Source organism: Theropithecus gelada, chromosome 1 (assembly GCF_003255815.1).
Source record: "Theropithecus gelada isolate Dixy chromosome 1, Tgel_1.0, whole genome shotgun sequence".
NCBI classification, from domain to species: domain Eukaryota; kingdom Metazoa; phylum Chordata; class Mammalia; order Primates; family Cercopithecidae; genus Theropithecus; species Theropithecus gelada.
The window spans coordinates 117,672,483-117,960,840 of NC_037668.1; the positions used below are offsets into that span (position 1 = coordinate 117,672,483).

Here is a 288,358-nt window from a genome sequence, read left to right on the forward strand (position 1 = left end):
GCAAACATTAATTACAAAATAAGTGTAGCATTGCTACTATGAGATATAAGTACTGCTGCAGGACATTAACATGGGATTTTGACTGTGCTTTGGCTGAGGACACAAGACAGTAGTTGGCAAGTGCTCCCTTATCCCAGAGTGAATTGCTAGCTCAACTGTACAGGCTTTGCAAAGGAGGCTGTGAACTGATTTTGAGACCTCAGCTGACTGTCCTCTCCAGCCTAGGAAAGAGGTTGGAGTGTCTGAGAGGAAGGCTAGAAACACAGAAGGAGGATTTGATGGGTGGACAGTGTGTGGTTCACCCCACTTCCCTACAATGCAGAAGAGGCCATGGGCCTGCAGGAGACCTTCTGCCATTGAATGTGTCACTGGAGGTGGAGTTTTGATTGGTATCTGTTTTGTGACTAGAAATCTAAAGACCAGGAGTCTGACTGAAGCTGCCCACAGCAACAGCACAGAGGGTACAATTTGGGGAGTTTACTCCCCTGACAACAGGTCAGAGGTGCATTTTGCCATGAAACAGAAGCGCAGATATCCAAAGGATGAGCTGTGAGTTGACCTGGAGGCTCTTTAAAGGGCTTTGCCCCAAAGGGCCACTTATAAAGTTAACCCAACAGAGAGTATTAAATCCTTGAGAACAGGGGCTTCAGGGGGAGATTCGAAAGGCCACCTGATCCCCTCTGAGATTTGGGTGAGGGACCACCTGAATCAGGGAAGTACAGGTGAGAGATCCTGGGAGAGGGTCGCCAAAGAATCTCAGAGCAGCCCGTGGGAGAATTCGGAACACCTGCTGGCCCAAAGAGCACAGAGTGCAAGCACTCAGTGGAAGATTTTCAGCCCTTAGCCTACCTCCCCTCTAACCCTGCAGAAGTCAGAAGTTGCACCTGGTGGTGGAAGGGGTGTGGAGGCGGAAGGAGGAACTGGAGCAGTAGAGAGAGAAGCTGACCATATCCCCATTTCCTACTGCAGGTTTCCTGCCCACAACGGGCCAACATTTAATGATTCATAGTTTTTATTATTCCTCTGGACTGGACACAATTAACTACCAAGAGCTAAAGTGACTAGAGCACTTTTCATCAGCAGATAATCCATGGTGGCTGCTAGAGGAAACTGTCCCCTCAGGGTGGTTTACAGGGGCAATCATGGGGAAAATAAGTTTGTTTTATGACTAGGCTCTTCAAATTCTACTTTCAATTACACCATGAAAGAGAAGCACATGGGGTGCTGTAAATGCATATGACAGAGGGTTTGACCTGAAAGGAGGAGGTGAGGGGAACACAGACAGGGCCTCGGGTAGCGGGGAATCTTAAAGGATTGCAGCAGCAGCAAAGGGGGTGTGAAGAGCAAATAAGGAGGAAGGGTAGGAATTGAGCTCAGGGCAGGCTTTCTGAATTACCCTATGGGGGATGGAATGGTTTGGGGTGACTTTCAGGTAGAGACCATGGTCATACAAAGTGGTATGTGGGCTAAAGTGGAAAGAAGGTAAACCAGAGAGAGAGAACTAAGGAGGCCGGGGGTGGGGGCCACTCATGTGATGTGAACTCTAGCCAAGGTGATGGCAGGGCTGGAGACAGAGAGGAGGGCTATGACTGTAGTCATCAATGAGCAGGGAGAAGCAGATTGGGAAGTCTGCATGAACCACAGAGGAACAGGGCTTCGCAGACATGAGCAAGAGTTGGGAAGACAGGAGATTCAGATGGCTTGGTGGAAGGGTTTGGGAAAGAGGAAGTGAGTGGGAAACTGGGAGGAGGAGAGGGAGCACCACATTTTGTTGGGATGAGATCATGGGGTGGGGGTTACAACTGTAGGTCAACCAATGAATATAGGAACGTGAGGAGAGACGATTGAGTCCCTCATGGTCTTCTACAGCCTTGCTGCTCAAAGTGTGCTCTGAGGACCAGCACCATCAACATCACCTGCGAACTTGATGTCAGGCCCCACTGTAGACAAATGGGGTCAGATTCTGCATCTGACAAGCCACCTAAGTGGTTCTATACACATGGAGGTTTGACAGCTCTGCTCTAGAGTTTGACAAACAATCCTGGGAGGAGCGCTGTGAGGTTACTATTTGTAGCTGGATATTCCTTATTTTTTAGTCCATAGGAGGCTGTTTACTGGCCTCCTGGTGCAACATCTATAGGAAAATTGATTTTAGGATGCATTACAAATAAGCCATTGGACACATGGCCACTTATAGGCTGCTGTGATGGTTTCAGTTTTTGGTTTATTTTTATTTTATTTATTTATTTATGTTGAGATGGAGTCTTGCTCTGTCACCTAGGCTGGAGGGCAGTGGCACAATCTCAGCTCACTGCAATCTCCACCTCCTGGGTTCAAGAGATTCTCCCACCTCAGCCTCCTGAGTAACTGAGATTACAGCGCCCACCACCATGCCCAGCTGATGTTTGTATTTTTAGTAGAGACAGGGTTTCACCATGTTGGCCAGGCTGGTCTTGAACTCCTGACCTCATCTTGAACTCCTGACCTCATCTTGAACTCCTGACCGCATCGACCTCCCAAAGTGCTGGGTTTACAGGCATGTGCCACCACACCCGGCCCTGCTGTGATGATTTTAGAGACTGATCTATGGTCAGGTCTGTGGATGCTGTTTGGTGGGGATACTGTAGCTGAGTGGAATAGAAGCCAGTTTCACATATGAACAGAGTAAATGATCAGAGGGAGTAGGTACAGATAAAGCCCCCATGTATCTCCCCATCAGCTTGCCTGCTTCAGGCCTGACATCCCACATCTCCCACTCCTGCAGCCAACTCCATAGGTATTTACTGGATGTGCACCAAAGGCCAGGCAGGCACTCTTAAACATCCCCTTCAATTTCTACAGCCTTTGCATAAACCATCTCACACTTTAATTTTTATTCTCATAACTACCTTTTGAAGGTAGAAGGTATTTTCTCTATTTACAGTCCTGGAGGATTTACCCTAAATCACAGAGCTGATTAGTGGCTGAGCTGGGATTTGAATCTAGGTTCTCTGACTTCAGCTGATTTCTGCAGAAAAGGCAGGTTTGTTTATGAAGCGGCTTATTATTTATGCCATAGATATTAGAATTTGCTGGGCCATGACGTGTTATAAAGTGTTTGGTTTCCTAATTACATAAGCAATATGATTTAAAATGCAGAAAAAGGCCCTGTCAGTGACAATCTCCTTTCTGGTCCTCTCTGACCCATCTCATGGGATATCACAAAGCAAGAAGCACCACAGAAAGAAGAGAGGCCCATTTCAATGGGCTTGTGCAGAGGCCCTGAGGCCCTTTGTGGAGAGGGAACACTTAGGAAAGCTTGGACATGGCTTTTCTGCTTCCTCACCTGGTGGAGTGGCGGCTTGGCAGCTGCATGGCTGTAAAACACCACTGTCTGGTCACTCTGATTCTAATTGAATACACAACACACTAAACATATTGCTGGCAGGAGTCTTAATTTTAAAAAACAAGAGAAATGTGGGAGGAATGAGCCAGCTTGTTCCATCACTTTCCAACTCTCTGCACCTGTTCTTCCACGTGATTCTCATTGTCCTCCTCGAGGGACTCCTGTGTAGTCAGGGAGACCGGGCTAGGAAAGAAGTGGAGGGAGGCCCAGAGCTTCTTTTGTCTGCATTGTTTGGCAACCTGAGCTCTTCCTTTCTGTTACACAGCTTGAACATGAGAGTTGTTTTTCAAAAGCCAGGGGAAATAGCACTGAAGGGAGGCTGCCACTGTTGATATGGAAGGTACCTCTCCCATCAGCCCTCTAAATGCTTTTAAGAAAAGGTGCCAGCTAGCTCCCATGCGGTATTTGCCTCAGTTGCTTACACAAGTCTACCAGAAATGGAAGGGATGGCTTGGAAATCAAAGTGAAGAAGCCTATTTAAATCTTTATTACTCAGCCCCAGCAGCACCTACCAGAGCACACAGCTTTTTGCTCTAGCAATGGGCTCAGAGTGTCTCACTGGGCTTCCAGCTGTGTTTTGTTTTTATTTTTAAAGGATATGATGTGATGTCCTCAACCAGAGTTGAGGACCCAGTGACAAGGAGAGGCTGTCCTGCCACTGGTCCTAATGTTTAGTCTTTACTTGGCAGAGCACAGGGGCCTATGCCGGGTAAGCCAGTGGCAGCTCTGTGAGCACCATGGTCTAGCAGACAGAGAATTCCAAATCCAGAAAATCTAGATATTGGGTGCTTTTTGTATAATCACCCCGTTTGTGTAGCACTGGCCTCTTAAATCAATTAGGCTATTGAATTTCTGAGTTGGCTATTTAAGTACATTGCCAGAAAAACCTCTAAACCAAGCATGGAACTTAACCTGTCATTCTTACACAATCTGAGGCCTTCTGATGATTTTCCCATTAACATAACACATTCCTAAAATTAAGGACATAAGATAAACAGCAGGTCCAAAAAGAATTCCAGGCTGGGGACAGTGACTTATGCTTGTAATCCCAGAGATCTGGGAGGCCAAGGCAGGAGGATGGCTTGAGGCCAGGAGTTTGAGACCAGCCTGGGAAACACAGCAAGACCCCATCTCTACAAAAAATTTTTAAAATTACCCTGCTATACTGATGCATACCTGTAGTCCCAGATACTCAGGCGGCGGAAGCAACAGGATAGCTTGAACCCAGGAACTAGAGGCTACAGTGAGCTATGAATGTGCCACTGCACTCCGGTATCAGTGATGGAGCAAGACCTTGTTCCTAAATAAATAAATAAAGTCCATAAAAGTTTCTAGGAATGAGGTTTTGATTAAATGAAAAATCATTTAACTTTTTTCCTTAGCTACTTTACCCATTAAGAACTAGAATAAAATTGATTAGAGAAAAATAATAGCACCCATATATTGATCTCTATGTGCCACGCCCTGTGTTAAGCCCTTTCATACATTTCTTATTTAATGCCCACAGCAATGTTGACTTCTCTTCCTGTTAATGGAAATGTGGCTTAGATCTACCTAAATTTACAGGAGCCAGTAACCGGTGGGACTGGGAATAAAACTAACATAAGTCTGTGTTTAAAGCCCTTAATTCCCGTGCATCATTTGTAAAAAGATGACTGGAAGGGGTCTTTATTATATTTTATTTTGAGACACAGTCTCATTCTGTCACCCAGGCTGGAGTATAATAGCATGATCTCGGCTCACTGAAACCTCTGCCTCCCCAGTTCAAGCAATTCTCTTGCCTCAGCCTCCTGAGCAGCTAGGACTACAGGCATGTGCCACCATGCCTGACTCATTTTTGTATATTTAGTAGAGACAGGGTTTCACCCCGTTGGCCAGGATGGTCTTGAACTCCTAACCTCAGCTGATCCGCCCGCATCAGCATCCCAGAGTGCTGGGATTATCACAGTCATGAGCCACTGCCGCCGGCCGTGGCACTCTGAGATGCACTCTGGGATGCTGAGGTGGGCGGATCAGCTGAGGTTAGGAGTTCAAGACCATCCTAGCCAACATGGTGAAACCCTGTCTCTACTAAATATACAAAAATTAGTCAGGCATGGTGGCACATGCCTGTAGTCCCAGCTGCTCAGGAGGCTGAGGCAGGAGAATTGCTTGAACTGGGGAGGCAGAAGTTGCAGTGAGCCGAGATCATGCTATTATACTCCAGCCTGGGTGACAGAATGAGACTGTGTTTATCTTTATTTTTGAATCTTGCATTTTCTACAGCACTTTGGGTAATTTTCAAAGTATTTTGTGAACAGTATCTTTTTTCGAATGTCTTAATAATTCAGTGAATAAGGCCTACAAGGCCTTTTTACCATTTTGCAGATGAGGAAACTAAGGCCCAGACAGGTTAAATGATTGACCAAGTTTCCAGAGCTAGTAAATATTGGAACACCAATAAAAATGTATGTCTTCTGACTCCTCTTCCAGTGTGAGATCCGTTCCTCTCACCACCTCTCCATATAAGCAAAGAACCATGGGCTGAAAGAGACCTGAGTGATCATGAAGTCAACAGATCTCATTTTTAATTTTCAGAAACTAAGATCCAGAATGGGGGCGTTCCTTAACACCCAACTAGCCAATAACAGAACTGGCCCCAGAAATTAGGGGCCAGTCACCCAACTAGCCAATAACAGAACTGGGGTCACCCAACTAGCCAATAACAGAACTGGCCCCAGAAATTAGACTCTCAATATTTGCCACTCTTTCAAAAAAAAGAAGAAGAAATTTGCAAGCAAAATCATCATCATTAAAAATCATTTAAGGGAAATATTTTGCCAGTTGCTTTGGAACCATGAAAGAGGAAGCTTTAGGATGAAGCATCGTTGGTTCTTGAGTTCTATCCTCAACCTGCACAGTATTTACCAAAATATTTTGTTTCAAGAATAAATTTGCTCATCAGTCATTAATATTATGCCTGTAAAGTCACAAAGCAATTTTCCTCGGTGTTGATGTGTAACTTGCTATTAAAGATGTTTTTATGTAGGCTATAAGAGCCTTCAAAGGACAGTGTGCCTTAAATTAGAAACTTGAACTGTTCAGAGACAGAATGAGTCATTACAGGATCTGACACTAGAGGGCGCTCCGTGAGAAGGCTGGCTATACAAACAGGAGGCCTCTTGGAACAGCTGGAGCCCCAAAACGGAAGCCAAGAAGAGAAGAAATAAACAGTAAAAAGATACAGTAGCATCAGTGAATCCGATGTCACAAGTCACACGATGGGCAATGAAAATGGCTGTGTCTGTGTGTGTCTTTGTATTTTGGTTTTGGTTTTGTTTTTGTTTTAATATAGCCTTAGTCCAGAATAGGATTGATTTTTTCATGTGGATACCATAAAATCCTCACAACCTTGAAAAGTATTACTAATCTCCACTTTATAGGTTAAGAAATCAAGGTTCAGTGAAATTGAGTGATGTGCCCAGGGTCATAAATGCAAAAGTAGTGTACTATTAACTCCTACCAATAGCATTTTCAAAGCAATAAGGTTTTGATTACTGAAGAATATGTAATAACACCTATTGTCTAATTAAATGCCTTTCATTTGCAGAATTCCTTAGAATTTCTTTAGTTAAAACTGTTATTCCACAACCTTGTCCTTCCACTCTAGCCAGCCCAGTAATTTTTTTTTTTGTCCATAAATATATCATTCTGGAGTCTCTTAGTGACTTTATTCCAACCTCACTTACTAGAAACATCCTCTTTTCTTCCTCCTCCTCTGAGACCATCTAACCTTCATGCCATAGGGTCTGCACTGGCACCTCCTGTGGCCCTTACACCTCTCCTCTCTGATCCTGACTGTAGGGACTTCTTGAACCATAGTAGGTGCCAGATAAATACTGGCTGACAATGGTTCTCAAACCTTAATAGGCATCAGAATCACCAAGGGTGCTTGTCAAACTTGAAGATATTCAGACCTTACCCTAAGAAATTATGACTCTCAAAGTCTGGGATAGTATCCTTGCACATTTAACAAGCGTCTTGGCTGATGCTTACATAGGTAGTCTGTGAACCTCATCTTGGCAAAATACTTCTTGTTGTATTCTTCTAATTATATGATTTGCCATTTGTTACTACTACTTGAAACATTTTCTCAAGCTGCCACACTTCCATACATTTTGTTTCTGAAGGGTAGAAGCTCTTAGAGGGCAGAGACCTCATTTTCTGTTCTTTCCTATTCCTCCCTTTCATAGCCATCAGATCCCCATCGGGTTGACAGTTCCCCAGCACTTCTCTTCACCTATACCATAACTCTCCCCCCATGCCCTTTACCTGTGTAGCTCCCACCCCACTTCATGGCTCAGTCTGGATGGCTCTAAGTGATCTTATTGCTCAAGTCCAGGAATGCACTCCTGCCACATGTTCCCAAGGTACCCTCCACCTCTCCCACCAGGGCATGGCACATGATGCACACGTCTTTGCCTTCCCTTAGAAACTTTATTCCAACCTCACCCACTAGATACTTGCCGTACCCTCTTTGTGAGGACAGGACCTTTGGTTTTCTTATCCCAACTCTAGAAACAGAGCCTGATATTGGATAAGCACTTAATGATTGTTTATAGATAAGTGAATGAACAAAGTAAGAAGAATGATTAAAGAGAGAAATACAGAGAAGAAATACTGTTAAAAATTACCTTATTTCAAAGGGCATGTGAAGTGTGGGGACAATGGCCTTTGGGGTTAGAATGGGGCACCCAGGGATGGCCAAGGGGAGCTGTAGAGCCCGGGTTACTTCACTAACTTCATTTTCCCTGTGGATCTAATACGGTTCAATTAATACATATTTATTGGGAGTCTTTGATGTGAAAGCCACTACACCGGACACTGGGAAGTCAAATATGTGTAAGACATAGTCCCTGAACTTGAGGGTGTGATATTTAAAGTGACACCATTTTGTGATCTATATGCCAGTGTGTTTAACTATTAATAGGAAACAAAAGATGACGCTATTCCACTCTGAGGAGAGTTCAAATGATTCTGGGTCTTATAATTGCTACATGATGTAAGGTGAGTCTTAAGAAGCAATGAAGCACAATGCGGGGTAAAAAAAAGACAGGCTTTAAAGACCCACAAACCCATGTTGAATACCGTAGCTGCCTCTTGTTACTAGTTATGCTACCAGCAGCCTGGGCTGCCTGTGTAACGTAGGTCTAATAATAATAACACCACTTCTGGCACATATTAGCAGTGGTTAGCATGATGTAGCACTCTGCTAGGCACTTTCCACGCATTCCATATTTAATCCTCTCAGCTATCCAAGTGCCACTTCTATTCACATTTTACTACTGAGGAAATTGGCTGTCATAGACTCAAGGTTTGTGATCCCCCAAAATTCATATGTTGAAGCTCTAACTCCTGCTGTGGCTGTATTTGGAGATGGGACCTCAAAGAACATTTTAAGGTTAAATGAGGTCATAAGAGTGGGGCCCTGATCAAACAGGTTTAGTGTCCTTATTAGAAGAGACACTAGAAGGCCAAGCACAGTGCCACACACCTATAATCCCAGCACTTTGGGAGGCTGAGGTGGGAGGATCACCTGAGCCCAGGAGTTTGAGACCAGCCTGGACAATACAGTGAGACCTTGTTTCTACAAAAAATTTAAAAATTAGTTGGGTGTGATGGTGCACCTGTAGTCCCACCTACACGAGAGGCTGGGGTTGGAGGGTTGCTTGAGCCTCGGAGTAGAGATTGCAGAGTCATGATTGTGCCACTGCACTCCAATCTGGGAGACAGGGCAAGACCCTGTCTCAAAAAAAAAAAAAAAGAGAGAGACCCAGGGAAAACTCTCTCTCTTCATCCCCTCCCCTCCAAGAAAGGACATGTGAGGTTTTTGCACCAAAGAAAGGCCTCATGAAGACACAGTGAGAAGGCAGCCATGTGCTACTTAAAGACAGGCCGCTCGCCAGACACCCAGACACCAACCCTGCTGGCATCTTGATCTTAGACTTCCAGTCTTCAGAACTATGAGAAAATAAATTTCTGTTGTTTAAACCACCCTGTTTATGGTATCCTGTTATGGCAGCCGAGTTGAATAATATAGCTCAGAGAGGTTAAGTAATTTGCCTAAAGTGACCCAGATATCAAATAGTACAGTCAGGATTTGAACCTGGACGTGGCTGATTAATAAATGAGATAATGTAGGTAAAATTCCTGCATGGTGCTGACAAATAATAATCTCTTAATAAATGGTTTATAATATTCACATGCACTCCAGAAGTCAGGCCCACAGAATTATTGCTGTTAGTTAGGGTGAGTTACTATGAGGATGGCTCAGCAAAAGAGCAAGGAGGGCTAGGCTCCAGAGCCCGTAGCATGAGCCAGACACAGGAAAGGAGCCTCCTTGGCCACCACCAGTGCTTGTGCAACTCCTCCTGCACTGAGCTTCCTTGGACTCAGGAGCTATCACCCAGATCTGTGGAACCCTAACGTCATAGGGTTACAAAGGCCTCACAGGTCATCCAGGTCCACAATCTGGTGCCTGCATACCCCTACCACATCTCTGCCAAGTGACTGCCACTGCTTTAATCTCTCACCTGATGGCCTCTCAGTATGGTTCTCAGGCAGGGAAGGCGGGGGTTAGAGCCCAAGTCCCAGAAGTCATCCCTGGATGACACTTTCAACATCTTCTAAGTCAACCCCATGTGTTCCACATGACCTGCCCCGAGGGGGAATAGCAGGGACTTAACCTAGGGAGAGGCTGGAGCTTTTCCCTCCCTCCTATAGAATGAGTCATTCCTTCCCAACCCACTTTTCTCATTGTCCTTCCAGGAGGCAGTGAAAAGGTTCACATATTTGGAAATCCAAATGAACGCTGATACAAACAAAAGGGCCCCTAAGTCACTGGGAACTGGTGTGGTGGGCATCACCACGGAGACCTGGGAGGCGGTTGTCAGAGGAGAGCTGGCTCAGATGTCAGAGATGCACAAACTTGCATATGCTCAGTCCACAAGCACCACCCCCGCAGCTGGCATCTAAACCCTTGGTAAAGCTCCTGGCTACAGAGTGCTCATTGATGACGAAATTTCATCTCCCAGGCTCTCCTTGACTTTCCTTTCACTGATACAATGTACTGCAGCTTGAAGCCTCCTACCTTAGCTTTCAGCACAGGGGGTCATTAGTGAGGGGTAGTGCTGTATTCACACGCTGGTTACCTGTTTGTCTTGTCTTCTCTTTTTTGACAACACACAGCAGGCAAGGCCTTATCATCCTTTGATGAGTTAGGACAGCTATCTTCTTCAAAGGGCTGAAACCTCAAAATGAGATGGTCCTTTAGATTTTTCCATCCCAACTCTTTCATGAAATTGTACCAAGATCCTGATTTCCTAAGCAGACATGGGTGAGGAACTTCATCATTACCGTTTAATAGCTTATATGTTAGTAGGTGCTTGGTAAAATCCACATTGAACGGGACCTGAATGTGAGTCCATCCTCGGAGCCACTACTCTGCCCCTCAAAGTTTCTCTCTCCTAGCCCTCCGGCTTTCCCTTCCGGCTGGAGTTCTGCCACTGCTGCACGGCTGTGAAATTCAATTGTGAAAACATCTCTCCAGACCTCATCATCAGTTCTTCCTAACAACCCTAAGCCTCTAATACTTGTGCTTAGACTATTTTTAACTTGTCCTTTCTTTTAAAAATTTACACCAAAGGAGCTTAATGAGCCCCATTTAACTTTTTGTAGAAAAAGAAAATTTGCAGACATGAACCAATAAGTGCTACAGAACACCACGGTTAGCTAGCACGCCTCCGAAAACCTGCCTTTTCCCTGTGCAATACAATAGTTTATTTTTGGACAGCAGCCTCCACACAACATCACGAACATGCAACATTGGGGTTTAAAATGAACCTTAAAAGAAAGTGAAGATTTAGGTGGAGGTTTAGAGAAGGAACTCAGGGTTGCAGAGGGCAGGGTGTGGGAAGGAGGGATGAGTTCCTGGGCAATGAGAAGTCCTGGCTGCCCAAAGCTGCTTCCAGCGTCTTGCACCTCCAGATTCTTTATCTTTGCTTTGAATCAGCCAGGAGTATGAATGATATGAAGCAAGTGGGAGAAAATAAGCAACATTTCAAATTTTTGTTCATTATCATGTAAAACTAACACACACACAGACGCGCACACACCACCACCACCACCACCACCAAAACCAGCAACTAACCAAACAAAAAAGAGCTCGAGCTCTTGCAGAGAATAAAACACTGTGGCAATAAACATTTTCGTCATTCATCCATCCAAACTCAAGAGTCCCTTTGGGTCAAAGTTGATCCTAGAGAATCGTTCTCAACTGTCCTACAGGCAAGAAGTCCAAGTCATAAATTACAGGACTGCCCCCATTCATGTCACAGCAGTTAGGACATGACCATTTGCCCTCTGGATTTTAACTGAAGTATCATGGAGGTCTTTCCAGTCATGAAAGTAAAGCCCTATTCTTACTGGTGCTCATACCCAACCATGCTGGTTGTTCCAAAGTCGCCTGATTCCTTTCCCTATTATCACCGTGACCTTCTAAATTGGGGCTCAGCCATGCCTTTACCTAATGGGGTTACAATAAACCCTCTCTGACCAGGGGTTTCTGAACGCAGTGTGAGGCACGCAAACACAGCCTTATTTAACTGCTACTGGTGTGTCTAAGGTCTGGGGACGAGAGGGAGGAACTTAAGACTTCATCAGAGGAAGACCTTCCTCCTTGGATAATTAGCCCATTCTCTCTGAACAGTGTTAGTGTTATAATGTACCATTCTTTAGAATTTTTCTGTAGAATCCATGTTATTTCAAGCATTCTATGATAACTCAGAAGATAAAAGTGCTCAAAGCAGGACAAAGTACTGTCTGGCTATGTTGGCTAAAAGAAAAGATTCTTAAGATGCTAAGAAATGAAGGAGAAATTTGTACATGACAGGAATATTTTTAAGTTTATTACATAAAAAATTACTTGTGATCAAAATGAGTGTGAAGTATTTATTCATGATGTATACAACTTTGATTAATTAATCAAAAGGAGACAGGATAAGAAGAGCAATTCTTTTGGGTTGCCACTCAAGTCTAGTGCTCATAATGAAAAAGGCAAAGAGTTTCGTGTTTAGACTCTTGATGAGAGGTTAAAAAGTCAACAAACCTCCATCAAAAAAAGCAATTTTCTGAGTTCTTTACTTGCATGTTTGCTAGTGAGGCAAAAGCAGCCAAGGCTTTTGCTTTATGCACAGTGTAAACAGAAATTGTGTAATCCTTATTCAGTGGCTCATTGAATTTAGGTCTAGAACAGGCCTCATTGCTTGTCTCATGCTACATGATAGAATGGGCATGAAGACAAGCTCCGTGCCTGTGCTCATACTGTTCCCTCTGTTGGTAGAACCTTCCCTGTCTTATCCACTAGGTGAACTTCTATTCATCTTCTGGGACCCAGCAAAAAATACCATCTCCTCTCTGAAGGCTCCCTTGATGCACCCAAGGCAAAGTATAATCTTTCTATCTGAACGTCTGTCTCTCCTTACAGACTGTGGCCTCATAAAGATGCAAGAATATGCTTTATTGATATGGGCATTTCGAGCACAATGGTTGGCTCACAGTAAGCAAGTACTCAGTAAAGGTTATTATTGATCATGTATATAAATAAATGCTTTTTGAAAGCATGCATATATGGCAATGACAAGGAGAACAAATAATAACAAGAATTGAATATAGGCATTATTTCATAAATTAATAATCACTGACTCATCACTGGGCCAGGCAGTGGGGGAGACTGAAGAAACTTAAGACAGAGTCTAGGTCCTAGTTGGGAGAGTTGAAAGAAACCTACATGAAATAGCAGGGAACACAAAAAGCAATACGTGATTGCATCTTACAGTGAACGCTTCAGAGTAGTGAGGGTAAGTGTCAGAGCTTTGAGTTCTAGCCCTCTCCAAGAGGATTACCCCGATCCAATGTTTACCACTCAAACAGCGGCCAGAATCCTTTTCTGGGTTGTTCCTCACCCTACTTTGCACTTTGTTCTGGATGGTAAAAGGTGCTGGAAATCTAGGCATTTATGTGAAATCTCCTAATTACTAAATATCAGCAACTCATATTAAAAATCTTAGAACACCGTGTAGTGAAAACACATTTGTAGGCCTTGGGCCTATAAGCTTGTCAGCCAGGTGTCACACAAGAAAAGAAGAAAGACTAACATAGTTAACTCGTAAAACTCTTACTCCATTTGAAAGAGAAGGAAGATCAGATTTTAGGAGATAGGTCAATGTTCCTGAGGAAAGTGTCAGGAGAACTATTTGTTGATATGCTGGAGATAAACTTCCAGGGGATATCATAGAGGCTCAGGAATGGGAGGCAGCTGGTCAGCTAGTCTCGTGAGTGGATGATTTAGACTCATGGTCTCAGCCCCCTTTATTAGTAAGGGTTCTCTCAAGAAATGGATCTAATAGTGTATTTATATAGAGAGATATGTAAAAGAGAATTTATGATGGGAATTGGCTCATGTGATTATGGAAGCTAAGCAGTCCCACGATCTGCCTTCTGCCAACTCGAGAACTGGGCAAACCAGCGGTGTAATTCAGTCTGAGGCCAGAGGCCTGAGAACCAGGGGGAGCCGATGGCATAATTCTCAGTCTGAGGCTGCAGGCCTGACATCCTAGGGGGGCCGTTAGTGCAAGGCCAGGAGTCTGAAGGCCTGAGAGCCTGGAGTTCTGATGTCCAAGGACAGGAGAAGATGGCTGTCCCAGCTCCAGAAAGGAATTTGAATTCGCATTTCCTTTGCCTTTTTGTTCTATCTGGACTCTCAACTGATTGGATGGTGCTGACTTTCATTGGGTGAAGGTGGATCTTCCTTACTCAGTCCACTGAGTTAAATGCCGGTGTCTTCCAGAAACACCCTCAGACATACCCAGAAATAATACCTTACCAGCAATCTGGGTGTCTCTTAACCTAATCAAATTGACACCTAAATGTAAGCATCACACTCCCCTTTGGCTTAGGTTCCCTGCCTGAGCTGAGCAAGGGCTCCAACTTCGAGACTGATCAGCAACAGGAGACAGGACTGCTGCCTTCTTCTGTGCATCTGTGTTGCCCAGGGAGCCACTCACGTTAGGATGACGCCGACTTTTAGTTCCAGGGCTACAACCTCTCAGTCCGAACTTTACTTTCAAATCATCTCCAGGTTTTGCTGCTTTGAGAAGCTGTGAGGTGAAATTTCAAACAATGCTCAGATATATTAATCTTTTAAAGCCAGAATGCTAGAATTTCACCCATGAGTAAGAAAACTCCACAAGCTGGCTTCTCTCTTCCTGTTCCTACATTCCTCTCTCCAGCGCAGGCACTGCTCAGCCTCATCTTGACATTTAAGGTTTCTGGCTGTGCTCATCTTCTCTTCCCACAGACAAGAGCTATGAGGAGACATACTAACAAAGTAATTTCCATGTGGATTTCTAAACATTCAACTCACCATTTGGAAACAGCAATTACTCTTCCTCTTTTCAAGTGACCATACAAATCAGTTTGCTTTGGGACTTTTTAATTTTTTAAGAATTGCTCAATTCTTTTCTTATGGTGATTTTCCCAAGGATTTTTTTTTTTTTTTTTTTTTTTTTGCCATTTCAACTTTCAGTTGGAAAAACTTAGATTCCCACTTGCTATTTTATGTCGTTCTTTTACTCTCACTTAAACCTTTTATTTTAGCCAATTAGAATACACAGCAGCCTTACTGCACAACATGAGTTTTAAAGTAAATAATATGTTACAAGAAAATGAATGTTTAATCTGCTCTTATTCTTTTCACTATTGTGTTACTTTGTTTAAATATTTTCCTTAATTAGAATATAATTTAGGACTTTGGAATTACTATTTAGAAATTTTGTTTCTTGTTAAGTCAGATCAGATTGTTTTTCCTTATAAGAGATTAGCAAAAATTGGCCGGGCATGGTGGCTGGTGCCTGTAATCCGGGCACTTTGGGAGGCCGGGGTTGGGGGTGGATCACCTGAGGTCAGGAGTTCGAGACCAGCCTGACCAACATGGAGAAACCCCATCTCTACTAAAAATACAAAATTAGCTGTGGCGTGGTGGCACATGCCTGTAATCCCAGCTACTCGGGAGGCGGAGGCAGGAGAATCGCTTGAACCCAGGGAGGCGAAGGTTGCAGTGAGCCGAGATCATGCCATTGCATTCTAGCCTGGGCAATGAGAGTGAAACTCCATCTCAAAGAAAAAAAAAAAAAAAGAGAGAGATTAGCAAAAATGGTAATGTTTTCCACTAAGTTTCTTCTTCTGCCATGTAAACGACTAGGTGCTGTTTTAGCAATAGGTATGTATGATTTGGAAACTCTGAGTATGAATACCTTTTTTCAATTAACAAACCTCAGAGAACAACATGATGTGGAAAAATCTCTTCCCGGGAAAAATTTTCCTGCATTTACTACTGATTAGAAATCTGAAATAAATTCATTGATTAATTATAAAGTAATTATTCAGTGGGTACTATGTGCCAGACACTATTCTAAATACATGTGGGCAAAATAGATACAAGTTCCTATCTGCAAAAAGCTTATATTCTAGCAGGAAAAGATAGATAACAAACAAAAAATATAATAAGCAAGTGGTAAGTGCCCAAGGGAAAATAATGAAGCAAGGTGATGGGAACGGAAGCAGGCAGGGAGTGGGTTCCAATTTTAGATATGGTTGTCTGGGTATGCTTCTCTGAGTGACATTTGGTGTGTGGTATGCAGATCATGTAAGAACCTCACAAGTCACCATAAGGACTTTGGCTTTACTCTGAGTAAAATGGGGAGTGATCACAGGGTTTGGGCAAAGGAGTGAGGCAATCAGACACATATTAAAATGATCACTCTGGCTGCTGCTGAGAATAGACTGTGGAGAGGAGTAGGATAGAAGCAGAAGTACGTAGACTAATCAGATGACTAATGAGTTAATCGAGAAGAGAGATGATAGTGGATGGGACCAAGGTGGTAGCCATGGAAGTGCATAGTTAGAAAGTAGAGCCAACAGAATTTCCTACTTCAATATGAGTTGCATGAGATAAAGAGTCAGGGATAACTTGGGGCTTTTAGCCCAGGCAACTGGAAGAATGGAATTGCCATTTAGTAAGGGGGTAAAGCTATGTGGGATGCACGAGTTTTGGGGAGAAATCAGGAGTTCAGTTTTGAAGATGTGGAGTTTGAGGTGCCTATTAGATGTGAAAGTAAGAAACCCAACTAGGCAGTCAGAAACACAAGCTGGAGCTCAGGGAAGAGGACTGAGTAAGAAATATAAATGCAGAGTTGTTGGCATAGAAGGGGAATTCAAAGCTATTTAACTGGATGAACTCATTGAAGGGAGTGAGTTTGGTGTCCTGAAAGGCAAGAGAAGTCCACTTGAAGAGGCAGTAGTATTCAATGGTGTCCAGTGCTGCTGAGAGGTCAAGTAAGGACCAAGAATTGTTGACTGTATTTAGCAGTATGGAAGTCATTGTTTTCCTTGGCAAGATCAGTTTTAGTGATGCTTTGGGAGTAAAACCCTGATTCAATTAAGTTTAAGATGGGGGTGGGGGATGAACTGGAGACAATGAGTACAGACAATTCTTTTGAGATCCATCCATAGTAGAAGCAGGCAAGAAGGTGGAGTATATGGGTACAAATTCATAGGCAGTCGAATTTGGTATATTTTCCTTTTTACAATTTAGTGAAGGGAACACTTATTTCATGGTTACCTATTAAGAAGCACCCACTCACTAGATAGGTAACCCTAATTTTACCACTCTCCAAATACATTTATTAGTTTTATTTAAATAGAGACGGGGGTCTTGCTACGTTGACCAGTCTGGTCTCGAACTCCTGGCCTCAAGCAATCCTCCCATCTCAGCCTCCCAAAGTGCTGGGATTACAGGAGTGAGCCACCACACCCAGCCCTATGAATCCATTTTAGGAGGCACAGATCCACTTCTTTCTTCTTTTTGTGGTTAAGACATGTACCCTTAGTTTTTCTAGTTTCAATTTCGCCATATTATTTCTAACTATAGCAGTCTGGCAATTTCCCTTCCTCTTTGGACTTGATGTTGCTTCGTATTCGCAGAGGGTTATCCCCCACACTCCGCCCAGCTCCATTTCCTCCACAGTGCTTCTCCCCTTTCAACCTGCTCATTGCTAGTCTAGTCTTCATCATTTCAATTTCCTTAGCTGTGAGGAATGGAGACAGTTTGCCTCTTTAGCTAACTATGAGGCTAAGAGTTTAAGCCTGGTCAATATGGTGAGGCCTGGTCTCTATGAAAATTTTTTGTTTTAAATTAGCTGCGCATGGTGGTGCATGCTGTGGTCCCAGCTCTGGGGAGGCTGAGATGGAAGGATTGCTTGAGCCCAGGAGGTCTGGGCTACAGAGAGTGGTGACGCCACCAGTGCATTCCAGGCTGGGTGACAGGGCAAGAACCTGTCTCAGAAAACAAACAAACAAACAAAAAACAACCCATAAGAATTTAAATAAGTCTGAGAAGTGAAATGGGTTTAACTCATATAAAGAAATATTGAAATGGGTCTAACCCATATAAATAATAGAAAAGATTAAAATAGTAGGTAGCACAGGGGAGGAAAGAAAATGAGAAAACATTTGTTTTACCATTTACTTAGACTGAACGCCTACCATGTAATTTTAAAGCATAATATGTATTGAGTTCCTGTCTTTTAACAATAAGAAGGTGCTCTAGATATTGCATATTGCATATTATATTACATTCTTAAGAGTCACACTAGATTAAGAAATTTGGTCACACTTATAATATGTGGTTGCACTTAGGTAACATTTACTGAGCAATGCCTATTCAGCACTTGGCTAAGCCCTTTCCATGTATTATGTCATTTAATTATTTCCCTCATAATAAACTGAAGTATGTATTGGTATTCCCACTTCAGAGATGAGGAAACCGAGAGAGGTGAGAGAGAGGCTCAACTAATTTGAAACTCTTCAGCATTAATACCACTTTCAAGCAAATGTACTGTACATTTATTTGTATATGACTATGAAGGTATATCCCTATTTAGCCCCTTCCCCCCAGGGCTATTTTTCATTTTACAAGGAATTCATCATGACATTACTCATAAGCCACCTCAGTGCATCTGAGATCAATTTACAAAGTTTGATTGCTGCACAATTTTTCAAAAACATGTTTACAGATTATTGAAACCCATATTGCCTACCATATGTTAGGCACTCTACTAGGTGATAAAATTGAAGAATGCAAAATCACTCCTCCAAGGAGCTCAGACTCTTCCTTTGTAGGAAAGTCAATATTCATTCCCTCATTCAGAAGTATTATGGATTGTCTTGGAGCATGCTATAGTTTAGGTAAGAACAAATCAAGTTAGAATCATCATACTTGGTAAGAGGAGATGCACAAATAATGCCCTTTATCTTACATGGTCCTTTTAGACAGAACTGTGATTAAGTGCTTGGACCTCTAGAGCCAGGCCACCTGACTTAAAAATCTAGCTGTCAGTTAAAGTCTATGTGGTATTGAGCTAGTCACAGAGCCTCCTTAAAGCCTTCTGTTTCCCATCTATTAGATGAGGATAGTATCTCATGCGGTTGCTGTGAAGACTACAGGTATGTGTAAAGTATTTGGAAGAGGACCTATGTAAGTATTAGTTGTTACTATTGTGATATAGATTTACCAAGTGCTGAAACAGTTGCCAATTCTTAACTATCACAAGTAGCAAAGGATGGTAAGTGCTCTATAAGTTTTTGTTGAACAGAACTTCCTAGAAGCCGTGTGTTTCTCTGTAGATATGTCTAGAGTAGACTCAGATTCCTTTTAAATCATATTTCTTCATTCTGAACCCAACGTCAAATCAGTTGTCCTTTGCTGCCTCTGTTCTATTTTTTGTGGAAAAGGAGAAGCTGATGGGCTGACTTTTTTTGTTTTTACATTGTAGATGATCAGTTATTTTTCATTACTTATCACTGGTAGACTTCTTACTAATTTTATCCATGCTATAGTCTGAATATTGTGTCCCCCCGCCCCTCCATTTTATATGTTGAAATCCTAACCCCTAAATTGATGGTATTAGGAGGTGGTTCCTTTGGGAGGCATTAGGTCATGATGGCAGAGCCTTCATGAATGGGATTAGTGGCCTTAAAAAGGAGGCCTGAGAGAGACCTTCACTCCTTCTTCCACTATATGAAGATACAGCAAGAAGTCACCCTCTATGAACCAGAAAGAAGGCGCGCGCGCGCACACACACACACACACACACACAGATGTGGAATCTGCTGTTGCCTTGAACTTACTAGCTCCCAGACTGTAAGAATTTTTTATTTTTTATTTTTAATTTTTTTTTTTTGAGACAGAGCCTCACTCTGTCACCCAGGCTGGAGTGCAGTGGCATGATCTTGGCTCATTGCAACCTCCACCTCCTGGGTTCAAGTGATTCTCCTGCCTCAGCCTCCAGAGTAGCTGGGATTACAGGTGCCTGACACCACTCATAGCTAATTTTTTTATTTTTAGTAGAGACAGGGTTTCACCATGTTGGCCAGGCAGGTCTCAAACTCCTGACCTCAGGTGATCCTCCAGCCTGGGTCTTCCAAAGTGCTGGGATGACAGACATAAACCACCACGCCCAGCCAATTTCTGTTGCTTATAAGCCACCCAGCTTATGGTATTTTGTTATAATAGCCTGAATATACTCTAAAACAATCCTTTAAATTTTTAAAATTACGTTTCTGATTATCAAAGTAATATGTGCTCAATATAAAAACAATTCAACCATACAGAACTTAATGAAAGGCCCAGTAATCCCACACCCAGAGATAATCACCATTAACATCCTGTTATATATGCTTCCAGATTTCTTCTGAAGCATACATTTAATAACATGTATATCTTAATGCAAAAAAATACAAAAAATGGAATCATACTATTCATATTGTTCTGCAGCCTTTTTTTTTTTTTTTTTTCGCTTACAGATTTTGGACATTCTTCCATGTAGGTACAAATAGATCTAGCTTATTTTTGTTCATGGCTGCTTATGGTTTCCTTCTACAGATCTAGCAAAAATTGCTTAAACAGTTTCCTACTGGGACTTTATTATTTGATTTTTACACCATTACATGTTTCCACTATTACAAACAATGCTGCAGTAAGACACGTATATACATATTTTTGTACATGTGTAAATATTTCTGATATAACTTTTGCATATACATGCTTAAAGTGCAAACCCTTACACATGCAATTACCTGTTCAAAGGGAACACACCTATTTATCAAAAATTTCCAAATGTCCTCCAAAGGGATTGTCCAATTTCCTCTTACTTTTACAAGTGTGTGAGAATGTCTATTTCTCCACATTTGACTGTTTTCTGAATATCACTTTTTTCTTTTCTCAATTTATACCAATCTTGAAATCATGTTTTTCAAATCTAGAATCACAATTTAAAACCCAGGGAAGATCAAAAGAAAAAAGTACAGAAGACTGGGTTTTTGTTTGTTTGTTTGTTTGTTTTGAGACGGAGTCTCACTCTGTTGCTCAGACTGGAGTGCAGTGGCACCATGTCAGCTCACTGCAACCTCCACCTCCCGGTTTCAATCAATTCTCCTGCCTCAGCCTCCTGAGTAGCTGGGATCACAGGCGCGTGCCACCACGCCCAGCTAATTTTTGTATTTTTAGTAGACATGGGTTTTCACCATGTTGGTCAGGCTGGTCTCGAACTCCTGACCTCGTGATCCTCCCGCCTCAGCCTCCCAAAGTACCGGGATTACAGGTGTGAACCACCGCGCCAGGCCGACAATTTTTTTATTTTTATTTTTATTTTTTACAAACAGCAACACATTCCAAATTCATTATAATAGTGGGCTGTTTTCAATCAAAATATCACACCACTAGTTGTTACGTTTTAAAAGACCTCTCATCTCTTAGATCAGCAAACCTGACACTGATTAGATCACTTACACACACTCCCTGCCCGCACACCTCCTTCTTGGCAGTGTGTGGAACAGGAGTGGCTGCTGGCAAGGAGGGATGGGGAAGGAAAGTGAGAGCAAAAGGGCCGAGGGCTCAGAATCCGGTGTCATCTTGTAACGAGTCTCGGACGGTCCCTTGAGTGTATTCTGGACCTCTCTGTTCATGTTCCTGTTTGGGCTGCTCTTCATGTCCAATGCCTGATGGCCAAGTGCTCACCATCCAAGGGTCAATTCTATCACCTCTCTGAATCCTCTTCTGAAACCCTAGACAATCATTCTCTTTAATGTCTCACTATCTCTGAACCGACACCTTCCTGAGTACCTGTAACATTTGTGCAGCATGCTTATTAAGAATATTTAGATGCTGGGTAAACGTTGATTGAACATTTGCTGACATAGAGAGACATTGGTAGAAGACAGATTAGACTTCCCATGGTTTACAGAAACACATGGATTCACATAAAAGAAGGTACCAAAGCACTGGGTTGAACCACATATTTTGTTACAACCAAATAATTCCAAATATCTCGCCTTAATTTATTTCTTGGCCCCTGCCTCCGCTCACCCACAAAAAAGACTGCAAATGAACCTTGATCCTACAACAACAACAACAAAAAAGGGTGACACTATCGGGCTGCAAAACTCTCTTAGCATAGAACAATCTTTCATCTGCCTTTTTCAGATGTAAGATATTTTTGACGAAAAGAATAGGATGAAAGGGGCGGACTCAGATAAAAACGAGAGCCGACTTTCCAATACAGCTTCAATAGCAGACGGAACACATGAAGCTGAGAAACTACCCATGCCAAGTAGTTGTGTGTGCCCCAAAGCTCAGAAAAATACTTTCTCCTTAGAGTTGGAAGGCGCTTAAGTGACTTTGTAGTGTAATTCAATCCCCCCAACCCCAGCGCCAAGTCTTAATAGCAGAGTTTTAGTCGACGGGACCGACTCCTTCGCCCAGGACGGGTGAAGGTTCCTGAGCTTGCCTCGCAGCTGATTGGCAGCGGCGCCTGCCCGGCACCGAACCCTGCCCAGGTGGGCGCTTGACAAAGCATTACGGCGATGGTGATGTAGGCTGCCGTTCTTCCCCTCCCAAGCACCTGCTCAGCATCTAGCAGTCTCTCGCCGCCAGTCTCCAACCCCGGGCCACCTCCCTCGCCACACAGACCCGGTCCGGTCAGGCGCTGCAGGGCGACCGGAGAAAGTGCTCGCAATCACATGGAGGCCCGGGCCCGCCCCATTGGCTGCGGCCGGGCCAGTCGCGGCGCTCGCCGGCTGCGGTTGGTCCCAGAGCTGCAGCGCCTGCACTGGCCCGGAGTCCATGTTACGCTTTGTCTAATTCCCCTCGTTACAGAGTCATGTGCTGCTGCTCCCGTCGCCGCTGCTGCCGCTGCCGCTGCCGCCGCCCGTGGTGCCCCGGCTCCTCCGCCGCGCTTCGAGGTGGCAACCGCGGGCGGGGTCGCGGGAGCAGGGTACAGGGCGCAGCGCGCCTTCGCCGCCCCGGCGCGTCCCGGTGCAGCCGCCGCCCGCCGCGGGTGATGCCGCCACCTCCGGCCTCAGCATAAGCCGTGGCTCGGCGGCCGAGCTGCCCCCCAAGGTTGGTGCGCACCTCTCCCGGGAGGGGCCGGGGGCTGCGAGGGAAGGCGACGCGCAGGTGGAGCCGCGCCGAGCCGAAGCGCGCAACCCTGGCGCAGGCGCCGCGGCCCGAGCTGAGGTTGCGGCCGGGAACTCATTCGGGGACGTCCGGGGGTCGCGAGGAGGTGGTGGCGAGCGGAGTGGGCTCCCGTTTGCTGCTCCTGGGGCCTGGGAGATTGTTCCGCTTTCTGCAGTCTGAGCGTCGGCCGCTTCGGCCCCGGGCTGCTAGCCCTGCGGGAGGGGAGTGCGGTTGCCTGGCTCCTGGACCCCTCGCGCGCTCTCCCTTCTCTTGCCTCCCTCCGCCCAGTCCGAAAGGCGGGGAGAGGTGGTTTCGGCTCCGCTGGTTCCTCCCGGAGGTGGGTGTTTGGTGTCTGGCCTTGCTGCCCCGGTGTCCATAAGGTGAGCCCTTTAACTTCTCCAGAATCGCCTCTCCTTCGCTTCCTTCCTGTGCCGGGTGGGCTGCGCTGGGAGCCCAGCGGGCGGGGGCAGGGAGGTGAAGGCCGGCGCCCCGCCCCCGGCGCCTGTGGGAGGGAGCTGGGGGCCCGCAGGTGCACCCAGCCGGCCGCGGGCCATCTCCGGGTTGGGTACCGGTATAATCCGCTTCTAGCTTGTTTGGAGGCGTGGGCTCTTGGGAGCGGGACTTCTGCTCAAATCCTGTTCAGGAGCTTGGAAAGGAGGAGAATTGGGGGTGGTTGCCAGGAAGACCAGCACCTCCGGTTACTAGAGGGTTTATAGGGGCCTTCTCCTTTCCGTCCCCCTTTACTAGGGAGTATCCTTTGCAGATAAATGAGATTTTTTGATTTCTTAAAAAGCCAGCTGCAGCGAAGAAGAACTGCTGCAGGTCGAGGGGAAGAGAGGTAGGTCCTTGCTGGAGAGGGAGACGTGGGCTCTGAGGTCCCAGGAGCACGCAGTTGGGGTGAGTGTGGCCGAAAGTGTAGAGGTAGGGTTGTGGGAAAGAAACAGCCGAGGTGAGAGGGAGGGCGCACTCAGGATGTAGTCGGAGAGATGGGGAATAGGTACGGGGGAGTCCTAGCGGAATGTGGGGCCCAGCTGGAGCCGCTTGGGCTTATATTTGGCTCCTCGTTGCCTCGCAGATTTCTTGCTCTTGGATCTTGAAAAATATTTTTTGTTGGACAAAGAAAACTTTGAGGACATATTTTGGAAGAGAGATAGGACTAAAGAGCTGACTTCTGGAAACTTTCCTTGGCAGCTTTGGTAGTAAAACTCCGTTCAGGCAGCGTTTATTGAGCACCTATTACGTGGTTTGTACTGGACTTTGGAAGAGTCTGGACAGGCAGGGAATTCCTGTTTGCAGTAATGGTGAGGGCTGTCTACCTTATAAACAACCAAGGGGCCCCTCCCAGTGCCAAGAGTGAGAGTGATTCACACCTTCCTCGCCAAAGCATCTGGGACCTCTGCTTCTTACCTGTCGGAAGAACCCTGCACCATATCCCATAAATGGGGTGTGCAGGCAGCATTTATTTTTACAGTCCAAAAATAGTGACCAAACTCCTACTGTCAGCTAGATCAGAGTTGGGGTTCTTGCTTCACCTGTCTTGACACCAACTAAATCCCTGTTAAGATCCAAGTGCAAGATGGGGAAGAATCTGAGATGAAAATTAGGTGGTTAAAACAGGGGTCACGAAAGTTGATTTGGAGTGTTTGATCTCTGTAGGTTACTTATGGAGCCCCCCATAAAATGATTAGGTAATCTATGGAGCCAGGGAAAAATTCCAAAATCTTGAATTGGCACAGTTTATTTACATATTTGAACACTTTGTATTAGATTTGTCTCGTTTTTATTTAGGGTGTATGTGTGCGTGTTGATTAAAACCTAACAGATTAGAAGGTTGGAGAGGAAACTGTCCTTAGATGACCCAGGCTTCCATTACCATGTGGAGTAGCATATGATGCAACAGTTAAAGTATTGAGCCATATTCATATCGTTTTCTCCCTGCTGTGTTTTCCAGCATTTAAAAAACATGATAAAAACTTGGCCCCTTTTTTCCTCAAAATCGCTAAAGTTTAATGGAAAAAAAAGAAAAAAGAAACTAGGCCCCCTTTTCCCTTAATGTTTATATTATGCAGAGTTTTTAAAACATAATTTTAGAAAATTCTGATGTGTTTGTCATGTCCAAATAGTTAAATTGTTTTGGTAGCTATAGTTTGGAAATTAGACTTGATTCCTTTCTCAATACTGCCGACAAAATAGCTATTAAAGTCAAAAGTTTGTCCCAACTTTGTAATCATGATTATTATGTTGTTGAAGTGGTAGCTTGTAAGGGATTTCAGTTATTTTTAATTGGAGCTGGTGTTTGACATTGTAAGAAACACCAGTTAATATTTGTTGAGTGCCAGCAGGAAGCAGAGAACTGGAGTGGGTGCTGTGGGATCTTAACAAGGCAGGAGAGGACTCTCGTAGTAATCACAGAGAGCAGATAAGACAGGCACACATGAGGATGCCAGCAGAAGCAGATAGTTATAGTTGTCTAAGAATCCAGGGTGTGTGGAACCAGATGAAAGTGTATGAAGTATGTTGAGGGAGGAGTGGAAATCTGAATTGACTTTTGACAGTGGTCAGGGAGGGGGAACAGAATATATGACTAATAAAGGAGGGTAGAGGGAACCTAGTTAGTGAAAAACTTAACCACAAGTCAGTGGTGTTAATCATTTGCCTCAAGACCAGTGGCTCTCAGAAGTAGGCAGTTTTGCTTCTCAGCAGACCTTGAGGAATGTTGGAGACATTTATGGTTATCATAGCTAGGCGGCAGGTGCTGCTGTTACCTAGTGGCTAGAGGACAGGGATGCTACATAAGCATCCTACTGTGCACAGGACATCAACCCCCTTCCTCCTAAACAAAGAATGATCCTGTCCAAAATGGCGATAGTGCCTGCCCTTAGACCTCAGAATAGGTCTTAAAGGGAGGTGGTTCTTGACATGGGAGGAATAATAACATTGAGCTTAGGAAGCTGATGTGGGAGACTTCTGTGATCAGGTCTGATGTGATTAGGGTCTGGGCAAATCATTATTGAAAGAAAGGGGCAGTTTGGAGGGAGATCATAGCAGATGAACACAGTATGATAGTGGAGTAAGTTGGGAATCATAGAATCAGAATTGGCATTTTAGAGGGGCCCTATCCAATTTATTGATTTTAATAAATTCTTACCCTTTCTAGGTAACCTTTGTTTAAATAACCCCAGGAACTGTGAACTACTTCTCCTGAAGACAGGTTATTACACCTTTGGACTGTTTGTTGTATTATTACTTGAGCTGAAGGCTGTCTCCTTGAATTTTTTTTTTCCAATGATTTTATTCTTTTCGAGCTGCCTACTCTCTTTGAATGCACCAAGAGAATATGATGTTCTCTTACCCCCAGTTGATTTTCCTAATGCAAACTAGTCCCAATTCTTTTCACAGTCTTTTATTGGGATGTGGTTTCTCAATGTCTTCTCAGTTTATCAGCATCTCACATGGAGAATCTGGAATTGAATATGTAATTGAGATGTGATCTGGCCAACAGAGAGTACAGTAAGACGGCTGTCTGCTGAGACCTAGACATAAATGTCTACTTACTGCACCTTAAGCTTACAACTGCCTTTGGTTTTCTTAGGCAGTGCTGAGCACCAACTTCTTTATTAGAGAATCATGTTTTGGATAGTCAAAACCCCCAGATATTTGCTCTGTGAGCTGTTGCATCCTGTATTTCTTCAGCAGATATTTTTTGGAGAAGTTTTTGTTGTTGTTCCTTCTCAATGTTACCCTATTTATTTTGATCCAATCTTCTAGCCTTTGACATTTTTGAATTTATGTCTTCTAATTATATGAGAGAGGAATGGAGGATGACTTTGTTGAAAATGGTAGTCAGTCAGTACTATGTAAAACTTAGTAGTTTGGGGGCACTGTTGGTCCTGTGTGAGAGCTGGGATCACTGAGTGATGGAGGTGAGTTCTAGGGCTAATTAGCCCTTATTTTGGGGGCTTTTGAGAAATCTAAATGCCAGGCCACATGGCATTCAGCTCTTGAAATGTTTGCACCTGTGGTACCATTTTGAAATTGTTTGAGTCAGTTGCAAGCTTCTGAAATCTGAATTCCTTCCTCTGGGTCTTTGTAGTTCTGTTTATGTATCTGGAAGAGAGTTTCTAACGTTTTGTGCAAATCTGAAGCTTGCGGGGTTCGAGTTGCTTTTGAAAATTGTGAGAAGGTAGGATAACTGGCAAAAATCAACTATGGACTTGGTTCCCACTCAGGCTAAGCTTTGTTTTCTTTTTTGCTAATATGCCTCAAATATTTAGTGACAGACTTACATTTAGGGAAGGAGAGAGGATTGAGGTTTAGAAACAAACCTTTTTCTCAGAGCTTGGCTTTAACTTGTCGTTGATGTAAGTTCATACTTGATTTTACAGTCTTCACTGCAAAGACATTAGGAAATTACCATTCCCAGATGTCTTCTGAAGCTGGCAGGTAAGAAATCCCAGGTAACTTAGTGCCAAGTTCTCCAAATACTCTAGCTCTATCCAATGAACTAGATTTAATAAATTACTTGATTTGGGTGGTAGCTATCTCACAGTGTTGAAGGAGAGCTGGAGGAAGAATTCAAATCTCATGGCCAATGTGTGTGACCTCTTTGTGATGAACGTCCATTGTGCCCCAATCCTCTGTTAGTGTGTTGGCTGTCCAGATGGTGCAGTCTACTTGGTTTCCCTTCTCTACCAGTCCATATGGGAAACCTCTTTATCTCCTCTGGAGATGAAGGATAATCCAATGAAAAGAAGGGATGCCTTCTGAATATTTGAGGTTTTTTGAGGGGAAAAGTATTGCTGTCCTTTTATATTTTCGAAGGCTGTGTCGAAGTTGAAGTCTTAGAATTAAGGATGCAGTTGTGTCATTTTGAATAGAAAGACTATTACAGCTGGAAGGGATTAACCCTTAAATTTTATAGTTGAGCATATCCAGGCACAGGGAGGTGATGTGATTAGCTTAAGTTTACACATGTAGTGACAGAGTAGGCATTAGAATCTGTCTGCCTTAAAGACCAACAATAAAGGCTAAGGATCAGGATTTCTTCTCTGCTTAGAGGTGTGTAAACAGTGGGGTCCCTTGGGTCTTATTTATATAATTGATCTAAAAGAAGGAGCACACAGTGGAGTTTCTAAGTTTGCAGATGGCAGCTTTTCTGGATTATGAAATGTCTAACCACTGGGGATTTGCTCCAGGGAAACCACACTAGGATGTATTAGTCATCAGAAGATTTGCAGGTGAGTTTCTTGTTGGCTAATAGGTGGTTGGGTATTAAGGGGAAATTATAGAATTTTCATAGGATGGTGTTTTGTTGGATAAACTCAGGGAAGGGCTTTGAAAATACCTTCATGTTGTTGTCCTGACTTGCTGTTGCAGAAAAACAAAAACCATGAAATGCTAGGCTTCATCAAAAAGATTTTGGAGTTGGGCATGGTGGCTCACTCCTGTAATCCCAGCAGTTTGGGAGGCTGAGGTGGGCAGATCACCTAAGGTCAGGAATTTGTGACCAGCCTGGCCAACGTGGTGAAAACCCGTCTCTACTAAAAATTAAAAAATTAACCAGATGTGGTGGTGGTGCCTGTAATCCCAGCTACTCTGGAGGTTGAGGCAGGAGAATCACTTGAACTTGGTCGGCGGAGTTTTCAGTGAGCTGAGATCGTGCCATTGCACTCCAGCCTGGGCGACAGAGTGAGACTCTGTCTCAAAAAATAAAAAAAAAGATTTTGGAAAAAAAAAAACCAAAATGGAAAATACAGTCTTAATTGAGTTTTCACAGTGTGCTTTTTCCCCCGAAGTCATGGGCACCTAACCTTCAGAAAGACACTCGAGCTGGAATGACCATTGTAATGATACCTGGAATATTTGGACATTGCTGCTAGAATGTAAGCTTCATGAGGACAGGGTCCTTGCTCATCTGTTTCTCTGATAGAAATATCAGGATTTCTAGCATCTGGAAAGAGTCGTCTGAGAGGAGATGGCATGGAGGTCTGTGAAGCCACAAGGATAGGGCCATAGGCAGCCTTGGTAGTTCACTTTATTCTAATAAGTCCGAGTGTGCTATTTTAGTTGCCTCCTTGTCTTCATGCTCCAGCACTCTGTCAGTGTGGTGAGGGTAGGGATTTATCTCTCTTGTTCTCTACTGATTTTCTAGTGCCTTGCACATGGCAGACCCTCTATTAGTATTTGTCACCCAGAGGAATGAATGAAGAGTTATACCTTAAAGCTTTACAAGATATAAATTCAGGATGAATGCCAAGAAATATGGTTTTTCTCAACCCTGGCTGGCATCAGAATCAGTCTGGGGAATATTTTTTTAAATACTTATATTCAGACCCTTCCCCATGCCTATTGAATCAGAATCTGTGGATATGGAGTTAGTTTTGAAAAGAGCCCACCCTGCCTCCAAGTAATTCTCACGTGCAGCTTGGCTCAGAACCACCGTCTTAGTAGTTGTGCACGAAGGCTGGGTGCTGACTGAAGACACCTTCAAATGGGTTTGAAACATTTGTGGCCAGCGAGCCCATCATTGGTTATTACGACAAAAGAGAAGCTTTAAGGATATGTCAGTCTTCTTGGAAGATGTAGTGACCCAAACAGCACATAGTCCACCATGGCCCTTGGTTCCTCTATGAGATAGTGCAGCCCGGGCTGGATGGGCAATGGGACCAACTCCCAGTTCATCCTTGAGCAGTCGTTTCCAGAGTGGGTCCTTGATGACAGTTTCACCAGCCCATGAAAAAGTGAGAAGAGTAAAGACAATGCAACAAGCTTTTCTGTTTCAACTTTAGTGCTAAGTTTATTCAATTACAAGAGTCTATTTTTTTGTTTTGTTTTGCTTTTGTTTTGTTTAATCTTGGGTTGTCCTTCCTACTGGAGGGTTGGCTTGTTTTTTCATGTTATGAAAGGCTGGTGATGGCTTTTTGGTGTCATTTCTAAGTCCAGTTTTAAGCTGGCAATTTTATGATCGTCTTTCTTTTGACATTTTACTGGCCCGTGAAATCAAAAGTCTGGGAACTACTACTCCTCTGAGGTTTTCAAGAGGTCTGTATCTACCCCTTGACACCTGCTATTGGGGAACACTCATAAATATGGTGTTAGGTTCCATTACAAGCATTTTTTTTAAACAATTTTTTCTTTCCTGTTATGCTTGCTGGTAATAGTTAGGAATAGTGCCAGAGAAAGCTTCACTTCCCCAGCAACGCATAAATCCCATTGCTACATATTAGCATCAACAGATAGCCAGCACTGCAACGAGTTCTACAGAACAAGGAGAAGAAAGGATGTACAAGAGGACACCTTTTTCTCTGATGGTCATTGGCCGCCAGAAAGGTGTGTCTCAAAATCTCTCGCGCCATAGAGACAGGACAGAACTCTTCAGACCGGGTATAAAATGCCATCAGTCAAAATTCTCTTCACTGATTGCTTACAACCGAATTTTAAGAAATATTAGAAAATTAAAATTCTTGGAAAAATGGTCCCCCGGATGCTTGCAGTGGCACTCTGCTGAACAGGCTTTTAAAATCAGTGTATTCTCAGATATGGCTACTTTTTTGTTTTCGTATTTAACTTATCTGGTTAAGAAGTACTTGGACAATGTATAGAACACCTAAAGTTATTAATAATAACAGCTATTTATTAGGCACTTACTGGTTGTCCAAACCTATGCCCTGGAATTTACATGCATTCTCATATATCCTCAAAAGAATTCTGAGTGAAAGGTGGACTTATTCCCACTGTACAAATGAGGTCATAAGGCTGGAGACCTTATGTAATTTACAACAACGTCACACAGAAGTGGCGGAGGTGGAATTTGAAACCAGACTCATTTTATACCAGACTTTTATATTTTAAACCAGACCTCTAAATATTTTGTAATATATACCTATTCTCTCTTTTTTTTTTTGAGATGGAGTCTCACTCTGTTGCCCAGGCTGGAGTGCAGTGGCACAATCTCAGCTCACTGCAAGCTCTGCCTCCCGGGTTCACGCCATTCTCCTGCCTCAACCTCCCAAGTAACTGGGACTATAGGCGCCTGCCACCACACCCAGCTAATTGTTTTTTTTTTTTTTTTGTATTTTTAGTAGAGACGGGGTTTCACCGTTAGGCAGGATGGTCTCGATCTGCTGACCTCATGATCCATCCACCTCGGCCTTCCAAAGTGCTGGGATTACAGGCGTGAGCCACTGTGCCCGGCCTCAATATATACCTATTCTCTTATCTACTGTTCCCTTTCTCATTTCTGCACATTTCTTTGTATTTATTTTATAACACCTATGATACCTAGTAATATTTCTGTTACAAGAAAAAGAGAATCAGGTTTTGAGGTGTAAAGGTACCAGATAACTCCTCTGGTTCGTGCTGCATGTTTGAAGAGTAGAGCTGTAGTGGCATCCCAGCATTGAGGCTTCCAGGCCAATGCTCTTGTCATCCCAAGTTGGTCTTAGAAGTATCAGCCTATTGATAAAACTACTTGAATGAAATTTTATCCCGGAATTGAGAGGGTAACTTTAAATCACTTAATTGTTCTGGTGTTTTGTCTAGCCCTGTTCTCTTTTGTCACCCATATTGATGATAGAATGCCACTTGTAAAGTACATCTTAAGCACCCTCTTCCTAGTTAAATCTCACCCACAATAACTACTGTGCATAAACATATCATGTAAAGATATACCTAATATTTGCTAAGGTGTTATGTCTTAGCTGAAAAAACTGCTATAACAAATGTTTGCTGAATAAATGCCATAAATATATTCAATAAAAAAACTATATCCTCAAAGTAAATGAATGAATAAATAAATATCCATATATCTACATCATATTCATAGGCTGTTTCATTCGTACCTTTATTTTTTAAATACAATAAAATTATGCTTCATTATACTCAAGTATAATCTCTTTACTGGAGTGAATGTTTTCTGTTCAAGTTTTACTTTAACAATTGTATTATTTATCTTAACATTTAGCCAGTAATAAAGCACAAAGTGGGAAGTGGGCTGCAGTTTTATACATCTTGCACAAAACACCCCCTTCCTACGAACACACACACTCAGAGAGAGAGAGGAGAGATGCACTTGTTCTTCAACTTAGCTCTCTTAAGATATTTCTCTATTCCAAAATAGTTTATCTTTCACCTGTTCTAAATTATTTTCCTTATAACTTATTTATACCTGCTAAGTTCTGTACCAAGCAGAAGTTAGATCTGTAATTTCTGTGCTAATCAGAGTTGGATACTAGCAGTAGCCTGGGGGTCTTGAGCAAATAGTGTGCCTCAGAGATGATTTGTGGCAGCAGGCGCTCGCCCTCTAGGTAGGGTCATCAGGAGTGGGAGGCCCATCAGAAGTGCATTGTTGCCGCGTGGGAATGTGGGCTGGTGTTGCCAGATTTTCTGATTTTTCACTGTAAGCCAGAAATCTGGATTATTGTGTGAAATCTGATTTTAAAGGTTGGCTAATTCAACATTTTAGAACTTCCTGTAAACCAAACAAAATAGCTTTGTGAGCTGGAAACAGCCTCTTCAGGCCCTTAGAGATAGCCCTTTCGTGGCCATATAAATGGAAGCATAGGGTTTGAATAAAAAGCACAATACAGGTTTTTTGTTTTGTTTTGTTTTGTTTTTTGAGATGGAGTCTCACTCTGTAGCCCAGGCTGGAGTGCAGTGCTGTGATCTTGGCTCACTACAACCTCTGCCTCCCGGGTTCAAGTGATTCTCCTACCTCAGCCTCCTGAGTAGCTGAGATTACAGGTGTGCACCACCACACCCAGCTAATTTTTGTATTTTTAGGAGAGAGAGAGTGTTTCGCCGTGTTGGCCAGGCTGGTCTTGAACTCCTGACCTTGTATGATCTGCCTGCCTCAGCCTCCCAAAGTGCTGGGATTACAGGCATGAGTCACCACACCTGGCCCACAATACACTTTTAAACATTAATTTAAATGGACATAAAACGAAACTTGATTTCATCCTTCTCTCCCCCAACCCCAAACACAAAGCAGAGCAAAGCAAACCCCAAGCCCCGTACTTTTAATAAAAATTTCTGACCTTTAAATGTGGCGTATTACATCTGGAGTGGTTGCATTTGAACAGTTTGGCTGGCCTAAGGAGGAATAGGTTTAGGGAGAAATAGGTAGATTATGCATATAAAGGGGGAGAGGACAGGTGGGACATACATAGAGAGAGAAGGAAGGGTAAGAGCCACTTGGAGTTGAGTAAAGAGATCATCTACCCCAGGAGATACGGGAAGATTTGTTCATATCTTAAAATTGATTTGGGGTAAATGGGGAAGAAAGAGAAAGAAAGAAAAAATGTCAATATTTAGAAATAGTGCAGAATCTATGTTGGCAAGGTGCAAAGAGTGCTATTATTTTGCAATTCCTAGTGTATCATGTTAATGTATACTGTGGCTTCTCCAAAAGGGGAATTGGAATGAAAAGGAAGGGAAAGAGTTTATGTCAGAAAGAAGACTAGGGAGTGAGATAAAGAAGAGGGGTCCAGAGAACAGCTGATAGCAAAAAGTAAACCAAGAAAGCTGGAAAATGTTTGCATCGTGGAAAGATGGCTATGTTAGAGTACAAAGCATCACTTTTTCCCCCCACCCCAACTACGACGTCGAGGGGGTATGCACAGCAGTCCCTAGGAAAAAGATGGTTTGGAACACCAGCTTGTTTTGTTTTTGAAGGGCCAGCCTCCAGGGTCCCTTTGTGTGAAGCGGTGTCAGCGGGGCTGCGTCTGCCCTGTCAGGGCACACTGCTGGGAGGACATTGTCCACTGGGTTTTAGCCCCTCTCTACCCTCTGGGTATCCTGGTGCAGGACAGGACCTCAGACCTTTACTGTGACCCCAATAGTGCTCCTGTCTTTAGTTTTATTTGCTTTTCTGGGGAAAATCCAACATCGTTTGTGTAATTTGTTGTACATACAGCCTCTTTGAAAGAGAAGAGAGTAATATTTGAATAGATTTCTGCTACTAGCAGAATCCTAGTCTGAGAGGATTTTTAAAAGCATTTTGCTCTTAATCATCCCAAGTGTATAGTACTTTGTTCCTGGAATTTCAGCATTTTCTAGTGGTTGGCGGTGGGGGGACATCTTTTGATCCATCTGCAGGTTTTATTCCAGTCCTAGGACTGTCATCCCTGTATGATCTGAGCTATGTCTTTTGAGACTGGTATAACTTTAAATTTCTGATAGTTTGGTTGCTTTTTAGAATAAATGCATTTTAAAATGTCCCCTTCTATTTGTTACTTTAATGCAGTAAGGATCTTTATGGATTTTTTCCCCCTTATGGAAACCATTTGTAATATTGAGAGAATGGGTTTAGGTTTTCTTGCAGTGTTGTTGGGAAAAAGAAAAATTCTTCAAATTCCACTGGTCGGCCTTCTAGGGACTCGACTCTACAGATGGAAATCCTGGAAGATCCTATCAGGAAGTGAAACTTGTAAATAATCTTTGTGCTTGTTTGGGGCATTATGCATTAACAAGTTGTACGAGAAGTCTTCTTTAACCTTCTTATAAAATACACTTAAAAAAGAATCCAGTCCTAGTGACTAATCTGGAAATAAGACTAGGAAACACTTCACCATGTGCCAGGCACTGTTTGCAGCACTTTACATATATTAGCTCATTTGCTTCTGACAACAGCCCCGTTTTGTAGCAGAGGAAACCAAGGCTGGGTTCTCTAGTCTGGCTACTACTCCCAATCACCAGGGTCATCACAGGAAGTGGCAGAACTGTAATGTGAACCCAAGCTGCCATGGCTTCAGGATCTGTGCTTTTTAGGACTGCTTCGTTGCCCCTTGAACTCCCTCACAACAATGACGAACACAAATTTGCTTTAGAAACTTCTTTTGCCTTCCACATTACCTCAGTCTTAAAGTCAGTGTCAGAGTTTGGTTGAGAAAAGAAAGAAAAATATATTCCTTCCCTGATCCCGCCTCCCCAAACCAAATGAACAAATGAAATCATGGAGACAGTTTCCATCTAGGAACAGAAACCTGACTAAAGGATCTTCCTGGAACACCATACTAAAATGCTGGACTGATCATTACAAAGACTCTAGTTGGAGCCTTGTTGCTGTGACAACCCGCATCCTTGGCACCAGAATTGTTTTTAACAGCACAAAACCCATCTTGTTTTACCTTTACCTTTACAACTGGTGGATTTAGTGAGCTTCTGAGAGCACTTTTTAAAAATTGCTTTTTCCAACCTATATAGAGGCAGTGGGAAGGACCTAGGATTTGGAGCATAAAAGACTTGAGTTCTAGTCCCAGCACTCTCTTCTGTGGACTTATGTGACCTTGGGTTTCATCTCCTGTAAATGGGGGAGGGGACAATCCAATAGGATTGTTTGGTGAGGATAAGAAGCTATTATATATGACAGGATTTTATTCACAACAATAGCCATGTGTGTCTTGCAGTGAGCTGACCAGCAAGTCCTTTGTGAGTCTTGGAATGCATTTTCCATGGGTGGGTGGTGAGGTAGGTGGTTGGGGAAGGTTTGTGTTGTTGATCTGAACCCCTTTTCTTTCCTGTTCTCTCCTTACCTGTATTCTAGTGTGAATGATAGTGTGGGTGTCAACTCAGTTTTTGGCCCAAATTCCTTTTCCTTGGTTTTCCCCCCTCCTACTTTGGGCTCTCTTCCAGTTTGCCTACAAAGTGCTATTTGTTGTAAGGGTGAAATAGGCAATTCTCTGGGCAGCGACACTGTGGCTGCAGGCAGTTACTGTAGTTCAAAGCAAACAGCCAAGCTAGAGTAGGAGGGACACTGACAGGGCTTGTTCATTAGAATTTTGAACATTAATTTTTGAAGGAAAGAAAAGAGAGTACAAATAGAATAGGAATAGAAATATTATGAAATTTTCTTTATAACAGAACAAAATTGGGTCAGGAGAAAGGACTAAGAAATCACTTAACATTTATCATTACTTTGAAAGCAAATGCTTTTACTGAGTAAAAGCAAATGCTTTTTGAGCATTTACGTTGTCTGCAATGCACTCTAGTGGGATGGGAAACAAAAGTTAACACTAAATATTAACAACAGCTATCATGTTAGTGCATTTCAGGTGGTCCACAGTGTGCCACTTTTCATGTTTTATGTCAGCCATGAAGGTTGGTGTCATTGGTGTTCCATTTCAAAGATTACAAAACTGAGGCTCAGTGTGTTTAAATAACCCACTCAAGATTACAGTGCTAGTAACTAGCAGGGAGAGCTAAACTTTGACCTAGGTCTCTTTCTCGTCCACAGTATGAAAGATAAGTAAGATATGCCCCTGCTTTGAAGAGAAGACCTGCATGTAAACAGTTTAGTATAATTCAGCACAGTTTACAGTATATGTTGTAATTCTTGTGAGAGCTAAATTTTTTGGACATTTGCTCAGGAGAGACTGAAAGATCAGGGTGGTCTCACAAGTAGGGCCTTGAAGGATGACAAAGATGGTGACAGGTAGAGAATTGATGGGAGAACTGAGGGAACATTGGAGCAGCAAAGCATGGAGATGTAGAAGTACAGAATATGTTTGGGGAATGCTGCTGGGATGGACTGAGGGATGGAGGAGGAAAGCAGCTGGATACGTAGTTTGGGACAGATTACAGAGGGGCCTAGAGTGTCCTGCTGAGGAATTTAGACTTCAGTTGGTTGCTTTTGAATAAAGGTTATTCCATTGAAGGTTCTTGAGAAGGGAAACAATTTTGCCTTGATCTCTGCCTTCAGCAATTCTGATGGTAGCAGGGAGGAAGAAGTAGAGTGTCTACAGCGGGCTTTCGCCAACTAGGCTGCATCTAAGGATCACTTGGGAGTTTCCTAAATGTGCAGATTCCAGGAGCACCCCTCCACCTCTGTGATTTCAATGGTTCACATCTGGGGAGGGGCCTGGGAAAGTGTGTTTTGAAGGCCCTGCAGGTGGTTCTGAGGGCAGCCTGGTGAGGGAAGGGTTCTAGAGGGCATTGGGGCATTCTAGAGAAAGGTCTGAGCTGAAGCGAATTTTGAGTTTGTCATTGTATGGATGATTTTTTAAACCATGGGAGGGGGCCAGTCATCAAACTTTGTGGAAGATCTGTCTGTGTAGGTTCTATGGTTTGCTTTTTGTCCTGTGCAAGTATTAATCAGTAATCTCTCAGAGCATTGTCATTTGACTGAAGTTTTTCACATATATTTCCTATTCAAATCTACAATGTGGGATGACTCTAATCCTTATGCCTCTGTGCCAGATTTCTCTGTTTTTGTTGCTGTTTCTTTTAGAAGACAGAGAAATATATGGGATTTTATTGTGGGCTTTACCTGTCTTCAATGACAATTTCTTGAAGAGCATGAGCTCTGGAGTCTACTGCCTAGGTTTTTACTCTGCCTTTCCAGCCATGGGAACATGGGAAAGTTATTTAACTTTCTATAAAATGACGATATAGCAATATTTTCCTCCTAGGGTTAGTTGTAAGGATAGTTTATATAAAATGCTTAGAACAGTTCCTGGCACATAGTTAACACTCAGGTGTTAGCTGCTGTTGCTGTTACTATTGTCATTAATTCTGCAGATACCCAAAGGTATTCCTTGCCTGCATTGCTCACATATTGAGGGCTTCACCTTAAAAAATAACTGTACAAATTATGATTGAGAGTAGTAAGGGTGACATATTAGAAAGTTTTAATTATTCAGTGACCCTCTTTCCTTTCAGAGCCTTTTATTTTCTAGAAACATACGCTTTCCTCCCATAAACAAGCCTGCTAGGATATACTTAGAACCCATATCTGGGCAAGAACCTCTTCCTGCATGTTGGCTACAGAGCTAATAGTGCTCAGTTCTTCAGTCTCAGGAGCTTCATGCAATGATGTTCACTTTTACATTTCCTAGGGCCCAGCCTGAATATAGGTCATTTTGTTTTTTTCAAATGTTTCAGATCTCTCTTACTCTCATTTGTTAGTTCTAAATCAACTGCTAACATTTAAAATACAGTTTTGCTGCGAGGACAGATAGTTCCACCAAGGGATAAGCTATTTCTCAACATTAAAGAAATTAGAAATTATAATTTATGCTTAAAAAAATAATGTTAGTTCAAGTTTTAGCTTGCTTCTCTCTCCCTTCTGTGCTGTTCTTTGTCCTGCCATGTGTTTGCAAACCATTCTCATGACCTTCTGCCTGTGCGGCATATTTGTAGTGGGGCCAGATTATACATACGCCACTGACTTTTTCATCTGACCTCCTAAACTCAGCCTTTGAGCCCCTGCTTTTCTTTGGGTTTTCCTAGCGAAGTCTTGTTGAAAGGAATATTATTTCCCATGGAACTTTACTGATAGTGTATGGAATAATAGGACCATGCTCTGTGACGTTCAGACCCGAAGTCTTAACATTTTAAACATGTATCTATTTGCTATTGCTTACTTAGTTCAGTCTTGGCATTTTAGGTCTAGAGGTGGTTACTACCCATTGGACATCCATAGCCACTCCCTGCAAATTAAAGGGGACACAAAAATGAAACTGAACTTATGTTTTTCTTTACCTCTCTGCTAATTTAACTAAGTCAATTGGCTCGCCCTCATTTGCCCTCTTCACACCTCCCAAATTAATGTTATGTGCAAATTTGATTAAAACAGCGTGAGTAATTTCTAAGTTACTTTTGAATACGGATTGAATTCCACTCCTTGTGGCTTTTTTCTTCATCATACTGGTAGATGTAGACAGTGTTTTTCTTTCTAGCCTGCTTAACTTGTGTGGTTCTTGGAACAACATAAGTTTTAGTTGATTTAGGATCCTGATTTCACAGGACACTGTATCAACTGCTTTACCAAGATCAAAGTACATGGGTTCACTGCATTCCTTTCAGTTGCCAGTTCAGTTGTGCTGTAGCCAGGCAATCCTGGAGCCTTGAAATCCAGGATTCTGGTCAAGGTGAGGAAGCAGCCCTTCCTCCTGGCTTTTTCATTCTGCAAATATCTTTCCTTTCTTCTTAATATTTATTTATTCAGCAATGTGGCCCAGGCTCTGCATCCCTGACTTCCTAAAGCTTTCAGCCTAGTGCCCCTATGACCAGTGGTTACATTCTTGCTACAAACTGGAAAGTCTCTGAGCCCCTCACCCCACTCCTCCCCACTTCTTTTCTTCTGCTGTATTTATGGCACTGTACCTCATGAACTTTCACACTAGGGAAAGCAAACTCAATCCAATTGGGTCTTATGGGTAAGGAAATGTGTTGGTTAAAAGTAGACTCTGGTCAGCCAGGCTACTGAAGGTTTAGTATTTACTAGCAGTGTGACTTTGGGCAAATTACTTAACATCTCCATGTCTGTTTTCTCATCTATAATATGGAGGTAACATAACTCCTACCTCACAGAGTTGTTGTCAGGAATAATTGAGTTAATACATGTAAAGTGCTTGGCATTTATTAAACTAGGGTTAGTTAAAAAATTGATGAACAAGCTATTAAAAGTTCATAATAAAGTTTCTGGAGTTTTCAGGTACTCCGTTTCTCTTTCATGCTATTTGCCTTGGCTATTCCATTACAGGCAAAGGAAAGGAGATGAAATTTAAAGTATCTAATTTTGTAACCTTAAATTATTCAGGAATTGTTTTTCTTCGTGTAGACTCCACTATAATGTATAATGGAGAATTGTATTCAAGATATGATGTCTGTGACTTACTCCTTATGAACTCTGAAAGTCATTTTTAAGAGCACTTCTTAATAATGAACATTATATTTATTTGACTTTCTAGGATCCAACCCTTTTACATTGTTGGGCTTTTTAATATGTTATTTAAAAAACAAGATTGCCCAGACCAGGCATGGTGGCTCACACCTGTAATCCCGGCACTTTGGGAGACCGAGGGGGGTGGATCGTTTGAGTCCAGGAGTTTGACACCAGCCTGGGCAACATGGTGAAACCCTGTCCCTTAAAAAAAAAAAAAGAAAAAGAGAGAGAGAAAGAAAGAAAAAAAGAAAAATTAGCTGGATATGGCGAGCCCCTGTAGTCCCAGCTGCTGGGGAGGCTAAGGTGGGAGGATTGGTTGAGCCCTGGAGAACAAGGCTGCAGTGAGCTGAGACTGTGCCACTGCACTCCAGCCCGGGCAACAGAGTGAGACTCTGTCTCAAAAATGAAAATAAGATAAATAACATTGCCCAAAGAGAATTAAAACAATGTTTCAAATAAGGAAACAGATACTACTACCACAGAAGATTAACAGACAAAACATGCTTTCCAAAGAAGAATGAATTATAGGACAGTATTTCGTCTACATAATACACATCAAAATCAACAGTCATTAAATAACCCAAGGCCATTCATTCCTGGCAGTCTGTGCTGGGAACATTTTGAACAGTCTTTTATACAGGTATTTGCATTTAGTCAGAATTTTGGGGTATCTTACCCTTCTTTCACAGTATTATGCTTAGTAAATACCAGTACATCAACCAACATGTCCTACTTTACATGCATTTTTTGCTTACTAATTGAAGAATGAGAGAGGAAGCTTGGAAAAATGTATTAAGATTTTGTTTATCACAGTTTGATCAGTGGATCTGTCTTACTATTTTATAGAATAATATCCAGCTGCAGCTCAAGTGCATATTTTACTTAATTTATATCTACTTATATTCCTATGGCTTAATGTCAGTTGGCCTATTGCAGAATACATGTTTATCCTTTACACTGTACCAAAATCTGGCGAGGTGATGACGGTGTATGATGCACTTGAGAGAGAACATTACAAGTTATGTTTTTAAGGTGGGATTTTTTCCTGAGCAAAAGATATGTAGTGCAGAATAATATATCCACAGCCAAAATGCGCCCACTCATTTCTATTCAATTAAAAGAGGGAAGAACAGACCCAGGTGAATTTTTGCTCCATTACTTAAGGCTTTGAGAATATCGCTTAGCGTTTGTGAGCCCCGCTGCTGCTTCTGTAAAACATTAATGATAACACCTCCCTGCAAAGGCAGTTCTGAGAATTCATTGAGGCAGGGCCTGTGAGGGTTTGTCCTATGTAATGTTAGTAATTTTGTGCAAGGTGTGTGGGGTCATTGCGTGTGTTTGGAAGCTGAGGAAATTGGAGCACTGAGCTTAGAGAGATACCAGCTCAGGCCTGTAGCCACCCTGGCCCTATGTTTCTGCCTTGTGACTGGATCTTCTAAGTCATGCTGTGGGGTGCTTTAAGTAGTGCTTTCCTTATTGCTGGCTCAAAGCCAGGAAACTATCTTACAGCCATATTTTTTTTAAGATGATTTGCAACCCCTTGCTGCATTTTGTCATGTGAAATGACACTTACTCTGGTTCCTTAAAGATGGCTAATAACCCTCTATGGGTAAATGCCAATCAGGCCAGCCAGTTGGCTCTGAGAAAGGCTTCCTTGAAAGCCACAGTTCAGGTTTTGCAGAGGCCAGGAGGTGAATGTGAGTGCCAGAGACCTCCTTCCCAGAAAATCCTGTTGCATGTGCTACCCAGGAGGTGAAGACAAGGTAGGGACACTGCTGTGAAGACTGACAGTGCAAACAGGTCATCTCTTCAGTCACCAGACAGCTTGTCACTTTTTATTTTCTTGTTTGCAAAATCCATGTGTAATAATCACCAAGAATTCTGATGTTCACACAGAGAACTGCTTGTGGCAAACATTTTTAACCACCAAACTAAGATCTTTCTTTTTAAAGATGAAGAAAGATAAGCAGCATTGTTTTTTAGGGATGAGTTTATAATCTTCTCCTCTACACCCATTAGTCCTCAGAAAAGCTATTTCTTGAAACTGAATTTGGAGCTTCTAAAATGGCTTTCACAGTGTTGTTCTCTTCATCTGGGGATTCTGGTACTTAGGGAGTGGAGATTTTCAAAGTGAACCTTCCACATTTTTCCAAAATCTTTTGTGGCATCATTTGTGCCTACCTGAGAGTGCAGTTTTTCTTTTTATGAGGTTGTGATTTTAATTTATATATACACACGTGCACACACACACAAAAGCATAACAGTGGCTATGAGAAAGAAACGCTTCTCCATGAAACACAGAAGGAGCGGGCGAATAGCTGACCCAGGGAAAGTACGAGGTGGTGTTCAGGCCTCATGGTAGTTAGGATTAGGAAATGTCAGGGGCTGTGGTGTATTCTCCAAACTGTAAACTTTGGGAGCCCTACAGAGTGAATGTTAATAAATATTTTTGATAAGGAGAAGGGTTTGGGTTTATAGGGAGCCTAAGAAAGAGAAATGTGGCTGCCCTTCCCCCACAGCTGGCCACTGCTCTGGAGGGGAGAGTATTACACATTTGGGCGTGGACATAGCAACATAGGTGAATAATATTGTTAGTCTCCCACCATATGCTCTTCTGTATTTTGTTACCTATTAAACCATACAAACTTGCCTATATATCATTAAATTATCACTCAGTACAGTACTTGGACAAAATAGGAATAGTCTGCTGTTGACTGTTTTTAGATTAATGACTTTGAATTTTTCCTAACTAAGAGAGATTTTAAGAAGTTAGTCTAATCTCATGAGTCCCAAATATAAAAAACAAAGGCTCTGCAGGTTTAAGTTTTCCTTTGCCTTTTCTTAAGAATTTAAATATTTTTCTTCAGAGGTTTTCCTTTGGGCTCTTAGATAATGAGTAACAGAAATGAAGGAGGGATACCCAAAGTTATTTCAAAACATAATTGTGTCCTTAAAAACATGGTAATAATTGACAGGGTTTTTTAAATGAGAGAAGTTTCTAGCTAAATGTCCTGCTTCACCCCCCCAATCACCACACTGAGTTCTTTGTGGGAAATATGTGGTAGCTCTTTGGGAAGAAGTATTAAGTTTGTGAAAAGAGATGAAGAGTTGCCAGGACCACGGTAAGCAAAGGACTGAGAGAAGGAAAAAGGTGGACAGAGCTAGACCCTAAAAGGATGCTAAGATCCCTCGAGAAGTCTTTTAGTAAGAAGCCCTCATTAGACTGTGAGTGCCTAATGGACAGGAATGCATCTCACTGGTCCTTGCAGTCTTCTTCCCAGCCCCTGCCTTTGTACTTGAAGGCCATGGTCATCTGAGTGCACTACAATTCAAGCCTGTGAGGTGGAGAGAAAAGGGTGGGCGAGGTATAGTTCATCGTCTTAGAGGCCTCAGTATTGTCAAAACCCCCCCCCCCTTTTTTTTTTTGAGCGCACAAGACTCTTAATCACCTTTTCATTTGTGTTCTGTTTCTTGGCCTGCATCGGGAGCTCATAGCAGCATGCTACTGACAGGTGATTGTGAACTAAGTGTTAAAGCAGAAGGCAACAGAAAATGAGGGAATGTCAACTTGAAGCCGTGTGTGTTTTTGTGAACAGCATTTACCACTTTCTTAAAGAGTCCCAGTTAGAGAAAAAATAATGCAGGGAGCAAATTTTAGTCAGCTCGTTAGGTTCTGAACTGGACAGACTTTGTACCTTGGCATATAAGTAGCCATTCTAGAACCTTTTGAACTTTTGCCACCAAGTAATTCTGAAAAGACTGACAGCAAGCAGTAGATAATGGAAAAAGCCAGTGTCCTCTGCCCGAGAAATTAAGGTACGTATTGTTCAGGTGGTTAAAGAAACTGCCTAGCACAATAGCAATAGCTGGTAAGTAGCAGGATCATTCAGAGAGGAAGGGATGGACCACAGGATGGTTGCTGTGCTGAACTTTCCCCCTAGAATTCATGATCGTTGGCCAAGCATGGTGGTTTACACCTGTAATCCCAGCACTTTGGGAGGCTGAGGCGGGCAGATCATGAGGTCAGGAGATCGAGACCATCCTGGCCAACATTGTGAAACCTCATCTGTACTAAAAGTACAAAAAAGTTAGCTGGGCATGGTAGCGTGTGCCTGTAGTTTCAGCTTCTCGGGAGGATGAGGCAGGAGAATCGCTTGAACCCGAGAGGCAGAGGTTGCAGTGAGCTGAGATCACGCCACTGCACTCCAGCCTGGGCGTCAGAGCGAGACTCTGTCTCAGAAAAAAAAAAAAAAAAAAAAAATTCATGATCATTGTAGGAATTCGCAGTGTAGGGGAAATGGTGCAGATTTTATAATCAGGAAAGACCTATATTCAGTTCTCCATTTGACCACTCTCTAGCAGAGACATGGGAACAGTTACTTAATTTCTGTGACCGTTTCCTCACTTGGGAATAGGGCTTTTGCAGATGTGTTGGAAAATATTAAGGCCAAGAGGGGTTTAAAATGTGAAGTTGTCTAGCACTGAATAGGAGCTTAATATCTATCAGTTCCTTTCTGCTTCAGTCAAAACTGAGCTTTATATGTAGAATAATTATTGTTTGTATTCCATTCTCCATTTTGAGTATGGAACCATGAATGCCAACAACTTGATGATAAAAGGAGCCTTTTGTCAGAGATAGTCCTGTAAGCGCTTTGTAACCGAGTAGACTGTGCATGTAAGGGCAGGCAGGTTACAAAGGCGAATCACCATAGCCGGCACACTCTGCATACAGCAGATTCTTAAGCCATCTATGTACTCTTTTAAACACTATACTGAAGTCCACTTAAGTCAGAGTTCAACAAAATGAATGAATGTACTAGGACTATGGAACTTCTTGGTGATTACATAGCACAGAGAACTACGGAATCATTTTCTGGAAGAATGCACCATGCGATTATGCTCCATGTGGAATTGGTATATGTAAATGTTGGTAGACTGTGAGGATGAGGTTGACAGGTTGATCTGAATAAAGATCCTAGGAGGAACGGAGGATACTATGTAGTTTTGTTGTTGTTACTGTCGTTCTGCAGTTCCTGGCTGCTCAGTGTTGGCAGCTGTGTGCACACTTTCTCTTTTGAGCCAGCGAGGCACAAGACAAGTAATTTCCCATCCTGAATCTCTCACAGCTGCTGAGCTGTAGTGGCTATACTGGGATGTGGCTATTAACTTTGAAAATTTGCATAAATCCAGCCCCCACCCCCCTGCAAAGGCTCAGTCTTGTCTTTACACCTTCCCCGAGGTGATTATTTTCTGGGGGTAGGGGTGGGGGTTGGGGGGGTGAAGAAAAGAGGAAAAAGAAGGCCAACCACTCTGGGCACCGGCGGAGGAAGCGTGGAGTCCCTTGATCTAGGTCCTTGTGGGGAGGGGAGAACCCAAGCAGCAGCTGCAAACGGAAGGACTGTGAGCGAGCGGGCGGGCAGCTGGCAGCGAGGCCACCGGCAGGGGGGGCCCGGGCCGAGGCCGCGCCACCTCGGCACCACGCGGGCAGCCGGTGCGGCGGGGTCGCCGCGGCCAGGGGAGCGCTGGGTGCCTACCATGGCAGTTATGCAAGCGGTGGCCCCCTGGTCCTGGCTCCCCGCCGCCCTGCGCTCCTTCCTCCCCACTGCCGACACTCGGATCTCTCTCGCTCTTTCTCTCTCCTGTGTTTTCAAACAGGAAGTGCACGGCTGTCTATAACGTGCTGCCGGGTCCCAGGATGGAGGAGTGAAGTCTCTCGTCGCCGCGGTTCCAGCCTCCCAAGCTCGCCCAAGCCGAGTCCCCAGAGAGAGCCCTGAGGGAACAGGGTGGCCGCTTGGTCCAGGTGCGCGGGGCCGGGTCTGGGTCCAGGGCGCGGGTCTGGGTCCAGGGCGTGAGTGGGGAAGTCCATGGCACGGAGCGCTGCTGCTGTCGGCTCTGCATCTCCAGCTCTGTACTGCAGCTTCACTTGCCCGCCCCCCACCACTGGCTTCTCACCCAGGGTCTCTGCCAAACTCTGGCTGCTGCCGCCCTGGGTTCGGGCCAGGGGAAGGCCCTGGGGGTGCACTGCGGACCCGCCTGCCAGGACTCTACTAGTGTTCTTTCCAGGCTGGGTTGCCCCGGGCTGCGCTGGGGTTGCCAGTGCCCGGGGAGTCTTCCTGGAGCCCCCAGCTGCCCTCTCCACCCTCTCCTCCGGCTGCTGCTGCTTGAAGCAGCAGCTCTTTGTTCCTCCCTTGCTGGTCTGAGGTCATGCACATAAATGTCCTGGGAGGCAGGGTAGTGTGAGGGTAAGGGGTTGGGACGTAGGGAAGAGGAAGAGGAGGATGAGTTGTGGGTGAAGTGTAAGGTGGACAGGAGAAAAGAATCTTAGTGTCCGTGCTCAGAAATCAGCTCTTCAGCTGCTGAAACAGAGGACCCCGGTTCCTTGGTTTCTGTTTTGGGAAAGCCAGGCCGTGCCAAACGGAAGGAATTAGTGATGCAGACACACACCGGAAAGGTAGGGACCGGGAATGAGGCACAGCAGCGAGTTCTGAGGTGTTTAGTCTGCTGTCTGGCTTGTTAACTCCACTGTGGTTTCTTAGCCAGGCTTCCTCGCCGAGACAGAAGGTACTTTAACATATGAGCCAGGCGTCTTTATTAATTCCATTTGTCATCAAAGTAAAATTGAGAGTGACTTTTCTCAAATTCACCAGGTAGATTTTAATTTCACATTCACTTCGTGTTCCATCTCAAATGTTCATAGAAGGAGAATAAAACGCTAGGGTTGGTTTTATGCTACAGACGTTTTCCATCTTTATTTCCCTGGCAGCTCCTCTTTCTCCAGACTAACTCAGATTGACTTCTCCCCTCAGTGAAAGCCTAACCTTCTTTTACCGCCTGTTTATCTACCTGGTGAAACTCCAGTCTTGAGGAGGACACTAAGGAGTGGGATGGCTAAGAAGAATCAGTTTGACGGGATCATTATATGGCCTCAAATTAAATGTTTGAGTCCTATTAAGGCCAGTGGCATCTTCTTTTTATTTCCAAGGAAGGGATGTGAGCATATGACTAGAGGGGAGGAAAGTGAGACTCTGCCAAAGAAGGTCTCTCCCTGTAGCACAGAGGAAAAGTGCATCTGTGTAGCACAGTATCACATACACTGTATGCTTTCACTTTATTGGGTAGCCAAGCCATCTAAGGAGTCAGGGTTAGGTGTAGAATTTACATTCATGACGTGGCATGCTGACTATAGCATTCTGATGCTGAAAATTTTATAAAACATATTTACTACATAATTAAGTTTGCTTTGAAAGGAAAATTTACCAGGGTGGTACAAATTTACCAGCTTGAGTACAAAACATGTACTCATTAAGTACATGGCATTACGTAGCCAAAATGCACTATGAAAACTGAACAATTAAACTTATCCTTCCTAGACAGACATGGACTTCTTAAGTTTGAATTTAATTGTGAGATGGCTGTGTTTATGCCTCTTCTTGCCAAATACGTCATGAAAAGTGAGAAAGTAATCGAGAGAGATGGTTTTTATTTTGAGACGGATTTTCATTCTGTCACCCAGGCTGGAGTGCAGTGGCACGATCTCGGCTCACTGCAATCTCTGCTGCCTGGGTTCAAGCGATTCTCCTGCCTCAGCCTCCCAAGCAGCTGAGATTACAGGCGTGCACCACCACACCCAGCTAATTTTTGTATTTTTAGTAGAGACAGGGTTTTGCCATGTTGGCCAGGCTGGTCTCCAACTCCTGACCTCAAGTGATCTGCCCACCTTGGCCTCCCAGAATACTGGGATTACAGGTGTGAGCCACCACACTCAGCCAGTCAAGAGAGATTCTTGAAAGACCTGTACAACCATAGTGTTTTGCATCTACTTTATTTATTTTTTATTTTATTTATTATTATTATTTTTTTGAGACAGAGGAGTTTCACTCTTGTTGCCCTGGCTGGAGTGCAGTGTTGTGATCTTGGCTCACTGCAACCTCCGTCTCCCAGGTTCAAGCGATTCTCCTGCCACAACCTCCCGAGTAGCTGGGATTACAGGCACACGCTACCACGCCCAGCTAATTTTGTATTTTTAGTATTGGTGGGGTTTATCTATGTTGGTCAGGCTGGTCTCAAACTCCTCACGCCGTGATCCACCTGCCTGGGCCTCCCAAAGTGCTGGGATTACAGGCATGAGCCGCTGCACCCAGTCGCTGCCTCTACTTTTATACCTATGTGTGTTCTTTGCACTCCCCCCCTCCCAGTTTATTAATTTATTTGGGGACTTTCTTTAGCATCTGTCACTCTGCTCTAAGATACAGTAGAACAGCTTTTGTGAGCCTCAAAATCTCTCTCCCATTTAGAAACAGAGTCTCCTTCCATTCTAGTGATATTTAAACTCAGAAATCATAACTGGCCTTTAGATTGTCATTTTCTATTTACACAGTATATATGATTTTTTTTTTTTTTTTTTTTTTACTCCCTTCAACAGAGGTAAACTCTTCTTGCTCCTTTCAGTGATGTGGTGAAGTAGGATTCATTTTCTCCAGTTTATGGAGAGAGGAAACAGGCTGATGAGATGTAACTTGTCAGTGGTCGTATTAGTAAATGGAGTTGTTGGTACCTCAACAAGGGTCCTTTGATGTAATCCATGGCTCTTTTGTCGTCTGGAAAGCTGCTGCCTAAGGAAGAGGTGGCAGTGCTGATTCAGGTGGTCCTTTGCCATTCCAAAAGAAAGCTGGATTGCCTTACCGAATCTCCAGGTTATTCCTCTTCACTCAGGCTCTGCCCAGAGCTCAAGGTTTGTTTTCATTTTTAAAGCAGTTTTTTTTTTCATATTTGAAATGTACACTTCCTGTGTGTCTGTGACTAGATTTAGCTGTGTTTGCACAAATGTGATTTGTATTCTGCTGCCAAAATTCTAGTAGTATATTTTAATTTACAGGTATCTTTTGTCAGGTTTTAGTGAGTAAGTATCTTTCCAAGGGATCAGATTACCATATTTTAATTTTTTAGAATTTAAACAACCTCTTCTGGCTTACTCCTAGGGCAGTTTATATCCCAGAAAATTAATTAATTAGTAAATGATATATATGACTCTTCAGTCCCCACTACTGCCACCGTGCACATCTCCTACGCTTTCATTCCAGCTCACGGTAATCCACTGAGAGGTTCACATTACAGAACAACGTAAGCAAACCCATGTAACTTTAAATTATAGATTAGATATTTTTGTAACATTCCTTAGATGCAAGTAAGTTTATTTCCTTACCTTTGTAGCACTTAAAGTTGAGGCTCTCTGTAGTTATGGTTTTAATGTTGCACCATTAACTAAACTGTAAAATTATGGTTTAATTTGTTGTACTGAAAATTAAAATTTGGAGTACATTTTTCATAAGTGTTGGATAAGATACTTGTTTTCTCTGCAATAATTGGAATATTCATAGTGGCCTATAACTTACCCTCTGTAAAACTGTGGTCAAAACCCTCAGGGAGAGGAGGAGGTAAAGGAGGAGCAAAACGGAGGAAATGAGAGCTCATTCTATTATAAGGGAGGAATGAAATGATACATATATGGTTCCCTAATACACAGTGCACTGCCTTTTCTGTCTATTGGTGAGTTGCAGTGGCTTGTGAACTAGCCGTGTATCTCTTCCAACAGAAAGGCTAAAAATGAAAGAATAACTAGCTTTGATGTTAAATGCCAAGGAAAAGTTAATGGCCAAGAGGGGACTAGGAGTGGAAATAAATGCAAGTTAAGATTTCATTTTTTCAAAACTTTTTTTCCCTTCTTGTATATTATAAAGTAAAAAATACCTCCTTAGTCAAATTGTAAACTATAATGCAGTGGCTCCTGACACTTACAAAAATCAGGAAGCTTTTATTTAATATTAAAATATTTCAGTGATCTTGACTGGTTCACTGTTTTACTTCGTATCTCTTATAATTGCAAATGTTTCATGAGAGTTATTTAATATCACTCAGCTGAGTATATATTGCAAGTAATGACTTCATCATCTTCCTGTGTTTGTAAAATAGCATTACATGTACGTATGAGATAGGAATTCAGCCTACAGACCTCTTACAGTGCCCTGAAGTCTACAGGTGGGGAATCGAGGCCAAAGCAAAACAACTGCTCCAGACTGAAAATGCTGAAATGGTGATGAAAAATGCATAATATGTTAGCCATCAGATTATAAAGATTCGCAGGTGGAATTTTTCCTCTTTGTTGTACATTAAATGGATGATGTGTTAAGCCCTGATTTTGGATCTGGTCTTGTTTCTGGGGATATTGTTTTTCATGGTCAGCTTTGAGATCTTTGCAGTTAGTCATGGATAACTGGATTTCTCTTTAAGAGCATTTTCCCTACTTTACTTCTGTGAATATCCCTTCCCTGTTTTTGTAGAGTCAGGACTTTGAGGCCAGTTTCAGAATCATGACAGTCATAGCCACCACCACCACCACCAGCCCTATGTTCATTTCCCAGAAGCTAAAAGAGGCTTCCCAATCTTAACCTTTACAATCTGTGGCAAGTTTAAGGAAAGGGAGATAGGATTTGTCCCTGTTCTGCAGTGGGAAAAACTGATGGGTGAATTCATATTGAATTAGTCTCTGATTTCTGTGTGTGTGTTGTATGACATGAATATAAGTCATTCTCCTTAAGATAGGTTGAGCAGGGTGTGGAAATCTAATAGGGTTATTTCATGAAGTTCCTTTATTTGGTTAAAAGAAATCACTTCCTATCTATTGAACACCATATTTTTCAGGCACTGACAAATAGACATTGATTATCTCTAATCCTCCTGGTATTATGCAGAGTGGGTAATGACCCTGTTTTTTTTGTTTTTGTTTTTGTTTTTTTTTTCTGAGACAGAATCTCGCTGTTGTCACCCAGGCTAGAGTTCAGTGACTCGATCTTGGCTCACTGCAAGCTCTGCCTCCTGGGTTCATGCCATTCTTCTGCCTCAGCCTCCCCAGTAGCTGGGACTACAGGTGCCCACCACCACACCCGGCTAATTTTTTGTACTTGTAGTAGAGACAGGGTTTCACTGTGTTAGCCAGGATGGTCTCGATCTCCTGACTTCGTGATCTGCCCGCCTCGGCCTCCCAACATACTGGGGTTACAGGCATGAGCCACCGTACCCGGCCAGTAATCCTGTTTTATGTGAACAAACTGAGACAGGCAGAGACTCCAAGTCACACAGACAAGCTAAGGCCTGGACTCGGATCCAGATTTGTGCAGTCTCCAATGCTGAAACATTTCTCTCACTGTATATCCTGCTTTCTTTGTTCTTAAACTAGCCTATGTAAAGAAATGATCATGGTTTGTTTAGTCTTACCTACCCTTTCAGCAAAGGTTAAGTTAAAACTGTAGACAATATGGAGACAGTACAAATAGGGACATGAAAGGGTCAACATTTTTATGAATATTTTTGGCTGGGTTAAGTTAAAATTGTAGACAATATGGAGACAGTATGAATAGGGACATGAAAGGGTCAACTTTTTAATGAATATTTTTGGCTTCCATGTAGTATGTATTCATTTTTTTCTAAGGAACCTAGGCATATGGAATTTATTGGCCTTCATGAGAATTTCTTGAGGCAGTATTGACCACAAACAATATTGCTGGATCATAGGATATATGCATACTAGGAACTGCATAATTTTACTGGGAACTGCACAGATGGTTGCCAACTTTATATGTCCACCAATACTGCATAATGCCTTTTTTTTTTTTTTAACAAATTTCCTGATTGTTGCCAACCTGATAAATGTTGATTATACCTAATGGTTTAATTTTGCCTTTTTCTGATTGCTAGTAAGGCTGAACATGTCTTCATTTACTTAATTTAATTTTCCTTTTCCATGAATTGTCGTTTTATGTCTTTAGCCTGCCCTTTATTTTCTGTTGGATCTCTTGCCTTTTTCTTGTTAGAACTTCTTGAGAGAATTTTTGTAGTATCTCTTGTGTATTCTAGAAATTAATTCCTCTTTGTCTTTAGACATTGTGAGTAACTTTCTTCTAGTGTGTCACTTTCCTAATAACTTTGTCTACGGTGCCTTTCAGTAATAGCAGCAATAAAATCTTTAGTTTTAATGTTGTTATCTCATCACTTTATACTATTATTATGGTCTGTGCGTTTTGAGTCAGTTAAGAAATCATCCCCTATTCTGGACTCACAATATTGTCTCTCCTCATTTTCTTTTATTAATTTCAAAGGTTTACTCTTATCATTTGGGTTTTTAAGCCATTTGGAATTTGAGATATGAAGTATTAATCCAATTTTTATTTAAAAAATCTGGTCATATTGTGAGCCACATTTCCCAGCACTATTTGCCAACTAATACATTCTTTCTCCGCAGAGTTTTGGTGCTACCCCTAGGATGTAAGTGCATATATAGAGAGATCTCTTTCTGAGATCTCTGTTTGGTTCCAGTTGACGTCATTGTGTGTTCTTGGGCCTTTGATACACTGTTTTATTTATTTATTTTTTAACTTTTATTTTAAGTTTTGGGGTACAAGTGCAGGTTTGTTACAAAGGTAAACTTGGGTCATGGGGGTTTGTTATACAGATTATTTTATCACCCAGGTATTAAACCTAGTACCCATTAGTTATTTTTCCTGATCCTCTTCCTCCTCCACTCTCCAAAAGGCCCCACTGTGTGTTATTTCCCTCTGTGTGTCCATGTGTTCTCATCATTTAGCTCCCACTTATAAGTGAGAACATGTGGTATTCGGTTTTCTGTTCCTGTGTTAGTTTGCAAAGGATAATGGCCTCCCACTCCATCCAAGTCCCTGCAGAGGACATGATCTTGTTCTTTTTTATGAATTTTTTATGTTCTTTTTTATTAAGGAATACATAGTATTCCTTAGTGTATATGTACCTCATTTCCTTTATCCAGCCTGTCATTGATGGACATTTAGGTTGACTCCATTTCTTTGCCATTGGATACACTGTTTTAATTGTTGCATATATCTTTATATAACATGATCTTATTAGCATGACTTCTTGTTACATGTACATTTATATAACTTGACCTTATTGTTATGATTGATACATTGATACAAATTTAAAAGTTCGAGACTTTAAGATTATTTTGAGGCGGATTCCTTGCCCTTATTTGCATGTGTTAACTTTTTGCAACTACACATTTTCTAAAAACACATTTCTAAAAGACACATTTTTCTAGAAATGTGTGGACCTGTCTAGGAGTATTGTTTAATTTCCTTACTTGGTAACATAATTTTAATATTGCTGACATTACATTTTCTTCTGTGTGTGTGTTTTTTTGTTTTTTGTTTTTGTCTTTTCTTTTCTTTCCTTCTTTTGTTAGCACTTATGACTCCCTTTCATACTTGGTCATCTGTGTAGGACAGTGGTGTCTCATTTCAAAGGCTTGTCCTCCTCTATTGCTCTGTATGTGCCTATAGAGCTATGATGTACATTCCTGGTATGGCTTTAGAATGAATGTTTTATGAGTGTGATGCTGTACTGACTGCATGGGTGTATACTCTTGAAAGTCTCTTAATTATAGATGTCTCTTTATTATTGGGACAACTTTGTCAGTTTCAGCTTGATTTTCTCCAAGTTTACTTCGCTCTGATCTTCTCAGTTTAGTGGGTCTTATTCTTCCCCCTGTCTGCAATTTATGTCACACTGAATGCTAGGTCAGTTTATTTGATAAGTGGGTGTTTGTGTGCCTGTGCAGAGTACAATGTATTTTCCCCTTATCTTTTTTTTTTTTTTTTTTTTTGAGACGAGAGTCTTGCTGTGTTGCTCAGGCTGGAGTGCAATGGCACGATCTTGGCTCACTGCAACCTCTGCCTCCTGGGTTCAGGTGATTCTCCTGTCTCAGCCTCCTGAGTAGCTGGAATTACAGGTGCACACCACCATGTTCAGCTAATTTTTTGTATTTTAGTAGAGACGGGGTTTCACCGTGTTGCCCAGGCTGGTCTCGAACTCCTGAGCTCAGGCAATCTACCTGTCTCGGCCTCTCAAAGTGCTAGGATTAGAGGCATGAGCCACCACGACCGGCATCACCTTGGTTTTTAAAATGTGATGAAACCATGTTGTGTATATAGCATGGCATATTATTATAAATAAATTTGAAATCATGATGGGGACAAATTTAGGTCTCAAAATAGATATTGTGTGACAAGGTTAGGCTAAGACAAAGATGTTAACCTTGGCCAATAGTTAACAGGATTACATAGATAATAGCTGTATTTTTTCTTTTTAGTGTCTGTAGTTCTTCAGGTGCTTTATGGACACAGGAGAGAGTTACAGTCTTTTTAGTTAACTGCTGAGATTTAACTGCTGAGATTTACCAAGCTTGCACAAAGTCTGATAAAATCATAATATAGAATGTTTTAGGGTCCAAAACCTGCTGAGACGGATAAGACCGGTGTCTGTGGGCTGTTGGAATTGTTCTCCTATTGTTCTTTAAATGGGATTTATTAGGTATTCTCTTGAGTTTGATTATAACAGCCCTAGCTAGTGACCTTACTAAACTTACATGCTCATTAGAGGACTTTATCAGTATGGAAGTTCTCCATTTCTCATTCAGATTCCTCTGTGCTCCCCTTAGCAGCTGTCCTACGAACCTTCCCTCTTATTCAATTATTGTAATGTAATTGGCAGCCAAACTACTTCATCCTTTCAACAGGAGACATTTGCTGAGCTCCAAATTATTAAATCTTAGTCCCCGCCCCTCCCTATCATCCCCCACCTCCTGTGTACCGGTCATTTTGTTAAGTTCTGAGGATGCAATGTGAGTATCAAATGCTGCCTAACCTCTGAAGATAGACTCATAAACCACTAACTGGAACTTAACTTTTTTTTTTTTTTTTTGAGACGGAATCTCACTCTGTCACCCAGGCTGGAGTGCAGTGGCGCAGTCTTGGCTCACTGCAGGCTCCACCTCCCGGGTTCACACCATTCTCCTTCTTCAGCCTCCCAAGTAGCTGGGACTACAGGTGCCTACCACCATACCACCATGTCCGCTAAATTTGTTTGTTTGTTTGTTTGTATTTTTAGTAGAGATGGGGTTTCACTATGTTAGCCAGGATAGTCTCGATCTCCTGACCTCGTGATCCACCCACCTCGGCCTCCCAAAGTGCCAGGATTACAGGCGTGAGCCACCGCGCCCGGCCCTGGAACTTAACTTTTTTATAACTTAAGGCACTTTTTAGCAATATATTGTGATGATGATGATAGAGAGTAGGGCACATAGGAGGGAGTGATTTGTTCTTTCTTGTTCGCGAGGAAGGAATTCCTGAAGGAGGTGATTTTGGTGCTGAATATTGAGAGGCTGAGATCATTTACCGGGCTGAGGTGGAGAAAGGACAGACAGAGTAAACAGCCCAGGTTCAGAGCCCCAAAGAGCTCAGTGAGTGCGGAACGTGAACTATGAGTGAATGGAGCCAAGCGATGGTGGTGCAGAGGGGAGAAGAGGCCAGAGGTGCCTACTGGCTTGAATTCTTGGTCAAACCCATGTCTAGGGTCGTGCATGTCATTTCTGGAAGTGTGAACTTTATCCTGACAGCATTGTGGAGTCATTAAAGGTAAAATAAATGTTCCAGTCACTGTCTTCAGATATGTGAAAAGAAAGCAGGGAGCAGTCTAGTGGCTGCTGTAATAATCCAGGCAGACATCATGAGGCCCCAAACTAAGGTGATGAAGGTGAGAAAGGAAAGGAGAGACTGGATTGGAGAAATGCTTAGGAGAAATAACTAGTTACTGATTAGATGGAAAGTAGGAAGGGAGTAAGAGGAAGGAAAAAGATAATTCTTAATTCTTCTGGTTTGAATGACTCACTGTCTGAAGGTGTCATTAGTAAGGATGGAAAACATAAGTTGGGGGACAATCGTGAGTTCAAGTGGAAGTGGAGTTGGGGTGTCTGTGGGGCATTCTTTTGATCTTCAGAGGCCTGAGCCCCAGTAGAGAAGTGAGGGCTGGAGACAGTTACTGAATTGACTAGGATTGATCGTGGTAGCCATGAATGTCGTTGAGACTCCACAGGGATGGCCAAAGGATCAAAGACTGAGCAGACAAAAGAAGAGGAAAATCTGAAAACAAAAGGGACAACATTGAGTCCCAGGTGCTTTGGTTTGTTTGTTTTTTATATATTATATAATTCTTACAACAATCTCCTGTGACATAATTATGTTATTGTCTTTTACAGACAGGGTGTCTAAACCTCAGGTGAGCAACTTGCCACGCTGCCCAGAGAGTAGATAGGGAAAAGCTGTTAGGTCCTGTCAGGGCACAAGAAGATCTGGTAGAGTGAAGATTGAATATAGGAGATTGGATCTGACAGCGAGGTATTCGGTACCCACTGAATCAGAGGAGCTCTAAAGCCCTAACACTGGATTGTCACCAGTGAGGAAAGAGGAGGAGTTGAGAAGTGGGGGCAGCAGATGGAGAGAGAGTGAGAGAGCACAGGCAGGAGAGCGAGCAGACGCACGCGGGTGTGTACATATTTGTCTGTGAGGAATTGTGTGTATGTGTGTGATAGTGACTAGAGCTTAGAAGAGGAAATCATTAATGGAGTAAAGTTCCAGAAAAGATAGGGGGGCCAAGTTCTAGAGCACAAGCATGCTCAAAGGGGTTGTTACAAAAGGGAATTGGGATGTTTCTTCCATTGGGACAGGAGAAGACAAGGAAGAGATGTGTGGCTGTAGGTGAATATGCAAGTGGATGGGAAAGAAGCTGAGAAAGTTTGTTCCTGATAGCTTGGATATTTTCAGTATAGGAGGCGATGAAATCTGCTGCGAGTGTGGGGCCTTGAGGAGACAGCTGGAAGTTAGTAACAGTTACCTTTGTAAAAGGAGCCCAGTGCTTTAGGATGAGTGATAGCTGTGCATCATTGAAGGCCCATTTGGGGTTTTGTCATTGGTGGTTAGGTGCTGATGGAGAATTTTTTTTTTTTTCTGTTTGATAGAGCACTGTAATATGAACAGCATGAATGACCTTTTAAAATAGATTGCACAGGCCTTGCCTGAAACATTAAGTTTGGATGGTGATTTAAAGATGGGACGGGAGGAGAGAAGGAGCAGCAGACTGAACGAATGTTAGGGAACTTGAGTTCTAGTCCTAGTTCTTCCATTTAATGGAAGATGGGGAGTTCTTCCTCCTCATCTTTCAATGGAGGAAGTTGCATTTAATGTCCTCTCAAGTCTCCTGTAAATCTCAGAACTTCTGAGATTAGCACATTATTAGACAAAAATGAATGGAGAAGAGAGTAAGAGCAGCTAGAGTCCCATCACTTACCATTTTTGGGTTCTTCTGATAGCAGCACTAATCCCAGAGCCTTTGGGAAGTTGACAGCATGAAAGCAGGACAACTGTCAGATAACCGTACCCAGGTGTCTGCAGTTGTGTCTGTGCATGGCAATGGGAGAGGGGTAGCAAGTCAGAAAAGGGGAAGGACAGGAGCATGAAGCTGTGATGGGATTTGTGCATGAGGTAGACTGTGTGGATTTACCCTGTCCCCCTCCTGCCGAGTGCCACGGTTCCCTGAGGAATCACTGGTAGCAGATAATTTAGTCATTTCATAAGAGGAGGTGATGCTCTTTGTATTCATCTCTATGTTGTTTCTCTGGTTGCGTTTTCTTTTTTTCTAGGCTGATTTCTCTCTCTTAGTTAAAAGTGTGGTATTGTAGAAGAGAATGGAACAGTTGGAGAAGGCTAAGTATTCATAGGATCTTATCTTAAGAGTCCTTTCTCCTTTCCGCTTCCATCACTGCACCTTGAATGTCTTTGCCTATAGATTTTGAAGGATTTCATCACTCTTCTGAGTTGGCTATATTCTTCCTCTGGAAGGTGTACTTACTCTTCAAAGCCATTTAACTGTCTGAGCCCCCTTTTAAGAACAGGGATAACATCTTAAAGCCCTCAAGGTGTGGTTAGCATTAAAAGGTGAATCCAGTCAGATGAGTGGCTCCAGAGATTATTGTAATAATTTAACAAGCCTAAGCAGGTGATAGGACACTCCTTTGTAAATTAAGCCTCTAATCTTTCTTTATACTCACAGAGATTTGAGAGAAACCTGGGAATTTCCTTTTCCCCCATTAAGCTATTACACAACTTAATGCTTGGAAAATTCTTCACAGGAAAAAACAGGGTGTAACAGTTTTTGTGAGGCATCTTTTAAAAATTCACCCTTTTAGCTGAAGTCTGAGAATACAATTCCCTCTCCACCCCCGTGCTCTAGTTTCTTTCTGAAAGTCTTAATTTCTCCATATAATTAAATACTCTTCAAAGTGAAAATAGTTAAAAAATTAAAACCACTTAAACTGAAAGTTAAAACATTGTTCATAAATGTGTTCTTCCATTTCCTGAGAAACAACAGGAAAGATTTGCTTTCTCAAAATAAACTAAGTAGCCTGACTATGAAGTCAGACCAATAGAGATCAAAGATTCACGCATCATCACACAATGGGAAATTTTTAGTCATTTTTCTAACCACAAAAATAAGTCTAATGCTAGTTTTGGCGGTTTGTTTTGTTTTGTTGCCTGTGGCATCAAGATATGTATGTATAATTCAGAATGTACCTTTGGCATGTTTGAAATTGACTTAGCCTAATGTGACTAGTGTGCTGAAAGAGCCTATTTTCAAGATATATTTGATGAGTGTGAGCATGCTACATATGCAGCAATGGAAAATAGCCTTCTTGGGTATTAAATTTAGGAAGAATGTAGAAAACCAGCTGACTTTTTATATCTGTTTAGCGTCTAAAATTAAAATTAAACTTGCTAGATCAGTAAATAATTGCATAGCTATGTTAGTAGCAAAAGTTTAGCAGCTCATGTTGAACACTGAACCATACTGAAAAAGGCATCTGCTACAGTAATCTCACACACACACACACACACACTCAGGTAGGAATAACAACATTTATTAATATTTCTCTATTTCCAGAAATAAGATATGAGAGGTTATTTCAAAGAAAAAAAGTAAATGCTCTTATGGTTGGCAGATTTTTATTTGTGGGATACAAGCAAGATGAGGGAGCAGTACATGCATGCAGTATTCATCTATCATTAATTTGTGTCAAATAAAGTGAATCTATATTCCTCAAATGGTGTAAAATAGGTCAACATTTTGTCTTTCACAAAAAGATAGAAAATCAGACCTCCAATTTACTGCTGTGATCTCAGCTTCCTTTTCAAATCCCTTAGGTATTTTAAACCTAAGTCTTTATATTTAAAATGGGTCTCTTGTAGACAGTATATATTTGGGTCTTGTTTTCTTTATCTGCTCTGACAATCTGTGTTTTTTAATTGGTATGTTTAGGTAATTTACATGTAAAGTGGTTATTGATATAGTTGGATTAATATCCACCATGCTCTTAACTGTTTTCTATTCATTGCATATGCTGTGTTTCTCCCCCAACTTTACTGCCTACTGTGGTTTTAAGTTAACATTTTATATAGTTCCATTTTATGTCCTCTTTTAGCGTATCAGTTATACTTTCTTTTTAAAAAGATTTTACCCTAGAGTTTATAATTGATTTTAGGTTCTTAAAACGAAAAAATACCCCAAAACATATGTATGTGTATGCATAGAAAAAAATTTGAAGGCTTTACAACAAGACATTAAGAATAATTATCGGGGCCAGGCACGGTGGCTCACGCCTGTAATCCCAGCATTTTGGGAGGTGAGGCAGGTGGATCACCTGAGGTCAGGAGTTCAAGACCAGCCTGACCAACATGGAGAAACCCCATCTCTACTAAAAAATACAAAATTAGCTGGGTGTGGTTGCGCATGCCTGTAATCCCAGTTACTTGGGAGGCTGAGGCAGGAGAATCGCGTGAACCTGGGAGATGGAGGTTGTGGTGAGCTGAGATCACATCTTTGCATTCTAGCCTGGGCAACAAGAGCGAAGCTCTATCTCAAAAAAAAAAAAATAATTATTATTATCTCTGGGTGGTAAGATTATAGATGATTTTGACTTTTTATAATTTTCTGTATTATCTGATTTTTTAAAAAAATAAGCACGTATTTTATAATCAGAAACAACGAAGTTCTTTCCATTTTGGTGAGAAAGAAAGAGGTAAATCACAGCAAAATAAGCTGAAAACCTGTGGTTCTAAAATGTATACTCTCTCTCTGCTTCCATCTTGAGATAAGCCCATTATCCCATAATAACCTGCACTCCACTGGTAGGAAAAAGGAAAGGAGTTGACTGCTTTTAAGCTAGCATTGGGAAGGTTGTCAGCCCCTGTTCTATACCTTCTGTGCCTACACAATGAAAACTGAATCCTCAGAATGACTTGGAATCAGTCCACCCTGTGGTTTGACATAGTTTTCTACATATGCAAAGTTAACCAGGCCCCACTATTTCTGATTTTTTTTTTTTGTTTTTTTTTTTGCCTCTTCACTATATTTCAAAAAATAATGAGTAGAATTAGAGCACTTGAAAACCACTTTAAAGTATAGCCTTTACCAGGCATGGTGGCACACGCCTGTAATCACAACACTTTGAGAGGCCAAGGTGGGTGTTCGAGACCAGCCTGGCCAACATGGTGAAACCCTGTCTTTACTAAAAATACAAAAATTAGCCAGGCGTGGTAGCAGGCACCTGTAGTCCCAGCTACTCAGGAGGCTGAGGCAGGAGAATCGCTTGAACCGGCGAGGCAGAGGTTGCCGTGAGCCGAGATCATGCCACTGCATTCCAGCCTGAGCGACAAGAGTGAAGCTCCATCTCACAAAAAAGTATAGCTTTCCGTGACAACTTTATAATACATTTTTTGATTGTTGTTATGATATCTTTCCTTTTGGGTGAGGTGGAGAGAGGATGTCAGGTAGTGTCTGTGGTAATAGGTGAAGAGATTATAGCTAATGTGAGGCTGTTGGTCCATCTGGATTTCAGGAAACTCACCTCCCCACCTTGTGGAATATTAGAGAAAATTACTATTACTGTTCTCATTATGTTAATTATATCTTCTGAAGTTTTAGAGGTTTACATATAAACCAAACCCAAATTAAGGTTTAAGAAAGCGGCATGGCAGCCGGGCACGGTGGCTCACGCCTGTAATCCCAGCACTTTGGGAGGCTGAGGCAAGCAGATCACGAGGTCAGGAGATTGAGACCATTCTGGCTAACATGGTGAAACCCCGTCTCTACTAAAAATACAAAAAATTAGCCAGGCATGGTCGCGGGCGCCTGTAGTCTGAGCTACTCGGGAGGCTGAGGCAGGAGAATGGCATGAATCTGGGAGACGGAGCTTGCAGTGAGCGGAGATCGTGCCACTGCACTCCAACCTGGGCGACAGAGCGAGACTCCATGGCTTAGTGTAAACAGATGAAATGTTAATTTCTTTAAAAATTGTTTTAGTACTAATGGACCTCGCAGGTGTTTTCAAGGAAGTTATAAGCTTTGTAAATATAATTTTAGTAGCCTGTAAAATTTGGACTTTTGTTGTTGTTGTTACTTACCTGCTGCATTAAAGTGAACAAATGACAAGTGAAGTTTTTTTGAGTCTTCTGAGAGAAGGAAGTTTTTAAAAGCAAACACCTTTTTCTGTACTTCCAGGTGAAAAATTATAGGCCTCCATTTTAATATAGCTTATTATTAGAACAAGGAAATTTCATTTAAGACAAGAAATGAAGGCAGAGTTATATTCTGTTTAAAACTAATAGAATTAAGCATTTTGACATAAATAAAACAATTAGAAAACTTAAAAAACAAGTGTGAAAAGAATTCATTCACAATACACTGATTATTACAGCTACGTTAAAGTCTACAAATATTGAACACAAAATATAAACAATTGTTATTTAAGGGATTATAAGTAAATTTAATAAATTTTCTTTACAATAGTTTTGAGGTGAGGTATAAGAAGTAGAGGGGTCAGAGATCAAATTTCTGGGATGCTTATTAAGATAAGCTCGAAATGTAATTGAATTTTAAAATTTGTATTACAAGTCATAATAGTAGACTATTTGATAGATGTGAGGAGTAATGGTAGGTAATAGCAAAGCTACATAATTTGACTCTTTTTTTTTTTTAAACTCATTTTCAAATGAGAGACTGCATACACGGAGATAGTAGTGTCAAACAATGATAAAAATTCTGGGAGTTGTTACTATCTTAACACACTTATCTAAGCATTTACCTGTGTTGGCCTTGGGGCCTTTGACTTGCTGACATTGGACCCTTCCCTCTGTTTTTAACTTGTCGAAATTGTCATTATAACATCTGTCCGCCTCTTTGTTCCTCAGGTATAGCTGTGAAAATACTTGAGTGAGAAATGGTTTGGGGTTAAGGATTGTGAATGGGAGGAAGAAATAATCCTCTCATTATTTTCAATACAGGGAAAGAGGATTATTTGTAACCCTGAGCTTTTACCCCAAAAGAACATAAAGTATAATAGGTGATCTTTGCTTTTATAAATGTGAACCATAATAACTACTCTTGGGAAAGGATTGGTAGGCCCTATTTTCTACTTACCTTTTCATCCATTTATTTCATGATAATTCCTCTGTTTCCTAATCATTTGCTCTTTGAAAAAAGTGAGAGCTTGTGATCAGTCCTGCACGGAAGCCAGTACACGATGTAGATATTAGAGCAGTGCATTGACGAAGAGGCTGCCTTCCATTTTGTGCTTCCAAGAGGTGGTTTGTAAACAGGAAAGTGAAAATTCTTAAATGACAAAAATTACTTTGAAGTAAGTGTCTCTGCCTCTTTTAGAATTTAATTCTAGATGAAGAATCAGTATATTTTGGAGGGCAGTAACAGTAAGACCAAAAAGCAACGTTTTTACAGCAGTCTCAGAATATCTATTTGCCAAGTGTTATTTCCACTTTATGGATGGGGCCTAAAAGCCAGAGAGTTTGTTTGACTTGAAGGTCACTGGTTAGATGAGCCTCTTATTACTAAGTAAGTTTTCACCAGTGCTGAGCAAGAAAGCTTACAAATCTCCTACTTAAGGCAGGCTTATATCTGAACCATTCCAAGATAAATAAAATGTACAATTTAAGCTTTTCTAGAAGAAAGGAAAACCTCAACACTTTCTGATCTCTCTCAGATCAATAGCATTTCAAACTAAATCTTTTATGCGAAAAGTTAATTAAGGCAACTCTGATTCCTTTCTTAACAGAAATGGTTTTACATCATCCTCCATGAAGGAACTAACCGAAGACAGGCCCACCTTCTTCCTTCTCCTTAGTAAGTTTATTGATCCCAGGGCTCTTTACTCTTATAAGTCCAATTTAAAAATATACACGCAGCCAGGCACAGTGGCTCACGCCTGTAATCCTAGCACTTTGTGAGGCCAAGGCAGGTGGATCACGAGGTCAAGAGATTGAGACCATCCTGGTCAACATGGTGAAACCCTGTCTCTACTAAAAATGCAAAAATTAGCTGAGCTTGGTGGTGCGTGGCTGTAATCAAAGCTACTTAGGAGGCTGAGGCAGGAGAATCGCTTGAACCCGGGAGGTGGAGGTTGCAGTGAGCCAAGATCGCGCCACTGCACTCCAGCTTGGTGACAGAGCAAGACTCCATCTGAAAAAACAAACAAACAAACAAACGCATTTTGTACATATTTTTAAGATTTTCTTTGAAATTCTTTTTAACATTCTCCATTCCCCCTTTTAAAGTTACTTAGAAGGGCTGTTATAGGAAACCTCATTTGCTGCAGATCTGATAATCTTCTGGGATAAAGATAGGTAGAAGTTGCAGGGAGACATACTTTAGGTTAATACAAGGAACAAATCAACTTCAAAGCCATGCAGAGCTGGACTGAATTGCTGGGTGCTGTCCAGGACCTTAGTATCAAGGGCACTTTTGAGAGTCTGTCCATCCTTGGCCAAGGGACTAGAGAGATTTGAAAGTTCATGGGAGGGTGGGGCAGAGATGCTCTCTAAGGTTACACAGTGCGTCCATACCATTCAGTCACAAGCTTTGTGCTAGAAAAGCCCATGCTTAAATACCACCTCTGCCCCCTACTAACTGTGTGACCCTAGGAAAGTAAGCTAAATTCACTAAGCCTCAGTTTCCCCCTCTTTAAAATGAGGTCAAAATGACAAGAGGATTATCGTGTGACTTTAACATATGTAAGGCACTTGGTTTAGTTATTCCTTCCCACTGACTTTGTGATTCTGTAGTTTTTCATTCTGTGCTTTTTTTCGTTTCTTTCTTCTTTTCCTGTTCTCCAGTTCATTCATTGTAGAGCCATTAATGGTTTTTTCACCTTGTATAGTCCTCTTCTTTATTAATACCTGTGCCTTAGGGCCTGCTAGTGGTGCCCAGGGATTCCCTGAGCTCCTTTGGTAGCATCACTGTCCATGTCGCATATCTGGACAAGTCAGCAAAGAGGTATTGGTCCTCTGTATCCTTTGGACTTGGCATATGGGCATTCCTGAAGACTTTTACAAAGCCAAGATTCATTGCTACTTTAACTTTCCTGTGATGTGTACTATAACACGTTCTGCTCCATGAAAGCATCAAATAGCAGTTGGATATAGATGGAGAAAAAGAGTTTGTACAGGGACTTATGGATGTAGAAATCTATGCTGGTAACATTTATTTTTTCTTCATTTAAGTTTCTGTTTTTGGAGCCAGGCTTCTAATTACAAATAATTGTGTTTGACAGAGAAGAAGAATATCAGATGCAGAAGGGCCAGAATGATTCATAGTCTTTAAGGGGAACATTTAACATAACTTTGGGGAATAGCTATAGATACTAAAGGGGCAACATAAAACATTTATTCATTACAAAGTGTATGAAGACCCTCTTGTTTGGCAGAGTGATGCCATTTAGAAAAGTGGTAGAATCTCATTCATACACCCTTCATGACTAAAAGAGCTGGTTATACCATTAGATCATTAGAGCTAGAAGGAGCCTTTCAGGTCACTCTATGCAGTGATTTTCTTCTATTAATAATAAAATGGAGATCAGAAGAGTGAAGTGACTTTTTCCTTGAAACATAACTCTTGATACTAAAACAGGCAAGTCAGGGAGATGTGGGCCCTAACGTTGTTGTTATTTTCTTACGTCTAGTGTACCACCATGACTCCAGCCTCTGGACCTGGGAGTCATTTTGTTGTAGCTCAAAGAAAGCTGTATATATACCCTGTTAGCTGGTACTGCTTACTAAGGTGTTAATGGAAAAGTTTTTGTTCTTCATAAGAGATCCGTCTTTTGTCCATGTTAAATGATGTTATGAAATTTTTGGTTTATTTGATTGCTCTAGGTTAGGAATAGTTGAAGTAGGCAAATCTTTGGACAGTTTAGTTCTCCTGTGTTTAGCACTTTTTGTATTTCTTCTGTGCTGGATGTATTTATGTTTTTCAGTCTTCCTGTGAATTAACTCTAGGAGATGGGTACAACTGTATCCATTTTTGTCAAATGATAAAATGAGGCTTGAAGTGCTAAAACAACTTGTTCCAGGTTATACAGCTTATAAACTGGAACTGGATCCCAGGTGAGTTTTCCAGAGCACATGTTCATAATTGCTGTCCTTTTTTTTATGTTTCCTGCTTCCCTTAGTACCTGAGTAATGGGGGAACAGGATGTGGAATTGAAGATTTTACTGTAACAAATGATCCAAGGAAGATCATCTGGCTTGATCCCTTGACTTCTAGCAGATAGGGTGTTTTCTCCCGTGATTTCATGGATGAGATGTTCAAGGCCTTGTTTTTATTTATTTTTTGGTTTTGCTATTTCGAAATAAAAAGACTTTTAGTTCTTTGTTATTATAAAAGTAATAAATTCTCATGTAAAGAAAATATAGGAAATAAGGAGAATTAAAAATGACCTTTGCAGTTCCCTAGTCAGATGATGAAGAGTGGATTCAGATAGCTGTATCCCTCACTAACTGTTTGACTGTGGGCAAGTTTTATAGCCTTTTCATGCTTCAGTTCCCTGTATGTAAAACAAGAATAATAATAGTGCCTGCCTTTTATAGTTGTTATGAGGATTACATGGGCTCTTATTTGTGAAGCATTTAGAACAATGACTGGCACATAGCAAGTGCAGCACAAGCGTTGGTTGGATAAAATAAAGGGCTGCCCATGTAGATAGTCTTCTGGTCCGTGGTCCCTGGAGGAAGAGGCAGAGACAGACCCAAAATGTAGATCCTGCAGTACACAAGTAGGTAATGGGCTGAGCTGTGTGTTGAAGCAGAGGCAGGGGAAGGTGGCCTGGGAACCTCAGTTTCTATTTGCCTCCTTAGTGATCCTGATAACCTGGAATATTAATAAACTCCTGTCCCTCACTTTCAAGATGCTAAAAATGATTGTGCTTCTTTTTTTTTCCTCCTAGCTTTCAGAGAGCCCCTGGAAACTAAGCCTGTTTATTTGAGATTTTTCTGTTGCAGCGTAGGCCAGACATGAATTTCCTTTCATGTGATATTTTCTGTGGTCTGTGTTAGTTTAGTTCTTCCTTTGTTTTCTTGTGCTTTGGTGTGAAGAAAGAAGATGCCCTGTTTATAAAGCCTTGGTGTCTTTCACGTATCATGCATTCTTAAACTAATTCCAGTTGTTCTGACCCTTTGAGATTTTAAAATTGCTTTGTTCCGGTTTTTAAGTACTTTTGAAATATTAAAAATGTTCATGAGAGAGTGGGTCATGGGAAAAATTTCCCAGGGTTGTTTGTTCTTAGAAAATTGTGAATTTGCATGGAGAGGTTTTATGCTGCGTTAAATTCTGCCAGGTGCAGTGGTCACTTGGAACTTGAGTCTGATTCTTTTGATATTTAAATCCCTGTTTTTATGGCATAAAGTGCAGAGCTGGAACCTCTTAAAACTAAATGCCTGCTATGTTGAGCTCTTACCCCATTGTCCCAACAAAGAAAGGTCTTAAGTAGTACTTGGGTTTGCATTGAGGCACCATGTCAATAGTGAGGATCAAAGGATTCATCTGTTCTGTTTTTTGTCTTTGAACCAAGACTTTCCAAAAAGAGCATAGACTTGTTTTGGATATTGCCGCCTCTGGGTGTGAGTGGTTATGCAAGTCAGTAGTATTTTTGTTTTTGTTTTTTTAAAACTGTTCATCATAGATGCAGAGGTAAGAAATTGCAAGAAGAACAAAAACACTTTTTCAAACTTGTACAAAGTAGTCTTGAATGCAGGTGGTCCTCAGTTTACAAGGATTTGTAATTCTTCCGTCATCTTATGAAAGACACCGCTATCCACCAGTTACCATTTGAACATTTTCTAGAATGTATCCTTCTCATTTAACTCCCAGATGCAATGAATTTCCAAGCCCTCTCAATTCTATCTTAATTTTATCTGGTATCTCTTGACTGTCTCCTGTGTGCTGCTGCAGTCCACAGCTCCAGCTGCAGCCCCCATCATGTCTTGCCTGGACTGCTGCAGCTGCCTCTGAACTCCAGTGCTCTCTATACATTGGAACCTTATGTCATTGACCTCCTTAATACCATCCAGTGACTTCTCATTGTCCTTGGAAGTCTTTAATAAGTAGTTAAAATCCAGAGTCCTTAAGACATCGAGACCTTGCCCCAGGAAACCTCAGCCTCCATCTCCAGTCTAGAGCACTAGCCTTACCTCTCCCCCCACCCCTCACCATCTTCTAGATAGAAAAAACTTCTTTCTGTACTTCTTATTGGCCAAGTTTTCATGACAACAAGCCTTGACTACAGGGTATGTCTGATGCCTAGCACACTCTTTCCCCTTCTGCTCCTTCACTTTTGTTTGGCTAACTCCTGTGTTTTCTTTTGGTCTTGATGTCCTTCCAGAAGCTCTGTCTAACCCCTAAACTGGATTAGGTCCCCTTGCTGTTTCCATGGAACATTTTACATCTCCAACATTTCAGTTATTACATTGATTTGCCTTTTCTAATAGATTTCAAGCCCCATAAGCGCATAAATATGTCTATCTTGTTTCCCACAGTATCCCAATACCCAGCACACAGTAGGATCTCAAGTGCTTTTGAATGAATGAGTATGGTCCAGATCATTCCCATAGTATTACTTGTAGTAGTGCTTAGCACACAACCTATGAATGAATTTCATTCCTTTAAAGGGAGTTTTCAAAAACCATTTTTGTTGACTTTACTTTGCTTAATTGTACTAAATATATGTACTAAATAAACATGAAATAATATATATACTTTCTGTGCTTATAGTCCTTATAAAATTATTAAAACATTTTAAAATAGCAAATGCAAATAACATTTTAAAACCATTAAAATTTAAATTAATAAGATGAATGCTTTTTTGCCAAAGCTAAATCACTTATGTTGATTTTTTAAAATATAAAGTTGTTGCATTGGGTCCAAATGTGTACTTAATGCATATGAGTCTTTTGACTGATAGTAGTAATGCAGAGAATACTTATTTGCATAAATAAGTTATTCAGAAGCACATTATGAACTTGAAGACCTTGCTTGCTAGCTCAGGACTATCAGAGCTTATCAGACCATAAGTCTGATGTGAATAGTTCTTTAGTTACAATTTTAATGATTTTAATGACTTACAACTTTTTTGTTAGAGCTGTAAATGTCCTGTTCATTCAAAGATGATGTTACCATTTCAGAATTACTGACATCAACTCCAAATATATATCTAATTCAACTATTGGCAGAATCAGGAACAGGAATATGTTTGTAAATTTTAGTTCTTATAGATACGGAAAATTTTTAAGGTTTTCAGCATGCAGCCAAATGTCAGACTGTTGAAGGAAGTCAGTAGATTATAGGAATGACTCATTCAGATTATTCTGAAAACAACTTAAACAGAACTCTTTATCATTGCCTCCTCTTTATAATTTTTGAGCTGCTAAAACAAAACCTTTGCTCTACAATACCTTCATGTGTAGCACATACCTTCATGTCATTTGACCTTCTCTTGGTGTGTTTCTGTGGATTATGTGTCAAGTCTGCCTCTGTCCTTTCCTCATCAGCCTGAAGCAGTTATTATAGTACATTCCTTCACTGTTTGTCATTTTATGGTGCCATGAAATCAAAGTCTTGCTCAATGACAGTCTTAAATTACATTTTACCATTGCCGTGTGTGCTTATCAGCACCCCAGGAGTACTAATCGGTGATGAGGAATGCTCGGTGATGTGGCAATTATAAATACACGCCTGGGCATGGTATTGCTAAGGGGGTCATTCAGATGGTCCAGTGTGCATTTATATCAGTTTCCTTTAGATTAACATTGAGATGAAAACACAAATTGAAAGATTATTCTGGAGAAGTCATAAACTCTTGAATGTATCAGTAGTTTTTTAGAGATCCTTAGACCCCTGCTTGAGAACACTTACTTATAGCACTCATAGCAGACTGTGTACAAAAATACAGCCAGATTATTGTGTTTCTGGAAGTGTTCTGGCTTCTGTAGGCCATTCCTTTAGTTCTGTACTTTTCTTTTTTTTTTTTTTTTAATGGAGTAGCCATTCTTTAATTCCCCTATTTTCTTTTTTTATTTTTTATTTTTTTTATTATTATTATACTTTAAGTTCTAGGGTACATGTGCATAACGTGCAGGTTTGTTACATATGTATACTTGTGCCATGTTGCTGTGCTGCACCCATCAACTCGTCAGCACCCATCAACTCGTCATTTACATCAGGTATAACTCCCAATGCAATCCCTCCCCCCTTCCCCCTCCCCTCTCTCCATGATAGGCCCTGGTGTGTGATGTTCCCCTTCCCGAGTCCAAGTGATCTCATTGTTCAGTTCCCACCTATGAGTGAGAACATGCGGTGTTTGGTTTTCTGTTCTTGTGATAGTTTGCTAAGAATGATGGTTTCCAGCTGCATCCATGTCCCTACAAAGGACACAAACTCATCCTTTTTTATGGCTGCATAGTATTCCATGGTGTATATGTGCCACATTTTCTTAATCCAGTCTGTCACTGATGGACATTTGGGTTGATTCCAAGTCTTTGCTATTGTGAATAGTGCTGGGTATATACCCAAAGGATTATAAATCATGCTGCTATAAAGACACATGCACACGTATGTTTATTGCGGCACTATTCACAATAGTTCTGTACTTTTCGTTAGCCTTCAAGCCTATCCCTACATCTCACAAAACCCCTTCTTGGTGAGAGGAATGTCAAGCTTTGTTTTCTGGTCTCATAAAGGCCCGATAGGCTCTCCGTTAGGGTCTCTCTCTGGCTATTTCTGGTTACCTAGGTAACCCTGCAGCCCTGCCCCTCAGGAGCACAGAGAATACACACCTGTTGAGGAGGGAATTTAGAGAGTAGGACAGCAAGGACAGTTAAGGGTGGCATGAGAGTTTCAAGTATATCAATCAGATAGATCCTTATACTTAACATTAAAAGGAAAAATCGGTGTGATATGGACCCCAAAGTTCAAGGTGTTTTATTAAGCCAAACAACATCAGGGTAGCAAGTCACTTAGTATTTGCATATAGTTTTTAACTGTTTTATTAAGATGTAATGCATATACCATACAAGTGGCCCACTTAGAGTGTATAATCCAACAGTGTTTATAGTACATTTAGAGTCATGTGACCATTACCACATCAATTTTAGAACATTTTGTCACCTGAAAAGAGACTCTGTCCCCAGGAAACATCATTCTCCACCCTTTTCAATCCCACCAGCCCCTGACCAACGTTAATCTGTAGTTTTGCCTATTAAGGACATTTAGAATAAATGAAATAATACAATATGTACTTTTTCATAAATTATGTAGTCACTTTTTGACTGGCTTCTCTCGTATTTTTAAGGTTCAGCTACATTGTAGCATGTGTCAGTATTTCATTTCTTTTTATTGCCGGATCATATCCCATTGTATAAATATGCCAGATTTTTAAAGTGTACCATTCTGTAATGTTAAATATATTTGCATTGTTTTGAAACAGATCTCTGGGACTTTTTCATCTTACAAAACTGAAGCTATATACACCACATTTTATTTACCCATTCTCATAGATTGGGTTGTGTTCACATTTGGGCGGTTGTGTATAATACTGCTGTGAACATTTGTATGCCCGTTTTTAGGTGGAGATATATTTTCATTCTTCTTGTGTGTATTCTGCCTAGAAGTGGAATTGAAGGACTAGTCATCTGGTTATTCTTTAACATTGTGAGGAACTGCCAAGCTGTTTTCTGAAGTGGCTGCACCATTTTGCATTCCCAGTGGCAATGTCGTTTTTGACTTGCATTTTTCTAATAACTAAGGATGTAGAACATCTCATGTGAAGACATTTAGTTAAAATTTTTTCCTTAAAACAATGTTTTACTAGATTCTCAGTGTTATAACTTAGGAAGGAAACATCCTTTTGGAATTCTTCAAGGATACAAATTGTAACCCAAATTATGAGGATTAAAAGACGGAGAGTAAATGGCTGCCCTCATTGTAAGGACTGACTGTTGGCAGGTTAGGATTTAAGTAGAAATGGTTTAGCAGTCTCATTTTCAGGAACATACTAAATGGAGTCCTGAACTTGGTTATCTATGATAGGCAAAGGAGGAAGGAGAAAAAGAGGCAGATGGGCCAATGTAAGCCATTCCCTCTCAAGATGCTCAATTACTAGCACAATCAAGCCAAAGAATGGCCTTCAAATGATGAGAAAATACATAAGTCATCTATACATTTTCCAGTACCTTGTTTGGTGTCCAGCATAAAATATTTATTCTGGGTTTTGAAGAAGATAGAACCTTCAGTGCAGCCGACACATCAAGAGTTTTGAATCATAAAATGTAAGGATTAGAAGCTAGCGATTCCCACAGGGAACATTATATTAAGTAAAAACGAGCTACACATACCATCCCTAGGTTAAATTCTTAAAGCTACTGGATCCCCTCAGGTTATGCAAATTTCTTCAAAACTATGTCTGATCTCTCCCATGACTCCCACAACACATGCGTAAAAGGTATATGTGAATTCCATGACACCAATGAGGTTTATTTATGTGCATATACCTCAGCGTATTCCCCCACCCCCGCCAAATAAGGCACATCAATTTTTTATAGTAATAAAGAGCTAATTGTTGAGTTCTAACTATATGCCAGGCACATGCCAAGCAACGTACATTGTGTCATTTAATTGACATAGCAACTCGATGAAGTTGATCATACCCTTATTCTCATATTACAGAAAAGGAAATTTAGGTTCAGCAAGACCAAGTGATTTGCCCAGTGTCATACCAGCTCTAAAGAGGCTACAGGAGGATTCTGGGCTTTTGGTCAGTGCTCTCAACCACTGAACACAAAAATGTCTGTCTTATTCCTCTTAGTCTGCTGCAGTAATTGGGAGAATATGGAATGAGAACTTTTTAAATATTGACCCTGTATTTTTTTCTTTTCTTTCTTTCTTTTTTTTTTTTTTTTGAGACAGAGTCTCGCTCTATCGCCCAGATTGGAGTGCAGTGTTGTGATCTTTGCTCACTGCAACCTCCGCCTTCTGGGTTCAAGTGATTCTCCTGTATCAGTCTCCCAAGGAGCTGGGAGTACACACACATGCCACCATGCCCGGCTAATTTTTATATTTTTAGTAGAGATGGAGTTTCGCTGTGTTGGCCAGGCTGTTCTCGAACTCCTGACCTCAGGTGATCCGCCTGCCTCGACCTTCCAAAGTGCTGAGATTACAGGCATGAGCCACTGCACCCAACCAATACTGCATTATTTTGACTGAGATTTTGATTGCTACCTTGGCCTGTGCTAACTGGAATAACCAGTTTAGAGAAGAACATAAATGACCTGATGGAGCTGAAAAACACAGCACGAGAACTTTGTGAAGTATACACAAGTATCGATAGCTGAATCGATCAGGATCAACTTAATGAAATAAAGCGAGAAAACAAGATTAGAGAAAAAATAATAAAAAAGAACAAACAAAACCTCCAAGAAATATGGGACTATGTGAAAAGACCAAATTCTATGTTTGATGGGTGTACGTGAAAGTGACGGGGAGAATGGAACCAAGTTGGAGACACAGTTCAGGGTATTATCCAGGAGAACTTCCCCAACCTAGCGAGACAGGCCAACATTCAAATTCAGGAAGTACAGAGAACACCACGAAGATACTCCTCGAGAAGAGCAACCACAAGACACATAATCGTCAGATTCACCAAGGCGGAAATGAAGGAAAAAATGTTAAGTACAATCAGAGAGAAAGGTTGGGTTACCCACAAAGCAAAGCCCAACAGACTAACAGTGGATCTCTCAGCAGAAACCCTACAAGCCAGAAGACAGTGGGGGTCAATATTCAACATTCTTAAAGAAAAGAATTTTCACTGGGCGTGGTGGCTCAAGCCTGTAATCCCAGTACTTTGGAAGGCCGAGGCGGGCGGATCACAAGGTCAGGAGTTTGAGACCAGCCTAACCAGTATGGTGAAACACTGTGTCTACTAAAAATACAAAAATTAGCCGGCCATGATGGCGCGTGCCTGTAATCCCAGCTACTCAGGAGGCTGAGGCAGGAGAATTGCTTCAGCCCGGGAGGTAGAGGTTGCACTGAGCAAAGATTGCACCACTGCACTCCAACCTGGGTGACAGAGCAAGACTCGGTCTCAAAAAAAAAATAAAAAGGAATCTTCAACGCAGAATTTCATATCCAGCCAAGTAAGCTGCCTTTTAGTTTTCCTAAAAAACTGATAGGGACGCCGGGCGTGGTGGCTCACGCCTGTAATCCCAACACTTTGGGAGGCTGAGGTGGGTGGATCACAAGGTCAGGAGATAGAGACCATCCTGGCTAATGTGGTTAAACCCTGTCTCTACTAAAAATACAAGAAATTAGCCAGGTATGGTGGCACACGCCTATAGTCCCAGCTACTCTGGAGGCTGAGGCAGGAGAATCACTTGAACCCAGGAGGCAGAGGTTGTAGTGAGCTGAGATCTTGCCACTGCACTCCAGCCTGGGCAACACAGCAAGATTCCATCTCAAAAAAAAAGAAACTAAAGTGTCTCCTGGCCTCAGTTTTCTAAGTCAAGAAGAGAGTCTAGTTAAATTTTGTGTACTTTTACTACAGATTTCCTATCTTTTTGCAAAATTTTCTCTTAAGTTGGTGTGTTTAGAAGGGAAACGCAATAAATATTTTGTCACTGAAGAGATGAGAGACATTTGACATCCCCTTCCCATCTTCCCCTCAAAATTCGACCTGATAATGCGGAGGCTTTCACAGCCAACTAATCCCAACATTGTCTATAAGATGCTTCAAGATACAACTTAAAGGAAAACAGACATGTAGGAGGCAGTGACCAGGGGTACTTTGAAATAGGTACCCTTTCCAATTTAGCTTTTTTTTGTGAACATGTGTTCAATTTGGTAGTTTTTAAGCTAACTAATAGCATTGTGGGCATTTTATTCTTGGATTTAAATTTGGTTAATTTCTGTAGGACACTGAAATACCTTCTACCTAGGCATAGAATTCAACTTTAAATAATTCTACTTTAAGTCTATTCCTGGGATGAGGTACTTAGTAATACAGTATTGAAGTGGTAGATGATGAAGTTACTTCCTGTAGTGTTGTTTCATTCATGTCTCAGGTTGCAAAGTTATGTAAGTTGTTTACAGCAAAATGCTAGTGAGGAAAAGTTCATTTGCCACTGCTAGAAGGTACAGACTCCCCGCACTTAGTGTGATGACTATCTTTGGTCTTTTCTTGCAGCTGTCTTGTTTATAGAGTCAAATTATCTTATGTCTATCTAGGGTTAAATGTCACAGTCTCATGGGTAATGTAACATAAGAAAGTTTATATTTTGTGCTTTGTTAAAGAAAGCTAGTAGGTAATTACTTGCGGTTGAATCGGTATTTGGAGACTCATTAATGATTACTTGCGTGAAAACACACCCAAGCCCTTTTTTGGTAACTGCCTGTGCGTAGTGGTCTTTTGGGGTTCAGGTATTTAGCAGATACCCCCTTCCTGCTCCTAAAAATATACATTTATTTTATATTCTGTTAGACTTAAAGTATATTTGAACAGAATATGAAGTTTATGATTCTTAAACTATTTGCATTTACATATGGTATAATTACTCTTGGGTCTCTGATGGTAATAGACATCCATTTTTTTTCATTGATACTCTTGTTTCTTTCTACTGTTTACAGGAATACCAACAAAATACCTTAACTATCATCTCAAAAGTTAATGATAAATGTTAATAAACTTCGTTATAAAACTTTTTGGTGATTTACAATTTGAAAATATTGGCAAGCCATAGTACCTGGTACCTATGGTTTGGAACATATGGTGAATGGATTTATTTCAATACCTTCAGTGACTCTTTTCTGAAAAAGTCCATTAAAAATCTTATGAGGCCTTTTTTGTACTTTTGCCTTTTTTTTTTTTTTTTTTTGCTTGTTTACTCCTAAATACTCATATTTGTCCACTTTTACTTTTGGGCACTTACAGCTTTTACCTTCATTTGGCAATGGGACCATTATATTTCTGTTGATCTAGTATTGCTCAGTTTCTTGGATGATTTCTTCCTCATTACCTGACAATCTCTGGCAAAATTTCAAACTTATGTTTTATAAATTGGGATATCACTTTCCTGAGAGTGTATTCTGTCTGCAACTTAAATGCAAGTTCTTTTGGGACAAGTGCCATCATTTAAATATAAATCATTCATTGACAGTAGCAAGCATTGTGCTAACTATGCAGTACTTTCTCAGTAAGTGCTCATTGAGCTGCGCTGTGTGCATGATGGCCAGCTGTGCTATCTGGGTGTGGAACATAGAGAGCGTTCTGCTAGCTGTTTTCAGAAATGTCACATATTTCTGAAATATGTGACAGACAGGGCACACCACTTCCAGGGCAGACCACTCATTGCCAAGGCATATGGTCGAAAACCGCCCAGTGGGGTGGAAAACAGTTGGTTAGCTGTTGGTGCTTTCTTGACTCTCTATGAGGATCTTTCGATGGCAATGACCAGGACTTCATTCTGTTATTTGTTATAGAAGAGGCAAGACATGAACCAACCCAGTCATATTCTGTACCAAACACATTTGTGGTCCATTCTGCTTTCCCCAGCTTTGGTTTCTTCATTTCACATGTCCAAGAGAATTTTCTTAAGGATAACCATCTTGGCCGGGTGCGGTGGCTCAAGCCTGTAATCCCAACACTTTGGGAGGCCGAGGCGGGTGGATCATGAGGTCAGGAGTTTGAGACCACCCTGACCAACATCGTGAAACCCTGTCTCTACTAAAAATGCAAAAATTAGCCGGGTGTGGTGGCACGTGCCTGTTATCCCAGCTACTCAGGAGGCTGAGGCAGGAGAATTTCTTGAATCCAGGAGGCGGAGGTTGCAGTGAGCCAAGATTGCACCACGGCACTCCAGCCTAGGCGACAGAGCAAGACTCTGGAAAAAAAAAAAAAAAAAAAAAAAAAGATAACCATCTTATTAGAAATATGTCTAAGTGATAATGAAGTGTCTGTATTTAGCTATTTAACTTTCTTCCGGGTTCTCTCTGCTTGCTTAATGTGACTGCATTTCCTTGAGATGAATGCAGTGGGTTTTTGCAATCTTTCCCCAACTTTGCCCCTCCCCTCTTAGATGAAGGTGCATCACTAGAGAACCTGCACCATTGTGTCTCCTACACTGTGTCAGGTAAACAATACGTGATTAGTAATGTGTGTGCAAAGCTTGCATGAATGCTTTTAAGAAGTCAAACTCTTAATATTTTGCTTAATTTCCACAAGTTTAGGATAGGATTAACGTAGAGTTGAAATTAAGATAGCATCTTGGGGATTTTAGATAGGAATAGTTTGTGACCCAAAATGAATAAAAATTGGTATTACAAGCAGACTTTTAATCCAGAAAATTTACTTATTCTGTCCAGACTGTGAACAGTTGTCTTGTTCTCACCAAAGGCAATTTTGGTGAAATGTTCTTAGAAACAGTGTGTACAGGCTTCTGTAATTGTACAGGGGAGAGATCATAGAGATCCAGGGAACATCAGGATACTAATTCAACCCATCCTCTTTGAAAAATTTGACCCCCTCTCCTATAACTCAACAACCCCTCAAAGCTGTCAATGTAAAGTTGCAAAATAGCAAAGGCTTCTATATCAATTTCTGTGTTACAGCCTTCTGTTAAGAGAAAGCTGGGAGAAAAAGTATTTCTAAAAGTATAATTGCATATATACACTTTTTAGATTCTCCTTGTATTTTTAATGCCCTAATACTAGAACATTTTGATAAGTTTAGTTCTTAAACAGAACTACCAAACACAGAAGCAAGCTGGAGGCAGCAAATCACTAGGTGGATATTGAAGCTCATGACTTCCTTTCAGTGGCCTCCTCTTTGTACACAGCTCCATGTGTATGTCCAGATTGACTGACTATTGATAGGTTCCAGATACACAATGGACACTTTTAGAAGAGGGGTGTTATTATCAAAAACTAACAGCTGGAGAGTTAAAATATGAAATATATCTTTGTCATCATGTAGGATTGAAAACTGTCATAATTTGTTGAATCAAATTTATGGCATGTTTCTTGTAAACCTAAATTTTATAATCTTGTCTGTTAAGTTGGTTGGCAAAGCCTGAATGTTTTCCTTTAACATTCCTGAAACAAATTTATAAAGTCAGAGAATCAGCCATATCATAGCAAATTTAGAGTGCCCTTTGATAATGAACGACCTAATAGGTTATTAATCTTTTCTATGGGCAGTGTTTTTTTTTCCTCATCAGCTGCCTAAAGTATTTGGGAAATTGTATCTTGTGGGAGTTGCCGTTCATCAGGAAATGCTTGTTCATAGATGTTAGCCAGACCACATGTAGCAGTAAATGTTATTTATCACTATGGAAACCAAAAATCACAAATGGAATAGTCTTAAGTGTTAAGCATTCTGCTTCCTATGGCAATAAGTCATACCCAAATTTGGTTCACTTCACTCAAATATTTATGGAGCACTTACGATGAAAGGGTTTGTAGGTACTTTGTTTAATGAATACATTTCTCCTACACAAAGCTGAAAACATCATAAACGGAAAAACTAGGAGGAAGAGTTGCCAGGTTATGTGGATTATCAAGCTCATAATTGTAGACCCCTAAATTGGGAGGCAGAAGACTAGAGTTTTAGGTGTGGTGAACTAGTCCTCTAACTTCTTTGGAACTCAGTTTTCTCATCTATAATGAGATAGAGTTGGACTCTATGACCTCGAAATGTGAATCTATTTTCCTTTATTATTCCTTGAGAAGTAAGAAACTATTTGTGTGTGTTTGGTAAGTGAGGCATAATATTTGGATTCGTTATGTCAGGAGTAACGAAGATTACTATTACCCTTCAGTGGCTTTGTCACCTAAAAAAAGAACAAAAACCCATGCTTACTAAGGATAGGGTCCACATGTTGCCATTTATCTATGGATTCTGCCTTGCTCTCCACTCAGTATGTATTGACAAAGGATGTCATTATTATCTAGCAATGATGAAGTATTGCAGTAATCTGAATTGTAGATGTTGGATTGACTCGTAGCCAAAAGGTGGCATTTAAGGAGTATAATTGCTGTTCATAAATAAAGGTAAGAATAATGACTTAAGCAGTAATCCAAAGATGTTAAGAAGCTGGTGGAAGAAGAGGCTGGCTGAATTGATGAGTGAGAATGTTTATTCCTAAATCCATTTAATTCTTATTTCTACTGAGACTTTACCATGATCGTCATTGCAGTAGTTCCTATACAGTGGGAATATGTTCCTGCAATGGGAATTTGAATCACTTAGTGTTGCTGATCTAGTTGTGTCTGGACAATGCAACTTCTCCTGCCTGTTGTCTCCTTATTTACTGGGGGGAATATCTATTCCATCCTTACTTCTCGAGAATAATATGGGAATAAAAAATATATCTATATAAAGCTATAAACCAATACTTTTTGTACAGGTTAAGTAACCAGGTAGAATCTTTTGGAATTGATTAAAAACACAAATGCCTTTTTGACAGGCATTGCTGTTGGATTTCTTTTAATATGGGAGAAGTTTACTAGATTTCAAGTTTTAAAATATGCATGTGATTAAAAGTTAGAAGCTCTAAAACATTTAACTATCTGGTCTTTACAAAATATCATAATAGGTGTCCATTAAATGTTCTTCATTCACTCATTCATTTATTTTATAGTTTTGATCATTTGCTGAATGCCAAGCACTGTGTTAGAAGCCAGATTATACAGTTGTGAATATAACAAAATCCTTATCTTTATGAAGACCGTATAGTAGATGAGTCTGATAAGCATACATTTCATGGATATCTATTAGATATCCTTTAATAAGTGCTAATAACAAAGTTAAGCAAGATAAAGAGATAGAGCAATGAGAGAAGGGGGTGTTACATGGTCAGAGAAAGCCTTTCATATACAACAGTGTAACTTCCATCTCTTTTAAGGTCTTCTTTATTTCTATATGTTGTCATCTGACACTGTACCCAGCACATAGAAGGTGCATATTAAATGTTAAATGCAATTTTTATATATTTAACAAACACTTATAGAGCACTTACTCTGTGACAAGCAGTGTTCTAAGTGCCTTGCAAATATTACTTTATTTGATTTTCACAAGAACCCTTTGTATACTGTTTCATTTTATGAGAAAACTGAGGCACCAGAATGTTAAGGAACTTGCACAAGGTCACAGCTAATAATGAATGAATCAATTTGTAAAGGAATTTAAAAAATAAAGACTCTGAAAGGTTATTAGTGCCACCGATGGCTTTCAGGAACACCAGATAGGGTGGGACTCCGTATTTTGGGAGCATGTTGGGTATGGAGCATGTCAGCCCCTGAGGTCCTTTTGAAAAGCTCCTAATACCCCTGCCTCCCAGGCCAGGCAGATACCACTCTTCTCCAGGCTTCCATCCACTCAGAGCTCTTCCCTGCTGAACGCGTTGAAAGCTTCAGTTGTGCCTTCATCTGCTCTGCTGATGCCTGGACTTCCCTGGGCTGAGGTTAAGTGATAGCTTTTTCTCTGTGGTTGGGGAATTACAGCTACTAGAAAAGAATTTATCCTCTTCATTCCTTCTCATACCTACTGTTTAAATGGCAAGTAGTGTTTTTATACTGTCGTCCACACACTCCCAGGATTAAAACCGCCATGGGGCTCATTTACTGTACAGATTCCTGGGCTCCACCTCAGACCCATTAAATCAGCCTTTGCAGATGGAGCCCAAAAGTCTCTATTTTAAGCTTCTTAAAAACTGTGGAGTTAGAGGATGTGCACCTCCCATGTGAGGGGAAAGAGATGAAATAAGAAAAGAGAGTTACATAAGACAGGTTTCTCTCCACAGAGAGTTCAGAGAGGTTCTATAATTCTGATGCAATTATTTCCCTGCCTGGTTAGGGCAGAGAGGTGGCAGGGTAGTGGGAGATCAAATATTAAGGGAAAATCCATGTGAAAACTCCAGAGTCATTTAGAATAAGGGTTAGTTAACCGTGGCCTGCAGGACAGCTGCCTGTTTCTGTAATAAAGTTTCTTTGGAACATAGCCACGTTCATTGGTTTACATATTGTCTGTGGATGCTTTGCACTACATTGATGGAGGCAAGTAGTTGTTACGAAGACTATGCTGCTTTCAAAGCCTAAAATATCCTAAAATATTTAGCATTCAGTCCTTTATAGACAAAGTTGGTTGGATAGCTGACCAAGTAACTTTATATGAAGATTGATAAGTTTCTATCTGCTCTCCAATATGGTAGCCACTGGCCCTTGAAGTTTGGATAGTGAGCACATGAAGTGCTGAAAATGTGACTAAGTAACTGAAAGTTTCATATTATTTAGTTTTAATCAATTTTAAAAATTAATTTAAACCTCAATAGCCACATTTGACTTGTGGCTACCATGTTGGATAATGCAGAACTAAAGTGAAGCTTTCAGATTGGGATTGGCTGTAAAATGCCAAATGTGACAAGGGTCTGCTTTAGGCCTCTGGGAAGAGGGAGTCTAAGGAAAGGACCATCTAGATAGGATGTATTTTAGAAGAAACTTCAAACAGTTCTTTCTCTCTCTGTTATTATTTTTTTTTAAATTTGTGTTTATTAAGAGTTACTTGTGAGGATCCAGTTCTGCCACTTACAGCTTTTTGACCTTGGTCAAGTTACTTAACTTCTCTCTGCCTCAATTTCCTCATTTGCAAAATAAGGATAACAACAGTACCTTTTAAAATTTTTATGAGCTTTAAGTGTGTATGTGCTTTAAAAATACCTTGCACGTAGTAAAAACTTTGTGAGTGTTTGCTCTTCTTAATTATTGTTATTATTATTTCATGATTTTGTGGCCTAATCTAAGAAAATAATCCTTACATATTTGCCTCACTCCCCCTTTTTTGTTTTAAGGAAAGTGGATTCTGAGTTCCAGGGTAATCTGTATATTAACCTGGCTAATGCAGCCTGTTCCTAAAATGTGGCTAATGCAGCCTGTTCCTAATTTAGGGACCAGCTGTGGCTCATCTCCTTCCACGCAGGTTCATTACAGTTAACACAGTTGGGTCCAGCATGTGACATACATGGTATGGTATTGTCTGGGTTTTATTGATGGTCACTGCAAACTTTTATAGATAAATGAAACTCTTCAAAAATAAACTAGGCAGTTTTATTTAGAAGCAGACTGTTTCTTAGTGTTAGTTCTTGTTCCTAAGCAGAAATCATAGTAATATTTGAAAGGAAGTATGTTTCTATTTTATCTTGAGATGTGTCAGAATCTCCTAACATGAGTATGCTTAGTGCCTTTCCTTTTATAGACGCTGAGCAGGACTGGCAGGAACCGTTTGAGAGGTGCGAGTTCCCATTGTTTGTGTAAATGATAGCAGTAATAGAAATTGAAAAGTGAAGAAAATTCAGAATCATGTCACTATGGGTTTTTAAAATCCAGTGGCTGTTTCTTAACTCTGTCATCTTCAGTATTTTTTACTAATTATCTAGTTCCGTAGACTTGCAGTGGATAAACAAGATCACTTGAAAACTTCCCAGAAGCCAGTGAGTGCAGCTTGAAAATCTGCTTTTAAGTTTCCTGAGACAGCAATGATGTGACAATACTTTTTAATGCCCAGATCTGTTATCCAAGGCTCGAACAGCGGAGTGTTCAGCCGATATTATGTGCTCAACAGTTGCTCATCAAGCTGCCTTTTTGATCTGTAAGATGGCGTTGCCAACACCCCTTGATTAGCACATAATATAAGAAGAAGGCCTTGGCTAGATGGCAAGAGGTATTTTCTTATGCAAATAGCCCCATTCTTCAGGCCACATTGTTCTGTTGGTTGTCTTTGCTAATTCTAGATTGTGTTTGAATATATCTGAGATACATTGAACTTGCTTAGCGTTTCCATGGACTCATTATAGTTAGAGCAGAAGGAATGAGAACATGGTCAACTATTAATATCCTCTAGGTTGAAACCATCTACAACCTGAAACTTTAGTCATCTTAGGGAAGGAGGGTATGGAAGTATAGAAGTCTCTGATGAGGGCCAGGCACGATGTCTCACGCCTGTAATCTCAGCACTTTGGGAGGCTGAGGCAGGTGAATCACCTGAGATCAGGAGTTTGAGACCAGCCTAGCCAACATGGTGTAACCCTGTCTCTACTAAAAATACAAAAAATTAGACAGACATGGTAGTGGGTGCCTGTAATCCCAGCTACTCAGGAGGCTGAGGCAGGAGAATCACTTGAACCCAGGAGGCAGAGGTTGCAGTGAGCTGAGGTCGTGCCATTGCACTCTAGCCTGGGCAACAAGAGCGAAAATCCATCTCAAAAAAAAAAGAAAAAAAGAAAAAAAAAAAGAAGTCTCTGATGAGATGTGGCCCATGAGGGATTGGATTGCCCAGTAAGCACAGCTGTTTGGCTGCAGGCGCTATTTTTCTGTGCACACCCCGTGCTCTGTATCTCCCTGCTGCATTTGCCTGCTAGACTTTATCTATGCTTTTCTAGCACTCTTATCTACAGCCGTTGACACCCATTTGTATCTCTTCAGCTGAAAAAGAGTAAGCAATGGAAGAGTTTATCCTGCTATAAATTCCGTGTGTGTTCTTCCCCTTTTGTTTGGGGATGCAGCTTGCAGTTTAGAAGGTGGTTCCAATTATCAATTTCCTGGGGGTATAAGCCTTATTAATATAAATTGCAGAGCTAGAATTAATGAGGAGAGATTTTGAGCAGACCCATGTCAGCTCACTGTAAGGAAACAATTGTTGAGAACTAGAGCCGTCCAATAGTTTGCTATGGAAAGACCTTGGAAAAGCTCAGATGATTCTGGTAGGGATGTTGAAATGGATAGGAAGTTGGTGAGATGGTTTTGTGTTTTGGGATATGGTATACTTCAAAGATATTATAACAAAAATACTTCCCTGGTCAATCTATTGTGTTACCTTATGTATGATATTGTGTACAAGAAACAATTTCTTTTTTCCTAAATCATAGGTGAATGAGACTATCAAATGCAGCACACTAGTAGACACTGTTGTTCTAATGATGCATGTTGTATAATCATTTCTTCCCTACAAATTTATTTTAAAATTAATTAACAATGTACTAGTTATAGTATACTTGACTGTATTTGGTAGTTATTTGTTTGGGACCTGCTGTACCCATCACACTGTGCTAGCTTCATGAGGGATAAAAATACAAATATGGTGCTGCTTTTGCATTGTAATTGGAAAAAGAGACACGTAGGTTAGCTAGAATATAAATGAAACTATGAAATGTGTTAAAATTGAATTACAAAAAGGTAAGTAGGAGCCATTTAATTCTTCCTGGAGCAATCTAGAGAGGTAGTGTGGACTGAACTTCAAAAGAAGTAAGGTCAAAAGAGGCAAGATAATAATTATTAACATTTATTTGGTGTTTAGTATGTGTGAGACATTTATCTATGTGCTTTGCATGTCTCTACGACGTTTGGTACTGTTACCCTCATTTTACTGATGTGGAAATTGGTCAGGGGCAAGGAGGAAATTTGGTATAGATGTGTAAGCAGGGAATGTTGAGTAGTCTACTGTAGCTGACTGTAGAATTTGTGGGGACAGGGAACTGGATAAGAGATGAGAAATGTAGACTAGGGGCAAATTATCTAATCCAAAATAAAAATTTGACTTTCCAGATTCATTTCCAGGATCATCTGAGGCAAAGTGTTTAATGCAAAATACATTGGCATTGGAGTGATGAGCTTTAGATTCCAGGGCTAGACTGTAATAATGTGAAATCTCATTAGGTTGGACATTTGTCATAAATCAGAAAGAAGAGACCTAGGTTTGATTTCCTTTTTTTTTTGGCCTACCATTTACTTGCTGAGTGTTCTACATTCTGCAGAGATTTAGATTCTTTATCCATAACATGAGAGGTAATAAAACTTGCCCATGAGTGTGTGAAAGTTCTATGCTTGGTGTCTTATATGTATATAGGAAGAATGTAATAAATATTAGTGTATCTAAATCAGAAAATAGGATTTAAAACAGCAACTCTCTCCCAACCAGCTAGATACCCTTATATATATTTCCTTTGTATCGCTCTTCCACCTTTCGAATTCAACACCTTATTTCTTTTTGCATGGACTGTTGTACTAGTCTTTGAACTGATCTATTCATTCTGTTCCAAATATAGAATGTTAGATTAATTTTTTCAAGCACAGCATGCTATTGCTAAAATATGTATGTATGCCACTGCATTACATAATGTAATACAGTGTACATATTACATGATATATGTAATACATAATATATTTGTTACATAATACATGTCACTAGCACTGGAATCTAAAGCTCATCACCCCAGTGCCAATGTATTTTGCATTAAACACTTTGCCTCAGATGATCCTAGAAATTACTCTGGAAAGTCAAATTTTTGATGGCACTCCATTTCCCACAGAATGAAAAGCAAGTTTTTACCTATGGGTTCTAACTATTCCATTATTAATCTCTTCTGTTTACTGGCCTGGCCTGTCTCGTTTCCAGCTCCATTTCTATCCCTAATCCTTCCAGTCCAATGATTTCTCTTTTATGGTTCTTTACATCTTTGGACATTTTTCATCCAGTCCTCTATTCAGCCAACAGGAAGGCTGGTAAAAGTGGGAGTATGTGGAAATTCTCCTTCGATTGCATATTCTTTGGAACATACAAAGTGCAAAGTTTTCCAGCTGAGGGTGGGGAGGAGATTTCTAAAGAGAGGAGAATGTATGAAATAGTCATCTAAAAAAGGGAAGAATGATTACTTGGGAAATATGCTAGGATTGCCAGGCTAAGCTAAGGACCCACCTGAGATTAGTGGTCATAAGTTTAAAACAGTACTTGTCAGTCAGCATAGTGACTGGTTTTCTCCAAACATGTTCAGCAGCCCGGGTACTGTTGCAGAGTAGGTGGAGATTTGGACTTAACAAAACTGTGGTTTGTCAGATGAGTAAGATGGAGAAAAGAAGAAGCAAGGGGAGCTATGGTGGAAGGAAGGAAGGAAGTGTTTATAGTAATAAGGCAAGTGGAAGGGAGGACCTAAGGGGGCTCAAGACATGAATGGCATGAAAAGGCATGATCACACCTTTTCTTAGGCATGAATTGTGATTTCCATCCATTAACCTGGAACAGCCTCACTGAACTTCATTTTAGCTTCTCATTTTTAGTTCCTTATTTCCATATTCATAGTTGAGTGATCATTGGCCTGATGACCCTTGGCCCAGAACGGCAAGGCCGTGCTGAGGGTGCCCCTGGCCATGAATTAAGAGATGGAGTTGGCCCTGTTAACTTTAACTCTGCCAGCTATTCATGAGTCTTCATCTGGAAGTGGTTCATTCATATCCACTGCCTTTGTGATGGAGTAATGCAGTGGGAGGGGCTGGGACTCCTGAGGCCCTGCCCAGCAGAGCAGCTGCCAGAGAGAGGAAGAGAAGGCCTCACCACCATCAGAGTTAGGACCAGGACCTATGTTTCTTGTTATATACTGCCTACGGAGCTTTTGGATGCACCCTGGGACAGGAGACTAGAAACTTTGGCAGTTGTTTGAGAAACAAGTTCCTGTAGAACAGTAGCTATGGCTATTTAGCATACGTTTGTTAGGTCCCCTTATGCGCTAAGCCCTGTTCCGGGCCCCAGGAACACGAAGGTGAATAAGGTAGAGATATCCCTGCTGTCATGGTAATTTATTTCTTGCTTCCTACCATTCGTTTGTTTCATTAGCTTTGCTGTTTGAGTACTACGTGCCATGCGCTGGACTGGCTGTTGGAAATTTAAAGAATTGATTAATGCGAGTTTACTCAAGGATAAGAAGAGAAATTATAATACCTTTGTATTTACTCTGTGAGATACCCTGCAAATGCTGAGTCCATAGATGGTAAATGCTGTGGGAGATAATGAATGCAGAAAAGGGCTCATCCCCTGTCCTCAGGGAGGTTATAGTCTATCTAGGAGAAGAAAACCACACTACCTCCAGAAGCATATCCCGCTATTTAAATTTTTCACCGTTTCATTATTTGTATGTCAAACTCCAAGTGTTTTTGTATTCCCAGCAGAGTTCTGGTGCCAAAGTGCTAATAAATGTTGATTGGATTAATGGATAAATAACTGTATTGCAAGACAGAAATTGACATGTTGCTATAATAGAGAGTAGTTCTTTTAGAAAGAGTGACATTTGAGCCAGGCCTAGGAAACTAGGTGGCAGTTCCACATGAGAAAAGAAGAGGCATGCCAAACACCAGAAATGGCCACTTGCTAAGCCCAGGAAACAACCTGGGGTTCTGCCTGGTAATGAGCCTAGGGCATATGGAGAAATGTGGAGAGATTAGGAGAGAAGACGAGGGCAGATAGTGGATGGGGCTTCAACTGCCAGTCAAGGGAGTTTAGACTTTATTTAGCAGGTAGTGGAGTTTTTAAAGAGGAATTCCAGAGCTGGGCGTGGTGATGCCTGCTTGTAGTCCTGGCTACTGAGGAGGCTGAAATGGGAGGATCCCATGAGGCCAGGAGTTTGAGGGTATAGTGCATGATCACGCCTTTGAATAGTCACTGCACTTTCACCTGGGCAACTTAGACCCCCATCCCTTAAAATATGTGTGTATGCGTGTGTGTGTGTGTGTGTGTGTGTGTGTGTAAGGGGGCAGTATTTTCAGAAACGTATTTCAGAGGGTACTTTGAGAAACTACTTTTGATAGCAATGTAGTGGGCAGATTGGAGCAGTTAGATCCAGTTGGATCAACTAAGATCCGATCTGATCTTAGTTGGACTAAAATAGGATTTTATTTTTGAGAATAGGGAAGATCCAAGCATGACCTGAGGGTAAGGGGAAGGAACCCTTGGGTTTTCTGAGTGCAGGGGCACCCTGAGATGGTAAGGGAGGAGGAGATGAACAGCACACCTCACTGGGGGCCTGGTCAGCGCTGATATTGGAACCTCTCAGTAAAGTACCTGCTGGAGAGAGATGCCCTGGAGCAGCTGGCCTAGGCTGTGGATTCTGGGCCTTTAAGGCCGTTGTTAAAATCACTAACTAGGGGGTTTCAGCTAGGTAGGGAAACAAGAAAGAAAAAACAGGAGGTGCTAATGACAGACCCCTTGCATGCTCCAGGACATCTAACATGTTGTTCAAGTGGTATAATTGACATATTGACGATGAGACAGAAAACGCAGAGCACTGAATGTTCGTCTCTTAGGACCCTAATTACCTCCTTTGTAAAACAACCCGTCAGATTCTGTTCAGCACTAGCAGCCTGTGAATCTCTCAGTGGAGAGATATAGGGACTTCAGAAAAGCTGGGTGCTTTCTGAAAACCCAAACAAATACCCACTACCAGCATCCAACTCAGGAAGGGCATCTGATCCTATCAGTGTGGATACTTTGATCTATTTATTTTTAATTTATTATTACTGATTCTTTGTAGGTAAAGTTTGTAGGAAAGCAAACCAGCTAGGTTAGAGTGTGTTTCATGTTAACCTTTTCTTCCTTTCTCATTGCTGAAGAAAGTAGGGCACGTTGTTTGAGCAGCATCTAGTCATGCTACAGCCTGCACCTAAAATTGCAGATGGGCTTTTCTGCAAGAATCCTTAATGTGTGAACACAGATTCTTCATTTGTTCTTTATATCTTGTTATAAAAGAAAATGATCTCACCGTAAGTATTAGGGTGGGCTGTAGACGAGGTAGACTTTGTGTGTAATGGAGCCCTTTCTATTTCCTGACATTAGTCACTGAAGGAAAACGCCCACATAATAATAAAAATAATACCTAACATCTGTTCAGCACTTTGGAGCTCCCACTTGCCATATATATTCACATCCAGATATCAGAAATCGTATGTGCGATGTTACACTCTAACTAATGAAAGCAAAGATACGTATTGAATATTTAGGGGCATGCATTTATTTAGGTAAGGATTTATGGTGAAGAGCAGGTTCCTTCTGTTTTTTCAGGCTTTGACACTGGGGAAGCGATAGAGTGGATAAGAACCATGGAGTGAAATAGATAAACATGGGTTCAAACCCCAACTCTAGAAGCAGGGTGACCTTTAGCAAGCTGCTTAATGTCTCGAAGATCCCAGCTTTCTCATTGGAAACTAGAATTATCATTCCTCTCAGACCTGACTTGACAATGGAAAGAAATTAGGTTTATAAAACTCAGATATGCTTGGAACCAGAGAATGGCACAGTAACTGGTAATAACAGTTACTTAAATGGTATACTGTTGGATCTTGGCATCAGGAACCTTTCCTTGCCTTTGTGCCTTATACCCAAACTGTTACAGTTCCCACCTATGTTTCTTCTTTTAAGATGCTGCGTTTGCACTTTCTACCTCAGTCCCACTGATATCATGCTCAATGTTGCCTCCAGCTAAGTTATGGCAGCAACCTCCCGGACAATTGCCGGTATCTCTCATCCTCCCTTCTCCCCACAACCACACCACAGATCTCATATACCATGGTATGACTATACATTCTAAACCTATTTTATGTTATTGTGAATCTGTACCATCTGTCCGCTGCCTATATATTTATTTATTGCCTATAATATTTAATATAAAACTACACTCCCTTTAAATTTTGATGTCCTCTGACATCTGGCAAAATCTTACCCTTTGACTTTATTTCTTCTGACTACTCGGTACAAATTTTTGGCTTCATTCACATCAGGGATCTTAACCTTAGACATGAACTCAGTTATCCTCAGTGCCTTTGTTCATGGTGGTCTTTCTACCTAAAATGCTGCATATAGCATTGTTTATAAAGTATGGATGCATGGATACATGTATTATGAGTCATAAAAGAAACATGAGGGCCCAGAAACACATTTTCCTTTTAAAGAATGATGAGGAAATTCATATCTGGACACATTCCTCTGCTTTCCATTTCATTTCCTCCTTGATAATTAATGTCCTGACAGTGTTAGAATGCATTAACTTAATAATGATGTGAATACATCCTAGTAAGGATAGTACCAGCGCATTTAACAGTCTGAAGGAAGAGATTTTTAAGTGAGGGTGTTTGAAAAGGGCAAAAAGGCAATAGTAAGTTTCCTATATATGTGCACTAAGAAACATCTGTCTGGACCCCTCAGAGAACCCTTATTCTACTGTTGCTGGTATTTACTGTCTTCCTTAACTTTGTTTTCTTTGAGGGAATAAGCACGTTGTGCTTGGGCATCACTGAAGATCTGGTGTACAGAGCGTGGCCCTGCGGTCTTTCTCTTACAAGATCCTCAATTCCTCAAACCATGGCTTCAGGCTGCAGGCTGTGGAGGCAGAATAGGCAAGGCGTCATTTTAAGTTCACTCCCTGGTTTCCTTTACATCAGTTTTCATAAGATGTAACCTGATGTGTCTTGGACATACAGACAAATGCTATTTTGCTTAGTCTTCGCAATGTAAAATTATTCTGGTTTGTTGAGATGCTTTACCTCACTTACTTGCATTTTTCCTTCTATTCTTTTCCTCCTTAAAGAAAAGTTAAGGGGTGAGAGAGGGGAGAGGAATAGTAATGGGAGAATCTGTTCCATATCATACCTCATCCATGATGAATCTCATTGCCTTCGAAATTTTTCCTCCCGTTTTTAAGAGTGTAGTGCCTCATCCATGTCAGTTAGTGGAAACTTAAATATCCTAAGATTTATCATTTGCCAATTCATTTAATCTCTGAAGAGTGAGAGACTCTTCTCAAGTCTCAAGACAGGGAAGTGCTCTTCTCAAGAACCCCAGACAGGGGAGGTCGTTTGTAACTTCTTAAGGGATGGAAGTCACATTTAGGATTTTCTTTTTCCTCTAAGTTTCTTCATAGAAGTTTAAGTAGTGGAAGAAGGATCTAGTAACTCTTATACTCTAGCTCACTCAGTAAAATTTTTCCTTATCCGATAAGGTAAGTGCTTGTTAAATCATAGTAGCAATTAAGAGGCTGCTTCTCTCTTTCTGTTAGCATTCATTTATTGTAAAGACAAGAACATCTTTTTAGAAACCGTAAAGCACTTAATAATAAGCAATTTAAATAAGGTGAGAAGAAAGAAACGTTTTCCTCAGTTTTTATCTCAAAACATATGGTGCATTCACAGCCCATAAATTGGCAGTAACGGCAGCCTACTTAATAAAATGGAAATATGCATGTGAGGTTAATCAGGTCAAATACAAATATGCATATGTAGAATGATAACTTCAAAGAAAACTGCAAATTTATTCATAGCAAAAAGTGGAGGGGAATGCCATAAATATTAACAGTGGTCAGAAACTTACTTGATTTTTGATTCTTTTACTTCTATGTATTTATATTTTCCAAATTTTCGTTATTGAATGTCATTAACTTTGTAATCAAAAAGTCACTTTTTAAAAAGACATTTTTTAAATGGGGCATATTACTGTTTTAAAAAATGTTTTAAAAAGACATTTTTAAAAAGCGATGCCAAATGATGGATGTGTGCTGGTTTGGTGATTTGTTATTTAAATTTTATTTCTTAGAAGAAAAAAATGGGAGAAAAGTGTAAAATGTGGGAGAATAAATGATTAAATATGACTTGTTGAATATACTTTTCATTTACATGGGCATAAATCTGGAAACCTTAGATATCTTGAAGGGTCACAAAGAGCCGATTTATTTGATTAAGTTAATTAATACACATGAAGTGCTTTGAGCAGTGCTTGGATATGATATGCTCTTTTTTATTATTCTTATTTTCGTCATTATCACCCTTGGACACTAGCACATATTATAATACCTTATACGAATGGTAGTATTCACTAAATGCTTGTCGAGTGAATTTTTCTAGACTTTTCACAACTCTGGTTCATTTAGTAGTTGTGTCACATTTGGACTTTGATGCCCGGAACTGAACTGAACACAGAGTGACACACATGATCTGACAAGCGCAGACTGTCTCCTCCCCTGTCCTGGTCATTGGCCTAGTAATGGTTTTTTGATGAGCAAGTCCCTTTGTTGCCTCATACCAAGCTTTCAACCTATGAAAACACTGAAGTATCTCATAGATGCAGTAACTAAACTAGTTCTCTTTCCCTGTACTCTTGAATTTTTGAATCAAATTATTAACTTCCCTGGTAATCTAACCTTTTTTTTGGTTTGGCCCCCCTTTCAGCCTATTAAGGTGTTTTCATTGCTAATTCTTTCTATCCTATATGCTATCCTCTTAAGCTTTATGCAATCAAAATTTCTGCAGCAGTATAATGAACTTAAAATATGGGATAGGACGAGAGCCCTATGGCATGCTAAGGCATGGCATTCTTCTTACTATTTTCTCTATAATGTTACCGCCTCAGTTACTTAGTTTCTTGGCTAATGACAGATTAGGGAACCACAGGGAGGGAGGTTTCTTAGAGAGGGGTGGACTGATCATATCCTGAGTTTATTATCTGATGCCACAGGAGAAAACCGAAAAGATGTAAAAAGGCACCAGGGGAGACGTGACACTATGCATTTGTCAAAACCCATAAAACTTTACAGCACATACATGGAACATTAATGTATCCAGATTTTCTAAAGTCATTTAGGAGGTTGGAGGATCCCAGGATGAAATTCAGACTATGACAAAAGAATCCAACTGTATTACAAAGTACAGGATAAACTCACTGAAGAAAGTGAATGAAAAAGGGTACTAACCTCAGTAACTTAAGAACTATATGCAAGCACTATATTCGATAAAGTTGTTTCCCATGAGGATAAAAGTTAATGATTCTGAAACTATTATATATGTATACTGGAATTGAATAATAAGTAAATGGATAGTGGATCATGAGGGCCTTGTTTTCTCACTTTGGAATGGAAAGTTATAGATAAGCAAGGAGAGAAATGATCCATGTGGGCCGGGCACGGTGGCTCATGCCTGTAATTCCAGCACTTTGGGAGGCTGAGGTGGGTGGATCATAAGGTCAGGAGTTCTAGACCAGCCTGGCCAACATGTTGAAACCCCATCTCTACTAAAAATACAAAAATTAGCCGGGCGTGGTGGCGGGCTCCTGTAATCCCAGCTACTCAGGAGGCTGAGGCAGGAGAATCGCTTGAACCCGGGAGGCGGAGGTTGCAGTGAGCCAAGATCATGTCACTGCACTCCAGCCTGGGCGACAGAGCAAGAATCCGCCTCAAAAAAAAAAAAAAAAAAAAAAAAAGAAATGATCCATGTGGTAATGGATTTGAATTGGAGATAATAGTATGAATTCATGTTTAGCTTGGTATAGATACAAAATACAAAGAAATATTTATAGATATGTGTATATACTCAAGTTAGTACACACACAATTTCTTTGCTGTGTCAGCTGAGAGAGCCTAAAAGCAACAATGTCCCAGCAGCAACAAGCATACCTTGCATCCAGATCTTGGTTTCTAATACCATTATCCTGTAAAAGCAACCAGGACTCCTGGCTGAATGACGGATTCCAGATTCTAGAGTGGGAGCAGGGAATGTGCAAGATGAACTTGGAGTATCTTGTAGTGCTGGAAAATAAGGAAGAGCTTAAAAAACCCACAATGACAAAGTTCTATCAGAGGGACACAGGACACAGGAGATACTGAAATAGCTCACAGTGGCCAAAGATGAAATAATTTGAGCAAAAAAATAAAGTAGTAATGAACTATAACCCAAACTATGAAATACGTACTCATCCTGATATAAATAAATGATTGAATCAATCAATAAATGAGGAAGACAGACAAATCTGTGCAGAGAAATTCCAAATGACTTATGTAGGTTTTCCACCCTCAAAGAAGTGGGTCATAATAACTTGTCCTTTCCTTAAGTGTGGGCTGTGTGTGGTGACTTCCCTCCAAAGAACAATGTGGGAAGGGGGAGGAACCTGACAAATAACTGCTCTAGTCTGGTAAACAAGGTTAACATCAACAGTGGTAAGTCAGGCTAGTGTTTATGCTTGATATGATGTGATGAAATGGCACTTTACCTCTGGGGTCTTCCTCCCGGAAACCCATAATTTCAGGCTAATCATGAGAAAGACATGAGACTAATTCCAGCTGATGGTTGGTCATTCTATAAAATACCTGACCAGTACTCCTCAAAACTGTCGAGGTTATCAAAAACAAGGAAAATCTGAAGAACTACCTCAACCAAAAGGAGCCTAAGGAGATATGAGTAATAAATGTAATATGATATCCTGGATGGGATCCTGGAACAGGAAAGAACATTAGGTAAAGACCAAGGAAATCTGCAAAAAGTGTGGGTTTTAGTGGATAATATATTTTTATTGGTGTATGAATTGTGATAAATGTATGATATTATTAATGGGTGGAGTACATTGTAACTCCTGGCAGTAACCTCACAAATTTCCTCTAAATCTAAAACTATATTGTTTAAATGTTTGTTTAATAAAAAGAAAAAAAAAAGGCAGGCTGGACACAGTGGCTCATGCCTATAATCCCAGCACTTTGGGAGGCCAAGGCTGGCGGATCACTTGAAGTCAGGAGTTGGAGACCAGCCTGGCCAACATGATGAAACCCCATCTCTACTAAAAATACAAAAATTTAGCCAGCTGTCTTGGTGAGTGCCTGTGGTCCCAGCTACTTGGGAGGCTGAGGTAGGAGGATTGCTTGAGCCTGGGTGGTCGAGGCTGCAGTGAGCCGAGATTGTGCCCCTCCACTTCAGCCTGGGTAATAGAGACCCTATCTCAAAAAAAAAAAAAAAAAAAAAAGGCCAAGCATGGCTCACGCCTGTAATCCCAGCACTTTGAGAGGCCGAGGTGGGCGGATCACGAAGTCAGGAGATCTAGACCATCCTGGTTAACATGGTGAAACTCTGTTTCTACTAAAAATACAAAAAATTAGCCGGGCGTGCTGGCGGGCACCTGTAGTCCCAGCCACTTGGGAGGCTGAGGCAGGAGAACGGCGTGGACCTGGGAGGCAGAGCTTGCAGTGAGCCAAGATCATGCCACCGCACTCCGGCCTGGGCAACAGAGTTAGACTCCATCTCAAAAATAAATAAATAAATAAATAAAATAAAATAAAATAGGCCGGGTGTGGTGGCTCATGCCCGTAATCCCAGCAGTTTGGGAGGCGGAGGCGGGTGGATCACGAGGTCAGGAGATCGAGACCAACCTGGCTAACACAGTGAAACTCCATCTCTGCTAAAAATACAAAAAATTAGCCAAGCGTGGTGGCGGGCACCTGTAGTCCCAGCTACTTGGGAGGCTGAGGCAGGAGAATGGCATGAACCTGGGAGGCAGAGCTTGCAGTGAGCCGAGATCACGCCACTGTACTCTAGCCTGGGCAACAGAGTGAGACTCCGTCTCAAAAAATAAATAAAATAAAAGCCTTCAGGATTCCAAAAGCATTGTAGGAGAGGGCAGCATACCACACCCTAGGAGCCTGGGAGCCACCGTGTTTCAAAAGTGTTGCTTGATGCTCTTGATAATGGAGCTGAGTCATCAAGAATAGGTTCAACTTTGTCCTGAGAACCAACTAATTCAGGAATGTTCTCACTACATTTTCCTGGTTACAGCCAACTTTTTGGTATTTATAGCCCCAGGCTTTGTACACTATATCATTCATACAGTCTTTTTCCTGACATGGTTTAACCTAGGAGTCTCAATATGTAGAATTCATGTCTGAGTCAGCCTCTCCTTATCCCCTTTATCTCCTGGCAGAATCTCTGGTTCCTGGCTCAGGCACATCCATGTTTTTGATTTTTGATTTTAGAATTATTTTTTGACTTAAGAAGTCACAAAAATAATACAGAGTTCTCCAGTACCCTTCACTCACCTTCCCTTATGTTAATGCCTTACATAACGTAGAACAATTCTAGAAACCAGGAAGTCAGCATTTATACAATACTGTTAACCAATGTAGAAACCTTATTCAAGTTTTGCCAGTTTTCCTACTAATGTCCTTTTTCTAGTCTAGGATCCAATTCAGAATCCCACATAGTACTTAGTCTCCTCCAAGACATGATGATAGTTCCTCAGTTTTTGTCTTTCTTTTTTTTTAAGAGACAAAGTCTAGCTCTGTCGCCCAGGCTGGCGTGGAATGAGGGGATCTCGGCTCACTGCAAGCTCTGCCTCCCGGGTTCACGCCATTCTCCTGCCTCAGCCTCCTGAGTAACTGGGACTACAGGTGCCCGCCACCACACCCAGCTTATTTTTGTGTTTTTAGTATAGACGGGGTTTCATGGCGTTAGCCAGGATGGTCTCGATCTCCTGACCTCATGATCTGCCAGCCTCAGCCTCCCAAAGGGCTGGGATTACAGGCGTGAGCCACCGCACCCAGCCTCAGTTTTTGTCTTTCATAACATCAACACTTTGGAAGCATACTGGCCAGTTACTCTGTACATTGTCCATCCATTTGGGTTTTCTGGTATTTTCTCATGATTAGATTGGGGTTATGCATTTTTGGCAAGAATACCACACAAGTTATGTGTTCTTCCAAGTTCATCATATCGAGATGCACATGATGCTGATATGTTTTATTACTGGTGGTGATAACTGTGATCTGTTAGTAAAGATGATATCTGCCACTCCATTATAAAATTACTGTTTTCTCCTTTGTAATAAATATCTTGTGTAGAGATACTTTGAGACTGTGCAGATATCCTGTTTCTCATACTTTTGCCCACTACTTTCAGTGTTTATCAATGTCTTGTGCCTGCAACAGTTATTGCTGCAATGTTTGCCTAACAGTGATTTTTGTCTTTCCATCATTTCCTTTACATATATTATTTGGAATTCTACTTTAAGAAAGAGCTGTCAAGGTGCATTCATTTTTCATAATAATGATAACTACAATAATGTTGATTATAATAATAGTATGCAGCATTATTATTATGACTTGCTTTGTGCCTGGCATAGTGCTAAGTTCTTGGTTCCACTTTTATAACACCTTCTTAATTAGCTCATCTGTCTGCAAGAGTTATATTTCCTGGAGAACCCTCTCCAGCCTTTGCTTTCCCTTTGTTCCTGTAACTTTCATTTGCCCCTCTGCCATTATCCCCCTGCCCTCTGTGGTAACAACTCTGGGTTCTGTTACTCCACACTAGACTTTGGTCTCTTATCTCTGTGTCTCTGGTTCCATCTATAATGTCCATCACATCATAAGTGCTCAGAAACTGTTATTGAATGAAATAATTTGTTTTGAGCCTGTGTAACCCCAGTTCGTCCTGCCTGAGCATGCTACATTGTTCCGTTTCACATTCAGATAATTGTTCTTTAGTAGTCAAGCCATGTGTTTTCACCATATGAAGCTCACAATGATAAAATGCTGGATATTTCACAGTTCTGCTGCTGTTAAGCCAGGTGTCCTGAACGCCCTCTCTCCATGTTTGAGTTTTTAAATTATGCACAAGGCTTTAGTTAAATATCATCTTGTTTGTTTTATCCTGCCTTTTCAACCTATGGAGATCTTTTTGATACCTGATTCTGTTCCCCAGCCCATTTGCTATCCTTTTCAGCATTGTGTGATTTTAAAATTTTCATCTTCCAAATGATTGATAATAGTGTGGGATAAGGCAGGACCAAGTTCCCTGCTTGGCATTATTTAGCGCTCTAGGTGCAGTGGTTTGACTTGTATGGAATCTACAGAGCTGTCACTAGATTGATATTTCCTTTTTTTTATTTCTTTTGAGACAGAGTCTCGCTCTCTCACCCAGGCTGGAGTGCAGTGGCGCAATCTTGGCTCACTGCAAGCTCCGCCTCCTGGGTTCATGCCATTCTCCTGCCTCAGCCTCCTGAGTAGCTGGGACTACAGGCGCTCGCCAACATGCCCGGCTAATTTTTTTTGTATTTTTAGCAGAGATGGAGTTTCACTGTGTTAGCCAGGATGGTCACGATCTCCTGACTGCATGATCCACCCGCCTTGGCCTCCCGAAGTGCTGGGATTACAGGCATGAGCCACCGTGCTTGGCTATAGATTGATATTTCTATCAAATTCACAAGGTTATTGTATGTAACTTTGTTAAAACTTTCTTGAAATCAAGTAAAATTCAATCAGACAAAGTTTATTTGAAATTACATGTCTTCAGCTCTCAGTTGACGTGTGGTTAATTTGTTCTTTCATTCATTCATTTATTTATTAAACAAATCATCTATAAACATCTATATGACAGGTACTGTCCTAGGTGCTGAGAATAGAGTGTGAACAAAATAGACAAGATCTCAGCTTATGGATCCATAAGCAACCAAAAACATAAACAAGATAATATAAAATAGCTGTAAAAGCTATGAAGACAATGAAATGAGATGGGGCTAATCAGGAAAGGCCTCAATGAAGAGGCGCCAGCTGAGCTAGGGCAGGAGTGATGAGAGGAAGGGAACAATGAGAAGATCTGGGGAATGAACAGTCCTGCAGAGGGATGAGCATGTGCAGAGGTCCTAAGATACAGGTGAGCTTGGCATATTCAAAGAACTGAAGGGCAGCCAGTGGGCGAAAACATGGTTATAGCTTTCAGTTACTTGAAAAATACTCGTATCACCTTTTTCCTAGAAAACATCTAATTTCATGCTTAAAATTTGACTTTATTTGCTCATTTAACTAGGAAAAAAAAAGGTAGACCAGAATTACAAGAAAATTAGCATATTTCCCCAGGAACAAAGTATTCTGAAAACAAAACAACAGAAAATACTGGAAATTATGCATTTTCAAGATTGATAATAATGCTCTTGTTTCCCCAAGCATACATTTTTTTCCCTGAAGTAGATACAATGGAACCCATCTGTATTGTAATGGGACATACATTATTGTTCTGGATGCTTTAATATCTAATATTTTAGAATGTCTTTTATACTGGATAGTAATGTAAAATGCCTTGAGACATGCAGTTGGTTTTTAGACTTAAGACCCTTTGATGATTGCAGACTTACTCTTTTTTCAGTAGAGCATAGTGGAAACTAGAGAGTTTGTTAGATATATATCTGGAGTAATTTAATTACCATTTAAATTGTTCTCTATTTGCTGACAATTGTTGTTGTGAGTTTTTGACTGACTTGAGATTAAAATGTGCTAAACGCTTACCTGATAACTCTCATTAAAGCAATATATGCTGGAAGCAGAGGGCTCTTGGTATGGTCTGAGTGTTTATGTCCCCCACAGAATGTTGAAATCCTAACCCCAGTGTAATGGTATTAGGAGGTAGGGCCTTTGGGAAGTAATTAGGGCATGCGGGCTCTGCCCTCATGGATGGGATTCATGCTGTTATAAAAGGGACCCCAGAGAGCTCTCCTGCCCTTTTCTCACCATGTGAGGATAGACAGGGAAGTCAGCTGTCTGCAATCTGGAAGAAGGCCCTCACCAGACCCTGCTGTGTTAGTATCCTGATCTTAGATTTCCAGATTCCAGAACTGTGAGGAATAAATGTTTGTCATGTAAGCCACCCAACCTGTGTAATTTGTAATAGCTGTTCAGACTGACTAAGACAGCCCCATATCACTCACTCTTCATCTTAGAGTGAGCCGAGCACATAGCATTCTTGGCATCAGCAGCTCAAGGGCATGAAGGGAAATGCTTGAAGATGACTGGAATGTAAAGTAGAAATGTGATTCCTGTTTATCTCTGAGTGTTAACTTTCAGAACATAGGAAATTGAGATGCTCCCTTAAACATTCTTTTACATAGCAATTTAGGGAGGCAAGTTGAATTTAAATCTTTCAAGAAATTGGACAGAGTCGTAGCCCATTGGGTTTAGAGGTAGTATAAGAAAGGTTGCTGACATTCATTGGCTAAAATGAATGGAGAACAGAGTAAACCAAGAAGATAGTGTTCATGTACGTTATCAGCACAATATTGAGTAAGCTGAAATATAGAAAAATAGCGTATGCTTACTATTATTTGAATGTGAATGACATAAGTAAATTTCATAAAGGAAATATAAGTCATCACTCAAATAATTGTCTCTTTTCTTTCCTTAAAATACAAGTGTTCCATATCTTATAGGTGAGTACAGTATTGGCCGACGTGATATGGAAAACTGTATCAAGTTTGGAGACAGCCATAGTGTTAAAAGTTCTTAGTGCTTTCAACACTGTGAAATAGTGCTCATGTTCTTTCATTGTCAGCTTCCATGACCCAAACGTGTCTATAGGTGAAGGTCTCCCACCCCCACCCCACTCACCACTCAGTAAGCAAGCAGACTGATATCTCAGTGCCTACAGTGAGCAGTGTTAATTGACTCCTGTACTTGCTTGTCTGAGGACAGATAGGTGTGCTAGATAATTAATATTTTTTAGAAACAAAATTATTACATTATCCTAAAAATAAATCAATGTACTGGGAACACATGCAGGACTTTTATATTACTACCCAAGAAAAGATAAGACTACTATATTCATATAATATATTATGAAGTCTGTTAGATGGCTTTAAATTTGTTCATTTTTCTTATTTGACAAGAGTTTTAAATCCCTATGTATTTACAGATTTGGCAGACTTGGTATGCTTTCTTCAAGCTATCATTATAAACAAGCAAATGGCTCAGAAAAATTCCCACCTAGGTAATTTTATCTCAAATGTCTGCTTAATTTCAAAGGCAACTTGAGGTAGCCCTGTGCAAACTCAAAACACTGTGTGTAAATATATGTGCAATAATTTTTTTTTCTGTGTACCACATGTATCTTCTGAGTAGCATAATGTTGCTTTTAAAGATGTACCTGTTTGTTTTTTTACTTATCTTTTAATTTTCTATGTGAACAAATTTGGCAGGTACTTTTAAAAATTAAAATATCTTCAAGTTTCTATTCATATATAACATTTCATTTTAGGCAACAATTGAACTTCTGAAGAGTTGTTGACACCTTGAACTTCTCTAAGCTAAATTATTTTTAGATGTCTTGAAAGAACTCTAAGAAGTTGAATAATCATACCAGTTTTTTCATGATTTTAGTAATCTCTTTATCATGTTTCTTAAAGCAGTTTACATCTATGTATAATTTGTGAGGCCCAGGATAGAATGTCTCTGAGTCTGATACTCCAGAGTAGCACACTCAGCTCTACAGGGAAAACTTTTCCATGGAAACATCAGAAAAGGAAAGGTATGACAGCACATGTTTATTAAACATATTGCATAGTATATATATTATGTCTCCTCCTAACAGGCAAGCATTGGAACCTTTATTAGACATTGTTGTCCTAATATAATGTGATGTACACAAATACATCTCTAATAGACAAAAAGATGATACATGAGTTTTAGGTTTCCAGACTAACCACCCAAAATCTATGGCTTAAGTGGCTTTGTATAAATTCATGACCAATAATGGCATATTTCCAGGGCTTGGAGCAGAGTGTGGGGAGAGGATCAGCCTTGACGATTCCTCTGTGGGTGAGTGGGAGGGTAGAGGGGTGGATGAGGATGGTAAAGGATAGATGGGAAGAGGCCAGGAGGTGGGGAAGGGAGGGGTTGTAAACTTTCAATCTGGAGGAGCCCTTTCAATCTGGAGGTGATGTCGTCTGACACCACCATTGCACAGAAGGGGAAGTAAGATACAAAACGTTTATGTGCCTGGCTCGTGGTCACGTAGCTAGTGGCCAGGCAGGACCTACAATGCAGGTTTCTGACTCCCAGCACACCTTACACACTGGCAGTTTGCTAAGAGTAGCTGAGAAATGCAGTGGCTTGGCAGGGAGAGACAGGCTGTGAAAAATTAACATAGGTGAGGGGTGCTCAGGCCGAGGATAGGGCAAGCTCCTGTATGAAGATCAGGGTTTACCACCCCGGAGGACAAAGGTGGTGAGAACCCAGCTCAGAGGTCGGGACTCTAGTCAAATAAATTAGCATTCAGGACTGAGTCCAGTCTAGGAGCGGGAAATTGCCATACCGCACTAGTGATAATACTATTTACTCTTTCTTTCTCGCTCTCTGTCTTTCTCCCTTTCTCTCTCTCTCATTCTCTCTTTTCTTGTGAATCATAGTTGTTAATAAACAAGCTCAATCTATATAGTGAGAAATAAAACTAAATAAACATATTCACATATTCTCAAAAAAATTTTACTACTTCATGGATACTTATTATGCATTAGACATTAGGCTAGACACTTTATTGCAGCATAATCATTTAATTTTCATAATAATCACTTTGGAAAGGTGTGGTGGTTCGGTTTTTGCAGAGGGGGGTGCTGATTGATATTCAGAGAGTTAAATGATTTACTTGAAGTCAGCAGAGTGTATTAGAACCTATTCATTACGTCGGGACCAGAGGGGCAGAAGGAAATCCAAAGGAAGAGAAGTATACAGATGTGTTCATATACACGTTTTGATGATAACTATTGATGTATGTACGTCTCTCTTGGCTACACTATAGGAATACCTTAAGTAATTCAGTGGCAACATACCTTCTTGCTAGTATTTTAATAGTATAGATCTGTTAATGAATTATCTTAGAAACATTATACTTGGTGTATTCTGTTGCTTTATGGTTTCATTTTGAGTTGAGTATTAAGGGAATACAGTATTTTAATCAGAACTCTGCCAGTGCTTTTATCTAGAGGCCTGTTGCCATTTTTGTCTTCTGTGAAATTTTTGCCCTAAGAAAGGTGGGATTATGTTTTTTCCTAGCAGATTGAGTTGGTGTAGTATATTCTTGGTTATCAAAATACATAGCTTTGAGATTTTGAATTGGTAAATACTCATGAGATGTTTAAAAGCATGATACATACTGCGTATGTTAATCCCATTAAATTGGATGCTGTGTCTATACACATGCAGGACCTAGGAGGACACACGCAGGACCTAGGACACGTCCTAGTACCTAGGAACCACTGCTTGTGGTTGTGGATAACTTTGTTCTTTGCTTCTTGTGTTTTTCAGTTTCCTATCAGGCATATATTAACCTTTTGTAAAAAAGGTTATTTTTAATAACCTGAAAAAAAATTATTTGCTGTAAGTTAATAGTTTGCTCTGAGAGAGGACACCATGATTTGAACTGGTCTCCCTTAGCCAAGTCTCATTTGATTTCTGCAGTGCTATGTTGCCCACCCAGAATCACAGATAAAAGTGGTGGGCAGCAAAAGTGCAGTGGAGGTGGAGGCTGGAACAAGGTGCATCCCGGTGAGTGCCTGGTACAGGGAAGGAGCAGCATGGTTATGGTGTAATAATTGGAGGCCGCCTCTCCTAGCACAGCAGATAACAGAAGGAATTCCCACCTAACCCCCATACTCGCTCCTGAGCAGCTGAATAAAGATGTCTCTGATATGTGGCTGAACCTCTGTATGTGATTTAGTGCCCACAGGCAGCTGATACTGGGAGGAAAAATGTTGGGTTCCTATAACTTCTAAAACATTGAATATGAGCCAGTAAGCAGTCATTGGTATACTGCAGTTATTGTATCAGAGTTAACTGATGCTGTAGTGAGGCCACCACATTTATCGAATCTAAAAACAATTCATGGGAGCATGGTGAAAAATGGAAAACCGCAACCTGATGAGGAATTGTGAAATATCTATGTGTGGATGTTTAGCCTTGTACTCCACCTCTAAGGGGAAGGGAAGGAAAGCATTATTCATTGAGCATCTCACAGTGTTCCAGATATTAGATGCTTGCCAATCCTCACAAATTCTACAAAGGAAGTACTATCACTTCCTGTGGATCAGGACATTGAAGCTCAGAAAGAGCTCATTTGCTGTGGGTCACATAGCTAGTAAATGGATTCACACCCAGAGATGCCTGAATTCAGAGTCAAGTGGAAGAGGAATTAGGCTTAAATCTGAGTGGCCCCAGCAGCAGGGCTAGGATCAGTGAGTGTAAAGGAGAGATCGGTTAATTTCATAGAATGATCCAAAAGAACTTAATAAGGGCTGTTCCTGAAATCAAGCAAAGTACCTTAAAACACAGATATACATACACAAACAGCTTTACTAAAATTTAATTTACATACTGTAATATTCACCTGTTCTAAGCATACAACTACAAAGTGCCTGTCATTAGAAATGTTTGTGCAGAAAAGGCTGGAAAATCTCCCAGATAGAGTAGAGGAATGTTGTGTTTCCATCTCTATAAAAGCCTATGTTGAGTAACTCAAAGGCAGTGTCCATACTGCGATGTGCTGAGTGGCTGTTTACTTAAGTGTTTTAAATGTCGATGGATGTAAAGGAAAGGAAAGTTCTAAAAGGTGTTCCAGTTGTGCTTTTCATCTTAAATTTGGGTCAATGAGATGAGCTCTTAAGCTTCGGAAACACCCAGGCCTTTAAATCTGGCTGCACACTACAGTTGCAGAGCAACTTTTCAATGATTCAGATGTAGACTAAAGGGCCACACCTCTGGGGGTGTGGCCTAGCATTACATTAGTTTTCGAGGCTACCCCGCATTATTCTAGGGTGCAGCTATGCTGAAAACCACTTTCTTTGGCTGAGGAGAGGCTCAAATGTGCCAGAGGGTCATGGACGGTCTAAGTTCCAAACCAACCCCATCCTGCTGGTGACCCCTCTTTTCTGCCTGGTCAAATCAGCCACATCCAAGTTACTTCTGGTTTGCCAGCCATTGCTGTTGTGCCATGTCTGGCTCTTTGAAGATGTCTGACAGTGTTGGCAGTTAACCAGAGACAGTTTTGTGACCTTATAACCAGATCAACTTTGTATCTAATTCATGTCCACCAGGCATTTCTGCAGAGCTTTAGGATGGAGAGGACCTTGAGGAAAGAATTAATGTAAATTCTGTCAACTTAGCTCATCATCGTTCCTGCTTTTAAAATAATTTGAACAATTATAGTCACATTTGAAAATTTTGTGTATCTGTTCTTCATTTGTGCAGGTCACAATGTATAGGCCCACATGAAAGGATCAATGCTTTCAGATTTGTCTTCTATGTGGAACTTGTATGGTTAAATGATTATAATGTAGTAAAGTGAAAATCTATTCTAGGAGCTAGAGGGTGTCAGAACTGATGGCCCCTGGGGATCCTTTGAAACCTCTCTGAGCTTGTTTCTTTGTCTGTATAATGTGACCAACAATTCCTGCCTTGCAGTATCACTCTAAGAATTCAGCTGAAGGATATGTGTGATAATGTCTTACAACTATGTATTTATTGTACCCCTTCCATGTACTGGTCCCTGGGGAAACAAACGTGAATGAATTATGATCCCTGCCCTAGAGAATCTTACAGCTTTAGTGAAGGAGATAGACTCAAAACCAGATAATTGTACAAGAGTATGGAGGGGCAGAAATGCACAGGATACTCTGGGAACATCAAGGGAGGATTAAAAGGACTGGGTTATTGGTGTAGAAATTTCTAGGAAGGCTTCCCATAGGCACTGGTAGCGGGTAAAGACAGGAAATTAACAAGGTAAAATGGGGAAAGCTAGGTACTTCAGGCAGAGGAAACACAATGGGCAAGAGCCTAGGAATGATGAGTTACTAATGCTGATGGTGTTTTATTCAATTCTTGCTTTTCCCTGGGAGAAATGACTTTTGGGTACAGTGCATCAGGGAAGATTCAGAAGGTAAAGGTGGTGAGAGATGGAGGTTAAAAAGTCATCTTCTGTTTTCTTCTTAGTTTGCCTGATTTTGTGTAGGTATTTGGAATATACCTACACAGAATGAAGCGGAATGCAATTGAGTGATTTATGTCTATCATAAAAAAACTGTGACTAAAAATAAATCTTTGTTCAGGCCAGATGTAGTATATGTTTACCATTTGAGGTGGGCATCGAAGCATAGTGGCACTTACTGGAAGTATCTCAGAGAAAGGAGGCTGATTTTATAAAGAAAGTTTGTAGCTCAGGAGGTCTGAAAGCTAAGAGGTGGCCCACAGAGCACTGAAGATAAGCTTGTTGAGCCTCTCAGTAGTTTTTGTCTGTTCCAGTTTTTAGGCAGCAAAACCACAGCAGCATCTCGCCAAGACTATTTTTAATGCAGCTGTCTCTGTTGATTTGTGTGTCTTATCCTCACCCTGTTTCCTTCACAACTGTACCATCTTAGGAATCAGGAATCACAAAGCCAGGTATCCAGTGGTAATTTCAGTTCTTTGCCATGGTGAGTGGAGGCCAGAGGGGTCAGGGAATGTAAGGGGTGCATAACTCTTGTGCTGTGGGCTTTCCTGCCATACATTGCCGGGTGTACTCCACAGCATCCTGATACCAGCCTCTGCCCTGGGAAACAGACTGTGTGTGCCCCATGCATTTTTAGTCCAACAAATCCTATCAGAAGACCAAATGTCTTCATCAGAAACAGAGTGACAACCTCTTCTCTTTGCCTCTTCTGCTGACTCTGTTAACAGGCAGCACTGGGGCAGGAGAGCCTGCAGGGCCTTTCATGGCTGCTTGAGTTCTCACCTGTTTGCCTGAGCTCTGATTGCTCTGCCCTGTAAGCGTAAAGGAGATGTGCTGAGTGGAAAGAGCTCTATACAGGCAGCCAGGAAGCCAGATTTCAGGTCCATCTCTATCTCTAACTGGCAGCCTTGCCTTGGGTAAATCATCAGTGGGCAATAGTTTCTCTCCTGTAAAAGGAAAGTATTGGGTTTAGATTGTTTCTGAAGTTCTCTAGATTTAACCTGGCAGGAATTGAAATTGCTAACTTTACTCTAACTGCACCATTGCCCAATCCCCAACTGTCCTCACCTCTGCCCCACCCTTTCATTCCCACTGTCTGCTTCATACTTTCCTTTCCACCTGACCTGTCCCTGCCAACTCCATTCTTTCATGCCTACCTCTCTGTATCTGGAGAGAATCCTTTGGTGCCCAAGCAGGGCTAGATTACCAGATAACGCAGACTAAACGTGTTTGGGGCACCAGAAAAGCAGACACCATGCTCAAATATGTTTCTTTTTTAAAAATAATTTGATATTTGCTACTTAAAAAAATAAAGCAGTGATCATGAGAAAAAGCATACCTTAGCTGAACTTTCTTATACTTATTTTATGGTTTATTATTTAAAGTTGATTTCTGTTTGGAGGAACACTATATAATCTTTGCAGTACTTCGTGCCTCTGAAGGCTTCATCTTCTTCCTCCTCCTAAACTTGTTGAAGTCAGCCTTTTCACCGAAGCCTCACAGAGGTAGGGAAGTGCTGCTTTGCTCTGCCCTTTTCTCTGTACTGGCCTCATGTGTGCTGCTTTTAGTATAGTTACACGTTTCTCTATAGCACTTTCTAGGTGAGCATCTCCATGCTGGGGGCTAGGCCCTGGGGCAGAAGTAGACCAGGGAGAGAGGCACAAGGTGTGAGACACACTCATCCTCCTCTGGAGTTTATAATTGAAACATATGTTTTCTCCACAACAATTAAATGCCAGAAATGGCCATACATATTTGAAGGAGTGCAGAGCAGTCTCTGGAAGATGCTCCTGCAGTAGGGACCTTGAAGAGAAGATGGAGGAAAGTTTAACCATAATAACAAAGTATGCATATCTGAATAGCCTGCTACTTTATTTCTAAGCCCTAAATCCCATGATTGTGGACTGTTGGCTGTTTCCCATTTTCAGAGCTGCCCCAAACCAGTTTCTCCCAGACTCAGGCATTCTCTTTCTGTGTCTTCATATCTCTTCTGAACTGACTTTTGTCCTTTGAGCCTGCCCTCTCTGATAAGCTGCGGTAGCCACTGAGAAGAATGACCAAGTTGAGTCCCTGAGCCCACTGAATAAAAGGATGTTTTCTTTTTCTTTTTCTTTTTTTTTTGAGACGGAGTCTCTGTTGCCCAGGCTGGAGTGCAGTGACGCGATCTCAGCTCACTGCAAGCTCCGTCCCCCGGGTTCACGCCATTCTCCTGCCTCAGCCTCCCGAGTAGCTGGGACTACAGGCGCCCGCCACCATGCCTGGCTAATTTTTTGTATTTTTAGCAGAGACGGGGTTTCACCGTGTTAGCCAGGATGGTTTTGATCATCTGACCTCGTGTTGCCCCTGCCTCGGCCTCCCAAAGTGCTGGGATTACAGGTGTGAGCCACCACGCCCAGGCAATAAAAGAATGTTTTCTAATGGGTTCAGTCTGGTTGCCTAGGGGGAACATTTGACTTTTGTATAGACTGTAAGTAATCTCCATTTATTTATTTATTTATTTATTTATTTATTTATTTATTTTTTGAGATGGAGTCTCGCCCTGTCGCCCAGGCTGGAGTGAAGTGGTGTGATCTCGGCTCACTGCAAGCTCCGCCTCCCGGGTTCACACCATTCTCCTGCCTCAGCCTCCCGAGAAACTGGGATTACAGGCGCCGCCACCAAGCCCTGCTAATTTTTTTGTATTTTTAGTAGAGACGGGGTTTCACAGTGTTCGCCAGGATGGTCGTGATCTCCTGACGTGATCCGCCCGCCTCGGCCTCCCAAAGTGCTGGGATTACAGGCCTGAGCCACCGCGCCCGGCCCATTTCTTTATTTTCGTAGTCTGGTTAATCCCATGTCATTGGCTTTGAAGTTAAATAAATTGATTGCTGAATGTGCACTGGGCACTGTGCTAAGTGGGGACATGTATGGGCTCACTAAATCCCCACTACAACCTCTGAGATGAGTGGTTTCCCACTTACTGAGAAAGACAGAGGGAAACAGAGATGTTAGGTAACACACCTGACATCACACAGCTAATAAATGACAGAGCCAGGATTCTTGGCTCTAGCAGTGTGACTCCTGTGTCTCTTCTCTTAATCATTGCACTGTATGTTCTCTGACTGCAAAGGCAGAGATGGTAGAGTTGTGGGTGTGCTGGGGACAGCATGGAGAAAGTAGTAGCACTGTCCACTTGAGTTATTGAACTGATTTTGAGTTTCTTTCTTTCACAATGAAAGTTGTTTGAATTGTTAATAAGAGGAAATTTTAGAAAATGCTTCACCTTGAATATATTAGGCTATATCTCTTCTCTGTAATGGCATCTTTTCAATTCTCTTCATCACTTTTTTTGTTCGCCTATGTGATCAAAATTAAAGTTGTCTGCTGTGGATGCCTTTTCAATGAGGTACACAGTATCACATTGCCACATGTAATTTCCACTCAGGTGACACTGTTCTGACTGCTGAGAGAAATGGTAGGATTAGCAGAAAGGGTGGTACTAGACATTTTATCTCCCTTAATCTTCAAGCAAACATGGTTACACATATTGGAATAGTCTTTTCAGGATTCTGGTGGACTTGGTTGGTTTATTTTAAGGATGAGAGTTTCCTCCAGAAAGTTAAACATTATTACATCTGCTGCTTTACCACACTTACTTTTTGGGGTGTTTGCTGATGTTCGTAACTAGTAATAACTGTGATTCATAAAAAGGAATCTCTTATTTTATGAACATTTCAATCTGGTGTCTTGAGTTGAGCCCAGAAACTTTATAACTGGCTCTGAATTGATTTCTCCCTAAACATAAATGTGTTTTTTGAGATCTCTTAATACCTCTGGCATCTGATATTTGCATATCATTTTATTTAATGATTCTAGAGGCTTGGAAGGCTGCTAAAAGTCATTGTTTTCGCCTTTGAGAATAATTATTATCCTGGAATCCCCAGTTAGACTGAGACCACCTAACCTCCCCCTACTCAGGATTCAAGCCAGTTCTGTCCAAGGACAAACCAGAGAGGGCCTGAAGAATTAAAGTGGGCGGGGCAGGATGAAAACACTAATAGTAGAGATAGCTTTCTGAGCTATCTGGAAGGATTGTCCTCACCCTCTCCCAATACTTCTGTCACAGTTAAAAACATTTCCCCTTAGTTTGGCTCCTTGGGGAGTCCCCAGGCTCAGTTGCAGTTTTCATTGCAGCTGTAAGTGACCATCTGACCACTGGTGCATTCAGGAAAGTTGGACCTTCAGGCTCTTTTTGGAGTTAATGGAGCATCCTGTAGTTTAACAGATGTGAAACTGTTTTTAGAGATATCAGCTGCCTGCTGGTCTGGTTCCTGGGCTGTGCCTTTTTGGTTCAGCCCAGGGGAAAGGAAGGAAGGAAATAAAATGAAATTAGTTCATTCACTTTTCTTCCTTAAAAGGACTGCAGGAATACAGGAGAAGGATCAGGGACATCTGAACTCAGTGAATTAACTTGTTCTTCTGTCTGCTCCAGGTTATTTCATTTGGTTCTTGCTGACATGCTTTACCTGGAGCTCTATTGGCCACTCCTGCACTGCACGGGTATTAGGACCAGACACTGTAAAGCTGCAGGGAGGGATGTGAACACCTTATCATCCAGAATCATGGCTTAGTAGAAAACACGTCAGTTTTATTATGAGACCTAAGTTTGAGTCCCAGTACCACTACTATTAGCTGGGTAATATTGGGCAGTCTTGGAATTGAACTTTTTGAACAGTTTTTCCCCTAACTTGAAGTTGCTAATAACACTTACTTTACAGGATTGTTGTATGGTTGTGAGGATGAATTAAAATGTTGACCATGTTAAAGTCACTTTGTCAGCCATCCAGTATCCTTGCTGTTATAGTTCTATGCACAGCTGATTTTTTTAGTTGCAGGCAAACAAATTTTTACATGGAAATACTTGATTTTGGAGGTTTTAAATAACCCTTTCGTAAAGGATTGGTAGTTTAAAATAGTTGATCGGAAAAATGAAAAGGAACTTGGGAAGAAATGTCATGGTGCCCTTCAGATTTATTTCAGCACACATAAAAGAAGCCTGCTGGCCAGGCGCGTTGGCTGAAGCCTGTAATCCCAGCACTTTGGGAGGCCGAGACAGGCGGATCACAAGGTCAGGAGATGGAGACCATCCTGGCTAACACAGTGAAACCCCGTCTCTACTAAAAAATACAAAAAACTAGCCGGGCAAGGTGGCGGGCGCCTGTAGTCCCAGCTGCTTGGGAGGCTGAGGCAGGAGAATGGCATAAACCTGGGAGGCGGAGCTTGCAGTGAGCTGAGATCCGGCCACTCCACTCCAGCCTGGGCAACAGAGCGAGACTCCGTCTCAAAAAAAAAAAAAAAAAAAAAGAAAGAAGCCTCCTAAGACTTAAGTTTTCACCTGTGTCATTTGGCTTAGAAAATAGTTTGAAGAAACTTTCCATGGGGTTAATGCTCTACAAGGGTCAAAAACCTATTTCCATGTGCTAAGGCATCAATAATTTTTTTAATATGGCTGTTTCTCTTTTGAACATATATTAATTGTTTCCCTCTAAGAATTCACACAGAAATTGGATATCATATTTTGGACTACCTCCCAAGACTTTTGTGGGATGGAATATGGTCAAATACTCACTCATGAACAAATAAAACCAAACAGATTTGTTCCCTCTCACCACATTTTTGCACATATATCTTTGATAAATATTCACTGAAAGCTGTAAGCTACACAAAGCAAGGAAAACTACTCACTCTTGAAGTTTGAGGGAGCCAAGTGAATAACCCCTCTTCCATGCCCAGATTCCACACCAGTTAGAAAGATAAAGGCGTCAGGCTGGTAAACAGCAAAATATCATCTTTATTACTGATGATGCATGTTGGAGAATATGGCTTTGGGTCTGCAGCCAAGTGGGCCTCCAGAAATTTTATCCCTGAATTAGATAAAACTACCCACCTTTTCTTGGCATGCCAGGATAACGGAAGCTGGTACCCTGCAGGGGAAAGCTGGCTACCCCCAGCAGGAGAGGAGTCCAGCATCCATGACCTCTGCAGACAGGCAGATCTCAAAGAGAACGAAGAGGAGGAATTAGTGAGGGGGCAGCAAGGAAGGCCAGGTGTATTGTGAGGAATTCTCTCTTGGCGATGTAACATGAAGAGAATGAGTAAGTGTCCTCTCACCTCAACACCTGCAGTAGGGTCTTCAAAGGTAGCTGAGACCTGGCCCCTGCTTACCAGGGACATTGAATGGGGAAGGAAGAGAAGACACCTCTACAATTGTATTTGAACAGTTGTCCTCCTCCACAGCTTTAGCTAAGGCTCTAAATGCAAGTGGGAGCACATTTTTACGGGGCAGCCACATTGTTCCCTGGTGTTTTAACTGCCCCCCAACTGCTGTTTACTTCCCACATCTGAATCTTCTTCCAAGCATCACTTTTAGGCTTAAAAAAATCTCTATTAGACTAAAAAAAATGAGAGGAACAATTCCTTATAAAATGCTAAACAGAACTAAACATCTGGTACTGTACACACTGTAGCCCAAAGGTGAATTTTACCCTCGATATAAGCAGAGTATGCTGCATGGCAACAGCTCAGACAGAAGCACGAGTATCGCTGCTACTGAAGAACGGAGGAAAGTAGAGCCGCTATCATCGCCGAAGGGAATTCATCATTATCCCTGTTAGTAATTTCATAGCTTTGGAAATCGGTTTATAGTACTTAACTGACACAGCCCCAAAATCCCACCCCTGACTCTGCCTTTTCTACTTTCCCCAACCTCTGTCCCCTTTCTAAAGAACAAGCTTTTGTGGAATTTAAAGTAGACTGTGACTGACCAGGTCGCTGCTTGCTCACAATGTCTGTCCTTTGTGTTGGCTTTCTCAGCCAAACTTTTGGGAGCCAGTTGTCACCCAGGACCCGGGGCTGGCATTCTTTGGAAAAACCTGCCTGTGTGTTGTGCCAAGTTCTGTTAGCCACTCCATGTTATTCTTAGATGGGCTCTGGAGTGAGACCAGCCTGTGTGCGTGCATTTGTGGTAGGCACTGGATAAGAACTGGAGTAATGACTCCAGAAGTGAAGGGTCACAGCTCGAACCTGCTGAGTCATCTCAGCTCAGCCTTGCTGGCAAGGCCTTCCAGGCTGCATATAGTTTGCTTTTCCTGTTCATTGCATTGCAACCTGTCAACGGCTATTTTCTGAAGGTCTATGGGGGCTCATGTAGAAAAGGAATAGGTCTGGGTGGAGGCCAGGAATCTGAATGTGTATCATGTACCCTAGCTCATCTTAATTCAAGTGTTAGTTTATAAGAAGCACGTAAGAACGGGTAACTCAAGCTCCGCCAAACAAATCTGTCAGCATTTACTCATGCAGGAAGGCTATTGTCATGTATCACGTTTGAACACAAAGGGACAAAGGGTCCTAAAGGGCTTCCCATCTGTCTTTCAGGTGCTGGGCTTCCTGTCTTCCACAGTGTCTTTTTTTTTTTTTTTTTTGAGACTGAGTCTTGCTCAGTTGCCCAGGCTGGAATGAAGTGGTGTGATCTTAGCTCACTACAACCTCCGCCTCCCAGGTTCAGGTGATTCTCCTGCCTAGCCCCCTGAGTAGCTGGGATTACAAGGCACAGACCACCACACCTAGCTAATTTTTGTATATTTAGTAGAGATGGGGTTTTGCCACGTTGACCAGGCTGGTCTTGAACTCCTGACCTCAGGTAATCCACCCACCTTGGCCTCGCAAAGTGCTGGGATTACAAGTACGAGCCACCGTGCCCGGCCACTCTGTTGTTTTAAATCATGTATTGGCTGTGAGCAGATGAGGAAGAGGAATCACACTGTGTATTGAGATTACTGACAACCTTTCTAAGCCTCGTTTTTCCAGAGTTTTAGCCTGAAAAGGCACATTGATCCATTTGTAGTCTGATTTCCTTCTTTTCTCAGTTTACAAAGAAATTAGAGGAATCCTTTCATGAGTCCCCCCACATTAGTCATTTCCTGCTTTGTGATCACACAGCACTTTGTTCATACTCCATATTTTAAGTAAACACTGTTTTGTAATTAATGTGTTTATATGTCACTTCTTTCCACCATCACCACCAGCCCCCTTGCGCCAACTGATTTCTTTAAGAGATGGAACCAGGTCTAATTTATGTTTGTCTCCCCCAAACCCTGTGACAGATAGATGAATCATGCTGCCTGGAGAGGTTAAGGGATTTGCCTAGAGTAGCAGGCCTGAAATGTGAGTGGCTTTCATAACTCCCAGCCATGTACTTATCACACGCATGTTGCCAGAAATATTTTTAAATGATGTGAATTTGTGCGAAGGAGTTAGGACACAATTTTCCCATTATGTTCCTCTACACTAGCTCATTTATAAAACATTCATAATAGTGATGATGATGATAATGATGATGTCATCACCACCCACCCAATTGTATCATTTTAAGGATCAACCTAAATAATATTTGTGAAAGCTTTGCAACTGGCAAAGCCACCTTATGCCGGTGATTAGTACATATTTTGTACTTATGAACCAGTAGGCCTAAGTGAGTTGTTTATTCTTTTAAGAATTACGGTTACACTTTAATGAATTCAGAATAAAAAATAAATATCCACAGCCTAAATTTAGTGAAGAGATTATACTGAATATTTGGTCTGACGTTGTTAATAACTTAAAGTTGATATTATTTCTTTGTCTCATAGTAGTTTGTAAGGATCAGATTAGTTGGAATCCCTGGAATTGTCTTTTAAAAAGTGAGATAATATAGATTGCTATTGCTCTAGTCTGTTATTATTTCTGTGTAATTTACAGAGTATTTCATATTCATCATCTCACTTCTCATTACACCTCTGTGAAATAGATGGTCTCATTATCATTTCACAGACACAAGAACCGAGGCTGAGCGAGACTAAGTATTTTTTTTTTTTTTTTTTTTTTTTGAGACGGAGTCTCGCTCTGTCACCCAGGCTGGAGTGCAGTGGCCGGATCTCAGCTCACTGCAAGCTCCGCCTCCCAGGTTTACGCCATTCTCCTGCCTCAGCCTCCCGAGTAGCTGGGATTACAGGTGCCCGCCAACTCACCCGGCTAGTTTTTTGTATTTTTTTAGTACAGACGGGGTTTCACCGAGCCAGGATGGTCTCGATCTCCTGACCTCGTGATCCACCCGTCTCGGCCTCCCAAAGTGCTGGGATTACAAGCTTGAGCCACGGCGCCCGGCCTGAGACTAAGTATTTCAACTGTAATCATAAATGGATGAAAGAAGACTAGAACCCAGCCAGCCCTCTTGCTTTCTTCCAGCACAGCCACCAGAACAAGGCTGCAGAGTCCCTCAGGGGTGTTGTCATCATCATCTTCTGTTGAATCTGTTACATCTTCTGTTGTGTGTTTAGGTCCTCAGGTCCCTAAAGCCCTCCTGGGTGAGCCCAGGAAAGAGACATCTCCATGAGAAATAAGAGTGAGGCCCTTCTAAGACCGGTTATGTATGTGTGTTTAAGTGCTAGTCAGGTTTTTCATTTTATCAACACGCAGGGCTTGGACACAGAATGCTTTATAAGACAAAGCAAGTTTGATTTTGAAGTGGCCGACCATTGTCCATGTTGGACCAGCAGCAGCAGCATGTGGATATGTGGGGTCCAGGCAGGAGGGGCTAACCTCTCCATGGCTTTTGTCTCAACGGGGAGTTCCCTACCGTGACTCTCAGAGGAAATGAAGGATGATAAATCCAGCTGCTGCTTCCTGTTTCTATAATTTGGGGATTTATTTTTTTAAAGGGTAGAATGCTTTATTTTTAAACCAGTGGAAAATACCCTCAACGTGTTCCTTGTTAGTATTTCCTTGAAATCTAGATGCACTCATTTGAGCTTTAAAGGAGTGGGTGTGTGTGTGTGTGTGTGTGTGTGTGTGTGTGTGTGTGAGAAATTCCCATGATGCTGCCTGAGATGGCTCTCTTTCAGTTTTTCAACAACAACAACAACAACAACAGAATGAAAACCAATTAAGGCAGATTTTACTGGGCAGGAAGCTCTATGTGAGATTGATGACAGTGTGTGATTTAGAAGAGGCCTGTAATTTATATCTGTGGTATTACTATCTCTCAGGCTATGCTTGTGCAATTCAGGTCTGGTTTTTCTTCTGCTTGTGATCATGTCATTAGTAATAAAGACCTGAGTCATTTAGGAAACACACTGCCTCCTCACATATCATTGTTTACAGACAGTAGCTGTTTGGTATAGATGATTAGGATGCAACTTTTGGAGTTTGATTATGTGGCCCCTGACTCCATAACTAAAACCAATAGGTAGAAATACATTTTTCCAGGGCCATTTTTTTTTTCATTTCCTAATTTAAGAGACAGAGAATGTATATGGGGTTCCAGTGGTACATTGTTCAGGAGCAGCATAGGAAATTTACTATCTGGCAAAGTAGAATTATAAGAATTTAGCAAATATACCAGATCCCCTCATTGAGTAAGAATCTTCACTTAAGTCCCTTAGCCCCTTCTTTCATATTCTTAAAATCATAGCTACTATTCTGCTTATAGTGGGTGATTAGTACATATTTTGTACTTATGAACCAGTAGGCCTAAGTGAGTTGTTTATTCTTTTAAGAATTACGGTTACACTTTAATGAATTCAGAATAAAAAATAAATATCCACAGCCTAAATTTAGTGAAGAGATTATACTGAATATTTGGTCTGACGTTGTTAATAACTTAAAGTTGATATTATTTCTTTGTCTCATAGTAGTTTGTAAGGATCAGATTAGTTGGAATCCCTGGAATTGTCTTTTAAAAAGTGAGATAATGATAAAGACCTTAGGTAATATTGTTATTAAATGACAGTTGAGTTGTTGTTTTGTTTTTTGGGGCTTTACTCCTTGTGCCCTTAGGCAGCCTTTGACTACCAGCATTTTGTCACCTTCACTTTAGGGGTTCCTTCTAATGATTTTTTTTTAATTTGTAGAAGCAAATTTAATTTAATTTGAGTTAATCTCTAGTTTAAAATAAGCTAAGGGGGCAGGTAGGAGCTTCGTAGTGTCAGTCAGATCTGGGTTTAAATCCTGGTCCACCTTGTATTAGCTGTGTGATCTTGGTCAAATTACTCAAACTTTCAAAACCTGTTATCTCTCAGTAAAAATGGAACAGTAATACTTATGCTTAGGATGGATAGGACAATTTAATAAACTCAAGTATGTAAGTGGTTGGTTATTCAGGAGGGGTAGGGGTAGTTTTCTTCCTGTCTTCCCCTTGCCTATTAGCAGTAGCCTCAGTGTTAAATGGCAAGATACAGCCCCAGATTTCCACGTAAAGACGTCAGCAGTGCACAGCTCCTTCCCTCATCTTTGTCCCTGTATACCATGGTCAAGGAAATGAGAAGTAAACTAGCTGCTGTAGGCCACTGACACTCTCCTTAGAAATACTAAATATTTCTTTTCCCACCTTCTTCTTTTCGGTGTAATCTGACTTGAGTTCTCTGAATGCTTGACCTTCCCAGGACATTTCAGCGGGTGAGAAAGCCTGACACTGCTTGGATTACTTGAATATATACAGAGCTACTCACTTATATGTCCATGTGTTTTGGGTTTTTTGTTTTTTGTTTTTTGTTTTTTTAGTTACATAGTTTGTGGAATTATTTTGCAAGTTACCTTTTTGCCTTCAGACTTTTCAAAAGAACCTTTTAAAATTTTGTGACGGGATAAGCAGTATGGTGGTTAGCAAGGTTAGTGTTTACCAGCTTGTTGAAGGGAAAAATCAAACAACATATGTCCAAACTCTGTTTAAGAATTTCCATGAGATTCTAAATTCCTTAATCTCTGTAGTTTTATGAAGTCATAGCAACATGCCGCATACTTGAGTTATAGCTCCTTGTAGAAATGTGTTTGTATAATTTGACTTTATGCTCAAAATAAGAAACAAGTAGCCATAAAAAAAAAAAAATCTTGGTACTTTCTCACCTCTCTACTCCTTTCCCATCCTGAAAAATACACCCTCCCATCATGCCTGCCTCCCCTCCTCGCTGTTGTACCAGTCTTTTGTTTCATCCGCAGCGAGGTTTGAGAGGTGAATATTCACTTTCCCACATACCCTTGCACATTGTGAGCCAGACTTCTTCACCAAAAGTGCTGAGGCCAAAGTGTCAAGTGACTCTCAGCTGCAGATCCAGCAGTCACTTTTGCCCCTTAATATGCATGACTTGCTTTTGACACCTGCAAAGCTGCTTACCACTCTCTTCCTGAAGGGGTTGCCTCTGTTGACTTCTAGGCCAACATTCTCTTCATAGTTCTTCTTGTCCTCTGGCCCACCCTTCTTCCTCTCTGCAGAATCCTTTTCTTCTCCCAGTTCCCTAAATGCTAGTGATCCACTGGATTCTGCCATTGGCCTTTTTTCTCTGTGTTTGTTCTCCTTGGATTATCTCATCTTGCATATATAGATGAGTCATAAATCTGTAAATCCCAGATCTTTCTCTTAGGATTCAGGACAACCAACTACTAGATAACTTGACTTAAATTTATTATACCAGTACCAGCTATTCCAACTGAAAAATTGAATTGACTGGAAATCATGTTGATTATAGAGTAGTTTTCTCCATCTCCCTGCCTCCAGTCTTTCCTCCCTTCAGTCTTGCTTCTACATTCCTGGTAGAATTCTTTTTAAAATGGAATGGTGACCTCATTGCCTCACTTGTTAAAACCCTTCAGGGGTTCCTTACTGTCCCTTTCTAATTAGGATCTTACAATATTGAACTTTCCCTGAGTTGCACTCTGGAAAATCGTCCCCATCCTTCAATTTTCCAACCCTCACCCCCCACCCCAACCCTTTGGTGTTCTGGGAAACCACAAAGGACTATCTGGCTCTCCAATATTCTGAGATTAGACCCATCTCTGTCCTTCCTCCTGACTCCCAGATGATCCTTGTTTACCTGCCTCTATAAAACTCCAGACCCCTTCCTTTTCTTTGACACAGCCCTCATTAATGTTTTATTGCAATAGCTTGAAGAAAATCACCTCCTTAATTGTCTGGCGCATTTTGTCTCTCACAAGTCTTACCCTGTTAATTTGTTATAATAATTATTATATCATGTTATGTTTGTTTGTAATATCTCTACATTATATTATTTATAATAAATTACAATATATTGTTTATAAATTTAGTATAAAATACTATTTTATGTTTATACTTTCACTTTAAGTCCTTAGTGTTTATAAAATACTTGTATTTATAAACAAGGATCAACTATAAAATAAGTCTGTCCCAATATTTCTATTTCTAGATGCTTTTAAGAGGTGTTTTTTAGTAGTTGGAGGTTTTATTAATTATGTTACCAACTAAACTGCTGAGACACCCAAATAGAATGACTTAAATAACATAGATGTTTATTTTCTCCTCACAGAACAGTCCAGATATGAGCAGCCAGCAACTGGCAGGATAGCACTGCTGTGCTACACACATGATTTCTAAGGTTGTCCTGCTGTCCCCATTTCTGGCCCGCAGGAAAAAAGGAAAAGGAAGGCCAAGTCAAGTAGCCTTGTCTTTATGAAGGTTACCAGGAAGTTAGTTGAACTGCTTCTTACGTTCTATTGGTCCCTCTTTATTAGGCGGCCACACCTGGCTGCAAACGAGGCTGGGAAATGTTATCTCTAGATGGGCACCTTTGCACCCAAATAAACTGGGTGGTGATGGTGGCAGGTGTCTGTTACCAAATAATGGTTTTGGGGGCACACTTAATAGTTATCACAGGAATGGAAGACTATTTTGATTAAAAAGTCAACTTGGGAGGAGATGTGATTAAAAATAAAAAACATCTGGACCTACCCTAAAAGCTTCAGTACTTGCCATATATAAGTAACAAGACTCAATATTTCTTTTTTCCTTCTAGAAAAGTATGCCATGCAGAGTTAAAAGTATGTAAATTTGAAAGACAGTTTGTAGCTCTTATTCTCAACCAGTGCATTTGTGGTGCAAATGGGTGGCATAGGATGCATGAGCGTATTACGGACAAATGCTTGCAACATGGAATCCTCTCTACACTTTTTAGTCTCATTACTGACATTTTCAAATTCAGTACAACTTGTGGTATCAGTTTATCACCATCTTCAAAATATTTTCTGAAAGATAATATTGATATATTTTCTAAGTGGAAGAATTGTTCCTTTCCTGCTCTCTTGTATTCGTCACTCTCAAATGTGTTACATAATTTGGGTCAATTTCCTGGCTGATGTTCTCTGGCATACTAGTAACGGAATGAATATATGCTTGCTGACATGCAAATCCTCTCAGCCCGTGGTACAGGGCAGCCTCTAACCATGAGCAGCTTCAGCTGTTTCCTGCTTTATGCAGTACAGATACTGTCATGTTGTACATATATTCTGATATGGAAAAGTGTGGGAAATGCTATTTTCATGGTTTGTGTCAATTGCCTCTCTTTTTGTACTCCAAATTTTTTACTAGAAAATAATTGTAGTATGTAACATCCTACCATAGTAAAAGGTCAGTCCCCTTCTTAAAGAAGTAAAAATTATCTTGCTATGTTATCCACTTTGGATGGACTATAACTGTAAAATATCTAAGATATGATGTGACTACAGATTATTTGCCTAAAAATATCTAGACTTGTGTTTATATATCAGCCTTATATAATGGCATCAGACCTTTCTAGCCCATGTGGCCTGTAATTAGGGTAATAGTAACAACTGGTTTTTCTGGAAAAGTCCCTGGTTTTTGTTTACTATTATTGCTTATTGCTGGTCTCAGTTATCACAGTTCTTTTTGCATTTATACACTTTATTGCTTTTGTAAAAATTTTTACATATAGTGAAGACAGGGTCTTACTATGTTCCCAGGCTGGTCTCGAACTCCTGGGCTCAAACAATCCTCCCAAAGTGCTTTACTGCACCTGGCTGTGTCATTTTAGATATTAGCATTGCTTACCCTAAATAATTCTGGGCAGAATGGTGGTAGTGATCCATGCTCCATCTTTTCCAAACTAAGATAAGCGTAGGTGGATCTTTAAGCTCTTGGAGGGCAAGGACTGTATCTATCTTGCTCTACTCTGTGTGTGTGTGTGTGTGTGTGTGTGTGTGTGTTCACGCGCATGTGGTGTCTTCAGCACCTAGCACATTACCTAAGCTAAACATTTGTTGAAAATGTAAATGATTATGAGCTTGAGGGCTTCATTACAACACAGGTGGTAAAGATGGGCAAGATACGTTGTTGCTAACTACAAATCTTAAATACCTGACACAGTGTGTAGTGTTTAGGAATGAATAGATTAATGAATGGTTACCTCAGTCTTACATATTTCTTAGCATTTGCAGCCTCTGTCTAAAGATGTTGTGGTCCATCAACACATCAGACAATCCTACAATTACAGTTGTAACATGTTGTATATAAAGTCACACAAACAAGCAACTGTTTCTTGGTTATAATGATCTGTGTTTACTGTTTTTTGATTTTATGAGGAAAAAAGATGGCATTTACTCGTAACAACAATGATCATGTCGTAGATAGATAAATTCTATCACTTGTAAGATTTAGACCTTAATTTATAACCAATGTATGATATTTGAGGCTGGAATTCCCAGTGGATGTGCCAGGAATGGCTACCGGATAGCTGAAATATCCACTCCTTTGGGTAGGGCCAGAGACCCTTTCCCTGATTTTATTCGCCCTCCTCAGTTTACCCCAGGGCATATATAAATGTCCTTTCCTCTGTGGGCCATGAAGTGAAACAGATTGAGAAACACTGTTAATGACCTCTACAACTAAAATAGCAGGTGCTTAAATAAATGCATTGGCACCCTTGACATTTGAGTATGCAAAAATAATTTTTCAAAAATGTTGGGCCATTTTTTGAGAGTTAAATAGATGTGCTTTATCAGGAAGTAAATATCCAAGATTATCCAAGTCAAAAACCATAATCTTCAAAGAAGCAATTCATCTAAAATAAGTAACAACATACTGAATTAGAAAGCATGTGTTCACATGAAGTTCACAAAAAAGTCTCACAAAAAAAAAGAAAGATAATATGTTTATTTATATTTTGGACCTTCCCACCACAGGAAGGTTTCAGCATGTTTACAAACTGCAGGCTGCTCAATTGCGATTCAGTCCTACATCTCTAATAATGCTTTATTGCAGAGGGAGGTGTTAGAAATTATAGCACCGTAACTTTAGTGGCTCTCTACTAAAATTCTGCTAGTTAAGATAATTTAGGGAAAGGGAAGAGACCATTAATTCCAAGCACACCTTAGTTTGTGAAGGGCTTCAAGTTGAATATCCTATCAGATCTGTTTTTCTAAAGATCATTTGTTATTTTCACAAGAGCTGCACAAATAGATGCTAAGTACTTAGAAACAGAATTAAATAAATTGAATATGAATAAAACACTTGTTTGCTTTATCAAATCCTTTGAAATAGAACAAAAGTTGTATTTAGCCAAGTTTACCAATTTATCACTAAATCGAAAATAAGGGCTTGTTTGTATTACTTCAAAAGGCCAACCCTTTAGGGGAATTTTTATTTAGCTCTAAAATGTTTTCTCATGTCAATAATGAATTCCACTGCAATAGCGATTATATTGTCATAGGTCATTAATGATTTTTAAGTCTTCATTATGCTTTAATGAGATTGAGATTAAGATCTCTGTAATATTTGACTGATGTATGGTTTAACTCTCTGTCTCTTCATCTATTGGTTTTCTTGCTCTTCTGCTCTCTCTTCATTGATTTTTTTTTCCTTCTCAAAGCCTTCATGATTCTTTATTTTTCCCCCAACACCACCACATTTCAAATCCTGGGTTTTCCTCAGGGGCCCCCACATTCCCCAAATTTTTCTGGACATTTAAATCCAATGTTGGGGAGTTGTTAGGGTAGGAACATTCAATGAGCGGGCCTACCATGTGTTCAACATTACACTGAGTGGTGTATGTACCTTGTCACAGTTGGATTTTATTTCCATTTCACTGATAAGGAAAGTGAAGGCCTAAGTTTACACAGTGATGTGAAACATTACCTGTGTTCCTATTTTACAGGTAAAAGATGGAAATGGGGTGAAAACTCAAGCAAGCTAACTCCTTAAGCCACATTCTTATCCAGTATACTACCAACTTAAGAATTGAGGCCAGGCACGGTGGCTCAAGCCTGTAATCCCAGCGCTTTGGGAGGCCGAGACAGGCGGATCACGAGGTCAGGAGATCGAGACCATCCTGGCTAACACGGTGAAACCCCGTCTCTACTAAAAAATACAAAAAACTGGCCGGGCGAGGTGTCAGGCGCCTGTAGTCCCAGCTACTCAGGAGGCTGAGGCAGGAGAATGGCATAAACCCGGGAGGCAGAGCTTGCAGTGAGCTGAGATCCGGCCACCGCACTCCAGCCTGGGCAACAGAGTGAGACTCCATCTCAAAAAAAAAAAAAAAAGAATTGAATTTCTAGTTTAAATTAGCTCCATAATAGAGACTCTAGGCTATTTGTGTATAAATTATTCCATGTTAGATATCTTTATACAGGTGTAAACTATTTGCCCCAATTATCCCATAACTGTATCCATTTTATTCAATACCTTTTCTACCACTCACAACCTAGTTTTAAATACGTACATATATCCTTTGCCTGGAGTCAAGCAATAGCTGCTTTCCTGATCTTACATCTTCCCTCACTAACCTGTATGCTAAGCCAAGAGTAATCTTTTAAAAGGCACAAATTTAATTTTCATCAGCTTCCAATCTACAGCTAAAAACACACCAGTGACTTAAAACTGCCCTTAGTTTGATGACATCAAACTAAGCTTCTAAGCATCAACTCACACTGCATGTTCCTGTGACTCTTCAAGCTTTGGGCAGTAGCCTTCTTTCAGTTCTTTGTTCCCTGTCTCCACAGGGCCTTTGCACATTCTGGGCCACCATACCCCTATACTGTTTCTTCACACCTCCCTTCCATCATGATTTCCTCAGAAAATTCCTCTCTGATCTTGCCAACTGGAGGAAACACCCCATTATGCACTTTCGTAGTACCATGCCACCAGGGGAAGGTCCAAGCTTCCTGGGATCTGAAATTTATGCAATTTGAGGGGCTGTCTTTAAGAAAAATACATAAAATTAGAGATACAAATATAAGTACAGGGCCTTGGTTGCGGTCAGTGTGAGGATAGGGTCCTAACCTTTAACCTTCTTTTACTGCATGGCAAATTTGCCTCAGCCTGTACCTCTTGTTGGTAGCTCTTCACATTGATGATATAATTTATATACGCAACTAGGTGAATATTTCTTTCCGCTGCACTATGCACTGTGTAAGAGAGGAAATATGTCTGAATTTACTCCCCAAGCTTTCTCCAGGAATTTGCATAGTGTTAATACTTGAGTATACAGTATATATTTCTTAGGTAAAGGAATAAATGAGCAAATGAATAATTAAAAGAAGACTTAGAGTTAATGCTTATAATGCCTTGTAAAATTGGCTGAATTTTTGGAACCCAAAGCCAGGTGGAGAACATCTGGGTTCCATGGCTCATACCATTTCATCATGAAAGACAAACTTCTCAGTACCAGGTGGTAAAGATGAATGCTGATAGGGTTATTTATATAAAGCACCTTATTCCACACAATGAATAATAACCAGCAGTTGTTATTCAGTGCTTACCATGTGCCAGGTACTTGCTCAACACTTGCACATGGTATTCTGCCTTAACACATATGGCATTCACCACTAACTCCAGGGTTACTCTCAGTCAGAATTTCTGCCTCCACTGAGGGCAGAAAACCCCATGCAGGACAAGGAAAAGGAGGCCTGAGGTGCTGGCACCTTCAGTGTCTCAAGGGTCCTCCCTCTCTAGAGCTCCTTCCTCTCTGCCGTTTTATATCACCTGTTATGTGCTAAAATGGTGTTTACTTGCCACTGCCCCAGAGATCATACTGGCTTATCACTTGCCCTCTGCTAGGAATTAGTTCTTGGTATTATCTTCTAGTGAGGGTATGCCCAAGCTTACCTTTGTCTTTGTTTTCCTGTAGAGTGCTTAATTACTAGCCAGACTGCATGCAGGTGGTCTATCAGAATGACTTAGCATCAGAATGACCTGTTAAAAAGAGTTCTAATACGTTGCCCAGCTGGACATTGAAAAATGCCTGTCAAAGTTGATCATTTTGACTTTGGTATAATTAATAGTGACCTTTTCTCACTGCCAGTATTTGGTTCAGGTTGGGTGCGTTCTGAGCACCCTTCTGGAATGCTGTACAGTTGTGAGTGATTCATTCTGTTAACAAACCTTTATTAAGTGCCTAATCTGTGCTGTGCCCTGAGGATATGCAGATAAAAGAAACTGTCCTCCCATTAGGTGGAGGCATGGAAACGCAAGAGGAGGAAGAAAGGGAGACAGACAGAACTGACAGTTCTGCAAGTGTCATGAGCAGCCATTGTCTGACTTTGCATTCATTTCTGGTCCTACTGGCTAGAATCTCCTAATAAACTACCAAGTAATCCTTTTAACTCAGTAAGCTACCTATCCAAGGATTAGAATTTGTATCTGAGTATTTTTCTCTCATACTGACTTTGAGAACTTTTTGAGGGTTAGTGAGGTAAGCATCCAGGGCAAGGTACTCAGGTACTTTTTCCAGTAATCTGTACCAAACCAGGAATAAGGACTGACAGGCTCCCAGCTGTCTATCACCAGAGCACATATTTATGGATTTATGATCAGAAGGTCTTTTGGTCCCAAAAAATAATTGGAAAAGAATGTGCCAACTTCCTGGGACCATGGAAAGCTGCTTGGTTGTCAGGGATATGCTATGCCGGGTATATGCTAGAAGAAATACTATTGAATGTCAGTAAACTTAAAAGGAAAATGGTCAAGTTTAATCTAAGATGTCCATTTTGCAGATGGAAAGAAGCAGGAAATTTAAAAATGCAAGCAAAGCTCCCAATAGAAATCCTACTAACTGTCTCATAAACTGGATGAAGTTAGGCAATAAAGTTGAACCAAATTCTTCACTCAGTTTGGGATGACTTTCTCTGGAGCCTTTATTAAGGTCTCTTAGCTGCCAGACTCTGTTTTAGGGACTAATGAAACTATTGTCATTATCCCTTGCTCTTTTTATGCTTCCTCTATGTTGCTTTCTCAGTAAGGACAGCTTTTGATTTTTTAAAAAATTATTTCCCTTTTTAATCCCCAGAACCCTATAGCAAAAACTCCGTAATTATTTGTTAGTTTCTAGTAGAGGGTACACTAAGCGGGGTCTATAGATACTGAAGCTCTTGTGAAATTCTGCTGGCCTGAGTTCATGATTTAAGAGAATGCTGGTGATAGCTTATAGAAGAAACTAAGATTGTATGAAATAAAATGTGGAAGCCATTGATTTTAGAGCCTGTTTTTATTGTTCTGTGAATAACATCTCGTTTGTAAGCCCTCAAACGTGGGCCTTGACTTTTAGAATTGAGAGCTAGAAGTAAAACAAATTCACAGCAGTGTACTAACACATTTTTGTTAATTCCTAAGATACTTTGCTTTAGACCTATTAACATATTTAGAGTTCTGTTCCTTAGCTCTGAAGCAAATTTGCTCTGTGAATAGCACTACACTAGGGAGAAATCCTAAAAGAGACACTAAAATGTAATTTGTGTAAAGTTCTTTTTATATTTCACAAGTTATGAATTTTCTATAGTCTTGTTCTTTTAGGTGTTAAATGGATTTATAAAAAGCTTTTGGTGGTTAGCAAAATGGATGGTTTTTGCCCAATGTGAAATCTGAGATTGATCAGTTTTATATAAGGAGTGTTTCTTAAAACCTTGAGATTTTTTCCGTAAAAAAACTATTTCCGTTATTTTTGAGATATCTAAACCAAAATAGCATTAGAAAGGAACTATTTTTAAAAGTTTAATTTCTTATCATAATCTTTTAAGAGGGAGTGACACTAGTGACTTACTTTTCATTTCTGTATAGAGTTATATCAGCTATAGAGTATTTTGTATACTTGTAATACCCATAACTGTTAACACTTAAATAATACAGTAATACAGATGCCTATTGGAATAAAACTAAATCATCCTTTTTTCCCCTATTGCTTCTGAAGCATTTGTTATTTTCTTTAACCATATAAATTTTTGACATCTGATTTGGGTGTGGTGTGTGAGTATCTGTGTGTACATACACATATGTGCTTACGTGTTTGTTGAGTGTTGAGGAAGGCTTATTGTAGAGAGGTTGTAGCTCGTTATAAACTGTAATTTGTTCTCATTTGATTTATTTCAATGAAGGATTTGAGAATTTGATCCTCATAAGTCTCTTGCATGTTCTCCCATTTGCCCAGGTTGACCAAGAGGGCTGACTTTTTTTACCTGCAGAAAGAAAGTGAAAGTTGGTATTTGATTAGGTAGTTAATTCATGCCTACATGGAAAATTACAGACCAGATGTGGTGGCCCATGCCTGTAATCCCAACACTTTGGGAGGCCAAGGCGGGTGAATCACTTGAGTCCAGGAGTTCAAGACCAGCCTGGGCAACATGGTGAAACCCTGTCCCTACTAAAAATACAAAGAATTAGCTAGGCTACTGCAGAGGCTGAGGTGGGAGAATCACCTGAGCCCAGGAGGTTAAGGCTGCAGTGAGCCAAGATCATGCCACTGCACTCTAGCATGGACAACTGGAGTGAGATTCTATTTCAAAAAAAAAAAAAAGTATAATTGAGTATTATATTGATTATATTAATCAAGCCATTTGCTGCTTTATACATTAAACTCTTATTTAAATAATATTTCAAAGCCATTTGGCTTCCTTCTTTTAATAGATGTACTAAGACCTCCTAGTGCAGGTAAACTTTTAAAGTTATTTTTATTTTTATGTATTTTTTTTTTTTTTTGAGAGAGAGAGTCTTGCTCTGTTGCCCAGATTGGAGTGCAATGGCGCAATCTCAGCTCACTGCAACCTCTGCCTCCCAGGTTCAAGCAATTCTCCTTCCTCAGCCTCCTGAGTAGCTGAGATTCCAGGCACCTGCCTCCCAGCTAATTTTTATATTTTTAGTAGAGTCAGGGTTTCACCATGTTGGTCACGCTGGTCTCGAACTCATGACCTCAGGTGATCTGTCCGCCTCAGCCTTCCACAGTGCTGGGATTACAGGCGTGAGCCACTGCACCCGGCCAACTTTTAAAGTTTTAATTTAGGTGATTATATTCTGTTTTAATGCTAGGATTTTCTTGTATTGCTCATAACAGTCTCATAAATATATGTTTTCCAGCAGTCACCAAGCTACCCACGTTTACTCTGGCTAAGAAATGTGAACAAAGAGCAGGATTTGAATCCAGGTCTCTTGGACATTGGAGTTGTGCTCTTTATAGTACCATTTGCCACCTCTTCATATAACTAATTTTTTTGTTGTTTTTGGAGATGGAGTTTTGCTCTTGTTGCCCAGGCTGGAGTGCAATGGGGCAATCTTGGCTCACTGAAACCTCTGCCTCCCGGGTGCAGGCTATTCTCATACTTCAGCCTCCCAATAGCTGGGATTACAGAACTTGCCACCACGCCTGGCTGATTTTTTGTATTTTTAGTAGAGACGGGATTTCATCATGTTGGCCAGGCTGGTCTCGGGCTCCTGACCTCAGGTGATCCACCTGCCTTGGCCTCCCAAAGTGCTGGGATTACAAGCATGAGCCACTGTGTCTGGCCAATAATTTTAATTTAAACACATCTAAAAGAATAAATAAAATTGAATGCCAAATGTTTATCATCGGTCATTTATTCTAGGATTACTCTATGTATATGGTGCTACATGCTAGTTAAAAAATTCAACGAATTGCCCTAGTCATCTTCAGTTAAAGATTAAGACAGACTTTTCTCCTCAATGATTCTTTTTTTTCTTTTTAAAATTCAGATTCAGCAAACATCTTTGGGGACTTACTTTGTGCCAGACCCTAAACCAGGTGTTCCTAATACATTACACGATGAGGTGGTTTTTATTATTAAGATTTTACAGAGGAGGCATGAATGTTAGAGAGGTAATAACATAAGCAATCATTTAAAAACATACTTGAACTTAGAATGTAGTCTAGCATGAATAGCTACAATAGGCCACAACCGTATCTACCTTCACTATCCTATTTCTGTTGAAAGGCAGTTTAGGCAGTAAAAATAAACAAAGGTTGAGATCTGGTTTATTTATTTAACAGCTTTATGGAGATAAAATTTACATACCATACAATTTACCCATTTGAAGTATATAATTCAGTGTTTTTTAGTGTAACCACAGGATTGCCCAACGACTATGTCTTCTGATTTTTAAACTGTTATTGATTTTTTTTGTTACTACTAACCATACATTTGAATAAGAAAACAGGATCATAATTCTAAAACAATTGAGTCAACCCTGTTATTTTCAGATTTAGTTTTTTTCAACCAAAGTCCAATAACTTTGCCTTTTCAGTTCTAGTACAAAAAGCTTCCTTGACTTCCACGAGAAATGTTTGCTTGCAGGAATGTTAAACTGATTTTCATGTGTGCCATTGACCAAGAGAAGCTTTGGAATGTGAAATCCGCTTCCGCATAATGTAATTCTTTAAGTCTTTTGCAATAGTCATACTATAAAAGAGAAATCAAAGAATATATGCAATTAATACTTAATAAATATGCCATTCTCAAGTAAAAAAACAAAAATCCCTTGATAACCATTTATAGCCATTCTGACTTCTGATTCACTAAGGAGATCAAACCTCAAGATATGGATAGGATGCAGAGAAACCAGGTGCTGATCTCTTCTCTCATTGGCTTAACTTCACATTAGAAAGAATCATATTGTTATGATGGTCATACTTCCCAAAGCAATATTTAGATCCGGTGCTATTCCTATCAAACTACCAGTGTCATTTTTCACAGAATTAGAAAAAACTATTCTAAAATTCACATGGAACCCAAAAAAAGCCAAATCGCCAAAGCAGTCCTAAACAAAAAGAACAAAGCTGGAGATACCACATTATGTGACTTCAAACTATACTACAAGACTACAGTAACCAAAACAGCATGGTACTGATACAAAAGCAGACACACATACCACTGGAACAGGACAGAGAGTCCACAAAATTACACACATACAACCACCTGATATTTGTGACAAAGTCAACAGTAACAAACAATGGGAAATGGACTCCCTATTCAATAAATGGTGCTGGGATAACTGGCTAGCCATATGAAGAAGATTGAAACTGGACCCCTTGCTTTCACCATATACAAAAACTAACTCAAGATGGATTAAAGGCTTAAATGTAAGACCTAAAACAATAAAAACTGTAGAAGAAAACCTAAAAAATACTACTCTGGATGTTGGTCTTGGCAAAGAATTTATGACTAAGTCCCCAAAGGCAATTGCGACAAAAACAAAAATTGACAAGTGGGACCTAGTTAAACTGAAGAGCTTCTTCACAGCAAATTAAACTATCAACAGTTAACAGACAGCGTACAGAATGGGAGAAAATATTTGCAAACTATGCATCTGACAAAGGTCTAATATCCAGAATCTATAAGGAACTTAAATCCACAAGCAAAAAACAATCCCATTAAAAAATGAGCAAAGGACATGAACAAACACTTCTCAAAAGAAAACATACATGCGGCCAACAAATATATTAAAAAATGCTCATCATCACTAATCATTAGAGAAATGCAAATCAAAAAGACAGTGAGATACCCTCTCACACCAGAATGGCTATTATTAAAAAGTCAAAAAACGCCAGATGCTGGCAAGGTTGCAGAGAAAAGAACGCTTATGCACTGCTTGTAGGGATGTAAATTAGTTCAGCCACTGTGGAAAGCAGTGTAGAGATTTCTCAAAAGAGTTAAAACAGAACTGTAATTCAACCCAGCAATCTCTATTGTGTATATACCCAAAGGAAAACAAATCATTCTACAAAAAAGACGTGTACTTGTATGTTCATTGCAGCACTGTTCACAGTAGCAAAGACATGGAATCAACCAAGATGTCCGTCGACAGTGGACTGGATTTTTATATGGTACATATACACCATGGAATACTATGCAACCATAAAAAGGAATGAATCATGTTTTTTGCAGCAACATGGATGCAGCTGCAGGCCATTATCCTAGGCAAAGTAAGGCAGGAACATAAAACCAAATGCCACATGTTCTCACTAAATACACATGGGAGCAAAGTGGGAGCTAAACACTGAATACACATGGATACAAAGAAGGGAACAATAGACACAGGGGCCTGCTTAATGGGGGAGGGAAAGAAGGGGAGTTGGGTTGGAAGGCTCCCTGTTAGGTGCTGTGCTCATTACCTTGATCAGGAGTCCCCAACCCCTGGGCCACAGGCTGCTACTGATCCATAGCCTGTTAGGAACCTGGCTGCACAGCATGAGGTGAGCAGCAGGAGAGTGAGCAGAGCTTCATCTGTATTTACAGCCATTCCCTATTGCTCACATTACCGCCTGAGCTCTGCCTCTTGTCAGATCAGCAGCAGCATTAGATTCTCATAGGAGCATGAACTCTGTTGTGAACTGTGAATTCAAGGGATCTAGGTTCTGCTATCCCTGTGATAATCTAATGCCTGATGATCTGTCACTGTCTCCCATCACTCTCAGATGGGACTGTCTAATTGCAGGAAAAGCTCAGGGATCGCACTGATTCTACATTATGGTGAGTTGTATAATTATTTCATTATATATTACAGTGTAATAATAGAAATAAAGTGCATAACAAATGTGATGCACTTGAGTTAGCCCGAAACCACCCCCCTCCCCCATCCATGGAAAAATTGTCTTCCATGAAACCAGTCCTTGGTGCCAAAAAGGTTGGGGACTGCTGACCTTGGTGATGGGATCATTCATACACCAAGCCTCAGCAACTAGTTTACCCATGTTACAAACCTGAACCTAAAATAAGTCACTTGAAGATCATAATGTAGTTAATATACTATATTATATAAATATGTGTTCAATATACTTTATACACATACACACTCAGTATATATGAAAACCTACTTTTGTTTTCAAATTGCTTGTTCATCTTTAATTCAGTTGATGGTTGAAATACCCCCCTGGTAGGAAGGGCATATGTCATTATCCCCATGTTTGGTGGGTAAAATGGTATAACAGATGCATTAATTCTAAGTCCTGTGGCTGACATTGCTGGAAAGTACTGGTTTTCTGCCTTATGGCCTGGGCACTTTCTTAAGCCTGTAGATAACATCCATGCTTTGGTTTCCATACTTTGGCTTACCCATGAGATGTGATATCTGTACAGGCATATACTAGACCAATAACTGGGATAGCATTAAAATTATTTGTAGTTTCTCTAGCACATCATTTATCTCATGCTATGCCTTTGCCCTTGCTATTTCTTCAGTCAAAATTGTTTTCCCTCCTCTCCCCACCACCTCATGTCTCACCCTTCCTTCATCTCTCAGCTCAAAACCACACCTCTGTGAAGTTCTCCCAGTAACCACATGCAGACTTGGGCTTGCCCCATCCATGCATCTGCTATACTTTGTATTAACTTCATATTACTTTGTATTAAGGTCAGAGCAATACCCTCACTATTAGGTTGGTGCAACTTTTGCCATTAAAAGTAGTGGCAAAAACCGCAATCACTTTCACACCAACCTAATATGTTGTAATTGTACTCTTATTTCTTATCATCCTGCATTAGACTGGGATCTCCTTGAGGGCAAGGATCTATATTAGATCATCTCTGCATTCCCCTCCATGGTGCTAGGCACAGGGCTGGTGGCTTTCTTGAATTCCTAGTGAATGTCAGGAAGGGATGGTGGTGATTACATAATTTCATTGCTTTGTCACCTTTAAGCCAAGGACAACAGTGAGGAGTTTCCTCCTTCAATAGCCAACCCTTAGCCAATAACACAGCCATTGGATGATCCGTGGTAGAGAAAAATATTTAGAGATGAAAGATTCTATTAGCTCTCTCATTTAATTAGCTCAGAGAGGTCATTTAAGCTTTTTGAGCCTCAAGTTTACTCATACTGTTGGGCAGTAGTAATGCCTAGACCACTGGGTTATTATGAAAATAAATAGAGATCTTGTATAGGAAAGTAGCTTGCAAACCGAAAAGCACTGCAAACATGAGAAATAAAGAAGAAAAGGTAATCTGGTAGGAAGAACATGTGCTTTAGCCTTAGGTGGGATTTTCAATCCAGACTCTGCTACTAATTATTTAATGTCTACAACTTCTATGAATCTATTTCTTCCCCTCTCAAGGGTAAATAACAACACTTTGGCTGCTTAGAGTAATGTTGTGAAGGTTAAATAGGATTCAGGCAATGTTCCACTGTGTTCCACCTGTGTACGCTCAACTTTTTCCACCCAGAACTTTCAGATATCGTATGTTCCTACCTCTGCACCTTCTTTTCTATGGCAGAATCAGTCCTTTGTACTCCAGGGAAAGCAGGCACCTACTCTCAGGCTGGGGAAATAAATAGTGAGGGGAGATCACCAGAGGAAGAGACAGGCTTCCCTGGCATGTAATCCCAGCCAGCCGGGATGTGCCTTGGGGCAGGGCGGAGGCACAGCCTCAATGTCATGTCACAGCGCATTCCTAGGACAGCTGTTTCTGCGGCAACTTCTTTTACCATTTCCTCTGAAACGTTTTATTGAAGTGAAAGCGTACATACCAAAAACATTTTATTGAAGTGGAAGCCTGAGTGTACAGATCACATTTTATAAATTGAACACACCCGTGTAACCAGATCATTCATTCTTGTTGTTGCCTAGTATTCTATTTTGTAAATATACCACATCTTTTTTTTTTTATTCTACAGTTGATAGGCATTTGGATAGCTTACAATTTAGAGCTAATACAAATGGTGCTGCTATGAGCATTCTCATACATGTTTTTGGATGCATATATACCCATGTTTCTTACAGGTATATACCTAGCAGTGGAATTGCAGGATCATAGAGTGTGCTTATGCTCAATTTTAGTAGATAATACTAAAACATTTCCCAGAGTTTCCCAACATTGACACACTCACCAGCAGTATTTGTGTTCCAGTTGCTCTAGCATCCCCACCGGCATTTAGTATTATCTGTCATTTTAATTTTAGGAATTCTGGTGGATTTTATAATTTCATACAACATTTGGAAATAGAGCCACTCTCTTAGCCCCCAACAGCTTAAACTTTTGTACATTTATTTTCCGGAATGTGCTCTGTATAAAACTGGGAAGTTGTATCAGATGTAAAGCTCCTAGTACAGTGCTTGCCACATGGAAGGAAAATGACAAGTGATAGCCACTATTACTGTCACCATTATCATATCACTAAATGCCATCTGTGTTCTTCAAGGGTGAGAGTAGGGCATGGTGGATTACAAAGGAGAATAAGACATATTCTCTGCCTACAAGGAGCTCAAGATCTAGTGGAAGAGATCGAGATTAGAAACAGATTTTGTTTTTGAGGCGGAGTCTTGCTCTGTTGCCCAGGCTGGAGTGCTGTGGCACAATCTCGCCTCACTGCAACCTCTGCCACCTGGGTTCGAGCAGTTCTTCCTGCCTCATCCTCCTGAGTAGCTGGGATTATAGGTGCCTGGCACCAAGCCCCACTAATTTTTGTATTTTTAGTAGAGACGGGGTTTTGCCATGTTGGCCAGGCTGGTGTTAAACTCCTGACCTCAGGTGATCTGTTCACCTCGGCCTCCCAAAGTACTGGGATTACAGACGTGAGCCACCATGCCCGGCCTACAAACAGATTATTATTAGACAATATGATAGCAATTTGAAGGAAAAGGTAGTGCTTGAGCTAGCACTTATTAAGGAAAAGTTCAATAGAAAGAAAAAAGAGAAATGGGCTGGAGAAAATAGCAAGGGCACAAAACTTCTGGTGGGGGGTGGCAGAGTAGACAATGTGCTGGAAGAGAGGAGCTCATCTGAGGTTGGAGTGGTCGTGCGCTGTCTGTTATTCAGTGTTACCTTTCTTGCAGGGAGTCTGGGGCCAGAGCTGGTGACAGCGTGTGAAGTTACAGTACTCTGTACTCTGTTGCTGTGCCCACTGCCACTACCTTTGAACTTTTCTTTTCCCACTGGGAAGGTGGACAGCCTCTTCTATTTCGTGGGATCAAAGCCTGTCCTGAGTACAAGGTGCTTGAAAACTACCATTGACACTTCAACAGCTGCAAAATAACACTGGTTGCAAGGATCCAACAATGTCTCTGCTGTATGGTCCTTTAACTCTTTATTTTTATGCTGAGACCTGGCTTAGAGTGTTCATTCTTGCATAGATCAATGTTGCTTTGTGGTAGCAATTCAGTTTAATAACACGCTCCTCTGCCCCATACCATCTGCAGATGTTAATAAATGTTCTCAAGGAATTTTTAGGATGCTGAAGATGATGATCAAGATCTCAAAATCATTTCATTGATTGAGCACCTACTATGTGTCAGGCATTGGATACATAGGACAAAGAAGGAAGTTGGACATAGTGCATGTCTTCATTGAATTGGTAATCCAGTGGGCGATCAGACAAGTAAATACAGTGTGCTAAGAGCTGTGATGGGCGAAGGTACAGAGTTCTGTGAGAACACATCGAAGAAGCACCTCACCCGTACTAGGGGATCAGGGAAAGTTTTCTGGAAAAGGCTGCAGAAACCTGATGGCCTGGTGAAGGGAGTAGGGAGGAAGTAATCAAGGCAGAGGAAACAAAGTGTTGGAGAGGCTGAACACAAGGGAGAGAATGGCTTGTTAGAGAAACTGGCAGAAGTTACTGGCCTAGAACAGAGAGAGCCTGGAGAGTTTTTACCAAGGGACCCACGGCAAGATGGAAAAGGGATTAAAGGAGGTAAAGACTGGCAGCAGAAAGACCAGTTGTGATAATCATGGTGTAAAAGACAAATAACCAATGTCCTCAGTACACTGACTTTCAAAATTCACTTCTCTCTCAATCCGCCAATCCAGACATCCTGGTCTCCCTAGGACCAAATACAGCTACAGTCACATGTCACTTAATAGGGATACCTTCTGAAAAAATGTGGTGTTAGGCAATTTCATTGTTGCGTGAATACCAGAGTGTACTTACACAAAGCTAGATGATGTGTGTGTGTATATGCATGTATGTATGTATTCACCTGGAAAACCAAATTCCCAACATCATTACTGAGTATCAGTCCTTCCCCTACTTCAGGAGTCTCCGGTCCCCAGGCTGCAGACTGGTACCTGTCGAGGGCTGTTAGGAACTGGGCTGCACAGCAGTAGGTGAGCAGCGGGAGAGTGAGCATTACTGCCTGAGCTCCACTTTGTGTCAGATCAGCAGCAGCATTAGATTCTCATAGTAGCGTGAACCCTATTGTGAGCTCCGCATGTGAGGGATCTAGGTTGTGCACACTTTATGAGAATCTAATGCCTGATGATCCAACCAAGAGGAAACAATTTCATCCCAAAACCATCTCTCCCCGCGACGCCCGTTTGTGGAAAAATTGCCCTCTACAAAACTTGTCTGTGGTGCCAAAAAGATTGAGGACCGCTGCCCTACTTGATCTATAATGCCAATGTTTAGTGCTGTGTATCAGGTTTCTATGTACTTCATTATAAAATGGAATCTTGCTCTGTCACCCAGACTGGAGTGCAATGGCGTGATCTTGTCTTACTGCAACCTCCTTCCTCCTCCTGGGTTCAAGCAATTCTTCTGCCTCAGCCTCCCAAGTAGCTGGGATTACAAGTGTGCACCACTATGCCTGCTAAATTTTTGTATTTTTAGTAGAGATGGGGTTTCACCATATTGGCCAGGCTGGTCTCAAACTCCTGCCTCAAATGATCCACCCACCTCGGCCTCCCAAAGTGCTGGGATTATAGGCATGAGCCACCATCTTGTATCTTATGGGACCACCATCATATATGCAGTCCATTGTTGACCAAAACACCATTATGCAGTTCATGACTCTATTTAAAAAGTAAAGAAAAATCCTATTTGAAGGAAATATTACATGCAAAAAAAAAAATCTATTGTTCCTATTACTCATGCAGATGGCCCTTTAAAGCCATGGTCCCCAAGTATGACTGTTATGTTCTTTGCCAGAAATAAACCTGTGCAAGGTGTCCTCTCTAGTCTCTGTACATGAAGTAAGAGTCGTTCTGTATAACCTGCAGCTTGATGCTGTGTTTTGTGCATTTTAGATAGGAACTGAAGAGCTCAAAATGACATGAGGTTGAGCTGTTTCTCATTTAGTTTAGCTTGCCATGATTCCAGTAGCCTTTCTTCCTGCTTACCCAAGCCATTCATGAAAACAAAACCCACACAAGATACAGGAGCTCAGAATAAAAGGGGTTCGAGTGGGCATGTTATCTCCCACTTCCCCAACTAAGGTACAAATGGTTATTTTTCTTTTTTTCACTTCCTTGGTAATTTTTTTTTTTTTTTTCCAAACACTGGATACCAGGCATTTCATACTTAAGCCCTGAAGTCTGGGAATGTGATTTCTAACAATTTTATGTTTGGAGTTCTTAGGCTTATGTTTACCTGCTTACATAAGAGGTATTTCACTTACAAAACTAACTACAGATGTGATCATTGCTGTAGTAGTCATCGTATTTTATTAAGAAATATTATGTACCTGCTCTGTGCAGTACTAGGTATGTGGAAGGTTTTTAGACAAAAATAAATAAATAAGACCTGGTCCCTGCTTTCAGAAACTTAATTTAAAACAGAGCAGAATCAAAGTACTAATGCCTTTTTCGTTGTGTCATCCAAGGAAGACACGAACAATTGGTCACAGCACTGTTTCCTACTGAAACCAGAATCAGCCTCAAAATCCTCCTCAACACAGCATTCCAGACAACCTATGAATAGATAATTTATCTTCCTGGCCGGGCACGGTGGCTGACGCCTGTAATCCCAGCACTTTGGGAGGCTGAGGTGGGCAGATCACAAGATCAGGAGTTCGAGACCAGCCTGGCCAATATGGTGAAACCCTGTCTCTACTGAAAATACAAAAATTAGCCAGGCGTGGTAGATGCCTGTAGTCCCAGCTACTCGGGAGGCTAAGGCAGGAGAATCGCTTGAACCAAGGAGGCAGAGGTTGCATTGAGCTGAGATCGCACCACTGCACTTTAGCCTGGGCGACATAAATAAATAAAAATAAAACATTAAAAATTCATCTTCCATCCTTAATTTTAAAAAAATAGATGCATTCCCAAAAATCTTGGGTACTTGCCTTGGTTTTTATTGCTTTGTCTTTTGCTAGTTTTTAAAGAAATGACATGGTTTATTTCTTTAAAAAAGACAAAGCAATATGAATATGGAAACGCAAGAACCTCCCAAGAAAACAACATATGGTAATGTGGTTTTTCAAGAAGTTGAAACTTGAAACATTCAGTTCATGTACATAATTAGAGAAGCCATTCCCAATACTTGCCACTATAAACACGTTTTTCTTGGTTACTTCTAGGATGATTGCCCTCGTACTTTATTATTTGTATAAACTAGTTTCAGTGCTATAAAGCTACCAGCTGATAGTGAATAATAACCACATTTTCAAGTTTCCTGGCACCGGGGCTTCATTCATGGCTGCTCGGGTCACCTGCTTTGGTAGAGATCGTGTGTCTTCCTGGTGCTGACTTATTCAACATCACCATCATTGATTATTTCATGGCCACCTGAGTCTTGAGCTGTCTTCTCAATCCACATGCTTTCCATAGGACTGCATCAAAGGCCAGAGTTTCAGCTATATATATTGATAAATCCAAGTGTGTATAGTAAGACTCCTCCTAAATGCTAGACCCTTAATTTCAACTGTTTATGGGCACTTCCACCAGAGTGATTGGAGCTAACATAAACATCTAACAAACAGTTGTGGCCAGAGGGTGTGCTAAGAGTGTCACAATCATTAGTTAATTTAACCTTTCCAACAACCCTTAGAAGTTTTCATCCCTGTTATACAGATGGGAAATACAAGGCTTAAGGAATCACATCATTAGTAAGTGTTAGATCTAAGTCTGGAACATAAGACTATCCAGAGTTTAACGGTATTTAATGGTATACACAGACCCTTCAATTTTGGCTTGTACAAAGTAAGAGTCATCCCACTCCTCGACCTCCAAATTTCAGTCTTAACCTTAAATGAGTCCACAACAAATGCCATCCTGCTGTCATATCCTCCTTCAAGGTCCACTAAGTAACCACTATGGACTTGGTGCAGTCTGTCATTATTTCTTACCTAGAATGCAATTCTTACTCATTCTTTCCCTCTTCCTTGCACTAGGAGAGAAAAGCTATATATTCTCCTTTTAGTTTATTTTCTACTACATTTATATTGGATAAAAAGGTAGGACCTGAATGAGAAAACTTTAGTTTGGAACAGGCATAGGGTTTTTCTCATTTACTCTTTTCACTTGCATCTCTAGAATAATGTATTTTGTCTTCTTGTTTTCTAGGAATGTTTACCCTTGCGGAAGTTGCATCACTTAATGACATTCAGCCAACTTACCGAATCCTGAAACCATGGTGGGATGTGTTTATGGATTACCTGGCTGTTGTTATGTTAATGGTAGCCATCTTTGCAGGAACCATGCAACTTACCAAAGATCAGGTGGTCTGTTTGCCAGTATTGCCATCTCCTGTAAATTCAAAGGCACATACATCACCAGGAAATGCCGAGGTCACCACCAACATCCCGAAGATGGAAGCAGCCACCAACCAAGACCAAGATGGGCGGACAACAAATGACATTTCCTTTGGGACATCTGCTGTGACACCTGACATACCTCTCAGAGCCACATATCCTCGCACAGATTTCGCACTTCCAAGTCAGGAGGCAAAGAAAGAGAAGAAAGATCCAACAGGTCGAAAAACAAACTTGGATTTTCAGCAATATGTATTTATTAATCAGATGTGTTACCATCTGGCCCTTCCGTGGTATTCTAAGTACTTTCCATACCTTGCTCTTATACATACTATTATTCTCATGGTCAGTAGCAACTTTTGGTTCAAATATCCCAAAACATGCTCAAAAGTAGAACATTTTGTTTCAATATTAGGAAAGTGCTTTGAATCCCCTTGGACTACAAAAGCATTGTCTGAGACAGCATGCGAAGACTCAGAGGAAAACAAGCAGAGAATAACAGGTGCCCAGACTCTACCAAAGCATGTGTCTACCAGCAGTGATGAAGGGAGCCCCAGTGCCAGTACCCCAATGATCAATAAAACCGGCTTTAAATTTTCAGCTGAGAAACCTGTGATTGAAGTTCCCAGCATGACCATCCTAGATAAAAAGGATGGAGAGCAGGCCAAAGCCCTGTTTGAGAAAGTGAGGAAGTTCCGTGCCCATGTGGAAGATAGTGACTTGATCTATAAACTCTATGTCGTCCAAACAGTTATCAAAACAGCCAAGTTCATTTTTATTCTCTGCTATACAGCGAACTTTGTCAACGCAATCAGCTTTGAACATGTCTGCAAGCCCAAAGTTGAGCATCTGACTGGTTATGAGGTATTTGAGTGCACCCACAATATGGCTTACATGTTGAAAAAGCTTCTCATCAGTTACATATCCATTATTTGTGTTTATGGCTTTATCTGCCTCTACACTCTCTTCTGGTTATTCAGGATACCTTTGAAGGAATATTCTTTCGAAAAAGTCAGAGAAGAGAGCAGTTTTAGTGACATTCCAGATGTCAAAAACGATTTTGCGTTCCTTCTCCACATGGTGGACCAGTATGACCAGCTATATTCCAAGCGTTTTGGTGTGTTCTTGTCAGAAGTTAGTGAAAATAAACTTAGGGAAATTAGTTTGAACCATGAGTGGACATTTGAAAAACTCAGGCAGCACGTTTCACGCAATGCCCAGGACAAGCAGGAGTTGCATCTGTTCATGCTATCGGGGGTGCCCGATGCTGTCTTTGACCTCACAGACCTGGATGTGCTAAAGCTTGAACTAATTCCAGAAGCTAAAATTCCTGCTAAGATTTCTCAAATGACTAACCTCCAAGAGCTCCACCTCTGCCACTGCCCTGCAAAAGTTGAACAGACTGCTTTTAGCTTTCTTCGCGATCACTTGAGATGCCTTCACGTGAAGTTCACCGATGTGGCTGAAATTCCTGCCTGGGTGTATTTGCTCAAAAACCTTCGAGAGTTGTACTTAATAGGCAATTTGAACTCTGAAAACAACAAGATGATAGGACTTGAATCTCTCCGAGAGTTGCGGCACCTTAAGATTCTCCACGTGAAGAGCAATTTGACCAAAGTTCCCTCCAACATTACAGATGTGGCTCCACATCTTACAAAGTTAGTCATTCATAATGACGGCACTAAACTCTTGGTACTGAACAGCCTTAAGAAAATGATGAATGTCGCCGAGCTGGAACTCCAGAACTGTGAACTAGAGAGAATTCCACATGCTATTTTCAGCCTCTCTAATTTACAGGAACTGGATTTAAAGTCAAATAACATTCGCACAATTGAGGAAATCATCAGTTTCCAGCATTTAAAACGACTGACTTGTTTAAAATTATGGCATAACAAGATTGTTACTATTCCTCCCTCTATTACCCATGTCAAAAACTTGGAGTCACTTTATTTCTCTAACAACAAGCTCGAATCCTTACCAGTGGCAGTATTTAGTTTACAGAAACTCAGATGCTTAGATGTAAGCTACAACAACATTTCAATGATTCCAATAGAAATAGGATTGCTTCAGAACCTGCAGCATTTGCATATCACTGGGAACAAAGTGGACAGTCTGCCAAAACAATTGTTTAAATGCATAAAGTTGAGGACTTTGAATCTGGGACAAAACTGCATCACCTCACTCCCAGAGAAAGTTGGTCAGCTCTCCCAGCTCACTCAGCTGGAGCTGAAGGGGAACTGCTTGGACCGCCTGCCAGCCCAGCTGGGCCAGTGTCGGATGCTCAAGAAAAGCGGGCTTGTTGTGGAAGATCACCTTTTTGACACCCTGCCACTCGAAGTCAAAGAGGCATTGAATCAAGACATAAATATTCCCTTTGCAAATGGGATTTAAACTAAGAGAATATGTGCACAGCGATGTGCAGGAACAACTTCCTAGATTGCAAGTGCTCACGTACAAGTTATTACAAGATAATGCATTTTAGGAGTAGATACATCTTTTAAAATAAAACACAGAGAGGATGCATAGAAGGCTGATAGAAGACATAACTGAATGTTCAACGTTTGTAGGGTTTTAAGTCATTCATTTCCAAATCTTTTTTTTTTCTTTTGGGGAAAGGGAAGGAAAAATTATAATCACTAATCTTGGTTATTTTTAAATTGTTTGTAACTTGGATGCTGCCGCTACTGAATGTTTACAAATTGCTTGCCTGCTAAAGTAAATGATTAAATTGACATTTTCTTACTATATCAGCTTTTTTGAGGGGTCTTAATTTACTTTGCTTAATTGGTGCAATATTGCTTTAACTCAGATCACTAAAGACAGATACATCAAGTCCAAACTTGTAAATTTAGATTTGCTAAAATACTGATTGATTTCCTGTTTTAATTTAAAGTGCCTCAAGTAAGCACTCCTCACAATAGTTGACTGGTACTGCTGCTCCTGAGCACCTCGTGTCATAGGTTTTATACTCTTACAGACTTGGAATGCAGTAGAGGTATGTGGATTGTTAGGGGTTTTGTTTTTTAAGAATAAGTAGCAAGAAATAACACATTTCTTAATAGCTTTTTTGACATAGTTTGGAGTTCTGATTATATGGTACATTTTTCTGCCAATAACATAGGGTTGCCAATAAATAGAAAATGTTTTCTAAAAATAAATTTTATTACAACAAAATAAAAATTTTAATGACTTATTAACAAAACCTCCAATATCACCACCATTTGGAAGATAACACAGAATCACAAGTATCATTTAATTTCTTGCCCTTTTCAGTGTTCTTCTGGTGTTGGTGGGAAAATAATAGGAAATGTAGTTCATTGGGTAGGGAAACTCTTAACTGTCCCTATCTTAGTGACAAGCTGTATTTTCTATGTTTGCGTGCAGCTAGGAGGAGTCATAGCCAGACAAATGCTAGGAGAATACACTTTTTAGATAATGATTTCCTTCTTTAACTGACCAGTATCTAATCAATCTCAGAAAAATCAAAAAAATTCCCTGCCAGATGTTTCATAGGCCTCCTACAGGACTCTTTTCAAGAGAATAGAACAGTTTGGCACTCTGACAAAGCAGTGTCCTCTCGCTACAAAACTGGACTCACTTAAACACTGGACTTTTGTCACTTCTAAGCACAACTTGAAGGATTTTGCAGAGAATGGGCAAAGATGGACTCATATCTTTGCTTTCCTCCCCAGAACTGAACTCTAGGAGTGCTGGTCTGTGGCCAATAGAGGTGAATCTTGGCCTGCAGTAGAGCCTGTGAATGCTCTGAGAAGTATTCTCACAAATAGAAAAGGCTGCAGCCCCTGTAGCTGAGTTAGGAATTGATGCTGGCTCTGGCACCCTGGCCATTCCTTCTCCTCCTCAAAGGCTTGAGGTAGGGGGCTAGCTTATGAAACATTTTTTAAGCTTAAGTTTGAATAATCAGACAAAAAGCAATGGCATCTTTTCAGTACAGCAAATTCTCTTCTATGCATCTTCCAGTTGTCTCAGCATTCATTAATGTATTCACTAGTATTAATGATGTACCTTGGTGCCATTCTAATACAAGGAACTAGGGATTCAGTGTTGGAATAAGTTCTGGCCACATGGAGGTTTATCTAGTAAAGTAGAGAGATAAATATTAATTATGTAAATAATAGAAGTGTTTAATTACAATTATAGAAGGTGTAGGTCAGGTGCAGTGACTCACACCTATAATCCTAGCACTTTGAGAGGCTGAGGCAGGAGGATGGCTTGAGCCCGGGAGTTTGAGACCAGCCTGGGCAACATAGCAATACCCCATCTCTACAAAAAAGTTTAAAAATTAGCTGGGCATGGTAGCATGCACTTGTAGTCCCAGCTACTTGGGAGGCTGAGGTGGAAGGATCACTTGGGCCCAGGAGTTCGAGGCTGCAGTGAGTTATGATCGTGCCATTGTACTCCAGCCTGGTGATAGAGCAAGACCTTGCCTCAACCAAACCAAAAAAAGTGTACAAAATCTGTGTAAATGAATAATGGCGGGGGTGGAGTGAACTTAAAGAAGTGCTTCAGGGAAGTTTTGTACTTGTAAATGGTCCTGAACATTTCCCTTCCACCAGCCATGTGGGGCGCTGTTCTCCCTGCTTGGTAATGCCACCGCCTGAAATTAGCACAGTATTTTTAGAAGGATGCCACTCCATCTTAGTTGTGAGATAAGGAGTCCAGATCTTAGGATCTTTGCTTTTAGGACTGGAAAACTTGTCTTCCCTTTCTTAAAACAAAACAAAACAAAACACCTTATTGAAGTATAACTGGTATATAAAAGGCCCTACATATGTAAGGCCTTTACATATATACCTTAAATATGGTAGCAAACTGCATATCAATGAGCTGCCTTTCTTAAAACAAGTGTATGTTGTTTTTGAAGGGCAAGGGTGGCAGGACGCCACAGTTCACTTTGCTTTTCAGAGAAGAGCCATTCTGTAGGAACCACAATCTATGAGATAATCCCTAAATTTGGCCACTGGCAGCTCTGCCCATGGGCTCCTGTTTCCTAAACACTACTTGGGGTTCAGTCACTTAGAACTGGTTGGTGTTAGATGCCTTCAAACAGTATCAAGGGGTACCTCTTCTCTTACCCAAATTGCTGTTGACTATCAGCCCTTACTGATTTCCTTGAACTCTGAGAAGTTTAGGGTCAGTTGATTTAAATGCCACATTCCATGCCACTGTTTGCAAATAAGAATACTCTAAAAGAGAGTTCCTGAGAAATGCTGACTCATTTAACAGACTTTAAATATACTGAGTTTTGATGCCTCAACAACAGAAAAAGAGTTGTGGGCCCAAATAGACTGTCAACCTATGTGTCCTCTTGAATTTATGTTGGCGTCGCTTGGACCAGACATGGGAGAAAAACAAGTTAGTATGTATAAGATTTGGCTTAATATTTTCATGTCTTTCCATGAAGTCCCTTGAGCAATCTGAAAAAGAGTATTTAAAGTCTGTTTTTAAATATGCCATATCTGGGTGAGTCTCACAAAGTCTGAAAGAACTTGGTTTACTTGTGGCTGTTTAATTTTTTCTCACTAGCAGTCAGTTGGCTTGACAAAGAGGATTGACTTTTTTAAGGGTTCAGAAAGATGAGCCGAAATTGTCACAGGGACCTCATTCTTAGTAGTACAGATTTAGTAATTTAATAGTAGGCAGGAAGAGTTCATTCTATAATTCATGGCTGGCAAAGTCCTGACTGTTTGACGTTTTTTTAATATAAAGAAAGAAGTCATATTCTTTCTTAATATCTGTAATACTTTCTCTGTCTCTCCTGGTCTCTACTTCAACCAGTAACCAAACTCTCTAAGTTTGCTGATGGCAGCAAACTCCAAAGTGCCCTTGAGGCCAACGCCCAATAGTTATTTCCATTCACCTTGTTGAATAAAAGCCAGAGTACTGTCCTCTTGCTAAGATTTCTGGCAGCACTTGCGTCAGTAATTCATTCCAATAAAATGGTCCCTTTATCAACTGAATCCCCAAACAAAGGCTGTACTAACAAAAAGCTCCTTTCATGAAAAAAAGAAGGGGGGAAAAAAGAGCAAGCCCCTGGAAACCAGTTTTCAAAAGTCCTCTAACTTGTGACTGCAACACGAAGAAGTGGCCCCGTCTGATCCTGGCCAGCTGCGGCTCTCTTAAAGCAAGGGCTCCGGGTATTCAAGGTGGTATCCGCTGGGGCACAGGGAAGGCTGAAGCCAAGGGGGCAGAAGAGCAGCAGGCCAGGAACCATCTGCCCCTCAAGCCTGGCCTAGCCTAGCCTGGGGTGACAGTCACAGCTGAAATCATGGAAATAAGTCCCTTCACTCACAAAGCCAATAGCAGATGTGCATTCTTCATCCTTGTGTCTCTGGACATAAAACGTATAAACTGTTCCAGGTAAGCATCGCCTTTCTTGTGGAAATTCATGGGATTATTTGCTGAGAATTAATCCTGAAAAGTTTCATTCCACAGTCTCATCCACCCCCCTCCCACTGCTGTGGGACCCCTGATGGTAGAAAGTTCCCCAGCCCCACCTGCTGTCACTGTCAGCTGTCCTTCCTTCACTCCTAAGATTCCAGGCTCTGGAGTGAGAGTGCCTGGGTTTGAATCCTGCCTTGGCCCCAGCTGTGTGACTGTGCGGAAGCTACTTACCTAAGCCTCAGTTTTTTTACTGTAAATGGGAATAGTCATAGTACCTGCCAAATGGGTTTTATTGTGTGTGACAATTGAATGAGGTGATTCATTTGAGGCACTGTGCCTGGCAGATAGTAAGTACTCAATAATACTGTTACTACTTTTATCCCCAGAGACTGTTGGCCTTCCCTAATATGCATTCTCTCCTTCCTTGGTAATGAAATTTTCAGTGGACACCTGGAACACAATAAAATGTGTATTTTTAAAAGCCAGGCAGTGGTCCTTGCCTGTAGTCCCAGGAACTGTGAAGACTGAAGCAGGAAGATCACTTGGGTCCAGGTGTTCCAGTCCAGCTTGGGCAACACAGCAAGACCCTGATTCTTTTTAGAAAACAAAACAGGCCAGGCATGGTAGCTCACACCTGTAATCCCAGCACTTCGCGGGGCCAAGGCGGGTGGATCGCTTGAGGCCAGGAATCCGAGACCAGCCTAGCCAACGTGGCAAAACCCTGTCTCTACCAAAAATAACAAAAATTAGGTGGCGCAGTGGTGCATGCCTGTAGTCCCAGCTACTCAGGAGGCTGAGGCAGGAGGATCACTTGAGCCCAGGAGGTAGAGGTTTCAGTGAGCGGAGATCGGGCCACTGCACTGCAGCCTGGGTGACAGAGCAAGACCTTGTCTCAAAAAAACAAAATGAAAACTATTTTCCAGGCTTCCTTGGGGTTAGATGTGCCATGGGGCTAGGATTTAGTTAAATTCTAGCCAAAGAAGTGGGAATGGAAGTGGAATGTGGAATTTCTGGATTAGGACCTTAGAGGAAGGTCATATCCTTCCCCGTTGCTGCTGCTTAAATTGCACATATAGAAATAAGCCCAATTTAGACTGTGCAGATGAGGGCAACAAATCAGATGTGGCACAGCAGCACAATAAAAGTCTGAGCCCCTGGCAACTTCAAGAAACAGGGTCATATAAAGGAGAAATAAATCTGTGTCCTGTTTAAGCCACAATTCGGGGACTCTGATACATGCAACAAATCCTAAAAACCTTGCTACTCAAACCCGTGGCTGGATAGCCGTAGCAGCACTGGGGGCTTGTTAGAAATGCAGAATCTCAGTTTCCTCCCCAGACACTGATTGAACCAAATCTGTGTTTTAACAGGATGGTGTCCAGCTGATGTATAGGCAAATAAAGTCTGAGAAGCATTGTCCTAAATAACACACCTACGAAGAACAAATCAGTCATCAGAAAGTGTTTCTTCCCCCACTGGGTTATGCCTCTCCCATCAGCCTTCTGCTGGGCTCTAGTGGGAGAGGGAGGAATTGGGGATTTTGTTGGTGCTTGTGGCTTAGACCAACTTCCACATCCCCATTTGCTCCTGCTGGCAGTCATGCTTTTCATGTCACCATAGCAACTACAGAGCAGAAAAAAAAGTGACAGTCACTGTGGGCTGCTTGAAGAGGTGGTGGCAATATAGGTCATCCTCCCAGTAGTGTGAGGTTTTGAAGGTCTATGACTGCCCCAATGGCATATGCACTTGTACTAAGTAAGCCCTTCACTCATTGATACCCTTCACGTGCCCAGGTAGCTAAACTGCCCCATTCTGTTAACCTTCAGGCTGAGTCTGGCTTAGTTGCTTAAAGTTCAGTCAACCATGGAATAGCCTGCCCATTTTGAGCCTTTTCAGAATGCTTCTGGAAAACTGCCAAATAGCCCAGCATGAAAATTAGCTAGAGTAGTTTTAGGGGAAAGATGTACTCAAAGGAATCACACAGGTATTACACCAAGCTGCACAGATTAAGAAATATATTTTTTCAATTTGCCATTGAAAAACTATAAGTAATAGCCACATATTTCAGTACTTTAAAATGAGTTTCTCCACTTTGGGAGGCCGAGGCGGGTGGATCACTTGAGGTCAGGAGTTCGAGACCAGCCTGGCCAACGTGGTGAAACCTCATCTCTACTAAAAATACAAAAATTAGCCAGGCGTGGTGGTGTGTGCCTATAATCCCAGCTACTCGGGAGGCTGAGGCAGGAGAATCACTTGAACCCAGGAGGCAGAGGTTATAGTGAGCCAACACTGTGCCATTGCACTCCAGCCTGGGTGACAGAGCCAGACTCTGACTCAAAAATAAATACATACATAAAAATAAAAAAAATGAAATGAAGTTCTGCCTGAATGAAAACTTCAAGATGTATCTCCAAGGGTTTAACCCAACTATTCCCTGCAGCTTAGGCCTGTTACCTATTCGGCGTTGGTTATGATGGAAACATCTGGTTACTCTCCTGATGATAACCCTTCATCTTCCTGAAGATGGTGTTTAAATCACTCATCATCTCCACTTCCCAGAATGTTGTGAAGCTTATGTCAGCATGGTGCCTAGCGCTCCCTGGAGATAAATGCGTATAATCAGAGTTTCCTATTAATTTATCATCATGGTAGGAAATTCAGTTAAGAGAACATTTTCATCTCTGCCTTAGAAGTAGCTGACACATGAATTCAAGTCAACACCTTTCACGTATCAATCCTAAGTAACTGCTGTTCTTTAGGGGATTGATTTTATGTTTTCAAGTTTGCATTTCTGAAGATAGAAGATGGTATTAGAAGTGAATTGGGCTGGGTGCAGTAACTCAGACCTGTAACACCAGCATTTTGGGAGGCCAAGACAGGCAGATCACCTGGGGTCAGGAGTTTGAGACCAGCCTGGCCACCATGGCAAAACCCTCTCTACTAAAAGTCCAAAAATTAGCCAGGCATGGTGGTGCATGCCTGTAGTCCCAGCTACTCAGGAGCCTGAGGCAGGAGAATTGCCTGAACCCAAGTGGCAGAGGTTCCAGTCAGCCAAGATCGCACCACTGCATTCCAGCCTGGGCGACTGAGCAAGACTACATCTCAAAAAAAAAAAAAAGTGAATTGGACACTATAAGTAACAACAGTAATGGCTCCGACTCTATGCCAGATGGGCCTTTGACCTGTATCACAGGCAAACAGGGAAGTGTGAGTTACTTCCATTTTATAGATAAAGAAACTGTGAAGTTACACAATCTGTCCAAGGTCACCCAGCCGGCAGGAGACAGGGGCACTGCTAAATCAGGCAACGTGCATATCTTATCTCATTGAATCCTCACAAGATCACTAACAGAAAGGCATTATCCTCATCTAAGAGACGAACAAACCTAGAGAATTTGACCTGTCTCTGTTTTCATATTGTAAATAGCAGTTACTAGTCTCTGATGCAGGCACCCCTACAACGAGAGAGGTGTTGCTTATGCTCTTCCACTCAAATACCCAGCAGATGACTGGTGCTCTGTCAGCAATTCAGAAAGATGTTTTGAAATCTGTGTTGACATCCGGTTACATAAATATGCCCCAAGCTAGGATTTTTCTTCATTCTTTAGCCTTAGAGAGAAGTTTTGATGTGTCTCAGCATCTGTCCTTAGCATTACAACTTGTTTCCTCTGTCAGGCTGTTGACAGTCATGAAAGGGCAATCCACCCAAGGTAATGTAATTATTTTCCCTCACTAAATGTTAAAAGCATGACCGTCTTTACTCATGGTCATTTACTCAGAAATGAGAAAGCTCTGTCTCAGCTGTTTGATGCAGAGTCAGTGTGGTAGAGAGTGACATTCAACAGATCCAGAAAGGTGGGTGCAGGAAAACACTGTAACATTTGCTGGGCCCTCTGGGCAGATGTGACTTTTCTTTCCAGCATGGCATTTCAAACGCGGATTCTTCGGCTGTTACCAACCCATGCAGCAGCAGGCGCCTGCATCGCCCTGACCTTTATTTTTACTGGATCTTTTCCTTTTTCTGTTGATGGTCACTGTACTCCACCATCTGGGCTGGGACAAGAAATCAAATATTTGTGGTCCGCGGGGAGGAAGGACCCAGCTTCACATGGAAGAAACTGCTTAGAATAGAGGAAGAATGAAGAAAGTTGAGGAAACTAATATTCCCACCCCTGCTGGTACATATGTACCCTTTCCAGATTTGCATTTCAAAACGTCCAGGAGGTTTCAATTTTTTTTTTTTTTTTTTTGGCCTACCTTCTTCCCTTATCCCTTGTAATCTATTCTAATTCCTCACCCCAAAAGAGCTCAGTTTGGCAGAATGAATTTTAAACAAAACATGAATTGTTAGATGAAAAGCATTTGTGTGTGTTTTATATCTTTGACCCCTTGTAAAGGTGAGCAGAGCTTTTACAGGATAACACAGTTTATATACAATCAATATAAGCAGGAGAATCTTACCATTCACCAGGACTAAAATTACAGTCAGTAGTGACCAAGAAAAGTCTGCCGACGGAGCAATAAAGAGCTCAGAGGAGGCCAGGAAAGATGTTTTAAAATATTGTAAACAGTTATTCCATTATTTACAGAATAAAATTAACCCAATGACACATTTTAAGTATGGCCTCAGTTCTTCTGCCAGCCAGAGTTAAAGCCATAGCAAATAACACGTGTGCTCAATTGCAATGAATTGAGACCTATTGCAGTTGCTTTTGAGAAGATTACAAGAGATTCTAAGTTGGTTCTGCTCATACTGAGTTTTTAGTTGCTAAAATCCTCCTCATTGTATGAAACTAAGTTAATTTTCTTAGCCTAAGACTTAACTCTCTCTGTATAAAAAGCCTCCTGCCAGCAGCGTGACCACCTACTCTTTGTCGTTAGACTGGGAAGCTGCAGAATATGGTGGTTAGAGTTTAAGCTACTGGAACTGCCTCCTTAAAGGCAAGTTACTTAACAGGGGTGTGTTTTTGCTTTCTCATCTGTGAAAAGGGGTTAATGATAATATTTACCTTGTAGCGTAGCTGTGTATATTAAGTGAGTTAACACATGAATTGCTTAGGACAATGCCTGGCATGTTGAATGCTTAATACATTTAAGTGGTTTTTATTAATAATATTTCTATAATATTTGAGAGATGTATCCATCATTTAAGCCTGGAAAATAAAGCTATTCAAATGGAAGATTATATAAGAGATAAGGAAATGGACACTGCCCAAGTAAGAACTAATTTTGCTTTTCTCTCAAAAGGCAGCAAAGACAAGTCACTGGTGATTTAATGTCTCACAGACATCTTTTCATACATGTATTACTTTGTGTATTTTGCTTAGCAAATCAGGGTATTCAGACATTGTAATAGCAAGAACCCTCTTGGATTGGTTATGATTCTTTGTAAGTTCTCTAAACTTGGGTCAGACCCAATGACCTACTGGCAAAAGACCTGAAAACAGATTTTCAAAGAATAGCTGCAATGAACTCTGACTTGGGGTTATTTATTGAGTCTTTGTCTTAGCCTTCTTGGTGTTGCTATAACAGAACACCAAAGACTGGGTAATTTATGAAGAAATTTATTTTTCACAGTTCTGGAGGCTGGGAAGTCCAATATCAAAGTGCCTGCAGTGAGGACCTTCATGCTGCGTCATCCCATGGCAGGAGATAGAAGCGCAAGAGAGCAGGAGAGCCAGGGCAAGAGAAAGAGGGCTAACCTCATCCTTTTATCAGGAACCCACTCCTGCAACAACAGCATTCATCTGTTCATGAGGGCAGAGCTCCCATGAGCCAATCACATCTTAAAGTTTCCACTTCTCGGCCGGGCGCGGTGGCTCAAGCCTGTAATCCCAGCACTTTGGGAGGCCGAGACGGGCGGATCACGAGGTCAGGAGATCGAGACCATCCTGGCTAACACGGTGAAACCCCGTCTCTACTAAAAAATACAAAAAAACTAGCCGGGCGAAGTGGCGGGCGCCTGTGGTCCCAGCTACTCGGGAGGCTGAGGCAGGAGAATGGCGTAAACCCGGGAGGCGGAGCTTGCAGTGAGCTGAGATCCGGCCACCGCACTCCAGCCTGGGCGACAGAGCCAGACTCAGTCTCAAAAAAAAAAAAAAAAAAAAAAAAGTTTCCACTTCTCAACAATATTGCATTGGGGATTAAGTTTCCGATACATAAACTTTGGGGAACACATTCAAACCACAGCAGTCCTCAATAAGAGATGTTGACTGTTTTCACTGGGCAGGGGATAAGGAATTTGCTTCTGGGCTGACTGGTATTTTTTATCTCTTTTTTGGTTAACCTGAAACTTAGATTGGTCATTGGGACTAAAACTGGTCTACCTTTTTAGTCTATTAAAAAAGATGAAAATTCATCTCTATGACCACAGATATTAATAGTTGGTCATTTGCTTTCTTCAAAGAATTCATTTGAAATATATTTATGTTCATAGTTTTAAAATATACAATCCATAAAAGCCCATGTTTACAGAACAGATGACTAAGGGTGTGATTTGCAAAACGAAAATAATGTTTTCTTCTATTCATCAGGGTTAGCTCCTCTAGAACTCAGGAAAAAAAAATGGTTATAGACAATGTTTAGGAAATGAAACCATTGGTTACAGCAAAGCATACTTGCAGCACTTTTAGAATGAGCACTTTAGACAGAATGCTCATTTTAAAAGTACTATCCAGCCAGGTGTAGTGACTCACGCCTGTAATCCTAATGCTTTGGGAGGCCGAGGCGGATGAGTCATTTGAGCCCAGGAGTTTGAGACCAATCTGGGCAACATGGTGAGACCCCATCTCGACAAAAAAATAATTTAAGAAACACTAGCTGAGTGCAGTGGTGTGCGCCTGTTGTCCCAGCTACTCAGGAGGCTGAGGTTGGAGAGTTACTTGAGCCCAGGAGGTTGAGGCTGCAATGAGCCAAGATCGCACCACTGCATTCTAGCCTGGGTAACAAAGAGAGACACTGTAAGTAAGTCTATGGCATTTTGTGATGGCAGCCTGAGTCTACTAATGCAGAAGACATACTGAAGCTTATCTGAAGTTGCAAAGGCAAGCTGGAATGCTGTGATACTGGAGCACAGTAAATGAGGACAGAATTAAAGGACTTGGGGTCAGAGAGATAAAGGGGTAAGTAAACTTAAACACACATATAAAGGCCAGGTGCGGTGGCTCAAGCATGTAATCCCAGCACTTTGGGAGGCCGAGAAGGGCGGATCACGAGGTCAGGAGATCGAGACCCTCCTGGCTAACACGGTGAAACCCCGTCTCTACTAAAAAATACAAAAAAAAAAAAAAAAAAAACACCTAGCCGGGCGAGGTGGTGGGTGCCTGTAGTCCCAGCTACTCGGGAGGCTGAGGCAGGAGAATGGCGTAAACCCGGGAGGCGGAGCTTGCAGTGAGCTGAGATCCGGCCACTGCACTCCAGCCTGAGCAACGTCTCAAAAAAAAAAAAAAAAAAAAAAACAGACAAAAAAACAAAAAGAAACAATCCACCCAGGCTTGTATTGAGCATCTTTAGTCATTCCTTCATCTCTTTGCCTACTAAGGATGAAAAAAAGTGTTTAATCACCTGCTCTTTGTCATTGGAACTGAGAAGCTGCAGAATATAGTGACTGCTGGAACTGCCTCCTCAAAGGCATGTTACCTTAGCTTCTGCTTCCTCATCTGTGAAATGGGGTTAATCATGGTATTTTCCTTGTAGCATAGCTGTGTAGATTAAATGAGTAAACACATGTAAAGTTAGCTTTTACAGGATAACACAATTCAAATAACCCTCCCATTGCAATTTTAACACTGCCAGTTCCAATCCACAGTTAGATATAAATGATGATGAGATATAAAGGGTTATCTGAGAAACTGTGAGATCTCAACTTTACTTGAAGATTCAGTTCAATCTGTTGCATTTTTAAACCTAGAAACAGACCATGAGGCATGCAGGACTTAAATAGAGCAGACTTTTGCTGTTTTATTATATTAAATATCAACCCTCCACTCCACTAACTCTTTGTTTTAAAATTAAAAAAAAAAAAAAAAAACCCCTTTAGAATTCAGTTGTAAAAAAAAAAAAAAGGGGGGGGGGGGGGCTGAGATGGAAATGGGGAGACTGGGAAAGCAGAATAAGGAGAATGGTCAAGCCAGTCATTTCTTCAAGAAATATTAATCGAGCTCTTCATATAAGCCAGGCAACATACTAGGTTCTGGGGTAAATCAAATGTATTTGATCCCTAGCAAAAAATGATTCAATCCATGCTTTGTTTTCCGTTCTTGCCCCTACCCCTTACTCCCTTCCCCTCAGGTGCCATTCTGCAGAGGTGCAATTAAGAGTGGGAGTAAGCCTGGCTAATATGGTGAAACCCCATCTCTACTAAAAATGTAAAAATTATCCGGGCGTGGTGGCACGCACCTGTAATCACAGCTACTTGGGAGGCCAAGGCAGAATTGCTTGAGCCCAGGAGAGGAGGCTGCAGTGAGCTGAGATTGCGCCACTGCTCTCTAGCCTGGGTGACAGAATGAGACCTTGTCTCAAATAAATAAATAAATAAATAAATAAATAAATAAATAAATAAAAAGTGGGAGTGCATTGCAAAGAATACAACAAGTATCTAGGTTCTCAAGTAATTCAAGGATGGCCTTCGGGGACTTGTACTTCTAGTCAGCTACAATTTCTTCTTCCCACCCTTTTATTTTTTTCTCTCTCTTCTCCCTTTCCTTTGTATCCCACAAGTTAACATTAAAGGCCCCAGCTTATACTTGTTTGCTCATTCTTATGTAGCCTTCTAAGTGTTCTGATTTATTTTCTCCCGATTACAAAAGTAACACATGTTCATTGTTACACAAAAATAAAATATTGCAGAAATGCATATCCTTTGAAAATATGTCCCTCCGCCCCTCAAAACTCCGCATTGACTTTTCTTTTAACTCAAAGAGTAAAAGGCAGAATTTTTCAATGGCCTGTGGATTTGCACCCCACCTCACTTCTCTGACCGCATGTCCTCCAATTCTGTCGTTATTTACTGTGGTCCAGTATCACAGCCTTCCAGCTGGCCTTTCCAACTTCAGGTAAACCTCGGCATAGCTTCTGTATTAGTAGCCCCTGGCTGCCATTACAAAATACCATAGACTGGATGGCTTAAACAACAGTAATTTATTTTATCACAGTTTTAGAGGCTGAAAGTCCAAGATTAAGGTTCTGATCGATTTGGTTTCTGGTGAAGTCTCCCTTCCTGGCTTGCAATCAACTGCCTACTTGCTATGTCCCCAACATGGCCTTTTTCCATGAGTGCATTGGGAAGACTGGGGACTTGGGAGAGCTCTGTGGTATCTCTTCTCATAAGAATACTAACCCTATCAGGTAAGACCCCCATCCTTATGACCTCATTTAATCTTTATTATTTCCTCATAGGCCCCACCTCCAAATAGAGCCACACAGGGTATTAGGACTTCCAAATAAAAATTTGGGGAGAACACTTTCAATCCACAACAGCTTCCTTCTTCAAGTTGTTGCCTAAGTATCACCTTCCCAAAGAGGCTTTCTCTGGCCTTCTCTTAAAAACACTGATTTATTGTTTCTAACAATTCTGTGGGCCAGCTGGGTTCCTGGGGTCATCGAGGGAGGCTGCAGCCATCTGACAGCTGGATTGGGACCCGAGGGTGTAAGATTACCTCACTTGCATAGCTGGAGCCTTGGTGCTGATGTTGGCAGGGCCTTTCTTTTCATGGGTATCCCATTCTTCTATAGTCTAGTCTGGGATTCCTTAAACAAGAGCAACAATTTTCAAAAGTGGAAGCTTCAGTTTATGACCAGACTGGTCAACATAGCCAGACCCAGTCTCTACAAAAAATAAAAATTGGCCAGTCGTGGTAGTGCATGCCTGTAGTCCTAGCCACTTGAGAGGCTGAGGCAGGAGTCTCTCTTGAGCCCAGGAGTTTGAGGCTGCAGTGAGCTTTTATCATGCAATTGCACTCCAGCCTGGGCAACAGAGAGGGACCCTATATCTATTTTTTTTTTTTGGAGATGGAGTCTCGCTCTTTGACCCAGGCTGCAGTGCAGTGGTGTGATCTCGGCTCACTGCAACCTCTGCCTCCTGAGTTCAAGCGATTCTCCTGCCTCAGGCTTCCTAGTAGCTGGGACTACAGGCATGCACCACCACGCCTGACTAATTTTTGTATTTTTTAGTAGAGACGGGGTTTCACCATATTGGCCAGGCTGGTCTGAACTCCTGACCTCAAGTGATCCACTGTCCTTGGACTCCCAAAGTGCTGGTGTTACAGGCATAAGCCACTGTGCCCAGCTGACCCTGTACCTTAAAAAAAAAAAAAAAAAGAGGTGGAAGCTTCAAGATCTCTCAGGGCCTAGGCTCCTGACTGGCAAGTTAGGAACAACAGAGTCCATTTTGAGGGTGTGCGGACATAAGAAGGCATGATTTATGAGGGACCACTATTGTAACAATCTGCCACACAATCCTATTTGAAATTGCAACCTCACTCTTACTTTTATCTCATAATTTTTTTCCTTGGCTAACTACAAACTCTATATGAAGAGAGATATTTATTTATTTTTGTTCTTAGATTTACCTCCAACACCTAGAATAGAACCTGGCCTGTTGTAGGTGCTTAATAAATATCTGTTAAATAACTGAATACATTAATTTGAAAATGCTTTCCAGAATGCATCATTTTAGATCTTATTCCTTTCTGCATGCTTTTACTGTTAAAAAGCACTTTCTCATAAAAAATCTTGTCTTAATTTTTACAACAATCTTACTAGACAGGCAGGGCAAATATCGTTGATCCCACTTTATAAATGAAAAAACCGAAGCCTAGACAGGGGAATAATTTGCTTAAGGTCATACAGCTGATATGAAGTGAGCTTGTGACTTCACATCCCAGGATTTCTACTAGCCATCATGCAACCCCAGGAGAAATGCCTTCCCACTCCATTCTGTTTCCCTCCTCAGGGCTTTGTGCTTGGAAAGCTCTGTTAATGGTTTTCACTGGCCGGCTAACTTTGTGCCATGGGGCCAAGAGGAAAAGAAAGCATTTTTCATTTTTCTGCTATTTCTTCATGGAGGCCAAAACCTGAAGGTCTCAATGATCCAGAGTCATCAAGACACAAAAAGGCAAATGTGTCAGGACCGTTCTTTATGGACCTTGTCCCGGGATTGTGTTGCACTGTTTGCATAAAGTTAAACTTTAAATTTGGGTATCTAACCTATGGTTACCAAGTTGTTCTGGTCTGGATAAACCTTGATCTCAGCCTGGAGCAAGCAGAACACATCTCCTTTCAAACTTTGTGCTGCTGTTCCACCTTGAGAAGGTTTGGTTAACAAGTCAATCTTAATATTAAAGAAAAGTGATACCAGACTGGAGAAAATACTCAACACAGTACATTCCAAATGTACTTTGATAATTTTGGTGGTGGTTAGAAGCTCTGGTCCCTTTAAAGAAACCCCCTTGGGACAGATTGCAGACTATAGCTAGAAGCAAGTTAGAGGTTTGAGAAGTCATTTTCTTTCTTTAAAAAAAAATTTTTTTTTTACAGACAAGGTCTTGCTGTGTTGCGCAGGCTGGAGTGCAGTAGCGCAATCATAGCTCATTACTGCGTCAAACTCCTACTCTCAAGGGATCCTCCCACTTCAGCTTCCCCAGTAGCTAGAACTACGGGCATGCAACAGCATGTCGAGGGGCTAATTTTTTTTTTTTTTTTGTAGAGACAGGGTCTTGCTATGTTGCTCAGACTGGTCTCAAACTGCTGGCCTCAAGCAATCCTTCTGCCTCTGCCTCCCAAAGCTCTGGGATTATAGGTGTAGGTTACCGCATCAAGCCAAATAAGTCATTTTCTAAAATAAAAAGTTTTATCCTTTCTCCCTCATTCTTTCTCTTGTGTTTTTAATTGGTTATCAAACATCATTCTAAGTAAAGAAAAAATTTTAAATTATTAGCATACATTTTACCACTTATCTGTATATTGTACAATGTTCTTTTAAAGTGCAAATATGGCCAGGCATGGTGGCTCATGCCTGTAATCCCAGCACTTTGGGAGGCCGAGGCGGGTGGATTGCAAGGTCGGGAGTTTGAGACCCGCCCGGCCAACATGGTGAAACCCCATCTCTACTAAAAATACAAAAAAAATTAGCCGTGCGTGATGGTGGGCGCCTGTAATCCCAGCTACTCAGGAGGCTGAGGCAGGAGAATCGCTTCAACCTGGGAGGTTCAAGTGAAGGTGAGAAAGAGAAATCAAGAATGTCAACTAGATTTATGTTTTGATCAACACATACCAGGTGACACCATTTCCTGAGAAGTAAAACAACAACAAAAATAACAACTTGTATTTCAGACAAATGGAAAAGGAAAAATTATAAAGAATAACTTAACTTCTAAACCATCCATTTGTATGTATGCTGTTACAAATTTCATTTAGAATCTGACATTAAAATGAAGAGAGAAGGGCAAATGCATCTAAGACTTTAGAATATTTTTGGTAATAATGTGTTAGGTAAAAAAAAGGATATCTGGATAAGCGATGTAACTACTCTAGTAAATGATGTTTTACATTATAATGCAAGCTAAATAGACTATTTTGCCTACGCCTGGAATTTTCCAGTGGAGGTAGATGATTTCTTAGAACAGGGATGAGTGGAAAGTTAGGGTATTTCTGAAGACCCACTAGTAACATAGCAGTGTTTCTCCCTCAGAGATTGTTCCCTTTTTGATTCCTATGAATAATTCTGTCATTTGCAGGAGTTTAAGAAAAAGTTACATTTTTTTTTTCCAGCTATGCCTCTAACACATTTTTCTGGCACTGTTTATAAGCTCAAATTTCCAGTTGAAAGGATGGTTAAGACTGAATTACTCTTCAAATTCCTTTTTCCTTTCAGAGTTGTTTTCCTTGAAGAAATCTCTTTGTCACTATCAAGGTTAAGTGAAGTCACTATTGAAGGAAAGAACAGAAGGAATTTGGAATGTTTTTCCATTAACTTCTGAACCACAATGACCTATTCCTTGAGAATCTGCAGTAGGGCTTAGCGTCTTTCGGATAAGTCATTTTGGAGAAATGTTTTCTTCTTTTGCTGTTAGGTTGACACGGCAAAAGAAATAATATTATTTGTGTTAACCTTTGTTCTAGTATGTTATTGCTCAAAGCAAGGTTGTAGAAACCATGAGAACTTTGCCTAAATGATACAAAATTACATTTTCACCACCCTGTACTGCACATGGCAGATATTTAGTAGGCATTAGTTGAATTACAAATTCCAAGAATCTGCTAGAAATCGTAGATTGGTTCCTTTCATCTTGCAGATAGTGAGATGCAAGGAGTTGAAAGCTTTTAGTTCCTAGGCAAAAAGTCACATGTAGAAATCCCACGATTTCCTCTGAAACTGATGACATCAGTTTTTAAAGGATACTTTATACAGCAAGGCCCTGAATCTGAAACCACCTTTGCAGAGATTATGACAGTGAGACACCTCTAGCATGGCTGACTCCATCTTGCCTCTGGCCTCACAGCCTGGCTGTCTTTCCTCATTGCTGGGCATAGAACAAGCTAACCATGGGAGGAATTTAGTCATAGTTTAACTTTTTTTTTTTTTTTCCAATTAAATAGGGATGAGGTCTTGCTATGTTGCCCAGGCTGGTCTCGAGCTCCTGGTCTCAAGCCATACTCCCATCTTGGCCTCCCAAAGTGCTGGGATTAGAGGCATGAGCCACCACTCTCTGCCTGTAGTTTAACTTTAAAGCAAGATGATAATAGTCCTTTTCCAAAAGTAATCTCCTCTTTGTTAAGGGACTGAAACCACCTTTGTCAGACTGAGAGACCACAAGATTAAGATTATGGGAGGGGCCTGAATTTTGCTAAACTACAGGCATATTTTATAAAATCCTTACTGATCAGGAGTCATGTGGTCAGAGTTCACAAGATTTGTGACTTCCTCAATTGCTCCTGTAGCTAACATCACTAATGTAGAACCTAAAATTGGTCTTTTGAGATACTTTTCAGATTTTTGCATTCTAGCAACTGATTGACCCCACCCAGACCTGAGGCTCAGGATTCAGCCAGTCCTGTGGCCCCACCCAGAGGCTGACTCAGTGCACAGAATTGTTTTTCACACCCCTGTGATTTCGTTCCTAACCTATCAACAGCAACCCTTCCCTTGCTCACTACCCACCAAATTATCCATAAAAACCCTGGCCTCTGAGTTGCTGGGGAGACTGATTTGAGTAATAACTTCAGTTCTGCCTGGCTGACCTTGTGTTAATTAAACTCTTTACTGCAATAATACCGTCTCAGTCAATTGCATTTACCTGTGCAGTGGGTAAGAACCTGTTAGGCAATTACAAATCCATAAACATAGCCTTTATAATTATCTTGCTAATTCTATATGCAAACTTCTTTAAAATTTTTTAAAATTATTTACTGTTTTTATTTTACTTTATTTTATTTTTGTTTTAGAGAAAGACAGGATCTTGTTCTGTCATCCAAGCTGGAGTACAGTGGCATGATCATAGCTCACTGTAACCTTGAATTCCTGGACTCAAGTGATCCTCCTGCCTCAGCCTCCTGAGGAGCTGGGACTACAAGTGTGTGCCACTACACCTAGCTAATTTCTTTCTTTCTGTGTTTTTTAGAAAAAACAGGGTCTCACTATGTTACATAGGCTGGTTTTGAACTCTTGGCTTCAAGCAATCCTCTTACTTCAGCCTCCCAAAGTGCTGGGTTTACAGGCATGTGAGCCACCCTACTCCAGTTACATGTAAACTTTCAAGTTTCTATTTAGTTTGCTTGGCAGGATAAAGGAGATCTTCCCCACCCCCACTCCATCTAGGGAGAGTTTTTAGGATCAAGAAACTCTATGGTAGGAAGTAAACAAACATTCTCAACTGAGAGACTTTTGTAGTGAAAAGGTCCAGGAAGACAACAAAAACTCCTTTACCACAATCATATAATAGGGTGAAGTGAAAAAATATTAATAAGCTGGAAAAAAAAACCCCAGACATGGGGCTGGAGTACATGCCTGTCATCCCAGCTACTCAGGAGGCTGAGGCAGGAGAATCACTGGAGCCCACTAGCTGGAGGCCAATCTGGGCAAAATAATGAGATTTCGCCTCCAAAAATTTAAAAAGCCTGAAAAATACTTTGCTTCTGTGCCACTGACCCCCATTGTCTTTGGAAGGTGAGCAATACTGATTATGGGAAAATATTTGTCCTTAGGTATTTCAGGAGGAAATTGGCCCCAGCCATCAGCCCTCACTGCCCAAGGGGGAAAGGCATTTCAAGAAGTTCCACTACAGGGCTAGCCACATTCCTCCCATTTCAGAGTTGGCAGAACGATAAGCTAAGGGAATCTGCCTTTAACACTCAGCAGAAGCCTGAGGCATTAATCTTTGCATTTAATAAGAAGAGACAGCAGCAACTGGGACCACTTTCTCGTGTGGAGAATGGGACAGAATGGGACAGATTTCTGGGGCAAAGGGATGGGATCATTAGAAAAGGAATCTCAGAGGGAAGATCGAAGTGTAGGACAGCAGAAACCTGGGGAGGCAGAGAGCAAGGTAACAGCCATTTGGGAAATCTTGTAAAGGTGTAAATTGTGAGTCCTTGTCCTGTCTGCTCACCTCCTTTCTTCCTATGGGAGTAGGGAGCAGGTTACTCAGAGAGGGTTATAACTGTTGGTCCTCCTCTTCTGAGTGATTTTGCAATGCTTATCTACATTGTTTTGGAAAAAAATTAGTGTCCAGAGGGTGTTTGAGCTTGGGGAAATGGATATGTATGTGTGTGAGAAACAAATATCCTGATCACTTGGTGGTCCCTGGCAGAGATGGGTCCGAGAGGGATACAGGCCCGACTCTCCCCCATAACTAAGATAAGGAGGAGTTACTGGTTTTGGGGCTCAAAACAATGCCCTAAAGTATGATGCTTTGACATGCCGAGTACTTTGAAATGAAGGAGATTGCAAGGGCCTCAGAAGCACCATATTTCTGGCCTTCTCCCACCCTCCTATCTCCAGACTCTCTTTCTCCCCTGAAGCAGCTCATAAAACTAGAATATGGGCCGGGCGCGGTGGCTCAAGCCTGTAATCCCAGCACTTTGGGAGGCCGAGACGGGCGGATCACGAGGTCAGGAGATCGAGACCATCCTGGCTAACACAGTGAAACCCCGTCTCTACTAAAAATACAAAAAAACTTAGCCGGGCGAGGTGGCGGGCACCTGTAGTCCCAGCTACTCGGGAGGCTGAGGCAGGAGAATGGCGTAAACCCGGGAGGCGGAGCTTGCAGTGAGCTGAGATCCGGCCACTGCACTCCAGCCTGGGTGACAGAGCGAGACTCCGTCTCAAAAAAAAAAAAAAAAACTAGAATATGTCTTCCTCAAGATGGGTCATAGAAATTCTAACTCCTCTCCCCTGAAGCAGGCCATAAAACCTAGAAATGTCACTCTCTGACATTCTCCCCTCTTCCCTGAAGACCTTCATGTGACAAGTGTCTTGTCCGATACCCAGAGAAAGAAATGCTACATAGGGGGCCAAGAAGAAGCAGAACAGACAGGCCTTGCTGCATTCCCCTCAGTTGATTTCTATTATGACAGCATACCCTTGTTGTCCAATCTCATTTCTACATGACTGTCCATTTTGTCAGCAAACCTAAGCATAATAATACCCAGCTCTTCCTGGGTCTTTGGGTCTTCATTTCTGAAGTCTCCCATGTCATTTAAAACTTCGTTAAATAAATGTATCATGCTTTTCTCTTGCTAACTTGTCTTTTGTTATAGAAGTGCCTGCCATGACCATTGTGATGAGTGACGAAGGAGTATCATACCTGTCTGCCCCTCCACAGGCTGCAGATGAGCCACTAATCATAGGAGACAAGCTATCTGCTTTGCCTTGATTAAACCTGGAAAACTAGCAAAACTTGTCCACATAGCAAAATAGGAAGGCATTTCTGACACACCTGGGTCACATGAGATTTAATTGTTTTTATTAGACGGCCTTTTGTGAGGACTTGCAAGCAGTGGGGAAATTATGTACCCGACTACTATTTCTTTCACAAATGCTAATTAAATGCCTTTAGATGGCAGACTTTTTTTTTTTTTTTTCTTGAGACGGAGTCTCACTCTGTTGCCCAGGCTGGAGTGCAGTGGGGAGATCTCTGCTCACTGCAAACTCTGCCTCCTGGGTTCAAGTGATTCTCCTGCCTCAGCTTCCTGAGTAGCAGGGATTACAGGCAGGTGTCACCACACCTGGCTAAGTTTTGTATTTTTAGTAGAGACGGGGTTTCACCATGTTGGTCAGGCTGGTAGGTGGCAGACTCTATGTCAGGTTCTAGGCAAATTAATTGTTTTTGGTCTCTGACCTTAAAGATCTCATAATCTACTGAGGAAGACAACCAGGAAGAGATAATTCAATTTAATTCAACCGGATTGAAGACAAGACTAAGAAACAAAGACTGGTCAACATAGTGAGACCCCGTCTCTACAAAATCTAAAAAAAAAAAATAAGCCAGGCACAACAGTGTGCGCCTGTAGCCACAGCTATTTAGTAAGCAGAGGCAGGAGGATTGCTTGAGCCCAGGAGTTTAAGACCAGCCTTAGCAACATAGTGAGACCCTGTCTACAAAAAATTTAGCCAGCTATAGCAGCATGAATCTGTAGTCCCAGCTACTCAGGAGACTGAGGCAGGAGGATTGCTTGGGCCCAGGAGGTTGAGGCTGTAATCTGCATGATCAGGCCACTGCACTCCAGCCTGGGTGGCAGAGTGAGAGCTGTCTAAAGAAAAAAAAGAAATGAGATGAGTTAGTCCACCTAAGAGATGATAGAGATCTGAACTGATGCAGTGGCAGGAAAGATTCAATGGGACACGCAGGCTGAGAGATATTTCTGAAGTAGATACAAATGGATTTCATAGGTAATTGGACACTGTAGAATGGGGGGGTGCAGTGTGGGGTAAGAAGTTCTTGGACTCCTGTTGGGTAATTCTGACCTCACTTATTTAAAATAATAATAATAAACTTGAAGTTTAAACGTTGATATTGCCAAAGTGAAAAGAAACATCTGAGAAGGCAGTCTAACGTGCTTTCGTTGTCTACTGCTGCACGTGGGCATGTTTGATTCAACTGACAGTTAAAGGCTTTTGAACCTGGGCCCTTCTTGTGGGTTCCAAGGCGAGCCACAGCATGGCACTTACATCTGAGGAGTGTCAAAGCTGTCCCCGGATGTCACACCCTAGACTATCACCACCAAAGAGAAGACTCAGCACAGTTCGGGTGAGCCAAGGGTCAGGGAGAGACTGCAGCCGTGACACCAGGGCTTTGAGTATTCTGTGTCATGAATGAGGGTGTTGTTTTGCCTTTTTGGATGAGTACATGTGTGTTTTGGACAGTTTGTAGATTCTGGCAATCCTAGAAAGGGTGGGGCAGGGAACTCACCTCAGAAAAGGGAAGAGAACAAAGAGTAGGCAGAATAACTTGTCCAACACTAACAGCAAATACACCATTTTCCTCCTGCAAAAATGAAACAAATGTCAAGATGAGGAAGACCCTGATCAGTAGCACAGTGAAGCGGTTGAAGAGTATGGGCTGCACAGTGAGATTAGCTGAATTCGTCCTTAGCCTTGAGATCCCGGACTGATTACCCAAGCTGTCTGAACTCTAACAAGAGCCTCGGACATAGTAAATGGTTGGTAAATATTAGCTTATACTATTCTAAGTAATTTTGGGCAGGAAAGAGAAATCAGACAATTTTTCTAACCCTGAGCGGGAAGCTGGGAAAAAATAGCTTTCAAAACAACACTGGAATAAAATTCCAAAAGCACAAGCAACTAAAGAAAAAAAAATAGCTAAATTGGATATCTTCAAAATTAAAAACTTTGTGCTTCAAAGGATATCATTAAGAAAGTGAAAAGACAACCCATAAAATGAGAGAAAAATTGTGCAAATCATTATATCTAACAAGAGGCTTGTGTCTAAAACATATAAAGAACTCTGGCCCGGCACAGTGACTCACACCTGTAATCCCAGCACTTTGGGAGGCTGAGGCCGGTGAATTGCTTGAGCCCAGGACTTTGAGAACAGACTGTATTTGTATACTGTATCCTGTAATTGTATTGTATTGTATTGTATTCACATGGTGAGACCCCATCTCTATAAAAATTACAAAAACTAGCCAGGCATGGTAATGTACACCAGTAGTCCCAGCTACTCAGGAGGATGAGGTATGAGGATTTATTGAGCCTGGGAGGTCAAGGCTGCGGCATTCCAGCTTGAGTAACAGAGAGAGACCCTGTCCCAAAACAACAACAATAAAAAACAAAACAAAACCGAAAAGAAAAAAAAAAAAGAACTCTTATGATTCTATTATAAAAAATGCACCTAACCCAGTTTTAAAATAGGCAAAGGACCTGAACAAACATTTCTCCAAAGAAGATATATAAACGACCAATAAACACATGAAAAGATGCTCAACATCTTTAGTCACCACAGAAATGCAAATCAAAATCTTCACACACACTAGGATAACTATGATCAAAACAACAAATAATAAAAAGTGTTGGTGCCGGGCGCAGTGGCTCACGCCTGTAATCCCAGCACTTTGGGAGGCTGAGGTGGGTGGATCACGAGGTCAAGAAATCAAGACCAGACTGGCCAACGGTGAAACCCCATCTCTACTGAAAATACAAAAATTAGCTGGGTGTGGTGGCACGCGCCTGTAATCCCAGCTACTCAGGAGGCTGAGGCAGGAGAATCGCTTGAACCCGGGAAGCAGAGGTTGCAGTGAGCCGAGGTCGCACCACTGCACTCCAGCCTGGCAACAGAGTGAGACTCTGTCTCAAACAAAAAAAAAGTCTTGGTAAGGATGTGGAGAAGAAATTGGAAGCTTTACACTCTGCTGATAGGAATGTGAAATGGTGCAGCCAAAAACAGTCTGGCAGTTCCTGAAAGGTTTAAAATAAATTTACCATATGACCCAGAAATTCTACTTCTATGTATATACCTAAGAGAAAGGAAAGCATATGTTCACATAAACATTGTACATGAATTTCATAGCTGCATTATACATAACAGCCAAAAAGAAGAAACAACCCAAATGTTCATCAACTGATGAACAGATCAACAAATTGTGGGATAGCCATACAGTGAAATATCATTTGGCGGTAAAAATAAATGAAGCACTGATATGTGCTGCAACATGGGTGAACCTCAAACACTTTATACTTAGTGAAAGAAGCTGATAGAGACAGGAAAAAACAAAGTGTATTTCCTACTTTCACACACTACTCAACAGGAACTTCTGACACCAGATATGTAGGGGGGATTCTCCACACACCACACAGTTCTTTTGCAGATACTAACTGGGTGTCCTACAATTTAACTCCATCCTGACACTATCTACCTGGACTTAGCATCAGATCCCACAGGTTGAGGGCTCATTCCCACAAGACTGCCCCCCACTGCTGATACCAATTGCAATTTCTGACTGGCTATAACTCAGGGTTCCCATGACCTCCTCCTTGGGTTTAATTTGCTAGACTGGTTCACAGAACTCAGGGAAACACCTGAAACATTTACCCATTTATTATAAAGGATATTACAAAAGATTCAGATTGACAGAAAGATGGAAGAGATACATAGGGCAAGGTATGGGTGAAGGGACACAGATCTTCCATGCCCTCTTTGGGCGTGCCACCCCCCAGATACCTCCACATATTCAGCAATCCAGTTTTTGGGGACTTTTATGGAGGCCTCATTATATGGGCATGATTGATTACATCACTGGCCATTTGTGATCAACTTAACCTTCAGCCCCTCTCCCTTCCTCAGAGGTTGGGGGATTTGAAAGCTCACACCCTCTAATGACATGGTTGGGTTGGTTTCCTTGGCAACTAGCCCCACCCACCCCTACAATCTTGAGGCTATCTAGGAGATTCCAGCCACTAGTCATCTTATTAGCATACAAAAGCTACTATCTTCTCTCCAGAGACTACCAGGGTTTCAGGAGCTGTAGTGCCAGGAACCAAGGACAGAGACCAAATATATGTTTCTTACTGTATTACAATATTGTAGAAACCAAACACAAAAGACCACCTTTTGTGTAATTCTATTTATATGAAATGTCCAAGTAGACAAATATAGAGAGACAGAAAGTAGACTAGTGGCTGCCAGTGACTGGCGGCATTGAAGAGGAATGAGGAGTGAATAAGAATGAGTATGGAGTTTCTTTGTGGAGTAATGAAAATATTATAAAATATAATAATGAGTATGGAGTCTCTTAGGGTCATGAAAATATTCTAAAATCAATTGTTGCGATGGTTGCATAACTGTGAATATACTAAAATCTACTGATTTGTATATTGTAAATGGGTAAACTTTATTGTAATACAACTACAGGATAAAGTATACAAATACAATGATTTGTACGCTGTAATGGGTGAACTATATCTCAAAATTTCAATAAAGCTAGGTTTTTTTTTGTTTTTTTTTTTTTGTTTGTTTGTTTTTGCACTAGAAGAAGGAGACATCAGTATGTTAAGAAAGTAGAGTAATTTTCCTGGTTAAGATATATCATATGGTCAGTATGTTTCGGATTAATGAATCGACATGAAATGAAAAATGTCTCGTGGGTATGCCAAGGATTTCCATTCATAGTCTCAGACGTTCTACCTTTGAATTAATGACCCAAAGAAGTCCATTGCTCCACCAGATCCACTCTCTACCCTGCTCTCTGTAGGGAGGCTGGCTTATACGAACCACTCCAATAGGCTCCTGTGGCTTACAGCTGGGTCTGGTCACAGAGAGCTCCAGCAGGAGATGCAATGGATGGAGGACATCCCCTCCCTGTAGTCCAGCCTATGACTCCCTCATTATGGAGACAAGAAGGCTGCTTTGCCTCGATCCTCACTCTTCTTGTCAGCTTCTCTGAAGTTACTAGCCCTGGACAACCCCTTGTGGTTTCCTGGCACCCCGGTCAGTTTCCTGTTGGAACACTAACCAAAACACTGCTAATGCATAAGTGACATAAAGCAGGATCCAAAGGACCTGGACTGAGAACAATAGGATGAATCTGACAAGAGGATATTTAATGAAAAGTATAGATGAAGATGTGGTTACTACACTATTTGAAGCTTTGATTATTGACTATGAATCAAGAGTTCGGACGATGCACTCCCTCCAAAATAAAATTCTAACTTGATACCGTCCCAAATAGAAAAGTGTTTGTATCCTCTTCCTGTGGTTAGACCACTCTTAGAGTACTGTGTTCAGCTATAAATAACACATGAAAAAGTTATCTATGTCAAATTACTGTAGATTTTAATGCATCCATTTTACTTCCAGCCCCATCTCTTGGGTACTCAAACATGAGCAAATGGGGGCTATGAAATCAGATAATTTGATAGGTAGACATGGAGCTATTTTAAAAATTGCCTTTCCCTTCCAATTCTTGAGATACTGTTTTTGAATCAAATTGTCACTTCCATTAGAGTAAATTATTTCCCAAGTGACTTCTGGAATCTTTATACACATAGACTTAGTGATTCACCCCACAGTCTTGAAATAAACCCAAACCTATGCACACATTTTAGACTGAAGCCTGATGCACATGAAAGAACTATCCAATAAATAGAGTACATCAGAAAGTGTTTCTTATAGGCCTAGTTTTAAGCATATGGCCAAATTCAAGTTGAGATCAAATAAACAATATCCGAATGTTCATGCTCGAAGTGCCTTTAATGTCATTTAATCCAAGTCTCTGGTTTTATAAGTAGGAAGAATGAGGCCCAGAGAGACTGTCTTGCTTAAATTCACCAAGCTAATTGGTGGTAGAATCTAGACAAAAATCTCAGTTTTTCTGTATCTATTCACTGTGCTACATTGCCTCCCTAATAAAATCACGCTTCTAAACACCAATTTGGAGGCGACTTGGCAAGTCTTACTATTTTCTCAATGTTTGCTGGCTATCTACAGTGTGATAAGGCACTACCACATTTCTAAGACATTTATATACCTTATTTGAAGCTGAAAAACATAGTATTTGTAATGTTTAACTGAGACTTTTAAAAAGTTTTCTTGATTTTTCTTACCTATTCATTGCAAAAATATTTATTGAGAAGCTATTATGTGCTAGGTAATATCCAAAGTACTAAGCAGTGAACAAAGATTAAAAAAAAAATCCTTGGCCAGGCACGGTGGCTCACAATTGTAATCCCAGCATTTTGGGATACTGAGGTGGGTGGATCCTGAGGTCAGGAGCTTGAGACCAGCCTGGTCAACATAGTGAAACCCCATCTCTACTAAAAAAAAAAAACTACAAAGGAATTAGCCAGGTGTGGTGGCAGGCACCTGTAATCCCAGCTACTTGGGAGGCTGAGGTAAGGAGAATCACTTGAACCTGGGAGGCGGAGGTTGCAGTGAGCTGAGATCACGCCACTGCACTCCAGCCTGGGCAACAGTGTAAGACTCTGTCCAAAAAAAAAAAAAAAAAAAAAAAAAAATCCTTGCCTTGTAATTCTCATGTTTATATTTGGGGTAGACTTCAAGGGAATTGAGAGAATTCTTGCTCTACTTTTTGTGATAGCCAGCATCTAAGGTGGCCTCCAGTGATCCTTGCCTCCTGGTGATCACATCCCGGTATAATGCCCTCCCATGCTGCCCATGCATTCTGGATAAGCAACAGAATACTGTAGAAGTAACAGTATGTGACTTTGAGTTTTAGTCATAAAAAGCACTGCAGCTGTCTTTGCCGTTCTTGCCTCACTTCCTCAGGGAAAAGGACCCTCAAACAGCCCTACAGAGGCCACAAGGTGGGAGGAACTGGGATCTCCTGTTAGCAGTCAGAACTCTCCAGCATGTGCATGAGTTGTCCTCCAGCCTCTGTCAAGCCTTCAGATGACTGCAGCCCTAGCTAACATCTTGACTGCAGCCTCATGAGAAACTCCAAGCGAAAACGATCAGCTAGGTTGTTTCATAATTCCTTAACCTCAGCGACTATGAGAAATAGTAACGTCCATTACTCTTTTTCTTTCTTTTCTTTTTTTTTTGGAGTCAGAGTCTCACACTGTCACCCAGGCTAGAGTGCAGTGGTGCGATCTTGTCTCACTGCAGCCTCTGCCTCCCAGTTTCAAGTGATTCTCCTGTCTCACCCTCCTGATTAGCTGGGATAACAGGCACATGCTACCACACCCAGCTAATTTTTGTAGTTTCAGTAATGACTGGGTTTTACCATGTGGGCCAGGCTGGTCTCGAACTCCTGACCTCAAGTGATCCACCCGCCTTGGCCTCCCAAAGTATTGGGATTACAGGCGTGAGCCACCATGCCCAGCTGTCCATCATTCTTTTACACCACTAAGATTTAGGGTAATTTGTTATGTAGCAGTAGATAATTGACATACCCCCTGAGTTTTAGGAAGGTTCCCTACCGAAGAACCATCTGAGAAGCACCAGAATATTAAAAATGGAAAAGGAAGCAACGTTTTCCAGCACTTAAGTTACAAGAAAAGAGAATCAACTCAGTGGAAAATTTACATAAAGACCTTGGATGTTTCAAACATCATTTCTAATCAAGAGTTCTATGTTTTTGGTGCCATCAGAAATTTGGGGTTTTAAAATATGAGTAGGAAAAGTATAACGGTGGCAGGCCCCTGTAGTCCCAGCTGCTTGGGAGGCTGAGGCAGGAGAATGGCATGAACCCAGGAGGTGGAGCTCGCGGTGAGCCGAGATCATGCCACTGCACTCCAGCCTGTGCGACAGAGGGAGACTCCGTCTGAAAAAAAAAAGTGGTACACATTTATTACATTGGAAAGAGGAAGAGACCCACGGGTGAGGAAAAGGCAATCTTCCCAACTCTAATAAAGAAAGCTACTGAAATTAACCTAGGGTGGTAAAATTCAGCAGTGGGCCATGGCAACAGAAAACATTGCAAAAAGTACAACAACTCAGCAAGACTATTTGCCAATAATTTATTTTCATCAAGAAAAGAAAAACATATCCTTGGTAACCTGCCAATTCTCAACAAGCTAATTCACGTCAAGTCTTTCTCTGGGAAAAGAGATAATTAAATCTTTCTGAAATCTTTGCTCGCTAACTACAGTGGTCATTAGGGCTGTTCACAAACATTCTTGTTCTCTTTCCTTCCTGACATATGGTGGATTGTAATTTCCCCCATACTTGGAGGCACTGCCATGTGACTTGGCCAATGAAATGTATGTGGAAGCTGTAAAAGTCAAGATGCTTCACCATCTTATCTTTTTGCTGTCATGGCAACGAGCAATATTCCTATAGTGGTCACTCTGTCAGCCCCAGGTCTGGAGTAAGGATGACAATGGTGTGGAATAAAGCTTCTAGCAGACAATGATAAAGAGTATAATGAATAAGAACTATATCTTCAAATTTAAGTCACTGAAATTTTGGATTTACTTGTAACTGCAGGTAGCCCAGCCTAGCCTGGCTGAAATACTGATAAATAACAGAAGTTCATGTTCATTAGTCCTGTTTCTTCGGATGCTGAATTAGCAGCTGTTGGGGCTCAGAAACGGCTACCCCAAAATATAGTGCTTTGACATGCTGAATGGAGGAGGCAGCCTCAAGTTCTCTCTGACCTCCCTGCACCCCGTCTCTCAATCCTCCGTCTCTCCCAAAGCACAGGATGAAGTTGTTCTCTAAAGTTACCTTATCTGCCTACAGTCCAGACCTGCCAAGGGAAAAAACAAATCCCTCTCATCCATTCCGAGTTTTAATTAACTAAACTCACATCACAGGAAGAAAGACGAGTCTGTTGACCCGGCGCGGTGGCTCACGCCTGTAATCTCAGCACTTTGGGAGGCCGAGGTGGGTGGATCATGAGGTCAGGAGTTCAAGACCAGCCTGGCCAAGATGGTGAAACCCTGTCTCTACTAAAATAAAAACACAAAAAAGTTAGCCAGGCATGGTGGTGGGCGCTTGTAACCCCAGCTATTCGGGAGGCTGTGGCAAAGAATTGATTGAACCCATGAGGCGGAGGTTGCAGTGAGCTGAGATCACGCCATTGCACTCCAGCCTGGGTGACAGAGCGAGACCCTGTCTCAAAAAAAAAAAAAAAAAAAGACAAGTCTGTCAACAAACCTAGACAGCCTTTTGTCACAAAACATTGTCTGCTTTGTGGGCCCAACAGGCTTTGTCTCAGGCCATTATATGTTCTTGGAGCACATTAAATTCCCTGAAAAATCATTTACCAGCCCTCTTACATCACCCATACTTCCCCATCTCCCTTTCTTCTAAGAAGAGAGGCATGAAAACATCTAGACCCCAATTCATGAAGAGAGACGGGATAATATCTGGGAGTTTCCTCCATGCACGTTAATACATTTACATGCCTTTCCTCCTATTAATCTGCCTTTCGTCAGGTGATTTTCAGCGAACATGTAGGGGGCAAAAGGGAAGTTTTCCTTTGGCTGCTACACAGCTCTGAACTGATGAGGAAGAGCTACTGTGTGTAAGAGTCTGGCTCCAAGCCTGGTGCCTTCCATCCTATATCTCAGTTCAATTCCACAATAAAATGGAAAGGCAGGTATTACTGAACTCATTTTACCTATAAAGAAGCTGAGAAGCGAAGTGATTTGCCCCAGCTCATTGGCAAGCAGCAGAGCTAAGACAGGAAGCTGGGTTTTAGCTCTGCTGAAGTCACCATGCTGTACGGAGGCCTCCTATTACTGATTATGAACCAAGGTAATTTTATCCTACTTGATAACTCAGATGTCACCTCCTCCTGAATTAGTCATTTTTATATGCTCCTCTTGTCTCTCTTCTTTTCTATTTTCTCCAAGAACTGAGCTGTGGGAAGCTTACCCTCATCATATTTCCTTACTTTGAGATAACTGCAATTCTCTCACTTAATGGCAAGGAAAGAAATACTTGGAATGTGGCCCCTGAAAGGGATGTTAAGCATTTTATATACATTGCAATCTTGTTTAGTCTTTATACAAACTCATAACAGAAGTATTATAGATCTATTTTAAAAGTGAAGAAACCGAAAGAAGAAAAAACCGAGAAACTGAAGCCGTGGCAGGTTATGTACATTGTCTAAGGCAGAGGCCAGGCGTGGTGGCTGACGCCTGTAAACCCAACACTTTGGGAGGCCAAGGCCGGCGGATCACCTGAGGTCGGGAGTTTGAGACCAGCCTGACCAACATGGAGAAACCCCGTCTCTACTAAAAATATAAAATCAGCTGGGCGTGGTGGCGCATGCCTGTAATCTAGCTCCTTGGGAGGCTGAGGCAGGAGAATCGGGAACTTTCTCGGGAGGCGGAGGTTGTAGTGAGCCAAGATGGTGCCATTGCACTCCAGCCTGGGCAACAAGAGTGAAACTCCATCTCAAAAAAAAAATTGTCTAAGGTTGGGTGAAGTTCAAGCCTGTGTCCACCTGAATCCAAACTCCTTCCCCTTTACAGTTCCTCTTCCCACAGTAGTATTTGCTGTGCCTCAATTCTTTTTTTTTTTTTTTGGCTGGGGGTGGGGGACAGGGTCTCACTTTGTTGCCCAGGCTGGAGTGCAGTGATGTGTTCACCGTTCACTGCAGCCTTGAATTTCTGGGCTCAAGCTATCCTCCCACCTCAGTTTCTGGAATAGCTAGGACTACAGGTGTGTGCCACCACACCCAGCTAATTATTTTACTTTTTGTAGAGATGGGGCCTTGCTTTGTTGCCTAGGCTGGTCTCGAACTCTTGGCATCAAATAATCCTCCTGCTTCAGCTTCCCAAAGTGCTGGGATTACAGGTGTGAGCCACTGCATCCATGCCTGGCCTTGCTTTCAGTTCTATTAGCACTTGGAATTCCCTCACCTCTATGATGGCACTCAAAGAAATGGGCCTAAACTATGGCATTTGGACATTCGCGAGCAGGCTCTACTAGCATTTAGTGAACTGAAACCAGGGAGGAGAGACACGCTGCCATAGTGAGACAGCCTATGCAACAAAGAATTTTCTGTCATCATATGGGATCTTCTAATGTCCCAACAGAAAAAGTTTCATGCATGTGGAAAACCTGTTTATATTTTCCAAGCCTAAGGTCTAATTTCATTTTACATATATATATGACCCATTTAGGAATGCAATCACCAGCTAAACAAAGGGAAGATTGTACTGTGTTTTGATGGGACTTTTTTTTTCTTTTTTTTGAAATGGAGTCTCGCTCTGTCGCCCAGGCTGGAGTGCAGTGGCCGGATCTCAGCTCACTGCAAGCTCCGCCTCCCGGGTTTAACGCCATTCTCCTGCCTCAGCCTCCCGAGTAGCTGGGACTACAGGCGCCCGCCACCTCGCCCGGCTAGTTTTTTTTTGGTATTTTTTAGTAGAGACGGGGTTTCACCGGGTTAGCCAGGATGGTCTCGATCTCCTGACCTCGTGATCCGCCTGTCTCGGCCTCCCAAAGTGCTGGGATTACAGGCTTGAGCCACCGCGCCCGGCCGGGACTTTTTCAGGAAATGATCACTGCTTCAGAAAAGATATCACCTATTGCAATGCTGCTCATGGTATGTGACTCACTATAACGCCACACCTGTATCAGTCTGCAATTGTAGCTGTCAGGTGCAAATACGTAACATAGAAGCTTTGACACATCTTTCAATAGACTTAGAATTGATCTCACTGAATTTTATGACTAAAGATCTTTTAAAAATATTTCATATTATTACCACCCTACATTTGAACAAATTTAGCAGTTTGATAAGAAATCCATAATATGAAAATAATGAGATGGAAGGATTTTTATTTATTTTTGTGTTATTTGGATGCTGCCCCCAGAGCTGTGCCATATAACCTCCATGTAACACCTAATTTCTTTTCTTTTCTTTCTTTCTTTTTTTTTTTGAGATGGAGCTTTGCTCTTGTTGCCCAGACTGGAGTGCAATGGCACTATCTCTGCTCACCACAATCTCTGCCTCCCAGGTTTAAGCGATTCTTCTGCCTCAGCCTCCCAAGTAGCTGGGATTACAGGCATGTGCCACCACCCCTGGCTAATTTTGTATTTGTAGTAGAGATGGGGTTTCTCCATGTTGGTTAGGCTGGTCTCGAACTCCTGACCTCAGGTGATCCGCCTGCTTTGGCCTCCCAGAGTGCTGGGATTACAGGCGTGAGCCACCGCAACTGGCCACTATTTCTTTACACAGTTTACCATCAAGTTCCTGTTGTCCATCCAAGAGCATGGTCCCCCAGGTCATTTTAAGTACTGGTGCCTAACCAGATGCCACAAAGCACAGAGGGATTTCAAGAAAAGAGACACTACTCTGTCCCATGAAGTAGCATATATATGTACATATAGAGAGACCCTAGGTTTATGACAAGATACAACTCAACTGTGGATATCAGAGTCCTCATGTTTTCAACTTTGACATTGTAATTTGTTTTGCATGTTATCCCTACTCCAATTAAATTGACACTTTTTCCATTCTCACATGAATAAATTTAAATTTCTCTATACTATATTTTATTCTAGTGTAGCCCACATTCTTGTTCTTTCATTTTCTTATTTCTTGTATAGATATTCTTACTTATATCCTAACATTATAAGAAAGTGTAAGCAGGCTGGGCGTGGTGGCTCATGCCTATAATCCCAGCACTTTGGGAGGCTGAGGCAGGTGGATCACCTGAGGTCAGGAGTTCAAGACCAGCTTGACTAACATGGTGAAACCCCATCTCTACTAAAAATATAAAAATTAGCAGAGTGTGGTGACACACACCCGTAATCCCAGCTACTAGGAAGGCTGAGGCAGGAGAATCACTTGAAACTGGGAGGCAGAGGTTGCAGTGAGCTTACATTGCACCACTGCACTCTAGCCTGGGTGATAGAGCAAGACTCCATCTTAAAAAAAAAAAAAAACAACAGTGTAAGTAACTGACTACTTCAATGTGTCTTCTCATGTAACTTGGCCCAAGCAAAGTCTTCTAATACATGATAATTTATTTTTAATTACTCTCCTTTTATTGTTCTTTTTTATTATTATTATAGTTAAGGCTTAGTGCTGAAAATCTCGATCCCAGAAAAATCCCTTAGTCCAAGGAAAACCAGGATTGTTGGTCACTCTAGATAGTGTTGGGTTTTTTCCTGAAATTATGTGAGTAGGTAGGCTTTACTTTATTTTTATTATTATTATTTTTTGAGTCTTGCTCTGTCGCCCAGGCTGGAGTGCAGTGGCATGACCTCGGTTCACTGCAACCTTCCCCTCCAGGGTTCAAGCGATTCTCCTCCCTCAGCCTCCCAAGTAGCTGGGATTCCAGGCACCTACCACCATGCCCAGCTAATTTTTGTATTTTATTTTGTCTCACCATGTTGCCCCGCTGGTCTCAAACTCCTGGGCTCTAGCAATCTGCCCGTCTCAGCCTCCCAAAGTGCTGGGATTACAGGCGTGAGCCACCATGCCTGGCCTGTAGGTTTTATTATCTAAGTATTTAATTTCATGATGGCAAGGGAAGTGTTACAAATATTTGTTATAAGAAAGGTGTATTGGGTCTCTGTATATGGGTAGAGAACCACAGTCCTAGAGAAAGCCCTGATTCATGGAGTGATTTAAGAACAGGATCTGTTCCTACAGGCTTTCCAAAATGGGAAACACCCAGGGCTGAGCCCTGGCCTTTCCTGCATAGGTAACATATGCACCAGTGAAGCTGAGCCCCAGCCTTTCCTGCATAGGTAACATATGCACCAGTGAAGCTGAGCCCCGGCCTTTCCTGCATAGGTAACATATGCACCAGTGAAGCTGAGCTAGTGTTTTGGGGTGGGCAGATAAATCACAGGGCATTTGACATCTGTATTCCTACCACTGACAGCCACCAGCATATATGTCCAAATGGGTACACAAGTTTGCTTTTGTTTTTTGTTTGTTTGCAAAATTGTAGAACAAGAGAAGTCTGATTTTGCTGCCCTCCTTTTGACGCTCCTATCCTCATGATCTTTATGTCCTCATGTTGAAAACTGTCCCCAAGCAGTCTAGAAAGTGGAAGTGTGGGTTCTGGCCTCATAAAGACTTTGATTCCGATCTCTGCTCCAACTTCATTATTCTGTGTCTAAGCTTCTCTTACTGTAAAATGAGGATGATAATAACGCATCTGTCTCACTGAGTGAATGTAAAGAATACAATGGACTAATGTCACTAATTCTTTGCACAACACACAGTAGATGTCTAAAATATTTTATTTATCATTCTTCTTAGGTCTACCCTTCCTAGTAGTAACTCATGAGTCAAAATGATTCATTTCTCATTCCTGGACCTCCTCTCTCACCTGGGCCACTGATTTCCTACGGCTTATAGGAAAGCATTCCACTCAACGAAGCAATTCATATTGAGGTGTGAGTTGCTGATAGACTGCCCTCTTAGCAGGCTGTAGGTATTTTAAAACTTATTACCCTCCACCAGAAGATTATGTATGAGATATTTTTTGTAATGAAGAGAGAAAAGGAGTATATTTTCCAATGCCCCCTGTTATGGGCCACTATGTGATACCCCCAAATTTATATGTTAAATCCCCAACCCCCAGTACCTTAGGAATTATTTGAAGATAGAATCTTTAAAGTGACAATTAAGGCTAACAGAGGTCATTGGGGTGGGCCCGAATCCAAAAGGACTTGTGTCCTTATCAAAAGAGATTACAACACAGACACACACAGAGGGAAGACCAGGTAAAGACAGAGAGAAGATGGCCATCTATAAGCCAAGAAAAGAGGCCTCAGAAGAAATCAACACTGCTAATACCTTAATCCAGGACTTCTTGCCTCCAGAATGCTGAGAAAATAGATTTCTGTTGTTCAAGCTACCCAGTCTGTGGTACTTGGTTATGACAGCCCTAGAAAACTAAAATGGTCCCTTATTTTTGTCATAGATCTTTTGTAGATTAAAGCTTCTGGGACCAGATTCCAGATTAGTTCGCTGAATTCTCTGTTCTGCTTTTTCATTGCATGGCAAACCCCAGAACTTCAGTCTGTGGGTTCACCATGGGGAACATGCATGGCATTTAATAATCATGGTACTGACGGTGGTGGTTATGATTGATTGCAGATTGGGAATCCGAGTGTCAGGGAAGTTATATATCTTGTCTAAAGCAATCATTTATTCAATAATTATTTATCAAACATCTATACCATATCTATATACCAGGCACTATGAGAGATGCTGGAGTCACATCACACTAACTTTGCCCTGCCCTCAAAGAGCTTAGTAAGAAAAACAGGTTTTAAATAAGTAATTATGTAATTATAATAAATATTTATGAATGTGATAACTTATGAAGGAGCATAACATTTCAGTAGGAGAGCCAAATCAGCTTAGCTCCATCCAAAACAAATTTAATGAGCACTTATTATATGCCAAACATTGTGCTACGTGTTTGAGAAATATCAGGGAACATGACAGGTATGGACTCTTTCCTCACAGAACTTCCATGTCTAAATGGAAAAGAAGACATCAAACAAGGCTTACAGATGAAAGAGAGATGCTATAAGGCTTAACTTCAAGATTATGTGTGAGCATTTAGCAAAGGCATATAATTTAGCATAAAAAGTTCAAGTAGACCTCCTGGAAGAATCACTATGCATATTGTGACCTGAAGAATCAGGTAGCCGTGAGCCGGACAGAGGTGTTGGAAGCCTTCTTCAGTGAGGTCATCTGCTGTTTAGACAGTGCTTTCCTCCCTGTATATTTTCTCTGAAGGCATCTTTGCTCTGCCTGACCATAAACATGTTATTCAGGTAGAATATTGAACACGAACTAGAGGGTTATTTCAGTACTGTCTTGTCTAGAATGGGACTTTACCTTTTAGGGCATAAGCCTGAGAGCTTGCCATCTCAGAGGGTGACTTTAGATTGCTTCCTCTCCCTTACTATTCTGTTTGTGGCAGACACTGGGGGTTGGCTTATCCAAAACATTTTTCCTTATTGCCCTCTACTATAGAAGCCAGAAAGCCAAAATATTTATCTCCTGACTTAAATGTTGTGAGAGGCTAGTAAGTCTGTCAGTCTTAGGTGTTTTTATTTGTTTTTCCCTTTTGTTTTTATTTGCAAAATATGCCCTCAGTTGAGTCATTCATTGTCCTACCTCTCTGGTAACAAAACAAACAAACAAAACAGAGGCTTGAACCACTATACCTAAGCTTTGAAAGAATCCAGATACTTTCTTAATTCTGTTTCATGTCAGGATATTCCTGGTTGGAAAGCTCTTGGCATTACAACAAATTCAAGCTGAATCATATTTGTTTAGACTATTATATTCAGGATTGCAGAGCCAGCTGCCTTTTGAAGTGCTCTGATTTAAATACCTGGGGCCCTCATATTTAATGCTTGTTAAAACAGGTAAAAGTATTTGGGAATACGGCCCCTCCCAAAAGTTTGAACACAACAAAAAATGATGCAGATTATCTTTAAAAAAGTATAGATAGCCAAGCGTGGTGGCTCACATTTGTAATCCCAGCACTTTGAAAGGCCGAGGCAGGCTGATTGCCAGGAGTTTGAGACCAGCCTGGGCAACATAGTGAAACACCATCTCTACAAAGAATACAAAGATTAGCCAGGCATGGTAGTGCACACCTGTAGTCCCAGCTACCCGGCAGGCTGTGGTGGGAGGATCTATTGAGCCCAGGAGGTTGAGGCTGCAGTGAGCTGAGATCACACCACTGCACTCCAGCCTGGATGAAAGAGTGAGACCCTGTCTTCAAAAAGAAAAAAAGTATAGCTAAAGGAAAAATGGAAAAGGGAAAAATGAAGAGAAGAAAAAAAGGCAATGGTACGAAAGCTAGTTTCAGGTGGTGAGTCAGATTATACTTCCTTTTATAAGGTCTAGGTGAGTGGAAAATACATCCTCCAGAATAAAGTCTTTGCGTGAGATAGAAAATTCCCTCAAATGACTCCTTTCTTCCAACTACTGTATCTTTTAGTCACAGAGAGGTGTTTAGAAAACAGATTTTGTAAGGCCATCACATTGTTCTGCAGTATAATTTCAAAAATAGTCTCTCTTTTTTTTCCTTTTTTTAAATTTAATTTTATTTTTTTTGAGACAAGGTCTCACTCTGTCACCCAGACTGTAGTGCAGTGGCATGGTCATGACTCACTGTAGTTTCAGCCTCCTGCTCAAACGATCCTCCTGCCTTAGCCTCCTGAGCAGCTAGGACTACAGGCACGTGCCACCATACCTAGCTAGTTTTAAAATTTTTTGTAGAGAGGAGGATCTTGCTGTGTTCCTCAGGCTAGTCTCCAACTCCTGGGCACAAGCCATCTTCCTGCCTCAGCCTCCTAAAGTGGTGGAATTGCAGATGTATGACACCATGCCCAGCCAAAAGTATTCTCTTACTTTTACAAATAAAAACCTACCTTTTTATTTGTAAGAATCTTTCCCCTTGGAACACAGTATCAGAGTTTGTAAATCAAAACTACATGTTTACTTTATCATAGAATAAATTGTTTGATTCAAAAATTTTGATTTTTGTGAAGTTCATCTTTGAAGAGCCAGATTAACCACGTGGATTCAGTAGTGTGTCCTGTGTGTTGCCTGCCTCACCAGTTGAATTGCAGAGACCACAGTGAGCTGAATTTCCTGGTCTGGCCAGAGCCTCTCTTTGTGGGCAGAGAGGAAATGAGAGCAGCAGAAAATCTGGAGATAAGATCAGCCACCTCCCCTAGTGAGATCTGAGAGACTCCCTTGCCCCATATCTCTTCCTGTTGGATACCTGACAGGGGCCACTGCTTTGGAATAAGTCAGCAAAGATCACTACCAGATAAAGAATGGAAAGGCTGTTTGGTTTCAAGGAGGAGAGAAACACTAAGGCACTCCAGGAAAGGGAGTGTTTATCATAGATAATCAAACTGGAACCAGAAAACTGCTGGGGGATTGAGGGAGCTCTAGGGACTGGCTGTTTCCTTGATCTTTCTCATAGCCAGGATCATCTCCCTCTTGTTATCTTTCTGCTTTTTTCCTATGATGTGTCTGCTCTGTTTTCCTCTCTTTATCAAGAGGCCAATCCTGGCCGGGTGCGGTGGCCTGTAATCTCAGCACTTTGGGAGGCCGAGGCGGGCGGATCGTGAGGTTAAGAGATCGAGACCATCCTGAATGACATGGTGAAACCCCGTCTCTACTAAAAAAACAATACAAAAATTAGCCGGGCATGGTGATGCACGCCTGTAGTCCCAGCTACTCCAGAGGCTGAGGCAGGAGAATGGCTTGATCCCGGGAAGTAGAGGTTGCAGTAAGCTGAGAATGTGCCACTGCACTCCAGCCTGGCGACAGAGCGAGACTTCGTCCCCCCTACCCCCCGCCAAAAAAAAAAAAAGCCTGAGAGAGCTAGTCCAAATGCCTTTGTTCCATGGGGCTGCCCTTTGGGTAGAGCTCTTTGCCCAAGGCATCTTCATGAGTCATTAACCAACTGATGGAAAGGCTGCCTCAGGCCAGGTGTCTACCTCTGGTCGACTTAGTGGTCCCTTGTGGATAGACACCAGCCTAAGGTAACTTCCCTGTTCCTGGGGATTATGGATGTGGCAGTTTATACTAAAAGCAACTGTTGGATGACAGTCCCTGGGATCTGCATTTAGTCTGAGTCCCAATGCGATCACGTGCTTAATTTGTTTGACTAGTCAGCACTCAGATTTCTTCCTCTGTAAATAGGGAATAATAATGAAACCAACTTCACAAGGTTGTAGTGAGGCTCCAACAGGGTGATATATAAGTGAAAGGGCTTTGTAAACTATTAAATATTATACTAATGATACTATTATCAAAAAGAGATAACCTCTTAAGCCATTTTGACCCCTTTGGGTTCTCAGGCTAGTCATTCATCTTAAAAAGGAACATGGCAGGGAAGAAGTGGGGAGTGTCAGGGGGCCAGGAATCTCTTGTTACCCTGTGTTAAGGGATGTCCAAGGACAGCTAGCCGGGAGTCCTGGGCCTCAGGGTCTCACAAGGCTCTGGGTTCTTGATGTGTGTATGTATAAAATGAGGGGGAATAGAGGACCCCTCTTCTCCTCGCCTCTAGTGACACCTCCCTTTTCATTGATAACCCCTCCAAATTTCTTTAAAGATAAAGAGAAAAGGAGATGAGAAGTAAGAAAATGAAATTTGAAAAGAGAGAGGTGATAGTGACTAGGCAGAAGTAGTAAGATACTGGGTGTGAGTTCCCTAGAAGGGCTGGGCAGTTCAGCTCACAGAACTGAATTGCTGGGGAATTTTGGCTCACAACTAAACATCCTGCAGCTGCCAGTAAATGGCAATCCCTTTGTATGAAATGTGGCCCTGACCTTGGGCAGAGCTGCATCTGAGCACCTCTGAACCCCCTGACTCACTGCTGAGGTAGCTAAATGAGGGTGGAACACTGGACAGAGTACAGCGGCTTTGTAATTAAATTTACAAAGTCCCTCATTGCACAAGGGGAAAGATGGAAAAGAAGTTGGAGAGATACTTCTTTAATAAGATCCCCGTCCCAAATCTGAAACCTATGTCCTGTTTGGATAGGCTTCAGTTGCTCATATCTAGGCTGTCATCTAAAAATGATCCGTGTGCTCCAGAAATTTATAATTTATTCATAAAAACACATTTTCAAAAACACACTGCAAACTGGAATGTCTTGGTGCAGCACAGACTAGCTATTAAATTCCGATGGACTAAATGGGCCTCTGCAGAGCCATGTGGTGTGGGAAGATTAAATAGGAGGAAGAAAAGTAGAAGCAAACTTTCGATATGTTCCTTTGAGAAGAGTATAGGAAGGACAAGCAAGAGGAGATAGGGAAGTGAAGAAGTCGATGAATCATTCTCCTCTATATTTGGCTAATTTCCTCAGTGGCATTGGCAGATATGACTTCCAAGTCCTGGGGTCTTGACTTTCTTTTTCCAGGGTTTTTCATTCTCTGTTAATTAGGATATTGGAAGAATTGTCATGATAATTATAATGTCTAGACTAGGGGAACTGCAGGAGGCAGTAAGAGAATATTTAATTGCAGAGCTGAGAAGACACATGAAGATGACAGGATTGTGAAAGTCTCTCCTTAGAACAATGCCACATGGAGCTGTTTCACAGGATTGCTCTGACATTACCTGTTATGTAAGGGGACTCTTTGGTGTTTTCTCTGAGCATTTAGGGTTTTCAAAATTCCCATTTCCTCCAGAAGATGCCAAGGATCTACAGAAAAAGTGGGGTTGCGGTGCTCTGATGTTTATCAGCTTTACTCTCAGAGTCTGTCATTGTAAAGGGTGGTAGGGATGGATGCTCTCAGAGTTTCTTGCCCAGACTGAAAGATACTGGCTGATTCTTTTGGAGAGGTAGGAAAAATGATCAGGCGGGGAAATCTCTTACCTTGCCAAGTTCGGTCATCATATTTCCTCTCCCGCAATTCAATTGTATGCCTTCTCCAGTTGGTTAGTAGAAGTATGGCGCAGAATGTTTTCCTTTCCACCACACAGTAAATCCTTGCTTATTGGTTTCCAATTAACTAGGAGAAGACAAAATAATTGGTATTTATAAGGATGCCTGGAATGTGCCAGGCCATCTCCAATTACCTTTTATTTTCTCCAAATGGAATTATCACTGTTGTTTCTGCTGATGATGGATATAAAACTAGCTTATTATAAAGATTCAACATTGAAAACTGGGGTAGTGAAAAATCCCTTTGCAAACATTTCACCTCATAGTTGACCTTCCAGTTAACCACTCTATAGACTAGATCCCTTGGAAATTTTCATGCACATAAATACACACATGTATATATAATGTAGACCATATGCAAATGAGATCATATACATCCTGTAAGCCGCCTTTTCACTTTGTATGTTATTAACGTACATTTCAAACATATACCTCAACCTTTCCAGTGGTTACACATTTTTTTTTTTTTTTGAGACAGGGTCTCACTCTGTCCCCAGGCTGGTGTGCAGTGGCATTATCATAGCTCACTGCAGCCTCAACCTCCTGGGCTCAAGTGATTCTCCTGTCTCAGCTTCCTGAGTAGCTGGGACTACAGGCACATGCCACCATGCCTGCTAATTTATTTTTTGTAGAGACAGGGTCTTGCTATGTTATCCAGGCTGGTCTTGAACTCTTGACCTCAAGTGATCCTCTCACCATGACTTCCCAAAGTGCTGGGATTACAGGTATGAGTCACCACTCCCTGCCTAGTATAGATTCTTCATAGTTGATTTTACTAAGCATCTGATAATGAATATTTCATTTGCTTTCCATTTTTGCTACTGTAATCCATTCTTCAATGACATTGCAGTTCTCTGATTCCTTTTATGGTTGTATTTTTTTTTTTTTTTTGACATGGAGTTTCGCTCTTGTTGCCCAAGCTGGAGTGCAATGGCGTGATCTCGGCTCATGGCAACCTCCGCCTCCCGGGTTCAAGTGATTCTCCTGCCTCAGCCTCCTGAGTAGGTGGGATTACAGGCTCACACCACCACGCCCAGCTAATTTTTTGTATTTTTAGTAGAGACAGGGTTTCATCATGTTGGTCAGGCTGGTCTGGAATTCCTGACCTCGTGATCCACCTGCCTCGGTCTCCCGAAGTGCTGGGATTACAGGCGGAAGCCACCGTGCCCAGCCCTCTGATTCTTTTTAAAAAGATAACTATTATTGTTTCACAGTTCTCTGATTTTTTTTTTTTTTTTTAAAAGGTAACTATTGGCCTGGTGCGTGGCTCATGCCTGTAATCACAGCACTTTGGGAGGCCAAGGCGGGTGGATCACCTGAGGTCGGGAGTTCGAGACCAGCCTGACCAACGTGAGAAACCCCGTCTCTATTAAAAATACAAAATTAGTCAGGCATGGTGGCGCATGCCTGTAATCCCAGCTACTCGGGAGGCTGAGGCAGGAGAAGGAGAATTGCTTGAACCTGGGAGATGGAGGTTGCAGTCAGCAGAGATCGTGCCATTGCATTCCAGCCTGGGCAACAAGAGCAAAACTCCACCCCCTCCCTGCTCCCCCCAAAAAAGAGAACTATTATTGCTTTCTATAAAATTAACTTTGTTGAAATATAGCTTATGTACAATAAACTGAAACCATTAAAAGCTGTAGTTTGATGAGTTTTGACAAATGTATCCACTCATTTAACCTCTACTACAGTCAAACTATAAAAAATTTCCGTCACCTTATAAAGTTCCCTCATTTCCCTATACAGTCAATGTCCACACCCATCCTCAGCCCCAGGGAACTGTTGCTCCACTTTCTGTTATTATAGGCTAGTTTACATTTTCGAGAATTTCATGTAAGAAAAATTATATAATATGTACTTTTTTGAGTTTAGCTTAATGTTTTTGAGATTCGTCCATGCAGCTGCTTTTATCAATAGTTTTTTTTTGTTTAAACAAAGTCTCACTTTGTCACCCAGGCTGTAGTGCAGTGGCTCAACCTCCTGAACTCAAGCAATCCTCTCACCTCAGCCTCGCGAGTAGCTGGGACTACAGGCTCGCCCACTAGGCCCGGCTAATGTTTTTGTTTTTTGCATCTTTTGTAGAGACTGGGTTTTACTATGTTGCCTGGGCTGGTCAGAAACTCTTGAACTCAAGCAATTGGCCCACCTTAACCTACCAAACTGCTGGGATTACTGGTGTGAACCACCACGTAGGTCCGGTTCATTTCTTTTTAATGCTGCATAGTATTCTCTTGTACAGATGAATCACTATTTATTTATCCATTCACTCATTGATGGGTATGTATATTGTTCCCATTTTGATAACATATAAAGTTGCTATGAACATTTGTGCAGAAGACTTTATGTAGACATATGTGTTCATTTGTCTTCCCTATGAACTTTATAAGAAACTGACAAATTGTTTTCCAATGTGGTTGTACCATTTACATTCCTATCAGCAGTGTGTTAGAGTTCTAGCTATTATATATTTCTAGTTTTAGTCATTCTATTGAATGCATGGTAATATATCATTGTGGCTTTAATTTTCATATCATTGATGACTAATGATGTTGAGTGCCTCTTCAAGAGCTTTTGACCATTGGTATGTCTTATTTTATGATGTATCTGTTCAAATATGTTGCCATTTAAAAACAGTAAGTTGTTGTCATCTTATTACTGAGGGGTAAGAGTTCTTTTTCTCTTTTATATTTTATTTTAATATTTGACTTTTATTAATATGATTTTATTTATTTATTTATTTATTTATTTATTTATTTTTGAGACAGAGTTTCACTCTTTCGCCCATGCTGGAGTGAAGTGGGACGATTTTGGCTCATGGCAACCTCTGCCCCCAGGTTCAAGCGATTCTTCTGCCTCAGCCCCCTGAGTAGCTGGGATTATAGGTGCCTACCACCATGCCTGGCTAATTTTTGTATTTTTAGTAGAGACAGGGTTTCACCATGTTGGCCAGTCTGGTCTCGAACTCCTGACCTCAGGTGATCCACCATCCTTGGCCTCCCAAACTGCTAGGATTACAGGTGTGAGCTACTGCACCAGCCCATATGATTTTCGTTTATAGTTTTTCTCCAGGTGGAAAGAGGTCTTTATATAATCTAGATACAAGTACCTTGTCAGATGAGTGCATTGCAAATGTTTTTCTCAATCTGTGGCTTGCCTTTTAATTTTCTTAACAATGTTTTCCAAAGAGCAATGTTTTTAATTTTAATAAGGTCCATGAATTATTTTTGGAAGCATCTAAAAAAGAGAGAGAGAGAGCATGATAGGTTAAATAGTGGTCTGTCTAGTTTTAATAGTGAGCACATACGAAATTTCAATTCCTTGAAAATTGTCAACTATGTATTAATTAAAGTGTTGGATCAATCAAAACTTTCCTTTTTCTTATTGCCTTTGATAACATAATTTGCTGTATTTATGTGTCCTCATGTAATGACTCTGAAATTTAAATGATATCTTAAACCTTTTTTTGTTTGTTTTAAGATAGAGTCTCAGACTGTTGCCTGGGCTAGAGTGCAGTGGTGTGATCTCGGCTCAGTACAACCTCTGCCTCCCAGGTTCAAGCAATTCTCCTCGCTTCAGCCTCCCAAGTAGCTGAGATTACAGGTGCCTGCCACCATGCCCAGCTAACTTTTTTTTTGTATTTTTAGTAGAGACAGGGTTTCATTATGTTGCCCCAGGCTGGTCTTGAACTCCTGACCTCATGATCCACCCACCTTGGCCTCCCAAAGTGCTGGGATTACAGGCATGAACCTCCAATATTAGCCTCCCAACGTGCTAAGATTACACCCGGCCTCCAATATTTTTTTAATGCCAATGTTTTATGATATTAATAGATGTACAGTAACCAGATATTCCATCTCAACCACATTCATTTTTAAATAGTTTTTATGTGGATGTCTCATTATCCTTATCTAGGCATTCACTGATTTTGGGGGCAAACTATTTTGAGATTTTAAAAATATTTCATTTTAGCCTCAATAAGAATTTTCTCAATGTAGGGACTGAAGTTTTAAATTCATATTTGCCAATATTCTCAAGTAAAAAATTAGAAAATTCTAGTACTGAACCTTTTAATTCACTGGCAATGTACAGCTCTCAAGACAAAAATCTGGGAGGATGGAGAGAAGCTAAGGGAGACGAGGTGTGTCCCTCGTAAATAAGAAATGTTGCTAAGTCACAGCTGTCCTTTGTTTTCAGATAAATTAATGAGAATCAATGGAAGCTCTCAGTGCAGCGCAGGGTTGCCTCCTAGGAAGGGGTGTATTTTCAACACGGGATCCAAAGAAATGGTTTATAGCACATTAGTGCCATGGTTTTTGAAGGTTGAATACGGCTTTGTTATTCGACTCTCCAGTTACATCCTCTAGAGGATACTCTCACTGTTGCCCTGGGGGAATAATATCTCAGTAGAGTTACAGAAGGCAATTGTAGGATATGGAGGAGGAAGGACCTCTCCCTCATTACTTTATGCTTTAAAAATTAAATAAACAGTCAAGTGTACTGTTAGCATTTTTCTTTCTCTTCTCCAGTTTCTGGAAGCAAAAAACAATAAAGAATTAAAGAGTACGGGAAAAAATTCATTTTCCTTAGTAGATATGATTTTTTTTTTTTTTTCTTTTGATGGAGTCTCATCCTGTCTCCCGGGCTGGAGTGCAGTGGCGCAATCTCAGCTCGCTGCAACTTCCGCCTCCCGGGTTCAAGCAATTCTCCTGCCTCAGCCTCCTGCGTAGCTGGACTACAGGAGCTATGCCTGGCTAATTTTTTTGTATTTCACTCATCATGTTGCCCAGGCTGGTCTCAAACTCCTGAGCTCAGGCAATCCATCCGCCTCGGCCTCCCAAAGTGCTAGGATTCACAGGCGTGAGCCACCACACCTGGCCTCTTTTGCCTAATATTAATTTACTGAACTAAACATCATACACTTATGGCCTTCCTTCTTTTAGTAATTCATATCAGCATGAATATTTAGAAATAAGAAAATTTTGAGGAGAAAGATTTAGTATGTAAATATGAACATCTGCTATCCACCTGAAGAGAGATATTTAATTCTAAAGCTAGGACATATATTTTGTAAAAACTAGTAGAGCCAGGCCTGCTGTCTGTATCAGCCCTACCCAGGCAGGTTTGGGATAAGGGAGGGAGTGAAGAGGGAAGGTAAGTCCCCAGAGTTCCCTTATCTCAGCCACAGCAAGTAAATCCCTGGAAAAAGCAGGAGACACTTTCCCGGCTAGTCCTCCTAGCCTCCCACCCTACCCCGCCCTCTCTCTAGGCCTCTTTTTAGAATTTCTGAAAAAAGGATATGGTCAGAGAGAAGAAGGCTGGAGAGAAACAAATGGGAAACAGCGATTCCAGGCTCAGTATGGGGTGTGTGTCAGAAAACTCCTCAGGTCACCCTTGTTTTTTTTTTTTTTTTTTTTTTTTTGAGACGGAGTCTCGCTCTGTCTCCCAGGCTGGAGTGCAGTGGCGCTATCTGGGCTCACTGCAACCTCCGCCCCTCCAGGTTTTAAGCAATTCTCTGCCTCAGCCTCCGGAGTAGCTGGGATTACAGGAGTGTGCCACCATGCCCCGCTAATTTTTTGTATTTTTAGTAGAGACGGGGTTTCACCATCTTGGCCAGGCTGGTCTTGAACTCCTGACCTCATGATCCATCCGCCTTGACCTCCCAAAGTGCTGGGATTACAGGCGTGAGCCACCGCTCCCGGCTACCATTGTTTGTTTTCTAGTCGTGATGCTTTCACTTATTTTATTAGCTGAACGACCTTGGACAAGTACTTTCACCCTTTCTGTTAAAACAACTCATTTTCCTACCATCATGTGCCTCTTTAAAAACAAGTAAGAGAATTGTATTGATCAGAATAACTTGCTTCTAGAAATATCTGGGGCAGGAAGGTCACTAACTGATGGAAAGTACTATTTCTTTTTCCTTGAGTACTAGAACTAGCCCAGTATAACACTGCATATACTTTTCCTTTCTTTGAGTCAGATCTCAGCTAGTATACTCTAGTAAGTATTGATGAAATTGTATGAAAGGTGAAGTAAGTTTCTCTTTTGAGACAGGAGAGTGAACCTATGTGCACTCACCTTCCCCCATGACCTCACAGAATAAAAGTAAATAAGCACAGGGGGAAAAAAAAAAAAAAAAAAAGCATGTAGTAGGGAGAAGTAAAAAGCAATAAACTGGAAATTTCAACAAATTCCTAAAATAAAGTGAAAGGAGAGAGTTAATGGTTAAAATGGGTAGAATACACAAGATAAAATGACAATTGGAAACTTGAGAGAAACAATTCTGAACAATAAAGTCACAGACCACACATGAAGCAAACTACAACTGGACAGGAATATAAGCAGTTAATGGAGTGTACGAAAAAGCAATTCATTTGACCTTCATGCTAGAAATAGCCTCATTTGAGAGACCCAGGGGTTATAACATTAAGTCCATGGAAAAGAAAATATCCTAGCACATTAACATTGAACAATGTTTATATTAATCATAATTGAGTATGTGTAGTGTATTGGATTCTTTTTTTCTTTTCCTTTTGGAGACAGAGTCTCTCTCTGTCACCCAGGTTGGAGTGCAGTGGCACAATCTTGGCTCATGGCAACCTCCATCTCCCAAGTTTAAGGATTCTCCTGCCTTCCAACTAGCTGGGACTACAGGCGTGCACCACCATGCCCAGCTAATTTTTTTGTATTTTTAGTAGAGGCAGCGTTTCACCATGTTGCCCAGGCTGATCTCAAACTCCTGAGCACCTGCCTTGGCCTCCCAAAGTGCTAGGATTACAGGATTGAGCCACCGTGCCCAGCCTGTTTCTATTTTTAAAAAAATATTTTAAATAACTTTATTTTTTAGAACTATTTTAAATTTACAGAAAAATTGCACAATAGTACAGAGAGTTGCTATATACCCTGTAGTCAGTTTCCCCTATTATTAACATCTAACATTAGTATAGCCCATTTGTTACAATTAATGAATGAGTACTGATATGTTATTAATAACTAAAGTTCATAACTTATGCAAATTTTTAAATTTTCTCCCTCATGTCTTTTTTTTATTCTAGAATCCCATTGCATCCAGGTTATCACATTTCATTTCGTTGTCATGTCTTCTTAGGCTCCTCTAGGCTACAGCAGTTTCTCAGGCTTTTCTTGTTTTTGATGATTTTGAGTTTTGAGGAGTACTGATTAGGGTTTTGTAGACTGTCTCTCACTTGGGATTTTTTTTTTTTTTTTCTTATTATTAGACTGGCGTGATTGGTTTTGTGAGGAGGACCGCAAAGGTAAGGTGCCATTTTTATCACATGAAATCAAGAGTACATTCATACTATGTATGGATAGTACATACTATTGGTATGACTGTTGGTCCTGACCTCAATCACCTGATTGCACTAGAGTTACCAGGTTTCTCCAATGTATGGTTACTTGTCCTCTCCCCCTTTCCTTACTATACTTTTTGGAAGGAATTATATAGATTTTTAACTTCTAAAGTCAACCTATAAAAAAAAGTAGAACATAGTTTTTTATGATGGCAGTACACAATACAAATATTAACCATTTCGTGAGTTGTAAAGTATAGCGGTCAACAATGGAAGAGAGAAGAAAAGTTCAGGAATGGGAAGTGGAGCCACTACAATTTATAGAACAGAGAGCCCACAGATATGCTATTAAAAAGAAATAGAAATTTGAGTACTTACTGAAAAATATAAAAAAGTAGTTCCAAAAGAGGAAATAAAATAAATGATTACTGTTATTAAACATTGAGAAGAGGAGGATAATATGAGAGACGTGCTCATTTTTATATTGTGGAATTAACTGCTATTGACTAAAGTTGGTAAACCAAGAAGAGCAATATACAGTGCAATGGAAGTAAACACCAAGTGGTCTCATACCAGATGAAACAAGGAAGTTTTTCTCTGCAGAAGAACTGGAGCTGAGCACGAAGGGGAGGGAGGAAAGGCTGTTGCTTTTCAATGGAAATTCTTTTATACAATGTGATTTATTTGCTTTAAACAAAAGATGATGTATAGGGTAGTACCAGGACTCCTACTGGACAACCTGGTATGACCCCTTTTTTGGGCAGCACCCACCCAGCTTCAGTTATACAAGCAAACCGGTGAACTGCCTAACCTTCATCCACACAAACCACATTACAATGTGGTGTTTTGTTGGAACCTCACTTGTGAGATAGTGAAAGGAGCAACCATCTTAGGTCTTTGATTTGTAGGAAAGGCATTAAAAAAAAGAACTTCCTTTGTTTCCCTGGGATTAAAGATTAGGAAGATTTCAGTTGCAAAAAAAAAAAAACAAAAAAAAGAAATTGGCTGAAAGATGTGTCCAATTGTCTCTGGTTGCAAAGTATTGGCAATCAGTGGAAATCCTCTGTGTGTTTCCTGTGTTTAGCATTTATATAACATGTTTCAAGTTTAAAAGCCCTTTACTGTCATTAGCTAATTATCTCCCAAGGGCTGCAGGGTAGTTAGAGGAAATGTTGGAACCAAGCCAGTTTTTAGAGCTGTAAGTTGTATACACACATACAACTGTGGCAGCCTTGATTCAGGGTGTAGTTGTTACACCATTTCCCACACATAGATCAATCAGTTAGTGTGTGGATATTCAATCTCTGAAGTTCTTTTTCTAGACTTCACATTTTCTTCTTAAGAAGTACAACTTACTGAAACAGAAGAGCACTTATTCTAATAGCACCTCTCCTAAGTGTCTTGAAAATAAACATTGTTGATAGTTTTAGGTTCATCATCAAATCAGAATCCCTGAAGTGAGACCTGAGTTTGGCACTCGAGACGTGCCCTGGGTGATTCCAGCAAAGAGCCACTATCAAGAACCACGGACTTAAATGGCCCATAGAGGTTCCCCACACCCACCATCAATAACTATATCTCCAAAAAGAATGAAACACAATATGTGGCTACAGAGAACTTTTTATACACACTAATCATTAATAAATATTAAATCTTGTTTTATGCCAAATATTTATTTTACATTATCAAAGTGCTCAAGAAATTTGGAGGATATAGAAAAATAAATATGCATATATATCTAAAAAGTCATCACAAAGAGAATCATTGTTCATGTTTTGGAATTATTCTTTCCATCATTTTATTTCAATGCTTTGTCTTTTTTTTTTTTTTTTTTTTTTTGAGACAGAGTCTCGCTCTGTCTCCCAGGCTGGAGTGCAGTGGCCTGACCTTGGCTCACTGCAACCTCCGCCTCCTGGGTTCAAGCAATTCTCCTGCCTCAGCCTCCCAAGTAACTGTGACTAAAGGCATCTGCCACTACGCCCGGTTACTTTTTGTATTTTTAGTAAAGACGGGGTTTCACCATATTGGCCAGGCTGATCTCAAACTCCTGACCTTGTGATCCACCCACCTCGGCCTCCCAAAGTGCTGGGATTACAGGTGTGAGCCACCGCGCCCAGCCTTTTCTTTCTTTCTTTCTTTCTTTCTTTCTTTTTTTTGAGACAGGGTCTCACTCTGTCATCCAGGCTGGAGTGCAGTTGCGTGTTCACAGTTCACTGCCACCTCGAGCTCACAGACTCAAGCGATCCTCCCGCCTTAGCTTCCCAAGTAGAATAGCTGGGCACATACCATCATGCCGGACTTGCTTTGTCTTTTAAGAAAACTTATTGAGGTAGCAGTTATCAGATTTCATATTGGCTCCATACACCAATAGACCTAAGCAGTTTTGTATCTTGCTTTTCAAATTTGCCATTATAATAAGCATTTTTCACTGTTTCATGCTTTAAAAGTCATCTCTGAAAATGAAATGAGGCAAACAGGAAAAATTATATCCGTGATTACACCAAAATAGAAATACAGGTACTTGCAGAGCACAGGCCAACAATATTCTCTACTTTGGTGTCCATTTAGAATCCTTCAGATCAGCAGAAACTAGAACTTGAACTCAATTTCTGTAGCCACATTCTGACTATATTTGGTGTGTGATGCCCTCTACTGGCTGTTCTAGGATGGTGCCTTTTCCGTTTGTAAACTGTGTAAGGACTCTAAAGAAAGGGGGTTTAGATTGTGTCCATGCTTGTTTGAATGTTCTATGTCTGTATTTTTATTTATAGGTGTCGCCTTCATGTAGAATTGAAGCTATATGAATACAGGAGCTGGCTGTGTGTCTGTTTCCTGTTTTTCTTTCAAGAAACATTTTAAAGAATCTACCACATGCCAGGTATGGTGCTAGGAAGCTGGAGACACAAAGATGAAATCTCCCCCTTCAAGTGGCTCATTATCTTAACTACTGGGAGAGACAAAGTCAGGCAGCGGAACCTACTCAACATGCCTTGAGTATTCCAGCAGAAAAACCTGATTCTCTGTAGACAGTGGTCTTTATCTAGAAAAATCATCCTCTCCAATGAAGTGTCCAGCTTTTGGAAAAACACATGTGGCAGAGTCAGGAAGAAATGGGACACCATCTTAGCAGGACAGATCCAGCAAATCAATTCTGGCAATCAGTGGGGTTGACAGATGTCACAGCCAGCTTGCTGTCAATATACTTGGTAAATTAAAATTTATGATGGAGTGTGACACAAGAGTAAGATAAAATGAATGGCAATAATTCAGAGTTGTAATTGAGTTCCTATAAGGCAATATACTTCATTTTCCAGAAAAGTGTACTTTATATAATATGTAACCAATGAAGGAAGGTATAATTACATTTTGAAAGCACTTTGTGTTTGGAACTTTACCTTGCTTTCTTGGAAAACAAATTCATATAAGATTAACCAGTTTTTTTTTTTTTTTCAAATCTGAGGATGACCTGGAGCATAGGATAAAGCATTCATGATCACTTACATAGTTACCTGATATGTATTAATAGTTCTGTTTGACCGCATTATGCACAATTATATAAAAATCCTCTATAGATTAGCAAGGTCTCTCTCTCTCTCTTTTTTTTTAAACCTGAGGACCCTGATGATGGTATTGGCTCTACAAGGTTGGCTCCGTACACCAATAGACCTAAGCATGACTAAATGATATCATAAATATGAAGCCAGCAATTGCTGATTGTGTGGTCTTGGGTGAGTTACTTAACTTCTCTTCAGTTTTCCTTGTTTGGGAACGGGTATAACCTACCTTATTGTAAAGAAATAGGCTTGTAAAGTATCCATCAACATTCCTAGCAGAGCACAGTAGGTACGTCAAAACGACAGAGATGCAAGCTTAAGCTCTGGAGCCAGGCTGACTGGGTTTGAATCTTGGTGCTACGCTTTATTAGCTTTGTGACTTGGTATCTTTACCTTTCTGGGTCAGTTTCCTCATTGATACATTGAGGGTGATAATAATACCTACAATCATAGCATTGTTGAGCAGATAAAATGAGTTAACACCTGTAAAGTGCTTTGGAACATTTATGAACATATAGGGTTTAATAAAGGTTAATTATAATTTATATTGCTATTCCTTTCAGCTTTTAGAGACACTTGCATCTTTTTGTAGTTCTATATTAAAACCAGGGAGAGACATCTTCCCATGTATAAAATAACATTTCACTCAGTGCTGTCACACCAGCTGTTTTCAGCAGTTTCCCATTATTGTGACCCTGTAACTAGCTCTCCTTTGATATGACCTCAGATCCTCAGTAGAAATTACTTTAAGTTTGGCTGTTTGGCTATACAACAGTAATTGTTAGCTCTTGACTTCCCTCTCTAAGCGTCTATGGATTCTCTAAAGAACATGGAGGAAGATGGCTGGGCGCGGTGGCTCATGCCTGTAATCTCAGCACTTTGGGAGGCCAAGACAGGCGGATCACGAGGTCAGCAGATCGAGACCATCCTGGCTAACATGGTGAAACCCCGTCTCTACTAAAAATACAAAAAATTAGCTGGGTGTGGTGGCCGGCACCTGTAGTCCCAGCTACTCGGGAGGCTGAGGCAGGAGAATGGCGTGAACCAGGGAGGCGGAGCTTGCAGTGAGCCAAGATCTCCACTGCACTCCAGCCTGGGCAACAGAGCGAGACTCTGTCTCAAAAAAAAAAAAAAAAAGAACATGGAGCAAGAATTATCTAGTGGCAAATTAGGAAAGCATCGTGTAATCAAGACTTTCCTTTGCAACTCTATTGTCACCTTCTCTCCAAAGTAATTGTATGACACAGTGATTTTCTGCAGAAGAAGCTCTAAGACCTCATTTCAGTCTAAGTTTTTTCATCATTTTGTTGATACTCCTCCCCTTCAACATATATAGTGACAATTTGCTATGTACAGGCCATACAAAGGGTTGCAAAGAAGGGTCTCCACACTCAAAGAGTGTGAACAAGGAGCAAGGCAAGGATATAACTAATTCACTCACTAATTATAGCAAAAATCCAACTGTGAGAACCACTTATAAAGTTACACAGAGTGAAGGGGATTCTGATTAAGAACTTTGGAAGAGGTTTACAAAGAGGCAACACTTATATTGAGCCTGAAGAACGGCAAAGGAAGAGAGGAAACATGATAGAGGCAGAGAGTTCAACATGAGCGAAGGCCAGGAAATGTGAAATACACAGCTTGTTCGGGGAACAGCAGATGGGCCTGTATTGTTAGAGCGGAAGGAATGTAGGCGGATGGCTAGGAGATAAGGAACAAAGGTCCCTGGCTCCTCAGGGAGTCCACTCACCTAGCTCTTCTGAGGTTCCAGGGTGGGGCTTCTCTGACAACTCCCTCAGGATCAGGTCCTAGGTGTAACCTCACATTTCCTCCTTCTCCCAGAAGTCTTCTCTTGACCTCAGACCTATATTCTTTTACAGCTTCACATAAAAACCCTATGTTTTATTTTACATCGGACCTTGCTGGTCTGGCATTATTTATCTGCCACCTGTTGTAAAATATATGGAAGATGAAATGGCATGAGACTTTGTACAAAGCATTAGCCCTTTAAGATAAAAATCTGAGCCTAACAAAGTAAGAGCAGGTCAGGCAGCCTAGCTAGACTGTGGGGGGTGGGGGGCAGTGGGTGGGAGAGAGATAACTATGAAGTAAGAAAATGATGCTTGGTACATTGTTGGTGTTCAGTCAATATTCAGTCAATGTTCAGTCAATATTCGTTGAATAAATGAATTAGGAGACAGCTTGATAGACTCTCAAGTATTGTGGGGTATCTCTGCAGTATGGCCATCTGCCTCTGGAACAGCATCTCCTATTTGGGAAAGAGGAAGGAAGGGGAGAAAATATATGTGTATTCTGGCTCTCCATGCATTTGTGCCAAGGTCAGGTTTGTTCTTGAGTTAGGAATCCCTTGTCTGGCAGTCTTCTCTTTTAGGGAAGAAGGGCGCGCGTGTTTGTGTGTGTGTGTGTGTGTGTGTGTGTGTGTGTGTACAGTGACCCAATATTTATTCCCTTCTAGTCATGCCAACACCTAAAGACCTCAGGCTACAAAATCATTTCTTTGCCAGAAGGTAAACTGGGAGAAAATGATAAGAAAAAAAAAGCTAAGAACATTCAGTGAGAACTCACTTTTCTTGGTAAACATATATATTTGGCACTTAAGATGCAAAGAAGTCTTGATTCTAATCCCAAAGAGCTTTTAATGTGGGAAGACATAAAGCCAGAGTATTTAATGCATGGGAGATAGTGCAGGCACAGAACCCAAGGCCTTGCTACTCTACGTGTGGCTCCACCAGCGGCAGCATCTCCTGGAATTTTGTTAGAAATGCAGCCTGTTGGCTGGGCGCGGGGGCTCACGCCTGTAATCCCAGCACTTTGGGAGGCTGAGGCGGGCAGATCACGAGGTCAGGAGATCGAGACCATCCTGGCTAACACAGTGAAACTGCGTCTCTACTAAAAATACAAAAAATTAGCTGGGTGTGGTGGCTGGCGCCTGTAGTCCCAGCTACTCGGGAGGTTGAGGCAGGAGAATGGCATAAATCCAGGAGGCGGAGCTTGCAGTGAGCCGAGATCGCACCACTGCACTCCAGCCTGGGGGACAGAGTGAGACGCCGTCTCAAAAAAAAAAAAAAAAAAAAAAAGGAAAATGCAGACTCTCCAGTTCCATTCAAGATTGACTGAATGTGATTTTGTCGTAACAAGTCCCTAGGTGAATCATATGCATATTGATATTTGAGAAGTACTGACCTAGGGGGTGGGGATGGGATCTGGGACTGTTTCTTAGAGGAAATAAATCCTGAGCTGTGTTTTGAAGATGAGTACAGTTAACCAGGTGGTGTTCCAAGTAGAGGAAAACAACATAAGCAAAAGTTCAGTGGTATGAAAAAGCACAGGGGCGTTTTGGGAACCTGTCACCTAAAACTGCTAATCAAAAGAGAGAGTGTGGGAGAGAGGAGGCGAGGGAAATGCAGAGAGATGACGCAGTTCAGGCAGTGGCCAAATCCTGCTGCATGTGTTCTAGGGTAAGGAGCTTTGACTAGACTTAATCCTTGATAGAGATGCATGATGACATGTTCAGATTTGCATTTAGTTCACTGCAACCCTGAGGAGGCTGAAAGGTAGAGAGATTAATTAGGAAGCTGAGGCAATAGTTTTGAAGAGAGATAATGAGAGTCTAAACTTAGGTTGTGGCAGTGGGGATGAAGAGGAGGGAGCAGGTTTAAGACATTTTAGGAGCTAATAAACAGATGAAAGACTTCAGAATGGATTGGAGGTGGGAGGATAAGGGAGGGCTAAGTCTTGACTAGATGACTCGTAAGCTGGGATTAGTGCATGGCTGTTCATGATGCCACTAACAGAGATGAAAAGATACAGGAGGATGAACAGGTTTGAAATTATGAGTTTGGTTTTCAAAATGTTCAGCTCAGGTGAATAGAAAACATGTATAGATGGTCTCTGACTTACTATGGTTTGACTTTATAGCTGTGTGAAAGTGATGTGCATTTAGTAGAAACTATAGTCCAATTTTGAATTTTGATCTTTTTCCAGGCTAGAGACATGAAGTAGGATACTCTTTTGAAAGGCTGGGCAGCGTCTCCCAGTCAACGACAGTGTTTACAAGGGTAAACAACTGATATTCTACAATGTACTGTGCTGCCAGATGACTTTGCCCAACTGTAGGCTAATGTAAATGTTCTAAGCACATTTAAGGTAGGTTAGGCGAAGCTATGATGTTCAATAGGTTAGGCATATTAAATGCATTTTTGAATTGTGATGTTTTCAATTTATGAAGGGCTTATTGGGATGTAACCCCAAGTAAGCAGAGGAGTATCTGCATAGAAGGGAAAAAAGGAGGAAACAAGAAAAGGAAGGAGAACAGCGTGAATCAATCAGGATGGAGGAGGAAAAAAATGCCCTGCCCATTTTTGGGGCAACACTAATACACATAGTGTATCTGTGAGCTTTTCTTGTAGTTGTATTTCCAGAGGTTGCCTCCGTGGTTCCAGCAACTGGGTGGACCCTGAAGAAAAGTAAATAATTTGATTCATGATTTCCTATCTGGTGATCAACTCATTGTTGCCACCGTTTGCTCTATGAAAAAAAAAAAGTCTTTTGATCTGTGGTTCAAACTGCTCCAATGTCAGTTTGTCTTTTTCCAGATTCCTGAATGTATAAATAACTTTGTCCATGTCGCAAACACTGTTTCCAAAGTGGCAATAATACAATCCAGTATGTGTGTGTGTGTTTCTAGAGGTCATCCTTCAAGCTCTGGATGACTCTTCTGCCACAAATCTTACCCATCTGTGAATGTTACAGCTCTTTTATTTGCACCTTAAAATTCAGAACTAGATCATAGCCTGTCTATAAAGTCATTTTTTCTAGACTTGACATTTTCTCAAGGAGTACAGGTTACTGAAACAGAAGAGTAATTAGTCCAATAACATCTCTTGTAAATGTCTTAAAAATAAACATTGGTGACAGTTTTAGGTTCATTATCAAATCAGAATCCCTGAAGTGAAACCTGAGTATTGGCACTTACTAGAAGTGCACTGGAGGATTCCAGAGTAGAGTCACAATCAAGAACCACTAACTTAAATGGTCAAGAGAGACCCCACCTCCCCATCACTCAGTATATCTTCAAAGAAAATGAAACATATTATTTGGCTAAAGAGAACTTTTAATAAACACTAGTCATTAATAAATATGAAATCTTGTTTTATGCCAAATATATATTTTACATTATGAAAGTGCTCGAGAATTTGGAGAATATAGAAGAATACATAATCATGTGTATATAAAAAGTCATCACAAAAAGAATCATTGTTCGTGTTTTAGAATTCTTTTCTTTTTCTCCAGGCAAGAACTTTAATGAATTGAACTGTTACTGACAACATAAAAAACCAGTATAATATATACAAAATTATCATTTTATTTCAGGATAAAATTTATCATGTTGGCAACAGAATATGTCCTGCCGACCTCCAAGTGGCTGGCATAGTATATCCACCCCATGACAGGCCCACTGGGACTGTGGTGAACATGCCTGTACCTCAGTACAAAGTCCCCTTTCCCTGAGAAATGTACAGAAGGAGAGATGAAGAGCGTGTATTCAAAAGGAAGAGGAAGAAGCTGGGTGCCCTGTGCCCCGAGCTCAGAACTTCAGGGGGATGACCGGCTAGTACTTGGGCTGCTTTGGGTCGCAGTGCGTGTCAAAGCTCAGCTGCACCGTAGCCTCCATGGCCTGAATCTTGGCGGCGCTGTCCCAGTACAAACGCTTCATCTCGGCCTGGCGCCGCTCACCAGGCCTCTCAGTTGGGGCGTCTACCGACCGGCGGGTGTTGCAGTACAGGTCGTGGTCAGCGTTCACAAGCTGTCCAGGCGCTCTGCATCCGGCTGCCGCCGCCGCCGTTCTTCTCTGTGCCTCTCGGTCTCTGCAAAGTACTGGCGGAGCTCTTCGGTGATTTCCACGTTGCTCAGGTCACATTCTACCTCTGCATCTGACTCGATCGCCATCTCTTCCTCTTTGGACAAAGCTTAGTCTTCTCTTATGGATGCCTGGATCCTACTGCTGCCATGTGGATGCTGCCCAGACCCTCTGAAAAGTGAAGAACTGCAGGGGGAGTCCTGCTAGGCCACATGACGGTCATAGAAGGACTGACGATATGCAGCCTGGTTATCGTAAGAGCTTGGGGGAAGACGTGCAGGAAGGAAGTACCACGGAAGACTGAAACAGGATTCCGCTGCCTTCCTGTAGGCATTGTGGTGGCTTTGCATCCAAGACATTGCTTGATGATAATGTTGCAAGTATCTTGCATATACTGGATGAGGATACCAAGGCCTGGTAGCTTTTGATGTTGATGCCTTCACTGCTGCCATCTCCGATTGCTAAAGTCCAAATGGGTGCCGAAACTTGTGGGCATGCAGCTTGCAGATCCTGTGTGGTGGCCAAGCAGGCCATATTTTAGAAATCTTTCCAGGCGGGTCGCGTTGGCTCACGCCTGTGATCCTAACACTTCGGGAGGCCGAGACGGGGGTGGGAGTGGGGGGATTGCTTGAGCCCAGGAGTTGGAGACCTGCTTGGGCAACATGGCAAAACCCCATCTCTATAAAAATAATTTAAAAATTTTTAAAAGAATTATTTCCATTTTATTTCAATGCTTTGTCTTTCAAGAAAATTTATTGACAGCAATAATCAGACTCCATATGCAATTTTGTATCTTGCTTTTCAAATTTGCCACAGGCTTCTAAAAACGTCCCAGACTTCTGTGTCTCCATGGAGGAAACTCTGCAAGTACTCACAAATGTTATGATTAGTCATCCGTAGCCAATACAAAGCAAAAGTTAGGCTTGCAATTTTATTAGTTAGGGCAGGAAGAAGGCATTCCAACCGGCTTCTTTCGCTCTTGCCAGGTTCAAACATGGCGGGCCGCAGCCGGCCCTTCCCGTACACTCGGCTTGCTTTCCCACAACCCCTGGCAATCTTTAGCGCTCCTTTTTTACCTTCCTTCCCCATAGCGGCTCCAGAGGGTCAGCACCTCCGATCATGACAGCGGACCCGCTTCCCGCCCCCACGCGAGGGCCCGCCCACCAGCCCGCGCCAGCCAATAGCAGGCCGCGCCGAGAGGACTGGTAGCGCCGGTCGGCCCCGCCTCCCCAGCCTCGCTGTGGCCTGCGGCTCCCGGGCTGGTAGCGCCGCTCTCGGTCGCGCGGACTGATCGTGTGGAATCGCGGGTCGCGGACGCTCGCCGCCGGCCGTAGCTCAGCCCAGCGCCTCCAAGGCCGACGGCCCCCAGCCTCTGCCATGGACTTCGAGGACGGTAAGCACTGCCTCTGGCTGGTCGGCGCGGCTAGCAGGAGGCGGGGTGGCCTGCGCTGGGGGTCTGTTTACCGTCTCAAGATGGCCGTGTGGGCTTTGTTCTGCGGGCCCGGAGGCCGCCGGCCCGCCCGCCCCGGGCCCAGCGCCCGGAGTCGGCCTCTTTGGGGACCCGCGCTCCCCGATTCGGCCCGCTTGGCGCCCGGTGCCGGCGGAGACAGGAGAACTCGGTGCCCGGTAGGACGCGCCTAGAGCGCGAGAACCTCCGGGCTGGAGCCCCAGACTCGCCTTGGCCCCTGGTAGTGGAAATTGCCCCGACGTCTCCAACTTCCCGGTCTCGGCCAAACGGGCGAGTGCGGCCTCACCCACCTAGTCTCGCATTCGCCCCACAGGGCAGCGACCCAGACCGTGTGCTTAGTTAATCCTCAGCCTCGGGTTACTTCTTGCCAGATAGAATTTTCAGAGGCTTGTTCACAGTGATGTTTCTGGTTGTCCCAGTTTAAGATGAGTTGAAAGGGTGTCTTTAAGTGATGTGTATAGATAGATATCTATGCAAAATGGAAAGCAAGATGTTTCCTGGTTAGCAAACTGGGGTGTTTATCATCAAAAATTACCTGCTTGTTAATCCCAAATTTGAAATATTTATGTAAACCAAAGCACTTTTCTTTGGATCGTGTGTAGATAGGATTGAAGTTAGTCAGAATTTTGGCACAGCAAGCATCAAATGTCCTTCACATTTGGACCTGTACACAGCCTTGTAAGTGTTCGACCTATGGATTAAATAAACTGTATTTTAGCAATACCTTTCAGTTGTCTCAGATACTAATTCTTTAAACCACTTTTACAGGGTCACAAAGTAATATTCATTTGGTCTTCACTTTTGTTTTCAAACCTTGCTAGGAATTGGTGTCAAGATAAAGTGGTATGTAGTGACAACATTAGGGAGACATGAGAAAGGACTTGTATGATTAAACTGGATTTAATCCTGAGTAACCAGGCATGCTTAAGTAAAACCAGTTTGCTAAGTAGGCTGTAAACCTTTGACCCCACCAAAAAAATGATCTTTAAATGAGGTGTGATCTCAGTATATGTCTTACTCAGTGAGCTTTTGATTTTTCATAAGATTTCATGCAACAAAGGATTGAAGCTTTCACATCTAGGTACAGATTTTTGAAAGGGGACTGGAATCGCCCTCTTGTAGATACTTTTCAGTTACTTTGAAATAGTAAATTCAGCTCTTAAGAGTAGCACACTGTTGTGGTCTTGTTTGTTTTAGTTGGACTTTGACTCATTTTGATGTAGATACCTTTAAACTGTGACTGTTTGGGCCGGGCACCGCCGTGGCTTACGCCTGTAATCTCAGCCCTTTGGGAGGCCGAGGCAGAAGAATCACTTGAACCTGGGAGGCAGAGGTTGCAGTGAGCCGAGATCGCGAGCCTGGGCAACAAGAGCCAAACTCCGTCTCAAAAAAAACCAAAAAAACAAAAAACCCACAAAAAACAAAACAAAACAAAACTCAACAACAAAACAAAAAACTCCGAATACTTGAAGTAGCCAGAGTTGGGAGTGAAAATAAGAAATATATTATTGTATTTTAATGCTAAAGTTTGATGATAATGCCAACACCCAAGGTATTATAGCAGAAGCTAACAAAGTGGAGATGGGGCAGTGGAAACAGTTATTTCCCCTCCCCACCCAAGGCAATAAGGGAATCCATTTTCTATAGAGAACTGAAAAACAATAATAAAACGTAGTATGTTTGCTTTCTATTAGTGCTGTATGCCTACAGTTCTAAATAGCGTCAGTGATAAAAATGCTAAACAATATTAGTGATGAAATACTCCCTCTCTCACTATCCAAATACACCACTGCTGTATTTGGAAGATGGAATTTGACTAACGCCATATATGAATCTATTCCTGCGTAGTGTAGCAGGATTCTGTTGTATCCAGATGACCACTATATTAAATTCTGTTCTTCCAGTATATGTTTGTAAAATTAACTACGTATATATTTGTAAAATTAAAGAATTTAACAGTTGTTAAATTAGTTTTGACGAGGAAATTGGCAATATGGTTTTCAGTGATGACACATTCTGGATGAATATAGAACACAGTCATATACGTATATGCATATGCATGTCTCAGATGAGATCTTGAAATCCTTTTTTTTTTTTGAGACAGAGTCGCTCTGTCGCCCAGGCTGGAATGCAGTGGTGCAATCTTGGCTCACTGCAACTTCCGCCTCCTGGGTTCAAGTGATTCTTCTGCCTCGGCCTCCCTCGTAGCTGGGACTACAGGCGCACACCACTAGGCCCGGCTAATTTTTGTATTTTCAGTAGAGAAAGGGTTTCACCATAATGGATAGGCTGGTCTTGAACTCCTGACGTCGTGATCTGCCCACCTCGCCTTCCCAAAGTGCTGGGATTACAGGAGTGAGCCATCGTGCCCGGCCAAGATCTTGAAATTTTTAAAGAGCAAATTAAATGGTAAAAGAAATTAACTTAGCAAAAATGTCATGTTAGGTACAATTCTCACATGTCTTTGCTTTTGCATTATTTGATACATAATTTAATCTTTCTGCCTTTTGTTACTTGGTACAAATCAGTGCTGAATCCCTTCTTTTGGCTGTTACTATGTATCAGGTGTTGTAAACTAATGTTTACCATAATTTGGATAATAAACCTACCATTTGGGGAGACAGTGAAGCAAAAAGAGATACTTTTTTCCCAAATGGAGTATTGGTAATTATTTGTTTTAATTATTCTCAATTTTGCAGATAATTGGGTTAATGTCATTTTAAAAATTGTACTTGTTTTTGACTAGATGGGTATATGCTTTTGAATTATTGCTAATATCATACTAATTCCTTTTTGTTAAATGTGTCTTCATAGATTACACACACTCCGCCTGCAGGAATACTTATCAGGGTTTTAATGGTAAGTATCCTCTTTCAGCTTTTCTCTTCATGCCCATAAAAATATAGTATCAATGTAGAAAGTCAGTTCTACCTATTTCAGTCCTTGTTTTGGTTCTTGATATATCACTTATGTGTTAATATTGTCTTACCATATATAGTATTTGAATTGGGGAATTTGCTATCAGAAAATGTTAGGGGTTATTCACATTAGTTTGATTTTTTTTTTTTTTTTTTTGGTCCGTTTTGTTTGAATTGTGATTATTTTAATGTGTTCCAAAGGGCCTACCTACATTCTGAGTGATGAATCACAAGACACTGGTTGAGTTATTTTGGTTGAATTAGAGAGTTTGGTATTGAGTAATGTAGACTAAGTGGATTATTGGCTTGGTTCTATGTAGCTTGTGTTGTAATGTATTTTGACTTTGTTTTTGAGGTCATTTTCTTCAGTCTGTCCAGATGTGTTAGTATATAAAGAGCTGTCTAGAGGAGCACATGAAGAAGCTTGATTGTTTATTGACATGAGCATGACATTAGACTTGTGACTGTAGAGCTAGATAGAATCATGAGAGGTATGTAGAATACAATTGGTTGTCATTTTGATAGTTATTAGAGTTAGGGCCCTGCCACACAAGATAATAATACGAAAAAGAACAAAGAACAATTAATACAGGTTAAAAAACATATGAAGGACTTGAGGGAGTGGCATTAAATATCCTGAGTGCCAGAGATGTAAAATCCAACTTTCGTACAGAATAGAATATATTCGCAAAGTAAAACTGAAGCAAATGTACTACTAAAGACTATGCCATTGATGGGAATAATCACTGAACAGTTGATTTTTATTTTATCGTCTTTAAAGATTAAGATAAACTTTGGATTTCATGTGGGCTAAAAAGTCTTAGCATATAGGGAGTTAGTACTGAAGAATAGATTTGTGAGCTGGAAATTGAAAATTACCAAAGGAAGTTTAATTTGCATCCACATGTTGGTTATATTGAAAACTGGAAAATTAACGAGAAAGCCGTTTCATAAGTTTTGATATAAAGATTTTAAGACCTTGAACTTGGGAGGTGATAGTAGTAATCTTAAAAATAAAGAGCAAATTAGCAGAACTTGCAGGCTGACTAGTAATGGGCAGAAAATTGAGAGAGTTGAATAAAAATGAATCCAGAATTTTAAACTGGAATGTGGGACTAGTGCTTTTACAAGGGAGAGGGGGAGGGGAAGGGGAAGAGGGAGATAATTTGTAATGATAAAAGGCCATCTAGGATTTACTGGATAGTTGGATTTAATGTCTAAACATAGGACTTGAAATGCAGACTCATGCAGGGCTAGACATTTATTTATTATATGGTGTTGCAATAAGATCTAATATTATGACTTTTATTTTTTCTCCTAATTTTAGTTATGATAGTGGTTCTCATCTGAGGGTGATTGTTGGAATCTCCTGGGGAGCTTTTTCAAAGTCTGTCTGTTCAGACATAGCCTATACCTCTCGAATCTTAATTTCAGTGTAAGTGGTCCTTGGCTGTGTATGTTGTGCAAAACCACTCTGATTTTGGAAGGCACCTCTGATTAAAGGCCAATGCTTGACAGTATACTCTTCTAGGTCTAGATTATTTATATTTTACAAATGAGGAACTTAATTTCAGGGATTCTATTTGACATTGTTCAGCGAATATTTAGTGCCTGCTGGGCATCAGATATCATTCTAGGAGGTGGGAATATAGCAGTGAACAAAATGGACAAATATTCCTGCCTTTGTGAGGCTTTCAGTCTAGTGGGATGAAATAGTAAACAAGATAAGAAATAATATATATGTCATAATTTAGTCCACAGGGGAAAAAAGGAGTAATATATATTGTATGTTAGATGATGATCATTGCTAGGGAGAATAACAGAGAAGGAGTATAAATGTGTGTGTGTACTTGTATGTGTTGCAGTTTTAGAGTCTCTGGGGAAGGACTCACTAAAAAGATGATATTTGAGCATAGATTTAAGATAGGTGAGTATGAAAGCCATGAAACTATTTAGAGGAAGACTTATAGGCTTTAAGAAATAAACAATGCATAGGTACCAAAAAGCCAAAAATGTATTTTATTGTTAGCACTGTATTTTCTAGGAAGTGAAATGAAGTAGAAGGCATTGGAAAACATGGCACGGTACAGATTTTCCCCACACTATTTCTTGGAAGGAATATGTATTTCCAGTGTCTCCATATTTTCCTTCTTGCTTCATAATACCTTTTATATAAATAGCATATAGAAAAAGGGGAGAAAAGGGTGCGCTAGCTCATGCCTGTAATCCTAGTGCTTTGGGAGCCTGAGGTAGGAGCACTGCTTAAGGCCAGGTGATTGAAACCAGCCTGGGCAACATAGTGAGACCCTGTCTCTACAAAAAAATTTTTTTTTTTTTTTTTTGAGACTGAGTCTTACTCTGTCGCCCGGGCTGGAGTGCAGTGGCCGGATCTCAGCTCACTGCAAGCTCCGCCTCCGGGTTTACGCCATTCTCCTGCCTCAGCCTCCTGTGTAGCTGGGACTACAGGCACCCGCCACCTCGCCCAGCTAGTTTTTTGTATTTTTTAGTAGAGACGGGGTTTCACCGTGTTAGCCAGGATGGTCTCGATCTCCTGACCTCGTGATCCGCCCGTCTCGGCCTCCCAAAGTGCTGGGATTACAGGCTTGAGCCACCGCGCCCAGCCCAAAAAAAAATTTTTTTTAAAAATTAGCCAGGCGTGGTGGTGCCCCCCTATAGTTCCAGTTACTCCAGAGGCTGAGATGGGAGGATTGATTGAGCCCAGGAGGTGAAGGCTGCAGTGAGCTATGATTGTGCCACTGCAGTCCAGCCTGGGTGACAGAGCAAGACCTTAACGCTGGCTTGACTAGAACAGATGATTTTTTGCTGAGCAATCTTAAGACAAGGTTAGAGTGTTGAGGTGTAGCCAGAAAGCATTGAAAATCAAAGATAATTTGCTTATATATCAGAAGCAATAGCAAGTGAAGACCTGAAAAAGTTGAGGGAGTAAACAGTGCAGGTTCAGGGGAATGAGCATTCCAGGCAGAGGGAACAGCAGCTGCCAAAATGGGTATACACCTTGTGTTCTAGAAACATCAAGGGACCTGGTGGTGTAGGAGTGGAGTGAACAGGGGTGTATAAAATTGATAATGAAGTTAAGAGGTGATGAGGCAGATCATGTAGGGCAGGGTTTCTCAAATTTCTTACATTTTGGACTGGGTAATTTTTTGTTGTAGGGGGATGTCCTGTGCATCGTAGAACTTTTAACAGCCTCCTTGGCCTCTATATGCTAGATGTCAGTATCATCTGCCCCCTAGTTGTGACATCCAAAAATGTTTCAGACATTGCCAATGTCCCCAGGGGGTGCAAAATCTCCCCTAGTTAAAACCACTGGTATAGGTTCTTATGTGTTATTTTAAGCTTTGGCTTTAACTTGGAATAAGAGGAAGCCATTGGAGGTTACTGAGCATTGAACATGATTGAACTTACATTTTATCAGAATTATTCTGGCTATTGTCCTCAGAATAAACAGCAAAGGAGCAAAAGTGGAGCAGGAAAACCAGTTAGGAGACTTTTGCAATAACCTAGGTGGTAGATGCTGGTATCTTGTAGTAGGCTGCTGGTAGTGTAGAGTTGCTAAAAAGTAGTCCCACTCAAGACTTAATGTCACATAGCTAGTTATTTTGGTCATAGGTCAGTGTTTAATTTTTTTTTTTTTTTTTAAGACGGAGTTTCTCTCTTGTGGCCCAGGCTAGAGTGCAGTGGCGCCATCTCAGCTCACTGCAACCTCCGCCTCATGGATTCAAGCGATTCTCCTGACTCAGCCTCCTGAGTAGCTGGGATTACAGGCTCCTACCACCACGCCTGGCTAATTTTTTTTGTATTTTTTAGTAGAGACAGAGTTTTACCATGTTGGTCAGACTGGTCTTGAACTCCTGACCTCAGCTGATCCACCTACCTTGACCTCCCAAAGGGTTGGGATTACAGGTGTGAGCCACCTTGCCCAGCCCATAGGTCAGTTTTTCCCCCAGTATTTTGCAGCTGCTTCTTTGTGTTTTAATTAAAAATGAGCTTTAGCATTTTTGAGCATGTATTTGGTTTAAATTATTAGGTCAGTTTTATTTTTGTTGGTAAATTACTTTCATTTAAGAGATACTACTATGTTCTCACAGTTTTATTTTTAAAAGGGATTTTAAAATTCATTTTGGTGACTGGAAGAAAAATTTATATAAAAGCAGTCATCTTACAGAATCTATAGCCCTATAACTGCACTGTATACAATATAAAGACTTTTCCTCCTGTTTAAATGAGTAGTAACAGTTCTGTGAGCAATCAACCAGAATCATTGCTATATAAAAGTAGCTTTATTAATTTTTGTACATTTCAGAGTATCTAACACATGCATGGTTAGTGTGCAATAGATGTTAATAATTTTGATTTTAGTGAAATAAAAATAGAATAAAAACGGAAGGTTTTAGTATTCAAAGGCAGCCAATGCTAACTCAAAATAGAAACTAGCAGAAATAAAACATAAGATTTTTTCCTTTGTGTACCTGATTAAACATAATCTTATTTTTAAATAGGCCTTAGAGGAAAACTTTCCATTTTTAAAACTTTATTTTAATCTTAGAATTATCCTCTAATATATGAGCATAAATTTACTATATACTTACCAACTTTATCACAAAAAATTAACTGTTTTATTAATCTGGGACTGTGTTGTCCAGTTTGGTAGCTGCTAACTACATGTTCCTATTTAACACTTAAAACATGGATTGTCTGAATTGAGGTGCTCTGTAAGTATAAATTACACACCAGATTTGAAGTCTTCAAATGAAAAAAGCAGTAAAATATCTCCATATGTTTTGTGTATTGATAAACTTTTTGTACTGTTATATTAAAACCCATTAGTATGTCTTGTACTTTGAATGGATCTTTTTTACCATACATTATTTTGTAATATCGACATTATTTGGAAAATAGTGGTTTTTATATAAAATGCAGATTTTCCAAATATTGATAGGTTTTATGGCACAATATTTAAAAAATCATATTCAGTAACACCACCACCAGCCTTATCAGAAAGTCTATAAGTGTTGGGAAGCTGTCAAGCTCAAGGTGGTAGATACAACTTTTAAAAAATTCTCATGTTCACTTGAAAGCATGAATTTTATCATTGACAACAAATAATGTCAGCTGTTTTTGTTAAAACAATGGTTTCACTTAGTTCATTTTTTTTTTCTTTGAGACGAGTCTGGCTCTGTTGCCCAGTCTGGTGTGCAGTGGTGCGATCTCAGCTCACTGCAAGCCCCGCCTCCCGGGTTCACGCCATTCTCCTGTCTCAGCCTCCAGAGTAACTGGGACTACAGGCGCCCGCCGCCATGCCTGGCTAATTTTTTGTATTTTTAGTAGAGACGAGGTTTCACCGTGTTCGCCAGGATGGTCTCCATCTCCTGACCTCGTGATCCACCCGCTTCGGCCTCCCAAAGTGCTGGGATTACAGGCGTGAGCTACCACGCCAGGTCACACTTAGTTCATTTTTAAGAAAATATCTGCCAAATGCCCAAATCTGAAAACCATCGTATTTGTCTGTCAGTCTTTCTAGTAAAAAGAGTGTTCCTTGTAAAAAGTGGCTGATTTAATTCACAAACCAAACACTTGCACAATAGCTTTTCCTGGGAGAGCTATGGTACTTTGGTAGGCAGCCAAATTGCTTGATATGCTTTCCCTTTCATTACAGAGAATATAAAAAAAGGTGTACTTAAAGGTCATGTTTTAATAAAATTGATAATTCTTACTGCTTCGTCAAGGACATTCTGAGGAGAAATTGGCATTTGTATTTTATTATTTTTACTGTGAGCGTGTAATGTTAAAGAATGTAATGACGCCGGGCGCTGAGGCTCAAGCCTGTAATCCCAGCACTTTGGGAGGCCGAGACGGGCGGATCACGATGTCAGGAGATCGAGACCATCCTGGCTAACACGGTGAAACCCCGTCTCTATTAAAAAATACGAAAAACTAGCCGGGCGAGGTGGCGGGCGCCTGTAGTCTCAGCTGCCCGGGAGGCTGAGACAGGAGAATGGCGTAAACCCGGGAGGCGGAGCTTGCAGTGAGCTGAGATCCGGCCACTGCCCTCCAGCCTGGGCGACAGAGAGAGACTCCGTCTCAAAAAAAAAAAAAAAAAAAAAAAGAATGTAATGACTACCAGTACAATCTGTTGCCACTGCCTTGATCTGTGCTAGGTCACCAGCATTTTTATTCATCAGTGCTTTTGCACCTTCTGTGCAAGTGTCAACTGTGTGAAAAAGGCAAATAATGTTCAGGTGTTATTTATGAAAATATTTTGACCTTGTGGATCCCCAGAAAGGTTCTCAGCAACTCCCAGTGGTCAGCAGCTGCCTTGACAACTGCTGTTCTAAGATAAAAATTGGACTTTACCACAGGACTAGTAAATTTAAGATGAGGCCACAAATGGCAGAGTAAGGCAGAGTATCACAAGCACCACGTGAGAGTTATAGGCTTTTGTGCCTATAACATTCAGAAGAAAGATGACACTCAGCTGAGAGAGTATCAGTAAAAGTTTTCTTGAATGTATTAGTATTTGAAATGGACTTTAAAAGATTAGAAAGTTTCAGTAGGCCGCTATTTAGGGTAGTAGAGGAAAATATTTCATGTAGAAGTGATAGCATGAGACTAGACAAGAGGATATGTATGGAATTTTGGGAAAATCATTTCATCTCTTTGGACTTCAGTTCCCCATGTCTATACAATGAGAGGATTGATTTTGAACATTTAGGTTGCTACTAGGTTTAAAGTTGGATGACTTTGAGTACTAGTTTTATAAAGTTGTTATTGTTGTCATTATTATTATTGTTAGGACTAGAGATATTTAAATGATTATATAAAATTTAATGTTTTAAAAATGTAAATTAAGGTATTTACTCTGTGTGTACCATTGTATTTATTTGTGTATCACATTTGGGGAGGATAGTAATGAGGGATTTTTAAAGTACTTTATAGAAAACAAATTCTAAATGTTTGTTTTACTTTCTGATTTTTATAGTCATCCTAAATTGATTTTGTTACCTCTTTTGTTGTATTTATTTTTCATATCAGAGGTTGGTATATAGGCAGAATTGCAGTGTAATAAAATAGACAATATGCTTATTGTGTCTTAGTTTTTTTTTTTTTTTTTAGAATTCACATTGCTAGAATTTGCATTCATTTGTTGAGTCATCATTTATAGGCACAGTGCCATAGATTGGTCTCACTCTGTGATTTTACTTTTTAAAAATGTCTATTTCAATTACTGTGAACAAGGCTAATTGGAAACGTGGCTGCTTTTGAGTTTTCAGACATTTAGAGAGGAGTTAGATGCGTAAAACAAGTATAGTCTACTGCTGTCATATAGGACAAAAATTGCCCCTTTGACATTATTAAATGCTGACTTCTCAAGAATAGGAGTTATATATCATTAATTATATATGCTATAGTACTTAATACAAGGCCTTATAGTAGTCCCCTAGTCAAATAAATATTGGTTAAATTGAAAATAATTCTGTGGCCAGGTGCAGTGACTCATGCCTGTAATCCCAGCACTTTGGGAGGCCAAGGCGGGTGGATTGTTTGAGCCCAAGAGCTCAAAACCAGCCTGGGCAACACGGTGAAAGCCCATCTCTATCAAAAATACAAAAATTAGCCAGTCTTATAACCAGTCTCAAAAGAAAATCAAAAAAGAAATAATTCTAATGTAGAACTTTTAGTTGAAAATATGTTTTCCTTTGAAATATCAGGCTTTTTTTTTAAGCAAATTTGATTTAGTAGCTTCTCATCTTTGTGTTTTTCCCTTCAGCATTTAGTGTGAATTTAGTTTAAATGTTAATGGTAAATTATTATCTCAGGAGATAGACAGGAATATCTTGTGTTTTGTGCAAAGATCCCTGAAGAAAATGGTGTATTTTACTGACAATTTCTTATTGACTCTCTTTTAGGAATGGATCGTGATTATGGCCCTGGATCTTACGGAGGTCTGACATTCAAGGATATTTATCTAAAAATTCTTCTTTTGAGTGCCAGTAAAGGTGAGCATCATATAACTTTTTTCTTTTTAAACTCTTATAGGGATGGATCGTGACTATGGCCATGGATCCTATGGGGGTCAGAGATCCATGGAGTCCTACCTAAACCAGTCATATGGCATGGACAATCACAGTGGTGGTGGTGGGGGTAGCAGGTAAATTGCTTAATCATTTGGCCAAATAATTAGACAACTATAAGATTCTGGATATATTAAGTATTCTTTAGGCATGTTATGATACTTGAACTTCACTGTTTGCTATTGAATCATCACCTTAAATGTTTAAAGGTGTTAAATAATGGGATAAAATTTAAATTAGGATTACTGGCAGACATTATTTTAGGAAAACACCAGATAACTATATCATGTCAATATAATAGAGTAAGATACTCTGTTTTTAGCAGTGAACTTTTTAAAAATTCTTTTACTTCTAACTTCTTGTCAATCAAAATATCCTGAAAAATGATATAAAAATGTTATTGAAAATATTATTTATGAAGCTTTTTCTTAATAATTAAAAAAAATCTTTTCTAATGTGGGGTGCTATGTAAATTAGCAAAGCAGTCTAACTAGAATGGATTTTACTGAAACAGTCTAACATTTGCTTTCTGAGAAACATTCAAGACATATTCCTTTAATTCTAATTTTAAAGGAAGAGCATATTGCAGTAATAAAATATTTTTAAAATTATGTTCAGGTTATTTATTGACAGGTACTACTTACACCAAAGCACTTGTGCTCTAGGCTAGGAGCATTGTATTAAAGCCATGAATACTATACCTTTTACTAGTCTAGATTGTATTTATACTGTTACTACTGTATAAAGCTTAAACCTACTTAAACAACTACAAGCTTTAAGGTTGACCATATTTCAGGAGAAGGGGTGTCTGCTTTTTGAGGCACAAAGGTTCCTGCTGAATATAAGTAAAACTAGTTAGTAGACATGTGAAACAGTCATCCTTCTTCATAAATTGAAGGATCCGGATTCCTTAATGATGGACTGAATGATGCTTACTTTCCTTCTTTCTGCTTCCAGTGTGCCACTATGATTTATAGTAAAGAAAAATTAAGAAACTGAACAGTTGCAACTATTTTGCTTATGTGACAGATGTTTTGAAAAATGTAGTTGGAAATAGGAATAATTTTTATATGGTTACTAGGATTCAGAAGTAAATACTACCTTCTATTTAGTGATCTGTAAATAATTGAAGTAATGTAACACTTAATGTTTTAATATGTCAGTTATTGCCCTTTTATATTGTGAATGTAATGTGCATAAGCTATTTCTGTAGATGTTATTGTTTTATCTCGTGTAATTGTGGGTCTTTATAAAATTGTGTTGTAAGATATCAAGCAACTTTTGTAATCCATGCTTTGGGTTTGTGAGAAGGAAGATGATTTATTTCTTCTGTTAACTCTCTTAAAACCTCGAGGAGACTGTGTGCTCCCTTTTTAAGGATAGTTTTATGTGATAATTTCCTGAAGGATATAATTTTTCAAATAATTGAATATATTATAAGATGTATTCTTTTTCATCTGCCTTGAAAATTCATATGCAGAGGGTATATGTTGGTGATCTTTTACTTTTATGTTTTATCTGTTTATCCTTCTAGATTTGTTAGATTTTCTAGTCTACAAGTAAAAAGTGATTGAGGATTGATTAATTGACCTTGGCTGAAGTTTGGCAGATTGTCAAATTTTTATAACCAGAGATAATTCCCCAAATTTTGACTCCTACAGACACAATGAAGCAGTTTGTGATATAGATTATTGGGAGTGCAAAAGGATCTCTCTGTGTCACAAATAACCTACATCTAAGTAGACTTCAGTTTGTGTCCTTATTGAAAGCCAAAATGTTGTAAATGTTTTGTAATTTTTAATAATAGAGATAGATTCAAAAACGTTTGAATAGTTTGTGAACTTTAGCAAATGACCTTTTCCAAGACTAGGGCTGGGCTTAAATAATGACAGACAAATCTTTTCTTCTTCATAAAATAGAAAAGCTGCTAAGAAGCAGATTTTTAAGCTAAGTTTTACTAAACTCAATTCATGTTTAGAATCTGACTCAGATAGCTTTCTATCTGGTCTCACGTTGAACTGCCCAGCCCTAATCAAGTGTGAACAAAAGTAGAACTGTGCAAACCAGTATGGTATAAATGAATTTTAGTTGATAAATGTCATCTGATAATTTGTCTTTTGAATTGTCTAACATTAGTAAGCTTACTTTTGTTTTTTCCCTCACTGTGCAACTTTTCCAGGTTTGGACCTTATGAGTCTTACGACTCCAGGTCTTCTCTGGGTGGGCGAGATCTGTACAGATCTGGCTATGGTTTTAATGAACCCGAACAAAGCCGCTTCGGAGGTAGTTATGGTGGTCGATTTGAGAGCTCCTACCGGAATAGCCTTGACTCTTTCGGAGGTAGAAACCAGGGCGGGTCTAGCTGGGAAGCACCTTACTCCCGTTCAAAATTGAGGCCTGGGTTTATGGAGGACAGAGGAAGAGAGAATTACTCTTCCTACAGCAGTTTTTCTTCACCCCATATGAAGCCTGCACCTGTAGGCTCTCGGGGGAGAGGAACGCCTGCTTATCCTGAAAGTACGTTTGGAAGCAGAAACTATGATGCTTTTGGAGGACCATCAACAGGCAGAGGCCGAGGCCGAGGAGTAAGTACAACAGAATCTTTTCAGATTCTTTTCACTAGTCACTCTTTTAAACCCTTTCAAGACCATCGCTTTCAACTAGAATAAACACTGTTCATCCCAGTGTATTTTGAAGCAAAAGCTGAGTCATAAACATAATTTTTAGGTTGACTGTAAAAGTTTTTCCAGCACCTCAGAAAATAAGTGGCAGTTTGAGATGATCATAAAGTTGTGCCAAATCTCCCTTTATTAAAAAGGTGAGGCTGTTAGGTTTGGTCTAAAAGGGGTTAAAAGGAGTTGCATTTTTCCTTGTAAACACTAGCAGTTTTGCTGGTGGAATAGTTTGTGGATTATTGTGAAAGGTCACTGAACCCTTTTTGAGTTTTTGAGTAGGTTAAAGGTGCAATGTATGATAAAATGTTTATACTTTGTTGCTAAACTCTAGCAAGTAGAATTTCTTCAAAGCTCCATGTTTCACATTAAACACAAGAGACTAAAAGTTGATGGTAGATCAGGATAGCTTAGCCATGTTTATGTGGTGAAGAAGTTGATGTGTATAATAGATTGTACAATGATTTGTGGTCAGTGTAATTTTGCTAACTCACTCTTACAATATGTCCAATTGCTGGTTGTTTAATTTTCCCTCGTGTTACTAGTTTTACTCTTGAGAAATAATTTTCACCTGTACAGATACGTTTATGATTTCTTCTTAGGAAGTAATATTTTGTAAATTATTGCTTAAATGAGTAAATATACTAGTCTACAATTGTTTAACGTTAGGGTGCATAGTGTAAACATTATGCTTTATGTTCTTAGGTCACTTGATTGACATGAAATTTTACCTAGTAAGTGTGTGTAGATTGTGGGGTTGTTATATAGTCTGATCATTTAAAGAGTGTTGTGTTTTTGTTATAATGTAAGAATCCTTTTAAGTCAGCTGCTCTTACTATTTTCTTTGCAGAGGAAAGTATTTCTAGTAAAAAATGTAGTAGGATACATACACGTTTTTGACTGGTTATTAACCTTTGGTGTGTCAGTGTAGCTTGTTATACTTGTGTAGAAATTTTGCATTTTTAACAGTTACTCTTTACTTATGTAAAAATGCATTGCACCTTTAATGTGTAATTAAGGAAGATTTTCCTGATATGACTTTTTAAATTACCTGGAAACACAGCTAGGTTAGCTAGGCATTCCTAAGCATAGTATACAAATGTAAGCGACTGATACATTACAGTCCCACTATACTTCATGATCACAGGTTAATTGAAAATAGTTGGGATGACAGGCTTTGGGTTTTGAATTGAAAATCCATTCTAGTTTGAAAATTTGGAAAACACTTAATATTTTCCATGCTGTATATTATTTTAGGCAAAGTGTGTTTTCTTAATGAGGCTTCAAAAGTAAATTTCGTTTTCATAATAGTAAAGCAAGTATTCTTGTACTTTGTATTTACCATTCTAGTCTGAATGGACTTTTCTTTCTTTCCTTCTGTTAGTGAAGTAGATGAGCCAATAGGACCTACATTTTAAATCTTCACTTGTACAATTTCCCTTGGGTCCTTCTCTTCAGATTACTCCTCCATCTTTATCTTCTAAAAGTAAGATTAGCAGAATAAATTTCTGTGGACATGTGGCCTCTTGGTGTAGATTTGGATAATGACAAGAGAAGAGGAAGGGACACAAAGAGTCGTTTGGTTGCATGACTCTTCATCTGTAAACTTTTGTTTCTTGGGCTTCGGGGTCAGAAAATGTTTCTCTAGGTAAGAATGTGAATGGAACGTCAGATGCAATTCTTTATCTGAAGTGTGTCTTGGAAGTTGATGCATGGTTATGCTTTAACTCTCCTATTTCATACTAATGTTCCATCTCGCCTTCTCATTCCCTTTTTCAACAGGGAGAATACTAAATGATTTCTGGATCTTTTTTACTTCAAACTACAAATATGGTCTTCTTTGTGTATCTTAGTTTTAAGCCAGGTTTTAGTAAAATAAAGATTTCTTTTAGGGTCTTTTCATGGGAAAACATCAATTAGGAACTCTGAAGAGGAGTTGTCAGAGAGTTGTACAAGTGGTAACATTTGGACAGGCACATATGTTGTCTATAATCTCAAGTAATTTTGAAATGTGAAAGTAAAAACATAGGTAGCAAATATTCATTATTTGTTCTACTGGAAATAAAAATACTAATTCAATGGATTTGAGTTTATGTAATAATTTACAGAGTTTTTCAATGTGTTTTTTCAGAATGGACATGTAAAATTTAGTTACATTCCAGGGAATTTTCAGGTGAAAATTAGTAGATAGTTAACGTGAAAATTTTATATGAATTCATAGTTTTTCTTGGGCAATATGCTAATACTTATCGATTTCACAAATTTACAGCATATGGGTGATTTTGGAAGCATTCATAGACCTGGAATTGTTGTTGACTATCAAAACAAATCCACCAATGTGACAGTTGCTGCTGCAAGAGGAATAAAGAGAAAAATGATGCAGCCGTTTAATAAGCCCAGTGGAACCTTTATCAAGAAACCCAAACTAGCAAAACCTATGGAGAAGATAAACCTCAACAAATCACCCAGTAAGTAAGAAAACATAATTGCTATGATTCAGGATACTTTTTATTTTTTTTAATTCCATACTTTTAGGTAATTTTTTCATGTTTATATACCAAAACTACTTAACAATTGCGATTGTAGAAATTAGATCTGTAAATTCCCTATTGCAGTTAATAATTGGTCATGAATACCCAAAGATACTTTAAAAATGTACATACCCTGGTCCATTCCTTTTTCCTGAATCCTGTGTGGTTGTGTATCAAACCCTCTACAGCTGAGGAAACAGGCATAGGATAGATAAATAATTTGCTGCCTAGGTCAAACAACCAGTAAATGGTAATGCCAGGATATATTCCAGAGCAAGTAATGCTCTAGAAATCCTGTTCTTAAACCTCCTTATGATTGTAACAGAAATTAGCTTTGTATTCATTTTTCCCTTTTATTTTAAAATAACTTTTTTCCCTGATTATAACATTATAGACATTTTATTATGTAATATTTGAAAAAACTGAAATTGCAATGTTAGATTCTTTCCTCAACATATATTTTCTATAATATAAAATTTGAGAAAAGTTTAAAAATTGTACTTAAATTACTTTCTCATCATGCCTTATTGTTTAATAAGAAACAATATTCTGGAATTTCTGGAATTCCTGATATTCTGGAAACCTGATACTAAGCAGAGTATGTGTTGTGGGGATACCTTTAACAATGTGTCAGTTGATAGACTGTTATGTATCAAATCTGAAATTTTATTAGATGTTACTATAATAGAAAATTCAGTTGATTCTCTTGGGACCTATTTCAAAGATGTATTTTGCGTGTATAGTTAAATATTGCAAAAGTTTGATAAAGAAACTGATTTGCCATTAAAGCAGATAATATGTATCCCTCCCCCATACCCTCTTTTTTATATAACAAAACTTGAGAATAGTGTTGTATAGCTAAGAATGAAACTCAGATTCTTTAATTAAATTATGGCTTCTCTGTCAGGTGTAAAATGGGCATTTAAAAAGATGATTGCTGAATTTTCCTCAATACAAGGTCTTGCTATGCTGTAGTATAGACTATGTGACTTTATAGAAAATTAGTAGGGAAGGAACCCTATTCTGTCACTTGGCTAGAAGTACAACATGTCATAGTTTTAGCATATGAAAGGAAGATTAAATTACTTATTTGAGGTAATATATAAATAAGTAGATTTTTCAAAGGCCATCTAAAAGGATAAGCAGTGCATAAAAGGAAAAATTTAAGGGCAAATCGTTAAGTTTTTTTTTTTTTAAGTATAAAGTTAAATGTATTACAAGAAGGAACCTGCTCACAATGAGATGCCACTCCATACCCACTGGGATAGTCATAATAAATAATAAAAGGAAAATAACAGGTGTTGACAAGGATATGGGGAAATTGGAACCTTCACACATTACTGATGGGAATGTAAAGCAGTGAAGCCACTGTGGGAAGCAGATTGGTGCTTCCTGAAACAATTAAACATAGACTGTCCATATAATCCAGCAATTCTACTTCTAGGTGTTCTTCCACTCCAAAGAATTTAAAATAGTATTCAAACAAAAACTTATTTATTTATTTATTTTTATTTTTGAGACAGGATCTCACTCTGTTGCCCGGGCTAGAGTGCAGTGGCGCAGTCTTGGCTCACTGCAACCTCCGCCCCTGGGTTCAAGCAATTCTCATTCCTCAGCCTCCTGAGTAATTAGGACTACAGATGTGCACCACCACGCCCAGTTAATTGTTGCATCTTGAGTAGAGATGGTTTTGCCATGTTGTCCAGGCTGGTCTCGAACTCCTGGCTTCAAGTGATCCATCTGCCTCAGCCTCCCAAAGTGCTAAGATTACAGGCATGAGCCACTGTGCCTGGCCCAAACAAAAATTTATATATGAATGTTTATAGTAGCATTATTCATAGTAGTCAAAAGGTAGAAACTATTGAAATACACATCAACAGATGAATGGTTTTAAAAATGTGGAATATTCATATAATGGAATATTATTAAACCATAAAAAAGAAGGAAGTACTTACTAATACATGGCACAACATGGGTGAGCTGTGAAAACATGCTAAATAAAAGTCAGACCAAAAAGGCAACAGACAGAATGATTCTAGGTATATGAAATACCTAGAGTAGGCAAATCCGTAGATCAGAAAGCAGATTAGTGGTTACCAGGGCCTTAGGGTAGGGTTGAAATGGGGAGTGACTGCTTTATGGGTTGATGAAAAGTTCTGTAACTAGATAGTGGAGATGGTTGCATAACTTTGTGAATGTACTTAATGCCATTGAATTGCACATTTTAAAATGATTAAACTAGTAAATCTTATGTTTTGTGTATTTTATCACAATAGAGAATTTTTTTTTGAGACGGAGTCTCGCTCTGTCCCCCAGGTTGGAGTGCAGTGGCCAGATCCCAGCTCACTGCAAGCTCCGCCTCCCAGGTTTACGCCATTCTCCTGCCTCAGCCTCCCGAGTAGCTGGGACTACAGGCGCCCGCCACCTCACTGTGCTAGTTTTTTGTATTTTTTAGTAGAGACGGGGTTTCACCGTGTTAGCCAGGATGGTCTCGATCTCCTGACCTCGTGATCCACCCGTCTCGGCCTCCCAAAGTGCTGAGATTACAGGCTTGAGCCACTGCGCCTGGCCTACAATAGACACTTTTTTAAAAAAAGAGAACAAATGTGCTTTATTTTGGAGATTATAAATTTTAAGAAACTTTCCGAGAGCTCCTACAATATGAATATGAGTTCTTGCATCCAGGTCTCTGCAGTGTTTACTGGACTTCCATTTTCATGCTGGGGCAGGTTGCTTTAGTGTTTCCCAAAGTATATGGTGCCCAAGATAATTTTAGGTGATAAGGATATTATTGCTTAGAATAAGGATAGGACAAATGAGCAGATTTAAAGAAAAATATGTCGCAAATAATCACATAGATGACAAGCAGATATGACGGAATTTGTGATGATGGTATTCAAATGAATGAAGTTAATTTAGTGAAGTTTAAGAAATACTGGATAGTCTCAAACTCCGATTTTTTCAGTGAGTTCAATTTTAGATTACAATCACTAAGTAAACCTCATAAGTATATACTTTATGAACTGATGATTGGAAAGAGAGAATGGAAAAATGAATTTTAGCTTTTACTTTTTTGTGTGATATCCTAGCGAAAACTGATCCTAAAAATGAAGAGGAAGAAAAGCGACGAATTGAGGCTCGGAGAGAGAAACAAAGGCGCAGAAGAGAAAAAAACAGTGAGAAATACGGAGATGGATACAGGTTTGTGCTTAGAGTCAGAAAATTAGGCTCATTAAAAAATGATTACCTAGAAAAGGCAAACACATCAATTGTAATGTGAAAAAGTTCTTAAGATTCAAATGAAAAGGCTTGTTCAAAGATATAGAGGAATGCTTTTGATTTTTGATATTTATATGTAATCATTACTTAGAAAACATAAGAAAAAAGGCATTCTATTTATAATGGCAATCCAGAAATATAAAATATCCAGAAATAATAGCATTCTTAAAAAGACGTACTTGTCATTGAGGTTTGACTATATGGAGACAGTGATTTTCATGGGCAGGAACTAAATATTACAAATATGTAAGTTCTTTCCAATCCAGATCCCAAAGGAAATTCTGAAGAAGAGTAAATGGGTAGGTACTGACTTTTTTTTTTCTTTTTTTTGAGACGGAGTCTTGCTTTGTCACCCAGGCTGGAGTGCAGTGGCTGGATCTCAGCTCACTGCAAGCTCCGCCTCCTGGGTTTATGCCATTCTCCTGCCTCAGCCTCCTGAGTAGCTGGGACTACAGGCGCCCACCACCACGCCTGGCTAGTTTTTTGTATTTTTTAGTAGAGATGGGGTTTCACCGTGTTAGCCAGGATGGTCTCGATCTCCTGACCTCGTGATCCGCCCGTCTCGGCCTCCCAAAGTGCTGGAATTACAGGCTTGAGCCACCGTGCCCAGCCGGTACTGACTTTTATAGATAATCATTCATTAAAAAGCTGTAATAGTTAAAAATACGTGGTAATACACAAAACTAATTACTATACCAGAATTATTAGCCTGTGAGCAGATTGTCAGGAAGAATGTAATATTTAATAAAGAGGATATTAGAAATAAGAGGGAAATTGATTGAACAATGAAATAATAACAAAAATAAGTTTAGAGCTTCCTCATATGACACCTGGAATGAATGTAGTTAAAAAAAAAATGAAATTACAGAAAAACAAAATGTTCTGCAAGGAGATTTTTTTCCCAGGCTTAAAAGTTATAGAATAAATTACAAAGGAAATGATGAGCAGATTTGGCTAAATAAAAACTTAAAATTTGAAAGGAAAGCAAACAGACTCGGAAAATATAAACATGAGAAATGATTAATGTCCAAATTAGATTAAAACATTACCCAAATTATTTTAAAAAGTAAGAAAACTAAACTGTTTAATATTTAATATGATAAGGAAACAGCAGCTAGTAATAATTTTAAGGAAATTGTTTAAACTTAACAGTAATTTAAACTAAAAATTTAAATAACAGTATGCCATTTTATTACTAAGAAATTTGATTTGCTGATTAAGGAATGGTCAGAGGGGACACTTACAATTTCTTGGTGACATTATAATATTATAACTACTAGAAAGCAATTTAGCAGGTTTTAAAAAAATGTCTTAATTTTTCTTAAAGCCTTGAGCCCTGAAGTTTGAGGCCAGCCTGGGCAACATGGCAAGACCTCATCTCTAAACAAAACAAAACAATCCATAAAAAGAAGAGTAGTTCTAGTTTTAAGAACTACTGCTATTTTTAGTCCTTGTGAGTTCTCTGTCCCACTCATTATCTCTTGTGATTCCTTCTTTTGGTAGAAGCAACAGTCATAGTTATATTTTGGTGTAGAAATGAATTTAAATTATCAGCCTCTTGGAGTGTAAAAATCATTTTACATTATAAGATGCAATTTTTAAATTTAATTGCCCTATGAATATTTTTCTCATTAAAAATTTCGGATCTGAATTACGTTCATGTTAACATAATCTGGATTATGTTAATGTTAATATAATATATAAAACTGTGATTTGGAGAAAATGAAAGAACTGAACTTTCATTTAGCTATGTTCTCTGTAACTCTAAATATAAATCTGATGATATAACCAAAAGAATGTCAACTCATAAATTATCATTGTAGGATATAATTTCTTTAAAGTAGTCTAGATTATTTTCACTTATCAGAGCAGTTTTACTTTGAGTTATGAGGATTCGAGATTGAGTAAATCACTATTCTTGTGATAGGTCCCCTTGGATATTTGAATGCTTTCAACATAATAAAGAGCATGGAAAGGTTTATACCTACCCTTAAGGGAACCTAGGGAGAAAGAGATGGATGTGTGAGAGATGTACATAAATAATAGTGTATGACGAAGGATACCAGAAGAGAAGTACAATGTAGTCTCATGAGAAATAACTTCTAAATAAGAGTGTAGGAGGCCAAGCGTGGTAGCTCATGCCTGTAATTCCAGCACTTTGGGAGGCCAAGGTGGGTGGATTGCTTGAGCCTAGGAGTTCAAGACCGGCTTGGGCAACATGGTGAAACCTTATTTCTACAAAAAATACAAAAATTAGCCAGGTGTGGTGGCATGTGGCTGTGGTCCCAGCCACTTGGGAGGCTGAGGTGGGAGGATAGCTTGAGCTTGGGAGATGGAGGTTGCAGTGAGTTGAGTTCACACCACTACACTCTATGGCCTGGGCAACAGAGCAAGACTCTGTCTCGAAAAATAAGTAAATAAGGGTGCAGGGAAATCAGGGGAGGTGACCATGATGGACGTGGTATTTGAATTGATCTGGGGATGGTAGGGTTACAGGAGGAGTTGTGAGAGGCAGCCCAGGTAGAGGCCATGGCTTGCCATCAAAGCAAATAAATAGGAATGTGTTATTGTTATTTAGAAAATTGAAAGCAGTGTAGATTGAAGTGACTCTAATGGGATGAAAGGTATAATCTAATTTAAACATTTAATGGAGACATGCTGTGCCAGATATTATTAAAGGTATTGGTGAGTAAGCCAAAAAGGACAGATTAAGAAATTTCCTGGATGGCAGCAAAAACATTTTTGTCTTTGTTTTTTGAGCTTACAGAGCTAATGAAGCCCTTTGAGCAGTAATGTGCTCTTACCTGCTATAGGAAGTAACAATAATTAATTGAGTAATTGTGTGTTAGGAAATGTTCTAAGGGCTTTGTATGCATTAATTTTTAAAAATCCTCAGACACCTCTGTGAGCGTTCTCATCTCAATGTAAGAAAGCCAAGGCCTAGAGAAGTCAAGTAACTTGCCCAAGATCGCAAAATGGAATTAGAATATGAACTCGGCAGTTGGCTCCAGAGCTCATACTCTCAACCAGGAAAATAAATCTAGTAGCATTGCAAAGAATTAATTGGAAAATGGAGACTGGAGACAGAAACCAGTTACGTGACTGCTAGCATAATTCAAGGAAAAGAAAATAACGTAAGATAGAAACAGTTATGCTGGGCACAGTGGCTCACACCTGTAATCCCAGCACTTTGGGAGGCTGAGGCAGGCGGATCACCTGAGGTCAGGAGTTCAAGACCAGCCTGGCCAAGGTGGCAAAAACCCCATCTCTACTAAAACAGCCAGGTGTGGTGGTGCATGCCTGTAGTCCCAGGTACTTGGGAGGCTGATGTGGGAGAACCGCTTTAACCCAGGAAGTGGAGGTTGCAGTGAGCTTAGATTGCACCACTGCACTCCAGTCTGGGCAACAGAGCGAGGCTCCATCTCAAACAAACAAACAAAAAAAGAAACAATTAGGTGGGACTGTTCATTATGGAGTGGCTCTTGAGCTTACAGATGTATGCATTTGTCCAGTCCAGGCCTATTAATTATCCTGAAGTGAAGTAGTCTTTAGAAGGCAAGACTTTTATCACCCTAGAATTCCATAGGAGTGAGTTATGATTGTCTGGTGGTGTGCCACTTTGCTTTGTTGATATGATACTACCATTGGTTTAGAAGCTTGAGGATGGAACAACATGTAAAATAAGTTGCAGAACTTTGGAACTCGATACTTCTTGAGGTTTGCTTTGGCTTTTTAATTGGTCCAGGCTTGAAGTGGATAACTTATAGATCCACTGGTTCCATTTTTCCTACCTGGAAGCTCCAAAGTGGGCCAGAAATGCAAAGTGGTGTATGGGTGCGGTCCAAATAAGTACTTAAAGAAATAGTTTTTTTAGATTTAAGCTAAGTTTAATTCAGTCATAAAATGGAAGAAAGGAAATCATTTATGTTGGTAAAATTAGTTTTAATGGTATATTCTTATGAACTCTTTATAAGTGAATAAAGTAATATTTAAAGGAAAACTTTTTTTTCTCTTACAGAATGGCATTTACGTGTTCATTTTGTAAATTTCGAACGTTTGAAGAAAAAGATATTGAACTGCATCTGGAAAGTTCTTCACATCAGGAAACATTAGATCATATACAGAAACAAACTAAATTTGATAAAGTAGTTATGGAGTTTTTGCATGTAAGTAGCTGTTTTTGAAGTGAGAAGCCTTTTATTGATATGAATTTCTTATGATTTCATTTTTCACTTTCCCCATCTCTTGCATTTATGTTTCTAAAATTTTAATTTACTATTTAAAGAAAGAGTTGCTTTAAAATTAACCCAGAATTACTTGTGAATTCCTCTATAATAGAATTTGTATTTGTTATTTCAGAAATGATTACGTTTTTCACAGTTGTTTCTGGGGGAGGTGTCCTTTAACAACTTTATTGATGTAGAGTCAGCTATCATCCGTTAACTGGAGTTGTGCTGGTTACATTCATTCATTATTTCAGTTGAGTCCTATAACAACTCATTTTTATCATGAAAGATTATGCTCAGAGCAGTTAAATGTTCAGTGCCAATGCCAGGAATTCAGAGGTACCGTAGGGGTTTGGCAAAGGGAAAGACGGTTGGGAATGTTAAGGAATGCTTAAAGAAGGGGCTTGAGCTAGACTGCTAATTGTACATAAAATTAATTTGGACAGAAGAGATGGAATTATTAGAAAGTTAAAAATACAGTGATCATCAAGTATACATATGTAACACACCTGCACGTTGTGCACGTGTACCCTAGGACTTCAAGTATAATTAAAAAAAAAAAAGTCAAGAAACAATAGGTGCTGGAGAGGCCGTGGAGAAACAGTAACACTTCCACACTGTTGGTGGGAATGTAAATTAGTTAAATGATTGTGGAAGACAGCATGGAGATTCCTCAAGGATCTAGAATCAGAAATACCATTTGACAGAGCAATCTCATTACTGAGTATATACCCAAAGGAATATAAATCATTCTACTATAAAGACATATGCACACATATGTCTATTGGAGCACTATTTACAATAGCGAACTAATGGAATCAACCCAAATGTCCATCACTGATAAACTGGATAAAGAAAATGTGGTACATATACACCAGGGAATATTATGCAGTCACAAAAAGGAATGAGATTATGTTCTTTGCAGGGACATGGATGAAGCTGGAAGCCATCATCCTCAGCAAACTAACATAGGAACATAAAACCAAACACCGCATCTTCTCACTCGTAAGTGGGAGTCAAACAATGAGAACACATGGACACAGGCAGTGGAACAACACACCCCGGGCCTGTTGTGGGGTTGGAGGAAAGGAGAGGGAATTTATAGGACTAGTCAATAGGGGTAACAAACCGCCATGGCACATGTATACTTATGTAACAAACCTGCACATTTTGCACATTCATCCTGCAACTAAAAGTAAAATTAAAATAAAATAAAATAAAAACACTGGCTAAAAACAACAACAAAAAAATACAGTGATCAGGCCGGGCGTAGTGGCTCACACCTGTAATCCCAGCACTTTGGGAGGCTGAGGCAGGTGGATCACGAGGTCAGGGGTTTGAGACCAGCCTGAAAAACATGGTGAAACCCCGTCTTTACTAAAAATACAAAAATTAGCCAGACGTGGTGGCACGTGCCTGTAATCCCAGCTACTCAGGAGGCTGAGGCAGGAAAATCCCTTAAACCCGGGAGGCAGAGGTTGCAGTGAGCAGAGATCGTGCCACTGCACTCCAGCCTGGGCGACAGAGTGACACTCCATCTAAAAAATAAAAAAAGTGAACTTTCATACCACCGTAATCCTCATAGAACTAACTGTGACCCTTTATTTTCTTCTGTAATTTATTTCCTTAATGAGTTTCTGTGTGTCCTTTATAACTTAAATACCCACCTACTCTGGAAGACCTCTTAAATATTCTAGCTCCCTTTGATCCCTTTCTCTATATGCTTAAAATATACTTTGAAAAGTGAATACTTTTTGTAGGTTCCTAATATTTTATGATTATCTTTTCAACTAAATTGTAAACTCCTTAAGAAAAGATATCAATTCTTATATAGCAGTTATTGTATCTTCCATAGGATGAACATGGTGCTAAGCATTATATTGAGTACTCATTGAAAACTATTTGGATTCTTTCTGTTTTGTTTTCTAGGAGTGTATGGTGAATAAATTCAAGAAAACATCTATTCGTAAGCAACAGACAAATAATCAAACAGAAGTAGTTAAAATAATTGAAAAAGATGTTATGGAAGGTAAGTATTTAAAACAAATTATTTTAAAATTCTACATGTATTTTTACCTGTTTAAATGTAAATGATAGGCACTAGAGTGATATAGTACAGTCATATATACAGTAGCTCTGAGTGAGTTACCAGAAATGAACTTCTTTGTCTTCCTGTTCTCATGCTTACAAATTTATCATTACCTGCCATTACTTTCTTCACTTCAGTTTGAGAGGAAAAGTTACCTTTTCCTCTGGATGAAAGATACTTCTCTCTGTTCTCTGTTTCTGTTATTCCTTCTCCCAAAATTCAAGTTATGAACTCTTCTGTTTTTTAGTCTTTCCTTCTCTTTTGATTCCATCTCTGGAGTCTGTAAATATGCTTTTACTTAAAAAAACAAAACAAAACAAAAACGAAAACTAACCAAACAAAAAACAGCCAACAAAAGGAATAAAAAAAGGAAAGAAAAATAGACACTAGTTCTCCTAAATAACCTATCTTCTTTTTCATTTTAAATAACCAAATAACCATGCTTCTTTAAGCATAATCCACACTAGTCTCTGCTTCTTCGTCTCCCATGTATTACATTAAACACATTAAACAACTTTCGACTACTGTTAGTCTACTGAAACTGCTGTGACAGAAGTTATCAACACCAACTCCTCTAGGTTCTTTTGAATCATTATCTTCCGTAACATTTTTTACTAACTACATTATTCATGAATCATTTTTCTTGCTTTGTTTCTGTGGCACTTCACTGGCCTAATGTTTTTGTTATCCTTTTGTCATTTTTTAGTCTTTGTGCTTTCTCTGCCAGTCTTTTAGAATTTGATGTTTCTCAGTACCTTGTCATTAGCTTCATTACCATCTCCTTTTATATTCCTTCCTAATAAATTCACTTACTTACAGAGCTTAAGTTAGTATCTAGATGTTCGTTACTTATACATCTATATTTCTAGCACAGATCTTTCTTCTGAACTCAGTCTTACACATCTGCCTACTGACATCTCTCTACAGTAGTCACACAAAATCAACATATCCAAAAAATTTATCATCTCTTTGAGCATATCCTACCTTACATAGAAAGCAAAACAAAACCTCACAGTTTTTTCCTTCATTTATCTTGAAAAGGGCCTGCACCATCTACCAAAGCCGGAAGTAGAGAGTTATACGAGGTACTCTTTCCTTACTGTATCTCAAGTACTGATCAATTGAGAACGTCAATTCTATCTTTTAAATATTTATCAAATCTGTTTCTTTACGTCTCCTTTAAATACTGTATTTGTTCAAATCCTTGTCTGTTGTCTTGACAATTGTAGTATTTCCGAAGTAGTTTCCTTACTTCCAGTTTTTCTTATCTATGATTTTACCACATGATTTCATTGTTTCAGGAACTTTCAGTGGCTCCTCATCCTCTCCAGGATCAAGTTCAAATTCCTAGGCATGGCACATAAAGCTCTTTATTATTTAGGCCTTTTTTTCTATTTTCATCTTTAGTCTCTTCTTCTCTGTTCCAGTCGTACTAACTTGCAGAAAGTACCATTTTCTTTCACCCTTCCCTTGCATATGTTTATACCTTCATCTGTAATAAACCCTAGTCACCATTTGCAAGATCCAGAATATCTTTGTTCCTTATGAATCCAGTTTTGACATCATTTCCCCTTTTCTTACTCATCCACATTCATAATCATGGAAATTCTTATTTTACTAGAAAATCAACATTTGTTTTCCTTTATATTATAGTTTTGGGAGGGTGAATGTACAGGCCTCAGAGCATGGTTGTTTAACCTGATTAGGAACTATAATGTAATTATACCTTAATAATTTTAATTAGTTAGCGATATATTAAATCTACATATGTAGATTTATGAGATGTGGTAGAAATACTCAACATAAACCTGTTCACTCTGATCTTTATTTTGGAAGAAGGGGTATGGAAACTAAGTAGTAAAAACTTCATTGGTCAGAAATAATACATGAGTCATTTCTTTCATAATTGGATGTCTTTTGTAGGTGTTACTGCAGATGATCACATGATGAAAGTAGAGACAGTTCATTGCAGTGCTTGCAGTGTGTATATCCCTGCCTTACATAGTTCAGTTCAGCAGCACTTAAAGTCTCCTGATCATATCAAAGGGAAGCAGGTAAAATTTTGATCTGTCTTAATAAAGTTGCTGGATTATCCATCAATGTTTTATTGTTCTTTGGCCATAGCTTCACACCTATCTGCAATTTTATCAATTTATCAATCTCATATGGAAATAACTGTGATTATATTGAGAGAGGCAGTATATAGTGGTTAAGAGTGAGCTCTAGAGTAAGATTCCCCGAGTTGTTCAATCTATAACGTGTTAAGCAAGCAAGTTAGCCTTTCTTTGTCTAAGTTTCCTTATCTGTAAAATGCGGGTAGATGATCATTCTACTCTTACCTCATTTTTTTAAAGAATTAGATTAACTAAAATGTATAAGGCAATTAAAATAGTGTCTGGTAATGGTAAGCATTCAGGAAATTGTAGCTTTTATTGAACTGTTAACTTTTTAAAAAGTCAGTACGAAACAGTTTTGTGAGAGAGTGTGTGTATTGTGTGTGTGTGTGTTTTAGAATAAAAAAGTAAAGATTTGATTATTACTGATAAATTTTTCTGATGGTTGGGAAAAATACATTTAAAAACAGCATTACCAGCTAGCATCATTGTTACATTTTTTAGTAGAATATCCCTGAAAAATTTACTGTCTTTTTGGTTATTATGTTTCTGCTTCTCTATTGGCGTGGCTGGTTTTATTTAGTCAGATTTACTTCAGGCAATACAAATGTTTATATTGTGGAAAATCGGTTTGTTTGAAAAGCATATTTAAAGATTCAAATATTAAAGCCTTAAGTTTTAGGTAGAACATAACCAGTGTTGAACTTGTATTTTGTATTAAAGTGAACCTCATTTAATTCAGATTTCTTCAAGCATTTTTGAACACATACAATCTTTTCTTAATCTACATCTTTTTCTTCTCTTGATATTCCCTTGACACCATTTTGGCAATTAGACATTCTATATTGTTACCTTTCTTCCTTTGTGTAATAGTCTTGAAATAACTACAGCCTCAAGGAAGACTAGATACTCTTGTAGTATGAAAAATTATTCTTCATTTTTTGACAGCATGAAAATTAATAGTTGGGGCCTGGGGAGGCAGATAGGGAGTGGAAAGAAGAGAAGGCAGCTATCTAGTAGAATCTAGACTTGTAGATTTGTGGGACTGAGTGTTTTCTGTTGAAGCTGATTGGCTTGAATCTTCAGTGTTTTAATTCATAGATTTAGATTGTGGTTATAGTAGGTACTGTTGCTCTATAGTTTGTAAGAAGATAAGTCATTCAAATCTAAGGGTTTGAGCATTAAATGCTGTTTTAATTATGGAAATATTTTTCATAGCATGATTTTCAAGAACCCTCAGTGTGTTCTGTTTTTTATAGGCTTATAAGGAACAAATAAAAAGAGAGAGTGTCTTGACTGCTACAAGCATTTTAAATAATCCAATAGTGAAGGCGCGATATGAACGTTTTGTTAAGGTAAGATATTAGGGCAAAAACCTTTTCGATAATATTGTGGTATTGCAATAATTAACTGGTGACATAGTAACCTTTTGTGATACTTGAATATAGTATAACATATTAAGAAGAATTTTACTCAGTATCTTGTATATAGGTAAAACATCTTTTTTCCTTATTGTTGGGTTGGTCAAGATGGGAGCAGTGATTCCTCTGATCATCTTTGTAGCGCTGAATCAATTGAGAAATACACAAGAATTAGATAGAAAATCAAAATGTCAGCTTTATTCTTGATTTAAGAAAAAATTGACTTGGAGAATATATCTTAGTTATGTAGTTGCTGTGAACTTTTAATATTTCACTTCTGAATTAGGTAGACTTAGATCCTCCCAACTTCTGTTACCAGCCCAGATGGAGAGCAACAGGCTTCTCCTAGTTTACCACATGGCGTAGAACAGACTAGGATGTACCTTTTCTGTCACTAGGAAGACCCAAAAGAGGGGACCCAGAAGGGATTGTATTGTGTACACCTAGTTTTTTCTTCCAAGCATACTAATTGCATATGTCATTCCTTTTCTTTGGATAAAAGTTGGAGGGTAGCAGGAAGGTCAGATATGTTGCTCCAGAAGAAGGAATCTCATGGAATTTGGAGGGCAGGAGAAGAGAGGTTTGCTTCTAATGTTAGGAAACTCAGATGTGAACTCTTTACTCCTCAGAGTTTTTGCCATATGTTATGGCTTGAATCCATCTTTACATAAAATGTATTATAAACACTATACAAATAAGAGCATACTATGATTCAGGAGATTAATAGAAATCAATTTTAGAGGTTAGTCTTTTAGTTTTGTTCTGTTTTTACTTATAATACCCAGACTGGTCTGACAGAAGTTATTTTTCAGTCTTTACAAAATAATACCTACCTTAAAATCATTATTCTACACTGAAGAGAGCAGTTGTGTTGAAGATGTACAAGTGTGTTATTTGCATTAGTAAGTATAGATTAAAGAAGTTTTGTTTATTTTGTCTATTGTGATTGTTAACAGCTACTCTGAAGAAAACCCGATACATATTTAATGACCATTAAATTGTCCCTCTACCAGTTCTTTCCAAGCGAAACAATATCAGTTCTTTCAGCTTGTTCCTTAGGGACCTATTTTCTAATTTGTTAATTTAATATTTGTTAATATTTGTCACCGTTTACTACATTCTTGACACTGCTTTAAAAAAATGAATGCAGCCCTGAATTGAAATCCAATTTTATGGGAGGTATGGCATCAAAAAGAAGCATCATAGCTAAGGAAGGAAAGATTAGATTTTTATTTTTGCATTGTCACAAACTTCTGAGAAGTCAATGGTTTCTATTGATATGTGAAGATAATTTTTAATAAGGGAAGAATGCAAAATTAGAATTTCTATATAGTGTTTTCAGGTTACACATAGAATTTCTATATAGTGTTTTCAAGTTACACAATTGAGTCACTTCATGGAATGGGAGATGTCACTGGTGGGAATATCCTGCTCATGCATGTATTGTAAAGAACGCACCTGAACTGAGAACTCCTCTAGAACTTTGTTACTCAGAATGTGATCTGTGGATCAGCAGTATTGGTATCACTTGGGAGCTCATTAGAAATGCAGAATTTCAGGTCATACCCGGGACTACTGAAGAAGAATCTTCATTTTAATGAGATTCCTGTTGATTTATATGCATGTGAAAATTCAGGAAGCACGGGGGTCACATTACTCACTGATGGCCCTTTATTCGGCATGCCTGTCTGCTCTGTTCCCTATTGTCGTTCCCCAGAACATCTTCTGCTCATGGTCAGCTCTGGTCATGGCTTAAAACTCCTCCACTGTCAAGTACTCTCTGTCTGACAAAATGCCCTTGTAAATCTTTGTCCCTTAGAGACACAGCAGAGAAGACAGAAAAAAACAAAATAAAACAAAACAAGTTTGTCCCCATCGAGATGATCAGTTCATCAATTTCTCCTAGTTGTCCAACTGTATCATCTTGTTCTGCCTTCAGTCCTTGCTGTGGGCATTGATAATCACCCTTTCAGTAGGCAATGGTGCTGTTCTAAAATTCCTTATTCGTTCTAGCGCTATGGTTAGCTTTAATGTTTGTCTTTCTAAAAAATGTGGAATCGTGCGTGCCAGTCCTGTGTTTCCCAGATTTTTACTCAATTCACAATAATTTTACTTATTAACTACCAGTGTAATGTGTTTCCTATAGTGACTTTTCCAACCTTTAGTAACTTCACATCTCAGATTTCATTCTTGCTCTCTTTGTTTCCCATATTCTTTTTCTTACATATGTGTTTATATTTTAACACAATCTCTTTGTGTTGCCCAGGCCAGAATGCATGGTGTGATAATAGCTCACTGCAGCCTTGAACTCCTGGGTTTAAAGCCATTCTCCCACCTCAGCCTCTTTAGTAGCTGGGATTACAGGCACACGCCACCACCTTCAGCTACTTCCCATATTCTTATTCTCCTGCATTAGGGAGATTGAGACCATTAGATGTAAATTCAGTAAGTGTTCGCATTTCTGTCTTAGATATATCTTTCCTTCACCTTTATTATCTGTGAGGAAAAATCATTGCCTTTCATATGTGTCCTAATTTCATCACTATTTCTTCCCTTACTTGCATCTGATTTTTTTCCTGTTTTTTTTTTTTTTCTAATCTTCCTCAAATAGACATGCTTATGAGTTACCTAAACTAAAAATGACTTAACTTTTCCTAGACTTTGGCCCACCCTATTTTATCATCTTTTCTCTTCCCACAATATTTGAAATGGTAGTTTACTTTGCATGTGCTCTTTGCTTCCTCTCTATTAGTCACTCTTTAAACTAGTAGTTCTCAACCAGAGGAATGTGTTCGGTTACCCGTGAGGCTAAGATAAATGAAAAGCTGCCTAAGCCCTTTTTTTAGGCTTTCTGAATTAGGGTTTCCCAAACCTCACTGATAAATACCTCCTAAAATGCTTCTCTTATTTTGAGACAGAGCCTCACTCTGTTGCCCAGGCTGGAGTACAGTGGTGCGATCTTGGCTTACTGCAAACTCCACCTCCCAGGTTCAAACGATTCTCCTGCCTCAGCCTCCTGAGTAGCTGGGTCTGCAGGCGTGCACTACCATGCCAAGCTCATTTTTGCCCTGAAATGCTTCTTAAATGTGCAAGTTACCAAGCTTCTCCTGGAAATTTTGATTTAGGCGGTCTGAGATTGATCCAGGAATTGGTGTTTTCAGCAAGAGCTCCAGTACAGACTCAATGAAAATCTCAGGGTGTTGGAACCAGGGCCTGTGGTTTTTGACAGCTTCATAGGAAATTTTAAAGATACATTCTTGGACAACTGCTGCTGTCTTAACTGTCACATCATACTTTTGAAACTGCTCTGCTTAAGATTACTAATGATGTCATTATCAAATCTAGTGACCTTTAAAAAATTATAACATACTATTTTAAATGTATGAAAATAAGGGGATAGTACAATAAATCCTCCAGAACCTCCATTCTGTAATGATGATCAACTCTAGTGACCTTTTTCAATTGCTTTCTGCTTTTTTATACATATCATTTGACACTGTTGATCTATCACCTATTCTTGAAACTCTTTTATCAGGTAGTCTTTTACTGTCCTGGGTTTTCTCCTGCACCAAGTGTTCTTTCACTTCTTTTTTTTCTTTTTGTTTTTGAGATGGAGTCTTGCTGTTTCACCCAGGCTGGAGTGAAGTGGCATGATCTTGGCCCACTACAAGCTTTGCCCCCTGGGTTCACCCCGTTCTCCTGTCTCAGTCTCCCGAGTAGCTGGGACTACAGGTGCCCGCTACTAATTTTTTGTATGTTTAGTGGAGACAGGGTTTCACTGTGTTAGCCAGGATGGTCTCGATCTCCTGACCTCGTGATCCGCCCGCCTCAGCCTTACAGGTGTGAGCCACCTCGCCCGGCCTTGTTCCTTCACTTCTAACTTCTGCTGCCTCCATGTATAGAGTAGGCATCTTCATAGGGTTTTTATTCCAGCCCTTTTTTCTACTTAATCCACCAGTCCCATCCCAGGGCCTTGCCATTTAAGACTCTGGCTTCACCATGCAGTCTATGCAAGCAGGCAATTCATTAATGTAAATATCTTACTTTGAACTCTCCTCTCTTTTTTGAGTTGCAGATTTATAGCTGCCTATTAGACATCTAGATATCTGAAGTTTTAATTATATATATTAATAACGTATACACACTTCCTCCCCTTTTCCTTTCCATTAGAATAGTGATTGTAACTTACCTGTTCTGTGAATAATGTCACCACATCTTTTACATTTCTGGTCTGGGGTATTAGAGTAGCTTCCTCACTAGTATTCCTTCTTTTGGTTCTCTACTTCATCCTTTACATTCCTGTGGCATTCATCTTAAAGGGTAGTGCCATTCTTAATGTTTTCCTGCTTAATAACCTTCACTGTTACTTCATTTCTTACTACATTAATATAGCCTTCTGATATGTCAAATTTGTATGAGATTTGATCCAGGTATATAATTCAAATATTAAAATAAAGTTGTACCTGTGAATGTTTACTGAGAGGTTTGTCTACTTTTTAAAAGTAGAAATAAGGCATGGTATCTAATAGATTAGGCAAGGTACCTGATTTTCATTTGAGTTTTAAAGAGATTCTGTAACATTAAATACTCATATAATTAAGTAAAATGTAAATATTTGTGTCATCTCTTTTGTTTCTACCAAAAACAACACTTGCCTTTGTCATATATATATATGTCATATATATATATATGATTTTAGAAATACAGTTAAGGGGAAAATATGCTGCTCTTGGGAGTGAATATTCAAGTGTGCATCAATTTTTTGAATACTTACCCTAGAAGATTCCAGTTATGGAGTATCAAATAATGGCTTCAGTAAATTATATGCTCACATTTGTATGAAATGGACACTCAGCAAATATTTAATGAATTTGTTACAATTTATAATGAAAAGTTTCAAAATGGCATTTACTCCTCATGATATGGCAAGTAAAAATTTCACTTGCCATATCATGTAATAATGAATTTGCTGATTTTAAAACCCATTTCTTATGTTTTTAGGGTGAGAATCCTTTTGAAATTCAAGACCATTCTCAGGATCAGCAAATAGAAGGAGATGAGGAAGATGAAGAGAAGATTGATGAACCTATTGAAGAAGAGGAGGATGAAGAGGAGGAAGAAGAAGCAGAGGAAGTGGGGGAAGTAGAGGAGGTGGAAGAAGTAGAGGAAGTGAGAGGAGGAGGAATAGAGGGCGAGGGAAATATAGAGGGAGTGGGGGAAGGAGGGGAAGTAGGGGCAGTGGGAGAAGTAGAGGGAGTGGGGGAAGTAGAGGAAGTAGAGGAAGAAACAGCAAAGGAAGAACCGGCTGATTTCCCTGTTGAGCAACCTGAAGAAAATTAAATATAAGATATTAGATTTAAAAGGAGCTTTACATTTCGGTTCTAATGTAAAAAAGGGTAAGACATTTAATAGCTTAAAATATGAATTAACACCCATGTTGCATGCATTCCACATATTAAAATTTGTTTTATATAATTTCTAAATGTTTAACATTTGTTTAATAAAATGAAGGTAAAACTATTTTAGTTTAGTTTTTATAGCTACCAAACTTAGATCTGATAAATTGTTTGTATAATTTTTAAGCTTAATTTTTATTACTTTATTGGTGTTAAGGATAACAAATGTGTATTGTTAGTATAGCTATTCTAATAATTTTATCTTAAATGCTGCTCTTGGGAGTGAATATTCAAGTGTGCATCAATTTTTTGAATACTTACCCTAGAAGATATAAACTGGGCAAGTATTTTGTGCTCTGACTGTGTATTTTTTTACTGCATTGGACATTGAATAGTAATTTGCGTTAAGATACGCTTAAAGGCTCTTTGTGACCATGTTTCCCTTTGTAGCAATAAAATGTTTTTTACAAAAAATGTTCTCCCTGGATTAGCACTTTAAATGAAACAGAGTTCATCAATGAAATGAATATTTAAAATCAAAATTTGCCTTAATGTATCAGTTCAGCTCACAAGTATTTTAAGAGGATTGAGAAGACTTGAATTAAAGAAAAAAAAATTCTCAATCATATTTTTAAAAAGTAAAACTAAAAATTTTTTTAAAAACACATTTCAAATAGAAGTGAGTCTGTAACTGACCTTATTTATACTCTTTTTAGTTTGTTCCTTTTTCCTGTGCCTGTGTCAAATCTTGAAGTCTTCCTGAAAATACATTTGATACAAAGTTTTCTGTAGTTGTGTTAGTTCTTTTGTCATGTCTATTTTTGGCTGAAGAACCAAAAAGCAGACTTTTCTTTTAAAAGAATTATTTCTCTTTCAAATACTTCTATTCTTTTTTAAAAATTACTTTTTATGGCTTATATACCTACATATATAAAAAGAGAACTTGAGCTTGATAGAGGATCTATTCTTAAGTCATTTGTTTTCAAACAACCATCTATCTATGTCACTAATAAGTAGTGCTGTTGTTTTTTTCAGTCTTTACTGTGGCCTCTTTTGAGAGTAGGGTCCTTTTTTTTTTTTCTTTTTTGGGACAGGGTCTCACTCTGTCGCCCAGACTGGAGTGCAGTGTAGCCTCAACCTCCTGGGCTCAAGTGATCCTCCAACTTAGCCTACCACGTAGCTGGTACTGTTAAGTGTGAGCCACCATGCCCAGCTAAATTTTGTAGTTTTCGTGGAGACAGGGTTTTACCATGTTGTCCAGGCTGGTCTCGGACTCCTGGGCTCAAATGACCTGCCTGTCTTGGCCTCCTAAAGTGCTGGGATTACAGGTGTGAGACACCATGCCTGGCGTAGGGGGCTGCATTTCAGTGAAATTAGATTCTTAAAGTTTTGAGGCATTGTATGGATAAATGTATTATATCAGATTGTAAGGCATTAAGTGGGTGACTATATGGACATTTGTAGAATCCCACAGATAATTTATCTTTTTGTATAAAATAAGACTTTTAAAACTAGACTTTCTGGACCAATATAGTTTTTTTTTGAGGTGAACTAAGTTTGCCTACCTTAAAGCTAGGAATATCCAGTAGATACTTGCATCTAATTTTAGGGATTTGGTGCCAAATAAGAGAAGGTTATTTGAAGACTAGAGAAATTTGGATACTCTCTAGGAGTCTGTATTTACTTAGCAGGCTTTTGAAAGCCTTTTTGCTTAGTTCAAATTTTAGGGATAATAGGACTTGTTACCCGCTTGTTTCTCCTTTATTTGAAAATATTTGTGGAAGGGCTAAGGTAAAATAGTAATAAATTCCTCTAGGTTATTAGTATTTGGTTCTTTTGATACTAAGCTGAGTGATTTTTTTAAAAACAATGTCTCTGGTAATCTGATTGAGATATGAAACTTTTGGAAAGAAGACTGTGTAACAAAAATTCTATGTAACAACTAGATAAATGTTTTAGAATGAGAGATAGGAAAGAACATCTAAGTAGTGTTTTTTTGTGGGACACACGAGCCTTTATACAGACAAGCTAATTTGCAAGATAATGATAAAAGTGTATTTTGTTACTGTGCTTTATTCAGAAATTCAAATTCATGTATTTCCTATTGGGTAATTTGTAGATGGGCAGTTTATAGGCAAGTTAGTTTTTGTGATCCTTAGTGTTTATATTTTCATTGCTTTTGTAATAAGGATTTATATAAGATCTTAAACATCTTTCAACTTCTGTTTTCCAATTATCACTTGTTTTCTCTATTACAAAGTGAGATACATAGTTCTAAATAACCAAAGAAATTTATTTATAACCTACACAGTTGTTTCAGCTACATGCCTAGGGACTATCCTGTATTCTTCCCTTTTTATCACTTCCTACCTCCAGTCTATCAAAAAGTCTGTCTGTTCTACTTCCAAAATTTATCTGCCCACTCTTCTACCTCCACAGCAACCAACCCAGTTCAAGTCATGATCGTTTCTTATTAACTAATCTTGATTCCACCCTTACTGTGGTAGATTCAGTTTTCTACACAAGTATAAGCTTTTAAAAATGTAATTCAGATAATGTTAATCTCATGCTTTTTTTTTTTTTTTTTTTTTGTACCTATACAGTTAGAACTCCTTATCATGTTGATCAGACTGGCCTAGCTTTCCAACTTTATAGCATATACCATTCTTCTCACCAGCCATAATGGCCTTCTGTTACTTTTTTGATGAAGTTCTTTCCTACAAAGACCTTTGCATTTTCTGTTTCTATAGCCTGTACCCATCAGCTTCCCTTGGCTGATTCTTCATCCTTCAGGTCATCTTAAATGTTAGAAAACGGGAGTAGTTCTAAAATGTTTGTAGAAGCGAGGATTTGGGGGTACCAACCTAGATTTTACTAGAGCATATTCTTTGGAGATGTTCTTTTTTCCCACTTTTTATTTTTATTTTTTTTATATAGGATCTCTCTTTGTCATGCAGGCTGGAATTCAGTGGCATGATCATGGCTCACTGCACCCTTGATCTCCTGGGCTCAAGTGGTCGTCCCACCTTAGCCTCCCAAGTAGCTGGGACCACAGGTGTGCACCATCACACTCAGCTAATATTTGTTTTGTAGAGATGGTGTCTTGCTTTGTCGCCAGGCTAGTCTTGAACTCCTGGACACAGGCAGTCCTCCCACCTCAGCCTCCCAAAGTGCTAGGATTATAGGCATGAGCCACCACGCCTAGCCTGGAGGTGATATATTTTTAACAAATATCTCACATGATTTTGAAGGTGGTCAGTGATTGCACTTTGAGAACATTCATAGGGCCCTCAAACAAATTCCTGGTGCCTGTAACTCTCCCCTATCAAGACAGGAGTTTCTGCCCTTTTGAATATAAACATAGGTTTGGGGAATTCTTCATAATATTTTCTGAAAGCACTGGAATCTGTAATAGACCTGCGGTAGTCAGAAAATGGGGCCTTTCCCCCCCTCATTTAATACTTACAACTGTATTGTGAAGTTAGTAGGATTAGTACTTTTCCCATATAATAAGCTCATTCTTGTACATGTAGACACAGAGAAAAGAACTACAAAGGTAAATGTTAGTGCATGTTGAAATGTATTTAAGAACTCTGTTTTTGTTGACAAGATTGTTCTTATGTAGAAGTGGATATTATCAGATTATTTTAGATGTTATTTAACATTTGATTTATTTACCAAATTGTCCTTACTTTGAATATAAGCAGACTTTTTTTATTGTGGTAAAGTATGCATAGCATAAAATTACCATTCTAATCATTTTTTAATATACCATTTAGTGGCATTAATTACAAGCAAACTTTTTTTTTTGAGACATAGTCTCACTCTGTGACCCAGGCTGGAGTTCAGTGGCACTATTTCAGCTCACTGCAACCTCTGCTTCCTGGGTTTAAGCGATTCTCATGCCTCAGCCTCCCGAGTAACTGGGATTACAGGCACACACCACCATGCCTAGCTATTTTTTTTGTATTTTTAATAGAGATGGGGTTTCATCCTATTGGTTAGGTTGGTCTTGAACTCCTGACCTCAGGTGATCCGCCTGCTTTGGCCTCCCAAAGTTCTGGGATTATAGGCATGAGCCACTGTGTCTGGCATACAAACTTTTGATTACAGTTTGACACCTGTTGATGGACAGAAAATGGAGTAACCACACAGGCAGAAATGTTCTAGTCTGCATGACAGTTACGGTTCATTTTATAAATAAACCATTTGACTTTATTTGGTAGTTATGGTTCCTATCCTGAGTGCTGGATCTCTATTTGGTATTTGAACAAATCCAGGGAATCTGCAAGGCTGAAAGGCAGATTCTTGGCAATGGTAAATTCAGTAGGTCCTGCCACCGTTTGAGGCCTCCTTGGAGACAGCCACACTAGTCTAATCTCTGCTTGACTTTCCCTTCTTTTTTCCCAGACCTCTAATTCCCAGAGGTCTGTTATGAATTCTAATGCTTTCAGAACATACTACGGAGAATCCCACAATGATAAATTTTCCCAGTTTTTGTTTTAAAACAAAGTTTAAAAATACTATATTAGGGGTTAGGGTGAGGTGATGTTGATGTTGACAGATGGCCCCCTTGGTGACAGGGAGGTATGAAATAGCATGGAGTGTGGAAGGGTACTATGAGTAGCTTATTTATTAGATCAGTATAAAGTATAGATTTAAAAGAGATTAAAATGGCATGCTTGATTCAAGTCATATATTCTAAAGTTCTATTAAAATTATAGAGGAGGTACAGTAATATAAATTTCAGTAATAAGGATAGCTTTATAATCACACTAGAAAGACAAGTGTGCTGTGAAATATTTCTAGAAGATTTCTAGAAAACAAGGAATTAGATGTTGGTGAAACCAAGAGAGCCAAGGAACTGACAGCCACATACAGATGATAATTAAAGAATGACTCTAGTTGTAGAGACAGCTCTGAGATGGGATGTCTGTAGTGTGCTAAGCCAGATTTTTAAAGGACTAGATAGTTATTCTGGTCTCTGACTCAGAGCTACTGGTCCACACAATTCCTCTAAGCTAAAGCTATAACACAACTTGATGTTTGCCAAATAAGATGAGACTCACAGAGTATATATGCAGAGCATATAAATAGGGGTCATCGAAGTGTGGCAGTGCCCTAGGTATATTGTGATTACCGCAAGGAGCTTTGTTACTCATACTTACAAGCAAACAAAAATCTGCCAGCTGTCTATTTCCCAGTTTTCCTTCTGACTGTTCCTTTCTCCTTTCTCACACAATTAAAATGCTAGGTTTCCTGTAATCACAATCTTCAGGGAATTTTTCACTCAAGCCCAGAAAATAAACTCCAGATAATGATACTGAGAAATTTATTGGTTGGAAAACTATCTGCGGCCTCCCCATTTCTTAGTAGATTTTACGTTTTTAAAGGGTTGTAGAACACCAAAACAATATATGACAGATACTGTGTGTGGGCCTCAAAACCTAACCTTTATATAAAAAGTTTGTTGACTCCTAGGCTCTAATTTGCAAATAGACAAACAAATGAGAAACAGCAAAAACTTAAGGAAAAGAGCAACATGAAATATATACAGTAAACTTAACAAGCAGAAAGAATTCCTGGGAAAACAATTCAGGGGGAAAAAAATGACCAACTATAATTAGTATTATATGGAATAATAATTAGCGCTACTTATAATAGTTTTATATGTAATCCTCATCATATTATATGTCATAATCTTCAAGTATTTTAGAGGTTATTGTACTAATTTAAAAAATGCAAGTTGCTATAAAGAAGTATCTTGGAAATAAAAAACAGTTGTGAAAATAAACTCTGTTTTAGGCCGATTAGTTGAATAAACATGGCTGAGAATCAAATTACTGAGCTAGAATTTTGAGCTGAAGATACTTCCAGAGGCTTACAAGAAAAGATGAAAAATATAGAAGTTACAGTAAAAGACATAGAAGATGTATCTCTTAAAGACATAGAAAACCCAGAACTTCTGTTTAAAAATTAAGCTTCATGAGATTAAGAGCCATATGTATAGAGAATTCACCATTGAATACCCTGCATGTATCACAGGCCAGGTAAATACTATGCAATAAATATTTTTGAATGTATAAAAATATGTATGTAAGTATAAATATATAGAGGAGTTCCAGAAAGTGAAAAAAGAAGTGAAGGATCAGAAAAAAAATCTGATGAAAGATTCATATTAGAAGTCTCCAGTGCTGAGCAAAAACAATGAAAAAGTCATACTGGATGAATACTGACAAAATACGTGTAATCCCAAGCTTAAGAGAAAAATCTCAAAATGTCTAAAGAGAAACAGTGTACCTTTAAGGGGAAAATAATCACATTGGTCTCAGACTTGTCATCTGTACATTGGAGTACTACAAGATACTGCTATTTTTGAAGTTCTGAGGGAGAACTATTTTGAATTTAGACTTCTGTCTTGAGTGAAACTATCAAGAGTAAGGGCACAGTAAGGACACTCTAGCAATTTTAGAACATGCAAGGATTTCAGAAATTAACTGTCATGAAACACACTATGCACACCATGATATCAAATTATGTAAAGAAAAACTTGGATAAACAAGAAATTGACGTAATCATAGCTACCTATTTGAACACAGCTCTTAGAAATTGTCAGATAAAGAGTTCAAAATAGAGGAAACATTTTGAATTATATAGTGCACAAATTTTAATAGCTGTAGAATATTTCTTTTCAAATGCCACGAAAAGACCATGAAGCAAACCACAATATTTTTTTGTTTGTTGATAGGTAGAAATTCAGGGTCCATCCTGTCATGACAATGCAGTGAAACTAGAAATTAGCAAGTGGATAGCAATAAATCAATTTTAAACAATAAAAGAAAACACTCCTTATAATGCTTGCATTTAAAGGGAAATAAAAACTTACGAAAGAGAATCCCTATTTTATTTAAGCAGTTCTAGATTAAACAAAATGTTGAAACATCTCAATTTGGTCTCCGAGGCTAGCATAATCCTTATTCTAGAAAATTGTTCATCAAAGATAACTATGGACCAGTCTCACTTATGAACAAATGTAATCATTGAAAAAGCAAGACCAATTAAATACCCCGAAATAATGTGTCATGGTAGAGTAGGGTTTATCTGAAAAGTGCAACATAACATATTATGTAACTCAATCCTTTAGGAAATTTATTACTTTAACTTGAAAAAAAACACGATAAACTTGATAGATGCTGGGAAAACATTTCCTAAGATTTAACACATTCCAGATTTAAATTTGTCAGGCTGAGAATAGAATAAACCTTTTAACTTGGCTAAGGAGTAGGGAGGTCTTCCAGAAAGCTTCAAACATCTGCATTCAAGTCAGGATTAAGACAATAAAGACCGTTGCCTATGCAACAACCATTTAACCCTAAGAAATAGAAGTATTAGGAAGAGACAACATAGTCCTTATTTTGAGCAGTGTGATTGTAGAGACAAACATCCAAGAGAATCAACTGAGAAACTATTAGACATGATAAAAGGTAGTTTTGTTTAATAGTTCATCATGAAAATCTGTACTACATAGAAAATCTGTATATAGAATGTAGCATTGGCCGATTGGAAATGTAATTTGAAAATCCCATTTGCAACAAAACTTGGAACTGTATACTGTCTAAGAATAAACAATGGGAAAAATGCAAAATCCATATGAGGAAAATGATACATTTTAATGGAGGAAATAAAATACCTGAATAGATAAGCACTGTGTTTCTGTCTGAAAAATATTGTCTATATGCCAGTTATCTTCAGATAATTCATTAATTAATTACCATTCCAGTTGTTACTTAGGGTTAGTGGTGGCGGTGAGAGAAAAGTTAAAAATACCAGCCTTGGGAACATTGAAGTGTCTTTCTCATATATATAAGTTCAGGTAGACAAGGCAGGGCTGGTGTCACCCTTCAAGATGTCAGAGACTGAGGCTCCCTCTATCTTGTTACTTTGCTGTCTTTAAAACCTTATCTTTGACAGAGCATGGTGGCTCGAGCCTGTAATCCCAGCACTTTGGGAGGCCAAAGCAGGCAGATCATGAGGTCAGGAGATTGAGACCATCCTGGCTAACATGGTGAAACCCCGTATCTACTAAAAATACAAAAAATTATCTGCGCGTGGTGGCAGGCGCCTGTAGTCCCAGCTACTTGGGAGACTGAGGCTGGAGAATGGCGTGAACCCGGAAGGCGCAGTTTGCAGTGAGCCGAGATCGCACCACTGCACTCCAGCCTGGGTGACAGAGTGAGACTCCCTCTCAAAACCAACCAACCAACCAACCAACCAACCAACCAACCTTATGTTCAGTTGTCCTGTGTATATTCCAGCCCATGGAGAGGGAGAAAAGGACTGTTCCCGGAAATTGTACCTACTTTTCTACATGAATCTCATTGCTTAAAGCAGCCACATGAATACAGCTAGCTTCCAGGATGGGAGTTGTGTTTATTCTATATGGCCATGTTCCTAGGTGAAAAGAAAGGGCTTCTATTAGAGAAAAAGGGGAGAATGGATGTTAGCATATATTAGTGTATTACTAGCAGTGTGTACCACTTAAGTTTATTCAGAAACTCATATACAAAGTCAATAACCAAGAAATTTTTTTTACATGAGGAACATTTGACTTACATTTCTTACTACAACCATACAACAAAACAATAAGTATATCAAAGATTAATACATCAATGAAACATTAAAGAAACAAACTCAAGTAATGTGTAGATATATAGTTACATGCTGAAATCATGGGTAAAAGTCCAGGCACAGTGGCTCACACCTGTAACCCCAGCACTTTGGGAAGCCAAGGCAGGCGGATCGCTTGAGGTCAAGAGTTTGAGACCAGGCTGGCCAACATGGTGAAATGCCCTCTTTACTAAAGATACAAAAATTAGCCGGGCATGGTGGTGCGAACCTGTAATCCTAGCTACTTGGGAGGCTGAGGCAGGAGAATCATTTGAACTCAAGAGGCGGAGGTTGCAGTGAGCTGAGATCAGGCCACTGCACTCCAGCCTGGGCGACAGTGAAAACCTGTCTTTAAAAAAAAAAAAAAGAAAAGAAATCATGGGTAAAAGAAAAGGAGCCTATGAATGATTAAAAAAAGAAAAAGAAAAACAAAAAACATAACTACCTAAGTACAAAAACAAAATGTAGGAAAAATCATTTCTAATTTCAGAGTGGAGGTCTTTCTACGCGAATTATAAACCCCAGAAGTCGAAAAGAAGAAGTTTGACAGATTTGGTACAAGAAGAAAAAAACCGAAGGGTGAAAGACACCATTAACAAAGTTGAAAGAAGAGAAATGGGGTGGGGGGAATATTTGCAATATGTGTAAGAGTAAAAAGAGTAAATTAAGTCAACAACTCCAATTTATCAACCATTACCTTGGTAAATATGAAAAGAATTATAATAGTCACTGTTGGTGAGGAAAACAAAACAAGCCCTTTCCAAGATGATCCATGGCTGTATAAGTTGGAGGACAATTTGGAAGTATCTAGCAAAATCAAAAGTGTACATACCCCTTAATCTAGCAGTCCCACCTGTAAATAGCTATGTATTTGCCAGAAATCACAAATGTCTGAAATACACATGAATGAAAAGATACCTCTTTCATAAAATGTAAAATGCATTAAGGCTAATGCTTTTTTTATTCCTACAGGAAAACGTCAAAAAAACAAAAAAAAAAGAGTTTACAAAACAAATACCACCTGGATGACAGTGATGGTAACAAGCCATCAGTTGTAAGATGCATCCAAGCACCAAAAATGATAAAATGTGAAGGCAAAAAGTCTTTTTTGTTTAAGAATTGATGAAACAGGATATAGCTATAAGAATGGAGTTTGCAGCATTATTTGTAATAATGAGAAATAGGAAACATTTAACAATAAAGGGAATAATTAAATTATGGTATGGGCACCGCAACTAAATACTCTAGCCATTAGGAAGAATGAGAGAGATATGTATGTTTTGACTTGGAAAAATCTCTAAGATATATTGTTAAGAGGAAAAAAGCAAGTTACGGTATAATATATAGTATATATTAGAGTTTCACTTAGGAAAAATGATATATATGTATATATGCAAGTATACAAATTCCAAACTGTTTCTACAGGATGCATAGAAATAAAAATACATTTGCCTAGAAAAAATGTCTGAAAGGATATATAAATAGTGTTTACATATGAAGAGGGAAGTTGAACTGGGAGAGTGGACTTTTTTTTTTTTTTTACTGTACCAATTTGTTATTTTAAAAAAATTTTAAAACAGTAGGTTATAATGATGTTTTACATTATAATGTAAATGTTAAATCTGGAAAATATAGAGAAGTATAAAGAATAAAATAAAAATACCTAGAATTTAACCACCAAGATAAATAGCACTATTAATAGTTTTTGTACATTTCCTTATGATCCATTTTCCTTTTCAAGGAGATACATATTGATACTGTTTCTTAAGAGAAACAGGAAAAGCAGATTTACATGAGGAAGATGATAAATCAATTTTGGGACATGTTAAATTGGCATTGCCTGTGGGACACTGAAATTGTGTTGTCAAGTAAGCAATTCAATATATGGGTATGGCATTTAGGGGAGCTCATGGTCAACTTAGAGTATTAATGCTTTCTCTTTCAAGTAAAGAATTTTAATATTCATGTGTCTGACACCAATAAAAATGTAGTTCCTTGGGGCAGCATAGTGTAACACAGCTTATTAGCCTTGGGCTTTAACAAACCTTCCTTCCCTGCTGTTCCCCACTCCTACCCCAGCTGTACCATCTTTTAGTTCTGTCCATCTTGGGAAAAACGTTTAAGAAAAGCCTCTGTTTTCTCATCTGTCATATGAAGATAATGTTACTTTCCTTGCTAGGTTGTTACAAAGATTAAATGAATAAACACCTAGCACTGTCTAGGGTGCCTGGTTGGCCCCTTAATATTTTAGTTTTCCTATTGTTACCTACAAAAAAAAAAAAACCCAATAACAACAACAAAAAAACGGAGCTTATTTGTTTGTTCATTTTAAATTAGAGATAAGAGAGAAAAAGAAGTATTGGCCTGGTAAATCCTTATATGAAGTTAAGGCAAAACAATTTTATAAGTTCATTTTGACCTTGTTTTGATCTTTCACAACATGTTTTGAAGATTACATTATATCTATCTATTTCTCTTTAAGGTTTGCACAGACCTTTGGTCAAAATTAACAAAATCATGACCTGATAATTTGATATAATTGAAAGGAAATAATTTATGAAGATCTCATACAATAATTAATTACACTTATTCTCAATGATTTTTTTTTTTCATTTGGCATCAAAGATCCTCAACTGACAAGGACATTAATAATCTGCTAATAGTGTTTCAAACTTGGCCACCCCTAAAGGGTTAAATCACTCTACTCAAGTGGGATTTGAATTGCTTCTCAGTGCTGAGGGTCACTGCCACGGTTAAACGACAGATGTTTTCCTGAAAATCCCGTGTATCCTTTCTGGTGATATGAAGTTCAATGTCTGCAACAACAGGGTGGTGTTCTTTAATAACTGTTAAATTTACTCTTTAGAGACTTTACCAAGATGTCCTATTGCTCCTAGAGAACTCCCTTGACACCCAACTCTGCATTTTCTTTTTGCATAATGCCTGCAATTTAGAGCCACCAGGCTCCTTGTTGTGTAACTCCTGTGTCCTTAGTTCAGTATAACCAGAATACTCGTAAATCTCCTTTTCTTCCAGTAGCTTTCTGCAGCAGCTGGGGTATGACAGTGATGTCCCTGATCTATAATTCCAGACAGCCCTAGGGTGAACAGATAAACCAATCCAAAGCCACTACGTCAGATAAAATGATGTTGTTTGCACAACTCAGTGCCCTCAAGAGATAGTCATGTAATACTCCCAATTTGTATTCTGCATAAAACTCGTTTTACAAGTTATAAACTTCCTATGGGGAACAAATGTATCCAGCTAAAAGATGCTGAACATATGACTATATAATGTAATTTTAAACTCAAAAGGAGTGGGCTAAGCCTTTTCTATCCTAGAAACTGAAAGCTATACATAAAAAATCCTGTCTAAGTATGACATTCTTCAATTTGGAATTCTAATTAAGCAATGTTTTCCTGAGACCCTGGGCTTCATACATAATGTTAGGAATATAACTGATTAATATAAATATATGAATTGTACTTATGATATTTAAGTATCTTATTCATAGTCATCACAAAAAATTTAACTGATTGTTTTCTTATTTGTACTTTATTGACTTACAGTTGAGGCATCTAATTAAATGATTTCTGTGGTTACATTAATTACATTGGAGAAACCTTGGCTAAACCATGTGTTTGTATTTATTTGCATGGTACTTCCTAATTCTTCTCTCATTCTAAATCAGGGATTCTCAGTCTTGGCACTATGTGGCCAAAACTGGATAATTCTTTGTTGTGGGAGGCTGTCCTATGCATTGTAGGATGTTTAGCAACATCCTTGGTTTCTACTTAATAGATTCCAGTAGCATACAGCAGTGAGACCATCAAAAATGTTCCCAGACAGTGTCAAATGGCAGGCAAAATCTCTCCTAGTTGAGAACCACTGGTCTAGATACATTAAAGGAAGTTAGGTGTGGAATTTGAACTAACTTAGAGCAGAATTCTAAATGTTCTGTTAAAGGTATTAAGATTTCCCTAAAACGAAACAATGCAGTTTAGATTCAGCTGTTCTAGGAAGTATTCCTGGGTTTTCTCAGCCTTCTTTCTCCATATTCGCCAGTAACTCTGAGCCCCCTGACCCCCTGCTTACTTCGGCAGAACAGGCACAAAAATGTGGAGCTGTTTCTTTCTCCACTCTACACTGTGGGCCTCTGCTTCCCAGAAAGGTCTTGTGTCACTCTTTTTTCTATCTCCAGCTTCTAGCACAGTGCATGCCACATAATAGATGCCCCAGAAAGGAATTTGTTGGATGAATGAATGCTACAGCTATTTTTTTTTCTTTCAGATGTTTCATCTATAAACATATAGACTTTAAAAAAATATGTGTAGGGATTTTTATTTTGCTTTCTGGTATCTCTTTAACCTGTATGACTTTGTTTTCTTGAAGCATTATTTATTCATCTTATGTATATTGGGTGCTTACTATCTGCCAGATACTGATGCTTGGAGCTAAGTGTATGGTTATGAAGGAAACAGATATAATCCTTGTCCTTAGGAATCTTAAAGACAATTAGGAGGCAACTACACTTCAGGAATGACCTACTTACCCAAGTCTATCTGACAACACCGATTTCCACACAAAATTGTATAAAGCCTAGAAACTGCCTCTAGATACACTGTACATAAGAAACATGCCCTGTAGGCTTCATGGGTTTCCCTCCTGCTTCAGAGATCCCAAATTATTTCTTCTAACTTCATCCATGATCAAAACCCCACAGCAGAAAATTTGTAGTCAACGGTGGTGGTATGATTGCTAGGAAGTACAGCGCATCTTCAAATAATATTGTTTTGTTATAATGTTGATGAGTGAGCAAACACTGATTCCTGGCTGGGCCACTGTTTATGTGGAGTTTGCATGTGTTGGTTTTCTCTGGGCACTCCAGTTCCCTCTAGCATCCCAAAGCTGTGCATGCTAGATGAATTGGAGTGTCTAAATGGTCCCAGTCTGAGTGAATGAATGCATATGGGTGAGCGTACCTTGCAAGGGAATGGCGTCCTGTCCAGGATGGGATCCTGCCTTGTGTCCTGAGCAGCCCAATGGACTCCATTCACCCACCACCCTGAATTGGAATAAGTGGGTTGGACAAATGAATGAATAAATGAAAAAATACAAATTTCTATCAAAATCAAAATTTTTAAAGTAGACAATCATCATACAAATGCACAACAATAAATGATGCGGTATGGAAGTGCTCAGCGAGCCCGCCATATTTGTGATTGGTTTTGAACTGCACGGTGGGAGGAGGTGGTCCTTACAATTTTTGCTCTGCAAACATGTTCCTTGGTTTAATCCGCCAACACTATGGGTCACTCACTGATTCACCAAAAATTGGGTAAATAATTATCTTACTTGTTTTTATTAATCTTTCCTAAACATATGTATACTCATATGTATTTCGTGTTTAATGTCTTTATTTAGTGTTTTTTGTCTTTAGGTATTTGGTGGTGTTTTCTGAGTAGATATATGCCACAGGAACTTAATCTTTTTATATTAATTAGCCTGTGGTAAAATTAATTTCGTTATAGTTGTTTCACTTAAAGTTGCAGTTTCCAAGGAACCATCCTATGATGTGAAGTGAGGACTTAATTGTATATAACATAGAGACAGTGCCCTGTTCTTCAGTTGGTCGCTTCCTACGAGGGGGCCTCCCAGGAAGTAAGAGAGGCAATATTCCAAGGAAGATTTTGAGAGAGGGAGAAAAGGCGTTGAATAGCTTTCTTTCTCCTCTAGTTACAAATGTATCCCTAAGTTTCATTCAGATCCCTCAGCTATCTGAGTACTCAGAGTATAGTAAGGAAAACAGGTCAAGCTCTCTAGTCCAGTAACAAAAATAGGTCAAACTCTCTTGTCCTTACCTCTACCTGCTTGCTTACTTTCTTTAATTTCCCTGAAGTTACCACTCCTTGTACCAGCTTTCTATATACCCCAACGAGTGTCCACATGAATATTTGCTCACACTACGTGTGGCCACTGCCAAACACTGATGTCTCTCTGCGTGCCCTCTCTGAAAGCTTCCTGTGAATCTAAATTTGGTACTGTGTCAGCAATATCATATGTGATCCTGCCCCTGTCTTTCTAATCTCTTGTCACTCTTCCCCTTACCCATTATGCCACAGGTACACTGTCCTTTCTACTCCTCTGATATATGACACTTGTTTCTGTCTTTTAGCCATTGCGGTTATTGTTTTCTTTGCCCGGAATGCTCTTTTCCCAAACCTTTGCATGACTGGTTCCCTTTCATCATTCAGCTATGTTAAATTGCAGCTTCCTCAGAGAGGATTTCTCATGTAGTCATTCTCTATCCCATCACTCTGTTACCACTCAGCACTATCTAAAATGATTTTATTTATTTGCTTATCACATGTCTCCTTCACTGGAATGTAAGCCCCATGAGAACAAGAATTTTGTCTTTTAATTCAGCACTGGTACCTCAGCACCTAGAATGGCAGGCACTCAATGAACACAACCAAGGTTTTCTCAATGGGTTGTTACAACTTTTCCCCTCAGGATTAGTTTCATGATGATTCTTAGTTTAATTTGAATCCCTTTTAGATGTGTAAGACTCTTCCTATATGATGTTTTGATAAGATATTTGCCTTTTATGCCCTGAAGAGTCTTTGAATAACAGAGCTATATGATCTTTGAAAAATGTTCTCTTACATATACTCTAAACTGCCTTGAGAGCTTGAGAATCAGTCTTGGTTGTATTTGGCTGCAAGCAACAAAAATCTATGCATGTTGGCTTAAAGAAACAGGGTTTACTTTTCTCACATAACAAGAAGTCTGGAGTTAGATGACTATTTGTATCGGATCAGCTGCTCAGTGTTGTCTGAGTCAGCGTCTCAATTTTTTTGGCCTTCCCCACAAAATCTCAAGATGCAGTTGTGACTCCAAGTAATGTATCTACATTAAAGACAGAAGGAAGGGATGGTAGGGAAAATTGTCCCCAGACCTATCTGTCTCCCTTATCAGGAAAGCAAATATTTTCCTGGACATTCTCTAACAGGCCTTTGCCTCTGTCTCTTTGATTAGATCTGGGTCACATGGATATTGCTGTCTGTCTATAGTAAAAGATGGGAAGGAAGAAAGAGGCTGGGAATGACTGTTGTATCAGTTTTCCAACGGAATCTGTCGGAGAAGCTGAAGAAGCAAGCATACCACTGAAACAGCAACACGCTCTGGGAAACAGCATCAACATGCTAAGATTCAAAGGAAGACAACAGGAATAAATAATGATAGCTTCAAACTGTTGAACATTAATGTATCATGATTGCATTAGTTGCCTTGCATTTAGTATGTTACTTAGTGCTCACTCAAACTCAGATAAGGAAACTGAGGCTCAGAGAGGTGAAGTAACTTCCAGTCCTATCCCAGCTCACACAGTTGGTAAGGAGCAGTGGCGGAATTCATCCCTGGTTCTGATTCCAGTGATTGAGCACTTAACTCTGAGTACACTGAAAATGGCAAAGAATTTTTAAAACCAGGGAATCCATAAAATTAGACTCAAAAGTTAATCAGTTGCCAGGCGGTGGCTCACGCCTGTGATCCCAGCACTTTGAGAGACCAAGGCAGCCAGATCACTTGAGGTCAGGAGTTTGAGACCAGCCTGGTCAACATGGTGAAACCCCATCTCTCTAAAAAATACAAAAATTAGCCAGGTGTGATGGCCGTGCCTGTAATCCCAGCTACTCCAGAGGCTGAGGTGTGAGAATTGCTTGAACCCGGGAGGCGCAGGTTGCAGTGAACTGAGATCGCACCACTGCACTCCAGCCTGGGCAACAGAGTGAGACTCTGTCTCGAAAAAGAAAAAAAAAAGTTAATCAGTTACTTTCGCTTGGGAAGTGAGTAATGACCCTGAAGCTCATCTATCTAGTAACATTTAACACATATATTAATTTATCCAAATATGTATTAAAACACATGCAGTGTATTCTGCTACATATTATGTATGAGGGGACATAAAATAAATGAAATATACATAAATGTAAAATTTCATACTGCATTTATGAAATTTTCAGTCTAGAAGGAAAAGTAAGACTTGTACAGAAAGAGAATACAAATTGGAAAATGGCAAATACTAGACTGTTAGATTCACGAGGATAGGAATCATGTCTGTTTTGGTTTGCCCCAATTGTGTCCTTACCAGGCATATTCCTGTACACAGCAGAAATTGAATACATATTTGCTCATTTCAACAAAAGAATGGAACAGATAGAATGTGATTAGACTTCAGAGAAGGAAAGGTATATTCCAATGGAAGGAATTAGGCAAGGCTTTGCAATGGAAATAGTATATAACCTAGGACTTGAATGATGCAAATGATTTGGGCCTAAAGAACTGAAGATAATAGGAGTGGTAGAAGAAAAGCATTCACAGAAGAAGTATCAGCAGGAGCAAGGCACAGAAGAAAATCATGCACTGTCTCTAGGGAACAATATGTGCCTTATACACAGGTCACTTGAACGCAGTAGAAAAATCAGTGGGTGGCAGGTCATGAAGAGCCTTGGATGCTAGACTAGAGGGTTTGGATTTTTTTCTGAGGCATGAGGGAGACAATGGGGTGACATGAGCAGAGCTGTACTTCAGGAGGATGAACCTGCCAGCAATTTTAAGATGTATTGGAATGAAGACAAGCTGGTATGAGGTGGAGACTGCAGTTAGAAGGCTAGTGTAACATTCCAGATGGAAAAAGTGCCGGCCCAAGGAAGGCCTAAACCTGGGTAGCTGGAGAGGAGGCAATAGGTTTAAAAGACGTGCATAGAAGAAGGCAGTATCTGCTATTCATTTGAAGCAGGAGGCCAGTGAGACGGAAAAATATCAAAGGTGGAATACGATTTTTTAACTAGAGTGACTGAAGAATAGTAGTACCATGAAAATAAATCAAGCTCACTGAAGGAAAGCCTCATATTGGCTGGTTTGTGAGGAGAAATGCTAAGCTTCGTTTTGGTCATTTTGAGTTTGAAGGCCTTTTTGGATATTCAAGTATGAATCAAGTTTGGGTGTTAAGTGTTAGAGATTCTCTGTCAGCAAGGAAGTGATGGTCAAAATCCAAGGAGTATTCCAGGAAGAGCACAGACAGGAACAGATTCTAAAGAGAGATCCATGGTGCCCTTCAGCGTGCTGAAGCCATCCTGGGCCCTTATCACTGCGTCTAGGTAACCAGTGTTTACATAATAGAGGAGTTTGGGTAACAGAGAATGTCTTTGGAGACCCTAAAGTATTGTCAGTAATTTTGGTTTGGGGGTATGTGGGCGTATGTGTATGTGTGTTTGCGCATATGTGTGTGTGTGTCAGAGAGAGAGAGACAGAGAGAGACAGAGAGATGGGGGAGGAGGGAGAGTGAGAGAGAGAGAGAGAGAGAGACAGAGAGAGAGAGAGAGAGAGAGAGAGAGAGAGGGAGAGACTGGTTCTTCAATGATTTAGTGATTGCCAGTTCTGCCCTAAGCAGTTTTTATAGTGGGAAGCAGGGGGCAGCAGAGTCCCACCTTTCAAAGGGATTCAGACCATAACATCACATTTTTCTGTATCTTTTTGTTGTTGTCAATGAAACCATATCCCCTTCTTAAAGTTGGAGAAAATAATTTCTAAGTTGCTGTCGTTGGGCACAGCATATGGATCTGGAGCTTAACTTTTGGGGAGCCTATCTCCAAGCCGATTATGGAAACCTCTTTTAAAGAAGGGAGTTAAGAATTGAAAGAACTTATTTACTGGTGATGGTCTGATTGATGCTATTTCAGTGAAAGAGCTGGGATTAGAATTTCAATGGGGAATTTTTAGCCTGAAGGCTAACTCTGTCCTGAAGACTTTGGTTTGCATTTAAAGAAAAGAGAATTAGATTCATCGCAGCAGCACTTTTAAGATACATTTGCTATTATAGTTACAGTAGTGGTGAATACAGTCCACAGCCCTTGCTGCTATTGGCAGGGTTTCCTTAAGACAGGTTGACCTGGGATAAGGGTAAGAAATGAAGCCATTGCTGACAAGTTGATGGGTGCAGCACACCAACATGGCACAAGTATACATATGTAACAAACCTGCACGTTATGCACATGTACCCTAGCACTTAAAGTATAATAATAATTTTAAAAAAAATTAAATAAATTTAAAAAAAAATTAAAAAAAAAAAAAAGAAATGAAGCCATGGTTACAATAATAACTCATTGCTCTTTTTTTTTTTTTTGAGAGTCTTGCTCTGTCTCCCAGGCTGGGGTGCAGTGGTGCGATCTCGGCTCACTGCAAGCTCCGCCTCCCAGGTTCACTCCATTCTCCTGCCTCAGTCTCCCGAGCAGCTGGGACTACAGGCGCCTGCCACCGGGCCCGGCTAATTTTTTGTATTTTTGTAGAGATGGGGTTTCACCGTGTTAGCCAGGATGGTCTCGATCTCCTGACCTTGTGATCCACCTGCCTCGGCCTCCCAAAGTGCTGGGATTACCGGCGTGAGCCACGGTGCGCGGCCGCTTTTTTTTTTTTTTTTTAAACCAAATTCACTATTGCAGAACCTCTAGTTCTTTCTCATCTCTGTTGATTTACCTCTCGGTCTTTGCCTGCTGTCTAGACTGCCTGTGAAGCAAGTGGCATGAGGCTTCTTCTTTCTGTTTCTAGTGCTTGGCTGTGGTGTCTTCCACCAGGTGATGTACTGCTGAGCCCTGAGCAGTGGGTCCTACTGTTGCAGAGCTGCGCTGGATTGTGCAGAGGTGGGGGCTTGCTTCTGCCTTTTCTGTCATACTTTGTTTGATGGACAAGGACCATATCTACTGTGCATTTTCACATCTGATTGCCTACAATATATAGGTGTTTGACGATTCTTTTTGATTGTTGTTGAATAGGCACCACAGACCTTTCAGCTCCGTCTTATGGAATTTCAAATTAAAAATTATTAAATTAGTTCTTGTACTTTTTCTTTCTAGGTCTCAGACGTATATCCATAGGGATAAGAACAGAAAGCAAACTCTCATGAGTTCCAGAAAAAAGGTGGGGGCAATGTGCAAATAACGGTGTTTAGTGCAAATTGTTGAGTTGAGATGAGGCGTGAGGTAGAGGCTGCACACACGTGCATCTTTAATATTGCTTTCGACTCTGGCCACACTACGCTATCTCTATCTTCAGTTCTTTGATTATGGCATTCCCCTTAAACTTTCGCCTTTGTTCATAGTGTTTTTCCCCTGGTCATCTCTTTCCTCTCTTCTGTTTCATGAGCTTTTCTTTCCTGCCCTAGTTTTCTTTTTCCCCCATAGCACTTACCACTTTTGAACACATTATATAATTTATTATGTTTATTATCTGTTCTCCCATCCTCCTGCTAGAATATAAACTCCATGAGTGCAGGGATCTTTGTTTCATTCATTGATCTATCTCCAGCACCTAGAATACTGCTTTGAATATAATAGGTATTCAGTAAATGTTTGTTAAACCAACAAGCGGATCCTTGAAGGCGCAACTCAAATGTTATTGCCTCAGCGAAGCGTTCCATGTCCAACCTCTACTCTCAAACCTGGATAAAATTTGTTTATTCTTCTATATTATCATTGTGCTTTGTTTATATTTGTATCACAGCAGTTAGTCTATCATAAAGAGTGAATTCATATTTCAATAAAAATGATAATGTAATAAAATATTAAATTGGACATTTTAACTGAAGTGCCAAGTTGCAATACGTGTGAAATTCCAAAGTGGATTGCCATCCAAAAATGCAAATTTTCTTGAGTTTCTTGACTCTTAAAACACCCCACCCACATTAAAGATATGGAAGGATCAAGAGCGTGGAGATAAGGAGAAGTCTGACAGGATTTCTTCTGAGAAAGCATGGTTGTGAGTACCCTGCCCCTGCCAGGAAGAGCACACAGACTGCTTTTCCCTTCAGATGAAGTCCAGGGAGAGCTTCCGAAGGGACCTCATGGACATGTGTGTCTCTGGCAGTGAGGAAGACACAGCTGCTTTCTGAATCCTACTTGGAAAATTTAAAAGGCAAAGAGACAGGCTGGCCAGCTGCTCTAAAGGCAGGAGCAAGGAGACACTCCCAGAGTTAACTGGGGGACAGTTTCCCCTGGAGCAAATGTGAGCCGTGTGGGCGCCTGAGTCAGGCAGGAGTCATTTAAAATCCTTCCCAAGATTGCTGCCTGGAGGAGAGACAGGGGACCGTAGAGAAAGGAGGTGGCTAGCCAGGGTAAGATACATTATTTCTGTCAGATGAAGAGTATTCGAATATTTCAAATTTTTTTTTTTTTGGTTCGGGGAGGGCCCTGAAGAACCCAGGGAATTGTTAGAAAAAGTCATCTTTAAACACCTATCAGGCCCTCAGAGCAAGAAGCTGGCCCAAAAGAGAATCAGTTAAAATAAGAACTTTCTGCCCACCTTTCCCTCTCCTCTATCCCACTTTCTTTGCCTCTGGCAGGGTCAGAAACTAGACAACAAGCTGGGGGAGAGAAGAAATGCTGAGGGCTGGAAAGGCCTGTGGGGACAGGGCAAGGAAGAGGCCTCTCTTTCTTACTAAATGCTGCCAGCCTGCAGCAAAAGCCTCCTGGGAGACAATTTAATATTAAATCAGGTTACAAGTTATACGTCTTATGAGGGACTGGACTTTCTGATTTCTGAATTAAGAGTTTTTATGGCCTAAAGTGACCTGAATGCTTTTTTTTTTTTTTTTTTTTTAATTATTATTGCCTAGGAATAATCAGAAAGATTGTGATGATGCCTGAGATTCTGTCCAGGGTCATACATTTTAAAAGGGACAGAGGGAGTCAGAAATAGTCATGCTGTATGATTATCTCCCATGAGCACTCACAGTGTCAGTGACAATAATCGTGTTTGCTAATGTTTATTGCGCATCCACTGTTTTTCAGGCACTCTGCTAAATATTAATATATTTGCCTGTGCCCAACAACCCTATGTGGTAGGACCTCTTCTTCTCCCATTTTGCACATAGGAAAACTCAAGTTCAAAGACATTAAATAACTTTCCTGAGGTTTCCAACCAGTTAGAAATAGAGTCAGTGTTTGAACCCAGGTGGTCTTACCGTATTTTATTCTTTAATAGATACAGATTTCCTTATGAATTTGTGTTCATATTCTTTTTTTTTTTTTTGAGACAGAATCTATCTTGCTCTGTCACCCAGGCTGGAGTGCGTGGTGCGATCTCAGCTCACTGCAACCTCTGCCTCCCAGGTTCAAACGAATCTTCTGCCTCAGCCTCCTGAGTAGTTGGGATTACAGGTGCCCGCCATCTCACCTGGTTAGTTTTTGTATTTTTTAAAAATAGATACAGAGTTTTATCATGTTGCCCAGGCTGATCTCAAACTCCTGATCTTAGGTGATCCTCCTGCCTCAGCCTCCCAAAGTGCTAGGATTACAGGTGTGAGCCACTGTGCCTGGCCTTCTGTTCATATTCCCTGTGTACAGCACAGGGCCTGGCATCTTGTGCTGAACAGGGTCTTGCTCTTTTGCCCAGGCTGGAGTACAGTGTGTGTGATCACGGCTCACTGTAGCCTTGATCCCAGGCTCGATCAATCCTCCCATCTTAGCCTTCCGAGTAGCTGGGACTACAGGTGTGTGCCACCATGCACAGCTAATTTTCATGTTGTTTTTGTAGAGGCAGGGTTTCACCATGTTGTTCAGGCTGGTCTTGAGCTCTTGGGCTCAAGTGATCTGCCCACCTTGGCCTCCCAAAGTGCTGGGATTACAGGCATGAGTTATCACGCTTGGCCTAAAAAAATTTTTAATTTTTAATATATGTTGTTGTTGGCAATATTTCACAGTAACACATAGAAAATTCAGCAAAATGTAGTAACAAGGAACGTAGACTTTAGAGTCAGCGGACATGGGTTTGAATCCTGGTTCCAAACCTCTTGATCGCTGTTCTGTCTTTGGGAAAATGACTTAACCTGTCCATGCCCCAGTTTCCTCATTTATAAAATAGAAAAATACTACCTATATCATAGTGTTATGGTGAGGACCAAGTAAGATAATAAACATAAAGCACCTAGCACTGCCTAGCGTTCGGCACATGGTAGATGTACTTGTCATACCCTGTGACTCAAAAATGGGATGACATTTACTTATTTGGATTATGTGTTATTTTGTATGTCTGAATTATCAGCAGTAGAGTTTAATCATAGTACACAGTCAGACCTAACTCTGAGAAAAATTGTGAAGTACAATTGAAGTGCTTGACCAAGCCCATATGCTCCATTGTCGCAGCAGTCATGCCTTCGGATGTGCCTGCTGGCTGGGTGCTCCTGCTAGTTGACCACCCACTGCTCTCCTGTGCATCAGCCCACCTTGTAAGGTGTGTGTTTGTAGTGCGTCCCTTGCTTGTTCCTAAATCTGTTTGTCATTGTCATTACATAATTCAATTAAATATCATTTAAATAGAGTATGAATATGAAGAGACTGGAGGACTTTTACAGTTATCTCTTCTCCTTGTCTTTTCTCTCTAATGAGGGCAGTCTTTCCTCATGCTTGCTTCCCTTTGTTTAGGACAAAGAACTGACTAAATTCATTTATACTAAGGCATAAATGCCTGCTGCCCCTCTCAGGGTCAACTGCATTTTAATAGAGATTTAATGCTCTAGCCAAAGGAAGAAAGCTCTAATTTTGGAAGCTGGGTAAGATGACTGATTTGTCCTATCCAAAAACATGTCATAAATCCTCCTTCATCCCTCCTCTGCATACTTTGAAATATGTTATTTCTGTTACAGTTGTGCATTGTGTCTCCATGGCCATTCATACCTCTGGACAGAGGAAATGTATGTTAACCCTTTTCTGATTTGCCTTGAGAATACTTACCAGTGGCGTTAGTGGCTGCAAGACCCTAAGATAAACTTGCCACAAAATATCTCACTTTTATTATTATTTTTGCATTGCTCTAGTATATTGACTTTGAAAATGAAAAAGTCATTCTATTTATAGCATTCTGCTTTTAGTAGTGGTATTCTGGCTTACAAAATATAGTAATTCTTGATTGCTGAAAATGTCAGATCCTAGAAAACATAGCATTTCCATATGTGATGTTAACATTGTCTTTGAACAGTTGTTGCCTGAAGATTGATTTGATGAATCCGATTTTTCTGAAATAGACAATTCTGATACTAGCGCTGTTTAGAAATAACTCCAAGAACAGCGATATGGTTTGGTTCTGTGTCCCCACCAAAATCTCATCTTAAATTGTAATCCCCACGTGTTGAGGGAGGGAGGTGATTGGATCACGTGGATGGTTCCTCCATGCTCTTCTCATGATAGTGAGTAGCAGTTTAGTAGATATTAAGTAGTAGTTTCCCTGCTCCTTCCTCTCTGACTACCTTGTGAAGAAGGTGCCTGCTTCTCCTTCCACCATAATTACAAGTTTCTTGAGGCCTCCACAGCCATGCAGAACTGAGTCAGTTAAGCCTATTTTCTTTATAAATTACCCAGTCTTAGGGAAGTTCTTAGAAGTGTGAGAATGGGTGAATGCAAATAGTTTTTACCTTCTATTTTCACATTGAAAATCAGTCAGATTTGCTTCAGCCTTAAAGAGTGTGCTTATGTAAAATTAAATGACTGTGGCGGTGAGCGGCACATTTTTTTTCTAAATGGGTTAATTGTCTAATTGTCATTTGTCGTATTTCACTGAGAGTGGTGCAGTGCGCATTGTAGTTAAATTTGGAAGCAGAAGCTATGGAACAACTTCTCCCACCCACAGAATATACTCACACCTTTTGTTCTTTTGTGGCCAACCCCGAGGTACAAAGATACTCATAAAATTTGTTTACTGAATTCCCATATGGAAACATGGGCCTTTTTATTTATTTTTGCACACTGCCTTGGTAAATGTTCATAGAACAAAAAGCCTGATTCCCACTTAATATATATTTATATGTTCATATACGTTCATTTAGTGAATAATTAAGAACGTGTTACAACTGGAATTATACAATTGAAGGAACTTAGAGAAGTTGTAGTCCAAACACCTCATTTTATGCATAAGGAAATTGAGCCAAAGAGAAGTGACTCGCCTAAGTTCATAGAGTGAGTTAGAACTCAGATCTTCCGACTCTTAATCTGGGGCTCTTTTACTGTTCTAGCTATTATATTTGAAAATATTTTAATAATGTCCAACATTTATTGACTAGATATTACATTCCGGATGTTATTAATAACTCTTTACATTTATTAATCATTTTACTCTCACAACAGCCCTATGAAATGGGTATTATTATTATCCTATTTTACAAATGCAGAAACTAAAGCATGCAGAGTTACATAACTTGTGCAAGGTCAAAAGGTAGAATCAGGTCTTGAAAGTAGGAATTTTAACAGAAGGCGTTTCAGATAGACGGGGATTTCTTTGGCTCTTCTTATTTTCTCCAGTCTACATCTTTTGAATACTTGAGAATTCACTCAGTAGCTTTCTTACATATAAGGGAATGACAGTCTTGGTAATTGTACGTCCCATGAATTGTCCTAAGTGGAAATTACCTTGGGCTGGTGTTCAGCTATGCTCTGAACCTCAGGTATGCATTGAGTATGCCAGTTAAGATTATCCAGATAGTCCTTGCTTTTCTGTAAGATGCCCCACCACCTTTTTAGAGATGATTATTCTTTACAGTTAAGTAGTTGTGAGGTAACATGAGTTATGGTTCCCTCCCCTGAACTCAACACAGAAGCTGTGACAGAGCACGAAGAAGGTCATTGACTCTGAAAGAAGGACAAAAAATTGTGACTAGTCCCTGAAGAGAGAAAAATTTGATGAGCCCCTTTATTGGAAATCAGTGGTTGCCCAGAGCAGAAGAAGGCCATGTGCCTAGGATAGGAGTAGGCAATGGATAACTTTTCAGTTGTGCCATTTCTTTCCCTCCTCCCCATAGTTCTGAGTAGGTCATGACCTGAAGTGTCAACAAAGAAAAATGGTAGCACTAGCCCAGCAACTGGTGGGAGTAGGGGAGTAACATCAGGCTTCTACTTGAGTCAGGCTGGGGATGGGAGCAGATGAAAGCCAGAGGTCTTCATCCTGGCCCACATATACCCATACCACAAGGGGTAGGCCATAAAAAAGACCAGGATGGGGGTTCTCCATGAAGCATGGCTCTCTGGTGCAGGAAACACCAGTGGGAAGTGGTCAAAGCTAGATTTTAATGCCAGACACTGTCCACTAGAAAGTATATCTCCCGTTTTATACTCCCTAAGCTCACACAAAGGAGAATAAGGGACTGGGTTTTTGTACCTCACTTTTAGGTGCATAACTGATCAGTGTTCTCTAGGGGGTCAGTTTCCTAGAAGAACCTGCATACTAGAAGGAAAGAAATACCAGGGGAGTAAAACCACTGTTACAGAAAGAAAATAAACGGAACAACCTAGACCAGGTTTAATGCAGCATTAATGAAACCAAAGAATAAGAATTTAAAATAAGCATACTATCATCTAATAGACAGATAAGAAACAAGTTGGAGATATGAAGCAGTAACAAGAAGTTAGGAAGAACATAGTGCAAATATTGGGTATGAAATTGTAATTGTTGAAAATAAGAATCCAATAAATTCCTGTAATCCCAGCACTTTGGGAGGCCGAGACGGGCGGATCACAAGGTCAGGAGATCGAGACCATCCTGGCTAACCCGGTGAAACCCCGTCTCTACTAAAAAATACAAAAAACTAGCCGGGCGAGGTGGCGGGCGCCTGTAGTCCCAGCTACTCGGGAGGCTGAGGCAGGAGAATGGCGTGAACCCGGGAGGCGGAGCTTGCAGTGAGCTGAGATCCGGCCACTGCACTCCAGCCTGGGCGGCAGAGCGGGACTCCGTCTCAAAAAAAACAAAAAAAAAAAAAAAAAAAAAAAAAAAAAAGAATCCAATAAATTGATTAAATAGCAGAGTGAATATAGCCACAGAATGAATTAGTGAATTGGAAGATGAGGACAAGGAACTCTTTTGGAAGGCATTAAGGATAAAGAGATAGAAAGTATAAAGTGAATGTTAAGAGATTTGCAGGATTGGCTTAGAGCTTTCTACATTGGTGTATCAGTCAGGGTCCCTGTAGGCAAGAGAGAACACATGAAGCTGGAATTTTAAAGAGACCTTAATTAAAGCACTATTTAAATAATAGAATTTAAGGTGGAGGACATGGTATACTGGTAAAAGTAACAACAAATCAAGAAGATGTAATAATAAAAGACAAAACCGACAAACCATGGAGAAAAAAATGGATAAATTAAAAATTATAGTTGGATATATTGTTTTATTGCTTTCGAGAACTAATTGAGCAAGCAAAAAGCAAATAAATATCGGTATAAATAATATAATTAATAGGCTTGAACTAACATAAACACATACACATGTAAGCAATATAATCTTACTCTCAACAGAGAGTATAAATTATTTTCTAGCACAGGTAGAACATTCAAAAACTTTACTACATACCAAGCACGAAGAAGTCTCGGTAAAGGTAATCAGCACTACTCAGATCATGTTCTCTGACCAAAGGGCAAAAAAAATAAGATATCATTTTTTGAATAAAAATATCATGGAGAAAAGTTGTAAGGGAAATTGGGAAGTACATAGAAGAGAAAGACAATGAAAAGACTATGTAGTGTCTTCATGTAGCTAAAATAAAGCTTAGAAATAAATATATAGCTCTGATAGAATGTAAGAGAATATAATCAAATAAACTAATATTTCAATTCAGAAAGCTGGAAAAAGATAAGTTGAATACACTAAGAAAAAGTAACCAGGAGGAAGGAAAAAGAAACAAAACAAAAGTAACCAAGACAAAATAATAAACTATAGAATTACTTCAAATTAGAGAAGACTAGTAAGTTGAAAAGCTCATTGTCTGAAAATTTTAAGGTGGGCTATAACGGCTAACACCTATATAGTGTTTACTACATTGTTACACTTGTGTAGTACTTGTATATTACTCTAAACTCTTTACATCTACTAATGCATTTTATCTTCATAACAACCCTATGAGATAGGTACTATAATCTCCATTTTACAGATGAGGAAATAAAGCAGAAGAGGCATATTAAATTTTGCAAATTAGAGAGTATAAAGGAAACAGTTGCATATGCAAAGATATTATGAAACTTTTGAAGACTATCGTGACCAAATGTTGACCAAAATGTTGAAAACAAGAAATAAATGAATAAATTTCTGGAATAATATAAAATGTCAAACTTGTTTTAAGAAGAAAGAAAATTTGAATAAGTCAAAGACCAATAAAGAGTCTGATGTTATAAAGATATCCCTCCCCTCAAAAAGCCCCAGGCCTGGGTGGTTTTATAGATGACTTCTATCAGTTTTCAAAGAAAGAGGACATCTCTATCTTAATCAAGTTGTACAACAAAATAGAAAATTAAAGGCAAATGCCCAAAACATTTTTAAAAATTAAGATGAAATTTACATAACATAAAATTAAACATTTTAAAGTGCTCAATTTATTTTATAGAGTTAAATTGTCAATGATTTAAAAACTGGATCAAGATAGTATGGGGGAGAAAGAAAATTAGTGATGCACTTTACTTATGAGCCCATTTAAAAACTATGAAAAAATGCTAAATGAAATATAAGCTAATAAAACTCTGATGTTATACTGTGAAATGATACATTACAATCAAGTAGGGTTTATCTATTGAATGCAAAGCTGGTTTAGTATCTGAAAATCTATCAGAGTAATTCACCACATTAACAGACTAAAGGAGAAAAATTATGCAATGATTTTAATCCATATGAAAAATTTTGATGCAGTTTAGCATGCATATCTTGAAAAACAAACCCAGAAAACTGGCAATAGAAAGGATGCAATACAATATAGACCACATTCAATAATCTTCAAGAAACACAATACTTAACAATGACGAATTCCCTTTGAAATTCAGGAAAATTTGAGGATGTCCCTTATCTTTATTTTAATAATGATTCAACATTGTACTGGGGATTCTAGCCAGTGTAATAAGACAAATAAATAAGATACAGAAATTGGAAGGGAAGAGACATAACAGTCATAATTTACAGGTGATATAATTATCAACATGGAAAATCTAGCAGAGTTTAGCAGTCAATTAGAGCTTATATGAGAGTTCAACAGTGTTATTTGATACAAGATAAACTTACATACATCGATAGTGCACTTTTTATACTAACAATAACTCACTAGAGTATGACGAAAAAGAAGATATTATTTATAATATTAACAGTAACAAAAAACAATAAAGTATCTAGGAATTACCTAGCAAAGAACACATAGGACTTTTAAAGAGAAAAGTTTTAAACTTTTCAAGGGACACAAAAAGATCAGAATAAATAGAGTTCATGGATGGCATTACTTATAAAAATATCAACTACTTTCTATATCTATACATTATACAATATTAATAAAAATTCTAGTAGGATTTTTTCAAGAACTCAAGGTTTAAAAATTTACCTGGAATGAATAAGAATGAAGAGTCATTTTTTTTGAAAAGGGATAACAAGGAGAAGAAACATGTGCAATGCTATTTTATAATAAACCATGTAGAACACACATAAGAACAAATGGAAAAAATGAAACAAAATTAATAGTGCAGACAGAGCCATGGATACATGGTGGTGTCATAAATTGGATGGAAAATGATAGATTGTTCACTACAGTGTGTTTGGAACATTATATAGCATTTGCTTACTCTTTCACCAACTGTATCTCCAATACTGTTGGATCTTTATTTTACATTATGTACATAGTTGAACCTAAGATGGATTAAAGACCTAAAGGTGAATGTGGAACAACATATCAAATAGAATTTATTATGAATATTGGTAACAAACCCTAGTAGTATTTATAGTACTTGTGAATTTCATTAGTGGAAATTATAGATATTTTCATGCCACATTAAATTGTTGTAGAAATGTCATTAATACTTTGAGATTATGGTAATTATTAGATCTACCGACTTGTCTTCTGATCGAATGCTTTAATAAAGTGGTACATGTATTGCTATGTCACAAATAAAAATATTTTGGTAACAGTCTTTCAATAAATTGGTTTTCTCCATAATTCCAAGTATTTTATTTTATTATTTAAGGGCAATGTTTTAAGTAGAACATAAGCTCTATCAGACTGTCAGAGGGGTCCTTGGCACTAAAACTGGATTCAGAAATTCTGAGAAAGAGGAAGTGATCTGTAGGTCAGATGCTAACGAAAGATCAAGTGAGGTGAAGACTGGAAAGGAGACATCAGATTTGGCTGCCATTACAATAATTATGTTAGAGAGTCTCTATTCTAGGGGTGAAGGTGGAGGCAAAATCTGGATTAGAGTGAGCTGAGAAGTGAATCCAATAAAGGGCATGCAATTAAGGAAGTCAACTATTTCTTTGGCAGTAAAGGGAAAGAACTGGTAGACAAAGGGAGTAACAGGATCAAGAAGGAAATGAAGAAAAAAATGAATGTACTTATAAGAAGACAAGAATCTGGTGGAAAGGGAGGGGCTGAGAGGAGAGGAGAGAGGATGATGGAGGACATGAAGTCTTAGACAATACAGGATGGAAGGAAATGGAGAACTTGGAGGGATTTGTCTCAGACCAGGGTCGATCGGCACAATGGGCTCAAATTTAGATAAATTAGGGGGAAAAGGAAAAGGACATGAAGGACTTTCAACTTTCACTGGCTTCTCCTTCGCCCCAACCCCCATCTCCCAAAAATGTTGAGGGCAGGGATGACTTATGGGCTTTGCGCTTAAGAGTATGAAGGTATGTAAAAGCTGGTGTGGAGTATGGTAAGGTTGCTGAGCAGAGATAAGGAAAGGACTGCAGAGCAGGTCTAGGGGATCTAGAGGTCAGAAACCACTCAGTTGTAATAAAGCCAACACATCCAAAGTGAGAAAAGAGGTAAACAGCTAAGAGCAACTGTGCGTTGAACTCAGGAGGGCAGTTAAAAGAGACTAACCTGGAAGCGTGTGTGTGTGTGTGTGTGTAAGCTATGCAATTCATTTCCTGTGAAGGTGAAAGTAAGCATATACACCATGGAATACTACACAACCATAAAAAAGGATGAGTTCATGTCCTTTGCAGGGACATGGATGAAGCTGGAAACGATCATTCTCAGCAAACTAACACAGGAACAGAAAACCAACACCACATGCTCTCACTCGTAAGTGGGAGTTGAACAATGAGAACACATGAACACAGGGAGGGGAACATTACACACTGGGGCCTGTCGGTGGCTGGGGGGTTAGGGGAGAGATAGCATTAAGATAGATAGATATCTAATGTAGGTGACGGGTTGATGGGTGCAGCAAACCACCATGGCACGTGTATACCTATGTAACAAACCTGCACGTTCTGAACATGTATCCCAGAACTTAAAGTAAAATAAAAAAAGATAAAGGTGCTTAATCAATGGTAACATTCTTTTTCTATATCATGTTTAAAAGCTTTCATTTAAAAAAAATTCTTGAGAGGTTTTATGCCTTATGTCCCTCCTTGTTTCAGTTCCGTATTTGTTCTTTTAGTTCTCAGCTATGTAGAATGTTCAAGAGTGCCTAGAGAAGGTGACGGAAGCCTGGCGTATCTTATTTTTTCTACAAAGGAATAGCATAATCACTTACAGCAAAATCTCCTAATTTTATGCTTTATTTAGCAGTTAAATAGAATATTTTCCTATTTGGAAGTGCTCTTATTTGTCTTTGGATTAAAAGTAATAAAACACAAAAATCTTAGGAATAACTAGTGTTTTGATTTTGGAAAATAAATTCACCATTTGACACCAATGAGTTAAAAACAATTTACTTGTTAATATACTGATGAAAAATCCTGTAAAAATTGTGATAAAATTTATTTTCCATTCTAATTTATTAGTTCTTACAATAGAAAAAACAAAACACGTTAAAATCTTTTGCTTAATGTATTGATTATGTTATTTGAGTTTTTGTATTTTAAATGCAAAATAGAAAATGTAAAAATTAATTGAAATGGGAAAAAGAAGAATGCAGAAACTGGGGCCAACCATCTATTTCACATTAGCTTTGTGCAAAAGAAAGTGAAGACTAAGAATCCATCTGGAGATGCTAAAGAAAGGAGACCAACTTTTTAGCAGCTGTAAAAGAACCTTCGCTTCAAATGAGAAAGAGTCCCTTCAAAATGGTCACCTTGGAAAGGAAAGCACTTGTTGTAATGATGTTATCCTTACTCACATTATTTATAAAACACTTGTTTTAGAATTTCTCCTGGATCCTATTGACTTTTGTTTTTTGGTAATGTTTTCAGTAATGGAAAAAAATCTTTCTCTGTGGAGGAATGAGTTTGATTTTTAGAAATAGTAAAAGTCCTTCAGAAACAGGTCCATTGAAACAGCAAACAAACTATTCTTGGTCAAAGATAGGAAGCATGACCACAGTGCAATGAGATGAATTTTCTTACATTGGAAAAAAACCAAAACTGCCTGTGACGGTTATGTTGGTTTTGTATGTGAGACAAATTAGAAAGGCAGGTAGAATTCAAATTATAGAGGTTTGCATTGCAAAGCAAATGACTTTGAATGTAATTTTAAATGCAATGGGAGATTAATTAAAGGTTTTTGAGCAGTGGAATGACATATATAATAATAATGAAAGTAGGGGAAGTGAATGGGGTGTGAAAAACCAATTCAAATGGCTTTCTGAGATCTAGGACATTGTGATTTTCTTATAATGTACTGACATAATAACTCTTGTCAGGAAAAGGAAATGGGTTGGTATGATTTGTTAGTAAACTGCTATTCTATCCTTTCAAGGTAGAAAAAATTTCCCTTGACAGAGAGGACAGAAGTGGGAGAGGGGAAAAGAAGAAGGATTAACTGTTGATAATCAGTGTGATTGTGGGCCATTAATTGATTAAATCACCAGTTAAATTATTCAGTAATTAATACTTTAAAAATCCTTTTAAAATGGTGCACAACACCTTTTAAAGGGGGCTACATATTTTGTCTTGTTTGTATCTTGGTGTATTTTCTATAATGCCTAAAATTCAGAAATAATGTTTTATTAGTGACTAGTTAAGTGGCCTTTTGCCCTGAAGTTTTTTTTCTTTTTGAGGGCATCAACATTCACTAGGTCAAATTAGAAACTTCTGAGTTATTCTAAACACTTTACTTTTCTATGCCATCCACATTAAATATATAATAAAGTCCTATTTTGCCACAATATCACTGCCTTATTTTAGGTAATCATAAATTGCGTATAAACTGTAACAACTTTCTAACTGATCTTTTAAAATACCATCTCAATACCCTTTGCTATTTACTGGTTAATTCATTTAATCATGCACAAAATTAACAAATGGCTTCATAACAGGTACTGTATTGGGTTCTGGGTATATCATAATAAAAAAAGTAGACAGCATCCCTGCTTTCATAGATTTATAATTTAGTGGGAATATGTGTATAAAGTTAAAAATGATTATGAAATGTAATCAGTGCTAGGAAAAGACAGGGATGAGGGGGAGTGCACTGTAGCCACATCAATCTTTCCAAAGATAAATCTGACTATGCTTTAAATCTTGCATTTATTTCCAATTGCCTGCAGGACTAAATCTAGACTATTTAAAATTGCTCAGAAGTAACCATATGTTTGAACCCTAATATCTAGCACAGTATCAAATTCATAGAGGGTCAATGAATATTAGTGGAATGAATGAATGATAAAACTTAAAAATGGTTTAAAGACAATACTGCACTTACTTGCATTAATAAAATTTGTTAGTTTTGAAACAGATTGCCAAATACTTTATGAAAGGGAAAAGAATGTTTCCATCGCTGAGCCCAGATTGCTTTTAGAACTATGTTTTTTATTATTGAAAACACTGCTAGAATTTTAATGGAAATATCAGAATGTCCTGTTACTATAAAGTGTAAAGCATTGCTTTTTTGTGTGTGGCAGGAGAAGTCTGTAGTAAGGGTAGTGAAAAACAGATTGACATTTGGTCATTATTTCTTATCAAGGGTGTTTTACTTGTAATGCTATTTGACAGCTATATTCCAGGTCTGACAGCATTGAACCAGCTTAATTCCCACTGAACTGCTCTAAATAGGCAGTATTGCAATCAGTTTAACAACCCCTGGAGGCAATAAAATCTCTCCTTTGAACGAATACTCAAGGGGAAGAAATCTAAGATTTATAAAGGGCAGCAAGTATTCAAGAAAGGGGCAAAGTTTATGTGTGAGCCTATAATTGATGTTTCCTTTGTTGGAAAAGGAAGCTTGAGGATGCTTTAAGAATTAATCTTTAACAAGTTCTAATCTGCACTAACAAGTGTGTTCAAGATGAGTGAAAGAGATATGTGATTCTGAGAGTTGAGTTGCTTCCAGCCAACTAAGAAAATTTGGAGGAGTCGTAAAAGTATGAGAAAGAAACTTTAAAATTAAACTGGATGACTTTAGCTGTATCTCTTTGAGGTCTGTGCCAGAGGGCTGCCATTGCTACAGACTGTTGATGATGCTTTACGGTTGGCTCATGGTTTGTACTTGCCTAATATGTATGGACCTGGATGAAGAAATTTCCAGACAAACATACAATCGTCCTCATTCTAAATGAGCTTGGCTGTTTATCTTCTGTTGGTGGTAATTTAGTTAAACGGTTTAAGCAGAGTTTACATTAAGATAGTCCTAGGTTTAAATCTCTGTTCTCACCATGGCTAGCTGTGGTGGAACACCCCATCCTTGGGAATGTTATGCTATTATTCACAGCCATCTCATCTGTAAAATGGGGATGAAGTTCCTATGGACTGCGGAGGTTTGGAAGTATGTAGCTCAGGAGAAACGTTTAATTCAATGTGGGCCAGAGAGTAACAGCTGATTTTAATGAGGTCTTACTATGTGCTAAGCAGCTATGCTAAGGGCTTTAAACTGCTAGATCCTCACAGTAACCATATAATGTAGGTTCAACAGTATAGTACAGAGAATGCTCTGAGGTTGGGGAATATTAGGAGAAATAGGTCAAAATATATAACCTGTTATTTTTCAAACTCCTGGGCTCAAGCGATCCTCCTACCTTAGCCTCCCAAAGTGCTTAGATTAAGGCATGAAGCCACCATGCCAGGTACTTGTTACTTATGTCCCCAGGACTTAATTGCTAGGGAAGTAACTTTGTCCTTGTCAGTGGAACCCACAAACCTTGGTGCTGAAACTTTGGAAATCCTCAGCACATCTGGGTGTTCACGTCCCCTAGGGTGGTAGTGGCGCAGGCACGACCATCACATCTCCAGTGAGAGCTGTTGTCATTTCTCCATTTTAATATTTATGTAGTATATACGTACATATGCAATACACATACATTTCTGTGTGTGTATGGGCATATTACTGATTCCTACAGCCCTGGTTCTTTACCTCACCACTTGCACTCATGTTGCTGCCTGTAACTTCCGTAACAATAGCAGAGAGCCAGGCAAGAGGATAAACTTTCCATGCTTTCCATATATATAGTACTCCTTCTGACTAGGACTGTCATCCTTAACCATCTATTTAATTTATTAAATTCCATTCATCTTTTGGGTCTCAGGTTAACTATTACGTCCTCCAGCAATTTACAATGTCATTGTAATATCTTTACTGTTTACCAGTATCTCTCCCTTCCCTTCCCCTCCCTTCCCCTCCCCTTCCCTCCCTCCCTCCCTCCCTCCCTTCCTCCCTCCCTTCCTCCCTCTCTCCCTCCCTCCCTCCCTCCCTCTCTCTCTCTCTTTCTTTCTTTCTTTCTTTCTTTCTCTCTCTCTCTTTCTTTCTTTTCTTTCTTTCTTTCTCTCTTTCTCTCTTTTTCTTTCTTTCTCTCTTTCTCTCTCTCTTTTTTCCTTTCATTCTCCTTCTTTTTTTGAGCCAGGCTCTGGCTCTGTCACCCAGGCTGGAGTGCACTGGCATGATCTTGGCTCACTGCAACCTCAGCCTCCTACGCTCAAGCCATCCTCCCACCTCAGCCTCTCAAGTGTCTGGGACTACAGGTGTGTAACATCATGCCCAGCTAGTTTTTGTATTTTTAGCAGAGACTAGGTTTTGCTGTGTTTGCCTAGGCTGGCCTTGAACTCCTGAGCTCAAGCAATCCACCCACCTCGGCCTCCAAAAATGCTGAGATTACAGTCGTGAGCCACTGTGCCTGGCCCCATATCTGTTTCTTTATTTCTGAGCATATGAGAGAATTGCACCTCCACATCTTCTTGAATTTAGGTGTGGCCATGGTTTGACGTGGCTGATAATTTGTGAGCAGAATGGATGTATGTAATTTCTGTGTTCAAGTCCCTCTCTCTCTTCCTCCGCCTTGGCAATTCTGAAAGCTTGTGTTGATATGGAGGAGTAATGGCGAATCAATGTATGGAAGGCAGTTGCCATGGAGAGTTACTGAAACATGCAACAGACTTTGCATGTGCAAGATACACGGCTTTGCTGCCTTTTAGCTAGTGAGATTTTTGGGGTTGTTGGGCTTGCTTCCTTATCTGTCTACAGGTGTGACTGAAGAAAGAAATTGTCTTGTTCATCATTCTATCCCCAGAGCCTTGTTATGGGACTATCTGACATATGGAAGGCAACTGATAAATCATTCATGCAATGAAATAATGATTCCATATCAAGGAAGGATCTATCTGAAGATTTAATTTCCACAGTAGTAGAGCCCTTGACATGGCTCTGATGTGAGATAAAGTGATAAAGAAATATTATTTGAGGTGAAAAATAATGATAATGGTTCCATATCTAAACTTTAGAAAATAATTTCTTTAGAAAAAAGAAAACATTCTATGATTGAAAGATAATTAGCTATGGACAAGAAACAAAATGCATACTTATCTTTTATTCGTGGCTAAATAACAACAGTGAAATATTCCAGGAACTGGAGTAAAAGGCCTGTAATATGAAGTCACATGAAAACAACTATTGCTATTCATTCATTCATTCATTCATTCACTCATTCATTCATTCATTCAGCGTTGGATACTCACTGACCTTGTGTGTACTGTAGTGGGTGAGAAGAAGAGCTCACAGTTGAGTAGAAATAAACAGAGACCAGGCTAATTAGAATACAGTGGAATAAGGACAATAACAGAAATGCTCTTGGGGAAGAGCACAGAAAAAGGTTGTATTACTTTTGAGTTGGGGGATGTTGAATTCACAGAAGTGACTTTTTAATTGGGCCCCTCCACTGTATAAACTCACCTTTTATTTCCAATGACCATCAGCTATGTTTATCTTCAACGACTACCATGGCCATATTCTGGGCTTTCTCATCATCCAGACTATATAAACTCTCATACAACAAAATCCACGATCCCACGCTCTGACCAAACCAACTGGTCTTCCCAGTTTGCTTATTCAGTTTCAGAGACAGCCCTTCCTTGGAACTTATCAAGACTTTCACTCTCAGACCCCTCCTATTTACACTTTGCTCTCCTCCTAGCACAGATCTCCATAAACCAGGACTTTGGCCACTCTCTTGCTGTTGTTCTTAATTTCTTGACTCCTTTATTGTCCTTTATTGGTTTTATTGGGAAAATCCTACCTTAGATCAAACCACCTGTGGCCTTCTCCATGCTTATGTTTAGACTACTAGGGAAAAATCACAGGCAGATTGGGGACATTTAAAAACCATCATTCCCAACTTTAACTAGGATCTTAACATCTCTCAGTAATCCTTTTATGTTTTCCTACTTAATATTCTTGCCAATCCTCCATGATGGCTATTTCAATATTCTTTTCTTTCCTAATATTCTTGGATATTCTACCACCTTCTACTCATGTGTTTAGCAGATAATCTTGCTTGCTACATTTTAGAGAAAATGGAAACCATCAGATGGGTAATTCTTTAACTTCCTGCAATCAAATCTAAAAAATTACTGGTGGCTATAGTATTTCTCCTTCTATCCTGTTAAAACCAAAGTTGGGCTTCAGTCTATCCTAGGCAAACAACTTGGGTATGTATTAAAATATCAGGATAGGGGAAGGAGAGAAAATATGTTTATTCAGTAAGAAAAAGGCCTAAGAAAGAATCCTGAGGAATAGCAGTATTAAAGAGGCAGATGCAGAAGGAAGAGAGCACCACAGGGACTCCGAAGGAGCATTCAGAGAGAGGGGAGGTAACATCAGAAAGCGTGAAATTAAGGGGGCAAAGGTAGAATACATTTTAAGCAAGAGGGAGAATTTACATTACCAATCTCTAAAACTTTGGACAAAAAAACAAAAACAAAAACAAAAACATGACAATCAACATGTATCTTTTGGATTTGATAACAAATAGGCTACTGAGGAGTTTGATAAGAGTACTTCAGTAGAGAGACAGGGAAGGCAGACAGACTGGAGTGGTTTGAGAAGTGAATGTCAAGTGTGGACACAGAGATTCCAGTTGTAGATTTCTATTTTAAGAAGTTCACCTCTGGCTGGGAGCGGTGGCTCACACCTGTAATCCCAGTGCTTTGGGAGGCCAATGCGGGCGGATCACGCGGTCAGGAGATCGAGACCATCCTGGCCAACACAGTGAAACCCTGTCTCTACTAAAAGTACAGAAAAAAAAAAAAATTAGCTGGGTGTGGTGGCATGTGCCTGTAATCCCAGACACTTGGGAGACTGAGACACGAGACTTGCTTGAACCTGGGAGGGGGAGGTTGCAGTGAGCTGAGATCACACCACAGCCTAGTGACAGCGAGAGACTCTGTCTCAAAAAAAAAAAAAAAAAAAAAAGAGGTTCAGTTCTGATGGGGAGGAAGCAGATAGACAAAGTTATAACTGGACAGAGTTATGGGGTAGGCAAAAGCTATTTATCCTTTTGATGATAAAGACTTAGTATACTTAAATGCCCATGGAAAAGGATAAAATATTAAATGCCCATGGAAAAGGATAAATATTTGATGGAATAAGGTCTGCGTGAAAGCAGGAAAGAAGAAAATAAGAAACTTCTTGTAGGCTCCTCTTTTTCTACCTGTACTAGATTCTTCTTTTTACTCTGTATAACTCTTTCATGTTTCCAAGTATTACCTACCTGACAATGACTTCCAAATCTAGACCATTATGTAAAAGCAATCTCTTGAGCTCCAGACCTTTTTATCCAGCTGCCTGTTGGACAGTACTCACTGGCTATCTACAGGCACCTCAGGCACATCACACTCAGAACAGAGACAATTATTGTTTCTTCCAAACATGCTTTTTCCCCTCTATGTTTCATGTACCGGGAGGCAACTATTAGGCAACCGGAATGTTAGTAGAGATCTCTGACCCTCCTTCACCTTTCCTTATTTCCTCCTACTTTCTTTCCTTGGTTAATTCCAGGTCTTAACTTCGATTTCCCTTTTCTCTAGGAAGCCTCCTTATCCCCTCCTAGTCCACAAGTCAGGGCTAGGTGTTTTTCAGGCTAGGTGTTTTTCCTCTCTTTTAGCGTTTATTACTTTATTTTGTATTGCCTTTTTACTAGACTCTGAACTCTATGTGGATAGGCAGGGACTGTGTCTACTTCACAGTTTCATTCCAGTGCCTGGAACATAGCAAATGTTGAATAAATATTAGTGGAATGAATAATTATAATTTATAATATTTGTATATCACTTTAGGGCATTTCCACATTTATTATCTTATTTAATCTTCATACACAACTGTGAACATGTTGCTATTATGTTTTTATTTTACTGATGAAGAAAAATGGGGCTCAAAAAGTTTAAGTGACTTTATCCAAATCATGCACCCTTAAGTGGCAGAGTGGGAAATCTCACTTTTTTGGTATTTATCTCATAGCATGTTGTCTTTCTAAGGAAATTTGTCTTGGGCTTTCACTGACTTGAGGCTGCAAGGCCTCCATAAAGTGCTTTTGATTTTAATCATATTATTTCTTGATACTGTTTCATGCTTCCAAGTATTATCTATCTGACAATGAATCTTCTCTGGAAGATTCTTTCGTGTAATGGTAAAAAAAAGAAGGAAAGAAAAGTAAAGAAATGCTAGCACTAGAATCAGGCTGCATATATTAGAACTCTGTATGTTACCTCTTGTGAGCTTGGGCAAGTTTTATAACTTCTCTAGGCTGTGGTTTTCTCAAAGGGAAAATGAGAACAGTAGTACCTATCTCACAGGTGCCTTCAAAGAAAGCGCTTAATGTAGAGCTTGGCACAGATTTGGTGATTAATCAGTGATAGATATAATTATGATCATCTTCATCTTTGTGCCATCAGTCAGTACACTAATATGCAGGACACATGACAGACTCAGGGGTTCCTGTTTCCTGGGGGCAAGTAATGAACGTCATCTTGGAAGCTGCTATTGCTGATTAACTTGTGCAGACAGGTCTAGAGTTCCAGACCCCTCAGGCTCCCTCCTGCATGACTATATTTGAGGGAAGAATCCAGCCTTAGAGAGTGTTAGTGTGGTTCTAAAGAGGCCGGGCTGAGTAGCATTGGAACCTGTGGGCAAGTTCCTGATCAGAATCTGGAGATGCAGATTGGAGAACGGAGTGGAGGAAAATATGTTGTGCTTAAACAGGAAAACGAAAGTAGGGTTGTCCAGTAAGGAAGGAGAAGTAAAACCTAAATTAAGCCAAAAAACCTTTTAGATAGGTTATAGTGATTGATTGGTTAGTATGTGTCAGGTGCTTATGTACATTAAATTATTTCTTTATAACAACCTAGTCAATTGTGATATTATTCCTGTTTCGTATTTGAAGAAACTGAGGCTTAGAAAGGGTAAGTAACTTGCCCAAAATCTCACAGATGGAATCAAAAGGAGAGCATATCAGGAGTGCATGGACAGAGTTGGAACTAGAGGTAATAAGCGTGCTTGAACATGATGCTCTGCTGAATACCCCCACAGAAGACGCCATTGTTCCTGTGGGTTTTACTGATGGGTTTGTGTGCCTGCTCCTGCTCAGGTGATCCTTTAAGGAAGCTGAGAAACCTGGCTGCACATCACATTTTCCTGGGAGCTTGTCACTGTACAGATTCCCAGGCCACACTCGCGCATATGCTTATGCAGTAGGTCTCAGATAGGTGCACCAAATCCAGGTTTTTAACAATCACCCCAGATAATTTTGAATCACCTGGTCTCCTGGCTGATATTTAGAAAGTAGTCCATTAAAGCCATCCACAGCTGGAGGCAATATGTGGTCTTTATGCAGCATTCCGACAAGTTAGCAATGGTTGCCCTAGCTAAAGAATCTGTTGATTACCCAGTTCTGGCAGGGGAAGGGTTGAAACTATGCCAAGAAATTCCCTTGGCTTCCCAAATTCCAGGCTTCAGAATAAAACCTGGATTAATAGATGCACACATAGAATGCAACATGGCAGTAATTCAGGCTGTAAAATGTGTTCTTGTTAAATCGCCTGTATTCATAGAATGCTGCGGATCTGTTAGGTTAGCTTAAAATCCTGAATATTGGGTTTGAAATTCTCAGCAATCATTTGTGTTCTACATGAGTAAAGAAGCAATAAGCATTTTGTCTGCAGCAAGCTAAATCATCCTGAGGGAGCAGTTTACATCATTAGAATGTAATGAAATAAGTTGTCACCAGCAGCTGCCAACGATGTTTCTGGTGACAAAAGGTTATGTTTAGCAGACATTTTCAGAGTTATATTTACTTTTGTGCATGGAGGGAGGCCAGGTATGCTGGCAGAGTGACTTTCTTTTTGATTTCATGTACTTTTTTTTGAATAAATTTTACTATGTATATTTGGGTTTTACAACATGATGTTTTGGGATATGTACACATAGTAAAATAGTTACTGTAGTGAAGCAGATTAACGTATCTATCATCTCACATAGTTACTTCTTTTTGGTGACAAGAGCAGCTAAAATGTATTATACCTGTTTTAAAAAATCCCTAATACAATACAATTCTATTAACTTTAGTCCTCATGCCGTACATTGGATCTATAAACTTGTTAATCCTACATATCTGCTCTTTTGTATCTTTTGCTCTACATTTTCCTATTTCCTCCCCACTCACCAGCCTGCGGAATATACATATATACATATTATATACATATATACACATACATATTATATATACATATTATATACATATATACACATACATATTATATATACATATTATATACATATATACACATTACATATACATATTATATACATCTATACATATTATATATAAAAATATATGTGTATATATACACACATATAAATATGTATACACACATATATAAATAGGTATACACACATATATATATTTAGATTTGGTTTATTATTCTCTTAGCATAATGTCTTCAAGGTCCATCCATGTTGTGGCCAATGGCAGGATCTCCCTTTTTAAGTTTGTATAATATTCCATTCCGGGGAGAAAATTTTTGCAATCTACCCATCTGACAAAGGGCTAATATCCAGAATCTACAAAGAACTTAAACAAATTTACAAGAAAAAAGCAACCCCATCAAAAAATGGGCAAAGGATATGAACAGACACTTCTCAAAAGAAGATATGCAACCAACAGACATATGAAAAAATGCTCGTCATCATTGGTCATTAGAGAAATGAAAATCAAAACCACAACGAGATACCATCTCATGCCAGTTAGAATGATGATCATTAAAAAGTCTGGAAGCAACAGATGCTGGAGGGGTTGTGGAAAAATAGGAATGCTTTTACACTGTTGGTGGGAATGTAAATTCAACCATTGTGGAAGATAGTGTGGTGATTCCTCAAGAATCTAGAACTAGAAATACCATTTGACCCAGCAATCCCATTACTGGGCATATACCCAAAGATTATAAATCATTGTATGATAAAGACACAGGCACATGTATGTTTATTGCGGCACTATTCACAATAGCAAAGACTTGGAACAAGCCCAAATGTCCATCAATGATAGACTGGATTAAGAAAATGTGACACATATACACCATGGAATACTATGCAGCCATAAAAAGGATGAGTTCATGTCCTTTGCAGGGACATGGATGAAGCTGGAAACCCATCATTCTCAGCAAACTATCACAAGATCAGAAAACCAAACACCACATGTTCTCGCTCATAGGTGGGAGTTGAACAATGAGAACACATGGACAAAGGGTAGGAACATCACACACCAGGACCTGTCAGGGAGTGGGGGGCTAGGGGAGGGATAACATTAGGAGAAATACCTATTGTAGGTGACGGGTTGATGGTTGCAGCAAACCACCATTGCACGTGTATATCTATGTAAAAAAACTGCAAGTTCTGCACATGTAACCCAGAACTTAAAGTATAATAATAATAATAATAATAATAATTAAAAAAAGAAAGTCCTGAATCCCGAGAACTCATCATTCCTGGATCAACTCAGGCAGCTGGTTTCCTAACATACTGAATTTGGATACCTAGGAAGAAACTCTGTGGTGACTTACGTACTTTTATTTCTGCCATTTGAGCTGAATGTTTACCAAGAGTTTGTTAGGACATTTGTTTCCAAGCCTGTTTAAGTCAGTTACAAATAATTACAAATTTAATGAAATACAATATAAACTGATGAAATATCTGTGTCAAAATAGAGAGTTGTGTCGCTAGAGAAACTAATTAGAACGTTTTGGAAAGATCCAACAAAGGAAAGTTGCTTTTAAAAAACTATTCCATTCTGTATATATATCACACTTAAAAAAATCCATTTGTCTGCTGATGGACATTACATTGTTTTTGCATCATGGCTACTTTGAATAATGCCACAGTGAACATGGGAGTGCAGACATCTTTATGATGTGGTGATTTCATCACCTTTGGGTATATACTCAGAAGAGGGATCATTGGATCATATGGTAGTTCTATTTTTAATTTCTTTAGGACCCTGTTTTCCATAATGCTCTACCAATCTACATTCTCATCAACAGTATACTAGGGTTCCCTTTTCTTCACACTCTTGCCACCATCTGTTATCGCTTGTCTTTTTGGTAATAGTCAACCTTATGGGTATGAGGTGATATCTTATAGTGGCTTTAATTTGCATTTTTTTGATGGATTAGTGATGTTAAGCACCTTTTCATACACCTGTTGGCTATTTTTATGTTTTCTTTGAAGAAATGTCTGTTCAGGTCCTCTGTTTATTTTTAAAATGTAATTGTTTTTCTTCTTTTGAGTTGTAAGAATTCTTTGTAGATTTTGGTTATTAACTCCTTATCAGATATGTGGCTTGCAACTTTGTTTTTCTTTCTCACGATTGCTTTGGCTATTTGTGAGTTTTTATGGCTCCATACGAACTTTAGCATTTTTTTTCTATTTCTATGAAAAAATGCCTTTTGAATTTTGGTAATGATTATGTTACATTTCTACATTGCTATGGGCAGTATGGACATTTCAACTGTATTAATTATTCCATCCATCAACGTGGTATATATTTTTATTTACATGTGGGATGTATTTTTATTTACATGTGGCTTCTTCAATTTCTTTTTTATAGTTTTCAGTGTAGAAATCTTTCATCTCCTTGGTTAAAGTTGTTCTTAGGTATTTGATGCTATCATAAATGAGGTTGTTTTTTGACTTCTTTTTCAGCTAGGCTGTTACTTATGTATAGAATGCTACTTATCTTTGCATGTTGATTTTGTATTTAGCAACTTTACTGCATTCATTTATTAGTTAAAACAGATTTTAATTGAATTTTTGGGCTTTTCTATGTATGAGACATGTCATCTGCCAATAGAGATAGTTTTGCTTCTTTCTTTCTGATTTGGATGAATACTTTTTATTTCTTTTTCTTACCTGATTGCTTATGCTAGTACTTTCAGTACTACGTTGAATAGAAGTGGTTAGAGTAGGCATCCTTGTTTTATGTTGGATCTTAGTGGAAAAGCTTTCAGTTTTTCTTTGTTGATTATAATGTTAGCTGTGGGTTTTTCATAAAAGGCCTTTGTTATGGTTGAGGAGCTTTCCTACTGTACCTAAACTAATATAAGAGTTTTTATCAAGAAGAGATACTGAACTTTGTCAAATGTTTTTTCTGCATCAATTGAGATAATCATGTGGTTTTAATCTTTCATTCTGTTAATGTGATATGTCACACTGATTGATTTGTGTATGTTAAACCAGCCTTGCATGTCAGGAATAAATCCCGCTTGGTCATGATGTATAATCTTTTTGACATGTTGAATTGTTTGCTAATATTTTATTGAGGATTTTTGCATCAGTGTTCATTAGGGGTACTGGCCTATAGTTTTCTTTTCCTGTGGTGTTTTGTCTGGCTTAGGTATCAAGGTGGTGCTGGCATTGTGAAATGTGAAATGTGAAACGTGTTTGAAAGTATTTCCTGTAGCTCTCTTTTTTGGAAGAGTTTGAGAAGTACTGGTAATAATTCTTCTGTGAATGTTTGGTAGACTTCAGCTGTGAAGGCATTTGGTCCTGGGCTTTTCTTTGTTGGAATGTTTTAAATTACTTCTTCAATCTCTTTATTTGTTATTGGTTTTTGTACTTTTTTCTTTTTTTTCTTTTTGAGACAGGGTCTGGGTCTCTCACCCAGGCTGGAGTGCAGTGGCATGATCTCAGCTTAGTGCAAACTCTGCCTACAGAGCTCAAGCGATCCTCCCACGTCAGCCTCCTGAGTAGCTGGGACTACAGATGCACACCAGCACACCTGGCTAATTTTTGCCTTTTTTTTTGTAGAGACAGAGTCTCACTATGTTGCCCAGGCTGGTCTCAAATTCCTGCTCTCAAGTGATCTGCTTGCCTCGGCCGTTCAGTGTTGGGATTACAGGTGTAAGCCACTGTGGCTGGCCTGGTTTATGTACTTTTAATAATGGCTTGTCTAGGTAGGCATGGACAGATCTAATAAAGTACTTAATAAAATGCTTGTTGTCAAAGCAATAATGTTTCAGTAGGTGGCTTCAGAAGCCTGCTCTTCTCAAAGATGAAGTATGTACCATGCTAAATGCTATTTATCACCAAACTTTCTTTTCCTATTATTGGACACAGCAATGAAACTCTTGGCTAGGGGAGCCAATGCCTCTCCAAGTCTCTTTTTCTGCCTATGTGGACACCACCCTGACCCAAGCAACAATTAATCCTCTTTTGGGTTACAGTAATAAACTCCTAACTGGTCTCCGTCTCACTCTTCTTGCCCTTCTATACACAGTTTTTTTATTAAGTAGCTTGACTTTTTGTTCTTGTATAAATATCTGATCATGTCTAACTGCTATTTCCCTTGCACTTAGAAAAATCTTTGGCACATAGTATGTGCCCAGTAATTATTTGTTAACTGAGTTAATAACTGTTACTCTCTGCTAAAACTTTTCAAACCCTTCTCACTGCTTTCAGTATACAGACCAAACTTTTAAATAGGGGGTTACAATTGCCTTGCTTACTCACTCATCTCTTACATGTTTTGCTCCATACTAGACTACCTTCAGCTCATCCAGTTTACCATTTCTCATTGCTGAAACTTCATACCTGCTATTCTCCCTGTCCAAGCATCATCACTTCCCCTACCTTGCCCACTTTTCTTTAACCGAGGAATTCATTTTATTCTCTAGATCTCAGCCTAGATGCCATCTTTTGCAACAGGTATTCTCTGATTCCCCACAATTGGGTAACTTGGACCTCATTTGTGATCCTTTAGCTTCTGAACTCTTCCATTCTAGCTATTCTTCCATTGCACTGTAATTGCTGATTTGCTTGTCTCTGCATTCAACTAGGCTCTAAGGTCCTGGGTGCAGAGATGATATCTATCTTATTTACACTGCAAAGCACCTAGAACAGGTCTTTGCATCTAGTGTGTATTCATTAGAGAGCCAAAAGCATAGCCTTGATTTCTCCCTTCAGCTGTAGTTGGGGAGAAAGTCCTACAGGTAAGGTAAGTTTATAGGCTTTCAGTGAGAGTGAACTCTTTGGTTCACCTCCCTCACTTGACACCTACATGGTCACTACCCTGACCCAGGTTACTATTAGTCCTGGCCTGGGTTACAGCAATAGACTCCTAACTTGTCTCCCTTACTCTCTTCTTGTCCTTCTTTACATAGTTCTGCACTCAGTAGCCAGAGAAATTGAACTCTAGAGTGTTCATGTGGCTTGTGTAAAGCCTTACAATGGCTTAGTAGTGAAACAGAATGAGAAACCATGTTTTAGGAACTACTTTCTTCTTTTATAATAGTAGAATGCTCATTAGCCCCAAACCTATCCTGATTAAATCCCATTTGATTCTGATTCACTCTTAAGTCTCTTCACTTAGCAACAGTATTCTAATTTCAGCTGTGTTTTCCTTGAGGTCTTTGCACAGGTCCTAGAGATAATACTATTACTCTCTCTTTATGGTTCTGAAAATATCCGCTTTTCTTAATAAGCAACATCCCACCTAGTAACCACTTACAGTGAGAGAAAGAGATTTCATTGACAGAAAAAATATAATAAACCTCGAATATGGAGAGTGCATATCAAGCCTGAATATTTTATTCTCAATGAGTTTTTTTTTTTAATGAACTCAATCTCTGAAGACACAGTGGGAAGGTTGTTCAATTCCAGAAGTCTATGCTGTCTGTCATAATTTGTTCTTAGCAGATGTCTTTATCATTAATTACCGAATATTGTTGGCTTGTTTCATTGAACATTCAGATATCCCAATGGAAGAACTCTTCCATTTCTTTTTTTTTTTCTTTTATTCTTGGTACCCGTTTTTTAGCTGCTTCATGCAGCTGCCATTTTGTTTTCCTTGTGGCAGTTCCTCCCCTCATGCACCCCACCCCAACACAACTTGTTCCTTTCATAAACAATGGGTTTTTGAAGGAGAGAGAGTAATTTTTGGTTTCAAAGACCAAAAGACTCAAAAACTTTCCTCCTTCTTTCCTCTAGCTGTGACCCTAAGACCTTTGCTCTATGCTTACCTGCAATTTTATACCATCTCCATTTCCCTTCTCCCAGAGGTAGCAACTGGGGTTTGCCATGTGACCCTGGCATCACAATGGTGTACATAGCTATAAGTGAGTATTCTTTCAAGAAGGTACGGAATTATTTCTAGGCTTCCGGTCCTGTAGGCAGTTCCCCAAACCTGAGGTTTGGCAGGAGCACGAGTGAGAGGGCAGACAGGCAGACAGTATTAGGGGACAAGCAGCTGGGACTATTTTCAAAGAAGTAGAAGGCAACACAACCCTGGAGAATCTAACTGAAAAGCTTGTATATAACTAGCTAAGCAAACACATCTCAGGGCTATTTCCCTGGCATGCTTCCTCTCCAAGATCATAGCGTTTTCTTTTCTGTTTCCTTTTATTTTTAATTTTGAAAAAAATTCAAATTCACTTTTAAAATCGCAAAATATAGTGCTTTTTCTTTTCTTTTTTTTTGAGACAGGATCTCACTTGGTCACCCAGGCTGGAGTGCAGTGGCATGATCTGGGCTCACTGCAGGCTCAGCCTCCCAGGCTCAAACGATTTTTCCACCTTAGCCCCTGCAAATAGTTGAAACTATAAGCACACACTACCACACCTGGCTAATTTATTTTTTGGTAGAGATGGGGTTTTGCCCTGTTGTCCAGGCTGGTCTTCAACTCCCAGGCTCAAGCAATCTGCCCACCTCAGCCTGCCAAAGTGCTGCGATTTCAGGCGTGAGCCACTGTGCCCAGCCCATAGTATATTCTTATATATCCTTCATCTAGATTCCCCAAATGTTCATATTTTTTACCAAAATGTGTTCTTAGTGGGATGCCCTATAATTTTCTCTGTCTCTCTCTCTCTCTGCATATGCACATATATAAAATGTCCTTATATTTATGCATATATATATCTCTGGACATATATATATAGATATATGTATGTATATATATAAAATACCCTTTCTCTGAATCTTTTGAGACTAAGTTGCAGACATACAACTTTACTGTCATGCATTTCAGTGTATATTTCCTAAAAACAATGACACTATCCTATATAACTATAGTATAACTATAGTATAATTGTCAAAATCAGGAAATTAACATGGTTATAGTGTTAATTAATATCTAATCTATGTTAAAAGTAAACCCGGAGTTGAATTAAATTTAATGGAGTTTTATTGAGCAAAGAGGCATTCATCAACCGGGCAGCCTCCTGCACCAGAATAGGCTCATAGAGACTCTAGCACAGCCACGTGGTGGATGATTTTTGGACACAAAAAGGAAAGTGACAGAAAACTGAAGTGAGGTACAGAAACAGCTGGATTGGTTACAGCTAGTCGTTTCCGTTATTTGAACATGGTTTGAACAGTTGGCTGCCACTGATTAGCCAAAACTCGTTGATTGACACAAGAATACATTACAGTTCACGGAGAAAGCTTTAGGCTGAACTTAAAATATGAAAGGAGGTGGTTTTAGGTTAGACTTAATTTAACATCTACAACTCTTACTTGAATTTTGCCGGTTATCGTATTAATGATTTTTATGACAAAAGAAAAAATAATTCTGGTTCAAGATCGAATCCAGCGTTATTTTTTTTTACATGTAGATGGCATATGTTTTTAGTCTTCTTTAACCTGGGAGAGTTCCTCAGTTTTTCTTTTTTCATGAACTTGATATTTTTGAACAGTACAGGCTAGTCATTTTAAAGACAGTCCTTCAGGTTAGTTTCTTTAATATTTCCTCATGATTAGATTCAGACTGTACATTTTTGGCAGGGAAAATACAGAAGTGATGTTGCGTCCCTCTTGGTGCATCACATCAGGAGGCATGTGACGCCAGTAAGTCTCATTAGCCGTCATGCTAACTTTGATCGCTTGGTCAATGTGGTGTCTGCCAGATTTTCCCATTAAAAAGTTACCTTTGGTAATTAAGTGTTTTGTGGAGAGATACTTTGAGACTATGCAAATATCTTATTTTTCATCCAGATATACCCACTAATTTTAATATCTACTAGTGATTCTTGACCGAAACGATTATTACTATGGTGGTTGTCGAATGTTGATTTTGAATTTCATCATTTCTTCTGTATTTATTATTTATTAGTTGCCATTTTACTTTCAGAAAATGTTTCCTTCCTTCCTTCCTTCCTTCCTTCCTTCCTTCCTTCCTTCCTTCNCAGAAAATGTTTCCTTCCTTCCTTCCTTCCTTCCTTCCTTCCTTCCTTCCTTCCTTCCTTCGTTCCTTCCTCCCTCTTTTTTTCTTCCTCTTTTCCTTTCTTCCTTTTTACCTTCCTTCCTTCTGTATAGGCTCACAGGATTTTATTATATTCTATGGGTTGTAATTTATTACTATAATGATTTATTTTGATGCTTAGATTGACCCAGATTTAGCTACTGAGGAGTCCTCTGAATCTGGTTTCTTGTCTTTCTGACATGTCCCCATCAGTCTTTGAATACTTCCTTACTTTCTAGTATAGCAAGATGCTCCAGGCTTAGCTTGTACACATCCTACCACAGCAATGGAACCAATCATTTGGTCACAGAGCCCTAATTCCTTTTGGTGAGGAGTGGCATATAGAAAGCAAGATCTGGATGCTAGGTGTGTTCATCAATACTGAGGTATCATTGCTTCTAGTTCTCACACAAATACACACAAGTTCACGCATCTATATGTAATTTCCATATCAATCTATTGGGACCCTAGCTTTTGCTTATTTGTCTCACAGGCAATGAGAAAGGAATTGTCACTTTGTGTTTGGTTAGTTCTTTAAAACAATTTTTGTAGGACTTACATTTTCATCAAGTTTAAAATGGCTCCACTTTTCCTAGCCAGTTTCAGGTCACAGTTTCCCCATCTCTTTTAAGGTTGCAAACTTTAGCACATGTATTACACAGAGTATCAAGTGCTGATCAGTGCAAATGACTAGAAGCAATAGGAGTATGAAAGCCTCACTGCTCTCCTATGCTTGTTTGCAGAAGGCTATGAGGGCTAAACTACATCCATGCTGGGGCATGTAAACTCGTTCCTTAGATGAAACAGGTGAGATGGGAAGAGTTCATTGATTTGTACATATGAGATCAACATTACTCTGGGAAAAACAAGTGTCAGTATTTCATTTGAATTCATATGATGACACTACTGTTGTCTGAGAATGTTGACTCATATTAGTTGGTATTTGATGAAAAAAATGTTCTGTGGTAAAATAACTAGAGCATTTACTATACTAATGGGTATTATGGCTTTTCAAGAGAGGGATATACTACAAAATTTCCCAAACTTACCTATCCATGGAATCCCCTTTTCATGGAGCACTGGATGAAATTTTGTCCCATGAAACCAACTCAGGGGAATACTGTTACACACATACTAGCTCATATGGTAAGTAACATAGAGTCATGATACTATAAATGTTCCAGAAAACCTGATTTGCTCTGAGCCTCAGGACTCTCTTGAATGCAGTCCTAATGTTTTCTCTGTGATTCATTTTCTCTCTGTCTTCACTTGTTATGTGTCCCTCATCAAATGAAAGGCTTTGAGTTTTCATATTGCTGTATTGTGAGGTCCTGGAAACATTTGTTTAACAAATTTGCTAATCACTCTATTTATTTCTGATAGATACATCTCTAATATCTTGCGATTCTCTAATGGTTCATGCCCATCTTCCACCAAAATCTGTCATGATTCCCTGAAGTGAATTTAGAACACTTTGGAAAATGCATGTGTGTGAGAGGGGGTAGCTCTCATAGGATTAGAAGGAGTACACATAGTTAAATTACACTACAGATGACATTTTCATCCGTATTCTTTTTTTTTTTTTTTTTTTTTTTTTTTGAGACAGAGTCTTGCTCTGTCACCCAGGCTGGAGTGCACTGATATGATCTTGGCTCACTACAACCTCCGCCTCCCGAGTTCAAGTGATTCTCTTGCCTCAGCCTCCTGAGTAGCTGGGATTACAGGTGCACACCACCATGCCTGGCTAATTTTTGTTTAGTAGAGATGGGGTTTCATCGTGGTGGTCAGGCTGGTCTTGAACTCCTGACCTCGTGATCCGCCCACCTCAGCCTCCCAAAGTTCTGAGATTACAGACGTGAGCCACTGTGCCTGGCTGTATTCTTAAAAAACTTATTTATTGAGTAATTAAGAGTTGATCACCTTAAGATATCTGCACTTTTTTTTTTTTTTTTTTTTGAGACGGAGTCTCGCTGTGTCTCCCAGGCTGGAGTGCAGTGGCTTGATCTCAGCTCACTGCAAGCTCCGCCTCCCGGGTTCACGCCATTCTCCCGCCTCAGCCTCCCAAGTAGCTGGGACTACAGGCGCCCGCCACCACGCCCGGCTAGTTTTTTGTATTTTTAGTAGAGACGGGGTTTCACCATGTTAGCCAGGATAGTCTCGATCTCCTGACCTCGTGATCCACCCGCCTCGGCCTCCCAAAGTGCTGGAATTACAGGCTTGAGCCACCGTGCCCGGCCAATATATGCACTTTTAATTGATTTCATTCTTTCCAGAGAGCCACAGCAAATGCAAGTTAAACTTAAAAATTTTTGCAAGTAGATTACATTTCACAAATATTTTAGTATTTTATGCATTTAGAGTAATGAAGTTAGCTATCAAATCTTTTTTGTACTGATATTTTTAACTGATAATTAGGTGTTTACTAATGCTACTAAATACAATCCTTCAGTGTTTGTAAAAATCATAGACAAAACATTTTGGTCCCTGAACGGGCTTTAGATCTGTAAATCAATCTCATGGATCATTTTAAATTACTAATCATAAGCAAATAGATAAGCAAGAAGGACTATAAGTTGGGTTAATTACTGTAGCTCAAGTTTTAGCTCATAATTTTGACTTTCAAAGGCTACACAAACCAATTTTGTACTCTTAGATTATAATGAGCAGTCTTTATTCTTTAATCAGTTCACCCCGTATCTAGCTGTCTAATGTAACATTCCTTTGAAGTCTAGAAAGATCTAACATAATTGAAGAAATGTCGAACTACTTGACTCTTTTTTTTAATATAAAGGAATTAAACATTAATCAGGCTTATGCATCTCAATTAAGCCAATTAAAATTATCACAGAATGCAGTGCATACCTCAATAGGTAGCCTTAATGCTTGAATACATTATCAACTTTTACCTAATATTCCCATCTTCATTATGTCTATTACTTAAAAAGTAAATACACATCTGAAGTCCATATTAGAAAGTCCACCGGTTAATATGGTCTTGCAAAGCCCTGGCAAAAGAAACACTTAAAGTGATGTTTATTCAACTACTGCTAATAGTGCTGGAACTCACCTTAAATCTTTCTGCCAAAGAAGAAATTCTGTAATTACAGTGATGAGTGATGCCTTCATCCAAATAGCCCATTAACTATTCAATTTGCTCCCTAACAACTGGGAAAGGCAGTTTTGGTCTTGCAAGCTATAGTATATACACAAAGTCCATATAATTACTAATAATTTGTAACAAGTGTTAATTGATAAACAGCTCCCTCTGGTAGCTTAATTAAAGCTGTAGGATAGCTAGGCGATTTACAACTGGGATTGATCTCAATTAGTCAACAAAATCTGTGTAGTCTGTTCAAAGGAGAGTAAGGAAATTTAGCCTAGTGAGGCTTTGGGGATTTTGTCTCGTCTTCCTTGTTTCTTTTTCTTTCAAGAAGAGAAATGAAATCCGAAGAGCTGCCTTGCTTTGTCAGTAGCGATCCACCTAGCTTAGCCAGTGCATTACTTGTAGTCTCTTCAGCATTTGTTCTTCCATTTGTTTATTCTCTGGCAGGTTACTGAAAAATATTCAAGCATTTGCTTTTATTACACCCAGTGGTACACATTGCTGAATACCAACCCTGAGGGGCCTAAAAGTAGAAGGAAAAAACAATTTTTTAAAATGTCAGGTTTTCATCTTGCAGATCTGTTTACAAACTGGCATTCTGAGGCCATAATTAAAAGGAAGCCCAGGAACAGTGGCACAGGGGAATCACCTGAGACTTGGCGGCCTGGGGATCTTGTAAAGCCATCATGGCTGCTTCAGGACTCAACTTATTTTATCATGTGGGCTGATACAGTAAAAACCTAATCTAAGCATTGCTGAAATTACCCCTATGGAATAGAAGAGGAAAAAAGTGTCATCTGTGCTCAGTGAGATCACAGACTGGCTGCAAACAGCTGCTGAAACATTAATTAATCTGTTTGCAAATAAATTGTGGATCTGTACTAGCTGAAATTGCTGTTATAAACAAGCTGGGATGCTGTACTTATCAGGTTTGCTTGTATTTTAATTTTTTTTCCTATGCTGCAAAATCACCAGAGCCCAGATACAGCACTGTGTGTTTACTTGTGAAAGCTCTGAGAAAGTACACTGATGTTACCTTGTAGATACCCAGCTTGAAAGCAATTCATATCAGATGTGGGACTTTTGTAGGCTTACAATACCGTGTTGAAGGGTACACACTTCTTTTAAGTCAGATTTGTTAATCAAAGAGAATG

The 288,358-nt window shown here is 40.0% G+C and overlaps 2 protein-coding genes and 1 pseudogene across 8 annotated transcripts; 2 read left to right on the plus strand and 1 right to left on the minus strand.

Annotated features, from left to right (window-relative positions):
* The first annotated feature begins 22,659 nt into the window (after positions 1-22,659).
* On the plus strand, positions 22,660-140,560 carry LRRC8D (leucine rich repeat containing 8 VRAC subunit D). Of its 5 annotated transcripts, XM_025393133.1 has the most exons (4): positions 22,660-22,937; positions 45,313-45,457; positions 134,381-134,451; positions 137,626-140,560. In XM_025393133.1, exon 4 carries the CDS (start codon positions 137,628-137,630, stop codon positions 140,202-140,204), a length of 2,577 nt encoding a protein of 858 aa, XP_025248918.1. In that variant the 5' UTR covers positions 22,660-22,937; positions 45,313-45,457; positions 134,381-134,451; positions 137,626-137,627; the 3' UTR covers positions 140,205-140,560. The 5 variants fall into 5 exon arrangements, with proteins under 5 accessions (XP_025248918.1, XP_025248914.1, XP_025248915.1 ...); XM_025393129.1 differs by lacking the exon at positions 134,381-134,451; XM_025393130.1 differs by lacking the exons at positions 22,660-22,937; positions 134,381-134,451 and adding an exon at positions 23,568-23,832.
* A 57,463-nt stretch (positions 140,561-198,023) lies between these two features.
* On the minus strand, positions 198,024-199,397 carry LOC112605945 (annotated as a pseudogene).
* Positions 199,398-199,512: 115 nt separating this feature from the next.
* On the plus strand, positions 199,513-242,200 carry ZNF326 (zinc finger protein 326). 3 transcript variants are annotated; one of them, XM_025362946.1, is made up of 12 exons: positions 199,513-199,689; positions 202,579-202,623; positions 210,611-210,646; positions 210,741-210,852; positions 212,955-213,360; positions 215,717-215,915; positions 219,068-219,179; positions 223,276-223,423; positions 225,413-225,512; positions 227,496-227,626; positions 228,946-229,041; positions 234,109-242,200. In XM_025362946.1, exons 1-12 carry the CDS (start codon positions 199,674-199,676, stop codon positions 234,445-234,447), a joined length of 1,740 nt encoding a protein of 579 aa, XP_025218731.1. In that variant the 5' UTR covers positions 199,513-199,673; the 3' UTR covers positions 234,448-242,200. The 3 variants fall into 3 exon arrangements, with proteins under 3 accessions (XP_025218731.1, XP_025218737.1, XP_025218745.1); XM_025362952.1 differs by having other exon boundaries at positions 213,222-213,360; XM_025362960.1 differs by lacking the exons at positions 210,741-210,852; positions 212,955-213,360 and having other exon boundaries at positions 210,611-210,700.
* Positions 242,201-288,358: the final 46,158 nt, after the last annotated feature.

Coding starts and splice junctions, on each gene's coding strand:
- LRRC8D (XM_025393133.1), top strand. CDS start 137,628: ATGTTTACCCTTGCGGAAGTTGCATCACTTAATGACATTCAGCCAACT.
- ZNF326 (XM_025362946.1), top strand. Junction 202,624..210,610: donor TACTTATCAGGGTTTTAATG/GTAAGTATCCTC, acceptor ACTCTCTTTTAG/GAATGGATCGTGATTATGGC. Junction 210,647..210,740: donor TGGCCCTGGATCTTACGGAG/GTCTGACATTCA, acceptor AAACTCTTATAG/GGATGGATCGTGACTATGGC.